General features: G+C 43.9%; 1 protein-coding gene across 1 annotated transcript; it reads right to left on the bottom strand.

Annotated features, from left to right (window-relative positions):
* Positions 1 to 106294: 106294 nt before the first annotated feature.
* On the bottom strand, positions 106295 to 249021 carry Dok5 (docking protein 5). The gene is made up of 8 exons (XM_034493718.2): positions 248766 to 249021; positions 182350 to 182457; positions 153176 to 153290; positions 152941 to 153060; positions 150049 to 150238; positions 141884 to 142019; positions 114831 to 114951; positions 106295 to 106844 (listed from the first exon to the last, which is right to left on the bottom strand). Exons 1-8 carry the CDS (start codon positions 248829 to 248831, stop codon positions 106780 to 106782), a joined length of 921 nt encoding a protein of 306 aa, XP_034349609.1. The 5' UTR covers positions 248832 to 249021; the 3' UTR covers positions 106295 to 106779.
* Positions 249022 to 288358: the final 39337 nt, after the last annotated feature.

Below are 288358 nucleotides of genomic sequence, written 5' to 3'. Positions count from 1 at the left end.
CCACAAATTGTGTAGAGTGGGTATGTTTTCCCACCTCAATGAACACAACCAAGATAAAGCCCCATAGGTATGCTTAGAATCCATATCTGAGGCCATTTCTAGATTCTGTCAAGTTGACAATTAAAAGGAACACTCATAGTTGATGATAACACTGTATGTACACCTACTATGAGTTCTGGACACTGTACCCCTACTATGAGTTCCTTCTGCGTCTAATCATTCCTCTTGTTTCTTCTTAAACTTCTCTCTACAGATTGCTCACTTTGGGTGAATTGTCTGTGAGAGCAGTCAATAATATCCCATATTCTAAAAAGAAAGAAAATCAATCCCTTTACTAATAAATGATTGACCATCTTCAGATCACTCTATTTCAGTTAGGCACTAGGATTGGCTGAATTGTGCTATGGAGATAAAATATGATAGAGAAACCAAAATGTAATACAAGAGGAATTAGAGACCTGTGGAGAAGTGCCAGGGCTGTAGCTCAGCCTGTGGATGGGCTCCATCCCGACCACTCCAGAAGCTAGATATGGTGGTGCATGCTCATAACCCAAGTACTTGGAAGGTGGAGGCAGGAGGATCAGAGGTGCAAGCTCATCCTTAGAAGGCCAGCCAAGGCTGTGTGAGATCTTACCTGGAACAAAGAACTTGAGTAGAAATAGAAAATATTAAATAAAAGAGAAATTATAAAAACTGAAATACACAATTTAAAGAGAAATTGTTAAGTTGTTTTGATGTTTAAAATAATATATGTTACAGGTTTTGAGAGAGTTGGTTTTCTTTAGTGTAAAATTATAGGGTTTAATATATAAAATATATAAACTACAAGCATACAATTACAGACATAGATTAAATATTATGAACAAATTATAAACTATGCATAGACATGCATAGCTTTATACATTGATCAAAGACTTTGAGGAAATATTAAAATACTGATATCAGTTAATCAAGTTTTTCTAAAATAAATACTGTGCCCCATGTCGCACAAGGCTGGAGACGTTGTACATTTTATTATCTCCTGAATCACTGTCTCTAAAGTAGTTTCTAAAGTACAGCAAATACTTAATATATATTTCAAGGAATATCTATATGTGCTCTTTTGCAATATAAGTCAGAACAGAATAGCCTAGTTTTAAAAATTATGTGATCCTGGAAAAAAGCTATCATCTATACTGTAAAAGAATTAGACTTTATATCACATCATAAACCACAAGTAAAGAGATGAACAAGGTGATGTAAAATATAAGCTTCTTTTCCTGCCTCTGATCTATTCTTCACACAACCCCAACGGTTTTTCTACAGCACACACTTTGTCTTAGCACCCTTCTGCTGAACTTTATATTTTTTTAATTTGAATACATGATAAGTGATCTTATTATGGTCTATTCATTCACACTGTCATTGTGTCATGTCCTCCTATGCATACCATTGCCCTCCCTGGCCCTCCTTCCCACCCTTATGATAACCTTCCTCCCCTAAAATTGTCTCCCTTCTTCAGAAAATGTCTTTTCCCCTACCGTTATCAGCTTTATTCTATCACTCCATTCTCATAGCCCATCCTGTTTTTACATTGTGTTGTCATGTGTGGGACATGTGTGGTCATGTGTGATCATATGTATCCATGTGAGGTCATGTGTGGCCATGTGTGGTCATGTGAGTTCATGTGTGGTCACGTGTGATCACATGTGGTCATGTGCAGTCATACATGTGTGTGTGTGCGTGTTTACATTTTATTTTCAACTAAGCTGGCATTAGAGACTGATATGGAACATTTAGTGCAGCCTAGAGGCCGGCCCTGCTTGGATTTGCACAAGCTGATCATTAGCCAATGTCATGGACAAATGAGATGTCTTACTCCTAGGAACCCTCAGGTAACAACGGCTAGACACTACCCAAGAGCAGTTTTACTCCTTCTGAGGTACAATCCAGCATCAGAAAAGAGGATTCTGAACTAACGAATCAGTGTTCATCTTTTAAAGAGTCTTTCAAGACAAGCCCCTAAGAATATTTCCATGCCTTTGATCCCTGCACGGGGGAGACAGAGGCAAGCAGATCTGAATTTGAGGCTAGCTTGATCTATAGAGCAAGTTCCAGGACAGCCAGGGCTACACAGAGAAATCCTGTCTTAAAACAAAAGTACTTGGCATCTGATGCCTGCTAAATCAATCACAAAGGGCTCTGAGAGTTGTCACCAAGCAGGATTCACCCTCACTTCTGGCCATTCCCTCTGTAGGTGCAGCCTGTAACCATCAGGATCCTAATTTCATTACTGTGGGAATACCAACAAAAGGCAAGTTAGGAAAGAAAGGGTTTCTTTTAGCTCACAATTCCAGCTGACAGGAAACAATAGGCAGAAGGAGAAAATAAACTCCCCTAAGTGTGTCCTCTGACTGAGAAGTCACAGCAGTTGAAGCTCAAGACAGCTGGCTGGGAGCACAGAGCCTCCTGCAGGATTTTACTGTTAGCTTTCTCTTCCTGATCCAGACCAGAGCCTAAGGAAGTCCTCCCTGGGTCTTCCCACATCAATTAGGGCAATTGAAACAATCTGACACGCATGCCTATAGGCCAACTGATCTCAAGATCTCTTACTGTCCTTTCTAGATGATGCTAGGTTGAGTCAAGTGATAAATAAAACTAACCTTCACAAGATTTGGTTGACTGATTTGGGTTTGGTTTGTTGTTGTTTTTTTTTCTTTTGTTTATTTGTTTGGTTAGTTTGTTGGTTGCTTTATTTTTCTTTAGTAACCATACACTGAGATATTCATAAGTGAAGATACATTGTGCTTTCTATTCAATCTCAAACACTTGAGAAGATGAAACATAGGTATGATATCTATGCGTGCACATATACAGCGGGTGTAGATCTATGTGCACACATGGACAGTGGGTGTGTAGATCTCTGTGCATACATATAGAGTGGGTGTATATCTATGTGTGCACATAGACAGTGGACCATCAGATAAGAAGGATAAGAAAGGGCTGGCAAGGTGGCTCAGCAGGAAAAGCACTTGTTGCTAAGCCTGATAACCCGAACCGAATCCCAGGAAACAAAAGGCAGATGGAGAAAATAAACTCCCCTAAGTGTGTCTTCTGACTGCCCCCACACACACATACCATGATGTACATGCTCTCACACACATACACAAACACTTTATAAAATAAAAATAAATAAACACATAAGTAAATAAATGATAGTAAAATGTTAACTCCTATGGAATCCAAATATATGGGAAATCCTCATTGTGTTTTGCATCTTTTCTGAAGTTAAATTTCTATTTTAATAATAGTATCTCCATAGACAGTTGCAAAAAAAAATACTACAAAACTATCTTCTACATGCTTGACCCAGTTTCTCCCTACAGTGTTATCTCATGAAACAATAGTGTGGGTATCCCAGCCTGGAGACTGGCACTGATGCAGACAGGATGGATGCCATTTCCATGGCAACATGTTCCTTATTGCCCTCTGATATCTGGAACCATCCACATTCGTAGTCCTGATTCCTCACCAACTACTCTGTTTGCCACATATCTTGTGCTTATGGGTTGTAAGCTCTTAGAATTGCCCTTCTTGATTTCATCATAATTCTGCCAAAATTATTCTCACTTGTGACTTAAATTTGAATTTCCCGATGCCTTAATTTCACATACTTATTCTTGTGCTTATTTTCGATCTGTGTATCATCTTCATTCAGGTGTCTCTACACTAATGCATTTATTATAACTAATTTTTAAATGGCTGAGCTGTGTTGTGTGGATGTTCTCCAGAAGCATCAACATACTTGGTTCTCCTTTGGTGGCTGTTTCGGAAGGGATAGGAGGTGTGGTCTTGTTGGAAGGAGGTGTGTCCTTGAGGTAAAGCTTCCAGCCACCCCGTGTATACCCGCTCTGCTTCCTGTTCACAGAAAGTGATCTGAGTGCTGGGGTCTACCTGCTTGCCTGCTGCCATGCTCCAGACCATGATGATAATAAACACCGGTCCCTCTGGAACCATAAGTCCCAAATAATCCCTTCCTTCCACGGGTCTCCTTGGTCATGGCGCTTTACCACAGCAATACAAAAGTAATGAATATAAGTTTTATTCTACCTAATGTTACTTGTCTGTTGAATACTCGCATTACAAATAGTATTTTCTAGAGGTCCTGTCTTTTCATCTCAACAGGTAATTTTGTAGGAATTATTTTTCATTTTGAGGGGGTCCAACACATTGCTTTGTCTGTTCATTGTGGGTGAAGACTAAAACTTTTGCTGCGACATGTTGTTTAAAGATTTTACTCTATATTCTTCTAAAAGTCTAGAATCCATCTGAGTACTTTGTCCTGAGTTACAGGCATCGATGGAGACTTTTTATTTACTGTGGCTATCCAGTTGTTCTTGTGCGTGTGTTTAAAAGACTACCTTGGAAGAATCAGTTAGGAACCTGTCCTTATGATAAAAAGCCTGAAGGAGTCGCTTCCATCCTCCCAGCAGGAGGACCAAGTCAATGCAAATGAACAGCTTTTCTCAGAGCCACCGGAAGAGGGAGTTTTAAACCGCCACCCTCCTCCTACAGTAATAGGAGACTAGAAAGCCATGGGCAAGTGGCTTCTTAGAGCTGACAGTTACTGAAGCCATAACCTTGTAGGTGGCTTTTGAAAGTGATTTTTGATCGAATCTTGATGACTGGATTTATGCTAGTCCGAGGCTGAAAACATCACCCAGCTGAAATCTTACGAGGCACCCTAGCACCATGTGGTCGTGACCTCACTAGTCCTGTGGTGTGACTCCCGAGAAGAGAAGATGATTCACCAGGCAAGGATTTCCAACCTCTCCAGACTCAAATATTTTCGGTTCCTTTTCTCAAAAGGGGGCAGAAACCTGCAAAAGCACTTGGGAAGGTCACTGCAGAGGTGTGGGCAGAAATTTAATCGCAAGATATGGGACCCTCCTCTCCCCAACACTTCCTTACTACAACCCAGGGAGCCAGAAGCATCTCTGGAAAGTATGGCGTAGGGACTCCCAACCCAAAGGGTGAAGGGATGGGAGACACTGGGAACTTGAAAACTGATATATACCGATATATTTAAAATTAAACACAGCCCGACTCAAAGGAAGACTAATAAAAAATAATCTTACACCAAAGACCTATTGACTGGGTCTGTTATTGGCAAATAGAATAAACCTGGCTATTAAAAAAGAAGTCAAAATTCCTATTAAAAGAAAATAAAACCAGCTGTCTGGATAGACAAAGGAAACCAGAGCAAGCATTAGAACCAGGCTTAAAGATGACACAGATGTTAAACTATCAGACAGAGAATTAAAAATAGCATGATTAACAGGCTCCGGGCTCTAATGGAACAAGGTGCTAATGAGGAGAAACTGCCCCTTCCTGAGCAAAAGAACATTTAAGGGAAGTAGAACTCCATGGTCAGAGAGGTAGAAATCTCAAGAAAGAATTAAAAGAAATGCATGTTTTAAAAATCTAAATACCAATAACATTAAGCCAGGAACTTCCCTCCCAGCACTGGGGAGATAGAGAGAGGAAGATGAAGAGTTTGAGGCCAGCCTTTGCTGCAAAGTAGTTACAAAGCCAATGTGTGCTTTCCATGATACTGCCCTCCCAGCCCCCCAAAAAGATAATATAACCTGTGAAGTGTGTCTTTGATGAATTCACACATAAACTAAATACAGGTTAGGGAGGAAAAGCATCAACATAATAATACTGCCCAAATTTAAGTAAAACTAGATTAAGTGTGTGTGTGTGCGTGTGCGTGTGTGTGTGCGTGTGTGTATACTTGTATATACATGTATATGTGTGATACACAAATAATTTAAGAACTGTGGGATAACTTCCAAAGAGCCTGACACATTCTTATGTCCTCCATAAGTACCTACCCTCATTTACATGAACATGTGTGTGCATACGCACACATGCACACATATACATACATACACATACACACACACACATATACACACATGTGCATATATACACAGAATCAAAACAGAGCCTCCAGTGGATTTCTCTCCAAACTCCATATGTAAACCCACTATTTAGATCTGGCTAGCCTGTAACTCACTATGGAGACCGTGAGCATCTTGAATTCACAGAGATCGCCCCTTCTTCTGCCTCCCATGTGCTGGGATTAAAGGTGTTCGCTATTACACCCGGCAAAACCCATACTTAAAATGTTGTGGGTTAAAATGATGCTTCTGGGTCCAGTGAAATTCCCCCTTCACACCCAGAGAAGTAATAAAAAGTTTCTCAAACAAACAAAGGCTGAAGAGAAGCTGCCCCTTCCTGAAAAGAAGAAAAATTTCAAGGTTAAAGAACTCTCTGAGGAGATTAAAGGTCTTAAGGAAGGCTGCTCTAAGAAAGGGGACTCAAAGGGCGGAACAAAGCAAGGGTAAAGTAAGGCCTCTCCTAATTAAGAGATGCCTCATTTGAAACGATAACAGTAACAACTGATAGATGAATCAACCACAACCACGGAAGTGGAAAGAAACAGCAGCCTACACTGAAAAACAGGACAAGATCTAGAGTATAAAGGACTGGAAGATAGGTGAAGACACTGGATTTAATTGCATTTAAAACTCTAGAGTGACCACAAACAATGCAGGTAAGAGAACAGTTGCTAAGCTAAGGATGGAAGCCAGGTAGCATCACACACCCAGGGCTGCTCCCTGTTGAGGTTCGAGAGTCCTTTGCATATTTAGGATGCAAGCCCGCCACCAGGCATGTGTCTTGTGAACACAGGCTTCAGCCAGTGCCTCCTCTTTGCTTCTCTGTACAAGTGACTTTCACAGAGCAGAAGCATTTCGTTTTAATTAAACCCATCCATCAAGCCTTTCTTACATAAATTGTGCTTTCAACCCCGTGTCTGGAAATTCATCACCAGGCTCAAGACCACATACATTTTCTTGCATGCCTTTCAGAAATTTTAGATTCTGCAGTTTAAGTGTAAATATATTATTGAGTTTTAAGGTGAATTTGGGAGAAAGAAGCAAAGTCCAAGCCCTGCTACCTGTGTATTTGTCTACATGATCGTCCAGCTGTCCCAGCAGTAGCTGTTGAAAAGTCTTCTATCTTGGCTTATACAGAGAAAGCTCCGCCTCATCATTCCTTGTCCCCTGCATAAGCCATCTAACTCTTCCCCCACCTCTTGGGAGTCTCCTTGACTTTGTTTCACATAAAAACTGCAACAGTTAACATTGTAACAAGTGCCATAGGTAAGAGAAAGTGTATTGAGTCCTTCTTCCCAAAATGGGAGTCTTCTAAGGTTCTTTTGTGAGCCTCAAATTATTTCAAAATAGTAAGAAAAGAAAAGACAATAGGAATAACATTAAATTATATGCCAGATGTAAGTATGCTCGGGTAGGATCTTCTGAGAATTAGGTATACTTAAAGCAACATTATTTTTAATGAGATATTATCATAATCTCCTAAGGATTTTCCAACAGGGTACAATAAAGCAGGTCACTTAAGCAATAAAACATTTCCATTCTCGAGATTCTGGAGGCCAGAAGCCCACACTCCATTCAAACATCTGACCAAACCACTTGGATAATGTGTTATTTCTAAGAGTACCAGAAGGCATTCTATAGGGTTAGTGTTTCAGTATGGTTCTAACATGATTTTTTGTACATTTTTTATTTTATATTCATGGGGGAAGATTCTCTAAACAGGTGTGTGTGTGTGTGTGTGTGTGTGTGTGTGTGTGTGTGTAGGACAAAAGATGATTTGCAGGAGTCTGTGCTCTCCTTCTACCATGTGGGTCCCAAGGATTGAACTCCAGTCCTCAATCTTAGCAGCAAGTGTCCCTAACCACTGAGCAACCTCAATGCCCCCTTTGAATGCACTTTCCCTATACCATTCCCATCTCTTCTTTGGGATGGTAACTGTTCACATCCTTCATCTGGGAAGGATTTTTATACTGACAGATTCCCATTGTAAACCAATGAGACGTTTGATTTAGAAATGTTTCCCCCAATTTGATCTGTGATTCTCTTTTTCTTTCCTTCCTTCCTTCCTTCCTTTTCTTTCTTTGCATACTTTGAAGTGTGACTGTTCTGTCATGAAATTCCCATGTTTTAGTGGTGTGTGTGTGTGTGTGTGTGTGTGTGTGTGTGTGTGTGTGTGTGAGAGAGAGAGAGAGAGAGAGAGAGAGAGAGAGAGAGAGAGAGACATGGGTAGTTTGAATAGCCTCCTTAGGCCTATGAACTTGAATGTGTGCTTCCCAGCTGGTGGAGCTATATGGAGATTTGTAGGACCAGCCTTATTGGTAAGGTGTGTGCCTGGGGATGGGCGTTGAAGTTTCAAAAGACTTGCTATTTCCAGTATTCTCTGCCTCCTGCTTATGGATCCAGATGTGAGCCCTCAGTTGTCCCTGCCACCACGCCTTTACTCCACCATCATGGACTCCAGCCCACTGAAACCATATCCCAATTTATAAGTTGCTTTAGCCATACTGTTTTATCACAACAATAAAATACACACACACACACACAAGGTAAACAGCACATGCACATACATACAAACACACACACACACACACACACCATTTTAAGGGTCATAGTCACAAATACAGGGCTATCAGAGTGTCTGTTTCATGTCTCATTACAAAGTTACCTGTATTCACACATCCATGGCTGGTTTCTGATCATGCTGGCTAGAGGTTGAGCCCAGTTAATGTCTGTTTTCTGTGGCTCACCAGCAGGAATGTCACTAAAGATGACTACTTAACAGAGTTTTAAACTATTAGTGTGAAGACAGAGATTTTTTTTTTTTTTTTTTTTTTTTTTTTGCAATGGAAATCCTCTAAGGCTCTCTAACTGAAGTCAGAACTTTAGCAACAGGGATTTATGGCGCTCACTAGATCTTCTTTTTGAAAACAGATTTGTGTGAAGCAAAGCAAGTTTCCCCCATCAAGATAATTTCAGTTAAGCCTCCCATGGTTTCGGTCACTGAAGCTTTAGAAAGTGGACCGTTTAACCCTGAAATGGGAAGACACTCATCATAATGAATACCTGGACAAAAGCTCTCAACATGATCCACAAACAATGGTTCTAAAACTTTCGGGAATGAAGGTGGGAAACTGAGCACTGGAAAGTTAGTATTTAAGAAACATTTTGAAAATTAGCATTAAGATGTTGAGGGAGATATTTAAAATGGCGGCAATCAATCTTGCTTGTTCTTATTTAGCAGCCATATTCCTGACTAGCCTAGGCCTGAGGCCATCCAGCCACTGCTTGGCTCGGGCCACCCTCTCAGGAGGTGTGGGAGAGGGCTCTGCCAATCTTCCATGCTGTCTCCACAAGGCTGGGCTGAGCCCAGACCATCCTGCCATCCATGCAGTATTTGGTAGAAATGCTTAAAGATTAATCAAAGGCTTTATATGTTTGATAATGCGCAACAAATATGATGCCCACACAATTGGAGGCATCGTATTTAACTAACCTAGTTATTGAGGCATCAATTAACTAACCTAGATATAAGTTGTTACCCAGGAATGCTCTCGGTATATGCTTGGTCATCCATGGCTCCTACATCTCTGCTTTCCTCAGCTCCTCCTCTTCCTTCTCCTCTTCCTCTCCTTACTCCTCCCAACTTAGCTCCTCCCAATTTGCGGGAAAAATATGCTACATTAAGAAATGTTTTTGCTTTCAGGGACCCCTCATGAGTCACCAGGGAAGAACTTCTTGCAGTCTGTCAGTACTCAAGACTTAGAAGACAGAGAATTAAGCCAAAGTTCCCTTTCTACAAGGGTCATCAAACACTAACATTAAGAGGACGGTTGACAACCTGGGTATGATTTTGTCCAGAAAAGGGGGGAATTTATACGCTGCCTGCAAATGAAAACTAGAAAATTTTCCACTAGAAAACTTTAAAATCAAATGATCAATAATTTATACATTTAGTTGTTTGGCGAAATATATTAATAGAGCGTATTTGGCATTGCAAATTTAGAAAAGGGTAGACCTATCTGCGTGTTATTTAGTGTTAGGATGCCCCGTGGCTCTCCTTCCTTTTCAAATGGCTATTAAAAATTTATTGTTATTGGTTACACTGAACACCACTTTGTAAAGTTTAAATTATCAGAGTAGTTATTTGAGAATACTCTCTGGATTTTGACCTGGAGAAGTATTGTCCTAGGTGTGTCTTAAAAACATGTGCCTTTCTTCCTACCTCCACACCTGCTTTCTTCCTGCCTGGCTGGCTTTCTCTGTGGTGCTGAGGTTAAAAACAGGGCCTCCAACATGTTAGGTCAGTGCTCCACTACTGATCTGCTCCTCCAAGCCTAAACATCTAATTTAAGATGAATTCCTATGTGCTTTCTATTACCTGCCATTGGTAGCTGTCATTAGGACAAATTCCTTCAAGTATTAACTCTAGCCATGCCTCTTGAAGTCAACAAATGTGTAACACTCTACATGTCTGGTGTTAGGTTACTGTAATTTGCTGAGGGTAGCCTAACACATCCATGTTATGAACATCTATCTAGCTGTGCAGTAACCCCGTATGGGTAGAGAGTGAAGAACACCTATTGACCTCACTATTTGACTAAGCAAATGAATCACGAAGAGGATCAAGAAGTCACAGCTGTATCCCTCTCTTCCCCTCACGGGTCCCTCAGGTCCTCACTACCATCCACCCACTTCTGCTTTCATGCCACAAATCTATAAGGACCTAAGTCAACATATTTATTGATGAGTTATTCCGGTTAGTCAAGATATCAAACCAGCCCAGGGGTCCATCAACACAAGACCAAATAAAGAAAATACACATACACAGTGTAAGAAAAAATGGTATTGCCAAAAACAGACAGATATGGAAATTATCACCTTAAACAAAAATAATGCAAGGTCAGAAAAACAAATATCACATTAATTCTTCTTACACACAAAATATACACATGTGTGGAGGGGCGTGGAAGTAGGAGGGATATGAGAAGAGATGCAAGAGTCAAGAAGCTGTAGTGGAGGGGATAGGAGAGAATATAGAAGAGAAAGACAGTAGGGTATATTATCCTCACATCTGGAGCCTTGATTCAACACATATATGTATACACATATGTATAGCTGTTATCAAGGAAACAAATGAGGGGCTACACAGTGTTCAGTGATTCAGAGCACTGGCTGCCCTTCCAGAAGTGTTCAGTTTGGTTCCCAGCACCCATATGGCAGCTCACTAGCAACTGTAACTTAAGTCTAGGCGATCTGATACCCTCTTCTGACCTCTGAGGGCACCAAACACAGTGGACATATACACATATAGGTCAAACACATACACTAGAATAATAATACGTAAGTTACAATATAACATATAAGAAAGAAGAAGCTTTTCGCAGAGGAATGTTAGGTGGAGTCACCACTGTGGAAGCCAACATGGAGTTTCCTCAAAACAAATAACTAAATAAAATAAAAACAAACAAAACCCCACATCTTGAATGCCTATATTTACAGCAGGTTTAATTGTCCAGTTTGCAACCATATACATGGAGGCACCAAGGGATGCTCTGATACATCCAGAAAGATTGTACAGCCATCAGTAAGTACCCCAACCTCTCAGTATTCTGTAGTTCAGGGATGCAGGAGAGCTCCTTCTTGAATCAATCAAGTAGACTTACATTCTTCATAATATTGATTCTGAAAACAACTTTATAAAAAAAATAAAACCACTATGTTCACAACTCTTTGTACCTGAGCATTATAAATACAAGGTTTGCCTGTCTGCTTTTCACGTTGGAGAAGTTCTGGATTATGACTCCATTTAGTTAATCTGCAATGAGATAGGTGGGGTGGCAGCGGGGAGGAGGAGCAGCAGGGAGGATGGGTGGTGGGGAGGAGGGGGAGGAGGACCAAGCAGTCAAGATCATCTCCGGGTAGACAGGAAGTTAGAAGTCAGTTTACCCTGTCTAAATTAGAAGGAAGGAAGGAGGGAAGGAAGGAAGGAAGGAAGGAAGGAAGGAAGGAAGGAAGGAAGGGAATGGAGGGGAGAGGGAGAGAGGAGGGGGAGAGCGAGGGAGGAGGGGAGTGGAAGAAGGGAGAGGAGAGGAGAAACTGAGAAAGGAAGTAGGGAAGAAAGGAATGATAATGTAACAGAAGGATGGAGAGAGGAGAGACAAGGAAAGAGGGAGGAATGAAAGATAGAAGGGTAGGAAGGAAACGGGGAAGGAAGAGATGAGAAAGTCAAGGAAAGTAAAGGAACAGCACATTTTCTAGGCCCCATCTGACAGACGGCCTCAGACTCTGCCACCACGCCCCAGTCTCAGATCCAGGCTTTTCACAGTGTAGCTCAGAGGTGCGCTTGGACCTGCTACACTTGGACCTGAGGTCTCAACATTAATTTAAGTCAAGATGTGTTTTCAGTGAGTCTGCTTTGAAGCACAGAAAGCTGCTCACACTGTTTGTATGAAGAACAGATCTATTGGGAATCTGCAAAGACACCATAGGAACACAGCCAGGAAGCAGCCACAGTGTGACCGGGCATTATTAAAAACCACTTCTCACTTTGCTGATCTGCAGACAGCTTTGGTTCTAATTTTCCAAGTACCCTTTCCCTGCATATTTAATTTATGAGCAGAGTACCCTTTCTGTGTTATTTGTGAAAAACGAATACTTCGTGTTTGAAATAGAACCACAAACAAAAAAAATCTGATTTTCTAATCTATGCAGCCTTATACCAAATCGATAATGGATTTTGCTATGAAAATATAGAAGAGAAGGCAAGCGGCTTTTTAACACAGATATGAAATCCTTTCAAGTGACTTAAATTAGGATGAAGAAAAAAAACATATGAATTAATCTAAATTTATAGTGTCTGGGGCACAGGGATATTTTACAGTTCTTTTAACTCTTCCTCAACTCTAGTAAGAAAGCAGAATGAGGAAAGACAGACATTCTAGACAAAGCAAGTGGAAGCCCCACTACATCCAAAGAATAAAAAACGTTACTGCATAGGTGAGATAATCGGAACTTCCTTCTAGGTGCTTTATTTATTTCATTTATTGACTGTCTTCAGTATGCCCCATCGATGGTTCAGATAAGAATGTGCCTCCCAGGCTCAGCTGCTTACACACTTGGTCACCACTTGGTGGTGCTATTTGGGTAACTTTAAGAGGTGTGGCCATACAGCAGGAAGTCTGGAGGTGGGTTTGGGGATTTAAAAAGCTAAATACTGTTCTCAGTTCTCCCTCTCAGTCTCTTACATGTGATTCAAGATATAAGCTCTCAGCTCTGAGCTGGAGCCACCGTGCCTGTGCTCTGATATACACACATATCCCTCCGGAATCAAAGCTTAAATAAACTCTTGCTTTGGTAAGGTGCCTTGGTCACCGTGTTTTATCACAGCAACAGGAAAGTAGCTAATATGGTCACCCTTATCAAATATACAAAGAAGCCTTCCACTAACAAAGACCAAAAAGAAGGCTGCTTTTAAAGTCATGGCCTCCAGGTGGAGGGGAAGTCAGCTTTGTTTTTGTCCTAAGATTTTTCATTGTTGTTATTTATTTTTGTGGTGCTGGAAATCAAACTCAGGATTCACACTCTAGCGCCGAACCATAGTACCTACTAAGTGTCTAATACCTACCAAGTGATCAATACGTAATTGTTAAAATACCACTACTCCTCAACTTAGGATGTCTTTACTGCCAGATATGTCTGTCATCAGTGAGCACATTATAATAGAAATCACTACTACTGCTCCAGATGGGTAGCCCAGGCAGGTCAAGGTAGCATCCTTTTGGTCCTCATTTGTAACATTAGGGCTGGCTGGGAACTGCTGCACCCGGTGTAGCAATCATGTATCTTTGGTGCTTTAAGGTGACTTTGAGGCTAGGTGAGAACTACATCTCACCACTGCCCCTCATTTCAACAGAGCCCCTAACAGCCCAGAGCCAGCCCAAGAAAGGATCCAGATTCAAAGTTCAAGGGAGAGAGATGTCAAACTCTTCTGTGCTCAAATTTATATTGTGAGCTTTGCACAAAACAGCCAGATATCTAGGAGCTGGAGAGATGGCTAGCGGGGGTATCTCAGTCTTGAGTATAAGCCCACTGGAGAGATCCCATTATAAACTATACCTTAGGAAACAGAGTTGAAACAGCTTGCTTGAGTTATATAATAAATACTGAAGCTGGGCTTAGATTCTAAGCTCCTCATCCCAGGTAAGCTAATTGCTTAATTTATTAATCAGCTGAAATGAGTTGAAGACACAGAAAGGTGAAATAGCTTCTGGGAAGTCACCTAAGAGGCTGTCCACATAGCCTCCAGATGCATAGACAGATCCCTGTGCTATATGTGTCCCAAGATAATGAGTCTCCGAAGTGAAAACAGCACTAGTTAAAATTCTCAGAAGACCAACACCGAGAACTGAGTGACAGTTTATTACTACTGAAAGAAAAAAAAAAATCCATTGTCACGCAAAGTATGACCTGTGGTGTAAGAGCATGCACCCTCAGCCAGGTAAAACTGAATTCCATTAGAAAGCAAGTCCTAATCAGAGGACACTTGGTGGATGGAACTACTCAGCCCAGGAACTGGGTCTTTAACAGGCTGCCTAGAAATAGTGTTCTATACAAAGTAGTGTAGTACACAAACATGGAGCCAGCGCGTGGAGCAGGCTAAACCAATCTGCTTTAGCCTCAATTGAGATCTGTCTGTTGACTCAGGGACTCTGAAGATGGAGACACGCTGGGCCACCCAGCCCTAGTGACAGTGGTACAGCAGCTCTGATAAAGGACACAGTGAGACATCAGTGGACCCAAAGCTCCATGGAGGGGCAGTTTTGCTCATTTGAAAGTGCTTGAGAAAACATAGTTCACAAGTATGAGTTTCTTTCCTATAACTCCCTCATGCAGTGGATTTAGCTGGGTCCTCATTTCGGGCATGCAACAAAGTAACCAGCTCAACTTCTACAGCCTTGGAACACTGGATGAGGGGACTGTGTACTTAAATTGGCTTAAGAACATTAGAACAGACTAAATCCCTACCTACTTCTCTCCATCATCGCCTCCCTTCACCCCCTCCCACACAGAGCCTTTCTTCTATGAAGTGCACAAAGGCTTTGGTTTATATACCTCTGTCTCTGTCTCTGTCTCTGCCTCTGCCTCTGCCTCTGTCTCTGTCTCTGTCTCTGTCTCTGTCTCTGTCTCTGTCTCCATCTCTCTCTCCTCCTTCCCCCTCCCTCTCTCCTCCTCTCTCTCTTTCTGGGAAGAGGCTGAATTACTCGGATTCCTTATGAAATCACCGTTACTAATCTTCCCTTTTATTGCATAAAACATATGAAAGTCCCTCTCAGACATGGCCGTGCAACACGATATTGATTTTGTTGGTTAAGCGGGCAGGATTAGCTACCTGCAGTTACCTCTGTTCAACTGCACTCAGGAAAACAGGCAATCAATCTCCTGAACTGTTCTTACAAAAAGAGCTAAACCTATAACTAATTCCCCCTTTGTAAAATCTAAGTGGCATAAGGCTTCATATTAAGATTATACTTTCCTTAAATAATTAATGAATTAATTAAAAAATTGAGCTGGTGGGGGGCGGGCTAGGCTCACACCTGCCTTGCCCTTTGTTCCCCTTTCTGCCCATAATGAGGTTATAGTCGCAGGTGCTACGTCGACCACATTGCTATATCGCAGCTGTGGATAAAAGTCTCATGCTAGGACAAGCACAGGGGAGCACTGTAGAGGTACCTGCTTGGAGTCTAGATCTGGGTTGGAATTGTGACACTGCTGTTTCTCTCGTGAGTTTCTTCCTCAGCCCACTTAGAATATGGGGAAAATAAATGTCCATTTGGCTAATCCTCTTTAGCAGATTTTATGTCTTGTGCACCTGAAAACAATCACAAGTAACAAACTGACTCCCGTTCTGGGGGAAATTATTAACATTATTTTTTCATTCTCTATGAGCGGTTTGCTATAACTGCCAAGCATATACAGTAAATATTATCACCAACCAAAATTTGTATTGAATAAAGCATGAGGTGAATATTTTGAGCAATTAAAGCAAAGAAAAACAGATTTGCCCACTGTTCCCTTCCCCCCGCCCCTTGGTGTTTCTCTTTTCCTTGGACTTTTGTTTCTCCTTATGTTTTGCAAAATGAATATTAAAACCATAAAGGATGCATTTAGAATTAAGGGGTTTCCCCATTGATCAGTTATGCAGAACAATGGTGAGCTCAAAGGTAGAAATAGCCAAGAGAGATTCCTGTTTTTAAACAGCCGTGGATGAGAGGCAAATTGTGTGATCAAGTCTCTGAGATGATCTCACTTGGATTCAAAGAACTCAAGCCATTCCTTAAGCTCCGGCTTCATGAGACGAGCAAGAGGGCTTAAAAGATGACAAATTCGAGTAATTCCTCAGTTTTCTGGAGTTCCAACCATTTCTTCCCAAGCATCTTTGGATCAAAATCAGCCATAGCTATAAATATCATTCATTTATATGTGGTTTTGTCGTGACTGTCAAGTGACAGCCAGAAAAATCCAGGGGTCCAGGAAAGAGAGCAGCATGAGAAACGGTCACTGGGATCTTCACTTTTGAGAAACAGAAAGCCTAGGGGAAAAATACAAACGCCAACGTCTTCTGAACCGCCAGTGAGAGAGAAATAGTTTAGATTGCTCTGCCGCATAACAAGCCTCAGAGTTTATTGTTTTCCTTGCAGACTGAGGTCTGCAGAAAATAAATATCTCCAGCTGAGGGCATGGGTAGATAATGAACATCCAGAAGTGCAACGACACCCTCGGGTGTTTGGGGAGTCATCTTATGACAGAGAGGAAAGGGGATAAAAGTAGCTGAGGAGAGGTTTGAGCAGAGAGAAAACGAAGAGAGAGGCCATGAGCAGGAGCTAATGTCTGGGGATGACGGGCACTCCAGCCTGTCACCAGGCTTCACCTCCCCACACTCATTACCAGCAGGACTCGCTTAACTTCAGCACCAGAGACTTTGGCTCCTGGAATATTAAGTAAGCCAAAAAAGCAGGAGCCAGTCCAGACAAAGCTAGCTACATCCCTCATTCTCCTCCGACAGATCCATCCTCTCTGGGAAGCACAGGGATGCTCACATTCAGGGGAGACTGGTTCACAGTCATTGTAAGCAAATGACTTGGCTCTGGCTGCGAGATGGCTCAATGGTTACGAGCACTGGCTGCTTTTTTAGTAGACCTGAGTTCAGTTCCCACCACATACATAGCAGCTCACACACACACACACACACACACACACAGAAGAAATTACCTTTAGTGGATACGAGAGAATCATCATGAAACAATGGCCATGACATTTGGTTTCTTGACTCTTTTTATGCATGGGAATTGGGGGTTAGTTTACTTTTTTCTGATTTTGTATGCTATTTTGAAGGTTCCCAAAGCTGAAAGCCAGTTGCTGCAAAATGGTGAAGCCCCTCCTCCTAATGAATCAAGCCGCTTCTCAGTTGCCTGCATCCCCCAAATACGACATATTCTGTGATCAGTGTCCATCCAGTAACTGGACTTCTGGGCCCTAGGCCAGATGTAGGTCTCTGCAGAGGCATACACAGGCCACAGGATTACCCTCAGGACGTGATGGTCTGAGGAAGGATACACACACACACAAAGGCACAAGAAAGGTTCACTAGTTGAAAAATGTCTGAAGACAATATGAGGAGAACATTTCATGTTATACAATGAAGGAAGACTGCAGGTATGGGCACAGCCTGTGACTCTGACCGAGATGACATGGAGAAGACCTGGAGGAGCATAAGCTAAGGCGTGGCAGCAAGGTGAGCATGGGTCCTCCGATGGAAGGAGAGCATCTGTCTTCAGAGCATTGTTGATTAAAAGCCAGGCAGGTGGATCCTGTTCCAATCACATCCATACCAGCAGCAGGTTACAGAGAACAAGGAAACACACCCTTTCATTGACTCGTGGGGTTTTTATCATTTGACTTATTTGTTTCTTAATGACTCTTTACCTTTAATTCTAAACGATCACAAACAAACCTAAAGCTGGGCATTGACAGCAATAGACATAATTTCTAACTAGAAATGAAGTAGCCTCTTCTTCCCTGCCCCGGCCCCGGCCTTCTCTCCATTGTTTAGACATATCACAGCTGAGGAAGCCACCTGCGCTCAGCCCTCGGTGATGAAAATGAAGATAAATGAAAGAAGAGAAAAAGTTTGAGACAGAAACCAAAAGGTAGGTGAAGGATGGAGTATGCTAATTAGCTTGATTTATGCTAATTAGCTTGATTTCATCTTGCTACAGTCTACACAGGTACCAAGACATGACTACAACCTCCATAAATACATGTAATTGTGAAATTTAATTTTAAACAAAAGGCAGAAAATACACACTGGAACCATCTTGATGTAATGTGGAAGGAACTAGAAGAAAACAAATTCCTCATCATTGGCTTCTACTTCTTGTTCCAGATAAGCTCCAAAACAGTGCAGGTTGTGTTTGTAAATATAAATAACTGGCACCTTTTTCAAAATTCAGCCTTCAGAGGCAGGCAGGTATGCCCGCAAACTCCATATGCAAATGGTTGCTGGTTTCTTTTTTTTTTTTCCTCCTATAGTCCAGTCTGCTGTGACCCTTCTGCCAACAGTTCTCAGGGCTAATTTCCTCCAGTGCTGACAGGGGTACACCGAAGAAATATGTGCAGGCCTCAGCATGAGCCTCCACCAACCATAATTAGGTGGGTCAAGAGAATGAAAAACAGTCATGCTATTTTAAATAATGTATCCCCCAAACATGTATCAGTTATAGTCCATGAGTTCAACCTCTGGACTGACATCCATTGGCATAGATAAGTTGGTATCTATGTTTATTATCATTGTGCAATGGTATCTCTATGGGGAAAATGGATACAGAAAGCATTCACTTCTCACACTTGCCCCTCACACTCCAGGTACCTCATGCAGAAGTAAATTAGTGAAGAGCCTACTTGGCTAGACTGAGGGCATGTCTCTTTTCATGGCCCCAATAGGGATGGTTGGCCCTTCTTGCTATTCTCAAGCCTTTGAGTGTGGAAATCTTGGTATTCCTGATTTCTGCTCACCCATCACTCAAGGGATAGCAAAGCAGGGGAGAGCCATCCAGTTCCAACGACACATTCTTACACCTCCCAGCAGTTAGTGGCCTTGCTCATCTTTGTGATTTGGAGAGAAGCTTATAAAGTTCTGAACTAGAGATAGGTCCTATACCAAGCACTGACAAAGTGTATTGTTCTACGGAGAATTTAAAACCATACAGCAGAGTAAGAGTCATATCCTCATTTTACGATTAAAACAGATTCAGAAACATGAACCCTTTGCTGAAAGACATGGTAAGAAAGGGGCTGAGACTGAATTTAGCTTGCCAGGACCAGTGCCTAGGTACTTGGGAACCTCAGAGCCATCAGACCGACTACAGTTAAACCCAGAGTCTCAGGCTCAGAGTGGGACAAAAGGGGTCCGAGGGACACAGAAAGGATCAGGCTAGTGAGAGCACGTGATCCTCAAGGCAGAGAGCTGGTATGCCTGGCTCAGTGCTGCTGCTTAATTTTGTTTTCTTCTCTAACTTATGTACTTCATAAAGGTCATTTCCACCCGAATACATGTTCAGTGGTAACATCTTGAATTCACCACAGTTTCCAACTGGACTGACTAAAGGACAGGGCAGTGAGTGGAAGCATCTGCAGCCAGACTGGATTTGGGTCTCAGTATTTCCTGTTCCACCAATTACTCCTTCTGGTTTTTTTTTTTTTTTTTTTTTTTATTTCCTTGATACGATGTCATATGAAATTCCTTACATTAGGGCAAAGAATTCAAATACAACACTATATCCAATCTCTTTTCTGCAGTAGTGAAATGATGATCAAATATCGATGGAATAAAATGCATTAGGAAAGCAGGAGATGTATTTATGTATGAAGAGTGTGTGGCAGTATTTTCATTTCACAGCAAGGTACAAGTGTAACCGGATATGACATCACCAAGGACCAAATAGATAAGCCATTAGCTCCCAGAATCCTCCAGGGAGCATCTCTTAGGTTGGCTATTCTTTCATTCTTGGAAAAGTGAGGGTCCTTTCATGATGGTTGCTCTGCCTCACTGAGTCATGTGTTTAGTTAGAACTCATGCTGCCATGGCAGCTGAGTGGAAGAAAAATTAGAAACCACATGGCTTTGCCCTGACCAATCAGCAACTTCCATTTTGTTAGACTGGCAGCTGCAAAGATAGAAGAGTCACATGAAACCAATCTGGGAACTTTGGCTACAACCTTTGGGAAGCTGGTTGCTTGGTTGGATTGTAGAGTAGGTAAACTGAAGCCACCACAAGACAAAGACTGAATTTAAGGAATCCAGCACTCAACAAAAATACAAAGAGACAGAGAAAGTGACGGCAGATAAACACAATCCTTTTATGCTACTTGCCCTCACAATAAACAATATTTTCAATATTTCTATTGAAAATAGATTCTTTTCTCATACAATATGTCCTGTTTATAGTTTCCCCTCCCTCTACTCTTCTTAGTTTCTCTCCACCTCCTCTGCCATCTGGGTCTACACCTTTTCTGTCTCATCAAAAAAGAGCAAGCTCTAAGAGATAATGACTAAATATGACAAAAGAAAATGCAATAAGATGAAGCATATATATATATATATATATATATATGTATATATGTATATATGTATATATACACATACATATATACATACATATATATGATAGATAGATAGATAGATAGATAGATGATTAATAGATAGTAAATCAAAGCTAGACACTGAAATTCAACAGAAGGAAAGGAGTTCCGAGATTAAGCCCAAGAGCCAGAGACCCTGCTCATTCTCACATTCAAGAGTACCATAAAAATACTAAGCTTAAAAGCTATAATGTATTCACAGAGAGCCTGTTGCCTGGTGCAGACCCATGTAGGCCCTGTACTTGCTGCTTCAGTCTCTGTGAGTTCACATTGCTCCACAGGTTAATATTAAGCATGTAATGTGAGCCGCTATATTTATTAGAGTCAGGGTGTTATGGCCTAGTTGTCAAATGCCCTCTATAGGCTCATGTATTTGAACACTCTCTCACCAATGATGACCCTGTGTTACGAGACTGTAGAAAACCTTAAGGGGTTAGTGCTTCACTGGAAGAAGTGGGCTATTGGAAGGTAGCCCACTTGAGGACTATGCTCCAGGCCGAATTCCTGTCTACTCCCTATTCCCCTGATGGCAGATGCAACATGACCAGTCACATCACGGACCTCCCGTCATGCCTGCCCCATGAGCCAAAACAAGCCACTCCTGAAGCTGTTGCATTTGTCTGTGGACCAATGGCTCCTCTCATACCTCAACTTCCCCAAAACTGGAAAGCATAGCATTTGTGGTCTGGTGAAGGAAGATTTCAAGAACACAAACACAATTGGAGTTAGATGAGAAGGGTCTTTAATTAACTTCCTCCTATCAAGGGAAACATGGCTAAGGGATGCAGTGATGAAGACAGAATCAGAGAGCTGCCTGTTAGTGAATTCATGGGGGGCTTGATCATAAAAGGGCTGCAGGAACCAGGTTGTCTGAACTTCAGTGGCCTCAGGCAATCATAGCATCCAGCCTGCTCTCCCACCATTCATAATTAGCAGGCATATCTTAAAGTATGACGAAATGCAACAAAACAATGCCATGCCTTTGCTGAGAAAACCACACCATTTTCCTGTTACTCTTAGAAGATGTAAAATGTACTTGACCCTGTCTATCAGATCAACTTCTGACTCACGCTTAGCCTCCCCCACCCGCATCCTCCAGCTCTCCCACTGCCCCTGAGGCTCTGTTCTCCAACTTTCTCAATTTCCTAACACATCAAGTTCCTTCTGGCCTTAAATCTGATTTATGTTGGGCTTTCTCAGTCTTTATTTCTCTTTAGCAGCGTTTCACCTGGGTAATTTCAACTCACCCTGCACCCCCGCCACAATGATACGGAAAATTCAGTCTACTTAGACGTTGACTTCAGCTCTCCCACAGCACTCTAAACCTCTCTCACATTTTTGTTTAAAATCCCGGCACTCCTTGACAACATTTCTTGTCATCTTTAATGTATAATTTTTCTTTAAATATTGGTTTCTCCTCTAGTCTGAATTGTTGGCTTGGGGACTTTGTAACCAAGTCAATAATGCTGACATGTGGGTACTCAACAAATTTCTACCAATAATTGGTAAAGATATGAAAATATCTAGAAAAGTAATTTGTTCTTAGAACAAAAAAGATAAAACAAACAAAACAACAACAAGAAACCCAACCTCTGGTGAAGAGACACTGTGACCAAGGCAACTCTTATCAAAGAAGGAATTTAATAGGAGCTTGATTACAGTTTGAGTTTCAGAGGTTTAGTCTTTTATCATTATGGCAGGGAGCATGGTGGCAACACAGGCAGGCAGGGTGCTGGAGAAGAGACGAAGAGTTCTACATCCTAATCCACAGACAATAGGAAGAGAAACAAAGTCCATCCACAAAGACACACTTCCTCCAACAAGGCCACACCTACTCCAGCAAGGCCACACCTACTCCAACAAGGCCACACCTACTCCAACAAGGCCACACCTACTCCAACAAGGCCACACCTCCTAATCCTTCTAATCCCTTCAACATTTCTACTTCTTTGTGACCGATCACTCAAATCTATGAGCCTAGGGAGGCCATTCTTATTCAACCACCACATACTTCCATTTATATTTTACTGTCTGTGATGTCTCAGGGTCATTTAAGTTGCTATAACAGAATACTATAAACAGTAGCATTTACTTCTCACAGGTCAAAAGACTGAGAGGTCCAAAATCAGGAGTTCATGACTGGTGACACCCACCTCCTAGGTCACAAATAGCTGTCTTCTATTGAGTCCCCACAGGGAAGAAAAACCACGGAGTTATCTGGGGTTTCTTAAAAGAGAACACTAGTCCCAATGATATGGAATTCACCTTTATGATTCAATAGTTCTCAACAACCCCACCTTCAAATATTAAAACGTGAAGAACGAGCTTTCAACCTATCAATTTTGACAGTATATGAATATCCAGTCTAACTGGAACCCTAAGAATTACTGTGCATCAAAAGACAAAGAGTGTTTCACACACACTGGTGAATATGTAGACATCTAAATCTGTATTTCTACAAATATAACACACATACATGGATAGCTTTCTGTAACGTGTGAGCATCACGGGTAGCAGCAGCAAAGGCACTTCTTGCTATGGCTGACACTCGCATGCTTCTTCTGTTTCTTTCTGAATGATGAGAACTCGGCAGCATCTGATTCTTGCCTAGCAATGTGGTCCCCAACTCTATTCCATTACAACAGTTTAAAGCATCACTGATTAGCACTCTGTCTTTTGTTTTCATCATTCATTGCCCAAGATGATTGAAGTGTAAGCCATTAATAGCAAAAGGAGGGTGAATGTGACATGTAACATGTAGTTTTTGCTATGCCACTCTGTGCCCTGTTCTTCTGTGTTCTCAGCTGGATGCATGTGCACACCAACCCAGGAACCAGATTAGCTGTGGATGAAACACACACACACACACACACACACACACACACAAACTTATTTTTAATATGTCTTTAGCTCAATGACCAGGCACATCTAAGCCTTTCTTGGCTAGCGTTACCCTTTTTTTTCACTCCCACCTCAACACCTCTAAATCTGCCCTCAGCTTAGTTGCCCAGTTACCTTCTGCTCAGCACCCTAAATCTGCCCTCAGCTTAGTTGCTTCTCTAATCTCCTGCCTGCTACCTCAGGCCCCATAGGGGAAGCAGCCAATGGCACTCCACCTGAGATCTCATATGTCTAATGTCTCTCTCTCTTCCTCTGAACCATGGCGAATCTTCTTTCCTGCATCTGCTAGCCTGCCTGCAGGAACCTGGAAGTCCCACCTCTTCCACCCAGCCATTGGCCAATAGCATCTTTATTAACTGATCAAGAACCAATTGGAAATAGGACCCTCAGCATTCATTCCAGATCAGAGCATCAGAACCACCCCCTACAGATGAATTAAATAACAGGTATAAAAATGGAGACATTTATTCAGAGAAGAATTCTTGTTGAAATGTTATGTGATATATAGTAATGGAAGGTAGTTTCCAGAAAAACACTGGACAACCTCAAAGTCAGTGTGTCCAGTTTATATAGATACCATTACAATTGATACATAAGTAGAGATATGAGTGTAAAGATATAGAATAGTGGACAATGCCCCACTTGTCTGAGTGTATCTTCCTGTTTCAGAAAATCATAGCCCAACTTGCAACTTGAAGCTCCTGAGTTACAAATTTGTTTGAAGATTTGAATGCTTTAAGTTTCTAATCTTTTCTGCAAAGTATAAATGTATCAATATATACATGTATATATAGTATTCATATAAATCTAACCTGAATGCCTTTGTATACAAATCTCAAACTATATAGACCTGTATTCCTGTATCTATACATCTCTTCTGTTTCAAATGTCCATGCACACACATGGACAATCATGGACTCTTTCTCCTTAGCCCTCAGGGAGAGGCCACCACAGAGAAAACAGTTCATAGCTTAGTAGGTAAATAAATGTTGACTTGGAAGTTCAAGAAGCAAGTACCCTTAGGTGAAGTTTGTGGTGAGCAAAAGTCGGATTATAAATGAAAGGAGAACAAAACTCTGTGCTTGAAATCCCTAGAGCCCCATCTCCTACTTTGGATCAATCATATTTCTGTAGTCTTCAAAAGCCATTATTCTAGAATTTTCCAGACCTTCATTCATAGCTGTATCTGGACCCCGATCAGAAGTCAACACATAATGGAAGTGAGTGAAAACTGACAGTGTAGAAGAAAGAATTGTCCGTGAATAGCTGCCTGAATTAAAATGGCTTCCTTGACGTTTCCATAAGGGACGTCGGCAAAGTGGATCAGCTAGGCTGCCCCAGACCTCCCCTTTCTAATGCACAGTCCATGCCTGCAGTCAAGATACAGCGAGAGACCACCATTCTGCAGCTTTTGGCTATACAGGAAAAGCCAATGAGAGACTGCTTTTGTTGTTCATGGTAGTATTTATTTGTGATTATCCTTATGTATCCCTTTCTCTCCATACGGTCTCACATCTCACAGGATGAATTTGCTGCATTTTGTAAATAATGCCACATGGGGTCATGAAGCCTTTCCTAGTCTATGACACACCTGCTCAAGTTTGCTTAAGATGGAAAGAGTAGCAATAAAAATATATCATCTGGATCCAAACTTTAAAATTTCCTCCCAATCACAAGCTCTTTTTTTCCCATTAATCTACTGTTTATTCACTTTACCTCCTGATTGCAGCTGCCCCTCTCTTCCCAGTACTCCCACATACAGCATCCCCTTCCCCTCCACATTCTCTTCTGAGAAAGGAGAAACCCACTCTGGATACCAACCCACCCTGGCACATCAAGTCATTGCAGGACTAGGCACATCCTCTCCCACTGAGACAAAGCAGCCCCGTTAGGGGAACAGGATCCATAGGCAGAAAATAGAGTCAGGAATAGTCACACACATACATACATACACACACACACACACACACACACACACACACATTCCACTTGTTGGAGGACCCACATAAAGACCAAGTTGCACATCTGCTATATATGCTATATATGTGCTGGGTTCGGGGGTGGTCCAGCCCATTTAAACTCTGGTTGGTGGTTCAGTCTCTGAGACCCCCACAATGGTCCTGGCTAGTTGCTCTATTGGTCTTCTTGTGGAGTCCTTATCCATTTGGGTTCCTCAACCCTTCTCCCAACTCTTTCACAAGATTCCCCAAGCTTCATCCAATTTTTGGATGTGGGTCTCTGCATCTGTTTCAGTCAGTGCTGGGTGGAGCCTCTCAGAGGGCAGTTATGCTAGACTCCTGTCTGCAAGCATAACAGAGCATCGATAATCCTGTCAGGACTGGCTCCTGCCCATGGGATGGGTGTCAAGTTGAGTTAGTCATTAGTTGGCCATTCCTTCAGTATCTGCTCCATCTTTGTTCTGCAAGCTTTTTGTGTGAGAAAGTTTTACACAAAAATAAGAATATGCATTCAAACACTTACTAGTAGTAAATTATAAAATAATTCATTTTAAAAACAAATCTCGAAGATATATATAGATATGTAGATATAAAATTGTCTCATTTACTAATGGCAGAAGTAAATTTTCAAGCATAGATGGATATGCTTAATTTTATAGTTGTAAGAGATGGTGCTAAATTTGTACATTACTGAGATGGGTGTGATTCTTTACGTTAAATGTTATATTACTGAGATGGGTGTGATTCTTTACGTTAAATGTTATATGCTGGCTGAATATTTGATACCACATCTCAGAAGTCATCTCCAACGGTTGTGAGAGCTCACTGACATTTTGGATTTACAGTTATCAGTACTGAGAACACCACACCGCATAAGTATGTAGCACCAAATCATAGGAATATTTCCAGAGTCGTTTCAGATATTAATGCACATTCTGACCTAATCCCAAGCAAAATTAATTCAATGATTTAAAAAATTAGATTTCTTTATTTATGTGTATGACTATTTTGTCCACATATATGTCTGTTCGCTCCAAGTGTGCCTGGTGCCTGCAGAGGTCAGAAGAGGGAACTGGATCCCCTGAAACTGGAGTTAAAGACAGATGTCAGCCACCATTGCTGGGAACAGGACCCAGGTTCTCTGCAATAGCAACACGTGCATACTCTTAACCATTGATCCATCTCTCTACCCGTAATGACAAAAAAAAAAGTCAACAAACAAAAAATTTTCAAAAACAAACATTCCCAAACAGCAAAATCTAAGTTGCAATAATTTGATGCATCCATGCAAAGGAGTGATACTGAGAAAAATCTTTTAAAGTCTTTATTCTCTGTAATTCAACTATTGTGCTTCTATAAGAACAGAAAACGTCCTATGAAAAGCCTGCAGTACACACCCTGCTGTTCATAATGTTGCAGTTCCACATCTGAGCTGAAGCATTTGGGCCACCTTTGCTGGTCCATGGCATGAGGGCATGCACTGGGAAAATGTCATGCTGTGTGCTCAGAGCCAATGCTAAAGTGAAGTCCCGTTGAGCAACACGGGAGTGCACTGTCTGAAACCTCTGAGTTTTTCACGCATACCACTTTGAGTTACTATTTGCTCTTTGTGTATTGTTCAGAAAACATTTACTGCTGCCGTTGGTTTTTCAGCCCTGTGTGGTTTTACAACCCAGTGTAAAAACCTGAGATCCATAGATTAACTTTAATGTAACAAGCTGATGGGGCGCAACCAACGAGTCGGTCATCCATGTAGCATCTCTAGATTATGGGAATGCTGGGGAATTTCCATCGACTTCCTGGTATTTCTTAGCTTTTATACTAGAGCTCAATACTGAATTTGACCTTTATGTCTACCATTCTTTAGCTATGTGACCATTGTAATGAACATTCCCAGGGAATCCCATATAGAGAAGACCAATGACAGCCCAAAGTATGAGTTCACCAGAGTCTGATTTCTGGAGTCATAAGTTGAATGGTTTTACTTATGGCGCTTAGGCAAACACTTACTTGTAAGAGTCTGGGTGACCTCAACGCAGCTTCACCAATGAAAAGCCTTAGCACCATGTACATAGACATATTTCCTACCTTTCCGTTAACTCTCAGTACTCAGTATACTCTGGAACCTCCCAGGACCACAAGACCATGTGCCACTAAAGCAGAATTACAGAAAACTGGCCCAAAAGGTGAAGGATAGAAGACCTGGAGTCTTAGGTGAGGGTCCAATGACCCTCTCTAACCCATCCTCTTAAAGGTCTCTTGAGAGTACAACAATGGCTGTTAGGCTCAGAGGACAGTGTCGTGTAGTGGACCATATACTACTTAATGACTTCTCTGAGCTTCAAAGCCATCAACAGCCATGTCTCTTATTGGATAAAGTTGTGAGCACATCACATGTGGAGAGTATCTAGAATACCAGCAAGGAAATGAAGGAGAGACCTCCAATGGTAATAGTTGTAATGTCTGCTACTGCAGTGGGCTAGAGAAGGAGAAACAGTACGAGTGTGTATACCACTCATGTTGGACAGCTATGTTGCTCAAGGGCTATTTCCGCCATATCCTGAGAAGCAGTGAGTGAGGGATGCTCTCCAGGCTGGGAAATTTTCAGAACATCTGGCCTGCTGCATGACACACATGAAGAGCTGAGCTTCTGGCAGAGGTGGAATTCAATGTAGCAATAAACTCTCAAGATGGGAGACCATTTAGAAGCACAGAACAACCCTAGAGATTTGAACATGAGGCTGAGAACATGTGCCTCAGGAAACAATTAAAGAAAATGCAAAAAAGCATGCTTTACATGCTGTGATGTATGAAATGCCCTCAAAGAGCAAGGTAGGAAGAAGGGAAAATGTTGGGCCTGACATTTGCACCCCTTTTAAACTGAGCCAACATAACTTTTGCATGCTATAATTGATAGTTGTAAGTGTCCAACTGATACAACTAAGAAAAATCTGGGAGTGCTCGCTTGCTTGTTCCAGTTAGTCTTCCTGACATGTTGGTGGGAACTGGGATAAATAAGTTAAATGATTAATAAAATCCTGCCCACTGTGAGCAGAGCCATTCCCTATACAAGGCAGGCATCCTGGACCATCTGAAAGTGGAGAAACTTGCTAAGTACAAGCAAGCAAGTGACCATGACTGCATTCGTTCCTTTCTGCTTTGGATTGTGGAATATCGTCCCTCGTGTGGAACAGAGCAAGCCTTTTAAAGAGCACACACTCAAAACTGTTTCTCTAATGTCTCATCTTGTCTATGAGTCTAAATTTAATGCTGCTGTTTCTGCGGGCTAGAAGCACTAAGATCCAAGTCCATAGAAATGAACACTATATGCTCTTGCTGGGCACCTACCAAGTATACTACTATGTGCTAGGCATGAATAAAGACTGCTGTCTTAGTCTGTGTTCTCCTGCGGTGAAGAGACGTGATGACCAAGGTATCTCTTATAAAAGGATTTAGGTGAGGCTCGCTTACAGTTTCAGAAGTTGAATTCATTGTCAGCATGGTAGAGTGCAAGGCAGCATGCTGGGATGCTGAAGAAGTAGCTGAGACTTGTACATCTCAGGCTTCAGGAGAAGAAAGGGCCGCTGGGCCTGGTTTGTACTTCTAAAACCTCAAAGCCCACCCCCAGGGACATACTACCTCCAATAAGGTCATGCCTACCCCAACAAGGCCACACCTCCTAATCCTTCTAAATAGTGGCACTCTCTGATAACTAAGCATTAAAATGTATGAGCCTGCAGGGGCCATTCTTATTCAAACCACCAAGACAGAACTTACTGCTTTGAAGGAGATCTTTAAAGATATGCTTTTTAAAAAACATCTGGCATGTTGGGAGAGGGTCATGCCTTCCCTAACATCTTCACAAATATCACTAAAACAGTTCAGCCATGTGCCAAAAAAAATAACATTAAATAATTCAAGAAGTTGGTTGCTTAGGTGTACTTTCAGTGAAATTTTACCAAGCGCAATATTAAGCAATCTGTTATGAAAGTTTATCTTCTCAACATTAAAACCAAATGAGCAAGAACATCACATAAATTGCTTGCATATTTGTTAAGAGTAAAACTTGATATTTGAATCTAATTCTACTAAGAATGTGGACATCTGTAAGTGATTCGGCTTATTTATTAGTTTCTCAGAAACAATTCAAAGTTTACTCCTATACTAGTTTAAAACACATAAAAAATAATAAAGTTATCTTAAAGCAAAACCCACAATGGAAAAAAATCCTATTTAAAATCAAAACCTTCGATGACTTTATTATTTCAGTGAATTCTTTGAACTTACTTGGGATTTTCTACATCATGGAAGCCAATTTCCATAGGAAAACCAGAAGTCTCAACTAAACTAAACCTGAGATTGCTCAGACACTGAGCCACCAACCTGGCAGCATATACCAGCTGATGTGAGGCCCCCAACTCATATACAGCAAAGAACTGCCAGGTCTTGACTCAGTGAAAGAAGATGCACCTAACCCTCAAGAGACTTGAGGACCCAGGGAAGTTGGGTGGAGTGGGGGTTGGGGTGGGATACGCTCTTGGAGACAGGGGTTTGGGATGTGGAAGAGTCAGAGGAGTCAGAGGGTGGACCAGGAGGGGAGTAAAGACTGGACTGTACAAAAAAATTAAAGAATAAAGGTAAGGAGAGAGAGAGAGAGAGAGAGAGAGAGAGAGAGAGAGAGAGAGAGAGAGAGGAAATAATGGGGACTAATGGGAACAGGAACAGGGCTGGAGAGATGTTTAGTGGCTTTTCAGTCCTGAGGACCTGAGTCCTGGTCTCAGCAGCCATGTCACAAGGTGACACCCATCACCTGTGACTCCCTAGCTTCAAAGGATCCAATGCAGCCCTGCAGTCCACTGGTCTCTGTCTTCTCTCCTGCAGTCCTCTGGTCTCTGTCTGCTGTCCTGCAGTCCGCTGGTCTCTGTCTTCTCTCCTGCAGTCCGCTGGTCTCTAATGCTGTCCTGCAGTCCGCTGGGCTCTGTCAGCTCTCCTGCAGTCTGCTGGGCTCTGTCTGCTATCATTCACGTGTGATACACCCACGTGCATGCATTCATGCATACACACAAGTTAAAAATCTTTCAGAAAAGGAATAACTGTGATTACAAGAAGCACAGAGTTGAGTGCATCACTTGCTTGTAGCCAGGACAAGAAACCAGAATGTGTCCCCTCAATAATTCTCTCAAGAATTCAGAAAAATCAAAGCAGGGACTGCATGGCAGGAGGCTCGGGGCTTCAGTCAGAAGCTCTTGAGTCTCTAACACGTTTTATTTCTCTGAAGAAGCCATGGGCTGCAGTGATTATCCTAGAAATAAGGAATGCTGGGGTTCACTCCACAGACTCCGTGAGGCTATTTCATCTCATCTACAAAACTGTATGGGCCACTGTATCAAGGCTTATTGCTGTTTCTTTGTACATAAAGGATTCAATATAGTTGGCCTTCATTTTTACCTAGAATGATCTATTGCTTTTATAGTAACTCCTTTGCAAGATTTAGGCCTCCATGAGAGCAACTAAAAGGAGAGAAAAGAGTAAATTCTGGTAGAAATGGCTACCATACAGAAAGCTCAAGCTACCTTTAAAAAAAAAAATCTATTCCCATCTTGGGGGCTAGAAAAATGTCTCAGTGCTAAAAGCCTTTTTTTTTTTTTTTTTTACTCTTCCAGAGAACCTGGGTTCAGTTCCTAGCACCCACATCTGTCTTTAACTCTAGTTCCTGGGAATCTATTTTCTTCTTCTGGTCTATACTGGCACTGTACACACATGGGGCCCAGATAATCATACAGGCAAAACACTTATACACATAAAACAAAAAATAAATAAATCTTTAGTTTTACATGGTACACTACATCTGTGGTTTCGGCACCTGAGAGGCAGAGGCAGGTGGATCTCTGTGAGTGACAGACCAATCTTGTCTACGTAGTGAGCTCCAGGTCACTATGTAGCTGACCAAAGCTACGTAATAAGACCGTCTCAAGAAAGAAAGAAAAATCCAGTCTTCCATACCAAAATACCAAAACAATCCCCAGACACAAATGAAGACATATGTCTGAACAGATTTATAATTAATTTATAATCACATTCATTACTATTTGGCATCTGAGATTTATAATCACTCTATATCAAATTCAGTACTATTTGGCACCCTGTCTCCTCTACCCAAATGTCTCTCAGACTCCTCCCAACCGTCTTCCTGATCAGTATTGGTGAGAATACTCATTGCTCAAGGGAACTACAACTAACCTAGTATGCATGCTGTATTTCTTATGATCACCTGGGTGGAGAGAGATGGAGGAGGGGCTCTCATGGGCGAGGCTGCATACTCGAAGTTCCACTGGACCCTTTGACATGCTCCGACTGTAGTCAAGCACACGTGCTCCGAGAATCCCCGGAAGACTGTAATCACGCAACAGTTTCTGTCTTTGACTTTGTCTCTTTCCTTTCATTGATTAAAGTCACATCTACTCTCCTTAATTTTTTGATTTTTGTTTCAATTAATTAATGCACGGGGATCCCTAAGCACATTTAATCCCGTAATTATGGAATCTCGTAATTTACTAAATCTCTGAGCACACAGCTCCGCCGAGAAGCTGCATGGCAAGAACTGCTATGGCAGCCTCCCTGTTCCCCAGCAATGGCTCCACCCAGAGCCCCCATGGCTCCTCATAGGCGTCCCCGTTTGAGGAGCTTACATGCAGAAAGATGAAGGGGTTTTGCTGTCTCTCAGCTGCTAAGCTTTCACGTTGAGATGCTAACCTAAGCACTAAGTGAAAACCTCCCAGCTGGGATTATACTTTCAGACCCTCCTCCTCCCCTACCATCTCCATTCTCATACAGGAGAAAGTTCCGAACAGCAGCTTCCAAATATTTAGAAAGCACAGGAGACACGTCTTCACAGAACATTTCAGATGCCAGCAAACAAGGCAATGTCTAGACAACAACTGGGGCTTGATCATTGCTTTCTGCCCCCCTCCCCAACCACCCCATAAGCAACCTCGTGCCCCAGCTAACCCCTCAGAGAATTATTTTCAACAGCCTTGGATGAATTAACAAAAGCCCATCCCACCTCGCACTGAAGGTCACTGGGGAGGCAGCTCAGCTACATCTACATCACTTGTCGGTTCAAGAGCTTCCACTTGGGCTGCAAACACAAGACTTCTTTTGCCTGCTTAGCTTAGCTTTTTAAATTTTATTTTTCATTTTTTATAACTGACAGTATTTATTTTTATTTATGTTATATAACATAATGTTCTGACATATGTATTTTAGAATGGCTGCCAAACCAATTAGGCTTGTTATAGTGAGCATACAAACCTCCTCTCAGCAATTTTTAAATATGTCTATATACTCAACGATGTGGACAATATCTTTAAACTTACTACATCTTCCTAGGTGAAGGTTTGACTATCTAGTCAGTCTTCCCACCCCTGGCCTCTAGTAACTATGATTCTGCTTTTTCAATGATTTCTATCTATTAAGATTCCATTCATAATTGATATTATAAATGATGTTCCTCTGGTCCTAGTTTCTTGTATTTAACATAATATCCTCTAGGTTTCACCCTGCTGTAAGAGAGTACCCGATCCCTTGTTGCTGGGGTTACAGGCACTTGTGAGTTATCCAGTGAGGTTGCTGGAAACCAAAGTCAGGTCTTCTGTAAGAGCGGCCAGTGCTCTTAATACTGGAGACATCTCTCCAGCCTTGGGATTTATTTTTAATATCTCAACATTATTTAATTGTGTATATATACACAACGTATCACTTTTATCCATTCATCCATTGATGAACACTTAAATCGATTCCTGAATCTTGGAAAACGGGGCTACCACTTCAGTCAACATGGGAGCGTAGGGTCTCATCCACACACTGATCGTGTAGCCTTTGGATATTCACCAAGAAGCAAGATTACCAGATCAAACGGAAGGTCTACGAAGAGGACCTCCAAACTGTTTCAGCAATTGACTGCATCACCTGAGCAGCTCTGCCACAAACCTACGTGCCAAACACTGCTCCAAGAGCAGCCATGCAACCCAGCAATTGCTTCCTGCAGAACTGTTCTGAGTGCTCACTGATTCATGCATCTCGTAAGACACCCTGAGGATGGAAAAGCTCCTCAACAGAGAACCTGTGTGCCAGCGTGAGCATTTTCTACCACGTGCGTGGAAAAACAGAAAGGCTGAACTTTGAAGAGAAAAAGAATAACTTACAAATATGGACGTGCATGGGGCTGAGATCCCATTCACTCATGAGGGATGAAGGAAATAATTTTTAGTCATTTATTTCAGTTTCCCATTCCAGCCTCTCTAGTCTGTGTATGCTCCCTCCCTCTGAGCCCCCAAATAACTACAGACTCAGAGACAGAGTACACACACACACACACACTTCATGTCCCCACATACTCTCAAACGAAACAGGCACTCATGTTTTCTAAAACATTACAAAGTCTCATTAAGTCTCTATCACTTAGAAATCCACCCCCCCAATGCCAAAAATGTGAATGAAAATTGTAATAAAAATGGCAATCTCAACATTCCTGTGATAGTAATTCAAAATGATACATAAAAAAATACCAAAGTCTCATAATTTATTTAACTTAGGTTAGCCAGGTGCCCTGCGGAGCCTGTTTCAGTCAAGGGAACAGTGATTGCCTCTCAAGGGACTCTGTAGGGTGGATTGAGAGTCACCAGGTGATGTGGAGTCCTGGAGAACAGATCAGGGTAACTCAAGGCTGAGCCAAGTGAATAAAACAGTTGAAACTGACTGACTAATGCAAATTAGTCAGGAATCCCATGGCTCAAATCCCCATGGAATTCTCTGCATGTGTGTGTGCGTGCGTGCGTGCGTGCGTGCCTGTGTAGTTTATGAGGGGCAGCTTGTACCTTGGGAGAGGTACTGGTACAATTTCCCAGCTCCAACTGCCAACTATATTAGGTATATTGAAGTATACTTTCATTTATTATACTTTCATTCACTAAAAGGTTTATGTCACTGAGGGAGTCCTAACTTATCTAGCAGGTCGTGACCTCACAGCATGAGAGGTAGCTAGTGTCTTTGCAGGCACTGAGCTTGCTTTGTGGAGTGATGAATCGGATAGATACTATCGATGCTTCCTTGTAGCAGCCACACGGATTCCAGAGCATTGATTGACAATCCTAAGGCTTCTGGCTGTGCCATGAGCATGCCTTTCACGGGGCTCCCATAAAGCCTTAGATAAAGCTTTCGGACTTCCTGGGGAGGTTCCTAGAGCAGAGCAACCGCTCACCCAGTGAGCCTTTCTCATCATCTGCCCCCTTCAGAGTGCACGTCCTATCCACTGTGGCATTTTACAATCAAGTGAAAATATTTTCCCATTGCCTCCTGCTCATACATTTGAATCCACTTGTTTGTTTTGCTTGTGACTTATTTAAGAGCCACACGCATGCATTTTTGTCTGAACATACACTTCTATTGCTATGGAGTCTGTTATGGAAACCTGACTAAGGTGTGCTCAGTCAAAAATGCCTTTTTTTCTTGGCTCGACCTGCAAGACCAAATTCTCTTTGGAAATCTTTTTATACAGACCTAAACTCCTACCCTGCCAAATCCTGCAGTCTTAACAGTAGGCCTTGACAAGGTCAGGGGGTCCTGAAGATTAAGTGGCAATGAATGGCCTTTTTCTGCCTGTCTAACAACGCCCCCCATTATTATTGATGTCAATATCCCATAGGACACCTCGTCCGCAAAGGTCCAGATAGGTGAACACACATCCCGGAGGATGAAAGGACCACACCTGGAGCCACGGTGCTGTGAAAAGGGGCAAGGCTGGTATTTGGCCCAGGTTGCCCTCAGGACTGAAACTCCCAAGTATAGAAAACACATAATTTTGGAGAGGGTAACCTTCCGCTATTAGAGATGACCGTGGGACGCGCATGCTCAGTTCCCGTGCCTGTATCACTCTCTGTGTGGTTATTCTGCAAACCAGATGTGAGGTCACGAGCCAGCTGCACTCCGGCAGTCTTCTGTTTTACACTGCAGAATATTCCCTAATTAGTATGAACGGCTTCGCTTGCAGGAGGATATTTTCTACACTAAATCAGTTGTCCTCTTTTCAAACTGCCACTCCGAAGCGTGTTTGCTTTCGCTTTTCTATTAGCTATTTTCTTTTTCTCCCCAGGTTGTTTAAAAAACAACTCATTTCTCGAGTTGGGCACAGTCACACATGGACTTGCGATTTGCACCCTTCCTGCTGACAAGCTGCGCATGGTAATGCACCGCCTGGCATTCTGCATTCATTTGGTCACTCTTGTGTAATCTCAGCTGCCTTCTGATGAGTAGAACCAGCCAGTGGACAGGCTTATCTGAAATATGACCAAGCTTTCTGCAGACTTCCTGGATCCCTTCCCACTAAGACTATTAATATAAAAATAGAAGGCAGTTATACTCTATTTTCATTCAGATATGGCTTATGTTTGCATCAAAAGACAAACAAAAGAGAGTTCCACCCAGACCATACAATGCCTGCCTTGCTCTAGCAAATCTTTGAATATTAAATGTTGTTTGGGGCCAGCAAGATGGCTTAGTGCCATGGTTCTCAACCTGTGTGTCACGACCCCTTTGGGGGTTTATATATCAGAAACCGTGAAAATCAGATGTTTATATTATGATTCAAAATAGTAGCAAACTTATAGTTATAAAGTAACAATGAAATAATTTAATTGTGGTTTGCCACAACGCGGGGAATTCTTTTAAATGATCACAACATTAAAAAGGTTGAGGACCGCTGCCTTAGTGGATAAAGGGGCTTGCTGCCAAATTTGGGGAGCCACCTTGTAGAAGAGAACAGATCCCCCGCAAGTTGCTCTTCTTCTCACATGTGTGCGGTTTTAGACACACACACACACACACACAGGACAAATAAATAAAACCTGATATTTTTCAAAATATTTAATTCAAAGTGACATCTAATTAAACAATACCCATCATACTATAGAAAAATATTACAAGGTAGATCACAGTTAAAGGTCCCTGTCAGGCTCCATAAAAGTTGCCATCTGAGGTATAACTGGAAGTAGTCTTAGCTATGAATAGAAAGTTTATATCAGACATGAGCAAAATGAAAACACACTGCAAACAATGACCGTGATCCCCACATCCTGCTCACGGACATCATGCTGTTGAGTGATACAGGGCACGCAGATACAAATGCCAGTGGCACTGCAACTCTCTTTGCAGACTCTAGAGCAGTGGTTCTCAACCTTCTAATGCTATGTGCACAGTTCCTCATGCTGTGGTGACCCTCAACCATAAAATTATTTGGTTGCTACTTCATAACTGCAATTTTGCTACTGTTATGAATCATAATGTAAATATCTGGTATGCAGATAGATGGCCTTAGGTGACCCCTGTGTAAGAGTTTTGGATTCCCAGTGGGGTTGCAAACCACAGTTTCAGAACCGCTGTTCCAGGAAGTCTTCTTTCAACCAGCTCATTGAATAATCTGAGAGTTGGGTAGGAATAGTATTTGTTTCGAAGTCAAAAAATTAGGACCAACAAATGGAACTTAGAATCCATCTAGAAATGAGACAGGAAATTATAGCACCTCCATTTCCAGCTTATGTATGGCTGTGGGGAAGATCTAGCCTACACGTAAGGAAGTGTTCTCAGTTATGAGCACTGAACCGTTTTGTTATTGTTGTTCAAGAAAGATGAGCAACTTTCACAATGTCTAGTGAGAGATAGGGCATTTTCTGTAATATATTCCTACAGCCCTACTAAGCCCTACTAAGTGGTGACTGAATAAACAGTTGTCTTCAGTATGAACATATGTAAGAAACTAAGGGAAAATTTGGTTTCAGAAAACTATCACTAGAAAATTGTGAAAATGATGTTTTTAAAAAATCTATAATTGAGTACTGGAAAGATGGATCAGGAGTTAAGAAAGCTTGCCACTCTTGGAGAGGATCAGAGCTCAGTCAGTTCCTAGGACCTACATCAAGTGGCTTACAACCACTTCAGCTATGGGAGCTGATGCCCTCTTGTGGCCTCGGAGAGTACCTGCACACACATTTACATAACCACACAAAGATACACATAAACATACTTAAAACTAAATATTTTAAGATACTAAAATCGGCTCATAGAACATGTATCTGTTAAAATATTAAAATGTTGGCTTTCGAAGACACAAAGCAGCTTCAAATTAGCTTCATTGAAGGCCAAAAACCATGGCAGAGAGGAATGAACGAATAAGAAGCAAATATTTCTGTAATGTCTTGTTTCTCTGGGAGGTTATAAAGAATTGGGATGGGAACAAAAAGCCCAGGGAACAAAGTGAAAACAAGGAGACTTCAGTTCAGTTCCCACAACCATTACAAACACCTACATGGTGATATGCATTTGTAATCTCGGCATTGGGGAAGGGGAGACAGGCAGATCACTGGCATTTCCTGGCTACCAGCCCAGCCTACTAAGCCAGTTCCAGGCCAATGAAGGGCCCTATCTCAAAAAAAAAGTGGATGACATCTGGAAAAGACACCCAATGCTGTGCTTTGCCTCCTACTCCAACATGCACCCCCCCCAACACACACACACACATACAGTTTAGATAGAGGACTACATTCTTTAGATAACAAATGGTATCCTCTGTACTTTACTTTAAATACTTTACACATAAAATATACATGAGTATATGATATTTCTATGCCCATATAATATATGCTCATATAATATATTTCTATGCCATATAATATAATTGCATATTTATGCAAAAATATAGTATAGGTAGTATATAAAGATATCATGTACATTTATACATATATTGAATATGTGTGTATGTAACCAACTTATATATATGTGTGTGTGTATGTGTGTGTATGTGTGTGTGCACGCATGTGTGTTGGTTTATATATGTATGTGTATATACATATATGTTATATACATACATATATATATTTTTAAATCTGTGTGGTATTTTATAGGATATTTACTAGGAAAAAATATGTAAGATTTTCCACTCAAATGTATAAAACCTTCCAGATTACAGTATATAAGCCATATCCACAGGTGTAATATATTATCATTATAAAGGTGATAACACACTCCCCCATCACGGTCGTGCCATCCAGGCATGGTGTTCTACTTCTCATTCTCACCTGCTCTTGCAAGTTAACGACTGGTCAGCACAGCTATCCAGTTAGAACACACTCAATGAGACAATTTATGTCATGGGACATGCACAGCTCTAATGATGTATATTTGCCTGTGCTTAATTTTGGTAAGGAATGAGGGAGGTGCCAAGCATCATCAAAGAAAGCCAACAAAGAATTCACATGAAGCCCAATGGAGATTCCTGGAGGATAAGGTCATTCTGAGTATTGCACCCCAGTTTCAATCACAGACAGGAATCCCATTTCCACTGTGGGCCAGGGGACCAAACATCAGTCAGAGGGCTTCATCTGCTTAAGTCTGTCTCTTCTACCACAGCTACATGGATGAGGTACTGTTAGTAAACACCCACTGGCTAAGCCTCACAGCCAGGAAGAGCCTAAAGCAATATCTGGGCACTAGTTTTTAAAATAAAATACAAGTTTTCTCTCTCCCCTCCAACAACTCTGAAAGGCTCCCGGGTTCCACAGAAAAGTGCTGCAGCCCATCATGAGACCCCCATGGTATCTGGAGGTATAAGCCCTTGGACTTCTGCAAGGCTTTTTTCCAAGAATTCCAGTTAGCATGAAAAATTCTCCCATGGGCAAAAAACGCTGAAGTGTGAATCGGGCCCTCAGTTTCACCCCTTGTTGGCAATAGCCCCCAAAGCAATGCATCATTCTGGCCTGTTTAGACTTTCTTTATATGGGGGGGGGGGGAGAGATAAAAATGCCAAAGCCACCCTTTGCCCATGCAGCTAGAGTGCTTACTTCCCCCTGCACACTCAGATGGAGTGCTCAAAATTTAAATCTCAGCTTCTGAAAAGCAAAACCAACCCAACCCAACCCAAACCAAACCAAACCTGGCCAGTTTAGAACCAGCTTGTTGTTCCCTTTGGATTCTTCTAGGATTCCACAGAAAAATTGCTCAAAGTCATCTCAGACTGAGCAAACTCCTTGATAGAAACAAGGAAGGAAGCAGGGAGGAAAGGAAGGATGGCAGGGCGGGGATTGGGGGAAGCTCTTGGTAGGTGGACAGAGTTCAGGAATAGTGATTGCTACTCAGGGTTCAGAATCCTGTGAGTGATCTTGTGGCCATAGGACATTGTTCCATCTTAGTAACTGGTCCTCATGGATAGCTGGTTCATCTTCAAATGAATGTTGTTTGACATTCTACTGTCAGCCTCAGCCTCCTGTCTTCTCTCTCAGCCTCCTGTCTTCTCTCTCAGCCTCCTGTCTTCTCTCCCAGCCTCCTGTCTTCTCTCTCAGGCCTCCTGTCTTCTCTCTCAGCCTCCTGTCTTCTCTCTCAGCCTCCTGTCTTCTCTCTCAGCCTCCTGTCTTCTCTCTCAGCCTCCTGTCTTCTCTCCCAGCCTCCTTTCTTCTCTCTCAGCCTCCTGTCTTCTCTCTCAGCCTCCTGTCTTCTCTCTCAGCCTCCTGTCTTCTCTCTCAGCCTCCTGTCTTCTCTCAGCCTCCTGTCTTCTCTCTCAGCCTCCTGTCTTCTCTCTCAGCCTCCTGTCTTCACTCTCAGCCTCCTGTCTTCTCTCTCAGCCTCCTGTCTTCTCTCTCAGCCTCCTGTCTTCTCTCTCAGCCTCCTGTCTTCTCTCCCAGCCTCCTGTCTTCTCTCCCAGCCTCCTGTCTTCTCTCCCAGCCTCCTGTCTTCTCTCTCAGCCTCCTGTCTTCTCTCCCAGCCTCCTGTCTTCTCTCCCAGCCTCCTGTCTTCTCTCCCAGCCTCCTGTCTTCTCTCTCAGCCTCCTGTCTTCTCTCCCGGCCTCCTGTCTTCTCTCTCAGCCTCCTGTCTTCTCTCTCAGCCTCCTGTCTTCTCTCTCAGCCTCCTGTCTTCTCTCTCAGCCTCCTGTCTTCTCTCTCAGCCTCCTGTCTTCTCTCCCAGCCTCCTGTCTTCTCTCTCAGCCTCCTGTCTTCTCTCTCAGCCTCCTGTCTTCTCTCTCAGCCTCCTGTCTTCTCTCTCAGCCTCCTGTCTTCTCTCCCAGCCTCCTTTCTTCTCTCTCAGCCTCCTGTCTTCTCTCTCAGCCTCCTGTCTTCTCTCTCAGCCTCCTGTCTTCTCTCTCAGCCTCCTGTCTTCTCTCAGCCTCCTGTCTTCTCTCTCAGCCTCCTGTCTTCTCTCTCAGCCTCCTGTCTTCACTCTCAGCCTCCTGTCTTCTCTCTCAGCCTCCTGTCTTCTCTCTCAGCCTCCTGTCTTCTCTCTCAGCCTCCTGTCTTCTCTCCCAGCCTCCTGTCTTCTCTCCCAGCCTCCTGTCTTCTCTCTCAGCCTCCTGTCTTCTCTCTCAGCCTCCTGTCTTCTCTCCCAGCCTCCTGTCTTCTCTCCCAGCCTCCTGTCTTCTCTCCCAGCCTCCTGTCTTCTCTCTCAGCCTCCTGTCTTCTCTCCCGGCCTCCTGTCTTCTCTCTCAGCCTCCTGTCTTCTCTCTCAGCCTCCTGTCTTCTTTCTCAGCCTCCTGTCTTCTTGCCACATGCCTCAGTTGTTTCCTCTGCTATTACTGTATGCACTTATGGGACCCCAGGATGGTCTTCACTTCTTTGTACCTCATATTTACGGAACGTAGAGATGACTGTTAGAGCACATTTCATTTCCTGCAGTGATACAGAAGAACATTCAGAATAATCTCCATTGTTACTGCCAGCTCACTCTATACTGAATTACCCAGCGTGTATACTGGTGGGCTCAGAGTTTCATTACTAGAATTCTCTTCACAGCCTTCTCTGTTGATGCCAGTGAATCATTGAAGGACAAATGTTCACCATTTAGAAGAAATAAAGGGATAGGGAGGTACTCAGTTGAAAAAGAACCTATACCCCAGTGCCCATATAAAAAGCTAGGTGGGGCTGCATCCCTACGCTGGTAAGGTAGAAACAGATAGATCCCTGGGCTCCATACTGGGTAGTCTAGCTTAGTGGGTGAGCACTAGCTCAGGTACAGGCCTGTCCCAAGACAAACAGTGGGCAGTTCCTAAGAAAAGACAACCAGGGTTGACCTCTGGCCTCTGAAGACATGTGCACACATATCCACACGCACCCCTCCATACAACACACATAAACATACTCTCCACACCCCTCACATACACATGCACATACATAAAAAGAAAAAGCACACAAAATTTATTCCATAGGCTATGGTAACTTTGGATAATTTCTGCTCTAATCCCTTAAACACTTTTTCGTTAACACAGGAACCAAGATATCTGTTTGTGATAGTTTGTATATGCTTGGCCTAGGGAGTGGCACTTTTAGGAGGTGTGGCCTTGTTGGAGTAGGTGTGTCACTGTGGGCATGGGCTTTAAGACCCTCCTCCTAGCTGTCTGAAAGTCAGTCTTCCACTAGCAGCCTTCAGATGAAGATGTAGAACTCTCAGCTCCTCCTGCACCAGGCCTGCCTGGATGCTGCCATGCTCCCGCCTTGATGATAATGGACTGAACCTCTGAACCTGTAAGCCAGCCCCAATTAAATGTTGTCATTATGAGAGTTGCCTTGGTCATGGTGTCTGTTCACAGCAGTAAAACCCTGACTAAGACACTGTTTCTCTCACCTGAACCAGGAAACTGCCAACCATGGCTCGCTTTACTTTTCTGAGATTTGGTCAGTCTTTTCCCAGGACTAAGCTGATCTACATGACCTTCCCAGAACCCTCGGCTTTCCCCAGGCCAAGCATGTAAGAAATCAAGGGCAGCAGAGAGGATAAACACTCAACAGTTGTATGGTATAGAGTGCTGACAGGGGCCCCAGTTATTTTCTAGTGTTCAAAACATCTGGATGATGGTCAGATCTGTGCAACAATGGTCTCACTGGATACTTGGCTTGCTGTAGTCCTTTGGGTCAATGGAAGTTTCCAGAGAAAGATAAGCGAAGTCCAGAGCCTTCATGCCAAGATTCTGGATGCTAGGGGTAAGAAACCCCATCTGTATCTCTCTATTGAACAGGTGATATGTGGCAAAGGAGAAAGTGGGGAGTTTGTCTGCTGCCTAGGATTGACTGTGCTGGCATGAACATACAGAGCCTGAGTTCATCCCTTATGACTGACACATGCCGTACCGCTGTTTTACATTCACTAGAACACAATAGCACCAGGAATAAATTGTGCATACCTGACAGTGTCTTTCAGGGGAGCATGGGGTGAGTCACGGGAGCAAAATGCAGGTGCTGAAAATAGCTCCCATAATGGAAACAAGACAGTTTGTATGTCTTAGAACTATTAAAAACACCATGTGTTATTTATGTTTTTGAATGGTGTATTTTTAAAATTGTGTCAGCTAAAGGTGTTTTCTTCATTTGGATAATACAAGAAGCCTCACACTAGAAGGCAGCCATTCACTGAGTCAAAGATATCAAAGGATGGGAAAATTATAGCGCTGGGGTCTGGTTTACAGTTCTCATTCAAGCGGTTCACCCTGGAGTATAGAGATGAGCAGAAGGAAATTGGTAAAACTGACTTGGGACCATGTTTGAGACTTTAAGGTTCAACCTTTTTCTTTAATTGTTGGAGTCTTGAAATAAATGTGAGCTGATAATATCCTTAAGGAGACTGAACCTTTAAAAAGGGCAATGCTGTGTACACCTGGGATTTTACTTAAATTCTGGAGGGCATAGCAATGATTTTGAGACAGAAGGGAGGGAAGAGACAGAGACAGAGAGAGAGACAGACAGAGAGACAGAGAGAGACACAGAGAGAGACAGAGACAGACAGAGACAGACAGAGAAAGCCTTCTCTTCAATTTCATAAGCCAAACAAAGCCTCTGATTCAAACAGGTTTGAGAATGGATGTGAAGGGTTACTTAGCCTGGTCTGGACCACACACCAGGTGTAATAAAGCAGGTAAACCATAAATTTAAAAGCAAAATTTTGCTTCTAGAGGTGTGGGAGTGGGAGCTGTGCTCACTTAGAGCTGGGTCAAGACAGCTGAGATCTTTGTGGGTGCTGTAAAGTCACAGAACGTTTTATCAACTCTATCTCAGAGATAGAGAGAGGCAGAGACAGAGACAAAGAGAGAGAGAGAGAGAGAGAGAGAGAGAGAGGAGAGAGAGAGAGAGAGAGCTATAGTGTGGTGTGGTCTGGATTCTGAGATGAGGAAAAATGAACTAGAGTGTCCATGTTCTAACCAAGTCCTATCACAATAGATCTACCATCAAAATGAAATCAAAGGATTAATTTGCTATTTTTTCTAAACCATTTTTTAAATTTAATGTGTGACTGGATGTGTTGCTGAGTTTAAATGCATGAATCAAGCTTCCAGATGCTAGCTTTATTTGATATGTTCTTTCTGACTGTTACAAGTGGAGCTCACAGGCTGAGCTGCCACCATGGGATAGTGAATTGAACAAGCTGGTGCCCTCTGAATCTCTGCATTAATATGGACAGAGATTAACTATACCACTTCAGCACAAAGGTGGAAAAGGGATTCCTCTTCCTTTAAAGTACTTCTGAATTACGTCTTAGAGAATTTTCTACAATGTGTTTATATCACCCCTATTTCTCCCTCCAGCTCCTCCCAGATACAATCCCCCCTCAACTCTGTGTCCTTTTTAAAAATTCACTATTTAAAGACCTACTGACTGCAGTTTGTGCTGTCCATAGACTTCTGGATGTGGGACCATCCACTAGAGTGTGATCAACCTAAGAGAAGCCATACACTTAAATAAAACCAACTCTCCATCCTTCCAAAGCTATCAGCTTCCCTTAATTCCTCATTTGGGGCAGAGGCTTGTGAGCATCTTCCCCTCTGTGCCACATTAACTGGCTTGGCCCTGTGTAGATCTTGTGCAGGCGACCACAGCTCCAGTGAGGTCATGACTACTGTACTCATCATGTTCAAAGACACTACTTAGCTCCAGTTCACCTCAAGTTCTGGCTCTTAAAATGTTTCTGTCCCATCTTCCATGACAGTTCTTGAGCCCCGAGGTGGAGAGTTACACATACATTCCAGTTCTGTTGAACACCCTACTGACATTTATTCTCTGAACCTTGGCCAGTTATGGATTCTAACATCTTTTTATTAAAGGCTTTGTTAGTTTTGTTCATGTCTGTACGTATGCATGTACATATACGCATGTGCACATGAGGTCTGTGGTAGCCAGAAGAGGGCTCCAGATGCCCCGGAGCTGGAGTTACAGGTGACCTGACATAGATGCTAAGAACTGACCTTGGGTCCCCTGCTCTTAAACCACTGAGCCTTCACACCAACCCCAGACCCTGACATGATGTTAAGAAGGATTAAATTCAAGCACTGATTTTTTTTTAGTAGAAGAAAATAAAAATGTTCACAGTCCCCAATGCTCTGACAACATGTGCGCGTACACGTGCACGCACGTGCACACATGCGGGCACACACACACACACACACACACACACACACACACGAATACAGACTGGTTTTCAGAAATTATTCAGTAAAGAATGAACTGGGGTTTTTTGTTTTTTGTTTTCTCCCTGGACCTTATCTACATGCCTGTGCTGCAGCCAATTTGCCATTGCTGGGAGAGAGCCAAGGATGGGTGGACACTACATGGATGCTAAGGTAAATCACATCTCAGCCCTACTGAGAAAAGCAGCAAGAGCTGGGGCTGTTCTTGGGTAGCACGGGTATCCTGAGGCCAGCATGAACTTCCACCTCAGAAGACCTGCATTCTAAATGAACCGATTGACACTGAACAAGCTTTATCAAGTATGGCGAGCAGCCTGTACTATGGAGATGTGGAAACGTCAGCTTTAGCATTGGTCATTTCCTCTCTGGAAATGAGACAGTGAAAATGCGGTGCTGTGTCACCGTTAGAGTGAATTAGGAATAGAGATACTAGCCAATGTCCTTGACCTTGTCATCTTGACTGCTTAAAGTCAAGAGAATCTAATCTCTTGGATCTGATGCTTCCCTCACTAAAGATCCATACCTCACAGTCATAACACATTATGGTGGTCATTTGCTCAAGACCCTCAGATGGTCATTGGTTTGTCCTTTATGTGGTCAGCCTTTCTGCAGCTCCCTCTGGGAAGCACGAAATATGTTACAATTCTCTGCACAGCACGGCATCAGCTTACGTTCACACCCATGCCCGACATTTTTGGGTAAGGGGCTTCAAACATTAAAACTGCCATCCAGAAACCTCAGAGTTCAGGATAGTCTCCCTCCAGGTGAATATGCAGATTGTGAGCACCTGGCTCAGGCTCTTGTTCTGAAGACTTTAATGAAGATAAATACTGTTGGCATCCGGGTGCAGGACTCAATTGTAAGAACAAGCCATGCTGGTGCAAGGCAAGCCCCAGAATGTACACCACGTAGTGTGTTTGCTTATGAAATGCCTCAGTGAGGCCTTAAGAGAGGGACGCCTCCTGTGTAGTTGGCATCTGTAGTCCTAAGCAGTAGAATAAAAGAAATGGAGTCCTGGAGTCTTTGCATAATGTATGTATGCATGCTAGAGAGAAAACTCAACCATTAAACTACAGCCTCTCCGAACATGATGTCACAAGTCAGATCCCATTAAAGGAAATGGAAGATGAATGTTTGCTCCAGGCAGCTGGAAGGAGTCAAAAAGAAAATACATGATAAATCTTCCCACTGCGTGCCCAAATTGTAAAGGATGCCTTTCAGCATTACCCAGACTCCCTCCAACGAGTAACTTTTTCCCAACAAAGACATTCCAAGCAGTTGGTAAATATAAAATATGGATGATCTGATTAGCAGAGGGAGACTGGTCCATGTGACACTGTTCCTTCATCTAAACCCTAGCTTAGTCTTCAGGAGGACAGTACCCTGAGCGTGACCACAGAGGACTCAGAATCTGACAAGGCCAAGTAGACAGGAAGAGCTCAGAGTTCAAAAAAAAAATCTCACATGAGCAACCCTAGCTAACACCTCCTTTGCTTTTGGAGTGGGGAGTCTCTCTGTTGTTTCTTGGAGCCAGGACTGATTGTGTGAGAACAACGCCTCATTATTCAGGCGCCTGTCTGAGTGTTCTTGCCACCATGTGTAACTATAGTTAGCAAGGGTTGTATTAGAAAGAGCTCTCTTCGATTAAACTTAAGAAGAGCACTGGGCCAGTCATTGGGCACAATCTCATGGCCACACAGACACAAAGCACACATCCTGAGCAACCAGTGTGTACAGAGAAGCAGAGGTGTCGGGCAGGGCAGGAAGGACCTCCAGCCTCATGTATAAAGGGGGAAAATCCTCTTTGGACTAGAACCAAGTGTCCCAAATCGAAGCTAGTGAATCATTTAAAAATTGTTGCTAAACATCTCTTGTACATTATATACACTGGCATCTGCACACATCTGGCAGACAGACACAGCATATGGCTCTGCTTCCAGGAGTGTACTGCAGTGATGTATAACACCGAGTAGCTGTGGTAGGTGTGGAGGGAAGGAAGCCCAAAAGTAGATCCAGAGGGGAATGGAAAAGAACAAATGTCACTCACCTTAGATACAGCACCAAGGTAGACCAGAGAAACCGACACACTCACGGCTAGCCTAGTGAATCAGTGCTAACTTGGATGCTATGGAGTATGCATGAGGGGTTACCTACAAGATGCTGACGACTCAAATTGTCAATGGCAACATGAATGACAGATCACAAAAGCTTCATTCTTGGAGCTCTCTGCCCAACTTGCATGTGTCTGGACCAGCCAGAGAGTCTCCCTTCCCCAATAATTACTACTTGTATCACCTTTGGGAGAGGTCTTGTTAACCTTGTAAGTTTGAGAAACTTCCAAAGACTTGTAAGTTGGTTGGTTGGTTGGTTGGTTGGTTGGTTGGTTGGTGGGTTGGTTGGTGGGTTGGTTGGTTGGTTTCTTGAGACTTGTAAGTTTCACTTATTTCCTGGGCCTTAAGAGCTTCCTTCCTAGAGGGACTAATTCTATTTAGACTAAATAGCTAGAGTGAGTGAATGAAGGAACAGATAGAGAAGAGAAGTATACAGAGAAAGGTCCTAATGAAAAATGAAAAGGGTGTCTGGATATTTTATTCAGTGGTGACTGGCAGGCCCCCAAATAGGAAGCCCATGGGGGAATGGCTTCCATATTGAATTGCAGAGATGTTGCCCAGAGGTTACAATGAAAAATTAATGTTGTAAGTGATCATCCTCAGACTCTAGGCCTGCCCTCCTAAGGTGGACGTTCATACCTGCGGAAGGTGAAACTCTGCATTATGGACTTTCATGTCATGCTAATTCTGATGATTTTCTGGATGCCAGGCTTCATATTTTAGAATGACCATTATAAGAGGAGATCCTGAGGGACTAAGTTTGACAAATATCTTACAGTTTAACCCACTAGGTCTAGAAGTATCAGAAAACAATAATATTAAAATATCAATCAGGTCTCAGGACTTGCTAGGTATAACTAATGACATGGCCAATCAGGAAAAAAAAAAAAAAAAAAAAAAAAAAAAAAAAAAAAAAAAAAAAAAAACAAAAGCAAAACCAGAAAACCTTAACTTTTGGAAATCACCTATGTAAGCAGGATTGGGACAGTGGTACAAGACAGATGAAAGCAAAGGTGTTTCAAATCCTGTGCAGACTGTCCACTTTGGGGTCTTTATCCATGTTGGGAAAGACTCTAAGGAGGTTCAGACTCAGCAAGAAAAAGCATGGTGGCAGGAGGACTTGCCCATCAAAACATAAACTCTTCTCACAGTAGGATCAGGATCACAGTGCATTTGGTAAGAATATTGTGACTCCAGGGTAGGTACCACAACGATAAACACATCAACAAAGGTAAGGAAACCAGAACCCTTAGTGCCAGAGAAGCCGGTGGCTTGCATAGTGTGCCAGGGAGTTATGAAGAACTCCAGAAGATCCTAAGTTGTTTAATATTCTGACCATCATCGGTATGGCGTGTGCCGTCAAGCCCTATTGCCTGCTACATTGATGTCTTGGTCAATTTAATATACAGATGGAGAGCCTGGCTAAATACTCAGAACTGCAGATGGCCCATTAGCAGGAGTCTAGCAATTTATGAAAGTCTGACCCAACCAAGCTGCCCAAGAGCATGATCTCGTGAGGAAAAATGGTTACCAAGAATATTTCCAAGTCATCGGTGTGATGAGGAAAATTCCTAACCCACTAATGAACCTGTCTCCCCTCCTACTGCAGCATCTGTAACTGCAGAAAGAGTTGGAACCGGAAAAGGAAAAGGAATCACAAAGCTCTCCTACAGAAACAAAAGGCAAACTGTTGGTTAATTGTGAGTCTGTGACTAACTGAACTCTTAGCCATTGTTTGCAAAACAATTAAGTATACATAAATTAACACATAGAGACAGAGAGAGACACAGAGAGAGGGAGAGAGAGAGAGAGACAGAGACAGAGACAGAGAGAAGACAAAAATAGTGAAGATCATATTTTGTTATCCACATTTGTCAATAGAGGTTTACTTTGGTATAACTGAACCTTTGGGTTTTTTTTTTTTTTTATACCCAATTTGTACTGTTGTTTTATGAGGCAGACCCATAAAATCACAATCTGAGAAATGCCACTCCTTTAGAAGCTTTAGAAGCCCTTGCTAAGCTTATTCACTGGAAAACTTGAATGTTGCTTTAGTGTTCGAGTGGATGGTCAACAACAGGCAATTTAAAGTGCTGTAATTGTCATCCATGTTAATGCTGACATCGTAAGGCAGGGGGACTTACCTGGTACCGCCCACCCACTACATAGCCATTATTAACAGCTGGCCATTAGCAAAGAAATCACAGCCATGGAAATCATAATTGCATGTTATTTAGCCAACTTATTCGTTTCAATAGTATAGGCTGAAATTTTTTTTTTTTTTTTGCCAACTATTTTATTGCAGTCTCCAACCACATCCATGTTGGCCATCTGTTTTAATAATGGAATCTGCCACTTTTTTTAAAGTTTGATATTTATTTTTGTTAACTTACACTTGAGAGTAATCAACCCTTAGTGCACATGTTTATTTAATAATGTGTTCCAATATTTCATTGACTGATCTCCAGCATTCTGGTTTATAGTTCTGCAAAGTGACAATTTTTCAATTTTCTTTAAAAAAAAAAACACAAAAATTTGTTGCAAGTTTGTCTTTGAATCTGATCCTTTGCTAGGCCAACACCATCTGTTGTGGATTGAGAGTTCTTTAACCACATCTCTGTGTTCTGTATTTAGTAGAAAAGATGGTATCAGTTTATTAACTATAATTAAGTGGACTCTGAATTTTAGGATCGCCAAAGTGTGGCCCACAGACCAAACTGACCAATGGTATGTTTCTATAGGATCAAAAACAAATTATACGTTGGTACACTTAAATGAAAAAAAAAAAAAAAAAAAAAAAAAAAAAAAAAAAAAAAAAAAAAACCTAAAGTACAGAAATATTGCCTAATATGTGAAAACTGATTTCAGCAGCTATGCATCTGCTGGGAGACGGCCAACCTTGGTCATTTATCAGCTGCCTGGGTCTGCTCTGTGCAGCTGCAGCAAACTGAATCATGTAGGAGAAAGGCTTACAAAGCCAAAAACATCCACAGTTCAAGAAGTTACAGAAAGTTTGCTAGCTCCCCACACCCTGCCCCTCTGACGATTTTAATGTTACAGACATATCTTGAATTTTCCCATTACAAGGATCTTTGTTATATTTTTGTTACTGCAGTAAAACACTGACCGAAAACAACTTGAGGAAAAGAAGAATTGTTTGGCTTACATGTCCTGATCATACTTCCATCAAGGGATGTTGCAGAAGGTATTAGAAAAGAAGCGTGTGGCTGGCTCCTGGCTTAGTCGCCATATTCCTGCACTAATGCTGGCACCAGTGGCAGTCTCAGTGGTGCCTGCCGGAGCTCCCAAGACATTGGCATAACTGCTGCCTCTGCCTCCATCCATGACTCTTGGCCTGGCCCCTTACACCAACCCCGCCGCCTCCATGGTGCTAGGCTACCTCCGTACAATAACTGCTATCCTCGCAGTTAGATATCACAAAACCCATTAACCCGGTAAATCAAAACTCTAATGCGTGTAGCTAACGAAACATATTTATATATCCGCAAATACTCAAATACCAAGATGTCCACACAATTTAGACAAGTTATCTCAGTTATCCTAACCTTTAGATTTCATATCTACCTATTCTACTTGAAGCTACGTGGGTCCACGTTGTCCGCTGCCATTTTTGCTCTCTCTTGTGTTTCTATCTGAGTCTCCCTCTCTGCCATCGTTAGCTCCGCCTCCCTTTTCCCTGTCCAATCACAAGCCTCTCACTGCAAATAGATTGCACAATGAAATTTCTGCCACAATGGGAAGCCAATGCAGGGACTCAAACAGGGCAGGAACCTGGAGACAGGACCTGTCACAGAGGCCATGGAGGAATGCGGTGTACTGGCTTGCTCCCTGTGGTTGTACAGTCTGCTTTCTTATACTGCTCCGGCCTACCTGGCCAGAGGTGGCACTGCCCACGATGGGCTGAGCCTTCCCACGTCAGTCATCAATCAAAATTCCCCAGTCATGTCTACAAGACACCCTCACGGAGCCAATTCCTCAGCCGAGGTTCCTAGGTGACCCTAGTGTGTGTAAGAAGGTGTGTGCACGGTACTTCCAGCTTAAAGATGAGATTTCCGGTTAAAGATGGCAAGAAAGAACGAAGATTGAAAGGCTCTGAGGCCGTGTAGGGTCTTGTCATGCCCTGAGTTCATGCTTCGCTTCCTGACAATTCATTTATTATGTAGCATGTTCCCTCTTTCTGTCTTTTTAGCAAGCATTAAGGCATTGCAACCATCAGTCTATCTAAACGTGTTTCTTTGGATCATGAAAGTCCTAATACATGCTTTAGCCATGCCCTTTCCTGTAAGTCTAGATAGTCAACATATGTTAATGTTACTCACCTCTCCTTACAGTGGCTGGGTGGTTATGAGCTTTTTAAAAAAAAAAATAATTTGTTTTCATTCTATGTGGATGGGCACATGTCTCTGCACTACACACATGCAATATCTGTGAAGGTTTGAAGAGACATTGGGTCCCCCTAGAACTGGAGCTACAGAGGTAGCTTCCTAGTTCCTCTGTAAGAGCAGCCAGGGCTCTCCAGTGCCACAGTGCCAGTGTGGCAGAGGCATGCATTTGTAAGATGAGAGCTGAGGAGAGGCAGATCACTACAGGATCCTCACAGGACAGCCTCATTACCTCAGGGAGTTCTGAGCCGGTGAGAAAGACCATGTCTCAAAACACAAGGAGTCTAGAACCTCAGAAACAATCTGAAGGTTGGTCTCTGGCCTCCATATATATATTGTGGTGGTTTGAATATGTTTAGCCCAGGGAGTGGCACTATCAGGAGGTGTGGCCTTGTTGGAGGAAGTCTGTTGTTGAGGGCATGGGCTTTAAGGCACCTGTCCTAGCTGCTTGAAGCCAGTCTTAGCGGCTTTCAGATGAAAATGTAGAACTCTCAGCTCCTCTTGCCCTGTGCCAGACGATGGAAAAAGAAGCTGTGGAGTTTAAGTTGCCTTCAAGACCCAAAGAGCCATGGGATACCTGCTGTGGAAAGCTGCTAACAGCAAGTGGAACCAGCCCAGGAGAAGTAAGTCTTTTGTAGTCATCAGAGATAAAAGGAGCTGGAAAGCTAAAGGGTACTTTGACGTCAGACCAGGAGATGCAGAGTTCGGAGTTTGCCAAGTGGTTTTCTGTCTTGCTTTGGTTCCGTATTTCCTCGCCATGGTGATTTGGAATGGTAATGTATATTTTGTATGATGCTGGAAGCATGTGATTTGTTTTTTTGATTTTTATGTCTTAAGGGATTATAGTTTAGAGATTGCATGACTCTCAGAAGAGACTTTGGACTTTGGACTTTTAATATTGATGAGACTGTTATAGACTATGGGACTTTTGAAGTTAGACTAAATGTATTTTGCATTATGCTATGGCTAGGTATGGCCCCCAGACTCATGTGTTTGAGTAAGCCTATGGAGGCCAGGGAGTGGAATGGTGATGGTTTGAATTTGCTTAATCCAGGGAGTGGCACTGTTAGGAGGTGTGCCCTTGTTGGAGGAAATGTGTCACTATGGGGGTGGGCAATGGAGACCCTCCTCCTAACCACATGGGAGTCAGTCTTCTCCTGTTTGCCTTCAGAACAAGATGTAGAACTCTCAGCTCCTCCAGTGCCATGTCTGCCTGAACGCTGCCATCCTTCCTGCTATGATGGTAATGGACTGAACCTTTGAACCTATGAGACAGCTCCAATTAAATGTTGTCCTAATAAGAGTTGCCTTGGTCATGGTGTCTGTTCACAGCAATGGAACCCTAACTAAGACACATATGCACACATATACACATGAGTGTGTGCACACAGATGCATTGTGTAAAAGCAGATAAGGATGACTCTTGAATGACATCAGCCTTTTCTTTTGTGACCCTTTGCACACAGCTGATACTGTAACATGGGCATTCTATTTTCCCACCCACCCCACCCACAGCTAGCCTATGACCTTGGACACACTGGTCGTGAAGGAGTCGAATAGGAAACTGAGAAATACTCCTGGCTCTCTCTCTCTCTCTCTCTCTCTCTCTCTCTCTCTCTCTCTCTCTCTCTTTCTCTCGATATATCTCAAAAGGACAAATCTCTATGTCTAAATCTTTGTGTTTTCCTTCCTGGAAGGAACCAATGTTACTTACAGAACGTTTCAAAATTTCTGAGTTACATGTCCATCTTGTTAAAGTTAGCTATGCTGAAATTTAGCAATAGAGGGACACGCCTGTTCATGCTGTGGTAGCTGAGTGGTGAAATTTTACAAATTATGTTGTAGGGACTGGAGAGGTGGCTTAGCACCTACTGCTACCCTTCCAGAGAAACAACTCTCCTGGACAGCCTGTGCCCCAGAGCAGTGACAAGTTTCTATAAGAATAGAGAAGCCTGAAGAGTCCTGTGAGTACAGGGGAGCCAACCCAGGACAGCCCCTGCGGCATCCAAGAAAGCTTTCTGAACAGAGCAGACATGACATATTCAATATTCTCTTTATGATGTTTAATTGTTTTGAAGTTATAATTATATTACCTACCTTTTCCCTTCCTTCCTCCAACACCTCCAGCCCCTTCCATGTACCCCACCCCCTGACCTTTCTCAAATTCACAGGCTCTTTTTTTTCTTTGATAACTATTACATGGATACATGTTATACCATGGACATTCTAACACAGAACATGGAAAGCTCACAGGGCATATACCAAAGATGAAGAACTATGGGCCACTAGGGAATGCTGAGAGTGAGGGAAATATTATTCCCCAGGGAAGAGTCCCCTAAGTGTTTATCCAGTACCAAGTGGTCAGCTCACACTGTCTCCATAAGCTAGTGACAGAGCACAGCCAGTCTGGCTGGAAATGGGTGGGGGGAGTGTCAGCCTGTTTCCAGGGATGTGGAGAGAAGCAGGAAACCAATTATGCTGGCTGCTATGTAGAAACCGTTCCCTGCGCGTTTCTCACTTGAACAGTGGCACAGACAACTGATAACTGGCTAGAGCTTGGGAAGAATTTTAATTTCCCTCAAATGTCTTCATGTGTCTCGTCTCCAGTAATTGGAATATTGAATGATTGATCATATTTATAAATTATTCTGTGGTGGTGGAGCTTTCAGAAGTCATTTCTGGAGTGTATTGCCATTTGGGGGCTCATCACAAATTACTAATGCATTATCACCACTCGGTGGTGACCGCTTCTTCCCCAAGCTCCAGCAAAACTCGTGTAAGCAACATGTGTTCATTCTCCCATTGACGCCAGGAGACCCATACCAGGGAGGAAAGCAATGGAAAAATGGAAGACAATTCAGAAAGAAACAAATTCAAAATAATTCAATTAATGTTTACCATTTACCTTCTGGACCCAGGCTGCTTTTCTGATATGTAAACTTACACAAATAAGCAGAACCATCTAGGCCCAGGGGGAGTGCACCGCATCTCGGGGGGCCACCCTAGACGCGGTGAGGTGCACCGCCATGGTCAGATATTTGGAAACAGAATGCACGGTATCTATTACAGCTGATCTCCAATTATCCGCTCTAGTGGGAAGGATAATCACCTTTCATGTTATATTCTAATTTATATCTTTACACACTGTCCGGCTTAACTGTGGGGAGCTCGGGGTAAGGGAAGAAAAATCATCCAAAGGTTTAAGAAAAAAACACATATTTAGAGGCAACATCTGAAGCTTCCCTCTCCACTGTAAAGTGTGGCTCTTGCTTGTGTCCCCTGGGACTCATCGCTCTTCTGCTGATTGTCACATCCACTTCTCGATGTCCAGCTTCTCTCACTTCCTCCCTTCTTTGCAAATAGCTCAGCTTCATTCTCCCCTTGCCATGCTCAACTCCTATGATAACTCCAATGGACCCCAGGGCATTTTCATCCCTAAAGCTTGCACTGCAGAAGATAATAGGTGGAAAAAGAGCCAAGAGAAACAACCCAGGTCAGGGAGAACAGGTTCTGACGTTGTTCCTTTACACAGTACTTAGGGACACCATGGATTTTCAATTGTGGATGAATGATCAAGGACTCATGACAGTGAGAAGCACAATTGGAATGACAGGAGGAACAAGTGAATGACAGTCAACCAGGATCAGTAATTGTGGACGAGGGCATCACGGGTAGCTTGTCTGGGATAGCTAATACTTCCAGTGTCTTCCTGTTGCCATTGGTTTCCATTGGTTTCCATGCTCTTGGTATCTTATTTAGGGAATTAAAATAAGCACACTCAGGTGCGCAAAGCTGAAGGAAATGTTATTCAAAGAAGAGTGACAGTGTAGGTCAGAAATAAAGGCACTGTCAGGAGTGAGGGCAAGTCCCGAAATGAAGTGACGCCAGGAACCCAGTTATTGTTTGAGGCTTGCTTTTAATGGCGTTCAAGAGCAGGGGATGTTTGGTCATTAAAGGAAGGCTTACGGGCAGTTTTGTCTTTTACTTGATAGGCTTGTGAGTCTTTTTGTAAGCCTTTGCTCTTGTATACATCTCTTCCCATGCTGCCATTGAGAGGAGACATCTACACACCCAGTTGTTTATAGGAATAAGAGGGTAAATAGAGAATACTTCCTAAATGTTCACTCAGAAGACAAAGTTTGCATTATTGTACACTTACCGAAAACTAATCTAGCCAAGTTTAGTACCCCTGCTCACATGTATTTGGATTCTGTCTACATTTGATGATGTAAATGAAAGGAGAAGTGTACTCCATTATTTGGAGAGGGATGTGCATGCAGCTGGATGCAGGTGGAGGTCCTTGGCTGAAAATGCATTATTAGAGGGGTGCACATAGCCCAAACTAAGCGGAGTCCCAGGTTGCTAAGCTATTCCTTATGCTTGCCTGCCTTACTCCCTCAGCTTTGCCTGTGTCCCATTTGCATTCTTACTGCTACAGATAACCACAAACACAGCGGCTTTATAACCACATGCATGTATTGTCCCATAGACTTGTAGGTCAACATTCTCACTGGGCTTAGCAGAGTTCTCTGCGTAAGACCCAAGTTATGAGCTACCCGGGGCTCTGTTCTGGGGGTTTCACTAGAGAATCCACCAATTCCTACTCAGATTGCTAAAGCTCTTTCCCTTGTGGTCCTATGAGGTTCCTGTTTCCTTGCTGTCCACTGACCAGGAAACAATCTCGGTTTTTAGAAGCTGACCTCATTCCTAAACTCAGAGACACTCCAGCTCATTTTTAAGCCCTTATCAGTGCCCCTGACCAGCCTTGCTCACAGTTCCTTTGATTTCTTCTGCTGCTTCCAGACAGGAAAAAGCTCTGCTCTTCAAGGCTGACATGATTACATCATGGGATTCACCCTGATAATCCAAAATAATCTCTTTATCTTAAAGTCAGATTCTTAGCAACCTAATTGCATCTTCAAAGTCTGCTTTAACCATATAAATACCTTCTCCAAGACAAAGCAGTGCTGGCGCTCAGAGGAGCTCCCTCTCACACGCCTACCACAGTTATTCAACTCGGAAGCATATGAGGGCAAGCGAAGTTTCAGCTAGCAAGTCAGTAGTGCACAGTGAAGTAGACAAAGACACAGAGCAAAGGGCCCCTATTCTCACCCAAGTTACTTTTCACCAAATGCTGAGATGTGGTTCCTTGTGTGAAGAGAAATATGAAGGAAATGGGGTAGAGAGGACCTAAAGGGTATGTGTTCACCAACCTTTTACTCCAAAGGGGAGGTGTTGCCTAAAGTAATCCATCCAAGTGGAAGACGACCAGCAGCAAGAAGATAAGTGAGGGAGAGGGACCCCCTCAAAATGCCTTCAACTGGACGTGAGGCAACTAAAAGAAGCCAAAGCCAAAACATTGCCTTGGGGTTGTCTTAGAGTTTTACTGCTGTGAACAGATACCATGACCAAGACAGCTCTTATAAGGACAACATTTAATTGGGGCTGGCTTACAGGTTCAGAGGTTCAGTCCATTACCATCAAGGCAGGAACATGGCAGCATCCAGGCAGGCCTGGTGCAGGAGGAGCTGAGAGTTCTACATCTTCATCTGAAGGCTGCTAGCAGAATTCAGCATTTCCAGGCAGCTAGGATGATGTTTTTTAAAGCCCGCATCCAATGACACACCTTCTCCAACAAGGCCACACTTACTCCAATAGGGCCACACCTTTTAATAGTGCCACTCCCTGGGCTGAGCATGTACAAATCATAACAGAGGTTCTATTGTTGTGATGAATCACCGTGACCAAAAGCAAGTTGGAGAGGAAAGGATTTATTTCACTTATACTTCCACGAAACTGCTCATCATCAAAGGAAGTCCAGACAGGAACTCAGACAGGGCAGGAACCTAAAGACAGGAGCTGATGCAGAGTTCATGGAGGAGTGCTGCTTACTGGTTTGTTCATCATGGCTTGCTCAGCCTGATTTCTCATAGACCTAGGACAAGCCCTCACCCCCAGGATAGAACTATGTACAATTGGATGAGCCTTCCCCTGTTAATCACTAGTTGAGAAAATGCCCTACAGGCTTGCCTACAGCCTGATTCATGAAGGAATTTTCTCAGTTGAGGCTCCCTCCTCTCTGATTATTGTACCTTGAGTCAACTTTACATGAAACTCACCAGTACAGACACATTTGTTTTGTTGTTTCAATTTCCAGACTGTTTAAAAAGAGAAGAAGATAAGCTGAAGGAGAGAGAGGAAGGGGAGGAAGGGGGAGCAAAAAAGAAAGGCAAGGTAGAAGGGTAGGAAGGAGAGAGGAATGATAGAAAGAAGAAAGGGAGAGACAAGAGGGTATTGAAGAGTGTTTCTTTTCTGAATGGACTCTGGACTAATAACTAACATTTGTCAGGGAAACTAGTAACAGGAAACATTTAGAGCATCCTTTCTGTGGCAGAACCATCGGGATCAATCCATACATCTCACTGTATGATACTAATACTGTCAAGTCTCCATTGCTTTCACCATTACCAGGTAACGCCACCGAGTGTAGAGACAGTTGACATGCTTCTCTGAAATGTCAGGCTAGCCCAGTGGCAAAAGCATTATGACCCAGCAGCACAGCTTAGGTCTCAGGGTCCAAAGTACTCCAGCTCTTTCTCCTCTCTAGAAAAAAGCCTCCAAGCTGCACATGGGCTCTTGGAGTTGGAATGATGAAAGTAACCAGAGGCCACAGAAACAATGAAAGCAGCCATGGCCTCTTAGGGCAGACGAAGCTAAGAAATGGAACAAGAATTCAACAGAGGAAGTGGCTTTGTTTCTGATTTTCAAACGTAAGAAAAATACAGACTAGTCATAGACCCTGTACTGGTTGGTTTAGTGTCAGCTTGACACAAGCTGGCGTTACCACAAAAAAAGGAGCCTCCCTTGAGGAAATGCCTCCATGGGATTCAGTTGTAAGGTGTTTTCTCAATTAGTGATCAAGGTTGGGAGGGCCCATTATGGGTGGTGCCATCCCTGGGCTAATAGTCTTGGGTTCTATAAGAAATCAAGCTGAGCAAGCCAGGGGAAGCAAGCCAGTAAGTAACATCCCTCCATGACCTCTGCATCAGCTCCTGCTTCCTGACCTGCTTCAGTTCCAGTCCTGACTTCCTTTGGTTATGAACAGCAATGTGGAAGTGTAAGCTGAATAAACCCTTTCTTCCCTAATTTGCTTCTTGGTTGTGATGTTTTATGCAGCAATACAAACCCTGACTAAGACAAGCACCCTAAGCACCTCTGCTCCTGTACAGAATGGAAGTCAGAGGCCCAAGTATTTGTATTCAGCATCTTCAAATACCAGTCTCAAGCTGTAGTCTAGTTTTTCAGAGTTGACTTTGTTGAAAGGCTTTGAACTGGGAATGTAAAGTTTATAGATTATGAAATAGAGAAAAATAAACCAAATGACTATGACTTAGTCTTGTTTTTAGAATAACCTTGGACAGTTCTGGAAACTTCTGCAAAACTTGTGAACCCATGATCTGTGGTGTGGAGATTCCTAGAAAAGAGGAGCCGCTCCTCCTTTTGTCATACTGTTTGCAAGATCCTGGAAAACCACCTTGCCCCAAATTATCTTTATATCTAAATCCCCTAAAACATATGATTCCATCCCACTGCCTGTGATCTGAAGATAAACCACGTGTGTACACTGGTAAGTCAAGGTACACTAAAGGTCAGCAAAAAGAAATATAAGTTCAAGACTTTGAAGACAGAGGAGGCGGCCACAAGCCAAGAATTGCAGTGGCCTCAAAGACTTAAAAGAGGCAAGAACTGTGAAAACCAATCCTGTGAGTGCCTTGATTCTAGATTTGACTTCTAGAACTTAACAAAACATATCTATGGTTTGCTTAAGTCATTAAGTTAATGGTTTGATCTTTTTTTTATAACAGCTGTAACAAACTAATACAATAGTACATACCCAAATTGCTCCAGTGTGTCCTGTGCCAGCTATGCAAGCCATCCACTTTAAGTTGATTGTCCTATCAATGGGGGGGGGGCACACATCTTTGCATCAACAGACCACCTCTGTGACAAAGAAGAAATACAAAAGAGAACACAGAGCCAAGCCCTGTCTCCCTATGCTGTCTCTCTCTTTACAACTGAGATTCTCACGAAGATCCAGGAATTGTCAACAGGAAAACAAAAGATTCCAGAACTTGGCCTCACTGACTGGTCAGCTATGATGGTTTTTATACCTTTACTTCTTATTTAAGCAAGACTAGATTGGTACCAACATAAGTCCAGTTGGATAAGGACTTGCCCAAAGGACATAATAGGAAATTAACATTTTACTATGCATACAAACACACCAGCCATGTACAGCATCTGCTCTCTGAACACTCATTGTCTGCACCAAGTCTCAGAACCTAAGTCATCAAGTGGATGCCAACCATCATAGCCAGGGACTTAAATACCAAATATGGAAGCTGAAGGAGCCATTTTGCTGGCAGTTCTCTTGTGGTTTACAACATCTTCCTGAGCTTCTCTGTCTTAAACTATCTTCTCTCCATCATGGAGACTCATTTAGACGCTTTTGTCCCTGTCTCCAATTTATGGTACCCTCCTAACTGAAGTTACAGCAACAAGTTCCACTCTAGTTGGGGAAACCCTGCTTCCAGCAACAGCTGACAAAGAAGTGTAACTTCCTCACCAAGACATGTATTGTTTCCTGATGGCTCTATTATGCTCTCACAAACTCTAAGATAAAATGGTAGGTAACTGCTCAAAGCTAACCCTTGAACTGACCATGGGGTCCCCAATGGAGGAGTTAGACAGAAGACTGAAGGAACTGAATGGGCTTGCGGCCTCATGGGGAGAGCAACAATTTGAGGGCGGGGAGGCAAGAGTGGGTAGAAGGGTAGGGGCACACCCTCATAGAAGCAGGAGGAAGGGGATGGGATACGGGGTTTCTGGGGGCAGGGAATGGGGAAAGAGGATAATATCTGAACTATAAATAAATAAAATATCCAATAAAAAAAGACCTTAATAAAAAAAATAGTAGGTAACAGTGCAACCCGGGTTCTACCAACGGCACATCGTCCCTTGGCTCATCTCTCTGATAGATTGTGTTACCTTATTAAGGTGTCTGAATACCAAAGTCATTTATGCCATGCTCAGGTTGCTGTTCCTTCTTTTCTATGAAAACTGGTCCTAACCCTTGCTTTATGTGAGGAGAAATGATAGACTTAAAAATCTCAACACTTCTGCGGTAATAACACAAAGAGGCTGCAACTGAAGTAGAGGGCAATACCACAGCTTAAAGTTGCACATAGAAACATAGCTCATGGCATCATGGGTAAGGGACAGGGATAGCCAATAACCAGAGAGTTGCCATCTCTGTTAGCTGGACCAGGTCAAAGCTGTGACTCACCTTCCCTTTGATTCTCACTGGCCTGTTCACAGTTGAGGTGATAAGAAAAGCTAAGTAATTTAAAAGCAATGAGGTCCTCTGTTGATAGGACCTGGGAGGCTATCACTGGGCAAACCTGATGGTTACCCGCAAGTTCATTCTCAAAAGAAGAAAGACTGCGGGAACCCCAGCTGCTGTGGCTGTCCACGACTGGCCACATTACCATGGGCTCCACATCTGCGAAGATAATTAAACCATAATTAAGTGCTCTGTCCCACGTCAAGCAATGAATCATTCAATTTAAGCAGCCGTCTCTTGGGATTGGTTAGCCACGTGTCCTAAGGAAGGGACAACTTCGGATTGATTTTGTTTCACTGTGTAAACATGGAAATGAAATAATCCATTAGAGAGGCAAACTAGAGAAGCATGAGGCCTGCTCTGCCTCAGACATGCTCTAAATGAAATTTTCATTGCATGTTCTGCCTGTATTACTTGGAAATAAAGGCTGGAGGGAAATGTCCCTGGAAAGATGGAGCATAGAGTTCTTGGTGGGGTTCAGGTAGAGAGGGAATAAGCTTCAGAATGAGCTCTTCATTCCTCAAAACTTGAGAAAGCAGAGACGTAGCCTGTCATAACTGTCCCGCCTGCCAACATGTGTGTGTGTGTGTGTGTGTGTGTGTGTGTGTGTGCACATGCATGCCTGTGTCTGCATGTGTGTGTACATGGACATGTGTGTGTGTGTATGTTTGTGTGAGCACGTGCTCAAGTGTGTGTTATAGGCACACAGGTCCACAAGGGGTTTTATTCTTCTGCCATCACAGTGCCTGCTTATGGAATCTCAACATCCCTTTCTTGAGCTGAACCTTTGGTTCACACGTCACAGATCTCGGTCTGCCAGCCTTGAAACTTGAGTGTTCATTGAAAGAAGACAGGTAGAGATCACAAAAAAACACTGAAAAGCAGGAAGTAGTTCTGAGCACAAATGCCTTGCTTGGAATCTCAGTCTCATCACAATCTGTTTCATAGACTATATTCCTAGGTTCTGGGCCAATGCCCCTCTTGGGAGAGGCCCCTCTACTTACCATCTCTAACCTAATCTACCATTTTCTCTGATGCCTGTCCTTTCCCACTTACTACACATGGATCAAGTACACACACATGTTACTCACTTACTGTCTCTCATTCCTGAAGTCAGGAGCTTGTATGGTTCACATTTGTCAACTCTATATTATGACCTTGTGGCTGGAAATCAGTCATTTACCAAAACTAACGAAGGTTATGGAAGAGTCAACATCCAAAATCGAGTCCATTTGAATCAAGGCTTAGATTCTTCATATCTGAATCACAAAAGAGACAAAGGCCTTCCCTTCACGGTTTCACTTCCAGTAAATGATCAAGAACAAGTGTAGATCTAAGTTCAATAATCACCTTGTGGTTCCTCAGTTGTTCTTTAGATGAATAGGTGACCAGATAGTTGGTAGATAATACATAGATAGATGATAGATAGATAGATAATAAATAGATTATAGATAGATAGATAGATAGATAGATAGAGTATATATTAGGTAGATGAATAATAGATACATGATTGAGTAGATGAATAGGTAGATGATTAAACAGATATTTACATAGTGGACAAATAAGATAGATATGTACTAGGTAGGTAGATGTGTGGATTAGTGGATTATTGCAAATAGATGGATAGATATAATATAACAGGGAGGTAGATCTATAACAGATATTAGATAAATGTATATATTCATGGATATATAGATGGACAAGGAGATAATAGATAAATGGGTTATAAATTATTGATAGAAAATTTTAGATAATAAGTAGATAGATAATAGACGGATGTGGTAACTGGGTGAATAGACAGATTGATGGTTCCCTGGATGGATGATATGTAGATAAGAGGTAGGTAGATATAATTATGGACAGACATAATAATCTATTTTGAGGTCATTTCCCAGCTTCACCACCTGCCCATATAAAACCTAAATGAATGACATTCAATTGTCATCAGGTTTTGAATGTTTATTACAAGTACCTCTCACCTGTCGTCAGACCCAGTCAGAAGCATCTATTCTATGTAATTGACAAGCAATATGGGCTAACAAATCTATTGACTAACTCATGCTGGTACGCTTAAGGACTACTATATTAAAGGAGAAAGATGAGGGGGTTCTTTTTAATTTTTTAAACTTTGGTCCATAGAAACCAAATCAGATCGCATCCTTCCCCTCTAACTCCTCCAACAGGATGGCATGATCAACCATGGCCAAACTACAATATAGCACTAAGAACCAAGCTTCCACTCAGGCTATGTCCTTGGGGTTCCTGGTACTCTACACAGTGAAAGAAGCTTCCTTAGCTTTCAACAATTATAGAAATGATCCCCCAAAGGAACAATTTCAAAAGTTGAGTTTCAAATAGGATCTAGGAAAGCAGTGTTTGATGTGTGTTTAAAATAGTCAAGTCCTGAGCAAAAGAAAGGGGCCTTCCAATATTAATGAATGTAAAAGTATGTCCAAATCCAGACTAAAATATCACTTAAGACCAATAAACTCTGGGATCTGACCTATGGGCTTAATTCCCTGCACTCACCAGTACTTCAGAACATCCATTGAATTCTCTAAGTGGGTAGATGGCAGGCTAAGTGTTGGTTCCAAGTCACAAGCAAAGAACAACAACAAAGACAAGAGGAAACTTGGGGAGGTGATGGGTAAGTGTGGGTCTTGAAGGTACAGATGATCACATAGGTGTGTTTATGTCCAAAGAGAGCTACATTGAGCTGTAACCTCCATACCACCAGCCCATTGTGACTCCCCAAAGCCCAAGAGAATCAGAACCATAAACCATCCTGCTAGTGAAAACTGTATTACGTATGAACTTTTCATGATGCTGAACCTGCTGCTGCTGCTGTTGATGAAGAAACTGGTGCTGCTGAAGAAGAGAAAGAGGAGGAAGAAGAGGTGAAGGGGAAAAGAAAGAGGAAGAACAGGAAGAACAAGAGCAAGAAGAAGAGGAGGAGGAAGAAGAAGGAGGAGGAGGAGGAGAAGGAGAAGAAGAAGAGTAAAACAACAACAACAATGAGAAGGAGAAGGAGGAGGAGGAGGAGGAGGAGGAGGAGGAGGAGGAGGAGGAGGAGGAGGAGGAGGAGGAGGAGAGTAAAACAACAACAACAATGAGAAGGAGAAGGAGGAGGAGAAGAAGAAGAGTAAAACAACAACAACAATGAGAAGGAGAAGGAGGAGGAGGAGGAGGAGGAGGAGGAGGAGGAGGAGGAGGAGGAGGAGGAGAGTAAAACAACAACAACAATGAGAAGGAGAAGGAGGAGGAGAAGAAGAAGAAGGAGGAGGAGGAGGAGGAGGAGGAGGAGGAGGAGGAGGAGGAGGAGGAGGAGGAGAAGGAGGAGAAGGAGAAGAAGAAGAAGAAGAAGAAGAAGAAGAAGAAGAAGAAGAAGAAGAAGAAGAAGAAGAAGAAGAAGAAGAAGAAGAAGAAGAAGAACAACAACAACAACAACAACAACAACAGGAGGAGATGGAGGAGGAGGAGGAGGAGGAGGAGGAGGAGGAGGAGGAGGAGGAGGAGGAGAAGGAGAAGGAGAAGGAGAAGGAGAAGGAGGAGAAGGAGAAGGAGAAGGAGAAGGAGAAGGAGAAGGAGAAGGAGAAGGAGAAGGAGAAGGAGGAGAAGAAGAAGAAGAAGAAGAAGAAGAAGAAGAAGAAGAAGAAGAAGAAGAAGAAGAAGAAGAAGAAGAAGAAGAAGAACAACAACAACAACAACAACAACAACAACAACAACAGGAGGAGGAGGAGGAGGAGGAGGAGGAGGAGGAGGAGGAGGAGGAGGAGGAGGAGGAGAACCTGCTGTGCTGATGCTGATGCTACTGAGCCAACAATCATACAAAGCAGTCAGTATGTCAGCATCTATTTACCAGGAACTAGTCCAGGTAACGCCCTTGCATTTTTGCATTAAATAGTTACAAGTACTCAACAAGATGGTTGTGATTTTTGTCTTATGTTACAGAGAAGGAGACTGAGACTTAGGGGTGTTGAGAAATCCCCTAAGATCACATAACTAAACATTGTAAATCAAACCACATCAGACTTTAGACTTCTCCAGCTCTGTTCTATGCCATCCAGTCACTCATGCCTTGGAAGTGAACTTGTGATTATTCTGTATCAACAAGATAAAATCTCATAAATAAACCATAGATGTCTAAATTAGATATATTGATATGCATGACCTAGTGAGATGTAGGAGCAGACATCTTACTCAGCTAATAGCAGGATTGACAGCCCCCTGGGTTCTATAATCTGCCAGCATCTAGTAAGATCTAGGTCTACCTTTTCTTTACTTTGTAAACCATTATAGACTCTTCTACCTAGAAGAGTTCACTGTGAGTCAGACTCCTATATAATTTCTTCCTCCTGAGAACAGGCAGATGTGGTGACTCCCTTCTAATCAATAGACTATGACAGATGTGATGGATATGTAGATAATGATCATATAACTCCCTTAAAACAGCTTCTGGACCATTCTGCTTGTTCGTTTGAAGACAGTCTCCTTAGGAAGCCCAAGCCGGTAACCTGCTGACCTCCTGCTCAGCCTCCAACACTGGGGTTACCTACCCACACCATTGCATTAGGCTCTTACTATTCACAATGAAGAAATGAGGAGCCTGACTGGAAATTCTGTGGAGGGAGGGGCTACGTCACAGAGAACTGTGGTAGTGTCTGTAAACTGAGAGCAATTCTGGGCCAAAAGCCAACAAGAAAATGAATCCCCTAGGCTAGCCGCTAAACAAAAGCAGATTCTGCATTCATAAGAGTGAGCCAAGAGTGGATAGGTCCCCAGTAAAGCTTTATAAAAGCAGCACAGTCCCTCAGGTACCTTGGTTGCAGCTTCTTGAGTCCCTGAGCAGGGCAGACAGTAAAGCTGTTCTTGCTCATAGGGATGCTGAAATCATGTACTTATGTTTGTCTCGCTTGTAATAAGTTGTTATGCAACAATAGAAAAATCACATGATCCTATTTGAGGCTCTGGAGTATTGACATGAAGTAGAACACATACGCATATTGTATATATACATATTCTGTACGTTGATATGTAATCAGAAAGTCTGTGGCCACATGGCTTATATGAAAAACCTTTAAATAATCTAAGGGGATATGAAGATGGTGGTTCATGCATATTATCAATTATTGTATCAATGCTGAGAGAGAGGAATACCCATAATGATGAACTACTTTGTTCTTTATTTTTATTTTATGAGTGTTTATCCTGAGTGTATGTTTTATAGGGGCCAGAAAAGGGTGTCAGATTCCCTGGAGCTGGAGTTACAGACAGCTGTGAGTCACCCTACCTGAGTACTGGAAACCGAACTCCAGTCCCCTGGCAGAGCATCAAGGACTCTTAACCCCTAAGCTGTCTCCCCAATCCCATTAAATTTTTTAAAAGACATTCTGCTACTGTAGTCATTTTTCTTGAGAAAATGACCTAAGCAAATACTGAACATGAAGAAGTCCTTGGTCTGTTTTATAAGGGTCCATCTGTGAATACTGGTTTCCTAGCAGAGACTGGACAGGAGCGGGAGTGAGGGGAAGCCAAATCCACAAATGTATGTCTTGTCCCCCAATCAGTCACTAATGTGACCGATAACTACTGAGAGTCCATAGTTGTAACCAGAGTTGTAGACACTGAAGGTGGTTTTAGTTAAGTTTCTTTAGCAGGAGACAGAGAATTGGATGAAGAAGTAAACCAGATCCTGTGAGCTGTAGAGACTGCAAACCAGAATGATAGAATACACTGTGGTCTGAAATTAGGCGACATCACCCATTGACTTGACTTCTTGTTTTTCTACCTAGGTCATTGTCAGGGAAGCTTCTGTATGAAATTCCAACAAGAATGCCATACAGCTTTGTGCATGAACAACAGCTTTGTTGACCACCCATCTGTAGAAAACAATCTAGGTTTGCAAGGATATGAACACACGTCCCAGCAAAGAAAGGATGTCCACCTAAGCAAGTGCTGCCCAACACGTCTCTGCAGGCACACACACTTTTGCTTTGAAGTGGAAGCCATGTGAAGAGCATCTCACGACAGGCAAGTCATGAGACTACTACTCGTTCACATATTGATGGATCACCAAGTGCTGATTCTAACATGGTTAGAATCCTCAAGGCCTGGCTCAGTAACCCACCTCCGTTAGCCAGGCCTTCCACCCATGCCTCATTTACCAAACAGGAAGTTACTGATTCAGACCAAATTAATGTCCATTAAACTCTATGATAGCCTAGGAGTCACAATGAAGAACAACAAAGAGAGTCTGGACTTGAATCTAATCTAGAGGTTCTAAGTCCGCAGTTGTCAACTACTGCCCATCTCTGGTTGCTATAAAAATAAAGCTATGTATACTCATGAAGTGCTTAGATCAGTGTATAGCATATAATTATGATGATTTGAATAACAATAAGCAGTTATAATTATTGTCATGTTATTCTTTAGTAACAACATATTTGTTTGTATATACACATACATATTTATATATAAAGCTTCCACATGCTGGACTGAGTATAAGGAGGAAATGAATAATGTATGTAAAATATTAGGATATACAGACATCATTTCATAGGGTGTATCCATCGTGACTATTATTATTGCTAGTGAAGTGGCCTGACAAAGCCCCCGAGCAAGATGTTAGCAGACTTGAGCTGCAGATTACTACCATGTGACTTCTCCCTTCTGCAGACCCGAAAGGCTACTCTGTAATTGCTTGATTTGCCAAGTACCTCCTCTTTTCAGCCTTGAGATGAGCAGCCATGTTTTACCTAAGCCCTGATGGATTTCTTCTTACCAGGGTCTCAGCACCAAAACCCACCAAGGATGTTGATGCTTACCCAGGACACAAACATTCTAGATGTCTGGTTGGTATTATTGGCAGCCTCTTACATCAGCATCCATGTAATTATTGTCCATTTAAATGAGTATTTATTTAATATTATGTAGCTACGGCCACTGGGTCAGTCAGAAATGAGGCCCTCATGAAATTGGGTTCATCAGTCTTCCCTGTGGAGGAGGCTCACAGAGCTCGTGAGGCCCACAAAGCCTTCATGAGTCTCATGAGAAGTCTTTCCCTCTCGAGATGATATTGGATACAAATGAGTGGCTTCTAGCCTAGGTTGCTTCAATCATGTAGATTTTTTATGACTTGCTCATCCTGAGATTAAGACTCTTCAGGGTGTGACTGTTGGTAAGTTGCCCAGAGGACCACACAGTGGTTTAGTTACGCTGGTTAATTTCAGTTTGATATAACCTAGAGTGACCAGAAATAAGAATCTTGAGGAGTTATCTTCATCAGGTTGGCATGTCTGAGGAGGGTTGACTTGATGGTTAATTGATGTGGGAAAACCCAACCCACTGCGGGCGGCACGATTCCCCAGGACTGCGGTCGTGAACTATGTAAGCAATGGGAGAGCTAGCCGAGTACAAACAGGCAAATAGGCAAGGAGGGCAGCTTGAATTTATTCTCCCCCTTCTTTTGACTATAGATGGCACCCTTTAATTCACTGCCTTGACTTCCGCAGAATAACAGACTGTAGCCTGGAATTGCAGCATACAAAACGTTTCATTCCCTGCTCAGCTTTTTGGCTGGGTATTTCAGAAGAGGTGAAATTAAAACAGTTCCTTGAGAAGAAGCAGACGTTTCTCTACATATCCCTAGGAAGTCTCCCAACAGCACCTTACAGCTGCAACCTCCCACAAGTTAATCAAAGCCTACGCTAATCCCTCTGCTTTCTCTTGGCTTCTTACGGTGATAGCACCGGCCACATTTGAAAGTGCCTTTATGTTTGTCTAACTCTCTTTCATACTATTTCCCTGGAAAACATATGTCAGCCACAGCAAAGAAAGGTTTTTGCTTACCCAGAGACGGGTCATCGGCATGTGTACAAACGTGGCACACAGCAGTCTTGGACAAATATTCAAGTCCCTGTCTTCAATGTCTGTGGAGGTCAATCCACCAACCCATGTGACAATATAGATGCCCTTCAAAAGTAATGCGCCAAGGGCTCAAGAGATTGCTCAGTCAGCAAGGTGCTTGCTGTGTAAGCATTAAGACTTGAGTCTGACTCACCAAAACCCACCAAAAGGCTAGCAGAGGAAGTACATGTCTCTAGTCCTCATCTGGGGAGAAAGAGACAGGGGGAGCGCTGGATGTCACTGGCTAGTCAGCATGATTAAATCGACAAATTCCACATTCAATGAGACCTTGTTCAGTGGATACTACTGAAGAAAGACATCTGACACTGGCCTCTGGCCTCCACAAACGCACAATACACAAACATGCATGAGTGTGCGTGCGCGCACAGACACACACCCCTACACACATACATATAACATCAATATGTACACACAAGCAAGCAGCAGCCACCAAGTGTAAGAGGAGAGGCATAAAAGCCGTCTATGCAGCGATTCAGTCTGAGTGAAATGTCCCAGTAGGCAAACACAGAGAGGAAGACGCCCAAGCAGTACTTGTCTAACTAGAGATGGATCAAACTGGAGGTGTGGATCACAAACGGGCTCAAGAGATCTTACGTATAAAGACAATGATCTAAGTGTGAGTTCTGGCAATAGCTACTCCAGTCCATAGATTTATTATCTATAGATTTATCTAGGTCTATGGATTTCCCACTGAGACGGAGTTTGACAGCGCGTGTGGATACCGCTTCAGCAAAGCACCGTGGAGGAGACAGAGCTTCTGAACAAACTGCCTTATCGTTTACTGTATTTTTGCAGCAAGGTCGGTGAACGGCAAGTCCTCAGTTCTTTAAAAGCATAAAGTAAGCAGTGTCTCTCTCTGGTGAGAAAGCACACCTCTGAGGAATGGCCATGCTATCTCAGCTGCTTTGTTACAAGGATGACATCAGTAAAGGGAGGAGCCGTAAGGGGTGGGATACCCTGGGCTGAGAAGCAATAAACCTGTGGTCTAGTGGAAAAGGAGGAGATGCCCATGAAGGTGAACTCAGACTGCACCAAGGATGGCTTGAGGGGACAACCATGGGGGCCTCTCACTGTTTAAGTGTTTAAGGAACACAACCAGTGACTGCAGAGGGGGACAGTAGACTGGAGTAGGCAATGGGGTAAGAATAGAGTACGGGCACATGGGGGCATCGTCCTCCTCAGATAGACTGTAAGTTCAAGGTCAGCCTGTGCCTGTGCTCTCCTGTGTCCGTGCACATACATGAGAAGGTACACAGGCATATGTGGCACACGTATGTGGAGAACAGAGGTCTGTCTTTTCTCAATTGCTCTCCACTTTAGTTCAGGGTGGGGGTGGGGCCTCTTATTTCTCTGGAGCTTACAGCTTCTCTAGAGTCACCGGACACCGAGCCCCATGGATCCTCTTGCCTCTGCTTTTCCAGGCTCAGGCCACAGCACCCAGCTTTTACATGGATTCCTCGAGCTGAACTCAGGTCCTCGTGCCTGTACGGTAAGCAGTTTACTGACTGAGACATCTCCCAGCCCTGAGACCCAACCATTAACAAGTATAAGCCACAGAAACAGACCACCAAGTGTGGGGCACTGTGTATGCTCCACTCACAGCACGGCGCTCTCCTGACACAGCCCTGCACACTGGCTCGACACTGGCTCTGTCACCCATGTCATGTTAAATAAGGATTCTGCCTTTGTCTTGCGTGGATGGGGAAGGGCTGGCTGACTCTTCACACTGCCTTTATCTTGAACGCACCATTTGCTTCTCATCTTCTCTGGCCTTTCCTGGGGGCTCCCTGGTGTCCTCTCCTCCCTGGCTCGCCACATCCCCCATGATTCCTATGTGCAGAAGAGGTCAGAATGAAGCAAGAAATTGGCACACACGAGGACAGCGCTGTGAGACTCTGTGAGGAGCTGAGTGGGGAGGAGGGCACGGGCTCATTAAGTTGCCCTCCAGAAGGGGCCAGAACGGTGCCTGGGCAAGCAGACGGGAAAGGGAAAGAAGGATAAAGAAAATGATGATTTTCAAAGGCATGAGCCACTGTGGCCGTGCAGCTGGGGTTGACAACGTTCTCCTAATGAACTGAATGTATCCCCACTGTCATTTCAGAGTGGAGAAAATCGGTATAGAAACACCATATTTGAGACCAAAGAAATGGGTCGTTTGAAAGCCTGCCTCTCGGGCTGGAGAGACGAGGTGGCTTAGTCCATCACGTGCCTGCCACGCATGCGTGAGGTCCTGAATTTGATCCTCTGAACTCAGGCATGGAAGCTGGGCATGGCGCTTCATCCCCAAAACCCTGACTGGAGAAGCAGGCACAAGATGGTCTCTGGGGCTCACAGGCAGCCAGGTCCTTACTGAGTGAGAGGCCTTGTCTCAAAAACTAAAATGGCCAGAGCTGAAAGAACAATAGCGTAGGTCTTCCTCTGGCCACCACAAGCAGATGTATCCATACATACATTCCCACAAAAGCAAGCACACACACACACACACACACACACACACACACACACACGCACGCACGCGCACGCGCACGCGCACACACACAAAAGGAAAGAAAGAAAGAAAGAAAGAAAGAAAGAAAGAAAGAAAGAAAGAAAGAAAGACAGACAGGGTCCAGACCAGACCAGATCAGACCAGACCTGTCTCTGGTCTGGACTGGACTGCCTTCTCTCACCTTCCTTAATCCCATCTCTCCCTGACGTCTATCTCTGGCTGAAATTCTTCTGGTGAAGCCTTTCTCCCCTGGGTGTGTGCTTTGGGGCTAAGCACCTCCAGACGGACAGTTTGGAAAAATAAATCTTTAAAAATCGGTTCCACGTTGTATTTCTCACAAACAAGGTTGCAGGGGTGGATCTACGTCCATGTATCCTGGGAAGCTGGAAGAAGCAGACGTGGCTTCTTGCTTTCCTTCCCTCGGTCTTGACGGAGCTCTTTGGCCATCTAGTAACACGTGCTTCCTATTGTGCTCTTTCTCTGCAGCTCTGCCTAGAGAGGATACCTAGGATAATACAGATGCTCCTCCGTGTGTACAGTTTGCATTGCAACTGTAACGGGAATAAATATTACGGGCTTGGCACGGCAGGAACTGCAGAGAGCATCATAAGATAAATTTAAAGGAGGAAAACTGTGCAAGCCCCCTTCCCCTTTATTAGCTATAAAGGCAAGCTTAGGCAGAGATCAGAGTTTGGCCAACATCCTTCAACAAAGTTTCCAAGGGCCTCCTGTTTTCCAAATGAAAACATCGCCACCTGGTGGACACTGTCTTTACTGCAATTAAAAAAAAAAAAAAAAGCCACACAAAAGACGGAGGGAACTTTTAAAACTCACCTTGACCCCAGAGGTCAGCTGTGGACAGCCAGAGGACTATAGATAATGGAAGGAACTCAGATTTCAAATTACTCGCTGACCTTTTGAGTTCCTAATATAGAGCTGGCTCCCAAGAGACTGAGTCGCTTGCAGACCCTTTGGTTTTCCGTAACTCTAGTCTTCCCTGGATGTGGCCTACAGGAACGCCTGAACATCTCCCCGCTGTTGGATTGTTGCCTGTTATTTAGCACCAGGTGATTTGCTCACCTCATCAGAAGATCACGGGGGCAGCAAAGGGGCACAACATCCTGTTTTTATGTGATTCTCATACGTAACATAATGTTCTCACAGTCCTTACCTTGCACACTACCCTGCACCCCAACTCTGCTCAGGATCACTCTGCTTGGAAGGATAGGCAGACAGAGCTCAGGTCAGTGTCCCTGAAGAGACTTGAACCCAATGTGTCAAACTGACAAACTGATTCCCTTATCCACCTATCTAAAAACAGAACACTAGCAGGTTGGAGTAGACCCAACTTCCATTTTGGAGATTAGCTTTTGAGAGTTGTTTTATTCATTGAAGCAAATTACAAGACCTAATGAAAGTTTAAACTCTTTTGACCTCAAACTGTACCACCTTTGGAAGTAAGAGTCCTCACTCTGTATCGAAGAAACAGGGTATATCCAGGACTGATGAAAAATCTCATAGCCTAAAAGTTCCACGGAATGAGGAAAAGGTGCCGGACCTCAAGAGACCATGGGAAATGAAAGAGTTAGCTCAGTAGTGACCAATCAAGGATTCCGAGGGGCCTCAGTATGAGCCAGATGAGGGAGAAGCCTGGTAGTAGCTGAGGTAAGTTTATTTACAAACTCACCCACATGGGGCCCAGAGGAGAGTTGGATTTAACTGAAAGAGAAGACAGAAATCTAATACCTGATTTGATTGAGGGTCAAGACTAAGATTTACAGCATTTTTTCCATTCGAGAAACTTCTGGAAACCCACTGTCCTCTCACTGGAAACCCACTATCCTCTCACTGGAAACCTACTGTCTTCTCACTGGAATTCCACTGTGCTCTCACTGGAAACCCACTGTCCTCTCACTGGAATTCCACTATCCTCTCACTGGAAACCCACTGTCATCTCAGAATGGAGTTTATCACACAGTCATGCCAACAGAGAGCCAGTTTCAGGACTAGGGGAAACATCCATGTTCCGTGGTCAAGAGTGGCTTTACATCAGGGATCATCCAGAGCAGAGATGCAGGCTGACCAGAAGATAAATGAGTCCAGGCAACTACCACCTCTCCCTTTGTGGTGAGTCACCTCTTCAATGATTTCTGCACCTCCATCATCCTCTGGAAACGTCCCCACAGTGCCTTGCTCCCCTTCTGGACCCCTCCTGTGGTTTCCCATTAAGCCTAGGAGTGATTAACTAACTCCTGTGTGACCTCCAGGGCCTTCAGCAGCTGGACCTGACCTCCCCTACGCCTCACCTTTCTATCCCAGGGCCTCTTTGCCCTTTGCTGGTTTTTTTTTTTTTTTTTTTTCTTTAAAAATGTTCCTTAAGATGTTCACATGGCTCCCTCCTTTATTTTATTCAGATCTCAGCAAGGTCCTTTCCACCCAGTCTGTTTAAAGTCTTTTTTCCTTCTCATCTTTACCAGCCTGTCTACTCAGCTCAGCTTAGACTGGAGCAGTAATCATACTTGGCATTGTATTAAATGCCTATTTATTTAAACGCCAGCCTTTTCTCTTAGCATATATCTCTTAGAGAGCAGGCATTTGTTTTTTCCACCACTTTCCCCCTAGGGCCTGGTATAAAGAATTCTCCAATAAAACATCTCCAGATATTGAATCTGACCACCCACCAATTCATTCACCAGTTTATCCATTCATACATCTATCCACCAAGTATGTAATAATACACCAAGCCATCTACCCATCAATCTAATCATATATCTACCCATCTATCTATACACCAATGCATCCATCTGCCCACCATGTGTTCACCCACCCACCCACTCATTCATCTATCTTCTCATCCATCCATTGATCAACCTTATACACTGCAATCTACGAAGATCCATCTGTATCACTCAGCTCCATCATCTACCGACTCGGCTTGTAAAATGTTGTTGCCTTGATGAGACATTTGTAAGAGGAGATCACAAATGCTGGAAACATCCAAATTCTGTCTGAATTACCCAAGGCAAATTTCACTGTGGAAATTAGGTAACTTGGGGACTAAAGCGTTGAGCAGAACATTTACGTGGTGAGCTCTAAGTCTTCTGCAAGAATGGCTTCCCAGCATCTTTGATCTTCTCGACCTTTTGTGTGCATAGCTGAATTTTTCCAAAGAGAAAATTTAAAAAAACAACAACAACAACAACAACTTTTGCTGCCTGTTCTTCAGATATTATTGAAATTCGAAGGATCCGGGGGTAAATAATGTAGACAAGATCCCAGTCCATTTGGGGACAGTAAAGAGGGAAAGAAATGGGTTTCACGGGCTCCGTGGCAAATGGACCGTAAGGTAGTCTTGGGAGTAGTCAAGGGAACAAGTTTGAATGAGAAGAGATGCAGCCTTGGCCAGGTGAAGTTAAGAATGTAACAGATTCCTTTCAATGACCTAGAAGATTCCTTTAACAGAAACATGCCAGGCATCGGACTTGCCTGGAACAGCCTAACTTGGCAGAAGTTCCCAAAAAGGAATATATGCTCCAAAGTCAAGAACAATCATTTTCATAGGCAAAGACAATGACAGTCGAGATATCACTTGGGGCAACAAGAATGGTGCCCATAGAAAAAGTTGTGCGTGGGCGTTTCGAACGACTGATCAAGGAAATCCAAGAAGACCCAAAAGCATCATGGGAGACTCAATCCTGGAGCAGCTGAAGGGCTTGCACTATTATTAACTATTCAGAACCTGCAAGAAACAAGGCCACCCACCTTTCCTGCTGATGTATGTGCAGACTTTCTTAGAACCTCGTGCATGAGGAACTTTCCATTAGCTTACTGGGCTCTGCAGTCCGTGGGAAGCTCTGTTTGCCTGTGCATCCCATTCCACTCAGTTCAAGAAGAGGATCCTGTAAGGAAGAACAGTCCCATAAAGACCTGTAGGAGATAGGGGGCACTTGAAGCCTCCCCTAAATTCCCTAGTCCAGAAAGCAAGTGAAATCAGTTCTTCTGAACCCAAAGGTGCTAGAGAACTTGTGTTATCTGTCTCTGTCCTCTGGTCTTCTGTCAACAAAATGGACATACACATGGTACTTATTCCACTGAGTTACAATGAAGGCAAAGAAATGCTTTGCCTACATATATTGTATGGCTGATTGGTGTTCCCTGCAACTGTTCCTCTCCTTCCCTCTCCTGTTCTTTCTCCTGTGTCTGACTGTGCTCCTGAAACGCTGCCTGGCTGGGATGTCTAGAAAACTCACGCAAGACAGCAAGCAAATCATGTTCCATAATTGGCGGTTCTCCAATGCAAAAAGCAAAGGGCACACATGCCTATCTAAGACTTATAACAAATTTCAGATGTGTATCGACTGTGTTTCATCTTTTTATTTTTAACCTATGTCTTTTCTTCTCCTGGAAACTCAACCCAGAGAAATATGTACTTGTATGCACTGCTATGGTTTGAGTCTGGGTTGTTATTGTTCTGGTTTTACTTTTTGCTTTTTTATGACATATAGTCTGTCTTAGTTAGGGTTCCCATTGATGTGAAGAGACACCATGATCAAGGCAACTCTTATAAAAAAAAACAGCATTTTTTTAAAAGATTTATTTATTTTATGTACATGGGTATACTGTAGCTGTCAGACATACCAGAAGAGGGAGTCGGATCCCATTACAGATGGTAGTTATACACCATGTGGTTGCTGGGAATTGAACTCAGAACCTCTGAAAGAGCAACCAGTGCTCTTAACTGCTGAGCCATCTCTCCAGCCCCACCATGTTTCATCATGTGAGAAATGTCTCTTCAATTCATTTGGTCCACTGATTGATTGAGCTGTATAATTTTTGTGTCATTTACTTTTTTGAGTTCTTTGTATATTCTACATAAAGATACACAATCAGATGTATAGCTTGCAAAGATTCTGCAGACTTTCTTTTCACTTTGCTTCCTTCACTGTTCAGAAGCAGAAGCATTTTAATTTTACAGGGTCCCATGTGTTGGTTGTTGGTATGCTGGCGGGTTAGAATCATGTGTGCTTACATATGTGAGACTAGAAGTGAAATTGCTCAAGGGAACAAAGGGGGCTAACAGGTGGTGGGAGGAACATAAGAGGGTTGGAGGAGATATGCTCAACATGCAGTGTATACTTGTGTGGGATTTTTAAGTGACAATTTTTTTTTAAATCTCAAAAACACTAACTTTGGGCTTTTTGGTAAACTATAACACTATCATATTCATGCTACTCCAAATTCTTAAAAATCAGTGTTTCCCTACTGTACTGTTTTCCTTTATACCTAAATTATAGTTTACAGTTTTATAAAAGTAATTTTGACACTCCTTTCTGTGAGAAAAAAAAATCTCACAAAAGAAAAACAGTTTCCTGTGGGTGAAAGTAAAGCATCAGCCAACCACAGAATCCTCTGAGGACAGAATGATCCTACAGCTCTATCAATGCAATGCCAGGCTAGCCTTCTATGTCTGTCTGTGTTCAAGTGTGTTGTATACTCCTGTAAGTATACAAATGCAGGTATATTCAACCTGCCTAAGGAGAACTTTCAGAGCTGCTTCCTTGGTGCCATTGGAACCCCTTCCTTTGGAATCAGAGTCTCTAGCTGGTCTGGAGCTTAGCAAGCAGGCTAGACTACTGGCCAGAAAGCCCAGGAACCCACTTGTCCATCTCCCAGCACTGGGATTACGGGAAAGCACCAGTGTACCCAGTTTGAATCCTAGGGATCAAACTCAGGTCTTCTTGCTTACACAGCAAAAACTTTACAGACTGAGATACCTCCCTGAAGTAGAGACTTCTGGTTTCTTTGGAAAGTCATTTATGTTGAATGATGTTTTGCTAGAGAACACAGGTGAAAGGATGTTTTCCTGAAGCAGATGCAGGTAAAAGAATGGTTTTTGCTATAGCAAACACATGAAAGGACACATGATATACAGAAAGAATATAAGTATGGCCCCACAGACAGTGGGATCTCTCCCACTTTTTTGCTCTGCTCCACCTCACTATTCTTTGCTAATTACATGCATGTATTTTTTTCACCTTAAATTGCATTGCTGAGCTCTGCTTGTGGTGATGCCTTAAAGAGAAACTTGCCAAAGAACTTTGTGTGAGGTTCCTGAAGCTTCTTGCAACTTCTCCAGCCTTGGCCAGGTTGGTGGGCTTTTTGGTTTCTTCTGGATTGAACTATCCTTGCTTGTTTGTGACTGCCAAGTGGACTGGACTGCAACTGCTGGTTCATGTGTGGTTTCTTCTGACAGGACTGGACTGCAGTTGCTAATTCATATTTGGTGTTTGCTATGGAACTGAACTGCTGATATCCTGACAATGAAGATTGGACTCACTTCCAAAAATCTATTTCTAAGCAGGTCTACTTCCCCTGTATCCTAATAACTTTTATTTCCTACTACCTCTGGTGGGCTAGAGGAGAGGTTGAACACTTATTAAAGTAGGTTGAGAAAAATGTATGCCTATACCTCCCAAACCCCAGCCTATTCTTCTGTCCTTTCTTTCTATCTATCTATCTTTCTTTCTTTCTTTTCTTCTTTCTTTCTTTCTTTCTAGCATGGGCTCATCTGGTATATGCTGAGGGCTGGCCTCAGACTCTCTCTGTAGCTAAGGGTGACCTTTAACTTCTGATTCTCCTGCCTCCTGTACCTCCTAAGTGCTGGATGACAGGCATAAGCCATATATCTGGTTATATAGTGGTAGAGATTGAACTGAGAGCCTCATGCATTCCAGGCAAGAATTCTACTGACTGAGTGGCACCTACAGCATCCTCCCCCGGGTTGATTATACTGTTTTTGTCGTGAATGAACAACTCCTACCCATACTGTCAACTAGGATATGAGTCTAGCTTTGTATCTGGCTTCTTCTTCCCCTTCATACCCCACAAATGGACACCATTACCTCTCCTGTTAAACAAGCAAGGAAACTAAGTTCAAGGCCTTGAGCTCTGTTACTTGAATAACAGACTTAGCAGGATCTTGATAACTGTCAATATATAACACTACTGGGATCATCTTTGGGAAATCAATTAAGTGTTGAGACTCATAAGGCAGTCCCTAGATAGTCTTGGCCCTTTGGGGGCTATAGAGAAAGCCAAGCAGGGAGGGGATGTACCTCTCTTTAGTAGAAGTTCAAATTCCTCTCAAGGAATATGCCTCATGGTCAGCATCCTTATATACAGAAGCACCATAAGATGTTGCCTCCTATCACACAACTATGGCTCATCCATGGCTTCTCCCAGACCCATAGCTTGACAGGGTATTGAGTTTTCCTCTGATTAGTGCTGGCTAGTAATGGTTGGTCTCTAAGCTTCATCATGCATCCAGAAAGATAGAGGTAGGAAGTTAACTCAAAGTCTAATAAATTCCTTAAATGTCAGGAGTCATCATAGGAGATGCTAATAACTAGCAGGTGATCTTCCTGAGATGAGTCTCCCTTGGGTTATAATCAATGACAGATCTTCTTCAGTAGTCAAGGCCCATGAAAAATTCATTTTAGGAAAGATTTCTGCTATTAATATGTTTTCCTGTTATTATTAAACATATATAACAATCACTAGGTATTGACCTGTCCTTTTGAGCAGATCTCTGCAGAACAACAAAGGTGTACTGTCTTATAGTGATGCTATATAGGCAAGTAGATTACTTCTTAATTCTCAGTGATGATCCTAAGAATTCACAAAATTGTATTTATTAAGCTTTTTACAGTGGGACTACTATAGGTTCTCTCTGATAATCAAAACTGCAATGAGAACTCTGCCAGTCTTGAATGTCATGAGTTCATTGCTTCTGAGATAGCAAGCAGGCATCTACTACTCAGAGCACATTCTAAGAGGTTGTAAAACAATTAACCAACAGTCATAAAAGGGGAACTAAGGATTTACTATAGGCACAAGGAAAGAGATAAAGTATTGACTGGGTTTAGCTATACAAAACTTCACTAATACCTTGGTCATAGGAGTTACAGTTTTTAACTCTCCATGAACCTGCAGAGCTGGTGGCAGATGATGAATGTTTAGACAGATAATTACTCCTAGTGGATATGCATGTATACATTCTCTGTTGTAAACTTCTTATTCAATTTATGATTTTTATTTATGTGTAAACTTGTGGTGAACTTTTTACCATGTGATCATGTTTTCTGAAAGATGTGTAAGTGCTGAGAACAAAGAGACAAAACAGAACTGAGCTGAGGACACCTTTTTTAGAAAGAACACCTTTTAAACAGAACTGAACTGAGGAGAATTTTTAGACAGAACTCAAGAGAGATCTTTTTATACCAAACTGAACTTAAGAACTTAGAAGTAAAAGTATAGCATTGGAAATAATGGTATTGAGAGTAAGGGCATTACTGTGACATCAGAGCAGGAGGAGAGAGCAAGATTAGAAGGAGAATGCAGAGTGTGGTAACTAAGAAACTATAGGTAACACAAAAAACTAAGAAAGTAATATGCAGAATGCAGAGGGAAAGAAGAAAATAGAAGATGCTACAGAGAGAACAGAAGGAGCAGACAGACTTCTCCCTACCATGGGATAGAACAGGTCTTTTCTTAATAGCAAGGCAGGCTTAGTCTTATTAAAGAGAACAAAGCTTTCTTCTTGAAAACTTAGGTTTAATTTATTTAGCAATAAAAGGGTAGAAGCTTTTTCTTTCTCTATGCAATAAAGATTGAAGCTCATTTTTCATCCAGAATGAGTGAGTTCTTTCTGCACTGGTGCTTGGTCTTTTGCTTCAAATGCATATGTAAGTATGGGTGTGTGTGTGTGATTGTGTGTTTGTGTGTGTGTGTGAGTGTGTGTGTGTGAGAGAGTGTGTGTGTGAGAGTGTGAGTGAGTATGAGTGTGTGTATGAGTGTGAGAGTGTGTGAGTGTGTATGTGAGTGTGAGTGTCTGTGAGTGTGTGTGAGAGTGTGAGAGTGTGAGAGTGTGTGTGAGTGTGTATGTGAGAGTGTGAGTGTGTGTGAGTATGAGCATGTGTGAGTGTGTGTGTGAGTGTGGTTGTGTGAGTGTGTGTGAGTGTGTATGTGAATGTGTGTATGAATGTGAGTGTGTGAGTGTGAGTGTGTGTGTGTGTGTGACAGAGTGTGAGAGTGTGTGTGTGTAAGTGTGGGTATGTGGGTGTGTGTGTGTGTAAGTATGTAATTATAAGAATGTATGTAAGCTGGGCCCAACTGGTTTGAATGGAAATGCATAAATGCACATGCATGAATCTGTACATGAATTTATGTGAGTTTATGCTTCTGCTTATGTAAAAGTTTTTTCTTCTGTGACTGTGATTCTCTTTTCCTGTTTTCCTGGTTCAATAGAAGTTTACTGCTCCAAACTTCCCCCTAGCCTGACAAGAAGCATCTGGACAAAAGGCAAAAGGCCCTAGCAGTTAATCCTTTACTTAATACCCTGCTGTTTTATGATAAGGAGCTAAATGCTAGAGGGCCTCAAAGGGACTCAGGCAGGTCAGCTACAGTAGCAAAGTAACTTAGATTTAGATAGGAAAATGTTTTATTATTATATAGCAACCCTACCTATGTCATAAGACCTAGTCTTAACCCAGCCAGGCTCTTCCCCCTCTGCTGCCTCAAGAAGCAAGAACCAGAAGCTGACTACCAGCACTTTAAAAAGAAAGGAGTTTGTAGTTTGCCTACAAAGATTCCTTCCTGAAAAGGGCAGTTCCTCAGCATATAAGGAATTGTTCCTTCCCTTCCAGGAATGCAGCACTCTGCATAAGGGATAATAGTTGGATTATTCATCTTGGTATCTATAAGTAGGATTTCAAGATTCACCTCTTTAGGAAAAAAAAGAGATCTATTTTTCTTGAGGGCAATATTTATTCAGATCAAGGAAACAGTCAAACAGGCATAATGATAACCAGCTGAATGAGCACAGATTCATTGAACTATTTTTGAGAATAGTCACAGTGATAATAGTCACCCTTGACTCCCCTACTAGGATTAACGACAGGAGATATGCATTCACAGATTCTCATTGAAACATCATTTATACCAGGAGGCATTTTGAAAAACACCTAAATGTTGCAGTATGGAATAAAGACGGCTTTGTGTAAAATCCACACAATAAAATGTAAGAAACGAAAGAAGTTGAAAATTAGAATTTTCAATAACCTAGAAATTCTTCTAGCATTTTGATTTTTTAAAAGAAACTATCCAATGATATTTTAAAACAAAACTGAATCTACATATGCCTAGAAATAGCAAAGAAAATTAAAAATATCAAACATGGTTATATACCAACAAAGTAAAAACTCCTTTTGTTTTGTTTTTATTATTTTTTTTATATTTCTGTCTCTTTCTAAAAAATTTTTTTACGTGTGTGTGTGTGTGTGTGTGTGTGTGTGCATAGGTTTGTGTACACTATATGATACAGGTTCTCTCAGAGGCCAGAGGGCATTAGATTGCCTATAACTATGAGGACAGGCAGTTCTGAGTCCCTATGCAGGTGCTGGGCACTAACCCAGAGTCCTTTGCGGCATCAGTAAGCAATCTTCTGTGCTAAGCCATCTCCGCAGCCCCATCTCTGCCTTTTTAATAATATACTTGTTTGTCTGAATTTTTAAGCAAGAAAACAAAAAATGAACAGAAGTCATATAAACAATGCCACAAAAATAGAATTTAATAATTCCAGAGAAGTTGAAGTGTGTGGTTTTAGCTAAAAGGAAGACAGATGCAAGCTACTTTGGATTGGTTAGGCGCTCCCAGGGGATCCTATTCAGGAGCTTGCTTGGTGCTTATAGAGACTCGGTGATCTTCCCAGCCCGGAAGTTCCCAGACCTCAGAGCCCCACAGGGCTGACTGAACTGATTTCCTCAAAACTGCATCTAACTATCTGAAGAAAACCAATTCTACTGTCTACTTCAGTCTGCTTGATAAAATCAATGTTCAAGTAAAAGTTTCAGAATTTTTTAATTTCAGAATTTATAAATTTACTGTAACTGTTTTTAGAGATTAGACAACTACTTGTTTATTCTGTTTGTAGATCAGGCAACATAAACTTTGTAAGGCTAAAATTGCATGCACTGTTCTCTGTTTATCCTATATAAATATTTACTAAACTCCTAACACATACCGGATACGTCCCTGGGTGCTTATGATGGTCAGCAAATGAAACAAAGATCTCTGCCTTCATGAAACAAATATTATAAAACGGAGGTCTACAATAAGGCCAAGTTATTAAGCTGAACTAAACTTTGTAATACACTATTACAGATTGGATCTATGCAATACGGAAAAGGAATGGGAACAGAATATGATTGGATCAGAGAACATTTTTATAAGATTTATTTTATGTGTAATTGTATGTGTGAGTCTATGTGTGGGTATGTGGGCTTGAGTGCAGGAACTGGTGGGGGCCAGAAGAGGGCATTAGAGCCCCGAAAGCTGGAGTTAGAAGCAATTGTGAACCACCCAGTGTGGATGCTGGGAATAGAACTCTGGTCCTCTTCAAGAGCACTTTTTAAGTAGAATGTCGGGTTAGAATCCATACGAGCGTGCCAGCGATGTGAATAAGAAGATCTGGAAGAGACCTCAGGCAGAGACAGAGAGCAAATAGACAGACCAACAACCCTGGCAGAACACACCTGAAGTAGTAAGGGCGGGTGAAGACCCAACACAGGAGTGAAAAGACTACGGGAGAAAGTAGGAGATGAAGACAAAGATCTAGTAAGGGCAAGAGATGTCCGAGAGGAAGGTATGCAGGACTTCGTGAGCACCGTGATAAGAATATCAGACTTCATCGAAAGCTGTCAGGAGAGGTTGTGATTCATGACAGTGGATGCCATGGATACTGAGATGAAGGCAATCTCTGCATTTATCGCTGCCAGCACCCAAGGCATCATTCCTGTTGGGCAGAATTAATGTCGGAGTACAGCGGATGAGAGGTTCACGTCACCCTCTGCATCCCAGGGATGGCACAGAGTGTGTACAACAGCTGAGTTGTTCATAGCGCCCCCTGCATTTCTTCTCAGGGATAGCATAGCGGATGTACAGCAGATGAGCGGTTCATAGCGCCCTCTGCATCTGAGGGATGGCACGGCGGGTGCATTTTCCAATACTGCAGGCAAACACTGGTGGGAAAGCCAGAAAGGGAACAACCACACTGGTCCATGTGTGACCCGTTCACAGGTAAAGGTGGAAGATCTACCCAGTCCACTCGCGTTACTCGATGGGAGACCTGGTCAAGGACAAGCTGGATACTCCCTGAATTGCCGCCTCTCCGTCTCTGGCTTAAGGTTTTCAGCTCCACATTCACTTCTGTGTAGTCTTTCCAACAAGCCCACACCTGCTCAGCAGCACCATTTCTTTTCTTCTGTAAACACCTCTGCTTACTAATTCTACCTCCTGCCACCCGTTCCCCGCAGTGCCTCTGTAACTTCTGTCCCAGGCATGGAGAAACAGGTTGAAAATGGGCTGATTCAGAACCAGAGTAGATGGGCCATATGTCTCTGCCTCCTAAGGAAGAGAGACCCTCATATTTCTTATACAGAATCTAAATTCGTTGATCCAAGGGAAATCTTTCCTTCTTCCCTCCGGCAACTTCACATACATGCGTTTTCTTGCCACCGTGGGATCTATCATTCTGCCTGTCTCAATTCACTCCATGGGCATTTTCTGCCTGAGTAGGAAAAAAAAAGTACAAGAAACCCTTTGCATAGGGTATTTACATATAAATTATATTTGACACTTTTATAACAAACCACAAAATCTCCATGTGCTCTGATGTGGCACAGTGTAATAAAATGAGTAAATACACAACCTTCTAATAACCAATTGCCTTCTTCACACAGGAACATATAAAGGAGTTACCGTAAGGCTGGGCAGAAAAAAAAATTCTTCACAACAACAACAAAAAAATAAACCTGGTGTGAAATTCCGATGGTTCTTACAATGAGGGCTGGTTAAATGGGTCTTTGAATTAATAGAAGTGCCAAGTGCTCTTCTTGTAGTGTTTGGAGAATGAGTTTTACAAACAGTTATACAGAACAAAATCATTAGAGGAAGGAGGCTGAGATAGCGCTGTAATGGCCGGGAGAAGGAGCCCTGGGTCTTAATTAAATTCAGGTAGAAAGGATTGCTTTTGCACACACCGTAGAGAACTCCATTCTGCAAGGAAGCTGCTTTCATAACTCTGCCCAGCAAGAGGGGAGGGAACGGTGTTGTGCAGGAGGCTGGGAGCTCACAGCTGAAGTAATGAAAACAGTGTTCCCTGGGTAGCCAGTGTGTGCCAGACATTGGGCCCCACAAGCTCATATGCATGCATATGCCTGCAATCCTGAAACTGTTGCCTCTTTAAGAAAGTGCCTGTTTCACAATGGACATTCACCTTGTTGTTTGAGCAAAACGTTAATTGATCAAGCAATTGTGTAAAGCTGATCCCAAGAGAAGGAAATTATCGGACTCGCCTAAAATCATGTGGGAGATTAAACCCAGTTCTGTCAGATGCCAAAAGCTTTTCAATCCACATTCATTCTCCCTCCTCTCTCTCTCTCTCTCTCTCTCTCTCTCTCTCTCTCTCTCTCTCTCTTCTCTCTCTGTCACACATACACACACACACACACATTCTTTTGAATGTAGGTGTATATTCTTTTAACCACAGATGGGAAACTCTGGAGAGGAAAAAAAAAAGGAACAATGAGCAAGAAGAAATGAGAAAAATTCCTTTTGAGATGAAAGAGATACTGGCAGCAAGTGACCTTCACAGCTTATAAAAACCAGTGCTTCCCAGGCCCTTTCCTACATAAAAAGGCATGACATTTTTATTTACTGTGCGTTTGCATTAGTGTGAGAAATACAATCCAGATTGTATTTGTTCTCCTGACAACACGTATATATTGTCAATACATTGGCCTCTAAACCGTGGTGAGCCCCAGCTCCTTTGACTGCTGTGTGTCAGTGGAAAGAGCCCTGGACCATCGTGTAAACCCATGTCAACAGGAAGCCTACACACTGAGAGGTTGTGATGTACGTCCCATGTATCTACAAGATCTTCAGGATCATGTTTGCTGAACACAACCGAAAGAAATGCCCATTGGATCAATCGAGACTATGTTCGGTGACTATAGTGGTTTGAATAAAAATAGAGCCCATAGGCACATGGGAGTGGCACTATTTAAAAGGATTAGGACATAAAGCTTTGTGGGGTAGGCGTAGCCTTGTTGGAGGAAGTATATCACTCTTTGGGGTGGGGGAACTTTGAGCTTTCAGGAACTTAAGCCTGGTCCAGTTGCCTGCCTGGCCCTCTCTCTTTTCTCCCTCCTGATCCAGATTTAAGACTCTCAGCTCCTTCCCCAGCACCATGTCTGCCTACCGCCGCCATGCTTGCACCATGATGATAGTGAACTGAACCTCTGAACGTCTAAGCCAGCCCCAAGTAAATGTTTCCCTTTATAAGAGTATAAGAGTTGCCATGGTCACAGTATCTCTGCAGTAGAACTAAGACAGTGACTGAGGGCACAGCTCAGTTGTTAGAGTGTCATTTTTGCCTAGAATTCATGAGACACTGGGTTCAATCCCCAGTATTGTGTAAACTGGACATAATCACACATACCTGTAATCCCATCACTGGGGAGATGGATGCAGGAGGGTCATAAGTTCAAGGTTATTGTCCAGTGAGATTATGCCCCTCCCTCTAAACAAACAAAATTTTGAAATTAAAAATGAATGTTCTGCTATCCCTGGAAGACCTCTATTATCCCACTACCTCTCCACCTACCTTCATCAGACCTCTGGATTCCAAACCAGGTTAGATTCTTGTCCTCTACCCCTCATCCCTGCCATCTGGGTCCTCTGGGGTCCTCAAACTTGCCCTAAACAGTCTACTATTCCCTCTGGAGCCCCATTCTCCCACCACCTTTCTGCCTATCTTCATCAGACCTGCAAGCCCAAACCATACAACCCAAGGATACCCATCAGAGGACTGCCACACCAGGATTATCAAGGTTAAGCCCCCTCTCAGTACCTACTACAGCAGGAACGTCCACAGACTAAGACCATCCATCCAGATGGCTAACGGCCCTAGAAAGAACACAAGAAAAGCCAGGACAATACGATACCTTCAGAGCCCAGCTACTCCACTACAGGAAGCCCTGGATATGCTAAAACAACTGAAACACAAGAAAACGACCTTAAATTCAATCTTATAAAGATGATAGAAGCCTGTAAAGATGAAATGAATAAATTCCTTAATGAAATACAGGAAAATACAACCAAACAGGTTTGTTGTATTTTAAAGAGGAAACAAACAAATCCTGTAAAGAAAAACAGAAAAATTCAATTAAGCAGGTGAAGGAAATAAATATAACTGTTCAAGACATGAAAATTAAAATAGAGGCAGTAAATAAAACACAAACTGAGGAAATTCTGAAGATGGGAAACCTAGGGAAGGGAATAGGAAGAACAGATGCAAGAATCACCAACAGAACACAGGAAACTAAGAGAGAATCTCAGGTGTAGAAGATACAATAGAAGAAACCGATACATCAGTCAAAGAAAATGTTAAATCTAAAAAATTCCTGGTACAAAATATTCAGAAAATCTGGAATACCTTGAAAAGACCTAACCTAAGGATAATAGGAATAAGAGAAGGTGAAGAGTCCCAGCTCGAAGGACCAGAAAATATTTTCAACAAAATTATAAGATTGTCCCAACCTAAAGAAAGAATCTCCTATAAACATACAAGAAGCTTATAGAACAACACTTATACTGAACCAGAAAAGAAAATCTTCTCAGCACATAATAATCAAAACAAAAAAAAAAAATCTACAGAACAAAGAAAAGATATTAAAAGTGGCAAGGAAAAAGGCCAGGTAACATACAAAGGCAGACCTATCAAAACTACATCCATGTTCTCAACAGAGACTCTAAAAGCCTGGACAGATATCTTGAAACCTCTAAAAATAAAATCACAGATGCCAACCTAGACTATTATACCCAGCAAAATTCTTAATCAATCACCATAGATGGAGAAAACAAGATATTTCAAGACAAATACAAATTTGAATAATATCTATTCACAAATCTAGTCCTATAGAAAATACTAGAAGAACAACTCCAACCCAAGGAGGATAACTATATCTAAGAAAACACAGGACATAAGTAATTCCATACCAGCAAAAACAAGGGAAGCATGCACATATGCGCACACAAACACACACACACACACACACACACACACACACACTCTACACTAACACACACTAACACCACCATCATCAAAATAAAATAACAGGAAATAAAAATCACTGGTCATTAATATCTCTCAACATCAATGAACTCAATTCAACAATAAAAAGACACAGGCAAACAGAATGGATGCAGAAACAGAACCCATCATTCTGCTGTATACACATCTCAACAATAAAGATAGACATTACCTCAGAGTAAATGACTGGAAAAAAGTTTTCTAAGCAAATGGGCCCAAGAAGCCAAAGAATGGAGTAGCCATTTTAATATGTAATAAAATAGACTTTCAACCAAAATTAATCAAAAGAGACAGAGAAGTACACTTAATACTCATCAAAGAAAATAAAATCTACCAAGATGATACCAATTCTGAACATCTATGCTCCCAAAACAAGGGCACCAACATTTGTAAAAGAAAACACTACTAAAGCTTAAATTGCACATCAAACACCATAAATTAATAGTGGGAAATTTTAATACCAATAGACAGGTCATCCACATCCAGACAGAAACCAAACAAAATAGCAATGAATCTAATAGATGTTACAAATCAAATGGATCTAACAAGTATCTCCAGAATATCTTACCCAAACACACACACAAAATAATATACCTTATTCTCATCATGTCATGGATCCTTCTCCAAAATTGACCTTATTCGCAAAGCAAGCAAGAGATACAAGAAAATTGAAATTACAGCTTGTGTTTAATCAGACTACCATGGATTAAATCTGGCCTTCAACTGCAACAGAAACACCAGGAATCCTATACACTCATGGAAACTAAACAACTCTCCATTTAATAATCTCTGGATCAGAGAAGAAATAAAGAAATGAAAGACTTTTTAGAATTCAATGAAGATGAAGGCACAATATACCCAAATTTATGGAACATGATGAAAGCAGTCCTAAAAAGAAAAAAGTTCATAGCACTAAGTGCCTTCATAAAGAAATTAGAAAGTTCTCATACAAACAACTTAAAAATAGTACACCTGGGAGATCTAGGGAAAAAAAAGAAACAAACACACCAAAGAGAAGTCGAATGCAGGAAATAATCAGGGCTGAAATCAGTCAGTTAGAAATAAAGAAAACAATACAAAGAATCAAGAAAACTAAGAACTAGTTCTTTGAGAAAATCAACAAGATAGACAACCCTTTAGCCAAACTAACGAGAGAGAGAGAGAGAGAGAGAGAGAGAGAGAGAGAGAGAGAGAGTATCTAAATTAACAAAATCAGAAATGAAACATAAGGCATGACAACAGACACTGAGGAAATTCAAAGAATAGTTAGATCTTACTTCAGAGGCCTATAGTCCCCCAAATTGGAAACTCTTAATGAAATGGGTGATTTTCTAGATAAATACCACTTACCAAAGTTAAATAAAAATCAGGTAAAGTATTCAAACAATCCTATAAACCCTAAGGAAATAGAAGCAGTCATTAAAAGTCTCCCAAACAAACAAACAAAAACAGGGCCAGATAGTTTTAGTGCAGAATTCTACCAAACATTCAAACAACAGTGAATACCAATACTCCTCAAACTATTGCACAAAAGAGAAAGAGAAAGAACACTGCCATACCAGTCTATGAAGTCAACCACACAAACACTCAACAAAGAGAATTTTAGACCAATTTTTCTTATGAATATTGATGCAAAAATTTATACTCAATAAAATAGTCACAAACTGAATCCAGGAACACATAAAAAATTATCATCCACCATGACAAAGCAGGCTTCATCCCAGGGATGCAGGGATGATAGTTCAAGATACAAAAATTCATAAATGTAATCCACCATATAAACAAATTGAAAGAAAAAAATCACATGATCATTACATTAGATGTTGAAAAAGCCTTTGACAAAATCCAACACCCCTTCATGTTAAAAGCCTTAGAGAGGTCAGGGATGCAAGGCACATACCTAAATAGAATCAAAACTATATACAGAAAGCCAATATCCAACATCAAACTAAATGGAAAGAAACTTAAAGCAGTTCTACTAAAATCAGAATCAAGATAACACTATCCACTCTCTCCTATCTTTTCAATATAGTACTTGAAGTTCTGGCCAGAGCAATAAGACATCTAAAAGATATCAAAGGGATATAAGTTGGAAATGAAGAAGTCAAAGTATCACTATTTGCAGATGATATTATAGTATGTACCACATAGATCTATGTATCACATAGATCACGTAGATTATATAGATATAGATATAGATATATTAGATATATACAAAATAAGTCCATACATAGGCATACGTGTCGGCATAGCTACTCATGGGGAGTCTCGAAGGATCTGTCCTTCTAACTTCTCTGGCACGCCTACCAAGCATCTTTTTGCCTCAGAAAAGCAAGGGGCCTCACCATTTCCAGAGATCCATCTGCATCCTAGGCAAGATGAAGAAAACTGTAACAGGGATAAAAGATAGATATCTTTGCCTCCAGAAGCTTGCTTTTGAAAGGGCCTTCTGAACACATTCTTGGTCATTACTGTGTCCATCACACTTCAGAGAACCTAGCAAACTACTTTCAAATATAATCATTACTCCCCCAAAACAAAATTGGGGTTATTTCTAAGGAGAATTCTAAGGAGAAAATGGAGCTGATGTAGGCTATCATTGTCTGCTTCAACAGTCATAAGTTCTACAGCACAAAATGAATCTCTGGTCCCAACATAGGAATGAAACTACCACAGTTCTACTTAGGTTCAGGCAATTTTCAACTGAGCAGGAGACTGAGCAGCTCAGGTTGGCCTTTTTACATCTTTTGGGCCATTCTGTCATCTGTGACTGCTGACAACTGAATCAAAGCCATGACATCATAACGTCTTTCCACAGTGCCTACTTCTGTAAGCTAGGTTTATTTATATAAACTACTTATTGTCTAGCACAAGACTCTGAGGCTCTGTTTTCTAGGTCGATAAAAAGGTGTGTGGCTCACATCTCCTCTGTCTGGGCTAAATCTTATCTGCTGGCTAAATATGACCTTAAGTATTTGTCACTCAACAGAAAGCTGTGTGTAAGTTCTACCGCAGGCTGAGAGTACCTCTTGGTGCTGGGCTGGCCTGGTGACCTGAAGCCCAGGTCACAGCTGCATCTCACAGTATGTGATCAGCTTGTCTTGAATTCTTACTACTGAGAATAGTTTTGGTAATAAAAGGGAGTTGTCGATAGGGGTTGGAGCGATATCTTGGTCTGTAAAGCGCTTGGTTTTTTTCAAGCTTGAGGAACTGTTAGAACATCTGAAACCATTTTTACAACAACAGCAAAACAAAACAAAAACAACTGAGTGTGATGGATGGTTGAGCCAGAAGGATCCTTGGGACCTGCTAACAAAACTAGCCAGCTCAGTCTACTTGGTGAATTCCAGAGTAATTGGAGACATTGTCCCAAAATAAGGTAGATGACACCTGAGAAAAAAAAAACACCCAAAGTTGTTCCTGAGCCCATATGCACAGCTCACACACACACACACACACACACATGCACCTGCACACACATGCACCTGCACACACATGCACACCATACAAATGCACCAATGTTCATCACATACCAACTACAGACTATGTCACTACCAACTCAAACTGCAGAGAGTCACCACCTGGTTAGGTTCTGTGGACAGAGTGTTTTATGTGATTCTTCCACGCTAAACTGAGAGAGACAAAGTGAATTGGCCACAGTGACGCTTACACCCAGACAGCACTGGCTCATGGTCTATTTAAATCAGCATCCTTGTTGTGAACCAAGACTCGCACTCCCTAGGTGATAACTGCCCCAGGCACTGTCTGTAACACTCCGTGTGGGTCACGCTACCATCTTCACAAAAACTCTGAAAGAGAAGGCTGGCTGCTATTCCTGTTTTCTAAATTAGCAAATAGGGCAGACTGTTTGCACAACCCATTGCAGGAGACTGAGCACAGCACAGAGGCCACGCCAGGTTGTCTGGCTGTGGGACACAAGCTCTGTTCTAAGATTCAAGTCTGTTCTTCTGTCCACCCCAAGGATGTTGGAACCGACAGACTAAGGCCCTTCCGCTGCTCTGACTGGTGCTTCTCAGCCCTTCCCTCTGTATGCAAATTACCTGCATTATACAGTTGAGGGAGGAGGATGTCATTCATGGGCAGGGACATTTTATTTTATGCATTCTCTCTCTCTCTCTCTCTCTCTCTCTCTCTCTGTCTGTCTGTCTGTCTGTCTCTCTCTCTCTCTCTCTCTCTCTCTCTCACACACACACACACACACAGACACACACACACCACACACCATCTGACAATGACTGGAGATACTTCTGGTTGTCACAATAGGAGGAAAGGATGTCACTATCATCTTGAAAGCAAAAAGACTGGAGTCTGCTGACATCCTACACACACAAAGCCATCGTGGCAGTGACAAGCCAGTTCAAAGCAGCAGTCCAGGCTGAGTGGAGGAACCCTGCTTTACTGTAAATATGAAGCTGGCATCATACTGCATGCATCAGTACTGCATAAAGTGAAAAACGTGGACGTCAGAGAGAGAGCCAGGTTAAGGTCAAGAGGCCTTGAATCAAGGACTAGGATCTGGGTACGATGCCAAAGCCCACTCTCTTGGCCACATTGGTTGGGTACCTTCACATCCTGCCTGCAGCTCTCAGCCTCCTGTGATTTGTGGCATCCCATGTACGCTGAGGCCAAGGGCTTACTATCATCACTAAGTGGATTGAGGAAGAGTGTTGAGTGAGCTTATCTCTGCTCTCTCTCTTCCCCAGCCTTGACCAAGTTCATGCTCAAGACTATTCTAGAGTTACAGAGTATTAATATGAGATGTCTCCTCTAGGCTCCTGTGCTTGAACATGAGGTCCTCAGCAGGTGGGCTGTTTGGGGAGGCTGTTGAAGCTTCAGGTGATAGGATGGGGGACTTGAGATTTGACAGTCTGGTTATGTTTTCTGCCCACTTCCTGATCCCTTCTTTTGGCCTTCCTGCTTCGATGGGAAGGTGTCCTGGGACATGGAAGCCCAGGAACCACACAGCTGTGAGGTCGGACAGTGTCCCAACGGAAGGGCATCCTGAGACACGGAAACCCTTAGAGATCATACAGCTCTGAGAGGAAGCCTCCTTAGTAGAGGTGTTGCAGTTCCCAGGAGAGGATCTCCCCAGCTGAGCTGAGGCGCTCAGGAGCCCCACCCACTCCTTCTCTTCACTTCTCTTCTCTCCATGGTTTCTTGGCTTCTTCCAATGAGAGAGTCACACCAGGCAACAAATCCCATAAAAGAGATTTATTGGAGGGTCCAGGGTGTGGAAAGACAAATCCAGGAATGACTGCCTATGCTCCTGGGCCGGAGCAGACAGCAAGTGGTTGGACAAAGAGCAGTGTTTATATAGGGGTTCTTGGGGGTAGAGCTTTTAGGGTGAAGCTTTCCAGGGTGGGAATTGGTAGGATTTCAAGTCCTGAGCTTGGAGGAGTTCAGGGATTAGTGGGATTTCCTGTTCAGGGATTGGTGGCTTTTTTTTGTGCTCAGGGATTGGTGGATTTTGTTTAGATTTTTCACCTAAAATTAGCATAATCTGGCGATGGTCCTGTTGAGGGCCTGGAGATGACCTTTGTGATCTTTACAGAGGCTGGAGATGCTCCTGTGACAGTTGGGGAGGTCTAGGGGAGGGGCCTGGCTGCAGGAGCTCCTCAGTTCCCCAGGGGCCTGGCCACTTCCCTGCCTTGAGGGTTTACAAAATTTACAAAGGGAATCCACTACAGGAAAAGCCTTCCCTGCCATGTGAGTGGCATGAATATCTAACAGTTTCACCAAAACTTCAGTAGGAAAGGGGTCTTGGCCACCCCCTGCACTGCTGTATGGTAGTCTCTTGCAATGCCTTACCCGGTCAGTGGATCCACAAAAAAGCCTATGAGCCAGAATAAACCTCTCCTCTTACATTGCTTCGTTTCAGGTATGTGGTCACAGAAATAAGAAAATCAACTGATACCCTCAATAGGAGCATTGTGGTACTTTGCAAAAAAAAAAAAAAAAAAAAAAAAAAAAAAAGTGTGGCATATTACAGGAAATGCAAGACGCTTCCAGAAACACACACAGTCACCTAGAACCAAAATGTCACAAAGCATCCTCATCCACATTAAAGAGTGGTTCACTCCGGCACGTTCAGTCTTCTTGCATTCTACCAAACAAGGTGATTATTATTACACACCAATTATTTCATCCCACCCACATTTAAAAAAAAAATCACTAAATATTTCATGATTCAAATTGTACGGCAGTTTAAATTAGACAAAACTAGGAGGAGGAGAAAGTCTGCAAATGACTTTTCCTCAGATAAAGGGTGGGAGGAGCTGATGGCCAAGAGTCAGGAGGGAGCTCTTGAGGCTATGGACTGTTCCAGATCCTGACGTCTTCGTTGTAGAGATGACGAAGTGCTTGTACATTTGCCAAATCATTAAAACACACACACACAAAAAATATGGTCATTAATGCCAGTTAGAGCTGATTATTGAAAGGTCAGTGCCTGTGGTGGTTAATGAACATCAACCTTTACGTCTACTCTGCTTGGCTTGGAGTCTCCTAGCATTCAAGTTTCATGTCGCAGACCACTTTGATGAACATTTTAAGAAGTCCAGAACCCTTGCCTCTATGAGCCAACCTTAAAAACTACTGATAGGTCCTGATCTCAAAATACCACCCCCCCCCCAAATTTGGCACCATTGGCATCTGAGTGAATAGCAGAAGAGAGTTGGTCACTGTGACAGATCATCTTTCTTGAATTTCAAAGTGATGGGATTCAAAGAGAAACTTGGCCATGTCTGTGAGAGATTTTTTTTTTTTTTTTACATTGGGCTAAGTGAAGAAAGAAGACTTGCCCTATATGTACCCAGTGCCATTCTATGGGCTTCGGTCTTGGACTAGGTTGCAGGAGACACTGAGCTGAGCATCAGCGTTCAAGTGCATCTGGGCTGTGGCTGTACTGTGACCAGCTGCCTCAGGCTCCTGCTATGATGGGCTACACCAGAGAACCAGGATCAAAGTAAACCGTCCTTCCAAATGTTGCTCTTGTCAGGTGTTTGTCACAGCAGTAAGACAAGTGACATGGTCACTCCTGACCTTCATCCTTCTTCCTCTCCCATGTCCTCCTGTGCTGCACTCTCTGAAACCATTTGTGGACTTCCTCCCCCTACTAGTTGGGTATCGCCCTTGGGTAGGCCTGGCTGACTCCTGTCATACTTCTGCATTACTGTCATAAAATTGCACAGATTTACCTGACCCTTTAGGGTCTTCACTTCCTTTTTACATAATGCTCGGTAGATAAATGTGTTTGCTTTTCCCTTGCTAGTCTTTTCCTTCACCACAGGAACCTCTGCTGTGGACCTCAGGGCAGGAGAAGAGAGGGCAACGTCTTTACACCCACCCCTTCCGTACACACTGTTTCCGAATAGACAGGCTTTCCTGGACCTAAAATGTGAAAGGTTCATGCTAGAGACACAACTATCACATCACAGCTAAGCCATGTGATGCTCACAACTACAGGGCACTGAGTTGGCTTTACAGATTTTAAAGAAGGAAACATGGAGGCACAAATGCCTGATTCCCATGGAGAGTTATATGATAATAAGTACCAGAGGGTAAGAACCAACAAGATACCTTTGTTCAGATCAAAGCCTGTGCCTGCATAGCCCAGAACCTGTGAGTGCAGAGCCCAGAGCCTTGACTGCATAGCCCAGAACCTGTGACTGCATAGCCCAGAGCCTGTGACTGCATAGCCCAGAGCCTGTGACTGCATAGCCCAGAACCTGTGAGTGCAGATCCCAGAACCTGTGAGTGCAGAGCCAAGAGCCTGTGACTACCCAGGCCACACTTTATGACTGCATGGCCACAGGCCATCTACATGACTCCATGGCTGTGTGGTCCACAGTATGAACTTTCAAGGAAATGACCTCTAATACCAAGGAAAGTGTTTTCTATTCTCCTTGAAGCATTCTCTCTCTCTCTCTCTCTCTCTCTCTCTCTCTCTCTCTCTCTCTCTTTCTCTGTGTGTGTGTGTGTGCATGTGTGTGTCTTTCTGTCTCTGTGTGTGTCTGTCTCCCTCTGTGTGTGTGTATGTGTGTGTATTGCATATCAAATGTGTGTCTGTCTGCCTCTCTGTCTCTCTGTCTCTGTCTCTCTCTTTCTCTGTCTCTCCCTCTCTCTCTCTCTCTCTCTCTCTCTCTCTCTCTCTCTCTCTCTCTCTCTCCCTCTCTCTGAGCCACCTGTCACCAGTAGTTGTTTGTCACTGCTTAAGTGTTGGATCCAATCTGCCTTTACCACCTGAATATATCTTGCTGGTTTTGACAGATATTAGAGATTACATATCAAATAATGTCACAGCACAAAAGCAATTTCATATTAGTTTGAGTTTCTGTATGAAGGGCAATGAATAAAAAAAAAAAAATAAAAAATAAACCCGATGGAAGGGACCTTCACAAAGGGACCAAGGTCATGGGGTGTTGTGTGCTTCCAGAAGCCAAAGTAAGTTTCATCTCATCTCTGCATTTATTCATAAAATCCAGACAAAAGCATTTACTGGACTGTCAGCTGTATGATAAAACTTCCCACGCTGTCAGCTAAAGATGATGAATTCAGGCACCAGCACTTGAAAGTCTCAGAGTAGATTAGTGGAGGTGGGGGTGGGGAGCAAAAATGTAAAGTGATAAAAAGAGCAAAAGAAACTGAAGAAAGATTCCCCTGCACCCCCCAACCTCAGGAGTCAAAGGGGCCCTGGATGCCATATCACTGTAGCAAGATATTTTCTTGCGGGGGGGGGGGGGGGAGAGGAGGGAGGAGAGGAAACAACATGGAGGAAGAACCTTGGATCTCTAGCAGTCCCGGGTAGCAATTTCTATCAAAAGGTTAGATATTGGGCAACAATTCTAATTGGTTGGGCATCTTGTGTATTGAGCGTTTCCAAATGTATAAATCCACTGAATAATCTTTAAGCACTAAGAGTCTTCATTCTACCGGGAAACTCGAGCAAGCATGGTGGGTATTGTCTGGGCCTTAGCAGAGAACCATGAGGGTGATGGGTTTGGCCCAAGATCCATGCTTTGGGGCATGGTCTCCTCGGAGCTGATTGGCAGAACCAGCCACCACTGTAACGTCTCATGAAGTGCTCTTGGCCTTTGGCCACTTCTAGTGCGGGGAGCATGGCAGGATGGGGAACATGGCAGGATGCCCAGATAGCTAAGAGCTGCCCTGTGGAGTTTCAAAACCACCCGTTTCATGTTACCCCCACCCCCATACTCTCTCAGAATAACATTAATGGCCAATGGACAACCTATATAATCAATGGTCTTGGTAGCAGCTCAGTTTAGCCTGGTCCATTTGAATGTAGGGCCTCCCGATAACTTTGCCCATAGACATATTTTTTTTCTTGTCCTTGGCTCTCCAAGGACTTCTAACTGCACAGTATTTTCTTTATATCTCTTTCTGATACTTAAAAAAATGGGAAAGTCCACTTATCCTGACCCCACATCTAGTGAACCAGAAACACAAAAGAAAAAACCATGAAAATTCAGGGACTCTTGGACCCTCAGTTACAAGTGGATAATTTCCCTAACTGGATGGTCATCCTCTCCCCAGGTGTCTGTAGATGCCTCTCTCTGGATGAGCCTTCCAATAAGTCCTGGCTATTTTTCATTTCCACACCCCGGTGAGCCTCCCCACACATAAAAACTGTTGCCAAAAATTAAAGAATCACCTGGGTCTTCCAATGAGGCAGCCTAAAACTTGGAGCACTTTCCTAAAGCACTTTCCGGAGGAGATTTTAATCAAGGAAGAAGTAGAAGGTTACATCTTATAGAGTATGGACACTGGAAGGGAAAAATCAGACAAAGACAAGGGGCCTCCATTCTTGGTCCACTGACCAGTGTGTGTGAAGTGTGTGAATATGTTGTGCCCAGCGTGATGGAAACCTTGGTCAGGAAAGAAAAACCATGTTTCTCTTTCAGGGCCAATTGAGCAAGAAATAACCAACCATATTTTATTACTGTTTATTATCATTTAGGGTCAGCTAAATACTGTTTTGTGTAACCTCAAACTCAGGATGGCTGTTTGAGACAGGAGCAAGCTGGCCAGATCTATTATGGCATTTAGCTTTCCTCAGCCTCCGCTCAGGAGGGCGTGGCTTAAGGACTGTCCTCCGTTTACCCTTTAGCTTGCTGGTCAGTTTGCAGCCTAGGTGGCTCCTCTTGTTCGCTTTTGTGCCAAGCAGCAAGCGTGGTTCAGGCATGCTGAGATGTCAGCATTTGAAGGTTTTAAGCTACCTCTGACATTCAGCGCCCTCTACCCCTCTCCTAAACCCTAGCTTACGTAGCCCAAGTGAACCTCAGCGGAGCCTCAGTGCTGGAATATTCCCTCCCTGCCTCCAGTAAACTTCTCCCACGTAGGATGGGCAGAAGTACAGTGAGTTCCCAATGAATGCATCTGCTTCTCTGAGTTCTGGCTGAGGACAGTTAGCAGCTGTGTGGACATTTAGGGCAACTTACACTGCAGCCTCTGAAAACTGTGTCTGAGGTCAAAGACACCTGCCCTTGGGGAACCTCTAACTATAAAAGCTATCGATTCAATAACAATCCCAACCAGGTAAATCGGTTTAGGTGAATTGCCACCTAGAGTTGAGCATCCTGTGTTCAGGTCCCACATTGTTGTTGTATATGCACGGTGAGGCTTCAGGTCCACAAAGCAAAGACTGGGTTAGTCAGAAGCAGTAACAGGGACAGAGGCACACATGCAACAGTCTGAGGAGCTGCATTAACCTTTTAGGGGCCCATCAGCCCGGCTAAAACTAGATTTCGGGATATGTCAGTAAGAAGTGGAGTCAGGGTTCGTTCAAAACAGAGGTGTTCTAAGAGAAAGAACGAAGCACACCAACCTGGGAGCACAGGGTGGCTCCGCGGGACAGCCATGTTCTTTAAAGACATTTTAAACACAGGTTTGAAGATGAGGGTTAAATGAATGATGTGGAGGGGAGGGTCTGGGGGGGGGGCACAGGGGGAGGTGGGTCAGGAAGTTGGGTTTCAACCCGGAAGAGACTGACAATGTTCATTGTTCGGGAATTCTTGTTAGCTGGCAAGAGGGGTTTCACTAGACTCTAGAGTGAGGGGCTCCGTTTTCTTCTAGTGTCCGTTTCTTTGTCTTTCTACACTGCCTCTTTTTGACTTAACATCACACAGACACACACACACACACACACACCAGAAACCTTAAGGGGCATCTGGAATGCATCAGGGGACGCATCAGGGAAAATCCAGACTAGAATTACACCTTAGCTTTCAAAGCTGATGGCCAGCCAGGTCTCTGCTATTGTTTCCTAAGCTTTTCTTGCTTTTGAGTGGAAATCACAGAATCATCAGAAGCCTCACTGAAGCCTCCCGTGGGAGCCCCACCCCCAACTCGTGATTCTTATCTTCAAAGCTTTCTTCGGTCCTCTGGCTGGAAATTTGCATGACAGCTAAAGAAAAGTAATTTGGGGGCTGGCTCGCTTTGATAACCAAATGCTCCTCTTCTAGCTTCTTCTTACAGCTCTCAAAGAAGACCAACGATGAAGAAAATAAGTGCTTTATTGAGCTCTATGTAATCACTTTAGCTGGCCTGAGGAGCTACCTGTCTTCTGTCGCCAGTTGAAGTCAATTAATAACTTGGGCAGAAAGTATTAAAAAGTGACCATGGGTCCCGAGTGGGATGCTCACACGGGAGTACACACATGATGAGAAAATGAAAGTAACACAACCTTTTTGCTCCATGCAGTCTGCTTCACTCTTAAGGAAACAGTCTGTACCAGGACTGGTTCAGTAATCCTGAGACCCAGCACAGGCTAGGCTTAAGATAAGTTTGGACTCTGTAACCTAAAGTTGCCTAGAAAATCCGCTCTTGTGTTGGAGACTCGCCAGGCCGATTGACTGCAGTGCCCTGATTTCAGAGACTTGGAGTATTGCAGATCCAGGTGCAGATGTGTCTTGAGCTACCAGTTTTAGCCATCTCTGTATTTGATCTAATGTCCTTTTCATCGCCAGTTAAATTCTTTGGGTTGTATACTTTTTAAATTCTTTTACTTTTGAGATAATTACAGCATTTCTCCCTTCTTTTCTCCCTTCTAACCCTACCATAAACTTCTCCTTGTTCTCTTTCAAATTGATGACATCTTTTTTCATTAATTGTTGTTATACACATATATACATGCCTAAATACATAAATATACCCCACTCAGTCTGTATCACACACACACACACACACACACACACACACATACACACACGCTTTGAGGGCTGACCATTGTGCTCTTTCCTGGGCAAGACTATTTCTCCCAGTCTTGGTATTTCTTTGTTACCCATGGTTCTTTGTCTAGGGTGGCAGTCCCATGGACTCTCTCTGTTCATTTTGGCATGCCTACTGTTGTCCGTGTTCAGCTCATGTTTAGTCGGCCATGTTGGTGAAACTTTATGTTGTAGTTCTGACACAGTCTCACAGCAAACTCCCCAAGTCTCTGGCTCTTATAGTCTTTGCTCCCCGCCCCCCTCTGCAATGTTCCCCAAGCCTCAGTTGCAGGAGTGTTTTGTAGACATATGCATTAATGCATTGTGAGTAAGCTCCACAATTCTGCATTTTGATTGATGGTGGTTTTCTGTAATAGTCTCCATCTGTTGAAAAGAAAAAGTTTCCATAATGAGAGGTGAGGCATATACTTATCTGTGGGTGTAGATCAACTATTTAGAGTATAGTTAGGAATTATGTTGCTTTAGTAAAGCAGTGGCTATGGATTTCTCTTCACGATCGATCCCTCACTAGTCCTGGGTACTTAGCTACGTTTCAAACATCAATCAGGTCTGGTTTTCTTCTCGTGGGACGGGTTGTAAGTCTGATTGAAGACCCATTGGTTACCACCAAGGTATGTGTGTCAGCACCGTACACTCACGGTTATCAAGCTGTGCTGGACTGGAGTAGATTCTTAAGAGACCACTAGGCCACTTTTCAAAGCACTCAGAATGACAAAGACTTTCCTAAGCAAAGGAAAGAACAGAGGCCTCTACAGTGAGTTCAGGCCTGCTCAAGAAAGAGTCAACCGTTTGACTCCTGGGAGGACCTTAATTTATTAAGTAATATCAATGATGCATTGCAGTAGTCTGAAGCCCAGGTGACCAGCTGGGCTTGAACACCAGCTCATTGAAGGAGGACTGTGGGAGCCAATCTAGAGTGCAGAGGAATCCTTCTGTAGCTCTCCGTGCACATTGTCTAAACAAGCAAGCGTGACTGGGTGCCAATAAAACTTTATTTAGGAAAGCAGAGTGCTGGCTGGCTGGCTGGCCCAGGATCAGCGTTTACAGCTCTTTCCTATAGGGATCTCTGTTGAGAACAGAAGGCCATAGGGACAAGCTTCTATTCAGACAACATGGTGCTGATGTGGGAATCAGGCACTGAGCATCTGGAAGGCTATGTTACACCAAATGCTTGAGATCGACCATCCAGGGACCCCAAAAGTAAACTATGATGACTATATACACTATTGTGTAGCTATTTGGGCAGAATGCAATTTTGTGTGGTTCTGTATAAATATGTCTTTAAAGTCAGAGGATCAGCCTCTGTGTGTATGTGTGTGTGTGTGTGTATGTGTGTGCATGTGTGTGTATGTGTTTGTGTGTGTATATGTGTGTGTGTCTGTGTGTGTGTCCCTGTGTGTCTTTATGTGTGTGTCTGTGTGTGTCTGTGTGTGTGTGATGTGTCTGTGTGTGTGTCTATGTGTGTCTGTGTGTGTATGTGTCCATGTGTGTATGTGTGTGTGTCCATGTGTATGATGTGTGTGTCTGTGTGTGTGTGATGTGTGTGTCTGTGTATGTCTGTGTGTGTGTCCGTGTGTGTCCGTGTGTGTCTGTCTGTGTGTGTGTGTGTCCGTGTGTGTCTGTGTGTGTCTGTATGTGTGATGTGTGTGTCCGTGTGTGTCTGTGTGTGTGTGATGTGTGTGTTCATGTGTATGTATGTGTGTGTATCCGTGTGTGTGTGTGTGTGTGTGATATTCCTGTATGCCTACCCACTGTGTGCCCTGAGTGATGGTCTTCATGTGTCCTTGAACCTGCCTGAGTGTGATCCATATGTCAGTAAGTATCTGCTGGAGGCTGTTCACAGAGCCACCTGTGTACTGGTAAACACAGTACGTACGTCTTAGGTCTCCGTGGCTCCCAGAAATCTCTCCAAGATCCAGTCTTCACTTGACCCCCCCCTCCTTTCCTAGCATCGGAGCTTGGACCTTACAACCTCCATCTCTTATTCATGCTCCTGCAGGGCTGGAGGGTAAGTACTGAGAAAATGAATAACCCACTGGATGATGAAACAAAGTCCTTGGCCCTCTAGGATTTCCAACGTGAGCATGCAAATATAAAAGGCACCATAGAACTAACTGCAAGCAGAAGCCATGAAGGCTTGGCAAGATGTGGAACAAAAATACCCTGCAGAACCTGTGGAGCCGAACCTTATCTGCTTTGGGAAGGGAAGGAAGGAGGCACCACCAAGAGCCAAAGGCAAATAAAGCTGGCTGCTGTGTTCAGGAGGGGAGGGGGTGGGAGGGAATTCAGCTTGATGGTTGGTGGGTGGCTCAAGGCCTTAGGTAGCAGCAGCTGGAGTCTCACCTCCTTCCCAGCCCTGCCTTTCCCAGCTGGGCTACGCTCCCTGCCTGAGCTTCTCCTAGGCCCTCTCCTTCAGAAAAGAGCAGTGCAGGCAGCTTTGCTCTCAGGCATCTCAGAGCAACAAAGAAAGTCAAACCGAGTCTCCTTATTAGTTGTTATAGCAACAAAGCAAACACTGCAGAGGTGCTGGAAATGCCAGGCAGGCGACACTTGGAGAGCCATAGTCACAACACACCCTCCTCCCTGCCTGTGTGCAATGCCACACACAGACATCTTGGCACCTGGGTGCTAGATTTCTTAGGGAAGAATCGGGGTGGGGGTTCCCTCTTGAGTCTTCAAATCAAACTTGGTACATCCAGCTGATCCCCCACAAGCATCTTGAATGGCAATGCCTGGCTGGTTGCCTCTAACACTAAGTTTAATGTGAAGCTGATGGGCACTCTCCGTCTCAGACTTATCCGGGCTCCTTGGAGTAGGATTTGCTAACATGTACTAAGTGCATTGAGATTATCTGGAGATGGCTATTCGAAGTGTAGATTTGGGTTCCACCACCATCCATGGAATGAATGTCTTACCAACAGTCAGAGACAGTGTGACCTTACTTTCTCACAGATTTAGCCAACTGGTCACCAGGCTGTCCTGTGTCAGCTGGGCCCAATCAGATTGGCTCAAGGAGCTTGCACTGAAATGAGCCAGCATTAACTATCATACCTCAGTCCAAAATCCCATCTTCAGAACTCACTGCCTCATTAGGAAATGAAAATAGATATGAGGACTTAATGAAAATCTAAACACGTGTTCGGCAACAAGGAAAGTGGCCTCTCTACTAAGAATTACAACCTTGGGGCTGGGGTTCAGGGATGGCATGATTCTGTTGGTAGACGTGCGTGTTCTACAAATGTGAAGACCTGAGTTTGAATTCCTAGCACACACATAAAAAGCAAGGCATGGCTGTGTGTGCCTGTAACCCTGCCCTGAGGGTCAGAGAAGGTGGCTTCCAAGAGCCTCTGATAGTGAGAGAGCCCGTTTCAATGTGGTAAAGTCACAAAGATGACACCCTGTTCTGGCCTCGACATGTGGATCTATGAATCACACTAATAGCACACACACACACACACACACACACACACACACACACATCACAAACTCTCACTCACAGTCATATTACAAACATTTCTCTCTCTCTCTCTCTCTCTCTCTCTCTCTCTCTCTCTCTCCCTTTCTCTCTCTCTCATACACACACACACACACACACACACATTGTGTCTCCCCAGTAGAAGAGAAGAGTATCCCTTCATATAGATTCACGTCATCTTTAGTGTTTCTTCCTGTTTCCTAAACACTCAACTTAAATATTTTGAGCCCATGAATTAGGCTTCGGAATTCAGGAGCACAGCATATATAATAATGTGTATAATAACGTGTGACCCGCCACGACCATAGGTGACTCTAAATTAACACCTGAATTCCAGAATTACATGATTGAATTTCAGAAAGGTAAGCCATTCCCTCTGGTTCTTCGATGTTTTCTGTGTGCTTCTGCTTTCAACTGGATAAAAGAGCTTTGCCACACGGGGCTAAGCTTGCAAAGGAAAGCTTACAGCCTACCTGCCTGTCCTCTACTTCTGCCCCAAACAACCCCAATACCACTTGTGCCCCATGGTACAATTAAACACCAACTGAGTCAAAGAAGCATCTCACAGTTTAGCCGCCAGATTCCAGGTTCTTGGCAGCTCTGGCGTGTGCCTTTAAATTTAGTTTCAATTATTTCTAAGACTAGTGTTGCCCCCTGCCCACAACTACACTTGTACAGTCACCCCGGAGGGAAAGATTTACAAAACCAAAACTCAGTTCAAACTAACCTCCCAATGGCTGAAGGGCAAAGAGCAGCACACCAAGTGTCACCTGGCATGGTCTGACCATCTAATTACAGACAGTATGTGGGGCTCTCGTTATCCACTGTGGTGCAGACACTGGCAGCTACAACCTGGTTAAATACCCTGCCCCCTGTGCTTATGAATAACTCTTTATTTTTTTTCAAACAGGAAGGCAATGAGGACCACCGAATGCACAAAGTCCAAAATACCCATATTCAAATTCTTTCTAGAAGAAGCTGTCTCTGCCCCCAGGCTGCCTGTCTTGGAAGCTTACAGTCCAAGTTTAGGAATTTGGTGGTTTGAGTCCTAATGTAAGTGTCCCACCTAGCAAGTCTGTGTTCGTGACCGACCATAGAGGTTAGTTTATGCACGGTGCTTAAGACTGCCCATCAGGAAAGGGGAGAGGCTAACTAAACTCACTTCATAGGGCTGCTGGAAGAAATCAATGACACAAAACAACTAAAATATACCCAGGGCCAGTGTGTCTAACAGAAGTCTCCTTCTTATCGACAGCCCTTTCCCTAAAGATCTCCGAGGAGACCTCGCTTGCAGCTAACTCCACTCAGTAACGCTTCTCCGCACATCATTAGCTGGAGACTTGCTTTGGCAATTTCGACTTCATTAAAATTATAATTATTTCTTTCGTTCCCTTTCCTTTATCTGCTCCTCAACTTAAGCTCCTCATTGTCTGCCAAGGCCGAGGGAATCTGGGAGAGTCGCTTATGAGACCATCCTTGTCTGCAAAGTAGAGGAAAAGAAAAGCCAGGTAGAGCCGGAAAGGAAATGAGCAGGACGAGGGTGTGCTAAGTCTGTGCAGAGAGCCACATTGTTACGAGATGAAAATGGATCCATCTGGAAGAGCAAAGAATGATGTGGGGGGAGAAGCTGCAGAGAAACCAGACCGAGTACAGATGCATTCTGGGGAGGCCATCAGACCCAAACCACTAGGTCGCCTTAATCCATTCATTACTTATTAGTTGACTTCAGACCTCTGTCCTGAGATCTCTCACCTCCTGAGAAAGGTCCTGACCAGCAATGTCCTTGGGCTCCCAGCTCTCTAACAAGCAGTGGGCTTAGCTTAGCAGGCTTGGGTTTTTAAGCTAGGCCAAAGATATGGGGTTATAATTGGTGTCTATCTCCCCTTTGAGCCATTCTGGAAAAGCCCAAACGGCAATGGGGTGTCCAAGGGTCTTGTGGGGGCCTCTGCAACATATTTTTTCCATGAAACTCATTATGCATTTTCATCCATGAAAATAATGATTTCAGAGGAAGCTGGTGTGCAGAAGTATGCATTCAAGGTGAATCCTCCCATAAAGAAAGACCCCCATTCCAAGGATATGAATCTGTCCTTCTCTTTCTATCTGCCCATCTGACATGCATCTATCAGGGGTGCAGGCTGTGTACCAGGCTCAGCTCTAGGGCTTTAGATTGTAGTTGTCAAACTCAGCAAAGAAACACACCAACCATCCAGGTCGATTTGAATTTAAGATACAAGGGGCACTGTAAAACATACCCCTGCTCCATGTGGCATTTGGACCTCACTTCCATTTTTAAATTCCATATGAGCACTGCTTGCCTGAAGATCAAGTTTAATTGGAGGACATGACAGTGTGCAAGGTGAGTGCCCCCAGCTTACTTTTCCAGCCTGGCGAGAACATAACCTCTAATTGTCACGAGATTCTATTCCCATCTGGTACCTCCCCAGTGACACAGCCTAAAGAACAGGATGACCATCGCCCCTAGAGGCCCATTGAGCAAGAGCCACTCAGTACTGTTATTGTGTCCTGGTTCCCTTGATGCCCTGCTCTGGAAGGAATTAAGGTTGTACCTCTATGTCTCCAGAGTCCAGCAGAATACTGGGAACAAGAAGATTCCAGATCCAATTAATGAATGAGTGAATAGATGTGTCCATGGCTGGATTTGTGTCAAACGCAATGCAGAACCCTGTTCCCAGTGTATCTACTCTCCAGATACACCAAATGGGGACATAGAGGAAACTGGCACCAGGACCGAAGGGCTGTATGGGTGGCAATGCTGCTTATTTTTAAATGCCTTATATAAGTAGTCTACTTGAAATAAAGACCTTGGGGGGATGAAAGGGGGTTGAGGAAAACGCATGTTGCATGGCAAACAATAGAAACAGGTCCTCTGAGGGGGTCTTCACTGAGAGGAATGAGTGGAAATGTTGATTTAACTCATTGGGAATGCAAACAAATGTGAGTTCCTGAGTGAGCCAGAGCCACAGGGCCAGTCACCGAGGGATAGCACATACAGAACTGACAAATACTGAAGAGGCATTTTATTGTCCATGTTGACTATCTTACGACTGAAACACTTACAAGGAAAACCACACAAATCCACAAAGGGACAGACTCAGAGAGGCACAAGGGGCACTTGTCACCAATAGAAAATCAGTCCATAGTAGTGACACCGACTCCTTCTGTCCAGCTATAAAAACAGGGTGGGTTGATATTATCCAGGATGTTTCCATGAGGTTAGGGCTGTATCTTTAAAAAAAGAAAGAAAGAAGGAAAGAAAGAAAGAAAGAAAGAAAGAAAGAAAGAAAGAAAGAAAGAGAGAGAGAGAGAGAAAAGAAAAAAATATATACATATGTTGTTCCGCAGTGTTTCCCACGACCACACATGTTAGCAGGGTGTGAAGCTGCTCTTCTTCATCCTGCACTCTCCCTGGCTGTCCCTTTGTGTCCTCCTGCACGTGGATCTGTGGCTGATGCAGCACTTATGTGCTAACAGCTCTTGGCGGTGGCTGTCAGTGCTCAGACCGGTAGGTTGGGAAAGTCTCTGTCCGATGAAGCTTCAGCGGGCTGGTGGCATCTTTTCCAGAAAGAATTAGAGAAGACAAACAGTTATCTCTCAGGAAAGCTCATGGTCAAATTGGCTAGTCATACAATTGATTAAATTTGCCAGAGAGAAGTGGCCTGTTCAGGACAGGAGACTATTCCTAAAGTCACTCACAATGATATGCAAATACACCTCACGAAGTGTGTGATTAACATATCATTTGCATATGTGATTAACATATCATTTGCATTTGGCCTTTGCATTCAGCCCTGGTCAGTCTGTTAGCAGCTGTGGTACTCCTTAAATTTTCATCTGTAGTTCCTCCCTGTGCTGTGGTACTCAGAGGGGATTTGTCCAAAACATAAGACTACGAGGAGGACTACTTTTGATGTAGATGCTCTTTGCAAACCTGACTCAGACTAAGAAGATACCGTGCATTTTCTTATGTCACTCTTAGATGGAAAACTTTAACTTCCTCTATTCCAGTTCAGTCTCCAGCCAGTGAACAAGCCAAGAATGCCCCCCTTGAGAGAGCCTGGGGTGAGAAGGCCAGGAGAGTGGTGGGGGGAGTATCTCTAGGATTTCACCAAAGACCTGGGATGGGGGAGGCTCCAGAAGTCTATGAAAGGTGATTCTAGCTGAGATGCCTAGCAGTGAGGGATATGAAGCCTGAAGTGGCCACCTCCTGTAGCCAGGCAGGATTCCCAGTGGAGGGATAAGGACACCAACCTACTCATAAAATCTTTGACCCCAAAATTTGTCCTGCCTACAAGAAGTGCAGGGACAAAGATGGATCGGAGACTGAGAAAATGGACAAACAATGGCTGGCCCAACTTGAGATCCATCCTTTGGGCAAGAACCAATCCATGAGACTATTAATGATACTCTGTTATGCTTGCAGGCAGGAACCTAGCATAACTGTCCTCTGAGAGGCTCCACCCGGCACTGACTGAAACAGATGCAGAGACCCACAGCAAAACATCAGGCAGATCTCAGGAAATCTTGTGGAAGAGTTGGGAGAAGGATTGAGGAACCTAAGGGCATAGGAACTCCACAAGAAGACCAACAGAGTCAACTAATCTGGACCCTTGGGGGCTGTCAGAGACTGAAACACCCAAACAGCATACAAAGGCTGGACCCAGCCTTTCTCACCCCCGCACATATGTAGCAGATGTGCAGCTTGGTCTTTATGCTGGTCCCCCAGCAACTGGAGTAGGGGCTGACCCTGACTCTGTTGCCTGCCTGTGGATCCTGTTCCCCTAACTGGAATGTCTTGTTTGGCCTCAATGGGAAAGTATGTACCTAGTCCTGCAGTCCTGCATCGACTTGAGGTGCCAGGGTAGGTTGGTACCCAGGGAGGACCTCCCCCTCTCAGAGGTGAAGGGGAGGGAGAAGTGGGGTGAGGGGCCATATGAGAGGGGGCCTGGGAGAAGAGGGGCTGTGATTGGGATGTAAAGTGAATTAATTAATTGATGATTAATGAAAAAATAAAAGAATACCCCCACCCCAGAGTTAATCCAGGGACTGGCAGGCTTCCTCTATACAGAGCAAGAGAGTAAAACTAAGTAGATGCCAACAGCAGGGTAGCAGCCACAGCGAACACACAGTGTGTGAGCATATACATCCCTGTAAAACTGTATTAAGAAACACAGGAAGAGGGCTTGGGAGAAACCAGTTTGCCCAACCGGACAGCCAGGCACCCTTAATTTTATAAAACCACGATGTTTTACTGCCACCTGCTGGCCAGGGGTGGCACAAGCAGACATTTTACCGGGCTAAGTGAGTTCTCAGAGGGCACAAAGAAGCAGGACACAAGGAGGAAGGGGAGTCCTGAGACCCAGCAAGCATGGATGCTTCAGGCACACTTTCAAAACCACACCGTTGAACCAAGAGAAAAAGGTTGTTGGTGCCATGTGGCTCTGTGGCTCCAGGGCCTTCAGTTGACTTTCCCTTCCTGTCCCAACAACCCTGACTGAGCCCTTAGGCCTCAGCCACCATCCTCCCAACCCCCTCACCCCGGAAGAAACACAAGTAATCCCTGACACAAACTCATCTCCCACTTCTATGAGATGAAAGGGAAGATGCCTTTTATTCTCTGACTGAGGATTAGGGGAAGTGCAAGGGGAGTAGTGAGATGTTACAGTTTGCAGAGTTATCCCAATCTCTGCCCCAAACTAAAACAGCTACAGAGAGAACCAAGGGCTTGGGGCAAGTGAAATGTCTCTGTGGATGCCTGTCTCCAAGCCTCAGAGTCCCCAGTCAGTCTTCAGAATCCACATGGTGAAAAGAGAGAACAAATCCCAAAAGCTGTCCTCTGACCTGTTCATACACAGCCATCAATACTTGTCCCCCACACACAAGCACACACATATACACACATGTACACAGGCACCCACATATATACACACATGCATACATACGTGACCTCCTCACACACATGCCATCAATGCATGGCCCCCCGCAGGCACACACACATATACACACATGCACACACACATGCACACAGGCACACACACATATACACACATATACACACATGCATACACACAGGCACACATATATAGATATATGCACACACATGCACAGACATGGGCACAGACATATGCTCACATACACACATACATATACACACAGGCACATATACACACATGCACACACACATGACCACATGACCTCCTCACACACTTACCACCATTGCATATGTCACACACACACACACAAATATTTTTCAAATAAAAGGAGACACAAAAGCTTGGACACTTGCAAACCTCACATCTGAACCCAGACTAAATCCCTGGCCCTCAGAGGTGGTGATGGGTGTTAAATGTTAAACGTTCCCAGTTACTTCCCAGGCAACCTGAACATGTGTTCTAGTCTCTTTCTGATGCCCACACTGCAACATGGAAACATAGTATCCTTGGGTGGTGCTAGAACTCGCAGGTATATATTCCAGTATGTCTTTATTTGGTTTGAAAACAATTTCCTGCTGGGAACAGAAAGCCTAGACACGACATTCAGGAAAAATTCACATCTTGAGTCAAGTGTGAGGCCCTTGTCAGCAGCTCCTCAAACTCCAGAAGCTTCCAGAACAATTGACAGACAACAACCACAAGGGGCCAAGTGAAAGCCATGGCTAAACTGAATTTTTCAGTGAGACATGAAAGCTGGGTTTGGCTTTGGACAAAAAATGATGAACTGGAGGGCTGTCTACCCACTCTCGTGGGATGACAGAACGCTAGTACCAGCCTGGAGACCACACACTGGGCTCAGGTACACTCTGGCCTGCCACTGCATGGCTGACTAGAGGCAGCTACAGACAGCTCTCAGATAAAGTTTGCAATGCATGTGACCTTGACGAAGGTCCCACCAGATTCATACTGTCCTACCTCGCTCACTTCATGTCCCCCACAGCCCTGCAGATGTGATTGTGATGCCTGGCTTGCCACCTTTCCCCATGGCCTTTCTTAACTGCTATAGCCACTTGTAGGAGGGTTAACACATGTGTTCAGAAAACAAATGAACTCCCTAGCCTCACCACTGGCTCCAAAATTCTATCCCCCTGAGAATGGCCATGAACTGGCATAGACTGGGCTCAACCCCATGAGTAACATTCTGATCTTAGCACGTGGGCCTGTGACTCACACTGGGGCTGAGGCCTCCTCTCAGGGTTAAGGGCCATCTGATGACACTGCCAGGGGTTCAGAACCTGGTCCCATGCCCGTTTCTCTGCCAGTGAGTCTCATGATCCTTAGAAAGAATTGATTGTCATGTCTCCACTTCCTTAATTCTTTACAACAGAGAAGATGAGGAGGAAGAGGGGAGGGGAAAGGGGAAGGGGAAGAGGAGGAGGAGGAGGAGGAAGAAGAGGAAGATGAGGAGGAGGAGGAAGAGGAGGAGGAAGGTGAGCTTCTCTTGCTAGCTCCAACTGTGGAGATCCTCACCAGAAGGATGGACATAAGGCTGGCCCTATGGCAGATTCTGGTAGATGCGCATGACACCATACTTTGGTTTCCTGTCTGAGGGATGACACAGAAGCTTGCTTTTCCTTGGTTTCATTTTGAAAGAAATGATTTTATCTGCAAGGCAGACTTGTGAGGGTGTTCTGGAAAGCCTGGCTCAATGGGAGATCTCTGACAAGGAGGCTGAAGAATCAGAACGTGATGAATAATAAGCAATGCCCTGTGCTGAGGCCAGACACTCCACTGCTCACTGAGATGCTGTCAGGCGGCTCCCCCACCACCCCTTCTCCAGATTCTCAGCAATATTAGAATCAAAACAGGATTCAAGCCCGACACCACTGTGGTCACACCCTCAGCACACCACGTACAGGGGATCTCGTCCACCAATCCCATCATCCAACCCCTTTCTCCATCTCACCCCCACTCACTTCTGCCTCAGGACCTTTGCATTCACTGATCTGCCTTGGCAGAAAGGTTTCCTGGGCTGGAGAGATGGCTCAGTGGTTAAGAGAGCTGATTGCTCTTCCAGAGGTCCTGAGTTCAATTCCCAGCAACCACGTGGTGTCTCACAACCATCTGTAATGGGATCCTGATGCCCTCTTCTGGTGTGTCTGACAACTACAGTATACTTATATACATAAAATAAAAAAGAAAATCTTTAAAATTGAGATAAATGTCTAATTCACTGTCACCCAGGGCTCTCCATTAGCTTGAAAGCTACCAGAGAGAAGTCACGTGCCTGTCATCCTCGTGGTGCTAGCAAAAAGTATATGCTCAATAAACAGGCACTGGGTCAGCGGGTGCACAGGTAGATGAGAAAAGAGAGAAGAACATCAAGTTCGAAGTAGATAGCCAATCTCAGAGGCATCGATAGCTCGCCGATCTCAGAGACATCGATAGCTCTTGAGGTTCTTAAAGCCTTCACACCAAATAAAAAGAAATTCTTCCTAAGTTACCCGATTTAAGACGCTAGTATGTTAGGTGCCCCATAGAAAATAACTTGGTTTTTTTTTTTTTAATTTTACTTATTTAGTTCATGTGTGTGCTTCTCATGTGTACACATATAGCTGTATATATGCTGAGGTCGGAAAACAACTTGGGGTATTGAGTGCGCTCTCCCATCATCCGGGCCCTCGGGATGGAACTCAGGTCGTCCGGCTCAGTGCCTGATGCACTTACCCACTGAGGCACCTCGCTGGCCTGACCATAGAACTATCTTTGTCGGGTGCCAGTTTTTACATTGTGAATAATTTTCCGTCATCTGCATTGTGAAATCGCTGCATTGCTGAGCAGCTCCTTCAGATATGCGGGCCAACAAAATTTTGTTCACTGTTTCTCTTTCATGGATTTCTCCCAGATTTTATGCTAAAGGGCCTTCACGTGTTCACTTTGTATTCTCCTAACCACAGAAGAGTTCTTCTACACGGAAACTGGAAGGCGTGGGAGGGGCAGAGAAGATGAATGTAGTCCACCTTCATGAATGTAGCACAAGTCAAAGCCAGATGCTTCCTTCACTGCGACAATAATAAAACTCTATTCCCGGGCTTACCAGCAGGTGGCAGTCTAAGCCTAAATTTGGGAAGGTGAGGCCTATTTTTCTCAAACCAGTCTGATAAATTCTGATTTTTAGATTAATCACTTAGAGATGCCAGGAAACTTCAGCTGGAACTCCATCGATGTAGGTGATTTGGGTAAAGTCAACCTTTTCTTGGCTACTTATCCAGCCACTCAGGATCCATGTTTCCAATATCTGCACAGTGACTGCTAGCATGAGGAACATGGAGTCACAAAGACCCAGTGGGTTTTGGAAGAGGCTCAGTTGGTAGACTGTTTGCTTCACATGTACAACGTTCTGGGTTCTGTCCTCCAGGCATGATATCACAATCCCAGCAATCAGGATATAGAGACAAAGGCAGCAGAAATTCAAGGTCCTCCTTGGCTACACAGTGAGTTTGGAACAGCCTGGGCTACATGAGATCCTATCTCAGGAAGAAGGAAGACTGTGCTTTCTCACATCCCACCTTTCAATACATGATGGTGACCCTGCAGGACCCAGAAGACACCAGGATGGAAGCGGCTGTGACATCACTGTTTCCCAGAAATGTAGCCATGACTAACAAACAATGAAATTCCAGCTGGTCTGGTTCCCACTGAGGAGCCTGGCCCTTCATCTCAGGAGTGTCACGAACCATGTCTGTGCACCAACAACAAACAGTAAAATCCAGGGGGAGACTTGGCAAGTGAGGAAGGATGAAGTGCAGTTGTAGAGCTGTAGGGATGGCAGAATATTCCGGAAGGGGGAGGGGGAGGAGGAGGAGGAGGGGAAGAAGAGGAAGAGGAAGAGGAAGAGGAAGAAGAAGGAAGAGGAGGAGGAGGAGGAAGAGGAGGAGGAGGAAGAGGAAGAGGAGAAGAAGAAGAAGAAACTTGCCAGGGAAGGGTTGTCAGCAGGAAAGAATGAAGGGAAGGCAGCTGTGTGGCTTAAGTGCAGGGCAGATATGGATGACAAAAGATGGCTTTTTCTATAATCATCCATCTCTCTGTTCATCCACCCACCCATCCATCCTCCCATCCATCCATTCATCTACCCATCCATTATCCATCCATCTATCCATCCACCCATCCATAACCCATCCATCCATCCACCCATCCATCCACTCATCCATCCACCCATCCATCCATCCATCAATATTCATCCATCCACCCATCCATCCATCCATCAATATTCATCCATCCACCCATCTATCCATCCATCCATCCATCCACCCATTCATCCACCCATCCATCCATTCATCAATATTCATCCATCTATTTATTCCTACATATGATGGTTAGTTTGAAATATTAACTTGCCACACTTTAGAATCACCTAAGAGGAGACTCTCAATCAAATAATTATCTAGCTCAGGTTGGGCCTGTGAGCATGTTTGTAGGCAACTGTCCTAACTCTTAATTGACCCAGAGCCCACTGTGGGTGGCACTATCCCCTATGCTAAGTCCTGGGCTGTATAACAGTGAAGAAAGCTTGCTGAGACAGGGAGCAGCAGCTTGAGACTATGGCTCAGTCTACCAGCTGAGCTACATCCCTGGCCCCATTGAGCCATCTCTCTGCTCTTGCCTGTGAATTTTATGTGACTAGCTGCTCAATTGCCTGTCTTGACTTCCCTGCATAGAATACAGCTGGGAGCTGGGAGCCACAATAAACCTTCCCTGTGCTGTCCTTGGTCAGGGTACTGTGAGCTCAGTCTCATAGGGTACTGTGAACTTAGTCTTTGGCATGCTCTTTCCAGTGTAGGGCTGAACACACCATCAGGTCCTGCAGCAAGGATGTTCCACACAGGTTTGTTGGTTGGCTTACATATCAGTTAGACGTGAGTACGACAATTTCCTTGTGCTAAAGTATCAGAGGGTGCGTTAAAAGAATAAGAAAGGTTTTAAGTCCCATGTTGAACTGGGGAATCTTTTGGTCTCCCAGTGAGCAGACCTGTACCCTACTTCAGAGGATTTGTTTCTCAAGAGGAAGGGATCTCTCTCTCTCCCTTGTAATCCTGGAGCAGTGAGTGGTTCCTACCAAGAGTATTCAGGAGAAGCACCTTGGGTTTTGTTAAAAGCACAACAGACTGGAGGAGGCCCGCCCTCTTCTATTTTAGAATGGCTGGAGAAAGGCCTGAGAATCTGCATGTCTGGCAGTGCCCTAGTGATGCTGACCCATTAGTCTTAAGCTCAGAGGACTGTTTCTAGAACCTGGACTCTAGCCCTTGTCCAGACTTTGTACAGGTGTCCCTCCAAGACGGGTTGCTGTGTCTCTTCCTGGGACCTCAAGCCTCAGGACTGCTGCAGCCCTGGCTAAGGACCCAAGAATCTACATTTTAAACAAATTCCCCGAGGACAGTGTGACAGATGAAAACCTTTGAGGATCAGGAATCCGGAAAGAAGAAGTATCCAGGGTCAGGAGGCCTCAAGAGAGGTCCTCAACTTGGGAGGTGGCATACAGCAGTTTAACGGGTCCCTCTAGTGTGAGCATCCAGGCATGGGCCTCATGCAGGCAGTGTGCCCTGCTTACCTTGCAGGTGGTACAGCTGCCCTGTACTGTGCTGCCTCGTGATGTGATGCCAGTAGGCGCTGCGGGGCAGGGGCACCACCGTGCTCAGTGATGCTGCCCGCTCGCTCTTCTTCATCTGGAGCTGGGATCAAAAAGAAGAGAGAGGTGACTCAGCATGACGGAGACCCGAGGGGCAGCGTGAGTGTCAGGACCTGAGTCAGAGGACAAGGAGACCGTCAGAGCCACAGAACCAGCTGTCTACACACAAAGGGCCCACTCATGGTGGTGGGCAGTCCCTGGCTTCACCTGCTTAGCAGCACCACGCTTCTTCCTGTTGGCAACATGAACTTCCTTTTGGGGACCACTCTCCCCCTCTATCCCTCCGCAGGTGACCTTACCACCTGTTCTGGGGTGAAGCTGGTCACCCACGCCAAGCCAAAATAATGTAGTTGTCTGGGCTTCTATTACATAGGGAACAAACACTAGAGGTGAGCTAATGATTTGTGGCAATTGTATTAGTTGCTTTATCCTCTGGGTCTAGAATATTTCCTGACACATAGTAGGTATGCAAGAAACAGGTGTTGCAGGAAGGCGTCTTCTCACGAAGGGAGAAAGGGAAGCAGAGACCATCTTGGAAGAACAAAGAATGTGAACAGATGCCAATAAGAGCAAGACAGCCAAGGAAAGAGTGAGGGCTAGAGAGGCTCCTAGGGACCGGATGCCAGCGGGGCTAGAGAGGCTCACGGGGACTCCAGGCCAGTGGGGCTAGAGAAGCTCACGGGGACTCCAGGCCAGGGGGGCTAGAGAGGCTCACGGGGACCAGGGCCCAACCCCAGACTTCTCAACAAGCTGAGCCAAGGATGGTCGAGTTAGATCTGTTGCCAGTGTCAGAAAACAAAAGCACCCTGTCTGCTTGGCCGCCATGCCTTCGCTCAACTGTCCCCTGGTCTAGGTTCCGAGGGAGCAAAGGGGCCAACCCAGCACAAGAATCTGGGATCTTGAGAAGATCAGAGGCCTGCTTTGCCACAGTAGGGGGGCCCAGCAGAAGCTGCAGAGAAAAGCAGCCAGGACCACATTTAGAAGAAGGGTTCGTGACAAGGTGAAGGCATCTGAGCGCTGGCCTCCGGTGTCCACAGTACAGCCTTCTTTGCCAGAACACCCGGCGCTGTAACACCCGGCGCTGTTTCCTAATTTGATACCCTGAGTGCTTGAGCACTGGGTAAGTCCTCGTAACTCTTTACAAAAGAGACCGTATTCATCAAGACGTGGGTTTGCGCAGGATGTCTGTCAGTGTTACTTAGTGATCAGCAAAGGCTGGAGGTTACTTAAGCCCCCCCCCCCCCCAGTCCAGGCCTGAGTAGTTGCTCAGAGACACAACTGGATACTTGGTAACAGCTTTCCCTGAGAACAGAAGAGTTAAGTAACAGAAAAGGAAAAAGGTGTATATATTGTGCCGGGAAGAAAGCACAGCAGACCTGAAAAGCACTGAGTCCCTGCCCTGCTGGGCTGTGTGAGACTTTGATGAGAGGAGACATGCTTACCCTTGCCTAGGGAAAAAATCTAAGCATAGGGAAAGAAGCAGAGGTGTTGATGGTGATGATGGTGATAGTGATGATGATGGTGATGATGATGATGGTGATAGTGATGATGATGGTGGTGATGGTGATAGTGATGATGATGGTGGTGATGGTGATAGTGATGATGATGGTGGTGATGATGATGGTGATGATGGTGAAGGTGATAATGATGATGATGAACAATTCCGATGATGACTGACGATCATGAGGATGGTGATAAGGAGTCGTAATGATGGCGATATGAAACTGGTCATGATGACGGTGTAATGAATGTGACGTTGATCGTGATGATGGTGATAGGCAGACAGAGGTGATAATGGTGGTGACCGTCACCCGCCAAGCCCATTTAGATTTTCTCTTAAAGAAAGGAACTTCCTGTACGTGTGCCTTCAGCCTGGGTGTTTTCAAACAGAACACCCGCACGTTCTCCAATAAACCCAAACAATATTAAGCTCCACACGGGGGAGACGGGAACTCATTGCAGCTCAAGAGACTCAACTTGCAAAGCAGATAATGGGCAATCGCTCAGAGATAATTTAATTTATATGTGTTGCTTCACTGTTGCTGGATTGAATTTCTGATCCCAGTCATAACTGCATAGTTACCAAATATGTCCCCACATGAAGTTAGAAAGCACAGGGTTTATGGGGCAGCTTTCCCTAAAAATGGACTCTGAGGTCGAAAGGTGAGCAAGCACTGAGCCTCCTCAGGGAAACGCCTGCAGCCTTCTCTGTCCTCAAGAAGAGTCTCCCAGAAAAAAAAAGGGGGGGGTGGGGGAATCAACCTTTGAGCGGTGACATCTGACCTCATTTACACACAATGAGAGGTGAAGGGAGAAACAGACAAATGTGGCCAGCCCAGGGATTTGATTTTCTTAATACTAGATTGTATTTAATATAATAAAATTCTAATATAAAGGAAACCCTTGGGAAATAGCAGTCATTTCACATTATTTGCTACATTGCTGCAAATATGTTTGGATGGCCTGACGCTCTGGCAGTATTTTTAGAAAGCTTATTTATTTAGTAACAAGAATAAAATGACACTGGTGTCATGTTTTGTGGAGAACAGCACAAAGCATTGGCTTCTCATTCCTCTCTCAGCCCTTTGGAAAAAATAAAACCCAATTCCACGAAAGGAACAGTTTCTTAAAAACTGCCCTTGGAGAAAAATGACAAGAAAGGACTTGTGTCATCGGACAATGTGAAGACAACTGGATGGTCCTTTAAAAGTGACGAGATCCTGGAGATGCTGGATCCAGGCCACGTGGAGACAGCATGGTGGGGAGGGCTCGCTTGTTCCTCCATGCTTCTGCCTAGAGTTCACACTGGCAAAGGGGTCAGTAGCCTTGTGTGTGACTGGCAGGAATATCAGTTAGCAACTGTGGTGGAGGATTGCATTTGGGTAGCTGGAGAGAACTGTACCTTTCTCCTTTATAAAACACTCTCCATCTGTCTGTATTGTGTGGCTGTTTTCAACCATCTATCTGATCCTTGCACATTGGGAAAATAAGAATCACCTTGAACTTTGCAAAAACAACGGGAACTTCTGCTATGGTGGGAGAGTGGCGTTCCTGGAAGAGTTCCTCATCCACAAAAGTATGGAAGCATCAGGTTAGGGGATGGGCGCTAGAACCACGTGCTCGTGTGCAGTCACTATCAACCTGTGGCCCAGCTTGGACAGTCATGAAGTCTGGACCAGGTTTATGAGGGACTACAGAACATACAGAAAAAAAAAAAAAAATCTCGGTTGGAAATGCTGGCTCTTAGTTTCTTTTCCTGTTGCTGTGGTACAAATACTCTGCCAAGCACAGATTAAGGGAGAAAGTGTTTGTTTTTCCTCACAGCTCAAGGTTCACTTCAAGAAGATGGGAAAGCCAGAGAGGTGGAGGCTTGACATGGCTGGCCACATCAAATCCACAGTCGGGGAACAGAGGGGTGGATTGCTGCAGCAGACAGTCTCCTTTTTAGACTCTCCAGCATCCTCACCCAGGGGAATGGTGCTGCCCACAGTGGGGAGCCCTTCTCACCTCAACACAATAAAGATGATCCTCCAGAAGACAGGGCCAGAGGCCCACCCCCAGGTGATTCTAGACTCTGTTGAGTAGGTAATTAACAGTAGCCACCACAGCTGGCCTGAGGAGGTCCCAGCGGTAAGTATAGAAGGAGTGGTATTTTCAAAAGGCAGGCATCAGTGGGTGTGTGTCTACAGGATTGCCTGTTGCAGGCACATTCCTCACCAGGGTAGCCCTGGGTGCTTTGCTCATCCCGTTTACTGAGAACTACCATCTGAAGCAGCTGTACAGGGCTTTGTCTATGTCACATCTGAGTTCCTTTAGAGAAAAGTCCCCTGCAAAGCTTACCAGCTTCAACACTACAATGAACCTTCCTCCAACTCACCCAATGCACCTGAGCTCCTTAGGAAGGGAGACAGGGTATGAAAGGGGATGGACTGTATATCCTGCCTGGCCCATGCAGTCACGACCGTTCCCTCCCAACATACACTCTGCTCTGCTCTACATGAAACAACGGCCACGAGGGAATTGTGGCTTCTGTGCTCTTCCCCTCCCCCCTCCCCCTCCCCCTCCCTTGCCCCTCCCCCTCCCCTCTCCTTCTTCTCCCCCTCCCCTCCCCTTCCTCTCCTAAGAGACTCCTGGTGCTGTGCAGCGCCATGAAATACTCAGGGCAGTCAGTCAACCAACCTGTGCAGCCATGGCATCTCAAATGTACTACAAGCACCATGCTGCCTGAAAGAGTTGTTGGTTCTTCCAAGTCTCTCTTCCCAGGATTGTAAAAAGCAGTCAATGAACCATAAGCCCATTAACAAAATATCAATAGAGGCTGGAGATGTGGTTCATCAGTTAAAAGCACTGGCTGCTCCTACAAAGGACCTGTGTCCCATTCCCAGCCACCACAAGGCAGCTCACAATCATCTGTAATTCTAGTTCCAAGAAATATGGCGCCCTCTCCTGGTCTCCATAGGTACCACAGACACATGGCACAGACATAGTAGGCAGGCAAAACACCCGTACACATATAACAGAATAAATAAACCCTACAAAATAAGTCAGATTGTCCAAAAAATTGAAAGCAGATTTTATGTTTGGGATCACATGCATGAACCTGAAATAATTGCACTTGGTGAAAGAAGCCACTATAAATAACATCATAATTATATATTTTCATTTATATGGGATTCTCAGGAGAGGTGAATCCCTGGGGGAAGTAGATGTTCTCAATGTGCAGAGGAGACAGGGTAGTGACAATGTTCTGTACTTGATTGCAGCTTCATAGTTCCAAATGTAAAACCATTAACTACATAGCTTATAGAGGCGTGTGCCCATGATCTATAAACAAGGATGATACGTTGTGCTCCTATCTCAAGGAAGTCCTCGTCAAAGCCACAAAACTATCTAGCCGTACCTATGATACAAGTCGCTCAGAAGGCATGAGATTGCAGGTTAGTGCTTAGCTTCCCCTCAAGTGGCGTCAGAGAAAGTTAGAGCCCAGGCACATTCCAACCCTTTGCCATTACGACACGGACCTATCATTTGCAAAGTTCATGCTTGAGAATGTCACGGTTGAGTTACCACCTTAAAAATGCAGAAATGCAATCTCATAAAGTCTGTGGATGTCTGCTGAGCTGCATTCATAACTATCCTTGGCTGTATGCAGCCCTCAGGCTCTGGATTAGACACTCCTTCTCTGGAGACCTGAATGGCAAAGCCTTAGCAAGTCCTTCAGTAGCACCCAACACTCACAGTGAAGCTGTCTGCCAAGGTCCCTTCCTCTAGTGAGAAAATTCTAGTAACTATCTCAAGAGAGAAAAAATTCTAATGGTCAAGCTATTAGGCCCCCACAGGACCTGTAAAGTAACAGCAGCTGAACGTCCCAAACTTGCCAAAGGCTGTGGGCTCTGAACTCTTTAGTCTGACAGGAACATGTTCCCTGTGTCTATCAAGATTCTAAGCCCAGGAGTGCACAGCGGCAGGGGCCTGGCTGCAATCCTCCCCCATACTGTCCCTCTGCAGTAGAGCTGTGTGGAGAAATGGAAACGTGTAGCTAGGTAGAATTCTGTCTGCTGCAGTCACTCCCAGGATACAGGTCATGTGACCCTGGTCTGCACCTACTAAGAAGCAACTGCACATGGGCGAATGATTTTGACTCAAAGTCCGAGAATCGCCCTTCTTGGGTTAACTGACTTCCTCTGGTCTCAGTCAGAAGTAACTCAGGGAGGACTCAGGCAATCACCGTGTACAAACAATACTGTCCTTGTCTATCCATTCATCCTGGTCCTGAGAGGATGGACAGTTCCAGGATACTGTTGGGCAGTGGATCACATGACTCAAGAGCCATTCTTGTCTCTGTGTGTATTTTCCATCCAACAGGCTTCAAAGTTCATGTGACTATTTCCCTCCCCTTTTCTTTCTTTCATTCTTCTTTTCCTCCCTCCATGCCCCCTCCTTCCTTGACTCCTTGATTCCTTCTATAAGATAGGGGCTCTTGTGGCTGATACTGGCCTCAAATTCACTGCATAGTCAAGGGTGAACTTCTGCTCCTCTTGCCTCTTCTCCTAAGTGCCAAGATTACAGGCATGTGCTACCACATCTGGTTTATGTGATACTGGAGACCAAGTCCATGGCTCCCTTCATGCTTGGTAGGTACTCTACCAACTGAGCTACATCCCCAACTAAGCCTATGCAACTCCGATAATGACCTCAATTGTGTCTGTACATGTGTGTGTGCATGTGTGTATGTGTGTGCATATGTGTGTACATGCATGTGTGTATGTTCACATGTGTGTTCAGATGTGTATGTGTGTATGCTGAAGCATGTGTACATGCATGTGTATATGTGTATGCATATGTGTGCAAACACATGTGTATTTATGTGTGCATGTGTGTTTATGGATGTATGTGTGTGCAGATGTGTATACATACATATATATGTGCATGTATGTGTGTTTATATCAAATTTCCAGAAAGTTTTAAGCATAAACTATAGCAAAGTTAAGCTAGATGAGAAAACAGTCAGAGAGAGATAGAGGGGAGGGTTGAGGGGAAAGGAGAGGGAGAGAAGAAAAGCTCTCAGGTATTATCCTTTCTCCTTCTACACCATGTTTAGCTGTCTCTTGGCAGCAGCCCTGCCCCCCCCCCAGGCCTGGTCATTGGCATCTCCAATATCCTTCCATTTTCCTATCTGTGACACAATTAAATTTCCCCCACTTTGCCCTCCAACTCCATGCTCCATGCCCTGGTTGATTTGTTGTCAAATTGACACTCCCAGGGAGGTGAACCTTCCTTGAGGAGTCACATTCATCAAATTAGGCTGTAGAGCATTTTCAGGTGCTGACTGACAGAGCCTACTGTGGGTACAGTCCCCAGGCAGATGGCCTGATGTATAAGAAAGGTAGCTGAGCAGGAGCCAGGAACAAGCTGGCAAGCCCACTGCTACATGGCCTCTACTTCAATTTCTGCCTCCAGGTTCCTGCCCTGAATCTCCCCCAGTGGTGGATTATAACCTGTAAATGAAATAAACCCTTTCTTCCCATGCTACTTTTGGTCAGTATTTAATCACAGCAACAGACAGACACATACTAAATAAATACGTAGAATAAAGAGAATGAAACATTTTTGAAGCTTTCAATGTACTTTCAGAACAGTTACAGAAACAGGAGTCAACTACAGAAGTGGCAGCATGCTCAAATTCCATTCCTACCGGAGAAGGCTTGATACTTACTCTCAAAGGCAACTCAGTCTTTGGATCTGAAAATATTTTGCCTGGCAGCAAGAAGGGGAAAGTATTCCAATATTTGTGATATTTATGACCTGTTCCTAAGACTTGTAATATATTGCACTCTCACACACAACTGATATATTTTGTTGTGTTTAAGACATACAGGAGTATATCTATGGCAGATCCTAAATCAGCTCCCAGCAAGCAACAAAGAAAGACAGATAAAGCCTGTGAACATGCTGGGATATTTCTTGTCTATCTGTTTTTATTTAAAAGTGCATAGATAGGAGCTAAGGAGATGGCCCAGTGGTTAAGAGCACTGGCTGATCTCCCAGAGGATCTGGGTTCAATACCCAAGCACCCACATGACAATTCACAATTGTCTGACTCCAGTCCCAGGGAGTATAATGTCCTCATGTGGCCTCTATGACCACTTCACACATGTAATGTACACACATACATCCAGGCAAACATTTATATACTTATAAAATTAAAACAAATGAAATCTCAAAAAATAAAAAAAGGGTGTATACTGCTCTTGCCGAAGACTCGAGTTCCAATTCTAGCAGCCACCACTGAGCAGCTCACAGCTGCCTATACTTCTAGTTCCAGGGAATCCAACACCTTCTTCTGGCCTCCCAGGCACCTATAAGTGCCTGTGCACACCCACACAGAGACACACACATGCACACACACACACACACACACACACACACACACACATACGGTTAAAAATAAAATAAAATGTGCATTCAGCGTACATGTGATGCACTGATGCACACTAGCTGATAGACAGGGACAGTTACAGAACACCCTCCCTTCCCATGTTATTCAGCGTAGGCACGTTCTAACACCTTTGGACCTGTTGTGTTCCATGATGTCACTGCCCACACCCTGCACAGTAGCTTACCTTGCCTGTTTCCTGGCCATGTTTTATCTCTCGGGTAAGACTCTGCATTTTAAAGTAACCCACTCTCCTTTCTGAAGCCCTTTTCTTGCTGACCCCAGTTTTCATCCGGAGAGCCAATATAGGAACTGCGGCTCCAACTGCCAATTTTCAAGCAGGTTTTAAATTTTAATTTCAATTTGCACATTAAAATGGTTTTCAACTGACTCGAAAATTACTTTTAAGTGTTGCTGCACTATCACAGAAGCAGCAGCAGAAGACTTGGTGACTTCATTTTTGCTCTTAAAGAACCTTCACGTTGTTGTGCAGCAGACTAAACTATAATCACCAGGAAGAAAAGAGTTCAGTCTTTGGGAAATCATAGGAAATAAATTTAAAGGCTAGGAGTAGCAACTTCCTAGGCAGGGTCCAGGTGACAGTTTGTCACTGGCATGAATTTAAATACTATCTAGCCACAGTCGGGCCTTCCTAAATATGTGCTCATTACTACAATCTTCCCTTAATATATAGTATATTATTATAATATATATGCGGGGGGGTGAGTCACTGGCTGTGACACCAGACATCTCTCAGGGGTCTTGGAATCTTCGAATGTACCCCTGGAAGTATGGGGACATTCTCATACTTGTGGGATGAACTAATTTATTAAGAAATGTAAGGCCAACAGGTACGTGGGTACGTGGGTACGTGGGTACGTGGGTATGTGGGTACGTGGGTACGTGGGTATGTGGGTACGTGGGTACATGGGTACGTGGGTGCGTGGGTACTTGGGTACGTGGGTACGTGTGTTCAGGAGAGATTCAAGGAGGTAAACTGTAAGGGCAAATTCTTTGGCATTATTTTCTATTTTACATCAAATTCAAATCGAAATGAATGTGTTTCATCATAAGTCCCAGCCCTTCCCCCCACGTACACCACCCTGCTCATTGGCTGAAAGAACTTGGCAACTCTGAATAACCACTGAGGACTGAGTGTGAGTGTCTCTCTCCCAGGAACAGCAAGGTGGGATGGGTGGTCATACACCCAGGAAAGGACTTAAAGGGACATGCATTCCACAAAGTATGGTAGTGTGACAACCTCTCACCCATCCTATCTCCAGTCCCCACTCTCCACTCTCCTCCAAAGAACCCTAACAAAGAAAACCAGAAGTGAAAAGGAACGTTAGAAAGAGCTCTCAGAGGATCCAAACGTAATCTCAGGTCTCTAAATTGAGAGGATTGCTCACTTATCTCAAGATGGGGAATGGGGTTTGAACCAGATCTTAAATGTCATGTTTACTTCTACAGAATCCAGACCAGATGGTCAACCTTCAACAAGAACAGGAGGCTTACCAGAGAGATTTTCTCTTAAAGGCATTGAAAACCAACGTGTATGCTCACGGTAGCTGCAAAATGTGGACCACGCCCAACGGGTCTGCACTTCCCAGGTTTGTCAAACACCCCGGCAGCTTCTCACTAATACATCTTTTAGACACTGCTCAGGCCTTAGGGACTGAGATAAACACCCTTGCTGCGTTCCTCCAGGCTCTTCCCTTTGAAGAACAGGTTCACTCAATCAATACCAACTACTTAAGATGCTAACCGTTCAGCTAAGTGACAGCAACCAATTTTCTGGAACCCAGGAGACACAGATAATGCCAAACAACTTTCCTGTGATCTTTGTGGGGCAACCACAGGGTGTTTGGTGGTGGTGGTGGTGGGTGTTCAGTGGGTACCCAGGGACACAGAAACCAGCATACCAGCTTTTGATCACTCTCCTCCCTCTGCTGGCTTAGCATTCCGCATAAGGGGCATTATCGGGATCTAGTGCTTTCCAGTGAGAGAACCCACAACCTGCTCTTGATTACCTAAACACACAAGACATCAACATCCACGGTTGGTTTAGTACGAAGGTAAACGAGGCTCATGCTGTTGGGTTAGCCAAGTAGGAAAGTGCCCCCAAGTTGACACTCTGCTCCCGCAAGTGATGGTGTGTACACATAAGGAACCTTGACCCTGTAAAGTGTATTAAGGCACAAACCCCAAGCTTTACCATAGTTCCCACTCTGCTCTTTGCGTTCGAGACAGTCACCGTTCTTAAGGGTACACTCCATCTTTTGCCTGTCATCCTGGACCAAGGAGTCAGGTCCTTGAAGTCACCCACCACTCACTGTGAAGCCCAGTTCTCAGCCTGTGTTTCCTGCGCTGGAAACTTCTAGAAATGGAGATCCCAATGCTACCAGGAAGGCACTTGCTCAGAGACACAGGAAGTGCCCTCCTCACACCTGCTGAAATGAAACACAGTGAGCAGGACCTGGTGATTTGTTGCTGACCAACCCTGGCAGTGAACTCCTGACAGCAAGGCTGAGAACCACAGCACCTTTCTGGCCCTCAGCTCTGGCATCACCAAGAGTTCACCACACCACACCACACATCACACAGAGGTTCACGCTCCTTCTCTGCTGAACTTACAGGAGTCTGCCCCAAAGTGTTCCTCCTTCTCCTGTGACACTGACCACAAAGCAAAGCTCTGTGTCCCCATCTTCACTCTCTACTTAGGAGCTGCTGTGCCTCAGCAGCCTCTGCGAAATGGAACTGGTATCATCCATGATACACAAAGCACCACTTGCGGTGAGCACACAGCTGTAATCCCTGCCCTTGGGAAGCAGAGGCAGTATGTCAGGTTTCGAGCTATCCAGAGCCTCCTAGTAAAGGCCTGTCTCAGATGCCAAGCAAAATGTTTAAATTGTTAGATGGAGATATTGTTAAGAAGCCTTCGAAATCTTTGTGTTTATATCCAGAGAGTGGTACATCGTAGACATTAAGCAGTGGAGAAAGTATTCCTATATTCCCATTGACAGGATAAGCAAACTTATCATCCAGACCCTGGAATATCACTTAGACACCATGGCTGACAAATGGGTCAGGCAGCAAATAGATCTCCAGACAACACAGTCCCCCAGCTACACAGCTCTGATGTTTCTGTGAGCAACAACTACAAATTTATTCATATAAATGAATAGAAGCATAGCCACGCTGCAATAAAACTTTATTCAATACACTTACACTCTAAGCTTTGACCCTGAGCCACAGCGGGGACACCTGAATTTGAACTCTACTGTGTGACTTATTTCTATTTCCCACTGACTATCCCTTGTTAAGTGAGAAATCCTACAGCTAACTTTCATATAGGCCACATGATGCTGTTTTATAAAGCTGACAATGACCTCTAAAAACCCATTCCTCTCTCTCTCTCTCTCTCTCTCTCTCTCTCTCTCTGTGTGTGTGTGTGTGTGTGTGTGTGTGTGTGTGTGTGTGATTGTGTGCACACATACATGTGCACAGATAGAGATTTCTGTGTGGGATTGTGAGGGTGCACATGAAAATGGGGTACTTATGGGTCTTTCTTTTCCTTCGTGTGGTTCTGGACATGACCCTGGGGTCCCACACAGTCTGTTCACCTGCTCTCCTGATGCACTAACTACAACCTTAGCTTCTTCGACCTTCCATTTTGTGTCAGAATCTTAGCATATCACCCTAGTTGGACTCAGACTCCCCCTAACCCATACAGTCCTTGAAAGTATAACCCTCCTGTCTCAGTCCCCCCCCCCAAGTAGGTGAGACTACAGTCCTGTGCCACCAAGCCTGGCCACACCAAGTTTTAGGAGTTTCTAATCAAGAAAGAGTGTGGGAAATGAGATCCATGCAAACAACAGGAAGAGGGAAAGGCACGACTAAGCAGGTATACAATCATAATTTTGCAGTTAGTTAAATTTTACATGCACGTGTTTATGTAAATAATAAACTAAATGGGATTTAAAATCCAGTTCCTAGCTCCAAGGATAGTTGTGAAAACGGAGAAGGAGAGACAGCTTGGGGACTCAGAGCAGAGATCCAGCTGGAACTGCTTTCTCTGGAATGACTACTCTGTCCAACCAAACCGTCCAACTTGGTGTTCTGTGCATAGCTCTGTCCTGTCAGCCCCAGTCTCCAGGAATGAATTCTGCACTCTGAGTTCTGCAGTTCATTCATCCACCTACTGCATGCATTTCTACACTCCAGGCAGGCCCTGCCCTAGGGCTGGAGGCCTGGCTTTGAACAAAAGACTGTTTCTCTGTTCCTCTGTGTCCTAGAGGCAGTTGCAAGCCCAGCTTTGGCCACACCATGGTCTGCGTTCACATTGGCATTGCTTTCTCTACAAAGGGGGGCCATGTTCTCCTCTGAACAGCATTCTCCTTCCTGAGAGCGAAGGTCTCTCAAGCATGCTTTTAAACCTAGTGCCTTTCAGGCTACCAGGCACATAGTAGGCACTTACTAAGGATTAAGTTGATCTTAAATGCTTCATGAATGAACTGATCAAATGTGAACCCTTCCACCATCTGAAGAGAACTGTTTCATCATCTGCACACTGAGCTCTAGGCCAGTGAAGAAACCCTGCCTCAAACAAAGCAATAATAAAACAACCACGATAAATAGCACCTAAGGAATGGTATTCAAGATTGACATCTGATCTCCACCCACCCATATGCTCACACACATGCTATCCAGACACGTAAATACACATGCCCATGAAGGTATACACATTTGCTCACAAAAGAAAGAAGGTGGGAGAAAGAAAAAGAAAGGAGGGAATGAAAAAAGAGAAAAGGAAAAAGGAAGGAAGGAAGGAAGGAAGGAAGGAAGGAAGGAAGGAAGGAGCAAGGGAAGAAGAACAGAAGGAAGGAAAGGAGAGTGGGAGGGAGGAAGAAGGGAGGTGAAGAAGGAAAGGAGGAAGAAAGGGGGAGGGAGGGAGGAAGGGAGGGAGGGAGGGAGGGAGGGAGGGATGGAGGGAGGGAGAAGGGAGGTGAAGAAGGAAAGGAGGAAGAAAGGGGGAGGGAGGGAGGAAGGGAGGGAGGAAGGGAGGGAGGGAGGGAGGGAGGGAGGGAGGGAGGGAGGGAAAAGGGAGGGAAGGAGGTAGGAGGGGAGGAAGAAAAGAAGGAAGGAAAGGGGGGAGGAAGGAAGAAGGGAGGGAGGGAAGGAGAAAGGAAAAGAGGGAGGGAAAGAGGGAGGGAGGGAGGGAGGGAGGGAAGGAGGATTGCTTTCCTGATAAGAAAAATCCTGCAAAGACACAGGACTTGGTGAGCAGGAAGCTGGCTGAGACAAAGCCCCCATTGTGGCTTACAGCTTTGACAAGCAGACTGCTGGTGAAATCCACCATTTGGGGCCAAACTGGCATGTGTAGCTCGCTGCCGTGCACCAGATACACTCCAATGGCTATTTTCCTAGGGAATGAAAGTGAGTCACATCAAGTATTTAGGGCTGTATGAGTCCTCAACTGCACACATAAAACAAAGCCATTGCTCCCTTCGTTTTGGGTAACCGTATGTCTTCTTGCTGAAGAAAGTCCCCACCTGCCCTTCCTAGGAGGCATCATTCGGGACTCGGTGTCCCACGCCTTTTGAAGCAGACCTGCCTGGAACCTGAACCTTGTGTGGGCATTGTGGGGTCAGGGAATAGTGATTTTGGTATCTGTTTTTTTCTTGTGCACCAGCCACCTTTCCAACAGTAGACTTCTATCATTAATTATATATGAGGGCTGGAAGGATGGCTCAGTAGTTGAAAGCAGGAACCACTCTTGGAGAGGACCCAAATTCAGTTCTCAGGTGGCTCACAGCTACCTAGAGCTCCATCTTCTGGGGGTCCAATGCCCTTCTCTGGCTTCTGAAAAGCACCTGCACACATGCCTTCCCACACACACACACACACACCACACAGAGACAAAAGAGAGGGAGAGGAAGAGAGAAAGGGAGAGGGACAGGAAGAGGCAAAAGGGAGGGATGGAAGGAGAGGGAGAGGGATAGAGGAAGGAAGGGAGGGAGGGAGAGGGGAGGAGGGAGAGAGGGAGAAAAAGAAAGAGCATGCACGTGCACGTGCACACACCCCACACTTTAAAAATAAGATAAAATCTTAATAGTTAATATATAAAGCAAAAGACAGGAGGATCAGGAGGCAGCTGACCAGCCAGCCCACCTAATCAGTGAGCTAGTGAAGAGACTTTCAGGAAACAAGGTGATAGCGCCCGAGGAATGACACCCAACCTTGGCCCCCGGCCTTTACATACACACACAGTCACACTAACACTTTCCTTCCATTCTGGAACCATGCTCAGTAGAATCAGATATCCAAACACACACACCAGCGAAGAAGAGGTAACTCGTTTTCACATCTTCACTCTAGGGAGTGGTGGGCTGGCTGCACAGTTGCCTGCAGCAGATGGAGCCTCTGCAGTTGTTTGCTGCTTGGTTGCATTTTTTTATGCAAAGAAGGTGTAAGAGTGCATATCTGTGGAGTCCCTGTTAGGAGCCTGTCCCCGCTTCTGCCTCACAACCAAGACCTTTTCATCAGATGAAATCATACTCTTTCTACCCTTTGATAAAGTTCCACCTCTGTCAAAGAACCAAATCACATGGCCCGTCAGCCAAATTTCCTGTGCTGCCTCTTTCTGTTCAGCACCCCTGAACAGCTTCAAGCTTTAAGCAGAGAATCTGTTTCCTGGCCCAGCTCCCACCAGTTTGTGTAAGAAAAAGAGTCTCCAGAATAGAGAACATTTGCAGAATCTCCTGCCAGAGTGTTACACATGCCAGGTCACATGACCTACACAACCAATCACAACAGACACCCATGTGACGTTGGAGAAGCCAATGACAGGCCAGTCACATAGGGTAGAAATGGCACACTCTATTTCAGATGCACTGACCCATCAGATGCAGAGTCCCTAGGAGGAGAACTAACTTTAGTTACTGGCTTCTGAATCTTGGTGCCAACCTTGGGTTTTTAGACCAGGCTATTCTTGATCTGGGGATGTAGGCGTCCATGCAAGCCTTTGCATGTATTGTAGGATGTTAATGTCCCAGGACCCTCTCTCCCCTGGCTGCGCTTTGAATCACAAATGTTGACAACCGATATTGACTCCAGTTATTCTGAATTGTCCCCTAGTAAATAAGACAACTACTCAAAGAAAACCCAGAACTTAGAGTAACTGCACATTCCTGATGTCTGCCTGTATCTTACTCACTTGCATCCTATTGTATAGGGAGCGCTTTCCATTGGAGCTGACATTGTGCACACACGAAGCATAGAGCTCCAGGCTAGATTCGATGCTCAGATACCACCGTCTTGAAAATCCTAATATCTTAATTCCCAAGGCCCTTCATTTTCGTTTTGAGCCTATTCAATACCTGGCCAACTTTATTCTTCTTTTTGCATATGTGCATGCATGTTCTCATGTGTGTGGCCACATACGTATATATGTGCACTTGCACGTGAAAGCCCACAGTTGACATCGAATGGCTTCCTTGGCCACCTTGATATTGAGGCATAGTCTTTCAGAGAATATGGAGCTTGACAATTCTGTGTAGTCTAGCTAGATAGGCCAGCATGCTCCAGGATCCTCGTCTCTACCTCCTGTGCACTGAGGTCCCAGGTAGGCCATCATGCCTGTCTGGCTTTTAGCTGGGTTCTGGCCATCTGAAGTAAAGTCCTTATGCTCACGTGGTTGGGCCACCTCCTCGGCCTAGCCCACTGCATTTTAAATATATTTTAAACATTTATTTCTTTTATATGTGTGAATGCTTTGCTTGCATGTATGTCTGTACACCACATGTGTCCCTGGTGCCTGGGGAGATCAATTAGGGCATCAGATCCCTAAAAAGATGGTTGTGAGCCACCATGTGAGTTCTGGGAATTGAACTCACGTCCTCTGGAAGAGGATGTGATCTTAAGCATTGAGCCATCTCTCCACTACCACCCCAACCCTTTTTCTCGCTGGAATCAACTCTCAAAAGTATTTCCACTTATAAAACAATGTCTGCAGTCAGCATTTTGATGAGACCTAGCAAAGCCTTTAGAAGCTTATCACACAGGCGTTAAAAGCTACAAAAGCCCCATTTCTCTCCCAAAGGAGCGTGTCCAGCTGACTGCAGTCCTTGATCAAACTACTGTTCACATACACACACACACACACACACACACACACACACACACACACACACAAACTAATTGTTCCCCCTTAAAAAAGGGTTGTAAATTTGAATGAGGGGCCATGCCTGTTGCTTATGTGAACAAGAGATCCAGGTTATGGAAACAGTAATAAATAATAGGAATAGTGAAAGATCATTCACCATTTCAGTGATATGTAAAGGTACTGTCAAGTCTCAGCTCAGACAGGCCCAGGATTCATCAGATGCTCTTATTTTGTAAAATGTAGCAATCTCTGTTTCTTATGGATTTCACCAGAATAAACACTAGAAACAATTCTAATAAAAATAGTATTATCTCGGACAATAGCTGGCAAACCAAACAAAAGCTGGCCTGCATATGTCAGCTCACAAAACCCTCTGCACGGACCTCAGCAAGCTTAACCTGGTCCCTGGTTCGTCACTTGAGACATCAATCAATGTTTTCTCGATTGCTGTACTGAAGCCAGAAAATAACATTTCACCTTCCAGGATGGTGACATAGTGGAGCAGAACTTGCATTTCATGCTTGGACAGATTGGTAAATACTTGGCTAGAAACCCATTAAGTGGGCGATTTCCAGTTCTGCAGACGCCCTGAACTGGATCACCCCAGAATGTTGAAACCTTAATATCTGATGACAACCATCATAGCTCTACCTCCAAAGACCCTGTCCACAGTATCCTGGCAATCAGCTGCTGGCCGTGGCCCAAAGCTATGCAAGACAAAGCCTTTTCCCACCATAGTGTCCATAAGCTAAAAACTCTTCTGAATGATATTCCTTTCGGTGATGCCTTTGGTGTCTCTCAAGTGACAAATTCTGATTAACTTCTTCAGGGCCTCAGATTTAACTAATGGGTGCTTGAGATGTGTGCTTTTTGCCTTTGGTAAATTCTTAACAGGGGAAATGGGTTGGGAAGGAAGGATTATTAAATAAGTACATTTGTATTTAATGCCCAAGAACTATGGTTCAGAGCTGGACTCAGGTCAAGGATCTATCTATAGTCTGCAAGAGAAACTCCAGTACCCTAAGAATAGATTCTACATGTTCCACTTTAAAGGGGACAACTAGATGGGGCAGTGGGTAAAGGGGCTTGCTGTAAAACCTGCTGACCAGAGTCTGTTCCCTGGGATCCACATGGTAAGGGGAGAAACCCTCCTCCTGTAACTTGACCTCCACAGGAATGCTGTGGCAACTGCATTCCCCAAACACGATAAATTAATTAGTTTAATTTAAAATAAAGTGAAAGGGGGGAATGAGGGGCTATACAGAAGAGATGGCAGCAAGAGAGTCAACTTACTGCTCTTGAAACATGAGATATTGACGATCTGGCCCTTTGGAGAGGTTTGCAAAGTAATCTTTATTGCTGGTGTCTCGAAATAAATTAAGAACTGCAAGGATTAATGTTTACTGTGTCCTCACCACCACTGGCATCCTGAGCTTGGCCCTGATTGAGATTAGAAAAGCCATACTACTGGACATTGTCTAGGTGGTCTACCCAATATACCCACAGGCCTCTGCCCTCAAGAGAACAAGCTCAAAGAGCAAGAGTTGAGGATACACCCCAGAGCTTGTCCTATCACCCCCAGGCCTCCAAGATGGCACCTGCTCATGGAGCACTCCTCAAGCACTGAGAGTCAGTTTTGAGTCTATGAAGCTATACTCCGCTGGTAACAGTGTTTCTTTTGCCAGAGAAGTATAGCTGTGAGCCAGACAGGAACTCTGTGATGGACACATACAGCTGTGGAACAAGGGAACCTCCAATTGAAGCATACCACTGTGTGTGTTCCTTAGGAGGCTCTGAGGGCTGAAAAGGACGAGCTCCCACAAGGCAGGCTTTATCTACAACAAGAGTCACAGCGAATTCAAGTAAGGCCCATAAGATTCATCAGCATCTAGCATATCTGAATTAACAAACTGCTCTGTCTTAAATGTTTAATTTTTAAAAATTCATTCATTTTTAAATTTTGTGTATATGAGTGTTTACCTGCATGTGTGTATATGCACTGTGTGTGCAGTACCGACAAAGGCCAGAAGAGGGCATAAGATCCCCTGGAATTAGAGTTTCAGAAGGTTGTGGGACAGGGAACCGAGCCCAGGTCCTCTCCAAGAGCAACAGTGTTCTTAATTATCTCTATAGTTCCTTAAACGTTTATTTTTAAACATGAGGTAATTCCACATAATTGCTAATTTCTAAGGAATTCGCATTGAACTTGTGTGTCCCGATTTTGATTTTTTTTTTTTTTAACTTTAGCCAAGTGTGCACACAACAGGGCCTCATGAGGATGCTGGAAATCGTGGTCACTAAGTTTAAATCATGGTTCCATCACTCCCAAGATGTGAGTCCACACATCAACACCCCTGAGACCTAACAGTGGCTGATACCGCCCATATCTGTGGCCATTGGCCATGCTGAAGATCAAATGGTAATAGATGTCTAATCCTCAGAACAGTTCCTCACACACAGTACAGTCTCAATAAATGTCACATACTCTACCCTTCCCACCAGAAGTCAAGAAGTGAAGCTAACACGTGTACCTCCTAAAACTCAGCTCAGGCATAGCTTGCTCCAGGAAGCTGCTCTAGGCCTTTGACAAAGTACCATGCACCCCCTACAATTTCCCTCTAGGTCTTTTATGAATAACATTTCCATTGCCTTTCTGTTGCTGTGATAAAAGAGCACTGACCTGAAGCAATCTGTGGAGAGGAAAGGAGTTATTTGGCTTGTACTTCCAGGTCATGGCCCAGCATTGAGAGAAATCAAGGCAGAAACCATAGAGGAGCACTTCCCGCTGGCTCAGCTACCTGATGATGCTTAGGGAGCTTTCTTCTGCAGCCCGGGACCATCTGCTCTACCCAGTTTACAATGCAGGCTCCATCTCTAACACGTGGAACATTTCTGTTTGTTGAAGCAGTCTCACTATGTAGCTTAGGCTGGTTTCGAACTCACGAGGAACCCCAGGCTGACTCCTGGGCCTCATTCACCAGCCTCCACAGTAATGAGTCACACATGCAAGCCACCACATCCACATATAAATGCAGAAGATTTTTTTTTTAAAGTTTTATGGTCTGTTCTCCTTAAGACATCTCCATCACACTGCTCTGCAGGTAGCTGGCGGAAATTCTAAACAGTTTCTTGTATAATTAGTATGTCAGGATATAAAAAGATTTTAATTTGGAAGAGGAAAGAAAAAAAGGTGATAATTGCTTTAGGCAATGTGTTAAAGTTAACACAGTTAACCAGAATCCATAAATAAAAGAGGTAAATCCGATCTGGGAAGGGGGAGGGAAAGGCACTAAGAGCATGAGAAAGGTGCTCACACCATAAAACCTACGCCTCAACATCTACTTCAGTGTTTGAAATGCTGACCACGCGGATTGTATGAGTTTTTAAAGCTGCCTCACTCCCTATTTGTGTGTGTGTGTGTGTGCATCAAAATGCTTTTACAATTATACCAAACATAAATTGATTTGGTTTCAAGAATTATTAAAGAAATCACTTGAGTTCTCTAAATTCATTAAAAAAAAATAAATTCAGAAATTCCATTTGGCCATAAATCGATCCATTAAACAACAACCACAAAAAAAAAAAAGCATGAAAAAGCATTTCCAGTTCCAGGCTCAAGCCTGTGTGTCATTAGGATTCAGCCTATGTGGGAGAAACCACCATAGGGACTTAATGCCACCCTCAACTGAGTCTACTCTGAGGTCCCTAAAAGGCTCTGCTAAGTAACAGACTACTTCCATCCTGGGACTCACACCTTGAAGGAAATTCTGGAATGATAGGTCTCCTTCTGGCATGAAGAGCGTCCCACGGGCTGCCACTCCTCGTTCCAAAATTAGACTTTAGCACAGACACAGTTCTCAGAGGCAGCAAAAATAGCGAACTGCCGCAGGGAGGTCCCCAGCTGTCCCAGGGGCTCCCTGCTGCTCTCCCATCAAGGCGGCCAGCAGCCAAGTCACGAACCCTGATGCATTAAATCCTAAAACATGAGGATGCGAAAGAATTATGAGGCCCATGGTATCAAAACTCCTCAAAACATCCCCCAAACTTAACCCTGTTTGTATGTGTGCACCTGTAGTCATGTGTGCAAGGGTTTGCGAGTGAGTGTGCAAATGTGCATGCACGCACATGTGCATACAGGTTAGAAGACATTCTCCAGCACTGTCCGCCATTTTTTTTAAGACTCCTTCTTTCATAGGCCTGGACCATGCTAACTACGCTAGGCTGGCTGGCCAACAAGACTTAGGGCTCCACCTGTTTGCCTCCTCGGCAGTAGATTCCAAGCTTGTGCCAGCACACTGGTTTTCTGTGTTTTAATTTGGTTCTAGAGATGGACCTTGGGTCCTCAAACTTGCAAGTCTAGCACTTTGCAGAGTGAGCTGTCTCCCAGACTGCTTCTTATTAATTTATATTATATATGTGAGCAGTTGTTTGGGGGAGGTGCTCTGATACGGAGGGAGACTTGGAAATGAGTCAGACTCGAAAACACTGACCAGCTGGAGCTTTAATACTTCAAGACAGCATAGAGAAGCGTGCAGGAGTTGGAACCAGACAAAACTTCCCAGAATTCCTGGCTCCAATAACATCGAGCCTCCACTGCTGCAGGCAAATGATCTGGTTGGTTTGAACATTTTGAACATTGCTTTTCTCATGTGTACAGCAGGAGGTGGCCGTTTAGTTCTTCCAGGTCAAAACCACGAATGAAGCAGTCTCTTCCAGTGTCGGGCCCAAGGGACCTTGGGACACACTGTCTAACATTATAATCTGTATGACATCATACAACCTAGTAGGTCCTCAGAAGACATTTATGCATGAAGAACTGATTGAGAGGAATGAATGAATGAATGAATGAATGCATCATTATAGTGCTTAGAGAAATCCAAGTACAGCCCCTGACTTTTCTCAGGAGGCTGGATAAACGGCAGTAAGAATATCACTAATGAGCAGAGAACCAAGCAGGGCCTCACAAAATGTGTGGAATTTCTAGCAAACAGAATGAGAAAAGGAGTCAAATCCTTTACAAGTAGAGTGGGAAGCAGACACTAAGGTGACCCTGCTGTCTGCCGTTCCTGAGGTCCATACCCGTGTCACTCTCTCCATGATTGTGGGTAGGGAATGGAATCAGGGGTAGAGAGTATCAGGAAAATGGGGCGGTATTACCACCAGTGGGATTGTGGCATCTACCTTGCAAGAACACTCTATTGCCAAATTTGGTAAGCAAAGTGGCTGCATTAGAGACCCAGGTGACAAAGAGCTGTCACTGCCTCACTGGTAAGTAACCGAGGTTCCATATTGTACTGTACGCCTACAGGAGACAGCATCCCCCAATAACCACGCAACCTTGGGAATCACCCTTTTCCCTTCTCACCTCCAAATGAGATCATTGCCTAACTGACAGCATGCAACACTCTGAGGAGAAACAGAGGCAGAGGGATCCCACTAAGCTAAGCCCAAAGCCCAGACCCACCCAAACAGAGATGGCGCGCATGTGCCCTGGGTTCCACCCAGCACTCCCAATGAACAACCATGTGTGCTGCTTTGTGGCTCCCAAGAGCTGATATCTTGCTATGTAGCGATAGAAAACTATTCACTTACTAATCCAGATTAGAGAGCACCTGACCACAGTGTGGACAGGAAGTCTCCTGGCTGAGTGTGACAACCTAAAAAAGCAGGGGGCACTTCAGAAGACAGAGGTACTCACGCCTGTCTGCAGAGGGCGGGCTTGCCTGGCCATTTCCGGGTTTTGCCACCTTGAGCAGTGTAGTCACTGTGGCCTGACCATCTTCACCGTTCCTCATAATACAGAGATTGACAAGTCAGCCTACCTTAATAATCGTTCCCACCATCCAACCCACAGCCTCATCTCAATGAACTCTGGGATTCAGGACCACTGAGATGATCCAGCCAAGGCTATGGCCTCTGACTAGAGTGGACCCTGCTGGCTCCATTGTGGATGCAGTTGCTGGGGCTTTACAGCGGCAACAGGTGTTCAGAGAGCTTGGATTTCCTAACAAAGAGGCTAAGGCTACAGGGATTGTCACCACCTCTGCCAGTTACAAGGCTGGCTACTGCAGAAGACAGCCAGTAGGAGGGCAAATGTCCTCTCTAGGAGAGAATAGGGTTGGGTTCTGTGTGACTGCAACCTTAGGCACAGGAAACCAAAACACTATCCCCAGGGCAGGTGCGTTCTCCTCTGTTCCCCTGGATCATGGAACATCTTTGTTCCCCTAATTGGACTCAGATTAAAATACACTAGTGTTTGCCTTCCCACAATCCCCGGCTTAACTGCCACGTCACTCAGATCCCACTTGGTTGCTTTCCTCATTTCACCTGAAACAGGACACACCCCCTGAAAGCCCCACGTCCCTTCCTGGAACTCGCAGAGCGCACAGCAAATTAAGGGCAAATGACATTATTTTTCTAGTTAAATTTTCAGAGCGATGATTGGATGCATCACTCATACCCCTGATTAATTATAGGAGAAATAATGAGGAGGTAGAAAATGAGAAGGCATGCACACCGTCATCCCCGTCCACCTTTCCAAGACCGATTCGTGCTAATTAAGACTTTTCAAATAAGGGGAGCTCACCAAAATTTCCTTAGGACCTGACAAGCGTCTAATGGGAAAGCAGGTAAGTCAGGAGCACCCCCATCCCCACCCTCAGGCCAGGGGCAACGCTCAGCCTGCAGTGCTGTCTGTTTCTCCCTCTGCCATTTATTCTTTCACCGCCCACTGAATTATCCTTACTGCCACACATAGAAAGTATAAGGACAAAGAGATATACCATGAGCCCATATTGCCAATAGAAAGTTTTGTTGGAAGGCCATCTGGGGTGAAAAAAAATCAAATCTTTCAAAGAATTCAGTCTTTGGTTGAATGTTGGAACTTCAAGCAGTTGCCAGTGCCAACAGATTGAGCACTGTACTGAACCACGATTTTAAGGTTTTTTATTTTATTTTATTTTATTTTATTTTATTTTATTTTATTTCCTGTGTACAAGGTTTTCTCCTGTAGGTGCACTGGTAAACCATTTGCATTTCTGATGCCCACAGAGTCCAGAAGAGGACATCAAATCCCTTGGAACTGGAGTTACAGATGGTTGTGACCACACTCCGGGTGCTGGGAACTGAAACTAGGTACTCTGGAAGAGCAGTTGATACTGTTAACTGCCAAGCCTATGTCCATCCCCTTAAGTATACCTTTAAAAATTAATGGAATGACTACATATAGTAAATATATGTATATATATTGAATGCATCAATATATATATATATATATATATATATATATGTATTTACTAAAAAAAACCCACTATATAGTGTAGAACGATATAACCATGAAACAGATGCTTGCTATATGAATACATGGATGTTATATAAGACTTTTTCAAAAAAGATAGCTATGGTTCAGTGTAATGGCTCAGCAAACACTTGTTATAGAAAATGCATGAGAACTTGAGCTTGAATCCCCAGACTGAACGTAAAGTTGAGTGTAGTAGTAGCATCTGCTTGTCATCCCCAGCATTCTCACAAAGATATGAAGTATGCATCCACCAACAAGGAACCCCACCTCGAGCAAGGTGGAAAGGGAAGACCGATGATCAAGGTTGTTTGCTTACTAAAGGCTAACTTTAAGTCATGTGTCCGATACAATTCCACTTGTTATACACTGACAGGTTAAAATACCAGAAGCGACACACTGAGAAATTGACAATGGGTATCTTGCTGTGTGGCAGAAGCAAAAAGCACTTGCTGTCTCTGGTCAATGTTCCTTTGTCCAAAGCACTTCAATGATGTGTGGACTTTGTGGTGAACATGGCTCTTCTCATAGCGCCCTACAGTTGTCTGTGATCTAAATTAGCATATTGCATCACACTCTACTTCTTCTCAGTGCTGATAGACAGACAGACATTCAGACAGACAGACATTCAGACAGACAGACATTCAGACAGACAGACAGACAGACAGACAGACAGACAGACAGACGAATGATGTTAGATGCAGCTGTTGTTGAGATCAGCCTGAACCGATGGATCTGCTCAGCAGAGGCCTGTGTCAAATGTTTTACAAGCCTGTAACTCTCTAGCTTTTTACTACTTTTCTCACTTGGTGAAGCAAAAAACTAGAGCTTAGAAAAGTCTAGAATTTTGATGCACTCCACAAAGCTGCCACAGTGCCACGCTGGTGTTGGAACTAGGTTTGGCTACAAGGTGGCCATCGTAAGCACAAGTGACAGTGACGGCCTGAGTGTGCTTTAGCTGTGTCTACTCCATGGTGTTTAACTTAACGAGGGAGGAGAGGAGAAACAGTGAATGGAAAGAGAGGGAGAGGGTGAGAGAGAAAGATGGAGAGAGAACCACGATAGTGGTTTGTGTCATTATGAAGGTGACAGGTTCTCGATCTGTCACATGAAGGTCCGCGAGCATCCACACTGTCAATGCAAGTCTGAGTCTGAATATTAAAAAAAAAAAAAAAAAACAAGTAGATAAGAGACCAGTGCCCCAGCTCAAGACCATCAAGCAAAGAGTGATTCATTCTACTTTTGAACTGTCCAGGCCTCCAACCAGGAGATTTAACACCCCAGAAGGCAAATCTATTTCCTCAAATTACTAATCAAAAATATTAAAATACGGGGCTGGAGAGATGGCTCAATGATTAGGAGCACTGGCTGCTCTCCCAAAGGACCCGGGTTCAATTCCCAGTACCCATGTGGTGGTTCACAGCTGTCTGTAATTCCAGCTCCAGGAGATCTGACACACAGACACACAGGCAAAACACCAATGCATAGAAAATAATTTTTTTAAATATTAAAATACCATCTCATTCAGAAACATCCTCACAGCTACACCAGAATAATGTTTAACCAAATGTCTGGCAAATCATCTCCCCCGTACAAAGTGTCTCTTTCACTCACTTAATTCACATCAGACCTACGGCTTATACGGCCAAACCGCCTCTGAAATGCACCTATGATCATGCATTGGACCCTTGGTCCCACAGATGTAGCTTTCTCCTGGTTCTCTTCCCTCTTTCAACAGTGAGCTCTGGCCCCATGAAGCCTGCCCACAAAACAAAAGTTATACACACAGTTTCAAATCATAATCAAACCCCTCAAATCTTATAATGCCAAAGGAACTCTTTCTGTTTTTATTGTCTCAAAGGCATTTTTTTTTTTATCCTCTGTGTTTCTTTTTAAAGACTTCTTGATATTTGAGTCTGGAGAGATGGCTCAGCAGTTAAGAGGGTGTATGGCTCTTGCAGAGGACTGGAACTCAATTCCTCTCACCCAGCACCTATGTTGGGCTGCTCACAATTGTCTCTAACTCTGTAACTCCAGCTCCAGGGTACCTGGTGCCCTCTCCTGGCATCCATGGGTAACTGCTGAGCTTACATGCAGACACTAGTGCGCACACACACACACACACACACACACACACACACACACACACACAATTTAAAAATAAAAAAAGATCCAGGTTTGGTGATGAACACCTTTAAGCCCAGCACTTGGAAGGCAAAGGCAAGTAGATCTCTCTGAATTCAAGGCCTGACTGGTCTACATGGTGAGTACCCAGGACTTTGTCTTAAAAGACCCAAACAAGACAAATAAAAACCTTAGATTTCTAGAAATCTTTCTTCTCTTTCTATAAGATACTGAAGAATTATAGTAGTCTCTTCCAGTTAGAGCCCCCAACGTCGTGCAAGGCAACAAAAGGGATGTTCCAAACATACGCGTGTGTGTGTGTGTGTGTGTGTGTGTGTGTGTGTGTGTGTGTGTGTCCCAGCATCTTCATAGGATAGCAGATGAGTGGCTATGTGTGCTATCTCAGTCTTTCTTTGGCTCAAACAGCGTTTGTAGTTGAACTGCAGTCCATCCCCACAATCACTCCCTGAACGCTGTCACACACGGACTCAAGTCCTTCATCAGAGCCTGGAATACTTCTCCCCAGTTTCCCCGAGCCTTCTATCATTTGTACATTCTAGCCACATTCGTTGGCCCAGAAGATAAAAACCTCTGATAAAAATATGTGTACACATGCAGACGCCGGCAAGCTGTGTAGTTGAGTCTATAGATATTGACAGACCCTCGTGTCAATGTTAATGTTCGTGAACTGTCACCCGCTGTTCAAGTTTACCAAAAAGTCCCCTCCTCTTCAGTCCTAGGCACATTTATCTCAAATTGTCCTCTAAAACACCTATCCAGTGACCCTTGATTCTCTTGTGGGGAGAAAGAAGCAGCAAGTAGCTCAGGGTATAATGCAATCTTGAGAACAACTAGGCAAACCATTCCCAATAGACAACACTACTGTTTATCCGGGGTGTAAAAATGCCTGAGGTAGGAGCAGAAAGGAAGCCAGACTCTCACCCATCGAGAGGAAATCTCTTCTGGACACCCCGACTGGGAGTTCCCAAGTGATTTCTGTTGTGTGATGTAAGCGGCAGTTTGACGATGCTTCCCTTGTTAGCTCTCAACCAGGCTGCCCCAGGTTTCTCTGCCGATGTTGTAAGCACCTGATGTGATATTTTGCCACCTCTCTGCTGCTTCTCTCTACCTGCCACTTTCTGTTTGGTTTCTCCTTACAAATGCTTGCTACCCTCTTGATAAACTCACTCACTTGAAAGCGAAAACACAGTTGTCAGTGGGCATCCTCCAGGCTGTGCACAATACGTGCAAATATCCACGTGCAATAATTAAAGACAAAGCAGATGGATTCATGTATGGATGGTTTACCAGCTGGTCACACTGAGAAGTCTAAGGGTAGCATTCACCCCACACCCTATGGCGGTAAGTAAAGAAACAAACCAACTGGGTATACATTCCCAGACCACACTCTGTAGTGGTGTGCACTGGACAGAAAGAAGACATTCCAGACATACCATTGAATTTTTCACGCTCTGCAGCAACCGTTCATGCTGCTCTGCTATGGCCAAGGCAGCAGAGTGGACTTTCTGGTAGATGGCCTCACCGTCTCGTGTTTGAAAAATAAATAATCCTTCACCAGTCTCACACATCCTGCAAAGACAAAAACCAAGAATTTTCTGGAAACCCGGCTCACGGAAGGCCGACACACTAAGATTTCACACATTTACTTTTGACACAGGGTCTTGCTATGTAGCCCTTGCTGGCCTAGAACTCTATGTAGCCCACCTTGACCTCGAACTTGCAATGGCTCTGCACGTTTGCCTCCTGAGTGCCGGGATTAAAGGGATGCCAACAGACTTGGCATTGTACCGAGAGCTTGGGACCATTTGCTCTTGATGTAATTATAGCTCATGTGCACACTTACTAAATAAAATTAATAGAGCAAAATGGTCAATGTCTGATTAATTATTGTAACAGTGGGCAGGGGATCAACACTCCTGGCTAATGCGTACTGATGGTTGGTGGGTTTTTTTTTTCTTTTTCTTTTTCTTTTGAAATGGAAGTAGAAGGTAAGTACTATTTCTCTGTTCTCAGGAATAATGCTATTTTTCACCTTCCTATTCCAAAGGGGACCCTGTGGCACTGGTCCCTTCCCCCCCCCCCCCGCCCCCAACCGCCTGCCACTCTAGGAGCAGAAAAATTATCATTCGGGCTGTAAGTTCCAGGGTGAAGAGGGGTTCTGTCTCTCCTGCCAACTGTTCTAACTTTCCCCTGTAGACACTAGCCTTAAGGATTCTTTCATTTCCAAAACCTCAGATCAAATTACGGTCCAGCCTCCGGCCAACATGCTGAATGCAATGCAGCCCATCATTCTTCTTAAGGAGCACTGCCCTGCTGAATTGATGTGTGGGACATGTGGGAAATTCTTTGAGGAAAACAGTGTATATGGGTTTAGTGACTGATGTCAAGCATTGAGAAAATCTACCTCAGACCAAAAAGAATCCAGAAACAAACTGATAAAGGGAGCTGGCAAGGCACCATTAGGCAAGAACAAATATTTTAGTATATTATTTATACTAAATATTTATACAAATGTAGTGTATTATATTTTAGTTATTAAATATATTTCCATATGGATATTTTAATTCAAAAATATTTATTTTATGTGTATTGGTATTTTACTTGCTTGTGGGTGCACCACGTGGCATGCATGCCTGGTGCCCTTGGAGGTCAGAAGAGGGCACTGGTACCCTAGAACTGGAGGTACAGACTGTTATAAGCCACCATGTGGATGGTGCGTATCAACCCGGAGTCCTCTGTAAGAGCAGCCAGTGCCCTTAGCTGCTGAGCTCCGGAACCTACTATCCCTCTCTTACAGAATGTGAATAAAATCACAAGCAGCAACAGTGCAAAGGGCTCTAGTACGTGGATATATATTCAACCATGGTAAGGCTCGTATCTGTCCATCCGCTCCAAAGGATCTGATTCTCTGAAGCCCCCTCTTCCTACCTCAGAACCTCTTGCTGAGAGTGTGAACACTGCCTTACTTACTGTGTAAGTTGTGTTCATGTCTGACAAACTGTGTAACGCAATAAGGAAGCTAAGGAAGTTTCTGGCTCAAGCTGTTGTTGTTTCTGAGTGTTGTCCAGTAGGCACAGTTAATGCCGTAGAACAAGGAAATATATGTCAGTCTAAGTCTTCATAGTTAGCCCAGTACCACAGCTATACGTAGCTATATATAGCTATATATAGGTAGAGCCTAATAATGGCAAATGTTGCTTGTATTAAATGTCATAAATACGGATTTATAAGAAAACGGGAAGGGGTGCTGGGAGAGGGGAGAGTTTCATGTCGATCAGTTAACATCAAGAAGTTAGTTATGAATCAATGAACATCAATGAAGCTGTTATGAGATTTTAATCACTATGTTGTACCCATCCAATAAAGTGCTAAAGATGAGATACAAGACACTCTTCAGTGACGTTTGTTTCATGAAGACAACCATTACCACCGAAAACTCCCCTCTCAGCTCCTTTGCACGTAAGCCACCACAAACCCTTGGTTCTGCTTCCTTCCACAAAGTTCTATCAGGTTTTGTGATTTTTTTTTCACACACCCGCACACACATATTAAGGGGAAGAATTAACCTTAAATGACTCTTTAAGGGGAAGAAGTCACCTACTGTGTCCCCTGTCCCTTGAGAGCAAGAAGGCTCCATCACTCAGAAGCTCCTGTAGTAGGGTGGTTGAGGTGCTCTAGGGGCCTTGAAAGGCTGGGTTTGTTTTGACTAAAACTCCCAGTAGGAAATGTAGTTTCAGTTATTACAGAATCCATGCATCTACTGGTGTGTGGGCTGATCATAGATCAGCCTCTGTGCTAATGCTTCCTTCCTGCTCTTTGTACCTGATGCTCACAGGACAGCCAAGACAACCACGCTCACACGACAATGAAGAATACAATGCTCACGGGACCACGCTCTCTCTACGCCATCACTCATCAACTGGCAAGAGCAACTCTGAAGAAAAAGTGACCCTTTTGGACAATACCTGGATTCTCACTTGTTTATCTTGAGATAAGATGTCTTCATCCCCTTCTGTCCTCCAATTCAATATGTACTCAAGGATGGGTTCAACTGCTGCTCTATCTACAGCCTCCTCCCCCCGAGTGCTAGGTTTATAGGAGTGAGTCATGATGCTGGATTTCAGCAGGTGGTTGGGTGCAAACCCAGGCTTTGTGCATGGTGGGTAAGTTTTCTACAATGCAGCTGGATCCTCAGACCCAATGTCTCCTTTTGAAAAACATAGTACAGATCCTTTCTTTAAATCTTTTAGATGCTGGAGTCAAAAACAAAGGACCAAAGGGTATCAAAATGGCTACGGCATCCAAACTTCATTCTTGGCATGCTTTCATGTCTCTCAGTAAAACAGACCCAGGTTTGAATGTGGGAATTTTCTTGTCTGTTTAGTAAATGATGTGTGTCCTTTAGTTGTACCACGTGGCCCGCACAGCGGGGAACTGACAAAACCTAGGCTTCTCACACAATTCCCTTCAGGACCTCTTCTAATCTTGGTGCGCAAGCCCTCCCATCCTGCTCGCTTTGTCTGACTGATTGGCTTAGAGCTGTTTCATCAGCACCCTCTCAACATGTTAAAAATGTTGCTATAGGCCTTGACAAAACAGCACAGTGGGGGAAGGGCCCAAGGCAATAAAAAGAAAAACACATCAATCAGACTAATGGCTTTACATAACCCAGCAGGGCAGTGCTGGCTGGTCAGCTCTTCAAAAAAACACAGGAGAAAAACTTCCTCAGGGATTCACGCATGGAGGAGCAGGAAGGGCAACAGAACCAGATGGGTTGGCATCTTTTGACTCCCTTCCTCCTTTCTCTTCACCATTGGTTTTAGCTTGGATGCTCTTGGAAGGATGCTCTTGGAAGGATGCTCTTGGAAGGATGTCTTGTCACAGCTTTATCTCAGAGGGAAGGTGAGGACCACATCCCAGAACAACGTCATGGATGCCAGTCTAACTGAAGATGGTGGGCATGTAACATGTTTGGGGAAGGGCCCTGGACACACACTTGAGATCAGAAGTCGAGCGCCAGACCTCTGCCTGAATTCACACTTGGGCTCAGAAGTGAGTCCAGTCTTGAGGATGGCTTTTGGTCAGAGCATCTTATCACAACATGATGAAAACTAAGGACATCATCGTTTCCATTTCGTGGTAGAAGACAAGGGTTTCGTTTCTCCTGAGCAGGTCTGCATACAAAACCCAGCATTCTATTTGAACTCCTCTGTTCAACATGGTGAAAAGGAGGATGCCCTGCCTGCTTCCCTTTTTCCTCCTTGATAATAAGAAATGAACTGCCCATGAAACAGTCAGACGTTAGAGAATGCTCAGTGGCTTGAACCAAGAATACCAGTCATGAGTATCCAGGAGACATAGGCGCGCCTTTTGTTTTATTTATAGGCTCTTCGGTTAGAAGAAAGTTCAACTTCTGTGTACACTGTGAGCTCACCAGTAAGCATGCATTTAGTGTGAGCTCTTTGAGAAGCTATCACTTATCTTCCTAGTCTGTTCAGATGGCCTCACGCCCCAAGCAAAAACCCTTTCCAGACGTTTAAGGGAAGCATCTGCGCATTGAACTCAAGTTTCTACCTTTCTTGGCATGCCTAAAATTTCATTTTAAATGATGTCAAAGGCCTAAGAGACTCTCTCTTTCTTTCTCTCTCTCTCTCTCTCTCTCTCTCTCTCTCTCTCTCTCTCTCTCTCTCTCGTCAGTAAAGAAAGGCATTCATGTGTGGAAAATTATTTAGCACATCCTGCTGAATGTCTCCTGAGCCTCTCTCACTCCTGCAGAGGTGAGACCCAGGGTATTAATTTAAATCATTCGGAGGCGAGGCAGAGCCTGACACCAAAGCATATGAAGCCAGCAGCCCGCTCCAAACATAAAAAGGGAAGCTCACTGGACACCTGCCACCCTTCTCTGAACAATGGCACTTCTGGAAAGGTTTCATGGGGATGTAGCTGCCCCAAGAATGCTCTGCTAGTTGGATCTTCCCGTGGAAAACTCTGGCCTCTGACAGGTTGATGTGCATAAGTGAGATGTCAGAGCTCCAGAGAAGAAAGAGCAGGCTATAGACAGACTCCTCAGACAAAAGAAGAAACATATCTTTAGGTCTCTGGAATACGTTAATTGTTACTTTTGATTGCCAGGGGGAAATCTTTGTGCAATCACAAGTGTTACAATTTTTATACTTCATCTTCAAATTTCTTCAAGGGAAAAAAATGGCAATAGTGTTGAATCTACTTATCTTGGGAGGTGAAGGGGAGACATATAGGTAGAAGGTCATAGAAGCTTAGCCCCACCCCGCAGCTACCCAGGAAAGGTAGGTGGCTCTGGTTACATGTGCCCAGGGTCCAAAAGAAAAGAGCAAATGGGGGTTCCCAAACTAACTCCAAGCTAAGGGCACACTAGCACAGGGACAGGAGGATATCAAATCAGGAAGCCCTTCCTAACTGACTCGCTGATGGGGGCCTTCCTTGAACATGCCAAGATAGCTTCATAAGGAATGAGGTGCTGACAAGTTTATAGACAATATAGAGGTGCCAACCACCTGTCCACCTGTTACTTCTGCCCTAGAGGATCTGATGCCCTCTTCTGGCCTCTAAAGACATCTACTATACACACAAACACATACATATGCATACATATACTACCATAGAAACACACAAACACACACACACATATACCCTCAGACACAGACACATAGTACCATGGACACACACATGCCCATACATATCACATATACATATTCATATATATGTATATATATACATGTGTGTGTACACATACACATACTACCACAGACACACATATAAACATATACATACTTCCACACACACAAACACACACATCATGTACATGTACACATCACATACTCATACTACCACAAACACGCATATCAACAAAATGACCTTTCTTGGCCCTTTTTTTAACTTAGAACAAGTGAACGCTATGTCGGACACAGGTAGTGGTTTTGAAACTTCACATCTCTTCCCTTTCAAGGCAGCAATCCCAGTAATGCACTCTGTGCCTTGGGAGACATTCCCTGTTCTGTTCCCGTCTTGTGAGCTTTGTAGAGTGTGCTTAGGACAGAGCTGGAGTCATATTGGATATAATGGCCAATGTATTCTGGTTATCCATCTCTCTCCCATTGGCTCATGTGTGCAAAGACTCCAAAGTTCCCAGAAGTCACCAGGACATCCAGGAAATAGACAAGCTAGAAGAGGCAAAGCTTCCGGTGAAACTGAGTTCTGTCAACTGAGCACCGAATCAAGCCATGTCTGAAGCCATCTCTACTCCTAGACTCTAAGTCATGAGGGACAGTGGATGTCTTTGCTTTGTCACTTTAGGTTGATTCAGCTTCCTCCTAGTTTCTGGGCTCTGTCCCAGGGGTTCTTTCCGGTACCTCTATTTAATCTTAATACCACCGTTATGAGATGGGTGTATGTACAGAGGGTCATAGAAGGGTAACTCCCGCTATTCCTAGATCCAGGGCACAGAAGAAACGGAACTTGATTTCACACCTCCAATTCGCAGTGTGAAAGCTCTGCCTGGGGGGAGCCTCCCTTCTGCTCGCTTCTGAAAGTGAGGGGGGCGGGACATAGTCTCAGTTATGACCAAACTGCTTTGTGTTGTAGATATCCAAACATAACCAAGGAGGAAATTATCTTTACTAATAAAATAAGACAGATACGAAAGCTCCACACTTGGGGGAGCACAGTCTTCTGGCTTTGTGATGGTAGTAATACAATCCATCTCTATTTGCACTTCAGTGAAGTAGTGCTATTTATTACCTTGTGTTCTGCCCTCCCTGTATTGAGAAAGCCCCCACCCTGCTCCAGAAGTCCTGGCAGAATATAAGAAGACTGGAGAGGAAGCGTGCCAGTCCACCCAAGCAAGTTCCTAGTTTCCCATAAGAACTTCCCATATAAACAGTAGACTGGTCATTGAGATGAAGGAGTGCCAGTCTCAATGGGAAGGTTTCATCTCCTAACGCCGTGACCTTTGCTGCCCAGGAGAGTCACCAACTCACTTCTACGTCCTTGAAAGTAAAACAGCCCGTATGTGTGTGCTGCACATCTGTCATCTTGGTACTTGGGAGTGGAAGGCAGTAAGACCAAAAGCTCAAGTTTGAAGGTAGCCTGGGCTACATGGTATACTGTTTCAAAAACAATTGAAAACAAGAAAACAACAAAGCCAAAGAAGAACTGCATATGGAAGAGAAAAAAACTGCTTTTAATCTTTAGAATGCTGAGAAAACATTAAATTAATCATAGTTCCAAAAAGTAAGTTTTATAGATGCCTATAAAAGAGGAGGTGAACTGACTGACCTGGAGGGAGCACCACTCCCATTTGTTCACATGAGCTGGAGGACCAGGTAGTGATCAGAACTTCTCATTTTTGTTCTCTTTAAATCAGTATCATTCCCTGTAGAGGAACTATCAACTTTAGCCATCTATCTTAAACGATTTAAGTTGTTACTTCAGAGTAATTTTAACACACATCAGGGGCTAATGTTTCATTTCTAATATAGTACTTTTATTAATTCTTTGAGAATTCCATTCTATGTATTTTTGATCCTATTAACACCCACTCTTCCCAACTCCTCCCAGATTCATGCCCAGCGCCCTGTCTCCCAACCTACCATTCAATTCGGTGTCTCCAGCATGTTTGATGTTTGGTTTGGTTTGGTTTGGTTTTTTAAATAACCTGTGATCCAATGTGTGCTGTTTATATGCTCGTGGCTGTAAGGCCATCTGCTGGAGTAGCGTCCACCTACTGGAAACCACACCCTTAAAGGAAACTCTGCCTCCCACAAAGCCATGAAGTACCCACAATTCCTCAATCAGGGAGTCAGGTTTGTGAAGCCCTTCCTTCTCCAGGCTAGAGTACTGAACAGTTGGATGGTCTCCTGTTTCTTAAAACTGGAGACACTTGAAAGTTCAAATCACAAAAGGCGGCTGCTTTGTGCCTTTACAAGGACCCAAAACCTTAGGGAGGAAGAGTGAGGGGGGTTAAAATGACTCACTGACCAGCAGGATCTCTTTGTGGGCCTTGATTCACTGGATTGGAACTGCCTTCCCTTCACTCCTGCATTTTCCTCTAAGGGGAGTAAGTGGGAGCCCGAAGAGGGCTCACGGGCTCTCAACAAATGAGATTTAGAAGGAAGCACTCCACCATTCAAGCCTTTCTACTGGAGTAGCTAAGATGGACCTCAGTTAGCTGGACCCTGAGAAATGTCAGTGGTCCTTACATGCATGATCTACCCTGTTAGTTCCCATAGAGAACTATTGAATTACAACCAGGAGACGTGCAAACAACAGGAAGCTGGCCTTTAGTTAGCTTATCCCAGTCTGTGGTACCATTTACCAGCTCAGCCTCGCTTTGCGGGATGCCATCAAATGGAGGAACAAAATTCACGTCATATCTTCGAAAAGTTAGAATCTTCCCCGGGAATGAAGGGATGCCAGGTACCCGAACACTGTGCTATAACCTTGCCATAAAACATCGATTTACGAATTTTCCAAAGTGTTCTTCCGGCCCACTCGCCCTGATCTGAACCTGGAGGAGGTAAGCAGATGCTGGGAAAGGATGTAATAAAAGCCGTGAACTCACCTCCCTGCCTCAAAAGTGAACCACGTGGTGTCACGTCCATACCGCCGCAGGGCGCTTAGCGGCCAAGAGATGAGTTTAACTCTGGGATTCTGGATGTCCCAAAGGCAGATGTACTCAAACGTAATCTGCAAGGCACATTCGCCATGTACATCTAGGTTAGGAGATGGCATCAAATACACATTGAATCTCTCTGGGAGAAAAACAAAACGTTAGTCTAAAATCCCCAGAAATGAAAAAGCAAAGACATCTCAGGAACACAAAAGCATTACAAAATATGTACATGCTAGGGTTTGGTGGAGCATTCAGGAAGATAAAAGTTATAAATGAACTGTCACAGAAAAATGAGTTTTTAAATGCTGGTGCTATTACACGGCATAATGATACAACCTGGGTGTCAACACGCGCTGAACACTATGTACATGAACAAAGATAATTTGTAGACCTTTCCAATTTGCATCGTGGGGGAAAAAAAGTATGCCAATAAAAGACCAGAGACATGAAACCGCTAAAAGCAATTTCTCCCCGGCAGAGCACGCATTAATTCCACCTACACTTTCCTATTCACAAAAGGTACAGGTGTGAGAGGATGGATGTGTCTGTGATTTGCGGTCCTAAAGTAGCACTGGTCACCTTACGATTCTATGATCAACTCAATAAAAGCTATACCCCAAATTATTTAAACCACTCTCGACAGTAACAGCCTGTAATTGCGAAGATGTCAAGGGATATACTAGAGTTTGAACAAAGAGCTTTCTTTTGCCAACTCTGCAAAGAGATAGCCCTTTGCTTCCCGGGTGACTGTTAAAAATGTCACCAAGATTGTGATAACTAATTTAGCCAATGACTGCAAACAAGATCTCATCTGCACACAGTTACACTGCTTTTATTATTTCTATTTAGAAAATTCATCAACATCAAGTTACAGAGTCAAAAAAATCTAAATGAAATGTGAACAAAAATACTACAGCATCTGCAAGCACGACTTTATCTACCCATTCTATAGTAGACCACAGGCATCTGTCAAGATAGTGTGATGCTAACAATTTTATATTAGGAGTGTTCTAAATTTGCTATTCTATAATAAGAGGAATCATCAAAATCTCTATAATTTATCTGAAGTTTATAAATAGTAATATCAAGACTGTGTTCGAGAATGGGCTCAGACACCTGCTATTTAAGTTTTTAAATTCATTTAAAACTATCAATAACCAAATGTTAAGAGCTTTCTAGAAACTATCACGAAACACATATGTCCCTTGAGAGTTCTGGACCCATGAATATCAAACTGTTTGAGTGAATCAGAGGTAAAGGGAATTGTCAATGAATTCTCTTAGGGGCAAACTGATTTGCTATAAGATACATTAATGGGGCTGTAGAGAGAGAGACCAGATGGGGAGTGTTTGTCTAGCATGCTTTTGGTGAGAAACCATTTAATTACACTTATTTGAACTCCTACAAAATAAGACTATAAAATACTTTCAAAGAAATACTGGAGTTTTGTAAGAATCCATCATAAAAGAAAACCCAAGCCCACAAAGCTGGCAGCAAAAAAGGAAACCTTAGGCATGGATGTTAATTTGAATTTCAGCATTGTGCACTTCTACTCTGCCACAGGCACAAATGTCTGAAAACTAAGTGCTGATCTGGCCACTCTAGAGAATAATAGCAATCAAGCCCCACCATGCTTTCAAAGCCCATGACTGTGTCCCCACAGCTCTGGCTATCTCCCCTTTGTCCAGCGTTGCACTGACTGCCTGAACCACAAAAGGGAGGTCTGGGGTGGAGTGAATCACCTTAGGAAATGACTTCACCTCTCTGTAGCTCTAGCTCCCAATCTGGCAAGAGGCTCCTCTGCGCGAGCTAACACTTCCAGGTCTTGTTCAGCAATAGTAGTGCGACTTACAGATTGTGGTAGGTACAGAACATTCAGGGTGGGCAAAGGCTGTAAATGTATCATGAAGACCCAGCTCTGCTTGTGAGGGAGCACTGTCTTAACTAACAACTAGAATGTGCACGGAGACTACTAATGCAATTCCATCTCTGTCATGTCTGCCATCCATCCAGGAGACCCAGAGCCCCGGCCACTCTGACAAGAGCTCATAGATCAAGTCAGGCTTTGAAGCAGAACCATGAGATCCAATCTCCCCAGCCACTAGGCTGAGCTATTTGGAGATGAAGCAATTATTCCATGCTCATACTATGAATGAACATTGATTTTTGCTAAAGTGTTCATGAATATTTTGGTCATTATTATTTTAAAAGATTTATTCCTAGATGCTCTGTTGAGCTGAGTTGGCTCAGGGGTTGAATTTTACTTTTAAATCACAGTTTTTAAGTGGGTTTAAAAAACTTGACGAAATATTCAGGGTTGGGGTTAAATTCTATTAAAAACATTGGACAGTGTTCAAACATATTTTAAGTGAAAAGGCAAGGTGAAAATTATCACACTTTAAAGTCTGAACATATAGTAAATGAAGACCTACGATCATAGTCTGGATCCAAACGTCAGTGCCTATACTTAGTACATTTGAAACAAGGTGTTTAGCCCATCTACAAAATGGGGGAAATCCTAAGCACCTATGGAGTAGGATTCCCATGCAAATGTAACAGCTGAATATTCATAAGCATCTTCTATTTTGCTGACACATCTTGTGGTCCTCAACATTTCTGACTAAAACCATTAATGTGGATATATTTTTTTTTCTACTATAGATTACAGAACGTTTGAGGAAAACATTCTCAGCGTCATTTACAAAAAAAAAAATGCTATTATAACTTCTTCATACATTTTTATAACTCAGAATGTACAGGATGTGGATGTCTTGTGTGTCATCATACAGGAGCGAAACAGTTTAGGAGAGAGATGGGAGGTGAAAACTTTTGTGTACATACCGCTCTGCTCACGTTCCACCCCGGTAGCCAGTAAGTCGGGCTCTCCGAGGCTGATATCATTGATTCTGGTCCCCACACACTCCATTTGGAGAACTTTGCACCACTCATCCGCCTCAAGATCTGTGGAAACAGCAAAAGCAAAACAAAACCAAGACCCCACAAAGATCTATTATCCTCTCTGCTGGGTACTCAAACATAAGGTCAAAGACCCCAACCCCGCTCGCCTCAAACAAACCTGATTCACAAGCAAAGGTCTTTGAGGTGTCATCATTGAAATAAATCCCTATAGCGTGTTTCTTGGTACTCTTTGGCAATCGGGCTACGTTTTTCACGTTGTTGAGTTCTGTCACCTGAAAGAAATAACGATTTGGAATTCTGGTCACTTGCCCTGCACGAACAGTTTCCACCCCCATGAGTCCAATGAGTTCGCCCAGCGTCATAGAACATGTCTTCAGATATGATGACTAAGCATGACGTGGGAGGATGAAAGCGAAGGTGGGTGGTCCAGTCCATCACTAAATTATCCCATCAGAGGGAAAGGGATCTCAGAATCACCCCTATGATCCATAGTCAATTCATACGTCACAGCTCAGAGACCCCCATCACAAGTTTGATGCCTGCCCTCTCTGACTTTGAGCTCGTTGGTGCCTATGGGTCTCAGTTTTTGAATATGAGAACACAGCACAGGGCTACCGTGATCATATCATCGGCGAAGATGTCTTGTTAGACACTCTGTGCCATCCCTTTCCCACAATGTTAGCTATTGGCACTTAAACAAATCCCTCCCCTCCCAGAGGGTGCTAACTCATGGTGTCTGCACCGTGGAAGTTCTTCTGGGGTGAGATCCTGTCAAACTGGAGGGGCCTGCCGGGAGGAAGGCTTACATGGCTTCCTGGTAAGTATTTATTTACAAGATAAATGAGCCTTTCACAGTGGCAAGTTTAAACTCCCCTTAACACCCCCTTAACTGTTATACAAAGGAATATGCCTCCCATCAATCTTGGCCTGCAGTGATGCTGGACCACCTATTCCATCTATTACACTAAATTCAATAAGTGCCTGGCTTAGGAAATACCCGGGAAGAGAAATAAATACCCTCTGTGGGCACATTAATCTGATCATTTCATTTCCCAGCCTCCTAACCTCCAGTGGCCCTTCTTGTAGTATAAATGCAAATTTATCCGCATGAAATGCCACATGGGTGCCCCTCAGAGGCTTTTCCCACTTTGGCATCTCAGGGACTCGGCAGGACATGGCTCACCCTCAGTCTGCAACAGACCCTTCAGCACTTACTACACACAACGGTCGGTTTGCAGTGTGTGTTAAACATTTTTGTGCAGGAACCCGGCCTAAGCCGCTGCCATCTTTGTATAATTATTTACTTGTTTCTCTACGTCCACATTAAACCCCAGGGCATCCACTGTGCAAACAGCATGTCATCTTTGCAACCTCCAGGTCTGACTTGGGAGATTTTATGCATGAAACTCAACACCTCCAAGATCTCCAGATCCTTGTATCCAAATGACCCTGGTGACCCTCTGTGTCCTTCACAGCTAACTCTCCAGCATGTGGCTAACGTGTCCTCAAGCCTAGCCAAACTGGACTCTACCCTGTGCAAGAATAAACCATGTGTCCTCCCAGGCTTAGAGCCTTCCCTCCTCTGCCCTCCTCCACTCCAGTCACCCTAAAATCTTCATTTAGATCCCACCTACTCACCAATTCCCTACTGGAAACTCCACCCCAATATTCAAACCTTCCCAAGCTACAGTGCTGAACTTCCATGACCTTCCAGTACCTTCCAGGAGTGATTGGCTTGGTTCTTATCTTGCCTGAGGAGAGTCAGTTGCTCCTAGCAGGCACTGTATTTCTGTCCATCACTGTTACCCAGGTCTAGCACACAGTGTGTCTGCAGGGAATGGAGGACGATCTGAATGAGTGAATTGCCCACCAAATGCACTCTATTGACATGGGCACCATCAGGTCTACAATTCCAAGACCTCAGACTCATGGGACCTTTGCAAAGTCGGTTCCCCATATGGGCCAGGCTCAAGAGGGTTCTCACAGTTCTCTGAGGTCCCAGTGTGTTTATGAAGGAGTGACCAGTGTGTGCAAAGAATAGCAACTGCATCGTCCTCCTTCCACATGATTATAGCCTGAGACTGCTCCCTCACAGAGACCTCCAGACCAGCCAGCTCCTCCTCTGTGCTGTGCCTAATATACACAGTGAGGTTCTGTGTTGCTGAGGTAGCCAGAATCCCGCCTGATGCCACAGTGTATGTGTGTCTGTGTGTCTATCTGTCTGTGTGCAATTTCTTCACTTCCTCACTGCCCATAGTGAGGGTTTTATGCCACCAAACTTGTCCTCTGGTCAGAAGTCACTCAGCAAATGGACTCTATGAGCAGAAGACTAGACTCACCCATAGACATATTGTGGAAGTTCACTTCCCTGGGAAGGCTGTCCTGACCTCCATAGAAGGTCATTATTCCTGTCCCTAAGCTGCCATACATGGGACTTGAAGCTCTGGCTGAGTTTCTTTTGTTCTAATCCCTATCTCAACAGCTTCTGGGAAGACTTGAGTCATCTGGCAATGGCTTCCTGGTGGACTGCATCAAAGGATCAGACCCTGAGGCAGCACACACCGAAGCTCCCATAAACCATGTTCTGGGCTCAGCTTTTCCAGATGCATGCCTGTTTGATCTTCATAAAAGTCTTGAAGATAGATGTTAATTTTACTGGCATTTCTCTGACAGGGAAACTGAGGTGGAAGAAGGTTAAAGTCATATGACCAAGCTCATGGCTAAAACTGGCAGAAGTTGTGTGGAACAGATCCGAAGGGCACAGTCTCCTCACCTGAATGCTGACTAACACTTCAAATCTCTCAGCCTCCAGGGCTCACCTTCTGTTGGAAGGTGGGAGTCTTCTTAACATGACTCCTTGCCTTTGGGACACGAGTAGGGCCGGCCCTCCACTGAGACATGACTTAAGGGAAGTCTGATAGACAGCCAGGACTTTGAAATATGTCGCTTCATTACATATCCATTAAAGGGCCCAGAGGAAGACATAAGTCACTGGAAACAGCCAGGAAATGCGGGAGAGTTGCATGAGTCAGAACACAATTACCCATTCTGGAAATTGGCTTTGGTAATAAGCAAAGCAATACCCCCATTCACTGCTCCAGGGAGGAGAGTGGGTGTTCACAAGGCAGGCAGGGTCAAGATTGCACATGACAAAAGAACAACTGGTTTCCAAAGCAGCTGTGTACGTCAAGCTCAGAGCTGCACTCTACTGAGCATGTGCACGCCCCCATACACACCCCCTCCCCCTCCCACATGCCTTACTTTCAAAAGACTTACAGACTGGACAAACTCATGCCAGACCCTTGGTCAACACACATGCTAAAGACCATAACTACCCTCCACAGGCACCTTTGTGTCATGTGAGACCTTTGAAAATGTATTTATTTATTCTTTGATTTTGTTCTACAAATGACAGCTCAGGCACAGAATGGATGAGCTGCGGCCCTTTTTACAAACAATTCGTATGGGATGATTCGGGGTTTTATTATTTTGTTTGTTTGGTTTGGGTTTTGTTTTTTTTTTTTTTTTTTTTTTTGAGTTTTGAGTTTTGATGAGGTCTCAGAGCTTTCCTTGATATAACTGCTTTTTGGAATGGGGGCGCCAGACTTGTACCTAAAACAGCAGAGGTGACTCTCATTGATTGATTGTGACTCTAGATTGATTTAAGTGACCTCAAAGAGGACGGGCAACAGAGCTCGCAGTAGGGAAGTGACTCATTCGGCTAACCTTCAACTTGACGCACTTTGCAGTCTGGTACCTTCCTTTCTGTTGCTGTGATAAAATACCCTGACAGAAGCCATTCAAGGGAGAAAAGGCTTGTTTGGGGCTCATGGTGACAGAAGGGATACTTACCACCATGGTGGGAAGACAAGGAGGAAGGAGAATGAGGCCATCCCACAACATTGCTTTAGAAGTCCAGAATCAGAGAAAGAACAGAAAGTATGGCCAGTCTGCCCAACCTCAAAGCCCACCCCCTGAGTGACGAACTTCCTCCAGTGAGGCCCGACATTCTGAATGCTCCATTACTGGGGAGAGGGTGAGGGGGTGATGAATTCCCACTAGAGAGGTCCTCAGAGGAAGGCTCCCACAGCAGACCCTGGGCCCCACAGACTGAGTAAATGCTCTCTCTGGGTTAAGCAGCATCAGCCTCTATAGACTGTGAGCAAAAGGCATGGCTGCAGGACACCCAGCCCCAGAATGTGTAGGCTGTGTCTGCAGGTAAGTCACATTTCCCCGTCACAGCTTCCCACGCCCTCCTGAGCACAGCACCATGACTAATCCTAATATCTAGTTCGAAGCAGGGTTAAGTGCCCACTCTGTTTTCCACACGTCACCCACCCTGATCTGAGCCATAATGTTTATCCTGACAATCCTTCCTAAAAGAACGCTATCTCAAATCTGCCAAAGCCTTTACAGATTACTAAGGCTATGAACACACGTTTCTGATATGTTCCTTGTTATAACCGATGTGCAGTCATTCCCGCTGCAGATAGAACATAAGCTTAAGAGCAAAGCCATCCTGTGTGCCTGTGCCTCTGTGTGCAGGTGCGTGCGTGCGTGCGTGCGTGCGTGCGTGCGTGCGTGCGTGCGTGCGTGTGTGCATGTGTGTGTGTGTGTGTGTGTGTGTGTGTGTGTGTGTGTATGTGTTGTGGTAGTTTCCACTCAAGCCTTCTGATTGTATTTTTTTTTCACTATTTTGTGACTCTTCAAGTTAGGGGGAAATCCAAGATGAATCATAAGGTGTAAGAGAAATTTTGAGGTCATCTGTAAATGCCATATTCCTCTGGGGGGTAGGGACAGTTATTTTCTTAAAGCTGCTAAATTTGATTAGCGCGTGGGAAGGCTTCCCCATCACCCATAAAAGCACTTTTTAAGAAGACAGAACACGTACTTGCTGTGAGCTGCTGGCAAGGGCAAAGCAAATAAATAACGGAGCCCTGCAGTTCTTTTCTTCCTACAAAACACCAGGTCTGGACCATATGAGTCAATCCACTTTCCGGAAATCAAGAAGCCAGGCAGGGGCTTCCGGTCTCAGAAGGGTGCAGAGCCCATCCACAGGACAGCTCTCGAGAAAACAAACACAAGGCACTACCTCACTGTACCCACCCTACCAGCTCAGGAGACCAAAGAAAACGCTCAGCGCCGGCTTGCTTCCCCTTATGCTGGAAGACCCGGAAGACTGAAACAAGGTTGTAATGCTCACTTTTATGAGGGGAAACAGGACAGACTGACTTCTGGTCAGACTGACTCAGGTCTTGCCTGGAGGAAGACCTGAGAGGGTACTGGGAAAAAGGGAAAAGGGCAGCTAATCCCCATCGCAGAACACCTTCTGTGTGGCGGTCAGACGCAAACAGGTACCAACAGTTAGAAGCTCGAAAAAGTTAAGTGCTTCTCAGGCTAGAATGTGTGTACAAGTTCGCCGGGCGGGCATCATCACAGAGAAGGTATAAAAGGCTCTCAGGGTCTCTAGCCCTGTCTTTTCCTATCTGAAGAATGTTTGTCAGGATGGGAGAAGGTAGCTGTTTTCTTCCAATGTGCTGACCCTAATGTGAAGTTCTAAGGCATGGAAAGAAGGAAACAGATCCCAGTCAAAGGTGCTCACTACATCCCTAGAAATCGATGCTAAAGAAACAGAGGTATATGAATGGCATCATACGTTATTAAAAATTAATACCTTACATGTGCTCGATGCACTGGAAACAAGGGAAACTCTCGTGAGAGAGGCTAAAGAATTCATTAGTCAAAAAAAAAAAATCAACAAAATACGAAGGAACTAATAGAAATGTTAGAATTTGGGGAAATAAAAATTGAATGGAACAATTCACCAGTAAGGACCTGCTGGTTATGTTCTGTCAACTTGAAGCAAACTAGAGTCAGCTGGGAGAGAGATTCTCAAATGAGGAATCATCTCCGTTAGATCAGCCTGTGGGAGAAGGTGGGGTATTTTCTTGATGAATAGTTAATATGGGGGTGCCCAGCCCACTGTGGGTGATGCTACCCTTGGGCTGGTCATCCTGGAAATCAGCTTAGAAACTGTCTGAGAAAGCCATGGAGAGCAAGTCAGCAAGTGGCACTCCTCCATGACCTCTGTGTCAGCTCCTGCCGCCAGGTTCTTGCCTTGGGTCTGTCTGTCCTGCTTTGTGTTCTCCTGATGATAGACTGTAACCTTTAAGGCAAATAAACATTTTCCTCAACCAGATCACATTGGTCAGTGTTTGATCACAACCACAGAGACACAAACTGGAGCAGAAGCTCAACCCAAACTTGATGGAGACAGGAAACGCCTTGATTTCAACTTGGGTCATTTGAAATGACCCAATTAGACTGTAAAACGCCATTGCCCAAACCAACATGTACACTTAAAAAGTTCCAGAAAACAAAAGGAAGGGGCTGAAAAATTCATCTGCAGAATGACCCAAACCTCCTCAGTATGTGAAGAGGGAAATGGACAGCCAAAGACAGTAAGTCCAGAGGAAGCTACCTAGCATGGATACAAAGAAACCCACAGCAGAGCTTTTGCAAGTGAGAACCCTATGATAATCTCAAAGCCAAACAGCAGAGAGAAAACTGAAGGGAAATATAGACTGGACTGCCCAAAGATCATCACAAGGACAGATTGATGCAGTCCAAAATTTTGAAAAAAGTAAACTATTAAGCAATGATTCTGTATCTGACGAAAATGTTTTTCAAAGTTAAAGGAGAAATAAAAGATTTCCTACATAAAGGCTGGAGGGTTCGCCCTTGATTGCCTTGCAGGAAATGCTGAAAGGGTCTTCCTACTGAAAGGAAACCCAACAGAAACATGAATGCATGAGATTTGCTGATAAAGGTGTAGATAGGCAAGTACATACTGCTGTAATAATGCAAGGGTGTATTAATTATTAACTCTGGTACAGAAGCAAAAGAGTGGGGGCTGCTGTAACTGTAAAATATATTAATGTGTATGTAACATGAAATGTATTTTTACACTAGTTTTCTAAAGCAGAAATTGAAGAAAATAAGATTTACATGATTTTATAATTGAAGTTAAGTTATTAGGTAAAAAAAAATGAGTTGCAGCTAAAATACTTTCAGTCGCATCATAATCACCCGTGCACACACACATCTCATAGGAGATACACAAAAGAACAATAACAACAAAGACCCACAAATGATGAAGACAGTAGAAGCCAGCAAGGGCAAAGGAGACACTGACACACAAAAGACCACAGAATGGCAAATACATCTTACACATTGGTAACTACTTGAAATGTAAATATATTAAACTCCCTGATCAAAAGCACGTAGCATGGATTAATGATCAAAGCCCAAAGTCAAGAGCCACTTTATACTCAAGGACACGGACAACCAGAGACTGAAAATCCCATCCCGTTAAAATGGATTCACAAATGGGAGGATAGCCATACTGCTATCATATAAAATAAACTTTGATTCAAAAAAACCATTACAATGCAAAAAAAAAAAAGACACTGTATGGTAATAAAGCATGAGTTCCTTGCAAACATATCACAGTTATAAATCTAGGCACCTCACAACAGAATAAGAATAAACTTCAATACATCAATGGGGGTACCCATGTTTAATAATAGACAGAGCACAGGGCAGAGTACTAACAAGGGAGTGGAGTGCTTGTACATCATTGAAGAACAAATAGCACTACCAGATACAAACAGAAGCTTTCACCAAACAGCAACTGAATATATATTTCTTCCTGGGTTTGAAGAGAACATTCTCCAGAACAGACCACAAGCCAACAATTAATACTAGCAGCTGAGAGGCTGAGGCAGGAGGATCAAGGGTTTTGAGGACAGCATAGGTAACAGAAATCATGTTGGGGAAAAAGTCCAAATACATAGAAATGAAACGCTGCCCTTAAACAAATAACTGTTCAGAAATGAAATCAGGAGGAAAACTTAAAAATCTTTTTAGATAAATCATAGTGCAGACACAGTGTGCCACACCTGTGTGCCACAGTGATGACAGTATTAAGAGGTAAGAGGGCGGCAGCAATTCCTACAGTAAAAGAAGAGACATGGCCAAACAAAGCAACATTTCACCACAGAGAACTCACAAAGGAAATGGAAAAACTAAGCCCGAACTAAGCAGATGGAAGCAATAAAACTTATGATAGAAATAAATTCAGTAGTAAATAGAAAGGCGAGTTAAAAATCAGTGAAACTAAGAGTTGATTTAAAAAATATATATATATCAACAGAACTGAAGATTCTTAGACAAAAGGGGAAAAGGGCTGTATGACTGACAGAAAACTTGGGGTGGGGGGAGATTCTCCTAAAATAAAATCAGAAATGAAAGGGGTCACAACTGGCAATCCAGAGACAGAAGGGACTTGAAGACATTCTAATGAACAGCTAAATACAAAACACATTACAAAAGTTAATTATGAAGAAGCAGAAAAATCCAAAGACTTGCAATTAGTATAGAAATGAAACCACTGTTTACTATAAAGAAAGTTTTGAACAACTGAAGTCCAGAACCAGATTATTACACTGGTAAACTTTATAAAATATTTAAATAAGATGTAAATTTCCAAAGTCGTTAAGAAGTTGTAGAGGAAGGAACAGTCAGATCGCGTTTTATGAGACCAGTATTCTCTGATCCTGGAGTTAGACAAGGGCGTTCGTTACAAGGAAAGAAACATATGAGTCCATGTACTGTCGGTACAGATGCAAAAATATTAAAATAAAATAAAATACTAGCAAACTGACTTTGGCAGTATAATTAAAATATCACATCTCACATATTCATTACTGAGATTGAATTTATTCCTGGAATTCAAGGAAGGTTTAAAATAAGAATACCAATCAATGTAATATGAAATGTTAAACCACAAAAAAAAATCATCAAAATAAATAATCAATAAAAGCATTTGGGAAAACTAGTATACTTCACACTGGTAAAAGCAAAAAGTCAACAAGCTACAAACGAAAGTCAACAAGCTATCATTTCTCAGCAAAGATGAAAGTCAAATATTAAAAGCCCATATCCGACAATATGCCCAATGGTGAAAAGTTGGGGATTTTACCTGTAGGTTGGTGGAGAATATGTGTGAACTGTCTACCAGACAAGGGATGAGCATCTAAAACACACCAAGAACATCAGCAACTCAGTAATAACAACAGTGAAAGCCACTTTAAAAGTGGGCAAAAAGTTTGAGTGGTTATTCGCCCAAAGAAAGCACTGAATGGAAAATAGGTGCTGGCAACATCGCTAATCATCATGAAAATGCAAATTAGTTGAAGAAACAATGAGACAGCACACTCATCTCATTAGAATGACTGAGAATGGCTGCCATTAAAAAAATGAACGCTGAAATATTTCGATTAATATGGGTTTTGTGGCAAGAATGTAAAATGCTTCGGCAACATATGGAAGACATAGGTACCTTCAACTATGGAAAATTAAATTACCATGTCTCAGCACACCGTTAGGGTGTCTATGCAAGGGAATTAAAGACAGAATTGTTGATTTGAGACTTGAAGTGTCAAACAGACTTCTAGCCTTCAATACCTGCCACAATGTAACCAACATCCGGTTAAGACCCCACTTCCTTAAGGGTCACAGACCTCCCTCAAATCACACTACTGGTCCGGGACAAAGTATCTAAATACATAAACCTGTGGGGGACATTTCGCCCTCAAACCATAATGATCAGGAAGTAGCGTTGCCATTTCTATGCCCAAGGCGCCGTTATGCGCAAGAGCAAAGAGGTGAATGTGTCTGTCAACTGATGAATGGGTAAAAGAAATGGGGCGTGTGTGCAGAAAACACAACGCTACTCAGTCTGAACAAAGGAGGCATTCTTGTTCTGTGGCACAATGAGAATAAACACTTAATACCACACGGGAAATGAGCCCATCATAGCCACACAAGTACTACCCAGCCCTACCTATGCAAAGAGTCAACCGCCACGAATAGAAAGCAGAACAGTGGATTCATGGGGCAAGGGGAAAGTGGTAAGCGTCTGTTTAATGGGCACACTTCCAGGCAAAAAGTCATAATTATAGAGATCCACAATACAAAAATACAATTTACACATAATTAACAATATATTCCTGCATACTTTAAAGATAGCTTGGGAGAGCAACACACGTGCATCCTTGAGTTTGCTCTCCAACACCCTAATGTTATTGAGAGGGCAGATGCCATTTTATGTGTGAAGATACCTGTGTCTATTTTACCACGTATACGTTTAAAGCAACCGCAGGGGAGCTACACAAAGTTAAGATTCCATAACTGAAAAGCATGTTGTCCGTTGTATTTTTTTAAGGTTTATTTTATGTGTATAGGTGTTATGTAGGCTTGTACGTCTGTGCACTATATGAACACCTGGTACCAAAAAGAGGGCTTCAGATCCCCTGGATCTGGAGTTACAGACTGTCGTGAGCTGCCATGTGTGTACTTGAAGTGAAGTTTCTGGTTGTGTCCTACGATGTGGACTCACTTGGTGTTTTGCTGAGGTAAGACCCATGGAGGGAACACATGATGTTGGAGAGAGTATACATAGGACTCAATGGACAGGGACTAGGCACTTGCATAGCTAGCCTTGCAATGCTTCCTTGGTCTTGTGTCTTTGCTGATCTTCACTTCCTTGAGAGAAGCATGTCAGAGAATTTCTCCTGGCATTCTGGCCGGTTCTGGTTACTCCTGCTGACTCATGCTGATTCAGCGGAAGCCTGGCTGGGTCATGTCACCATTTCTGCTGGATCATGTCACCACTGCTGATTCGTGTACTGAACTGGACTGCTGGTATCCTGGGGGATTGGAATGCTCCCCAAAAACTACTAAACAGGTCTACATCCCCTTGTCCTATTTATCATCTTCTCTTCCCACATTTGGGCGGTGGGCAAGAATGGGGTCAACACATGTGATAACACTTATTAAAGTAGGTTTTTAAAAATCTAAGCCTGTAGCTGCTAGAAACCAAACTCTGGTCCTCTGTAAGAGCAGCTAGTGCCCTTAATATCTGAGTCATCTTCCTCCTTCATCCTCCTTCATTATATTTTTAATGCTAATGTCAGTTTATTGCATGTAATAGTCATTTTTAATTAAGGGTAGTAATAATTATTTTTCTTTTATAGTGAATTTATTGAAACAAAAAAAAAAAAAAAAAAAAAACCTTTGAAGACTTAAAATGAAGCATGAAACAAATAAATGTAGAGGTGATAGTGGTAACAAAAATCAATCAACGTCAAATGATAAAACTTTAAGGGAAACATCACCAATCTGTTACCGCTAGTCTGGCTCTACTTTTAGGAAATTGACTTGTTTCATTTACAGTCTCCTAAGTCAATAGCCCAAAGGGTCACCACTGAGACATCACTCAGAGGAACCAATTCTCATTTGCTTGGCAGAAGTGAACTAACAGGTTTTCACAGAATCATGGTTACAATCCGGATCTCACTCAGTATCCCAGGGGTCACCACTCGGAAAGTGACCACTTGTTGTCTTTGCGACTTTGGGTTCCATTTCACAACTGTATTCCCCACGTGAGAGAAACAATTGAACACTTCAAACTTCATGGCCCAAGCCTGTAGCATCTGAAAATTGTGGCTTACATGGCAAAACAATTTCAGAAAAGGGGCACCAACATGAGATCCAGGTACAATGCTTTCCTTTCTGCCTGGAGCACAGTGTCGGGGTAGGGAGAGGTCTTGATGGGGGAAAATGACAGATTGTGAGCTTAGTGCTATATAAACACATCAAAACAATAATAGGTAGGCGAAATCAAAAACCATATGTAACTTCTGCTTCTTGGTGGGGGGCACTGTTACCTATCTGGTTGAAGGAGTTGTTACCTATCTGGTTGGGGGAGGGCTGTTATCTATCTGGTTGGGAGAGAGCTGTTACTTATCTGCCTGGGGGGTGTGCTATTATCTATCTGAGTGGGAGAGAGCTGTTACCTATCTGGTTGCTCCCTGCATGTAATAATGAGATATTTTTGAGGCCTTAACTTTCTCTTCTTTTTCCAGAATATATTTAAGGTCATTAACTCTAGAGATATTTCTCTTGAAATGGAGCCAAAATCTGTAGAGAGACCAGAAACATCTACATGACTTACTGAAAACATCAATATTAAGACATTTAAAAAGTTTGATTTTTCTTCATAAATTGAATGCTTACTTTCAAAAGCCCAACATAGGCTTACATTTCATTTGATTTGGGGGAGGGGGGTGATGACCATGAACAAAATCTGAATTCAAAGAAGACAGAGGCTCCTTGAATCTTCAGTTGACAAAAGAAAAGGATTTCTTTGTAGGAATTTTTCTTGTGCTTAAAGTATTTGTCTAAACATTGGTGTTGGACAGGAAAAGGATAAGAATGTGTGTGTGTGTGCACACGCGCACACACACACACACACACACACACACACACACACAGACTTGAAGGCATTTAAACCAAACCAAAGGCACATTTTGCAACTCCCGTCAGGGATTGGGTTATTTATTAATAATGGTCCACTCCTTCTAAACCCTTCCAACTGTTTTCTGATGGCTTTAGACTTGGCTACCCAATGTGATTTAGTCGACAGCATGTGAGCTAAGCCATGTGTGAGAGGACCCTGACATGTGTGTGTAGTTGGCTAGCTTCCTCTTCAGTTTCAGCTCTCCAACACCAAGCCCCCTGCCCCATCCTCCTCCCTAGGTCTCAGCAGGCTGCAAGATCAAAACTGAGTCAATCTATCCAACTGTTGTCTGTCTCCCCACAGCCAACCAGAGCCCTGACCAAAGCCCTGATGGAACCAAGGCAGAAGGTAAACATGCATCGCCATAAGCCACCAAGACTTTGGAATTATCTCCATAGCAGATGTGGCTAATACATCCTCTGTTCGATTTCCTTCTTGCCAAGACTTCTCAGAGTTTTATTCTCAAATATCACACCAATATTTGGTGATGAGATTGCTTCTTCTGTTTAGAAGGCTGGATTCTCTATCCAAATACACAGTAACCAGGGACTATATTAAAACATTGGTTATCATCAGTTCTATTTTAGGAGTTGAGTAATTTAATATGATCTTCTCAAAAGAAATCTCAGTGTACAGAAGAGCTAGTCTAATTCAGTAAAGAGATGAATCCCACCCTACTGCTACTCTCAATAGTGACAGTTCCATATCAAGTTGCCAGGAGGAAGGTCAATCATGTGACCACACCACAGACCACTGCAGGGTCCCAAGGGGACCGTCCATTCTCAGGGGGATGTGACATCCTCAGTAACCACTGTTAAACAAAGTACAGAGAGAGATGTACTGAGACCCCACCAAGTAGTGTAAGTAGCATTTCACAGGTAGAGGCAGGTCTGTAGTCAGCTGGAGCTTCTGACTTTGAAAAGAGCACTTCTCCTAAACTCAGACTGTAGCACACGCTTCTAACAAACAGCAAGTGGATGAGCAAACAGAGGACCGTCTGAAAACCTCAACAATTAAACACAACCGAGAGTCAAACACTTTGATTGACAGCCTGATGAAAGGGATGTCGTCAAACGCTAAGCCGCATCTTTAAAAGGCATCATTTCAGCTGAGGATGCAGCTCAGCAGAAGAGAGAAGGCGGAACCCTTGCAGAGGCTCCGCACATACAGAGACCACCCGCCAGCCTTGGAAGCATGGTCCATCTAAAGAGATAACACTACTAAAACAAAACCTTCTCTCTAGCCCCAGAAGCCACAACAGTGAAGGCAATGACAAAGTCATAAAAGGACACTATGCAGGGGTAGGAAAGCGGGCCTATAAGCAGGCCTAAAACATTAATTTTTAAGTTAGAAAAAACAAAAGATCAAAACTGAAGCCTACAGTTCTGTGAACCTTTACCTGCATACACACCTGTGTAGGTACCACCCAGACCCATAGATAAACATGGATAAACACCATAAGTTACAGCCACTCTCTCCTCTCCACGGCTGGTACTTCCCATTGACTTTAACACCACTGGTTAGTTCTGTCTCTTAAAAACAATAAACAAACAAGCAAGCAAACAAAAAAAATCCCTTCGTTCTAGCCTAGGATTTAGATTCCTGCCTGAAATTACTTCTTTGTTCCAGCCTAATGTCAGATTCCTTCCAAGCAGCCCGTTTTCTTGTCCTTGGCCAATATCAGATTCCTGCCAGGCAACCCCAAAAGCTCTCCACATCTCCCCCTTTTATTGCATAAACCAGAGTGAGCCTAGAACAAAGAAGAAATTACAGGCAGAAATCTAAATCTTAAGCTAGAACAAAGAAGTAGACTTCAGGCATGAAAATAACTTTGGGCTGGGACAGGGAAGTAGGCTCAGATACTTTTATCATCCTGCTAAGCTCCTAGAAATAGTGATCACAGGAGTGATCATGGGACTCTGTTTATTGTCCTGCTTGTTCTTTGATTTTCTGGGTTTATTGTCTTGCTTGTTCCTTGACTATTTGCATCTATTGTATTGCTAGTTCCTCAACCTAAAACTGACCTTAATACTTGCATGTAATTTAAACAGTATAAAGGCAAAAAAGGAGGAGGAGGGATGGGATAGGGGATTAATGGGGAGGGAATGAAGAAGGGGATGGCATCTGAAATGTAAATAAATAAAATATCAAATAAAAATTATTTGGGGAAAAAATCCCTCCGTGTAAATACAATCATGTCGCATGTAATTTTTTGGCTTCTGCATTCTTTCATCTTTCCTAAAAGTCAGACATTCGGTCAAATACATACAAAGTGTTGGTGACTATTTTTTAAACACAGAACCAATATTTTTACATACAATATTAATTCACTCTTTACGAATTTTATGCATGTGTACAATATATTTTTCTCATCCACACCCTCCGTTCTCCCTGTCTCAAGTCATCCTAAGTCTTTCCTCATGACTCCTCTCAATTTAATGCCCTTTATCAAAATGTTACTATAATCCACTGAGTCCTATTACTGTTGTCCATAGGACTGAGGCCATCCACTGAAGTATGGGCTAATCCACCAGACTTTATCCTTAAAGAAACCTTATATGCCCCCTCAGTGCCCATCAACAGCCAATAATTAATTCCTCAGCTATGAGCATCTCGAGTTATTCCCAACCCCCACCCACTGCTAGTGGTTCACTGGCCTGATCCTGTGCAGGTCCTATACAGGCCACCACAGCTGCTCTGTTAGAACCACAATGCTCCAATCATGTCTAGAAGACACTACTTTGTCCCTGTCCTCGACAACCTCTGGCCCTTACAGTCCTTCAGCCCTTCCTTGTGGGTGTGGGTATGATATAGATGTCCTGTTTGTAGATGAATGTTCGACCACCATTTCTTCTCTGTATTTAGGACCTGTTATAAGTCTTGCAGTGCTGATTATTAAGAAACACACGGTTGCATTGCCGTATTTATACCACACCTAATATATTCATTTTACTATAAATGTTAAATGTATTTAAATCGGTGCTTATGACAGCTATTTGAAAAACTACTCCCACCCTCTGGTAGTATTTCTATCTTTTTTAGAATCCTTTATTTAAAAAGAAATGTAGGGCAAGAGATGGTGGCTCACACCTTTAATCCCAGCCCTCTGGAGGCAGAGGCACATGGATCTCTCTCTTGAGTTCTAGGTCAGCCTGATCTACAGAGTGAACTCTAAGACAGCCAGGACTACAGAAGAAAGAAAGAAAGAAAGAAAGAAAGAAAGAAAGAAAGAAAGAAAGAAAGAAAGGAAGGAGAGAGATGGGTAGGAAGAGAGGAACAGAGGGAGGGAGAGAGGGAGGGAAGAAGGAGGAGGAAGAAAGGAAGGAAGGAAGGAAGGAAGGAAGGAAGGAAGGAAGGAAGGAAGGAAGGAAGGGAGAGAGAGAGAGAGAGAGAGAGAGAGAGAGAGAGAGAGAGAGAGAGAGAGAAGTGTCTTCTCTGTGGTCTCTATTTTCTGCCTCTGGTCTTTTCTAAGGGAATTTTTCATATATAGTTTCTTTTGCAGAGATTTACTTAGACTACTTTCAACAAAACATGCCCAAAGACAAACACAGTGATGTGTCAAGTCAACATTAACAACCTTTTCCACCTTGGTTCTATTTGCTTCATCTCTTCCTTCACATGCAGATGTAACATGAGTTTGTGAATGCATGCTCACATAAACACTCATTTGTGGCTGACATTTTTTAAAGTAAATTACAGTCATCACACGTATCATCTCCACAACTCCAATAAGAATTCCTTACAAATAACAAGGTTCACATCACTGAGCTGCTATCCTCACAGTTAAGAAGACAGGCATGGATTCCTTGTTATTTAATTTATATCTCATGCATCGAGTTTCCTGGAGTCCACCACTACTTCTCCGGGCTATGTCCTACACTCATCATCCCGGTGTGGGATCCAGTAAGGACTTGAAAAGGGCATGTGTTCTTCTATCTCTGGGCCTCTCAGTTTCAAAGAGTCCCCCACATTTAGTAAATAATGTCTGTCTTCAGAAAAGATCCTATCCAACTTCTTATGTAATGTCCCACGTGCTTGACATCTTCATTTTTCCCATGATGTCTCTCTACTTCTATAATAAATGTTACATCTAAAAGTTTAGGACAGGCATTGGAGATGTAGCTGAGTGGAGGTACACTTGCTTAATGGGTACAAAGTCTTACACTCTGTTTCTAGCACTTAGGTTGGTCAGGTGATTGATAGATAGATAGATAAGATAGATGAATAGATAAGGTAGATAAATAGATAGATAGATAGATAGATGAATAGATAAGGTAGATAAATAGATAGATAGATAGATAGATAGATAGATAGATAGATGATAGATGATATATGAATGATATTGATAGGTAGATAGATAGATAGATAGATGATATATGAATGATATTGATAGGTAGATGATAGATAGATAGATAGATAGATAGATAGATAGATAGATAGATAGAATGATAGGTGATAAGATGCATGGTAGGAATAGAGATAGTAGCTGTCATTTACATAAACGTCTGTGCCAAGCACACTTTATAAGTGGTGTTGCTTGCCCACAGAAGGCAAATACTTGTCATCCCTCAAAATCTACAAAGATTCCACCAAAGGACCAATACCAAAATCCCTAAGAAGTTCAGTATGGTGAGATGGTAGCGTACGCAGATTCATGTGTATACTTTAAATTATCTCTAGGCCACTTACAATGTCTAATGCATTTAAACGCCATGTAAATAGTGGTTGTTCTGTGTTATTCGAGGAAGCATGAAAAGGAAATAGGTCTGTATAATTTGAGATAAACGTGACCATCATGGGCCCACTATCTAACACAGGCAAGGGATAACAGAGTGCTTTCTAATGTGGTCCAGATAAATCCACAGACTCAGAAAACATGTGTGTGGAAGGATATCATGATACTCCCACATGGGACAAGCACATGTCAATCATGTGGAAGAGGCTACATTCCTCTCCACACCAAACACCTTTTGAATGGCAATTGGACCTGGAAATGTCTCTGTCACTGGATTATGTGCTTCCAGCTGCAGTGCAGCAGGCATCCTCAAGATCTCCTGAAGGTCTTCTGCCCCCAAGCTCAGCTCTTTTAACCCCACTGCCATATTGCACTAGATTAAATATGTCTGTGATCGCCTCGTTCTAGATAAATACTAAACCAATGTACTGTTTCTGTTCCAGCCCACACTGCTTTTTGGTTAAGTCAGTGTGGAAATGTAGACCCCAATTATTGCTAGGATCACTGGTAAGTCAAGTTTTTTTTCAAAACATACATAGCTAATAAGTCTTACCAATGAGTAAGTTCCACTGTCTGTGTGTACACGGGCATAAATGTCCATCACACAATCTTCTCTACACATGAGAATCTTCCTTAAGCTATTGTTGGCATATCCTCAGATGGTATATGCATATGTACATGTATATGTATACGTATACGTATATGTATACCTATATGTGTGTCTATATGTGTACCTATATGTATACCTGTGTGTGTGTGTGTGTGTGTGTGTGTGTGTGTACACTGGTAGCCTGCTGAGAATGCTGGGAACATGTTAATGGACTCGAAGCCACCATATGCCTATTTTGACATCCCAGCATGCACAGCCCAAGCTGATCACAGGCACATGTTCTTCTGTTTAGGACGTGATGAGACGTGAGCACAGGAAGACAGGAGTGTCCCCTTAGCTTACACTTCTGAGGAGAAAGAAATGGACAGTGCTCTGTTTCCCAAACCATTGGATAATTCCTATCCTCCATCATGACAGGCTCTGAAGTTCACGCCTACATCACAGCATCTTCCCATCAACAGACTCTGGGCAGATGGCGTGGGTGGGCCAGCTTGCCTTTTCTGAAGCAATGTAGGAAATAACAGAAGGCAGCCTTGTCAGTGGCATGCTTTCTGGCTCCAGTGTCTGATCGTGTTGGAAGGTACTGCCTGGAAGTCAGTCTGAGAAAAAAAATCTAATTCTCTCATTTCAAGATAGATTCCCCACAGCAGATTTTCCTCCCACGCTCCCTGGATTCCTCTCAGAGAAATAGCCCACCTTCCACTGCTGCAAGTGACAAAGCTGTTTCTGAAGAATGTCTAGTGAACAGTCCCTGGAAGTTCCAGAACACTCTTAGACACCTCTACAACCCAGCCACATTGTTCTTATGACCTTCACAGAGATCACAGTATTGGAGAGACCTAGTTCTTCTATGGTTGAAATCAACCGTAATGGGTTTCACCATTTGAAAAACATAACCCTGTCTTGAAAGCCCTCTGGAACTGGCCTCATTTGCAGGATCTTTAATGATGCACTGAAGCAGATATGCCCTTTGCTTTTGTTCACCATTCACTTGGAAGCCATGCATAGCCACATGACCCAAAACTCTCCCGTGTCTCCTTCATGTACATACAGTGTCTGTCCAATGGCACCACCACTGATTGCTCCATTTAAAACCATGGTTCTTTTCTCCCACCGTTAAGTCCCCTCTTCTGACTTTGTTTTCTCTCTGGAATCAACCATGTACACCAACACCAGAGGTAGTTCCTTTATATTTTTCTTTGTATCTTTCTCTTCCTCACTAGAGGCAGGGAGTCATCCATTTTGTTCTCCACTGTATCACCAGTGCTGAGAACTGTGACCTACAAGAAGCAGAACATTCTTAAGGACTTGTTAAATGAACGCTTGGACTCCTGGGGTGGACACTGTCATCAGATCCATGAACCCAAGCAAAACGATAGACCTCTTATATTTTTGGTTGTGAGCCTAGCCTTTAACGGCTGAGCCATCTCTCCAGCCCAATGATAGACCTCTTAATAGCATGCTAAAGACTGGGCTATTCCTAACTTGTGGCAGAGACACTGGACTGGAATCCAGGCAGGTAGATTCCCAAGAATTATGTAGATCAAGTCTACATAAACAAAAAGGAGGGGTCCAGAAGTCTAATCCACAAAGATCCAACACTTCCAGAGAAAGGAACTCAGCCTCAGCTGGGCCATCTGCAGAGCTCTGTGTAACAGGCAATATAATGAAGACATAATAACAATGTTTGTGACCAACATGTATCTAGTTCCCAATGAACATGCCAAGTGTTGAGTTATAACTACTTCGTATCAATTACGGTCTTATATTTTTTTCATAATTTTTATATTGACTATATGAGAAAGTTGAGCCTTGAGGGTTTTACCTTGTCCCCACAACTGGTAAAGAGCAGAGACAGAAATACAAATGCAGACATGTAGGGTACTCTACTAAGCCCCCCAACACCAATGAATGGATACAAGTAAAGAAGGTTTACTCTTCAGTTAGGACTAGGGATCCCCATGGTGGGTTTCAAGGATGGGCAGGGGTTTATGAGGCGAAGAAAACAGAGACAAATTTCCAAGCAAAATAATTGACTCAGTCATGAACTGTCTGTAACCTGTAAGCTGAAGTAAAGGCTTTCTTGACCCAAGTTGCTTTTGGAGCATTTTATCACAGCATTGGAAAAGCAGTGTGCATGAGTATGTGTGTGTGGATGAAGATGGTGTGTTTGTGTGTATTTGTGTATATGCGTGTGTAGTATATGTGTCTCTGTGTGTCTGTGGTGTATTTGTGGGGAGGGTGTGTTTCTGTATGTATGTATGTATATATGTATGTATGAATCTCTGTGTGTATAGTAAATGTGTATCTCTGTGTGTCTGTGTGTATGTGGTGTATTTGTGGGGTGTGTGTATGTATATATGTATGTATCTGTGTATGTGTGGTATATATATGGTATATCTATGTGTCTCTGTGTGTGGGGTATGTGTATGTGTGTGTATGTATGTATGTATGTATGTATGTATATATGTATGTATTTATGTATGTATGTATATATCTGTGTCTGTGTATGTGATGTATGTGTGGGGTATGTGTGTATATGTATGTAAGTATGTATGTATACACCTATGTGTGGTATATGTGGGGGGGGTGTATGTATGTATGTATGTATGTATGTATGTATTGTGTGTGGTATATGTGTGTAGGGTGTATGCATATGTATGTATATATGTATCTGTGTGTGTGTATATGTGTGTGTGGTATATGTGCTGAGTGTGTGTGTTTCTCTATGCACCTGTGTGTGTCTGGTGTATGTGGGGTGTATGTGTGTGTGTCTCTGTATGTGTGGTGTATATGTGGGGTGTGTGTTTGTGTGTGTGGTATATGTGTCAGGTATGTGTCTGTATGTATCTGTGTGTGTGTGTGGCATATGTATGTGTATGTATGTATGCATATATGTATGTATGTATGTATGTATGTATGTATATATTTGTGTGTCTCTATGTGTATGGTGTATATGTGAAGTCTGTGTTTATGTGTGTGGTATATATGTGGGGGGTGTGTGTATATGTATATATATGTATGTATCTATGTGTGTGTGTGGTATATGTTTTGAGTGTGTGTATCACTGTACGCCTGTGTGTATGGTGTATGTGTGCCGTATGTGTGTGTTTGTACGTATGCATGTATGTATGTATTTGTGTGTGTGTCTGTGTGTGTGGTGTATGTGTAGGGTATGTTTGAGTATATGTATGTATCTGTGTGTGTGTGTGTGTGTGTGTGTGTGTGTGTGCTGCAATGGTTACTATGTGGCCCAGGTGTTCCCAGTACAGTGGGACTTCAGGGTCACTGGAATCTTGAGGTAAACGGCACCAAGTGGGAGCCATGTGTAGCTGACCAGACCATTCATTGTGGCTTCAACCTTAGGGAAGGCAGGAATTATAGCAGAGAGCAAGAAATTGGGTCAGGAGAGCCCAGCAGTCACAGGCCAAGGAGTGATTAAGATCTCCCCTGGGTGAGAGTGGTCTAAGGAAAAGACAGGAAAGACTTAAGAACTAATTGATTACTATACACATTACCACTGGCCTGTGGAAAGAAACGAATACCAAATTTCTGATGAATCTTTAAGTATGCCACCCAATTTAAAACTAATAAAAGTAGGCTGCAAATTAATTTGTCTGCTTCAAAGTTACATGCCAGATGTCTTATTCGTCATAAATGAGAGTATTTGCTGAAATAAATGTTTAACAGGCAGCAATTAGCAAAGTGGCCATACTTTAAAAGTTTAATTTGCTGTTAAGAGAGTTTTGCAATAACAACTTGGAAAACAATCGTGAGTTACACAATTCAATTTTCCAAATGGATTATTTTGCAGCTCAGTGAAGAAACGGTTGAAATTTCATCTAGAGTTTAGAGGGGAGACTCACTCAATTGGATGTTCAAAGGCGTATTCCCCCGAGGAACACAGAAGCACGTGGTGGAATTACCCGATTAGTGGGCACTGCCTGGGAATAGTCGACTCTGCCCTGGTGAGCTGAGGTCTGAAGCCACTTAGGCAAACAAGGACCTGACTTCCAATTCCTCCTGTTTCCTGCTCATGGTAATTTATAGATGATGATTTATTTATGTTTACCAAGTGAAAATGAGACCACTGCCTGACAGGCGCTTTCCTCCCTTGCCTTTGTTGGCTGAATCCTAATTATTTTTTCCCTTGTGGGACCGGATGAATTAAGTGAGCAATTCGCTTTGTGTATGCAAATTGCAAATCTCGGCAGAAGCCTCAAATTACTTCATTCTTAGGGAAAAAAAAAATGGAGGCCATTATCATGTTGAAAACGAAGAGGCATAAATGCCTTTTCCTTTTGCAGGTCATCTTTAAAATGAACACAGTATGAAAATCATCCCTTTCAGAGCCCACCAGATGCCCTGAAGTATTACTAAGTAACCCACTAAATTAAATTATAGTTATTATTATCGCATAATTATAGTGCTTCAAATTTTAGGGTGCTCTTACAAACATTTCTATTTTGAAAAACTTCAACAGAGTTTTATATAATGCATTCTGAAACTTTTAACTTGTTCATACGGCCTTTTCTATAAACATAAGAATGGTTTGAAGATGGAGGTGGTGGTGAGAGAGGGGCCAACACATCAAGGCACGCTCAAGCTGAACACAAAGTCCTGAGAGGAGAGCTTTGTCTCCTCTCGAGAGTCTACGCTCAGAGCCTCCGAATGCAGCGGTTTCAGGCGAACATTTTTCTAAAACACTTCTGAAGAAAGAGCAAGTCTAGACAGTGGCAGCCCAACCCTTGTATTAGTGGGTTTTTGTCTCTCTAAAAATATCCCTGCGCCCTTGGTCATTTAAAACAAGCTGGACTCATGCCTGAAATTTGAACTGTCTCCCCAAGAGTGGTCTTTATTTGTACAAGTGAAATAACAGGAATGAATCCATTTGTTCTGCGTCTTTCTTTTGATAGAGGTGTCTAAACTGCAGAGCATGTGGCGTCTGAGCTGGCAGAAGAGACTTTGGGATGCACGATACCTGTGTAAGCCGGCTCTGGTTGTGCCCTCTCAGATAACCTTTCCAGCGATGAATGCAGGATTTAGCACAGCCTCCGTACCAAGGGAGACACACAGTCTTCATAAGGATTGAGTTCTTATCAATGAAATATCAGAAACATTTCGGTGCATACATTTTTGAAGGAATTGTTGTAGGGTAAGAGTAATTTGTCCTCTGGAGCAGTTTTATTAATAAAGAATACTCTCAAGTTACCAGCAGGGAAAGCAGGGCTAGTAGCTGATGCTACCATACCATTTATGTCACAAGCCCAAAATATTCTAAATACAACTTACACACAACCCACCAAGAGCATGGGAAAGCTGGGTTCAGAGTCCCCTTACATATATGTGTAGTGAAAGGCTCTAGTCCCTATGAAAACAAAATCTCTATATATGTGAGAACATGTTTCTGTATGCTTCATAAGGCAAAGGGTCTGAAAATATTTATTAACCATTTTTTCTGCAGACAGAGACTAGGACCTGATGTCAGATTTTGTTTCCTGTCTTATTACAAACTTTTCAGAATAGCTGAAATGTATTTCAAGGAAGATGTGAGATTTTATAGACATCATAAAGTATAGCCTTAAGAACTGTGGGGACTGAAGAGGGGAAGCATCCTCTCCCAGCACACCGTCATGAGTTAAGCCACGGTGGTCAGTGTGTTGGGGTCTCCATGCAGAGTGGTCCCAGCAGACTAACTCAGCATGGACCCAGTAGAGTCACAGGGAAGGATCAGACAAAGCAGAGATTGGAAGAGATGACCACTTTTTGCCATGTGGACCAGGAAAGGCCAAGGGGTCAGGTGGGGTGGGTTAGAGGTCTATACAGAAGAGAGATTATAAACTTGGCCGCAGGTTGGACATGGAGGGTTGTGATGGTTTGTACATGCTTGGCCCAGAGAATGGCACTATTAGGAGATGTTGCCTTGTTGGAGTAGGTGTGGCCTTGTTGTAGTAGGTGTGGCCTTGTTGGAAGAAGTGTGTCACTGTAGGGGTGGGCTTTAAGACCACCATCCTAGCTGCCTAGAACTAGTCTTCTCCTAGGAGTCTCCAGAACAAGAGGTGAACCTCTCAGCTCCTCCAGCCCCATGCCTGCCTGCATGCTGCTATGTTCCCACCTTGTTGATAATGGACTGAACTTCTGAACCTGTAAGCCAGCCCCAGTTAAACATTGTCCTTGTAAGAGTTGCCTTGGTCACAGTGTCTCTTAGCAGCAGTGAAACCCTATCTAAGGCAAGGGGGGAAGGAAAGGAAAGGAAAGGAAAGGAAAGGAAAGGAAAGGAAAGGAAAGGAAAGGAAAGGAAAGGAAAGGAAAGGAAAGGAAAGGAAAGGAAAGGGGAGAATCCAGGATGCTGTGCTGGCCTCTGCTGTGAATAGCTGTGTGGGATCTAAGTGCCAAACCACAAGCCAAGAATCCACAGAATGGAATCGAGCTTAAATGGAAAGAGAGTTAATTCTGTTCTGAGCATGCATTGGGGAGCTTCAGTATGTGCACCCCTTCGTCTTACAAAAGGACCTAAGTAAGTAAGATAGGCGACTGTATCCCAGACCACTCCCCCTGCCTACTTTCCCTACAGCCAGAGCTGTGGGTCTGGCTGGGCTCACAGCTGGAGAGAATATCTACACATAAGGATAATTATTCAACTTATGGAGCTGTGAAGTCATGCTGTTTGAATGAGAGGAAACTTCCAGAATATGATCTGGTGGGTAATTTCCTGGATGAGGAGAGGACAACTACAGCGAGTATATCCAAGCGTTGAAAGGAAAGGCTAGGGTATATTCTGAGATTTTGAAAAAGACGTATTGGAGCCAGTCACACCAAAAGAGGAAGTGTTTAGAGAAAGGAAAACTAAGTTATTAATTAATTAATTAATTAATTTAAAAAAATGTATTACCACAGAATGAATTCTGACCCAAATATATACACATAGAGGGAAGCTCATGGGAACAGAGTACAAGAGAGGGAGAGATGGAAACAGAGAGAAGAAGGGGAGAGAGAAGGAAGGAGGAGGAGAAAGAGAAGACAAAAGGGACAGAGAGGTAGAGAGAGGAAAGAAGAAAGAGAAAGGGAGGAAAAGAGAGAATGAGGAGGAGAGAAAGAGGGAGAGGAATGGAGAGAAAAAGAGGAAGAGAGAAAAAGAAAGACTAGATTGATTATAGAGAAGTCATTTTTAGGACATTGATCATTAGCTCACTGTGAAAAACCTAGAGTCCCATTTTCTCAAAATCTAAGCACAGTCTGACAAGGATCCAAGAGTGGTTTTCAGTAAACACTAGTCAGTAAGGAAGGATGGAGGCAGAAGGGGGCTTAGTGAACAGGCAGAAGTCATAGCAGGATTAGAAGGTTGTGCCGTGTGCACACACAGCACTGGGACAGCGATCCCTTGCTGTTCATTGCTGTCACATTATTGGGCACAGTGGACATTGATAAATGAGGGCAGGTGTACAAGCATTCCGTTCCTGGTGGGTTTTGTCAGAATAAAATTTATTTGTTCTATGAAATGCTCAGAATAAAAGGAGAGGGGAAGATAGGGTAAGAAAATAGGAGGGGTGAGAAAAGAGAGGGAGAGAGAAAGGAAGGGGGAAAGAAAGCAAGAGAAGGGGAAGGAGGGAGAGAAGGAAGGAGGAAAGAGATGAGGAAAGGAGGGGGAAGGAAGGCAAGAAGGAAGGAAGGGAAAGAAAGAGAGAGGAGGGGAGAACAGTAGAGGGGAAAGTAGGGAGGGGAGGGAGTGGGGAAGTGGAAGGAGAGCAGTTACAGCTATGTAAGAGATACACACCAGGATAGACACAGGCAAAGCCAAGACCTCCCTATCAAACAGCTGAGTTGTCCCTTCCACCCTGGAGTGTGCCCTGATTCTCATCCATCCCCCACAAAGCAAGGAACATTTAGAAACCTGAGCCTCCTGGTCAATGTCAGGCACTTGCCTTCCTAAAGTAAGACAGTGTGTTTGCATTTCAGAAGAAGGGCAGGGATGACTAAAGCCATTGGAGTCCTCACACTGCCAAAATTAAGGTCACTCAGTTTCAGGGCATCCCTGACAGCTCAGGGTGTTCCAGGGGAGGAACTTCAGGATGGAGGCTAAGAAGTGAAAAATGCTTTTTTTTTTTTTTTCCTTTTGCATCTTGTAGTCTTATATTTATTTTCCCAGGAGAAATACCACCTTTAACTGTGTGCTCGGTGAAGCATACACAAAGTTTTATAATTCTCCAGCCAGAGAATATAATTCTCCAGTTTTAACTTTTACGTTAAAACTCCAGAAAGGATTCAGATACACAAATCAGTCATTTCTGTCAGAAGGCTGTGTCCTCATACCTCATGCCATGGCTCTGTTGATCAAAGAGCATAATATGCATTTCCCAGTGTCTTCTGGAAATCTCTTTATATTGGAATAAATTCCGAAATCTGGTCACAGCATGCTACTTATAACCTTGGTATTTTATTATCAAGATTCATAAATTACACAGCATTTAGATTTTTTTTTTTTAAAAAAGCACATCTCGGAATTACTTCTGTACCCCCGAGAGATTAATATTAGACACATCAGATTTGAAAGAGTAAAGAGAAAGAATAGAAGCCAGTAGCTCATCAAGGGCTCGGAGGCTTAATAGAGATAATTCCTCCTTACTGCTAGGGCTTTGAACTTTTGTTAATGATGATTACAGATGAAAGAGAACCCAATGTACCAAGTTCCCCAAAGATCTGCATATTAAATCCGCAAGCCAGCAGGTAGAAATCCAAAGTAGGGCAAGAGTGTGTCCTCAGCTTCCCCTCCCCATCAAAGGGACCTTTTCAGCCCACACAGGTGTAGTGTTTGAATCAGTCCTAAACTATCTCTAAAATTTCCAAGTCCCAGCACTTTCAGGTCCGGTCCCACGACCAATGTCTTCCAAATCAAAATTCCTTTTACTAGATTCAGACAGCTCTTTGGAAAATTTTATTCTTAATCCTTAGGAAGTACTAAGTTGTCTGCTCTGTGTTAGGCACTTAGAATTAATAGAGACTTGGGCATCCACTCACACAAAGTCTGTTGGACTGTGGAGTTTGTTTGATGTGGGAGAAGGAGACACTGGGAAACACCAAGTGAGAGAAAGCACCCACAGTAGTACGAGCAAAGGAAACAAAGAGACCGGAAGGAGTGGCTTAATGGGTTCCACTTTAAATAAAAGGGCTGAGAATCAGTATTACCCAGGAAAAATTTGAAGAGTCAGTGAACTAAGTAAAGAAGTGAGCTGTGTGGGTGCGTGCCCAGGAGTAACAGACTCCCAGGAAAAGGGAAATACAAGAGTGGCCATGTGGAAAGACTCCAGGGCGCCAGGAGTCCCAGAGCAGGGTAAGATGAGATAGTGAACACTGAGCTAGGAGGTTGCACAGCCCATAGGAACTCAGACACTGAGGTCCCACAAGCCACTGTGAGGATTTGCCTGAGGGAAGTGATGTCATACCACCCCAGTGGGACAGCAAGAGTCAGTTCAGTGCTTGCTTCCCAGAAGTGTCAGGAGGAGCTGTGGGAAGTCTCTGGAGTCTCCACACACTTCAAACACACAGTCTTCACTGTAAGCTGATGATGGACAGAATTGGAAAGACCTACAAAGCAGTCCTCACTTCTCTTCCTTCTGTTGTGTGCATTCACACCTTCCAGCAATTTCAGACTCTTACTCTCCTGTTCTCTTTTGTTTTCCTGTACCCAGGAAGGTAGTATAGGGCTCACGAAGAATGAATAATTTCTGGAAATACTTTGAGCTGTATACAGAAGCACATGGGTGGCAACACATGATCATACAGTAAAGAATGGTAAACCAGGAGGCTGGGTGAGGTTCTGAAGAGAAGAGATCGCTAGGTAACAAACACTGAATGATTTGAAGGTCTGTGAGTGTACACACTCCACCCTACTTAATGAACATCTTATAAAACCAGAAATGGACATTGCAGACCTCTGATCATGGTCAACACAGGGGGAGCTTGCCTCATCTCTGACCCTGGGCAGAGACATGACTTCAGAATTAAGGGAAATGTCACAATAGTACTGCCTACTGAAGGCTTCACAATAAAGGGTATGCTGTTGTGTCTCCCTTAAGAGTTAATCCATATGTGCTGCCAACCTAATCCCCATGTGGAGAAAAGCATCTATAGGGGAGCTCTGACTGTCCTGAATGCTTTAGAAATAGTACAGACCCTGCGTACAGCGTAGATCATCCTGGTCCCTCTGGCCACGGCCCACTATTAACCCTGGAGAGTGTCTCACTTTACTTTGAAATAAACCATTGTCTGTCTTCTGCTGTTTACCTTGACTCATTTGAACACTTTCCACAAAGGTCACAAGAACCTAGGAGATGAGAGGACTGCAGAGAGATGCCCATGACAAGCTGAGGATGGAAACACTTTTGATGGAAATCTCAACTCTATATTATTTGTACAACATATGAACCAAATACTGCTTTGGGTCTTTGAAGCTACCTTGTTTGGATCTTTGGAAGGTAAGGCCTCCCAAGCAAACAAATCAAGTTATGCCTTTAGCATTGTTTTCTGAACAAACCAACAAACCGGTATGCAACCAATGAATCTGGATGCACTTGACTGGGTTCCCAGTCCTGTAGAATGGGGTCAGAGGGCTTGGCTTTAGAGCTTATACAACGGTTTGGTGGCACACCACTGCTTTCCAACACTGTGTGAACATGCACAAGGAAGACACCACAAGGCCTGTGTAAGAACTGCATGGAAAAGAGAGCCAGGTTCTGTACTGAGTCTTTACTGGTTTTACACAAAATTCTAAAGGGCAAGGAGACCCAGACCCAGTTTTCTATGTTCCCGTGGGTGGTTCTACACCACAAGCATATGGGCAACAATGGATTTAGTGTATTAGTTAAAAAAAAAAAAAAAAAAAGATGTAGAATGGGGGTTGTGTGTTCTGGGTGACATAGGGGAGTTGAACAGGGAATGGTGATGGACATTGTCAGAACACTGTCCAAGAATGCAATACCATGAGAAACCTGAATACATATGAGAAAGCCCCAAGAGAGCAAGCCAAGCGTCTTGTGACCTCAGTTTATTCAAAGCACAGAATTGTTCTTGGGATGTGTTTTTGTGACCCTCCCAGGTGTAGTGGGTAGGAGGAGTTTTACTTTAGCTGCTGTGACTCGTATGCCTCTATGGAAAACCATGCTTTTCCACACATGGATTGTCCTTGAGATTGAACAACTTACTCATGTGAGTCTCCTTAACTCTTGGAGTATAAATTGTCTGATGCTCTGAATAAAGCTGGTTCTTGCATGACACCTCAATCTGCCTCATTTGTAGGCCCCTCAGGTTCACACTGCCATTGGAACACTAAACAGATATGATCATGTTTCATTTGATACATGCACAAAATTCTCAAGAACAAAGAAAAACAAAACCACAGGAACAGTTTTTTTAATGAATATCAAGTAAATATCTTGCATTACAGATATTTGCTCACATAAAAAACACAATAACGATTTTTGTCAGTAATTTGTGTGTGCTTTCCCAGTAAGTTTAAGCCACCTCCTTCCAACTCCATGTCTGAAGAGGCAGGGCGTGGGCTCTTACCTTGTGGTAACACCTGAAGTATGCAGCCCGTTCATCTGAGAACTTCTCCAGTCGCTTTGGACCCTTGCTCGAAGCTTTCTTAAACACTAACCAGCATCGTTGATAAATCTAGAAGGAAACACAACATTGATTCAGCATCCCCAGACTGCTTCTGACATTAGTATTTAAACATTTTCTTTTTGGTGTTTTTATCTGTGAAATATTTGAATGCTGAAATGAATGCTGGTTTGGGAAGGTAAGAAGAGAGTGTGTGTGTGTGTGTGTGTGTGTGTGTGTGTGTGTGTGTGTGTGTGTATAATGAACAAACTATATGTTTAAGACAATTACTGGAATCAAGTAAGTATGCCAGGGCCAATCTCTCCATGTTTTGATATGAGATCTCTATTATATACCCGTGAAAAGTTTCAGAAATAAAACTTCCACTATCCAGCCTGACAGACGGATAAAGCATCTGGCTTGCCACTGTCTAGAGCTTCATATACACCATCCATGCACCTGTCCCAGGGACTTGACATATTTTAGTTGCCTCATTTCAGGTGGGATAAAGAGATAAATCCACTTTTTTCTGAGGCTTAAGTCAGAATATAGGCTCTAAGGAGTGTCTGATGCTACTGGAGAGATAGTGGGATGTTATTATTTATAACAACAAAAAATTAGAAATGACTTAATCTTCATCAATAAGGAGTGGCAAAGTTACCTTGCTTCTATTACAGATACTTTAGCCCTCGCTCATCTAGAGAGCTAGACAGTGCTAAAGCTAAGCACATTGGCCTCTAGGAAGGAACCTAAATGTCATAGTGTCATCGCACTTCTAAGTGTTGATAGTTGTGGATCTGGGTTTCTCTGCAGTCAATGGCAGTGTAAGACTCGTAACTAGTCAAAGGGCTGAGAAAAAGAAATGTTTGCGTTCCAGGCCCTAACAAGCCATCTGTATCAATTGCCCTGCCCCCACAGGACTTGGGCAACATCATGGAAGAGGGGATGGAAAGACAGTGAGAGAAAGAGGGTAAGAGGATTGCTGTTAAGTGCTATGCTCTGGACATGACGTGGCTGCACAAGATTAAGCCAGCAAGACCTGTCAACAGTCTCACTTACAGCAGTAATTGGGCTCAGAAGGTTACAAAAACGAGGAGAGGTCATGAAAATGGCACGGAGAGGGATACCATCCTTCAGGGTGTCATGGGAAATGGGAGGGGCTGGGGAGAGATACTGTCAAGATACTATATATACATATGTGGAATGGTCACAAGATAAAAGATATTAAAATGGAGGCACCTGTAGTAATCATATAGGTGTGGTACATGTTATGATGTACATCTCTCACATGTAATGCATGTTATACAGCTATAAAAAAATGTATCATCACTGTATTAGAAACTCCAGCCATATAGATGTGATACATGATGCTTGATAGCAAATTATGCCACGCTTGTCATACACAGGCAATCCAGGAGCAGGTGGCCTTGTTAGTTCACTCGAACCAAGTGTCAGAGGAATTTCTAGTGGTATGGGAAATGTTTGTGATGTGTTACGGGAGTGACAAAATAAAAGCTCAATGTCACAATTATCATAATATTAAAATGTGCAAAAATGGATAAAGAAAACACAAGGTTGCTAACGATATGTTCTGTGGGTCAAAAGAATAGGTCTGGATGTTTGCTTAATAAAATTTAATCTGATGAATTAAATAGAATTAATATGATGAATTGATCAGAATTAAATAAAATATAAATGGAATTTATATTTTAACACGTGCATGTAGGTAAAGATATGCAAATTGTGGAGGCCAAATGGCAACCTTTGGTGTTATGCACCTTCTTTGAGGCTCACACATTCTGCTAGACTGGAGGGCCAATGAGGCTCAGGACCTTCCTGCCTTTGGCTCCCCAACACCATGAGTACAAGCCCACATGTGAACACAGGATGAGAAGCACCTGCTTAGGCAGCACCTCACAGTTTTCAGCTAGGCTGAGGAGGGGCGTGATGTCGGTACCCTTGCAGAGAGAGTTATTGGCTACCTGGGCCACCCTCATCCTCCCAACCTCAGAATTTTGTTACTTCTTAAATACCCAGAAGTATTAGTACAGTGCAAGTCAGTTCTATCAGCTTCCATCTTGCATAGTCACTGGCTCTTCCAAAGAATATAAGAGCCCGAAGACAAATTGGAACAGCAACTTAGTTGAGCAAAATAATCTCTCAAGGAATGGGATGGGGGCAAATGGACATCCATAGGGAGAGAGACAGAGGAAAGGGAAAGAGTACAGGCAGGGGAGAGGGAGAGAGAGGTTCTTATATTGACTTACGCATTAAAACACTCGCTATACGCAGAAAGTGACTGAAAGCAGACTTACAAATAAAAGTATAAGCTTTTGAAAATACTTTTTAATTCTATTTATATGTGTGCATGCATATGATGATATACGTATGCATGTATATGATTATATACCACATGTGTACTGTGTCTTCAGAGGATGAAGGGGGCACTGAACCCCTGGAGCTGGAGTTACAGGCAGTTGTGAGCCATATTTCTAGCTCAAAACTTTACAAAACTCCAGTTCTTGGGGATCTAGGTCTGCGCAGAGGGCTTAATATCAGAAGCCCAGAGCACACCAAGATCGAAGACTGGACTTTGTCACAATTAAAACTACTCTGTGGAAGAGCCTATTTAAGGGATGGAAACACGAGCTGAAGAGGGAGAGAAAACGTGTGCATACCATGCCATTGGCCAAGGACCATGTCTGGAAAAGATAATTCATTGCTCAACCAGAAAACAGCCAGTGATCTAGTGATACAAAGACAAAAGCCAAGTGATGAGAAGGCATATAATGATGTCATTGGAGTAGAAACTCAGGCAGCTCAGAGGCACATCAGAAGCTATTCACCTCTTTATGAATGGAGGATGTTTGAGCTGCAAATGCAACAGGCTATCACTGCACACAAAATAGGATGGTGATGATGGTGATGATGACGATCATGATGATGACAATAACAGACACGGAAGACATCTCCATCAAATGCTCAACATGACATGAAGACTCTGCTTCAGCAACACACCAGTGACGTTTAAAATGAGTTAAAAATGGCTTAGCCACTCTGTAAAAGAAGATGATGTTGTCTTTAAAAACAACAAATAATGTATGTCCAATGCCTGTACTCTTACTTCACTATTTATTTACTTGTGTGTGTGTGTGTGTGTGTCTGTCTATGTGTGTGTCTGTGTGTGTGCAGACACACATGTACATATTGCCAGGGTACACATGTGGAAGTCAAAGGACAACTTGTGTGAATCGGTTCTCTCCACTGTGTAGGCTCCAGGAATTGAACTCAGGTCATTAAGCAAGGCAATAATTGCCTTTACCCCTGAAACACATTGCCAACTCTTAAAAAATAATAGAAAAATTAAAATAAACTAAAAAGTATTACTGTGGTGGTTTGAATAGGTTTGCCCCCATTGACTCATATGTTTGAATGTTGGCCCACAGGGAGTGGTACTGTTATGAGGTGTGGCCTTGTTTGAGTAGATGTGGCCCTGTTTGAGTGGATGTGGCCTTGTTTAAGTAGGTGTGGCCTTGTTTGAGTAGGTGTGGCATTGTTTGAGTAGGTGTGGCCTGGTTTGAGTAGGTGTGGCTTCGTTGGAGGAAGTGTGTCATAGGTTTTGAGGACTTCTATGCTCAGGCTCTGCCCAGTGCAGATGACAGTCTCCTCCTGGCTACCTGCATCAAGACATAGAGCTCTCAGCTCCTCCAGCACCATGTCTGCCTTCACACTGTCATGCTTCCACCATAATGACAACTGACTGAACCTCTGAACCTGTAAGCCAGCCTCAATTAAATGTTTGCCTTTATAAGAGTTGCCTAGGTCATGGTGTCTCCTCACAGCAATAAAACCCTAGCTAAGACAATTACAATACTTATTTATTTTTTCACTCTTAGGAATATATTATACAGAATTGCACTTACTTATACATAGAAATAAGCTATATTGTACATCCACAGCAGTTTTGTTTAGGACAGCTGAAATCTAGGAAGAACTCCATGGATTTTAGTGGGCAGCACTACATCTGGAATATACCTAGCAAGAGAAACAATGACTTGTTGCTATGGGTAACAACGTGGGTGTCTCTCCAGAGAATGAGGCTGAATAAACTAAGCAAACATGCTGGGAAGGTGGCTCACTGGGGAAGAACACTTTCACACTTTCAATGTAAAGGACAAGTTCAAATCCTCAGCATCCATGTAAAATTTGGGGTGTGTCATCATGGGTCCCACTGGTATTGGGGGTAAAAACTGGAGGATTGCTGGAGCTTGCTGCTTCTTGCCTCACTCAGAGTTCAGTCAAAGACTCTTCTCTCCCTCAAGGGCATGAGGCAGAGACAGATCAGGGTAGCCAACTCCATCCTCTGGCTTCAAACATGCCCGTCAGGACACACATGTACACATACGCAATATACCCTCACAGACAGAAAGAGAAAACACAAGTCGTACTAACACTTTACACTCAACTGGAACCCCAAGCCCCATGCATTCTAGGCAGATGTCCTACGAGCAAACTGCTTCTACATCTCTAGCCATATTTGCAACCCAACAAAATTACAGAGCCAAGAAGCAGCTGCAGTGGTCGTTGGCAGTAGACATAAGAGGTGAAGGGAAACAGGACTGGCTCCGCGGGGTCTATGAAGCTCTGGATGTAAGAAACCATTCTGTAATTTGATCGTATCAATGTCAGCACCTTATTTATACTTCTCTGAAATTTGGGAGGAGTTTATTTCCAGGGAAGCTAGGTAAAGGGTAAAAGATCTTTGTATAGTATAAATCTATAACTAAATGTACATCATGAATACACCAAGAATAAATGCTGCCAAGCACGCTAAAAAAAAAAAAAAAAAATCTTTGATCCCAGCACTCAGGAGGAAGAGGCAGGCAGATCTCTGTGAGTTCAAGGCCAACCTGGTCATATTAGGGAGTTCTCAGCCAACAGGGCTACAGAGTGAGACCCTGGGTCAAAACAAAATGTTTGATTGTTAAATGGACAATGTAAGAATGTTTATAGCCTGATCTAAATCTTCTCCAGTCTATATTCTTCTTCAATCTTCGCTTTGCCCCACCCCTGTGCCCCCTATTACTGGTCATTAAGTCACAGTCTAATAAATAACAATAAGAAGACAAGTAAAGCAACAGGTAAGATTTGCACACAAAAGTCCTCTTCAGGGTGGAGAGCCACGCATGAAAATTAGCATTCTGAACTGTTGGCAGGAAGTTGTCAACACCCACTTAAGTCTGAGGAGCAGATGAGTCCACTGGCTCCCTAAAATTGTATAGCCACCAAGGACTGCAATTACAGCAGCAGCAACAACTGTCACTTGCTCGTTCAAATCAAGTGTGTGCAGGAGGTTTCTTACTGTCTTACTATTACTGGAAACCTCTGGTTTTTTTTTTTTTTTTTTTTTTTTTTTTTTTTTTTTTTTTCACATTCCTCTGAAATGTGCTTAGAAACTGAACATTCTAGGGGGTATGTAAAAATTAAATGGATAAATAAATAAATAAATAAATAAATAACTTTTCCCACTGCAAGAAAAAGATACTTTCAGTAAAAGGGATATTTTCAATTTCCTAAGTGTGTCTCCACTTTTCAGACACACTCATTTAACGAGAGCACTTTTAACTTTAGAGATCAGTTCATTTTCTCAGTTGGAACAGGATTTGCCTGGCTCTCTTCTGAAGACTGTTGCCTGCAAGCGACAGATCCATTATTTTCAGCTCATGTGGTGAGAGTGCCATCTTTGACCCCCTGATATGAAGGTTGGGGGATTTTTGTTTCTCACTCTGTGGTCCTCTCTTCATTTTATTAAACACTAAAGGCACGAAAGTCCATTATAGAAATATAATAGCACCAATGATGTTCCATAAGTTATACACAGGGCTGGAGAAACAACTCAGAGATTAAAGGGCTTTTGCTGCTCTTACAGAGGACCTGGGTTCAGTTCCCAGCACCCACCTAGGAAGGCTCACAACAGCTTATCACTCCAGCTCCAAGGGATCTAATGCCCTCTCCTGGCCTCCTTAGGAACTGCACTCTCACACACATACCCAACACAGAGACACATACATACACATAATTTTTAACAAATGAAATCTTAAAAAAAAAAAATCAGTACAACACAGCTATAAATTAACTCTGAATAGAGGTTAAAATCCGTTTGTAATTCAGGAAATGAGAATCCCATCTGCCTGTGGAACGAGAAAGAGCAAATTGGAATGACAAAGTCTATCCTGCCAGCACCTAACTAACCAGTACAGACAGTCACAAGGGTGAGGGCATTCCAGAGCCTTCCTTTGCTCTCTGTTGTCCATCAGAGGCTCCAAGTGTGGTCTGGTCTCACTCATGAGAATTCTCAACTATGCATAGTCCTAGAGATTAGACAATGTCTGCTGATCAGAACCCACAGTGATGAGGTCATGTCAATTTACCCTTTGGTGAGCTCACCACATACTGACTTTTTAATCCCAGGACAAGGCCAGGAGTTATTTAGAATGTTCTTGCAGAGAGTGCCATGACCCTCATCTAGGACTGACAAGATGGAATTTTCCAAGATGAGTTGGTGCTGACAGGATGGCTCATTGGATAAAGGCCCCTTGCTGCCAAGTCTAACGACCTAAGGTTGACCTCTGAGACCCATGTGTGGGAGAAGAGAACTGAGTTCTGAAAGATTTCCTCTTGTGTAAGCCACACTCCATCCACTGGATGGATGGATGGATGGATGGATGGATGGATGGATGGATGGATGGATAAAAATAAATAAATACAAGTTTTATAAAAAGAAAATTCTTCAGTCGTGATGAGACTCTGGGATGGGATATTTCCAACAAGGGCCATTCCATGGTATTTGACACATGTTGGCTGCCATCTTGAGTTCCAGAGACACACCTTGCAGGTGAAATATGATGTGGACATCGGAAAGTTGAATTTCCATTTCCAACTGCTGCTCTCACTCTCTCCTGAGAACTAGACATTCACCTGAGAGGATTCACTGCCATTAACAGTCAGTAGTTAACAATAAGTGTATTCTTGGCAAAGAATTTGGTTTCAAAGAGATTTCATGAGATTGAGATCTAATACTGAGGTTTTGGGTTGAGGGTTCTCAACATGGACCTCTGGCTGGCTTCAAACTTCTGAACAATCTTTCTGCCTCTGCTTCTCAGTGTGGATCAGTTGTTCTCTTTATTTATTTTTAATAATAGGATAGTCTCACTATGTAAGATGCTCTGGGCTCCATCTATTAAGTTCCATGTCAGCACCCTCTTCCCCCAGTCAGCAACCAAAGTTGTCAGCAGATATTGCCAAAGCTCTCCAAGAAGAAACAATGGGAATCACCATGTTATGGACAGAATATGAAGTGTGTCTTACAGGCTTGCACATCGAACACTTGGCTGTCAGCTCATAAGCTTCTGGGAGATGACTTCAGGACTTTAGCTGATCAAGATCAACCATTCCGTGACATTCTCTTAGGCACCTTGGTCACAACTACAAAAAGGACTCATTCACACTGCCCAAGGTTAGCAGGTAATCTGAGATCTCATGTTAGAAGGAGATGAATATGATGGTTAGTATATGCTTGGCCCAAGGAGTGGCACTATTAGGAGGTGTAGCCTTGTTGGAGTAGGCATGACCTTGTTGCGGAAGTGTGTCATTGTAGGCATGAGCTTTAAAACCCTCATTCTAGCTTCCTGGAAGCCAGTCTTCTCCTGTTTACCTTCGGAGCAAATGTAGAATTCTTAGCAACGCCAGAACCATGCCTGCCTGGATGCTGCCATGCTCCCACTTTGATGATAACAAACTGAACCTCTGAGCCTGTAAGGCAGCCCCAATCAAATGTTATCATTTATAAGAATTGCCTTGGTCATGGTGTCTGCTCACAGCAGTAAAACCCTAACAAAGACAATAACCATTGCAAGAATCTTCAAGACCCTTAATTTGGAGAAGCTCATTTGTAAACTCCAAACAACCCAACCCAGGTCCTCTGGAAGAGCAGAAAGTGCTCTTAACTTCTGAGCCACTGCTTCAGCTTCCTGACTGGTGGTGGGCCAGATCTGGGTTGTGAGCCTTGATTTATTGATCTCTCTGTAGTAGAACTTTTCAAGTCTTAGCTCTGGGCCATCTTTAATGAGCATGAATACCTACCAGGCAAGTCTCTGCTTGGGGAAACAGAAGTGGATAGGCCTTGTGTAAGAATTTCATTTATTCTACATCTGCCGCAAGCCAAAATCCTACGTTACTAAACTTATATCAAAATGTTAGCCTGGGGTTTCTTAAATCTCTCCCATCAAATGTCTAATGTCCCATTCTGGGAAAGAATCACTGTCCCAGACTCATTGTAGACACCATTGAAGATAGCCTCCTCCTGTGAATGAAGCACTGTTCTTTTCAATACGGTGCTGGGCTTTTCATATTTCTTTTGTTCTAGGACGCTAAAGTTCACTTTGTACGTAGGGCGAGTGGATAGGTCACAGTTGTTTTTCATTTTACCAGCATTTCTTTCCTGCATCATCATCCTTTCATCCTTTCACATCATCTTCCTCTTCCCCAAGCACTATCCTAACTTTAAAGACACTTCCTCAGCCACAGAATCCTGAATTAAGTTTCTTTTCTCCTACCCTTCCCCATTTCTTTTAAAGTTCCCACACAGAAATCAAGTGTTTTCCTCATCCGGAATTTGAATGCCAACAGCTAACAGCCTCTGAACTCCTCCTCTCCCTGTTGCAGAGTGCTCACCCTTCTGGATCTATTTTCTCAATGAATTCTCCTGGCCATGCTTTGAGACAGGAAGAATATCACCTCTGCATTACTGGGGGGAGGGGGCAGGGTGATACAAGAAGAGTGACCTTAAACATCTACCCAGAGTCCTGAAACTACTTGAAACGAGCCAGAAGTCAACTTTTAACTGTTAACATCGGGATGATAGCTCAGTTGGTAAGCTGCAAGAGGTGCTGAGCATGGATCACGCTGGGCAGCCTCAGTAGCTCTTGTTGTAAAGTCTGGGTCTTTTGCTGTGAGTGAGAAAGAAAGTGAAATGGAAAGCTTTGCTTGGGTGTGATGCAAACAAACTGCTAAATGCACCACAGTGTGATTTGGTGTCAGACAGAAGTAGAGAGGCTACTTAGGAAGGTGCTGCAGATGAGGCCTTACGTAACTCCTGTGGTTTGGATGTAAAATGTCCCACACAGGCTCCTGTATTTGACATTTTAACTCTCTCAGCTCACAGCTCTAGTTTGGGAAGCCACAAAACATTGGGAGGCAGAGCCTAGATGGAGGACATGAGTTCTGGGGAGAGGGAGAACCTTGCGTGTTTCCTCATTGGTCTTCTTCCAGGCCAATCTTTCCGCTTCCTAATTCACCAAAATGGAAGCAAGCAGCTCCATTCTCCTGCCCCAAGCGGCGCCATGATATGCTGTACCTTCAAACAGGGAGATAAAACGAATCTCCCCCTCCTTAAGAAGTTCTTTGTAAGGTCCTTGGTCATGGCAGTAAGAAAACAAACAGCTAAAGTGACTTCAATCACGGTGAATGGAAGTGGAGGAGGGCACAGGTTCCTCCGAATATAGAGATGTCATCAAAGAGTAATCAACAGGATTTTCTGGCGGGATAGTACATGAGATGTGATCCAGGAAAGAGGCAAGGATGCTTTCAAGATGATTAGTCCTAACACAGGGAACGCTGTAGTAGTAATGAGTAATATTGATGGAAAACCAAGTGTCAGATTCGATGAGATATGCTGAGTTTGTCATGCCTATTAACTATCTATACAAACTTAATGTTTTAAATAACAAAGAGGCTGATGTGTCTACATTGCAAAGGTGAGGCTATATATACACAAGATTTTACTTGACTATTGCTGTAGCTTGCTTTCTGTTGCTGTGATAAACATCCTCACCAGAAGCAACCTGGGGAGGAGAGTTTGTTTGACTAATGGTTCCTTGTCACAATCCATCATTGAGGAAAGTCAGAAAAGGAATCTGGAGGCAGGAACCATAAAAGAATGCTGCTTGCTGGATTGCTTTCTGGCTCATTCATTGTGATGCTCAGCCCAGGTCCACCTACCTAGAGAATGGTGCCGCCCACAGTTGGCTGGGCCCTCATACTTCATTAACAATTAGAACAATCCCCCACAGACCAGCCTGATAAAGACATTTACCCAACCAAGACTCTATTTTTTCAGGTGATTCTAGGCTTTCAAGTTGATGTTAACTAGGACAACTTTTAACCTTTATTAGTACCACTTCCCCCATATGCTGGTCTTGAAAAGTAGACGAGTTGAGTTAGCACTTTTGATGTATTAATAATACAGCTCAGTACACAGCCAGTGCTCCACAGTGGCTAGCAGATTGTAATATCCGTATGGATGGATATCTCCATGCAAACAAGGACAGCATATAGGCCGGCCTCCATTTCTTCAATTCTGCAAGTGTTTGTAAGATTCAACCATACGGTAGGCATTATACCCCTGGAGAAAGAACAGTATACAAAGCAAAGTCCACAATGTTCACCTTCAAGTGTACAGAGACAGAACCCCAGTTATCTTAGGGTATATCACTAAACCAGGCATGTGATGATGATTGCAGACAATCTTCTTAAAACCCAGCCTTTTGGTAGAACTCATCGGGTGAGTATTTGTGACACTTAAAAAAAAATGATTGGACTGGAATATAGCTCAATGCTAGTGCACTTGGTCCACATGCTCCTGACCACTGCCCACTTCTCAGAGTACATCTCCTACCATTTCCTGCTTCCCTACTTCACTTGAGACTCGCTACTTGAGTCACAGGGACCACAAGTTCGAGGCTTACTCAGACTATAAAGTGAGTTCAAGGCCAGCCTACACAAGTAAGCGAGGATCTGTCTCAAAATCAAAAAGCAAAAGGAAGGCTTGGGATACAGATGCATGAGAAAGTTACTTGTCTAACATGCATATATCCAAAGTTTAAATCCCAACACGCCCTGTAAACACAAAGATATACTCCAGCAAATGATCTGTTCCCTAACCGAGAATGAAAGACTATACCTCCAGACTCTCTTCCCTTTCTGTTTTTATGGCTGATACTTTCCTATTCATAGGGCCCTAGATGGAGTTTCTGCAACAGCTTCTTAACTAATGATGTACAACAAATGACCCCAAATGGCCAACAACAACGCATGGCTTCTTACCAATACCAGCTATTAGAGCAACTTAGTGGTCAGTTGTTCTAATCTGAATGGGCTTCATTGATCTGGGTTGGTTTATTCACATATGAACAGTCAAGGGATGGGTTATTATTTGTGATAACACAACTCTGTCTAGTGTGGTCTCTGATTGCTGTAAGAGGCTATTTCTCTTGGAAAAAGCGTGAGCCCAAGATAGTAAGCAAAACATTTAAGGAATCATTTTAAATGCACGTGTGTGGTATGCGGGCATATGTGTTTGCATGTGTGGGGCACTCTCTATATATTTACGGGTGGATGTACATCCATGTGAAGGCCTGAGGTTGACAGTAGGAATCCCCCTTGATTGCTCTCTACGTTATTCACCGAGGCAGGGTCTCTCAGTGAACCCAGAGCATGCCAATAAAGCTCCAGGCTTCACTGACTCTGCCTGGTCAGCAGTAGAATTACAGGCAGCAGCCATAACCACCGGGGGGTTTTATTTGGGCTCTGGAGATCCAGATTCCAGTCCCACGCTTTCGTTTGTCCACCATGCTTTGTCCACTAAGCCATCATCCCAGGCCTAATTAACCATTTCAATTAATGAAAATGGTGGACTGTATATACAACTGTAGATCAAAGGCTGGAGGAATCCTGCACAGTCTTCAGCACGTTCTCTTAGAGGGAATACCTGACAAAGATGAGAACAGAGGCTGGAGAGGTTGAGGATGTTTCCTCCTCTTGTAGAGGAACTGAGTTTGGGTCTCCGCACCCACATCGGGCAGCTCATGACTACCTGTAACTAAAGTTCCAGAGGCTCAGACTCTGGGCTCTGTCACCCTCTACTGGCCTCTGTGTACCTGCACATACATAGTGGACATGAACTCATAAAGGGACACACACACATGCACACGCACACGCACACGCACACGCACACGCACACACACGCACGCACGCGCGCGCGCATGCGCTCGCGCGTTAGTACAAAGTTACAACCAGGATGCAGACATCCAAGTGGTTCTTCCTGTCACCACGGAACACCTGACCTGTCTTGTATCATCATGACATCATGTTCCATGTTGTTGGCACTTCAGCAATCACTCATGTTGCCATTTATACATTTTGTGACGTTTTGTGAATCTTGTATGAGCATAAGTATACTGCATGTGACCTTGGGGTTTGGTCATTCCACCTGGCCTGATCCCCTGTGGTGGTGTTCCGGGTGTCAGTGTATAACAGTTTGCTGCCAGTCAGTCACTCAAGGACCTCTGGCTTGTCTCCAGCGTCTAGATGTTCTGATTAAAGCTTCCATTAACATCTGCACACAGATTTTTTTTTCATATGAAAATAAGTCATAGTCTGGGATAAACCTCAGGATGTTTAATGCCACTTACTTCAACTCTTGATAACTGCCTTAAATATTTCCTATATAAACATTTAGGACTACATCAGAGAGTGCTATGGTTTCCGCTTCAACCTTCAGAGATAATTTTTAAAGCTTCAGAAGAGAAAAATCAGTTATATCAGCCCATCTGTTTTCTGGCTGGGGTCTTCCCCACCGATGTGCCCACGTTTCTCTTTAAGATGCTTCTTTTCTGTTTAATAATCCTCTGTTAATTATTCTTCTGACTGAAGTTCTGCTGCTGGCAAGTCCTCATTCATCCTGTCTGCAAACACCCTCACCTCCCTTTGTTCCTGGAGGTTATTGTCCCAAGACATGGAGTTCTCATTAATGGCTCTTCTTCTTTAGCACTTGAAGAGTAAATCTCTTTACCGCTACCATGTCTTTCCAGCCCTTTCGTCTCATTAGGAGTCAAAAATATTATGTTTTTTTTTTTTAAATGGTGCTCAAAACTGTGGGGTTTTTTTTAAATTCCATTTTCTCTTTGTTTCAACTGTACTATCAATTCTATTTTCTGCCTTTTTCCCTTTGCCCCAGTTGGCTGTTGAGGCAGTTCACTCCCTGTTCCATCCCAGTCTCCTCTCCCTCCAGTCTAAACCTGTATTTGGATCCTCTTTACGTCTCAATCCTTGGAGAGAACACTCTGCTTCCTTGCTGAGATTATTGATTTTTTTCCCCCAACATGTTTCTGCATGACCCTACATATTCATGGGGCCATTTTAGAGTGGCTCTTTTAAGGTCTTTGTCAGGCATTCTATCATCTCTGTCATCTCAATATTGATACCCTTTGGGGTTTCTGAGGCAGGATCTCAGGTAGCTCAGGCTGGCCTGGAATTCACTATATATGTAACTTTGACCTTCTGAGCCCTCTGCCTCCACGGCTGAAGTGCTGGATTACAGGTGTGCACCACCACACTTGGTTCGTGTTGATTTTATTATTTATTTATTTATAGAATAAATTTTGTATTGAAGCATCAGTTTGGGATTCTGAATCTTAATTAAACTGGTTTCCGGCAGATCTCTCGAAAATTGCTGCAAAGAGGGAGAGGTTGGAGAGCTTGCCTCCTCGTGAGAGATGGATGGATAGAAGTTACGGACTGATTTATGGGAAGTGCGCCCCTCATAGCTGATGTGGAAATCCAGATTTCCTCCAAGAAGCAGTGATGTGGGAAGACCCTGCTGCTAAGGTCCCAGTCCACTGTGTGCAGATAGCTCCCGAGCTTGGTGCAAAATGAAGGATTCTCTTTCTCAACCAGGCTTCCTCTTCTCTGCCTGACCTTACCCGGAGAGCAGGATGCCCACATCCTCTAACCCTGCAAAGTCACATGGTCCATGGCCAAATTACAGGTTCAACCCTTTCTCTCCCTCTCCCCCTCCTTCTCCCTCTCCCTCTCCCTCTCCCCCTCCTTCTTCCTCTCTCTCCCCCCCCACTCCCCCTCCCACTCCCCCTCCTCTCTCCCTCCCTCTCTCTCTCTCTCTCTCTCTCTCTCTCTCTCTCTCTCTCTCTCTCTCTCTCTCTCTCCTCTCATTCCTCTTCAGGTAAATAAACCTTTCCCAGCTTCTCCACCACAGTCAATAAAACACTCTCATCCCCAAAACCCCTACCTACTCCCCAAGGTCCATATAGCCTTCGTTCACTCTTAACAAAGAGCACAAGCTATTTCACTGAATTTTGTCTGAAAGAGCTGTAACATTGAATCGCTCAGAGAAGCTCCCCCCTGTGCCCCCACTTCCCCGACTCCCCCCTCCTCCCTTCCGGCCCCAGCACTCCCAGCTCCTCTTTATCCTTTCCCAGCCAGCGGCTCCATCTCTGGCTAGGGGCTGCAGCACCTGGACACTCTGAGAGAAGAAGTGGATTATGGAACCACACAGAGATGCTTAAGGAGGCTCTCGTGGTTGCTGGGGAAAGGGAGTTCTGTCTGACCACGTACTCTTCACTCTACCAGCTCCTCTCCATGGGGAGCTGACATCATTTGTGGGTGATGCTGACTGCACTGTGTTCTCTAACACACCACATTAGAAGGGCGCCTCTGTTTTGGGGTGGGGTGGAAATCCAGAATCCCCATGTTGTGACCAAGAACACTACAGTTGGGAAAGCATATCACTACCTGGAGGGGATGACAGCCCCAGGTCCCTACCTTCCCATTATCAATACTACGTTGCTGGTGTCCTGGAAAACTCATCGTGATTTCACCAAGACTGCAAACCAGGCCCTCACTCCACGGCCACAGGACAGACCGTTGTGGTCAGCTAAATCAGACCAGCTCTTAACGGTTTTCGTCCTGCTTGGCTTCTTGTTCCCTGGTCAGTACCCCATCTGTTGGTACATCTTTCTGCCTGTGCCTGTTGGCATCTTTGGGTTACCGGAGTCTTTTGCAACATGCACGTGGCAGTGTACCTTCCTCTCTCCAACACGCAGGAAGCAGCAGCATACCTTACTCTCCCCGTGTTTCAGAGGCCACTCACTCAGGTTCAACTTCTGCACAATGTCCTGGGTGCAGCCATAGGGAAGATGACAGAGAGGCACATCACTGTCCCTTCCTGTCAGTGAAAGTCTGAGGTGCTTTCATAAGCCTTCCCTTGTATAAACTTTGCTAACATTTGTCTACGCAGCTCTGTACCCAGAGCGAGAGTGGATGATTCTAGAAGAAGGTGAGGCCTTACGAGAGCCGTTTTCAACCTTTGGGTTCTGACCCCTTTGGGGTTTGAATGACCATTTCACGGGCGTTGCCTGTCAGATACCCTGCGTATCGGGTACTTACACTGTGGTTCATACCAGTAGAAAAAACATAGTCATGAAGTAGCAAAGAAAATAAGTTTATGGGGTCACGATGACATGAAGAACTGTATTAAAGGGTCACAGAATTAGGAGCATCGTAAGCCACTGTCTTAAAGCATCAACACCTCCTGTAGTGTCACCTTCTCAGAAACTCACCCCCCCCCCAAACCACATCTATAGCACGCCCAGGTATAAACACAGTGATTTCAGATCAATGATGGAAGTCACGGTTACTGAGCCAACCGCAGCCTCATCATTTGCCTCCCACTTCAGAGGATAAAAATCATACACCATCTTCTCTTAATTATAGAAAATGTGTAAGGTCTCAAAGTACATCAACCGCTCTCTCTCTCTCTCTCTCTCTCTCTCTCTCTCTCTCTCTCTCTCCCCCACCGTGTGTGTGTGTGTGTGTTTGTGTGAATGAATAAGTGAACCAACAAACAAATAAATGAATCAAGAAATACCATATTGCAAACTCAGAAAATTCCCAGAATGCTTTAGGATATCAAAGAGCCCAGGATGGGCCTGGGATGTCCAAGCAAGCCTTGACATAATTATAAAAACGGAAGCAAAGAAGGAAAAAGGCCTTGAGAGGCCCAAGATATATACAGCACGAACACTCCATCATATGGAGAGACACCGCCTTAAAAGATGCATTATTTCATGGGACCATAAAACACATTTTGCCTTCACAAGTCCACTCTGTGAAACGCTGCCTTTTAATGCCGCAAAGAAAGGCTTTCGCATTGTGGCAATGGTCTTCTGTAATAGCAGCCATTTGTCATACAGGATTTTCAAATATCAGTGGGTTTTGTTCCAAAGCCAGGGATAAATTCAACCTGAGTAAATTCTCATCTCTGCTGAAACAGACATATTCCTGTAATTAGAAATAAGTTCTAACAACATTGGGGAACCATCTATCTGTTGTTGCAAAATGTTGAAATCGCAAATCAGAGAGTTTTTGTTTTTAAAAGGTCTTTTCTAAAGCAAACGGCCATGATGGTCTCAGGGAAAATGCCAGCGCGGCTCCGACTGCTCACACCCACGTTACTGGAGCAACACTGAGGAAAAGCCACTCGGTGCCAGGGCTCGGGGTAGAAAATTAGACTGTCACTCTCCAGCAAAGGAAGAGAAATGAATGCCATGCTTGAGAAAACACTGTTTAAAAATAAATAAATAAAAACCCCACCAGGAACAGATGTTGCCAGGAAAGGGCAGAAAAGGTAAGACGTAATAAGCTGAAAAGATTTCAGCCCAAGATCCAAGAGAAGGAAACCTGCCTGGTCACAAAGGTTAGTGAGGATTCTCATGGACAGCTTACAGGGAAGAAACCTGTCAAAACTCGATGCTTGGGTGGGCAACACGGCTCAGTGGATAAAGGAGCTTGTTGCCAAGCCTAATAGCCGGAGTTCGATCCCCAGAACTCACATAGTAGAAGGAAAGACCTCTGCAAGTTGTTTCCTAACCTCTACATATGTCCTGTACATCAGGAATGTCACAAAACAAAAGCATTGGCAAAGTGATTCTGTTTGGCTTCTCAAGGACGAGAACAATCAAAATATGTGGACACATTAATTATTAATGTCGTCATTAATACATCATCTTCAGGGACTCTGCCCTGCTTCCTAAATGACACGCATGTCTCTTTTAAATTCTCATTTACATCTCTTCCAAGCCTTGCAAGCTTGGAATCATTCATGTCCTCAAAATCATCAGTGGTAAAGACATGAAATTATCACACCACGGAGTCCGCATTTGAAGTCAAGGCTGCCTGCCTTCCAGGCCAAGCCCTGGTTCCTGAGCTCAAGCTGTCAACATTTAGTCCAAGGAAAGTCTTTGTGACCCTGGGTTTGTCATGATCAATCCTCCAGCCACTGGTTGTATATATATGTGTGTGTGTGTGTGTGTGGTGTACTTGTGTTAATGTGTGTGATGTGCAAGTGTGCATGTATGTGCATGCATGCGTGTGTGTCTTAGGGTTCCATTGCTGTAAATGTATGGCCCAACTCACGTGTGCTCATGAGTAGAGAGGCCAGCAGCCGACCCTGGGTATCTTCCTCAGCCACTCACCCCTTTTTATTTCTTAGACAGGGTCTCTCATTGAGCTTGGGGCTCTCTGGTTGAACAAAACCACATAGCCAGAGAGCCCCCAGAGAACCTCCGCCTTTGCTTCTTCAGCTCCAGGAATACAGATTCATGCAACTGGGCTTAGCTTCTCCATGGGTACCGAGGATGTGGCCTCAGGCTTGTACTGCAAGCACTTTGCCACATAATAAGGCATCTCTCCAGCCCTGCAAACTGGTCCCTTTCTCTGCATCCCTGTTTGGGGAACTGAATCATTCCTGGCAGTAAAAGGAAGTGCCACTAAGTTACTCGGAGAACAGATAAAATGAAGCAGTCATCAAAGAAGCAACAGCCTGGTCTCTGTATGTGCTCATCACTGCCTGCAAATAGCCATCAGCATCCGGGGAGAATAGTTTATGTAGAATTACAATAGTAATCAAAGAATACAATTTGCTTCTACTGTTGGCTTTTATGTAAGAAAAACAACCACATTTCTTGTAGAGTCAACTGAATAATAATCTTTAAAATATAAAAATCTTGTTTTCTGGATCACAAATTTAGTATTAAGAGATACCACTCAAGGCTGGGTTGGGCTCAGCTGATAGAATGTCAGCCTGGCATCTACGAAGCCCCGGATGTCATCTCCAGTACCAAAACAACCAGGTGTCCTGGTACACGTCTGCAATCCCAGCACTTGGGAGGTAGAGCCCAGAAGATCCGTTCAAGACAGCCTCTGCTACATAGGAAGTTCAAGTACCGACTGAGACACATGAGACCATGTCTCAAAAACACAAAAGGTAGAGTGGGGGAAAAGTGAGAAGATGGAGAAGGATGAGAAAGAGAAGGAAGGTGGAGAAGGTGGGTGGAGGAGTAAGAGGGTGGAGGAGGAGGAGGGCAGAGGAGGTGGGTGGAGGAGGAGTGCTTAACAAAGGTTATTGTTTTACTGGGTCACCTCTTCATCTATTAATTGCAGACTTCATTATGATTAATACTGATATGGTGTGCTTCCAATAGGGACAAAGGAAGTCTAGATCCTGAGTCACTGAAATGCTATGAAACATCCTTTTTGCTCTGTACCATCCAGTCCATTCTTAAGCCTGGCTAGGTGAGGTTACACCTTTAATCCCAGTGCTGGAAAGACAGAAGCAGAGGCAGGGGGCACTCTGCAAGTTCAAGGCAAGTCTGTTCTGCTCAGTGAGACTGCCTCAAAACTCAAAACAGTAAGAGATGCCCCTGAGGCCCACACGGTATATGGAGGTGGGGGTGGGGGCACATTTCAGGACTCCTAGCGGATGTCAGCAACCACAGATAGCACCAAATCTGTATATGCCTTGCTTGCCTATATACACACATATTTCCATAACAGAGTTCCCTTATAGCGTAGGCACTGTGAGAAACTAGAACAATGGCTAAATAAAAGAGAGCAGCTGAGTAAAGCACACGATCCACTGCAGCCTACTCTTCATTAGTGCACACTGCCTCTCGAGGTCTTACTGCAGAGGCTGGCGAGATAGCTCAGTGCTAAGAGCACTTGATCTTCCAGGGGACCAGAGTTTGTTTCCAGAACCTATGTCAGGTCCTTACAACCTCCTGTGATCTCGACTCCAGGAGATGTGACCTCCTCTTCTGAGTTCTGAAGGCACCACACTCAGATATGTGAACATACGCACACAGAGCCATGTACACACACATACATAAAAACAAATATCGTACTGTGTTCTACTTTGCCTTTCTGTACAATGTGGGACGGTATCTAAGAAAAGCACCTGGCAGCTTCCCCTTGGCAGGTCTGAGGGTCAATATCACTGCCCTTGTATTTTGGGGCTATGATAAAGAGAAATAAGGGTGTCTAAGCCTAGGTTCTTCCATACCAAGGCATCTGAGTTGATAAATGAGTAGATACTGCAGTAGTTAGTGTTCATTGTCAACTTGACAGAACCTAGAAACATCTGGGAATCAGGCCTCCAAGCATGGCTGTAAGGTTTTCTTATGTTAACTGGTGTGGGGAACTGTGCCCACTGTGGGTGGCACCATTCCCTAGGTTGTGATTTTGTCTGCATGAATTGGAACTGAGCAGCACTGTCTTCATCTTATCTCCCGTCCTTGTGGATGTGATGTGACCATCTGGTTCCTGGACCTTACAAGATCTTGTCGAATTACCAAGAACAGAGAGCGATTTAAAATTCATGAATGGTTTATTTTTGGAACATCTCACCACCTGTTTTAGACTAGAGCCACGGAAATAGAAGGCTATAGTGCATCTGAATGACACAGAGTTGCTGATGAGAAATGCTCTTTGTGACTGCAGGAGAAGTATCAAGTAGTAGATAATGTCTAAATACCTATTTAAGTGTGACAAGAAGGGAGGTCCTGCAGGCACCTGGTGGACGGGGGACAGAAATGCTGGGGGACACAGGGCAATCCTCATTACAGAAATGAGTCACAATAATTTTGAGCTTAAAATGCAAACAGTATAGAGGCTGAAAAGATGATAAGGAAAAGATGTCTCCTCTCAGTGGAAGCCAGAACCCAGATGGGAGGGGCTACACTGACACCAGGTGCGCCTACCTGATGACACTCGAACAGACTCTTCACATTGGAAAATAAGCATCAGGGAGATGGAGCAGGCCGAGGAGGCAGAAGCTGCTTTAAGGTCAGTTTCACACAGACACCAACTTGCTTTCCAAACCAAAGCGCGCCTGCTGTCCCCAGAGAAGATGTTCAAAACTTCAAAGACTTTTCAAACTCAGGTGGCAGCAATTAGTTTGGGCCAGGAGGTCCCACAGAGCTAGAGGGAAATGCCATTCAAACGGCAGGTCTCAGCATCACCTGGCATTCTGCCGCAGTTGGAGAATGGCTAGAAAAGCCACGGCCAGCCACCGAGACATGAAAACAAGAGAAAAAGGATCAGTCGGTAGGGAAGAAAAATGACAGAGTGGCAGTAGCTGGTACATAAAGCCACAACACCTTATGCAACTCAAAGACTTCAAACAACTGTGACCCAAGACCACTCAGAGCCTCCTATACCATCGGGTTCTCCTCCTCCTTTTCCTCCTCTTTCCCTTTCTCTCCTCCTCCTCTTCCTCCTTTTCATTCTCCTCTTCTTCCTCTTCCTCTTCCTCTTCTTCCTCCTCCTTCTCCTCCTTCCCCTCCCCCTCCCCCTCTTCTTCATCCTCTTCTCCTTCCTCCTTTTTCTCCTCCTCTTCCTTGTCTTCCTCCTCCTCTTTTCTGTCCTTCTCTTGAGACAGGGTTTCAAGTAGCCTAGAATGGCCATCGACTTGCCTTGTAGCAGGAGATGACTTTGAACTTCTGATCCTCCTTCCCCCACCTCCCCAGTTCTTAGATGACATGTAAGTGCCATCATTTCCAGTTCATCCCATGCTAGGGATCAAGCTCCCTGCTTGCTGGGCAAAAGCTACATCTATCTTCGTTCCCCCAAAAATGGGGATTTCTGCTCGCCACACCCATGTCAAAATATGTCCGAGCATGTTATGCTATGCAAGACGTGAGCACAGCCTGCCTCATCTCAGATGTTGTTTGTAAAATACACATGCTAGAGCTCCAGAGATAGCTCAGTAGATAGAGCTCTTGCCACAGAGGTTGGAGGACTGGAGTTCAGATCCCCAGCACCCATTTAAAAAGCCAGGGGGTTGTTTCTTCTCAGTGCTGAGGACATAGAGACAGGAGATCCCCAGGTCAAGCTGGAGAGCTAGACTGGTTGAGTCATCAGGCTCTGGGCTCATCCTGACAAACCATCTCAGTAAACAGTGCTTAACACCTGAAGATGCCTGACACCAGTTGGCCTGGACACATACATGTGAACACACACACATCATACACATATGCAAATGCAATAAAATTATAAAAAATAAAATGCACATGCTGTGTGGACCTCAGCAGGTTATCTAACCTCTCTCCTTTCTGGGACAGTTGTGACAGTCAGTCCCTCCTCCCTCATTGGCTAAGAGAATGCACAGACCCTCAGTGCCTGGGCCAGTGGGGATTCGACAAGACCCTACAGAAGGGGGTGAAAGAATGAAGGGACAAGAGACACAAGAGTGGAGAGTAAGTCTGGGGTTCTGATCAAGCTCTGAAACTTTAATTTCAGGGGCAGGTTATAAAGACACAGCAAACTGGGAAGTTTAGGTGAGGGTCATTGCTTAGGGCTATCCCACTATTGAATCCTCATTGTCTAAGACCATCCCACTGTCATATCCTTATTGCCCAAGACCATCCCACAGTAACCAGCTCCCAGGAAATGCCAAATGTTCTTTAAGTTCCTGGGACCTGAGGCCGGTGAACATCCTTTCTTAACCTTGTACTGACTAGTCTTTGTAGAACAACAGGTAATTTTCTGGGTTTGGCTCCCGGCATCTCAGGACAAACAGCATCGGGCAGCTGGCTAGTTGTTTAATAAGTGTTAGCTACTGTCACTGTACAATGAATAGGAAGTGTTTGTCTCTATTTCTCATCTCTTTTTCCCCAACTCCAGCCTACTGTGGTTCATCCTGTAGGCAATGGATAAATATCTGCTGCAGAGATTGAGTGTGTGAGAGGCCCTTGCATCTGCACTTGGAGAATAATGACCCCTCATCTCCATCATAAAGAAGCCACGCCCCCAAAAGTGACTGTAATGGTCTCTGAAGACTTTGGGTGCTACCAGGGGCAAGGCCTGCTGCCTGCTCTACTCCCATGTAGTAACTGGATGACTGGATGTGGAGAGATGTAACTTCCTAGTGGCCTGGAGAAGCAAGAAGAAAGAGATCCAGAAGCAGAGTCAGCCTCTCATCCCCACTCCCTGCATGCGCCCCAGGAGCAGAGTCAGTGGCTTCCAACTAAATCCATTCTTTGTGCTTTCTTGGAAACTTGTCTCTGAAAAGCCTGTCTGGAGTCGCCCTTGCCTCCAGAAAGGATGTGAAGAAAGTGGGAGCCTTTTTACTGGTCACTAATTGGACCCCAGTTCCCCCATGATGTTGTAGTAGTGAATGCAGCTTCCTCCGTCCAACTACTGTGGGTGAGGAGCACCCAAGAGGGGGGCTATTAAATGTTGCAGGACCCTGGATGCACCCGAATTCCAGTGTGTTAAGAGATAAAGCAAGCTGGCATGTGCTGCCCACCATAACATCAGTTTATCCTTCTGTATCTCGTCTGTGGTGGATGTTGCTCTCACTTCACCCAGAATTTCAAAGCATCTCTGGCAACCAGGTTGTACCACAGCTTTAATCTTCTGGTCCTCTGGAGCACTGAAGTCCTACAACTCCAATGGAAGTGGACTCAAGATTCATCTGAACCCATATGTTCCACTTTGGAGTAAGTTTTTTCCAGTGGGACTCCATGGAGTGATACAAACATAGACACCACCAATATCATTTCAAATACTTATAATGGATGGACCGCAAACTTGGCTGTAAGCAAATAGTATAATACAGACTTGGTAAGTTATGAGTCATACTCTCCATAAGGTAAAAATAAGCAAATTACAGGGGAAAGTTAGCACATTTGTTGGCCTGGGCCTGGAAAGAAAGCCGCATCAGGATCTTTGGAACAGATGTATATGCAGTTTGGAGAAGCTCCACGGGACACCTGGAGACCTGTCCAAGCTATTCCACAGGTCGAAAGAAAGTTCTTCTTGTGTGCATCAGAATGGCTGTGTTCATTCTACTGATAGTTAAAACAGGAAAAGGGGTGATTTAATTAAAATATTTACTAATAGGGAACAATAGGTAGATAAACACGTCATCGTGGAAATTACTCAAGGATCAGTAACAGTAATAAGCTCTCTTATCTGTGAATATGCCCAGTGTCTCTAAAGAAAATGACTACATTCAAAAGCAAAAAGGAACTTGGGAGAAGCTAAAACCTACAGGCAGGACAAACCCATAGACAGATGCTGGTATGCCGAACAACTTGATTCACAGTCCACAAAAGGTGGAACAAGCTGACACCCCACACACACACCTTCCTCAACCCCACCGGGTTGAATGTGAATTGTCCTCCACGGGCTGGTGCCCAGCTGGCCTTGCTGGTGACCACTCCCCTCATAGAACAAGTATCATGTGACCATGTCTCCTGTTGGGCCCCGGAGTGGCTCAGTTCATGGTGTGTTCAAAAGTGGCCACTCTCAATAAAGCTGACCTCCATCCTTTTTGAACCCAAACCTCCTAAGTAGCCACTGGGCAGGGCAGCAGGTTGGTATTTGTCCAATGGAAGTCCTCCCATTCGAAAGCCCTTCTCATTTTTTGCTTATAAATCGACATTCATTTCTGCTGAATCTTGGTCTATATTTAATCTTCTTTGGGATGAGACCATGTACATGGAAGTCACTGCTTGGGTGGCTTTGGTGACTGTCAGACAAAACAGCTATACGTGTAATAAATTACATGCACACACACACAAAACAATAACCACAAAGTCGTCTTGTGGCTAGGGAGGTGGTTCAGAAGTTGAAGTGTTCGCCAGGCATACAAGAGTTAGAGTCCCAGATCCCTATGGATGCCATTTGAGCCATCATTCTATGTAATTCTACCCTCAGAAGATGACTAAAAGAGCAAGCTGGCAACAGAGACTGGACATATGGGTGAGCCCGGGATTCAATTTTAAGATGTTGCCTCAAAGAATAATTTGCACGATGATCAAGGAAGACTCCCAAAGTCAACCTCGAGCCTCCCCTGGCATGTGCACACACACAAACATGCACACAGGTGAACCAGTATGCACAGGCACCCACCACATACAAATGCACACGGAAAGGAGAAAACATACAAAACAAAACAAAAAATACATAAATAAACAAAACAAAGAGATAAGAGAAATTTTAAAGCAATATCCCGTGGTTGACATTAGAACTAGAGCAGCAAGCGTTCAGATAAGCAAACCTTCCTCTCACACACACAGCCCAAAGCCCTGCCTTCCTGCGGGTTACAGCAGCCTTACACTTTGTGGGGAAGCATTACTGAGAAGATCCCTGTGGGTCCTTCCTCTGCTTAAGGTACAATTATTATCCTTATCTGACTGATGCAGAAGGCTCAACTATTGTGAGCCACCTCTCAGTAAAATAATACGCCAGGCAGACTGTGCCTTGGTAAACACTGTCTGTGTCAAATCAAGTCTCATTATTTCATAGACATTACCTGATTGTGGCAAGCAATTGATCCTAAAGTGCCTCTGCTTCTGAATGCAGAATCGCCCTGGCCTTTCAGGGTGATGTTTAATAAAAAAAAAAAAAAAAAAAAAAAAAAAAAAAAAAAAAAAAAAAAAAAAAAAAAAAAGAGGGGACAAGCCGCTTTCCCACAGCGGACAACCCTACTGGGCTTTGTTTTGTTTTGTTTTTCTGAGAGTTTAGACATAGCCTTGCGTGCAAAGAGCTGTCTATTATTGGGAGATGGAATCGCTCCAGGTAATTCTGGAAAACACAATTTAATTTAATTACACAGCTCTAGGGGACTTCCAGCAATTGGGTGTCTTTTCTGTATTCTCGAGTTGGTTTTGTGTGTGTTTTATAGCCACACATTCTTGCTCTCTGCCGAGCACTTATTTGGTTCATAAAGAAACCAGGAGTCCGTGATAAGAAAGTTTGAACTCCGAGGAGACAATTGTGATGTCTAAGGTCCTTTGCAGGAGAATCTCTGGCCTTCCAGGTTTTCTTTCACTCTGCAGCCAGCACCCCAGGCGGCCAGCTCCCAAATGGATTTCTGCTCTGAATAGTCCCCGGTTAGAGTGCTCTGTGGACCTGGTGCCAAGCTGTCCGGGACCCATCACAATACAGAGAAAAGCCCTTCAGAGGCAAGGCTGTCCCCAAACAGCCCTACCCATCCAAAGTCATTAGCTGAACGGAGGGAATGAAATCTGACCCCGTCAAACCCAGTGGAGAGGAATGTGGGGAAAGGTTAAAACCAAGCCTTGCTTTGTTTCCTTGCAGGAGACAGATGGGGCAGAGTGAATCTTAATGAAGGGAACAGTAGATTTTGGGGGATAGGGGGGAAGCATTAAAACCTGAAACGGTGGCGCCTGCAAAGGCAGGCAGTGAGGATTAACACCACCGAAGAGAGAAATCGGCCAGTGTCTTAAAAGTTGGTTTAATTTAACCTACAGATAAATCAACACACATTGAGTCAGGAGATCTGAATGTGACATCTAATGAACCTTTCTATAACTTCAGCAAGAATAAAACAGTGGCTTTCATGTTCGAAAGGAAGGAAGGAAGGAAGGAAGAGAGAGAGAGAGAGAGAGAGAGAGAGAGAGAGAGAGAGAGAGAGAGAAAACACTTTCAGAAATTCTCTTTAGTAGGCTGGCAAACTTAGTAAAGGAAAGTGGGCATCACGGGTGGAAACTCAAACCAGCCAGTCAGGAGCAGCTCCGCCCTTCCCCTCTGCCCGTGTATTATTTATTTATATTTACCCTCTGCAGGTGTGTACCGCTGACCTCTGTTAACTGTTAAATTAATTAATGGGCTTGTTAACTGAATGAAGCACAAACGGACCGTCTGTAACATCACAGACATTGTAACCACTTCTATGGGCTTTGATTATCATTGACACCTCAGTCAAACGTGAAGCAGGCAGACTGGCATGATGTGGCATGAACTGTGCATTCCATTTTGTCCCCAAGCCCTGGTACAGAGCTCCTAAAACTCCCAGAACTTCCTAAACGACAGAGGTTCCAAAAGCATCTCTTGTTGCCTATAAGAAGCTTCCTTTAACCTCACCTGACATCTGGGGACCAAAGAAACCAACTTTATCATTTGAGGGGTAGAACTCTCAGCCCCAGCCATGCCTTTCTGAAGGAGGAGGGATGGTGGAAATTAAGTTCGTCACCAGTTATCAATGACAAAGTCACTCCAGCCACTGTCACAGGACCTCTCTGAATCTCTTAAATGACAGGAATGGAAACACTTCTGGGCTAGTGACTAGAGAACGTAGAACACCAGAGAGGACATGTGACACACAAGGCTGGCGTATCCAGCCCAGAGCACTTATTCCATCTGCCATTCTTGAGCCTTGACCTTTCCGATAATTCAGGAAATGCAAATAAAGAGGGTGGTCTACTGAGCCTGAAAGGGGGACCACAAGACACCCTCAAATTTGAAGAATGCTAAACAGAAGCACTGGGTGCCTGGGAGCACTATTTGTTAGTATTCTGTCTAAACTCCACCTCCACAGTTACCTGGCAATAGCCAGGTATGCTCCTCCCCACAGTTACCTGGCAACCGCCAGGTAGGCCTAGTCCACTATAAAAGGGGCTGCTTGCCCCCTTCTCACTCTCTTAATCTCTTACTCTCTTACCCTCTCTCTCTTAATCTCTCACTCTTACTCTCTTGCCTCTCTGTCCCCTCCCCCCTTCCTCTCTCTCCATGTGGTCATGGCCAGCCTCTACTTCTCTGCTTCTCTCTCTCTCTCTCTCTCTCTCTCTCTCTCTCTCTCTCTCTTTCTCTTTCTCTTTCTCTTTCTCTTTCTCTCTGCCTCTACTACCCTCCTGGCTCCCCTCCCCATGCCCTCAATAAACTCTATTTTATACTTCCTCACGGGAAGAGATGCCTCTGCATGGGCCCACTGAGACATCCCCTTCCCCATACCTCTCCACACACCCACAGAACATACTCTCTTTATCTCTTTTTATAAACACTTCACTATTGATTGCTGGAATCTGAAATAGGGGCAGTCCAGTGACAGAACTCTTTATCTATGGTATCTTTTGGGGAAACCTGGGAGTCGGTATCAAAAAAATCCGGGTTGTTTAGAGGATTCGGGTGCTAGAGCACAACATGTGTTTATCATCAGATGTCAGGTGCTTTAAAAGGTCACAATTGGTGAAAAGTGACACAAAGTCAGGTGTCAGGGATAAAGGGGCCAGGAGAACATGCCATTTCACAGAGTGTGCACAAAGGTTCTCTGCTGGGTATCATTGAACCAGTGAGCCAGATGACAAAAGGCAGGAAACTGAGCAGAGGCAATGTGCACCTGCCATGATTAGGAAGAGACAGGGTGACATAGGAAAGAAAACCTAAGACAGAGCCACTGACCCATCAGAGGCCACCTACAGACACCACATTTTGCTCTAAATAGCATATGGAATGTGTGGCATCTTGAGCAGGGGACTAGACTCATACAGTTTCAAACGTCATCTTGACCAGAATTAAGCACTGGTGGAGGTACGACAAGCCGACATTCGGCCTTCCATGTAAAAAGCGTGAACCCACATAGTGCCCCACGTCGTGGCAGTGATGAAGAGCTGCCCTTGGCTGAGATGGAAAGGACAGACAAGGGAGAGGTGGGTTGCACATTCCCCTGGCAAGCCTTTGGTACAAACAACCATGTCAGGAAAAGGAGAGGTCGGATGATGTGTGTACCATGAAGACATGGGCCAGGTCGCCTCAGTGGGCAGCTCTGTGTACCACACTTGTAAAAGCATACTGGGCCCAAGACCAGAATGTTCAATAAGATTCTCTTCTGAGAAGATGAAATGGGTGTTCCTGACAGCTCTGGGTCAGACTGGCCACAGACGATCTGCAATTTCTAAGGTGTCACATCTCCTTAAAGCCCAAACAAGTATTCATTGGAAAGGGAAAAAAAAAAAAAAAAAAAAAAAAAAAGGAAATGGGTTATTTCACAGTATAGAGGCAAGTTCTCCAATATGGTTACAAACCCATCATTTATTTGAATCCCATGAGGCTGTTGCAAACTTAATGACATCTATTTAAAGTGCAAACTAGTTATTTGAAAGATAGATCTGCCAACAGGTTACATTCAAACTTGAGCCCTGACCCAAATACAAAATGTATTTCTGCCTTCCAAGAAGGCTACAAAAGTATTGCCAGTCCCTTATTTTTGTAACATAGCAACTAGCAGATTTTGTATCCTTATAGAGAAGGATTTGGGGAGGGGATTAAAATTTAAAGATAATAATAGATACAGAATCGATAAGGATTATTACTTATAGGTTAAAGGTGTATAAATCTAATATTAAATGTCCAGTCTTTTTCAACATTTACTGTGAAATAGGCAGTAAACATCCAATACATATTATGTCTTTTAAAAAAATAGTAAAAAAAATTATTCATCTGAAGGGCATGTGAGAGTCAGAGAAAAACTTGAGGGAGTCATTTCTCTCCTTCCATCATATGAGTTGAAGGAATTGAACTCAGGATAAGGCTGAGGGGCAAGAGCCTTTAGCCACTGAGCCACATCACTGCTGACCCCCTCATATCTCCTGCAATCTTCATAATTTCCACCTTCTCGACACAAAAGAATAAAAATCAGAGTGCAATCGCCCCTCCCCCCATATTATTAACTAACACATAACACACTTTGAAAATCTGCCAACTTGGCCGGGCGGTGGTGGCGCATGCCTTTAATCCCAGCACTTGGGGGCAGAGACAGGCAGATTTCTGAGTTCGAGGCCAGCCTGGTCTACAGAGTGAGTTCCAGGACAGCCAGGACACAGAGAAACCCTGTCTCGAAAAACCAAAAAAAAAAAAAAAAAAAAAGAAAAGAAAAGAAAAGAAAAGAAAAGAAAATCTGCCAACTTACACTGGAGACCTGGATATGTTGACTCCTACACGGGTGGACTTGAACTAGATCCCAAATTCCTCATGGCAAAGTAAGATCTGGTAGCAGCGATCACGGAGGGGTCATGGAGAGTCACATGAACAGCTTAACAGAGGACCTAGTGCACACAAAGATCTGGGAGGAGGCCCTTGTCCACTCAGGCAGCCATACCAGAGGCTACAACGAAGTGGTTGAGCATCCCTTACTTCTCACAGCTCTGAGAAGAGCTGACACACCTTGAGACTCCTTCACAGGGGATGCCACGTGGTTCCTAAGGGCTTTCTGCTCCTGTAACCTCCCAAGAGCCCCAGCCCCCAACGCCATCACCTGGATGACTAGGATTGTAGGGCATTCACAGTGGAAGGTGCATTACATCTATTGCAGAGCCATGCAGAGCACTAGGGGCACCCGGACCCCTCCACACTCACTCAATCCTGTACAGGAAAGCTTGTGCTTGTCCTGTTATACCAACTAGGAGATTAAAGCTCAGAAATACAAAACGAATACCTGAGTCCCCACAGTGGCTTTTGAAAGGTAAAGCCTATGTAACTACACAGAGGCTGAGATATTCAATCTCATGTTGCATAAATCATTCCGAACACCAACCTCCCATTTTATGCATACGCAAAATAGCACTTGATGCCTGTCATAGCCCACATTATCTATTATTTCAAGGGGGAAAAAAAAACTGAGGCCAGGTTAGCCCAATTGAGTTAACACAGTGGCAGCAAGTTATGACAAGAGACAGAAGAGTTGGGAAGCAAATCTTTAAGGTCATGGACAGACAATACACAAGGGTGGGAAATTACATTTTAATCAAGTACACACTACTAAGTCTTTGGAGATTTTATATAGCATGATATTATTTTAGAATTCTCAAACATAAAGGACTTGGAAGACTAGCATAAACACATGACTCTAGAGATGTGACAGTATTTACAGCTGACAATGCAGCTTCAAGAGACTTGAGAATAGGAGGGGCTTTCAAGTCCCAGAGAGACCTAAGGGGAAGAGAAACTGAGAAAGGGCAGTTTTAAATGCAGTGGTGTATGACAATGCAAGAATGCTAAAGGCATCGTTGTTAAGTTGTACCCTCGGTACTTAGGAAGCTGAGGCAGGAGGATCATAAATAAGTTCAAGGCCATCCTGAGCTACATGTTTGGCTTGAGCTATGTGAAATCCTGTTTCAAAATTAATAATAAAGACTTCAGTGGAAGATAAAACTTGGGTCTACTCTAGACCACACATTCTTTGAGAGAAGTCTATATTTGCCAGTCTAGTAAGAAATCCAGATTTCCTATCTTGATTGAATAAGTGAGGACATATCTATACTGATAATTTCATCACTTACATCTCAGCTACATCCTAAGTCAGTGTGAGCATGCACCCAACATCAAACCAGCCTAGCCAGACATCGGCTCATCTCTTGGATGGACCTGGATGTTTGTAAAGATGAAGAAAGCTTTAAGGAGAATGTTACAAAAGCAAGATCAGGCTCTGAAACTATTGCACAGTCTCCATCACATGCAAGTGTATCAGAACTGGTCTAGTGAAACTGAGAGTTTCCAAAGGGTTAAGTTTAAATCAGCTCCTTCCCTTGCCGGTGTCTCTCCATCTGCTGCAAAGGCCTCTATAAATAAGACAGAGCCGGGGAACACACCCTTACTATCTCCTAAGAGGCGAGCATTGAAACAATGTTGCTCAGTTCTCCCTAAGACTGAATTAGAATCCTGATTTGAATAAAAGCAACCCCCGCACCATAAGCACGTCCATAGATATTCCTACTGCAATGAAATATGTATCCGTGGCTGACAAAGGCGCCCAGCATGCATATTTAAGCACGGCTCCTCTCCCAACTCTAACAGGATTATACAACCACGAACACTTCTACGCTCTTAAGGAATCACACACAGGGAAGCGGGAGACAGGAGCTGCACCCCGAGACGCTGTCGACCTTTAGCTTGCAGGTGCATGACATGTTGCAAGTGAACATTTTACTGTGACATACACATCTCTTAATGCTTTCCCTGTCCCCATGGAGAATGAACAGTATGTAGAATCAGGAAGTGATGGGTTGTGTCAGAAGCTGCACCCAGACACGGAAGTTCCCCAAGTACTTCTGCACCATAAGACTGTATTGAGCCGGCTGTGGACAAACCCAGCTGACTAGAAGCAGTCCAAGTTATCCCTGGGCTAGCCTGGGTTTCTGGACAACTTGGATCTCCCTCAGAGATGCACATCATTTTCAAGTTCAAGTCACTGCACACATCTTTCTTTGACTCTACCGTAAATTCGCCGTTGTCCACTGGCAAGCGATAGAACAACTGACTGTTCTTAGTAAGGAATTTGGCTTTCTGAACTGGATTCATCAAGGGGGAACACACTCTTACACGTTCACAAATGGGTCTCTGAAATTGGTAAGAGACTTCCAAGGGTAAGGTTTCAAAGGACAGTTGAGTCATGGTTGTCCTGTGTGGCTGTGAACAAGAAAAGGTTCTCCTCAAAGACGTCCACACTCTAATCCCAGAAGATGGGAGAGTGATGCTTCCGTTACTAACAGAAGTTCCCTGGAAAAGCCACTTCTGTGTTAGACATTCTGCACACAGACTAGTTGGCATGGACCTCGTGACTGTGGAGAGTTGGAATATTACAGGTCTGAAGTATTTTGGACCATATTAGTCCCTTAATAGGGCTATTTGCCACTCACCCCTGTATCTGACCTAAATCTTTGTGACCACTCAGGTAAAATTTTTGGAACATCTCAGCTTAACAGATGACAAGGTTTCTTCTAGCATCCCTAAAGCTTAGGATGTCATCAGACAACATCAACAGTGGAATGTAGCCTCCAAGACAACGCGAATCTGTTTCCAGGCTGTGGTCAATCACATCTGTCTCAGACGTATCGCCTTCCACTCAGTCTGACTGACATGTCTTGCACGAACAATGGAAAATGATGCTTCACAGGTAGGGTTAGGTCAAGGGTGTTGGGGGTAGAGGTTGTCTGGGGTTGTCTGGCCAGGTCCACTGTTACCATGAGCATTCTTAGAGAGAGGAGAGAAACAAGGTGAGTAAAAAGATACCTGACTGAAAAATTTGCTAGTTGGTTGTCATTTAAAGGCCCCTCTTTTCATGGACGATTCCAGTTGCATTTCTGTTTCGGTAACAAAAACCCTGACCAAAAGCAATGTAGAGGAGAAAAGGAATTATTTGGTTTACACATCTAGGGTGGGATTTACCACTGAGGAAAGTCAAGGCAGGACCTAAGCAGAAACCACAGAAAGCAGGCTGCTTGTTTGTGCACAGACTCATGTCTAGCTGGCTCTCTTATATAACTCTAGACCAGCTGTGTAGGGATGGCACCACTCACAGTGGGCCAACCTATGCTAATTAATAATCAGTATGATCCCCCATAGACATGCCTACAGGCCAAACTGATCTAGACAATTCTTCAACTCTCAACTGAGGATATTGTCTCAGATGATTTCAGGCTGTGTGAAGCTGACATTTAGAACTAACTAGGACTTGAGCATATGCGCTGCTTTGAATTTTTCACTACTACAATGTTGCAGTACTTACTCTATTTTAGAGGTGTACATGAGAGCTCCCTATGTAAGCAATTTTTCTCTGGAACATTGTACAAAGGATGCTCCTGACAAAGAGAATGCACATGCCAAGCCATGAGTGGTGATGTGGGCCTGCAAGGCCAGCTCACAGGCACAGGCTTCTAAGGCAGAATTACAAATTCTATGCCACCTTGAGCCACATAGTGGGACCCTATCTCTAAACAGTTAAAAGGAATACACAGTCCAAATGACTGCATTTCTAGGGCTGTATGTATTTATATAAATGCCTGAACATCATCTGCAAATATATTAAGTAAACCAAGAGCAAACGTTACCATAGGGGGTGAGGGAGTAGGAGGGACACAGAAGCCTAAAGATATTCCACAGAGATGTTAACCTGGTCATTTATTGTATTGCTTTAACCTCCACAGTGAGAATGAGCCACACGTTAATTGCAGATGAAGATTAATCATGAAATATCATAGAAGCATATGTTCCCAGTGGGAGTGAGGAGACTTCACATGGCAGAGCACTGGGAAGAGTCAGAAGAAAAGACACCATGGACTGGACCAATGACACATTCCCAAGAGAGTCATCTCAGGAGCATCTCAGGAGAGTACAGTTTCCCCTTGAACCAGCAGCTGGCTTTCCCTGAATCATGCTATGCCTGGGACACGCCCACAACTGCTGGGATCAGCCAGACCTGGAACGCTACTTCACAGAAAGAATAAAATGTAGAGTGTTAAGGTTCATTGCCCTTCTCTTCGTAGAAAAGATTTAATCTCGTTGAAGGAACGCTTCTAGGATGTGGTCTTGTCTCATTCTTGCCTGTATCCCATGAACATGTGCCCTGCCTCAGGGATGCAAACTGACCAATGTGTTTAGATGATAAAGCCTAGTACTGCAACACAGTCACACTGGCTTCCTTGGCTTACGGCACACTCCCTGGCTAGTCCCTTTATAGTCACCACACACACACATTCACACACACACATGCTTGCACAAATCCACACATGAACACACTCATGGGTATACACACATAGCACACACACATGCACACACACATACATGTACACTCACACCCACAAATGCACAGGCATGCATGCACAGACATGCATGCACACACACACACACATACACATGCACACAAAGACCCACATACACAAATGCACTCATACATGCACATGCACTTACACACCCATACACACACACACTCACACATGCTTGCACAAATCCACACATGAACACATTCATGGGTACACACACATAGCACACACACATGCACACACACATACATGTACACTCACACCCACAAATGCACAGGCATGCATGCACAGATATATATGCACACATACTCACACACATGCATGCAAAGACCCACATACACAAATGCACTCATACATGCACATGCACTTACACACACACACACACACACACACACACACACACACACATTGGAAAGGCAGACAGCAAAGAACCACGCTCTGTCCTTGAGTGTGGGAGGGTATCCTGAGTGCTGCAGCCGGAGCTCAGGGAACCTGCTCCTCGCCATGGAGATCTGCCCAGCTCATTGTCAGATTCCTGAGCAAGCAACTTACAAACCTGGACTGACTTTGAAGACAGGCAGAAACCAAGAAGGTTTTCGACTGGATCTGTGGCCTGTCTCTCCCAGTTAAAAGAAGCAGATGGTAAAATAACACAAACAAGCTGAGTGCTGTGCCTCATGCCTTTAATCCCAGTCCTCTGGAGGCTGAGGCAGGGGGACTGCACTGAATTCAAGGTCAAAACCAGAACAGGTTATATTGTGACTTCTAGACCAACCCTAGGCAACAGAATAAGATTGTCTCATAAAAAAATAAAAATTAAAAAAATAAAAAAGGAAAACAAATTAATAATAATTGCAAATTTAGAGCCTGACATCATATCTATAGAACACTGTGTGACCTGTGACTCTAAAGGCATGGAAGATGGCTCAGCAGTTAAGACCATTGTCTCTCTTGCAGGGGATCCTAGTTTATTTCCTAATAATAGTGATTCACAAGCATCCAGAACTACAGTCCTGGGGCACTTGGTGCTCTCTTTGACCTCCTGAGCAACAAGCCAGTGGTACACACGCATTCAGTTAGGCATGCACTCAAGAACATGAAATAAAATAACTAATTCCTTAAGGAGAGAAAAAAAGAAAGAAAGAAAGAAAGAAAGAAAGAAAGAAAGAAAGAAAGAAAGAAAGAAAAGAAGGAAAGAAAACGGGAGATGTAGAGGGAGAGTGGAGGGGAAAGGAGGGAAGCAAGAGAGGGCAAGAAGAAAAGGGAAGAAAGGGAGGGGATGGGATAAAGAAGGAGGGAATGATAAAAGCAAAGAGAAAAGAAAGGAAGGAAGACGGAAGGCAGGAAGAAATGAGGGAGGAAGGAAGGAAGAAGAAAGGAAGGCAGGCAGGAAGGTAGGAAGGAGGAAGGAAGGAAGAATAGAAGAAGGGTTTTTTTTTTTCAGCTCACTTCAAATATTGAGCAGAGCCAAGGTCAACACAGTTCAGAGTTCCTGGACTGCAGCTGCCCTTGCCTCTCTCTGACAGGGACCGCATATCAGCTGTCCTTTATAAGAGCAGTGTTAGTGACCTCTGGTCCCAGAGAGACACTAGGTTGTTCTCTCATTTCTTCAGAAGCCTTGTCTTCCGTGCTCTTTCCCAACTCCCCTTCAGTAGCAAAAGAAAATGCGAAAATTCTCTCAGAAAACCATGTCACTATGGTTGCCAGGCAATGCTCCCTATAATTTAAAATAACTTCAAATTCTTTGGCAAAAGGGAAAAGAATATGTAAAAGAATATGTAAGACTCCATTAGGGTTCGAATTTTTTTTTTTTTTAAAGTACACCTGAACCCAAGTTAGCATGAAAATGTTTGGCTGCCATTTCGGGAATGCTCGGGACTCCTACTCCATCTGTAAATGGAAGACAGACCACAGTCTCTCAGAATCGCTTGTCTCTGACAGTGGAAGGGATGGATGCTCAAGCACGAGTTATTCAGAATACTGAAGGAGGAGAGAAATGTCACGTTAACATCTGTCAAGGCAGAAGAGGTGACTTCCCCGGGGGGAAACTGCCACCAGGCTTGCATTTCAAGTTTGGTGTTCCACATCTGCAGGTCCTGGCAGGTGAAAGCCAGAGCGATCTTCTCACACAGCCAGCACCCACTGTCCTGCCACACTGTCCGCAGTGAAGAGCTAGTGCAAAAAGCTGGCAGCCGTTGAGTAAGGGATGCAAAGCTGGGGGTGGGGTCACACTGAGGTTACCTAACTTCTGCCAACCCTCTCCTTCTGCCCACCTGCCCTGGTGTGAAGAAAAAAAAAAACATCAATTTTTAAAAATATAAAGGTTTGGTCTAAAACGGTGTGAGTTCTCAATACCCAGAAAATTTTCCTCATCTTCCTTCAAAATGTTACTATGCCTCGAGTCCATTTTCTTTGTAATATTCTCAAGAAGACGAGGGGGTAATTCGTCATTTTCAGCTATTTAAAGTCCATCCACATATCTGGAGACTATTAATCAATGTACAGCCCACTCGTCTCCAACCTCAAGAGTCGCTTCCTGTTTCCTTCTTCCTTTGACAAGATTTTTTGGTCCTAACCCTGTGCAACTCATTTCTGAGTTAGCACCAACCTCTCCACCATTCACCGAATGAATAAACCAACCAGTCAGGTGAGGTACCACAAGACGGCTCCCTCCCTGAGGATATTTGGGGTTATTTGGTCCCCCCCACACACACACACACATCATTAAGAAAACTTTTATATCAAATTTCACATCTAAAAAAAAATCAGATGTCCATCTGCTTTTACTCTCCAAAATTGGAAGAAAAAAAAAAAAAAAAAAAACGGACAAGGCAGAGCACAGCCAAGTACCAGGGCAAGCGAGAAACAGCCACTTCCGTGCATGCCGCAGCAGCTTAAGACTCCATTGCAAGGCCGTCCCTACCCAGGCCTCTTCCTACATTTGTATTAGCTAGTCACCCCATGATGTCTGAGCTTTTCACTATCTAGAACAAAGTCTTCAACAACCACCTCTCACTTCTGAGCAACAACCACGTATCAACCACACAGACTTAGTCCCATCTGTGACGCTGCATCAGTAACCCCCACTTCATCCTGCTCCCTGCGGCCCTCCTGGTTAAGGATTGTGTTCATTCGTCACTTTGTGGAAGGGATGTTCTGAGACTAAGAAACTCAAGTAGGAATTTTAGCGCAGGTTTTCTAAAACCAAAACACGGCTTTCCTCCACACTGAACTGTTGCACCCCCGCTAGATCAGCAAGAAAGACATGACAAACCGGATCCTTCTCAACAGCCTTTATTGGAAGTGCTCTTTTAGATTTCTGGGAGAGACCCCGAATGCCCAGAACGGGCTGCTTATATACCCTCAGCCCTGGGCGGGGCAAAGCGCATGGAGGTGCTCAATTGGTCAATTTGCAGTGCCTCATATACATACACTTCAGCATACCCCACCCAGGAGGGGGTGATTGGCCAGGTTCGTGGTACCTCATTTGCATGCCCTGTTCGGGAGGGGCTGGAATCAAATTCCAAAGTGCACTGCGCATGCACAGTGCACTGGTAGTCACTACCAGAGCCTAAGCAGGCGCCACGAATGTGCTCGCATCTTTGCCCGTCAAGTCAAAGCGGCAGTGCTGTCAGCCGCTTTGAGTCAGCAGCGCTGCTTTACTCAGCCGACAGATCTGCGGCTCCATTTAGGCTCCATTTAATCGGCCGTCAGGTCGGCGGCTTACACTGAACAAATGCTCCAACCGGAATAATAAATATATTATTTATTTATTATTAATGATAATGATAAATTATCATTGATAAAACCTAAGGCGCCTCCGAAACAGTGAGCTAAATTCCGCTGCTAAGTGAGCGGTCCGGTCCTCGGCCTGGTGAATCATGGTGAGTGCTGGGATTGACTCTGCTGAACCCCGGAGGCCAGTGTGGGCTGTAGATGCTGACCGGTCTGCAGATTGACGACTCCCCAGCTGTGAAGCAGTTTGCAGCATTCCGGATGGTTCAGTGTTGGCTTGTTTGCTTAGCTTATAACTCCATTTAATTTTATTTAGCCATGTGACATGAATTCGTTACAAAAAGTAAACTTAGACCTTGCTCAAGAATAGGAGCTGTGAGCTGGAAATTCCATGTGATAGTGTAACCTCAGACTCCTCATTTGTAACAGAGACAGTGTTGCAAGCTTTGACGACACCTCCATGGCAAGAGCTAAGGGGAAAAGACGTTGAGTGCAATGCTTGCACACAGTCCATGAAGGTCAGTTCCCCCGCCCCTTGTGTTACTTTACTTGCTAGGAGTTGTATGTACCTAAACATAGCAGAAATGTAACTAACATGGCTTAGTAGTTTACAGTCCCAGGATGCTCCCCTTCCGGGTACATCCTCTTGCTACACCCTGGGACAAGACAAAGACATTGCCAGATGTTACAGTTGGATGTTAAATGTCCCAATACACATGTGATATCTAGCTAATGGGGCTGATTGTGAAGGCTGTGGGGCATTTGTGGCGTGTGGCCTAGTTATTAGAAGTGAGTTGAGCTGGTCTGGTCAGAGAATAAATGACAAGTTTGAATATCAGGGACAGTCCTTAAAAAAACTGACTCTCCTTCCCCAGCAGTGGTTCACTATGGGTAGCTACTCAGCTAGCCATGGGAGCTGTGTGCCCTCCTCTCCGTGCTGACACGTGTGGGCCACCAGCCTCCTTCATTCATTTTGGCTGCGTCTTTTGGGTAGAGGATGTACTTGCTGCACAAACACGAATGAATTGAATACATTAGTAAAACAGCATCAGTGATGTTTATGAAACACCCATTAAGTACCAAATGCCACTAGTTATTTAATACGACAGTTCTAAGATGACCCATCAGTATCCCACTTCAAACATGAGTCAGCATGAGCCTCCAGGAATTAGGCCCTTTGGTCAAGGTCATGGAGCTAACCTTACAGGGAGAAGTGTGGGAACTTCCTCCAATATCAGCTCCCCCTGAAGTTATGACAAGGCTTAATGACAAAGCAGATGTGGGTGTTTAGCTCAGCCCTGCACTGTAAAATAAATAAATAAATAAATAAATAAATAAATAAATAAATAAATAAAAAACAAAAATCATGCTCAGAGAGGCTGTCACTGACGGCTGACTTTGGGTCGAAGTGTGGTGGCTTTGATTGTCTTCGGGCACAGATGCTGTACACGGAAGAAGTGAATGTGTTCTAAGTTATTCTTTAGCTATTGGACTATTAAAGCAGTGAGTCCCAAGAAATTGGAGTTTCCTCAGAAATATCATCCCAGAAGAATAAAGGCCTGACGAGCCAGAGTGGAACTCTTTATAACACTGGGTCAGTGGTAAGCAGGAATACACCTTAACTAGAGCTGCTTAGATATCTCTCTCTCTCTCTCTCTCTCTCTCTCTCTCTCTCTCTGTCTCTCTCTCTCTGTCTCTGTCTCTCTCTCTCTGTCTCTCTCTCTCTCTCCCTGTGTGTGTCTGTCTGTCTGTCTGTCTGTCTCTCCCTGTGTCTCTCTCTGTCTCTCTGTCTATCTGTATTTGCGTGTTCTTTTTAGGTTTATTTATTTTCACTTTATGTATATGAATGTTTTGCCTGAATGCATGTATATGTATGTGTACCACATGCATGCCTGTTGGATCCTCTGAAACTGGAGTTGTGGATGGTTGTCAGCTACTCCCTGGAAATCAAACCCGAGTCCTCTTCGAGAGCAGCGGGCGCTCTCCGCTGTTGAAGCAGTTGTCTAGCCCTTCTCTATGTATCTTTAAACGTCACTTTACAACAACCCCAAAGATGGATGGGACGGAGTCACTGCATCTCTTTGTCCCCGTCCCCCATGTGGTCACACTAAATAAATCTTTTCTTTGCTTTTTATTATATACTCAACTGTTTCAGCTGGTGTCTTCAGGACAGGTAGATGAGCGTGCCTTCTTAGAGTAGAGATAGTAATCACAAATCTGGTCACCATGCTACTCTGTCCTTGTCACTGTGGACAGAAATGTTGATCTAGTTTGGCTAATCCCACTGACTCATTCCCATTTGAACGGTTTCTCTCTCTCTCTCTCTCTCTCTCTCTCTCTCTCTCTCTCTCTCTCTCTCCCCAGCTGTAGAGTAAAGCAACTGCATTTGGAGGCATGCTATGCCCCCAAGGGCTGGACAGGGGGAGTAATTCTAACCCAGTGAGCACAGAAATCCAGGCAGACTTCCAATCCCATGCAATACCCCCAGGGTGACATAAGGGTGAACGAGCCGAGAACAGAGAGGATAGATGGGTTACAGATCTGAGATTAAGACATTTACTCTAAAACCAGGCCAGGGGGTGCCACATAATCCCTCTGTGAAAGCTCCCCAACATTTCTCTCCTTACATCATATTTTTCTCTTTTCCAGTTAGTCACTACTACACGCTGGGACTTCGGACTCAGACAAAGTTCGGGTTTTACAACTTCAGCTGATTCAATGTGATTAGCCAGGAAACACACATAATTGTCACCTGAAATTAAACATGAAATGGCATAGTCTCTTCTTTAATCTATTAAACTAAAATGTGTACAAGTATGTGATTTTAAATTGGCACTCTACTCGTGTGTGTGTGTGTGTGTGTGTGTGTGTGTGTGTGTGTGTGTGTGTGTAGGGTGGGGCCACTGGAGAAGTGGCTCAGCAGTTAAGAGCACTGCTTACAGGGGATCCCCAATTCAATTCCCGGCACCCACATGGCAGCTCACAACCATCTGTAATTCCAGTTCCAGGGGACCCAGTGCCCTTTTCTGGCCTCCACAGACACCGAACACCATGTTGTACAGGCATACATGCATGGAAACACTCATGCACACAAAACAAAAGGAAAAACTTTTAGATATGTGTCGTTTGGCATACATGTATCAAGTACCAAGTAGAAAGTGTGACTTGACTCCCCCACCTTAGGCCCTCTCTCACACAACCCCACCCCCACCCCCAGCAGATTAGCTCTCTTTGTCTAGGAAGGAGAAATAAAGGACCCTCCAAATGGGGGGGACCCAAATCTCTGCTTGTCAAGGCAAAGTCTTCCCCAAAGAGTACAAACAAAGGAAAATACAGGTCAGTCGTCTTAAAACCATCCGCACTGTCGTCTAGACCATTCCCAGGGACATTTTCAGATCTCTTCGTAAGTGGACAGTTCTCAACAGATTGGCTCCAGGCAGTGTTTGACTCCCAGAGAGGAGGCGGCTAGGGTCAGGGAAAGTTGGCAAGCAGTCTGTCCTGAAGGAAATTTCTCTCTGTGATTAAAGCTTGGTCTTTACCAGCATATGCTTCCAACTTACAGAATTTAATCAGGGAGAATGGAGAGGGCAGAGCGGAGACTGTTCTGGTCTGTGATGAATGTCTGTGTCTGTGTCGGTGTCTCGCCTCAACTTCCTTCATTTGTTCTCACTCCGAGTGTGTGAGAGGCAGGAAGGATGGAAACAGGAAAGGGAGGGGCTCATTGAAGCACTGGGACGCCCTTTCCTGCCTAAGCCTCCTTGTTAATGCCTATCACATACAGATACATATATATATGGGTTATATGTGTGTGTATATATACACATATATATGTGTATATATATCATACATATATACATATATATACAGATACATATATATACATATATGTATATATACATATATATATGGGATACAGATATATATATATATCACATACATATATGGGTGTCCTCTCAACAGCTTTTCACAGAACCCTGAGACAGCTCAGATACTCCTCGCCTCCCACAGTGCGTACACGCACACACACACACACACACAGACACACACACACAGAGAGACACACACACACAGAGACACACACACACCCCTAGAAGTGTCCGGCTTCAGACACATTCCTGTGGATCTCCACCCTGATTTGAAGCCATCTGCTCCGCCCAGAAGAGTCATTTCCATAATGGAGCTCAGTGAAATGGTGAAAATCAATTTAACTTTTTTTGTGTGTGCAAAAGTGTGCCTGGCAGAAATACAGATTTTAAAGAAGAGGCAGCTCCATTGGCAAGCATAAGGACCTTACTTCCATTCATGCTGAGTCAAAAGAGCCAGGCATAGTGTCATAAACAGGCTTGTGATCCCAGCAGCAAGGAAACAGAGACAGGTGGATCACTGGAAGGTAGGCTGGCTTGGTCAGCTAGCTCCAGGCTAATGAGAAATTTTGTATCACAAACACAGCTGCTCCTAAGAAATAACACCTGATGTTGACCTCTGGGCTATATATATACGTATTCATGCATACACACATACATATACATACACACACATATATACACATACACATGTATACACACACATATATACATATTCCTACACACACATGCACACATACATACATACATAACACATACACACACATACATTCACATGCATGCACGCACACATGCCTACACACATATACACATATATACACATATGTACACACACATATACACACATATATACACATACATACACACACATAAATGCACATGACATACCAAGCAAGTATTAGCAAAATATACCTTGTAATGGATGAGTTGATGATAAAATACATATATCCTAAATAAAAATAACATACTGTAAGTTGTTTTGCTCAATGGAAGGAACTGAGGTATCAGAAAGACTGGGTTCCATCTCCAGCCTGCTTTTCCTGGATGGCTCTGACTTATCACACCCCTTCCCCAGGATGTCCTTGGTCTTCCAAAGCTGGACCCTGCACGCATCTTACAGCTTTCTGCTTCCAGTCTGTCCCTTCATGTCCGATCTGCACAGCAGTCCTTAGGAACGCAATCAGATCCTGTCTTTACAGTCTTCTGTCAGGTCTCAGTACACTTAGACTGCTTCACATTCTTGAAGACCCAGCCATGAGAACTTTGGAAGCCATAAGACTGTCTTCTTCATCCTGTATTTGTCTTCCTGCTATGACCTCGGATGACCTCAGAAAGCACACTCCCCCACACCACGTTCTTTGTCTTTGCTTTAGGATCTACTGTGAAAGGGACCCCCAAATCTTTATACAGTCTTCTTGACAGTTTGTCTCTCCCTGACCTCCCAACTTATACCCCGTGTCACTTAAGACCTGTGATGCTCCACACACCAACCACTTGTCACACAGATCTTTACCCGCCGAACATCTCCAGAAATACAAATTGAGCCGTTAATAAAAGACTCATGAGATTTCTGAAGACTTGGAGACAAAATGAGTGTAAACGCTTTATGAGTCGTTTTTACAATTCTCACGTGCTCAAATGAAAATATTTTGGCTGCACTCGATTAAAAATGTTATTAAAGTTAATTTCGCTGATTTCATGTTGCTTCTAGGAGTGTAAACGCTGCACCTGTGACTCCTGTGGGTGCTTCATGTTATCTCTCTCCTGGCCATTCCTGCTTTATACTGCAAGCGTTTTGATTGTCTATATAATTCTCAGCTCTACCTCCATCTCTATTTATTACCATCTGCTCCTCCTTACAGCTCTGCTATGCTATGGAAAATGAGATCTTTGTCTGCGGTGTATACACTACATTGTTAGTGCTACTGAAGTTCCTGGCGTGTGGTGTGCAGCCAGCAAATGTTTGTGAGACTAATAAACGGTGTTATAGACTCTTTTATACTGAGAGCTAATGTCTACAGAATGCCAAACCTCGGTATGCAAATAAAACTGATGCCCCTGCTTTATAGACAAAGACAAGAATATAGAGAGATTAAGGGACTGGGGACACAGTTTAGAGGGTAAAGCATTTGTTATACAAGCAGGAGGACCCTGAGGAACTACGTAAAGCTGGATGAAGTAGACAGTGTGTGTCTGTGATTTCAGTGTTCCTGCAGAGGGAAGAGAGACAAAGACAGAAACATCCATGGAAGCTCATGGACCCTCCAGCCAGTGGAGAACAGGATACCCATCCTCCAACAAGGTAGGAGGCAAAGACTGACACTCCAGGTTGTCCTCTGACCTCTACACAACCCCCATTTACACACACACAGAGATGCTTGAACACACACATATGAATACACACACTCACAATCACACACAAGAATATAGAAAGATTAGATCGTCTTTAAATGACAGATGTCAAAAGAAAAGTAACCATCTAGACCTTGGCAGCCCTTGATCCACTGAAACCACACCCACAGGCATTTACCATTCATCCCAGGAAGTCCTGGGCAGGAACAAAATTGCTGTTTCATCTCTAGTACTGACTGGCATAGTAGGTCTTTCAAAACACTGACTGAAGAAGTCCTTGGCATTAACATCCATCAGGATAATAAAGGCAGCTAAAGTTTTCTGAACATTTGCTACAAGGCAGGCATTGCCATTTCTAGCAGGCTCGTTCCCAGCTAGCAGCTCATCAGGGGTCTCTGAGTGAATGTGACGTGTTGGGGATTGTCCACTCTTCCCTCAGAGACCCCTCTCCTCCATTCCCTCACCTCAGCGAATGGTCCTCTCATTCCTCCCACGTCATCCCTGACTTGCCTCTCTTCCTCAAAGCACTCTTCGCCTACCAGGAAAGCCATATGTCTACTTTTACCTTCTATGTCATACCTGCCTTCTGCTGGCCACCTCCACCGCCATGACTTCTCTCAAGCAGCCACAAGTGCTACAGTGGCCATGCTGGGTGCTCCCACCCACCACCGGGACCTTCTCTGAGAACAAGTAGTGTTTTCCAAATATTTATCTTTAAAGTGGGGTCTTAAAATGTGAACTGAGCTATGTGAGTTACCCACTCTGAGACCTCCAGTGTCCTGTCTCTCACACAGAAGGAAATTCACTGTCCTCTCAGTGAGGAAATTCTACCCTCAGAGATAAGTAATCTCTTCTGAGGCTCCCAACTACATGCTCTGCTTCAGGCAGGTTTGCAGCCGACCAGCTGGTCCTTCAACACTCCAGACACGCTCGCCTCAGCTCCGAGTCTATACCACTCTTTGCTTTTCCACCTTTCCTTTTCTCTACTTCTTTGAAACATTGTATCGATGTTACTCTTTTACTAAGGGGTAATTCCTCATGACTCCAATCTTAATTCCACTTCACGTCCACACAAATGTGTGGGTGGGCATGCATGTCTGTATACCAGAGCATTCATTCTCTCTCTCTCTCTCTCTCTCTCTCTCTCTCTCTCTCTCTCTCTCTCTCTCTCTCTCTCCCCCTCTCTCTCTCTCTCCTCTTTCCCTCTTCTGTCTTTACTCCCATCCTAGTATGTGTCTCTATAAAACATTGACCAAAATCCCCTTGGGGAGGAAAGGGTTTGCTTAGCTCACAGGTTACACCCCATCAGCAAAGTAAGCCAACGCAGGGGCTTGAATTGAAACCCCGAAAGATGCTGCTCCCTGGCTTACTCCCTCTGGCTAGTTTAGTGGTATACAATCTAGGACCACCTGCCAAGGAATGACACTGCCCACAGTGGTCTAAGCCCTCTTCTATCTATTAGAGAGTCAAGAAAACACCCTGCAGGCCAATCTGATAGAGGCAATTCTTCAACTGACTGTCAGTCCTTCTTCCTGCCCACATCAAGTGTACAACCAAGACTAGCCATCCCATATCCATCCCACTCAAAGACCTGAAATACTTTGTGTCTGTTTCATGTGCCTCTGCAATGGTCTCTAGGGCTGTGAGCTTTCTAAGCCAAGGGATTCCACTGGTACTTCTGTCTGCCTTTCTTTACCCAGTTTCTCATAGCCAATAAACACATAGCCTCAGTTTACCTGTTTAAGTTTACTTAATCCAGGCTCAACCAATTTTCTCCGTTTTGCGGGGCAACGGGTATTTGCCACATACATTTAGCTGAGAGGCAGCTCTTAGACAATATGTGATGAGTGTTGAGGCTGTACTCCATTGGAGGGTCACCTGGGCACACAAGTAGGGGAGGGGTCAATGGGTAAAATCAGCCCTTGGAACACAGTGTTTCTTCCAGCTACCACCTGACTCGTCGAGAATAATATTCCACTACGAGACAATCTCGGTGGCTTATCTCAAGTCAGACTGCTGATAAATTGCAGCGCCAACTCCGACCGTGCAGCCAGATGTGGGGGAAGCACGAATTCAAGGGTTCAGAGGACTCAGAGATGCCTTGTGCAGTGCAGGGGAAATGTGAAAAAGAAGAATCTGGCAAATTCCCTCTACAAACAGATCCCAGAAACTCAGAACCATGACATTCCCACAGCAGCCCCTCAGAGTTCTTTCATAGATAAGAGAGAGCCAACAACCTTTCAGAGATACAAGCCAAGCCACACTTTTGCGCCCCATCCATTTCTTCAAAGCCCCACAAGTCTTTGCTGTAGACAACCTTTGTCTTTGATGTGTGGGCAGCTGAGTTTTCAGTCAAGTGGGTCTGGAGAGGAACATACACTCATCCTGGGGCTGTAATCTTCCCTCTTCTGCTAACATCTTATTCTCTGCCCTCTCCTTCCTTCACTAAAAACATGAAAAGGCACAGGAAACCACTCAAAGCACCACATAGTCTCATCTCCACCGTGCAAGGTAGCAACAATTCCCACACGCCTCACAGTGAGTGCCAGCCCTGCCTGGGGTTGAGCCAAGGAGAACATTCCATCTACTTGGTAATAGTAATTTAAAAGCCCCTGTCCCCAAACCTTGCCAATATTCTTTGGCCGCAGTGGAAACCTTGAGTTTGGGACCTTCACTAAGTAAGCAATGCATTTATTTGGAATCTCATCATAGATTTTGGGTTTCACTGTACTTGTATAGTTACTTACTGTGAAAGATTTGTTTACTGTCAACTCAGTAAAAGGCGGAACTTTACCTTTGGAAGAAACGTCTTTCCTGCATGGGTCCTAGTATCCCATACAATGCAGGAGGTGGAAAAAAGGTGGCCATACGGTTTGCACCATTGGAGAGGTCCCTGCAGTGCACACCACACCTGCTATTTACCATTATTACACATTATCTGCTGTGATGGTTTACCAGGCTGACTTGGAGCTACAGCTGCTCCAGTGCCTGCCATATCCCCACCAACCCCTAAGAAAGCTGAGCCAGGTTCCTCTTACACTCCATACTGACAAGCCCCCTCTCTCCAAAGGACAGCGCATTGCTGAAGTTGTTGGGTTGGAGGTTCTGAGAAATGGGCGCTTCCAGCCATCCACATAGGTTCCAGCTGGTGGCCGAGCCTTCCTCTGGAGGTCTCTCTGAACTTACAGTGCTGGACCTAACATTAAGCACATCTAGATTCCAAGCTAACCCTCACTTCCTCCCAAACCTCCACCTGATTCTGTGAGCCAATGCCCTCCCCTTCCCTGCCCCCTCTGTCAAGTTCCTCACTAAACGTTTCTAAGTCTTTTCCAATGATACCTCACCTAGCACGGCTTCACTAGCTGGGCAGTATTAGGTTGTTTAACAGTCCTGCACCAAATATTGTCACAAATAAAAGCAAAACATTTAAATGAAAGAAAAATCAGCCTGTAGACATCACCCAAACATGCGGGAATTACTTACAACTGGGGGGAAAGTACTGTTTCTCCATTATCTGCAGAGAAGCAGGCAAAAAACAGAGCCACTTAATGCTCAAGTCCCATGGTTAAGCCATCTATACTGTGTGTATGCATGTGTATATGTGTGTGTGCATGTGTAAGAGTGTGTGTATATGTGTGCATGTAAATGTGCATGTGTTTAAGGGTATGGGTCAGTGTGTGTGTTAGTGTATGCATGTGAGTGTGTGTGAATGCATGCACATGCATGTGTGAATGTGTGTGTGCATGTGAGTGTGCATGTGTGTAAGTATATATGTATGTATGTGTGTCGGTGTACATGTGTGTGAATGTATGTGTGTCAGTGTGCTTGCATGTGCATATGTGAGTGTTTTTATGTGTGCAAGTGAGTGTGAGTATGTGCATGTAAGCGTGTGAGAGTGTATGAGTGAGTGTGTGAATGTGCATGCATGTGTGTTTGTGTGTGCATGTATGTGAGAGTGTGTATGCATGAGCATGTGTGAGTATGAGTGAGTGTGTAAGTGTAGATGCATGTGCATGTGTGTTTGTGTGTGAGTGTGTATGTGTGTCTGTGTATGTGTGTGAGTGCATGTGCTTGTGTGTGTGCATGAGAGTGTATGTATGAGTGTGTGCATGTTTGAGTGTGTATGTGTGCATGTGTGTATATAAAAGTGTGTGTGTGTGTGTGTGTGTGTGTGTGTGTGTGTGTGTGTGTATGATATGTACCTACATTCAGAAACCAGAGGACACCAGGTCCTTACTCTATTGCTCTGCACATCATTCCCCTGAGAAAGGCTTTCTTTCTCGCTGAGTCTGGAGCTCATGATTGCAGTCTGACAAGCATCTGGCAGGCTCCATGGAATCCTCTTGTCTTCACCTCCCACAATGCTCAGGTAACCGGTGCCTCAGCACCAGGCCTGGCATATATATATATATATATATATATATATATATATATATTATATATATACACACATACATACACACATACACACATATATACACACATACATACACACACATACATACACACATACATACACACATACATACATACACACAAATACATACACACATACATACACACATACATATACATAAACATATAAAAATACATGTATACAAACACGCACATGCATCTCTCTTTACACCTGAGACAGAGGTGTCTCAAACACAGTGTAGATCAGTACAGGCAGACTGCCATTTAAAAAATATTTTCAAATAGCCATAAAAAGTCACTCCATTTTAAACTCATAATTTCAGTTATTTTTAAAAAAGAAATCATGTGAAACATACCAATTCCAATACTGCGTTCAATAAAAATGAAAAGCAATGACATTCATAAAGATTTAAAATACATATAGTATTTAATATAGCTAAATACTATGCATCTTGGGTCAGGAAGGGGCTGACCAATAACTGTGTGGAGAGACCCGTGTGGATTGAAAAAGAGAATGTATAGTGTATTAGTACATGTCATTGAAGAAAACGGAGCACATGCGACATGCATGTTAAAACCTACAGTCATATGTGTGCATGGATAGACTGACATAAGTCAGCAATATGGATGGGAAGCAGTACAGGGAACTAATGGCCGCTCTGGAGGGAACTAAGTAGCTCTCTGAGAAAAAGATGTGGCGAGTCTTTTTTGTAGTGTGCCATTTTTAAACTTTTAATTTTAGAACCTAGAGCCGTGAACACTGTATAATTATACGTTGCCTCTTGAAACTGTATCAGTTGTTATGGAAACAAAAAAGTGATTGGTTAAATGAGTGTAGATCACAGGACCAATGCTTATCCTTCATCTATTTGCTGCTTTATTCTGAGTCTAGGTTATCTGGGGTAGCAAGATCTGAGTCGTAAATAGGAGCTCCTCAGTGAACAAAGGATGCCAGATAGATGAAAGAGTGAGTGAGTGAATGAGTGAATGAATAAATGAATGAGTGAATGAATGAGTGAATGGATGATGAATGGAGTGAATGAATGAGTGAATGAGTGAGTGAATGAGTGAGTGAATGAATGAATGAATGAGTGACTGAGTGAATGAATGAATGAGTGAATGAGTGAATAAATGAATGAAATCTATGGCTCCACAAATAGAGTGCATTACCTATTATTTAAGTGCAGTAGGTATTATAAACTACTAGAACAGCCGGTTGCTGGCAATGTGACTATTAAATTGACCTGTGGTTCCTGTGGTATCTCCCAGTGCCAGGCAGACCCCAGAGAGAGCCAGAGATGCCTGCTCACCATGCACAGACCCAGAGCACACTCTGCCAATGGGCCTTCCCAGCCTTTGGCACACACACGTGCACGCACACGCACACACATGGGATTATACATGGGGCATAAGCCACAAAGCCAAATTCAGTGCCTCATCATCTGCAAGCTTAATGAGCAAGCTGTAATCATGGCCTTCATTCAGGAATCAGAATTTGCTCAGAACTCATAAATCAATACCACGTGTCTTCTTCCCAGTTCTGGACTAAATGAAGTCAGAATGCTCACAGGAACCATTTGAGGTCGATTATCGATGTGCCGGAGACAGCACTGCTCATCCTTGCAAAGTGTGTTCTTAATTTTTCTCTGATTATAATGAAAATCATAAACGAATGAAAGAATTTACAGAGGCTCTACAACATGGATGCCACAAAGCACTGTGTGTGAGCACATGTGTGCCTCATGCTATGGTGTAAAGCACACATAAGGATAATAAGGATGATTTGATGACATTACCTGCCCAGGGATGATGACAAAACAGATGTCAGCCTCACCAGCAGGCTGGGAATGTTAATGTGGTTGGCCACGGATGTTGTGGATGATAACAATGTTTGTCTTATTCAGTCTGTACATTCTCGATTAAATGTCAATGGTGCCTCCGAAGGAGAAACACATCGCCCTAAACTGAGCTTCAGTTTGAATGAACTCGCTGGTCTGGGAGGATTTTCTCTTAATTTCTGGCCGTTCTTTGGCGTGGCAGAGAATGGATTTGAAAAGAAGTCAGCTGACAGCCAAATTTTTGGAAGAAAAGTGTCCCCTGTCCCCTGCCCATTTCACTAGACCCCGTTCGCAGGCTTGCTTATTTCATTTTTCAACTACCAGGCTTTATGTATTTCTCATGATACCCTATTTTATTCCACACAAACACTTGAATGGCTCATCTATCTCCTCAGGCCCTCAAGTTCCCATCTTAAACATCGATATTTATCCCTTCAGACGTCACAGGCAGGAGTTTAGATGCCAGTGACCCCGAAGGAAGCTAACATAGAATGTATCAAGGTCATAGGATATCCGAAGTCTCCATCTCCGTAATCAAACCATTCCAGGGAAACAGAACAAACCACGGGCAATGCTGAACAGACTAGGTGTCCTTTCTCACGAGGGACAATCTCAATGCTTTAATTATCAAGTCAACACAGACATCATAAATACAGTCCTGAAGATCATGTGATCATTTTTTGAAAACGTTCACAATAGAAGACAGCAATGGTCGCCCAACAGCTGGGCCCTAAGGCTCTCTACAGACACCGAGATCTGTGGATGCACATGTCCTGAGACGACAGTGATGTAGAACTTGCATCCCACCTGTGCACATCCCCCCTGGGCACTTCAAATCATCTCCAGATGACACATAATACTCAGTGAAATGCAAATGCTGTGTACATCGTTGTTATCTTGGATTGTTTAAGAAGTAGCGACGTGAAAACATCTGTACCCTTCCAGAGCAGGTGCAATTTCAGATGAGTCTCTTGGGTGCATGGTCAGTTGGTCCCTCATATTCAGAACCCAGTGCTATGGAAGGTGGGCTCTACATTTTCAGGCAGTTATTGCTGCAGGTGAGATTTTACATATGTGCTACTCGTAATCATATTAATTTTTTAGAAGAATGGAGATAGACTAAAATAATAATTTCATGTACGTGTTATAGGGTTATATAATTTTTAACAAGGGAAATGCATGCATATTCTTGGGCCATCATGTTCTGTCTACACAAGCACATGAATCCAAACCCTAGCTTTTCCTCCCACGTAATCTGGGCCCGCTACTGCTTCCTTGATGAACACAATGTGTAGGGAAACAGCTCTGTGTTCCAACTGATAATATTGGCAGAGATGTCACTGAAAGCCCCAAGATTCCTGTGTTCTTAATTAAAACAGCATTAGCAATGTCACTAAACATAAACTAGTAAAAATTTGTTTCAGTCATCAAGAGATCTGAAAATGTTTTAGACTGAATGAGTATGGTGCCTGGTCACCTTTCCTGCTAAGGCAAACCTACACAGAGAGTGACAAATGGGGGTGGGGTGGCACTCATGTGGATTGGCATGCCCTATCCCTGTCCGAGGTCCCAACAGATAGATAAAGCAAAGGTCAGTGACATTACTGGAGGCAGTCTTTTTACACAACACAATATCTGAGTGGAAATATGCCTCTCCTTCTCTTAGACAGACACACACAGACTTTTTATGTATTCTTGAAAAACCAGGTTTACTAAAAATCCTCATGTCTCAACATGTGGTCATCATATTTATTTTTAAGACTCTGCAAAGGTGTGAGCATGAACTGTGAAAGCAAATGCGTTGATAAAGAAACAGTAAGAGATGACACAGTGGCGAGGAACACCGGCTGCTCTTGCAGAGGAACAGAGTTCAGTTCCCAGCTTCCCAGTCAGGTGCTTCACAACCTGCTCCATGGGCTCTGATGCCCTCTTCTGGACTCCATTAGTAACTGTATACACACACACACACACACACACACACACACACTAAATATAATGATAATGATGTCTCTGAGAGCCAATGGAGAGCTTTACAGAAGTCAGGAAGTCTCAATCTCATCTTCTGGAGCGACTCCTATCAAATCTCTGTGAGCTGTGCCCGTTTCTGCTTTGCACTTTTCCTGGACTTCGAAACCTGAACTCCTGACATTGCGTTTCCATGTCATCCTGAAATCTAGTAGAGTCTTCATGACATGTGTGTCAAAGAGTAGTAAGAAGCCCTAACATAGCTCTCATGTTCTCTGTCGGTATTCTAATCCTATGCCCGCATATTTCTCAGCAGATACAATGAGAAGCTTTATTTTTGGATTCGTATGCCTGGTGCTAATCTAGAATCAAAATTACAGATTCTCTGAAACATACGACCTTCACACACAGGAAGCTGACCCATTTGCTGAGTTAATAATATTGGAGTAATAGACCAATAAATTTTTTTTTCATCTTATATGATTCAACTTCATCTTTAAAAAAAAAATCTCTGGAAATTAAGCCTCAATATTAAAGGTCAACAGAAGACCCAATCTCCCTTTCACACACTTGATCCTGCATGTGACTCTCTTGCTAAAATGAATTTCACTTCAGAAATGTATTTCCATATGATGAAAGAACTTCTTTAAACCAAATGGCCAAGCTCCTTAAAAAGGCAGCTCAGCAGCCTGGGGGATGCTTGCATCTAAGTCCTTAATCTATATCAAAACATCTTCCACTCAGCATACTTCTGTAACTCCGTCTCCCTAGTGAGGTACTAATGTTTCACCCTGAAAGTCAGAGACACCCAGTGTACTCACAATTGTGAAGAGAAAAGGAACGATTCAAATTCTCTGGCTGGGCTGCTGTCCGGAGGAAATGGGGTTAAATCGATTGGACACAGCATCTTCTTTCTCTTGGGTACTCAGTGAGACAGAATCCCTTGTTATGAATAGTCATCCACAGGTACTGATGGGGGAGGCAGTGACCAGGCTTTTAATGACAACAGAGAGGTCCAGGTACCACTCATGGAAACCTCACTTATTGTTTCTTTTGGTGGTTTCTCCCTCAAAAGGGAAAGCAGTTGATACTGGTAATTTCCCCCTACACAACTCTCCTCGTTTGAATAGATGAATGCTTGCATTGTGGGGGTCACTGAGAGGGGAGGCGCTTGCTCATGAACCTGATGACCTCAGTGTGAGCCCAGGAATCCACAGGGTGGAAGGAGAGAACCATCTCTCAGACATCGTCCTCTGGCACCACAGGCACAGCATGACACACATGCGTGCACACGCGCAAACACAATGAATGATTCTTTAATAAAGGTAAATCTAGTGGAGAGATTGGTGTGTTTTAACAACACGGTAAACAAAATGAGCCTTTTTTTTATTTCCATTTTTATGAAAATGAACTGTTAGCTGGCCTGTTAAGTGATAGCGGGTTTGGAGGCCACTGGGGCTGGACTCTTCCTTATGGCCGGTAAATTTGAAGACAAAGCCGAATTGCAGGTCTGTGATCAGTCAGAAGAAAGGGGCAAGATTGCAGCTGTGAGCTCTGAACTGCTTAGGAAGCCATTAACAGCTAGCTGTCTAAATCTCCTGCGATTACCATCTGGCTGGGGGATTTCGGGTGGAACAGGGAGATACCATCATTTCCCTCCCCTAAAAGTCAGTCAAATGAACCTGCCAATCATCTGGACAGGAAAATGCTCCTAGAGGAAAGCTATCTGGAGACTTCAGAAAGAGTAGAAACCCGCTTTAACATGAAGGCTGGCCCAATAGTCTACCTGGCCATTGTCTACTCTAGCCCCCTGAGAGCCTCCACTCTCCCCTGTGGAGTTTCTACCCACCCTCTGCTCCACTCCTCTGCTCCATTCCCCCTCTGCAGTCTTTTGACAGAGATCAGAAGGGCTGAGTAGCTATGGGATTTCAGAGTGACAGAGCCACTTCAGTTGTGAGAACATTCTGTCAGATACAGGGGGAAGCCACAGACCTACACATGGCTGGGTCCTGAAGCCCGGGAGTGCTCCCAAGGCCTCTGCAGGAGCCCGAGCCTGAGCCTCACTGGCAGCATCTCAGTTACTCACCACGCTGTGGATGACTGATCTTAGGAAGCAGACAGACATGCTAGGCACACACTGAGAGCAATCCCACGGTAAGTGCCTTGGAAGGAGTCGGCTGCATGAGACAGTTGCCAGACACTCTCTGCTGAGATCTCCAAAGATCCTGTACCTTCACCCACAACTGTGCATGTTCACAGAGTTGCACCTAAGTGGAACTGTCAGGCGTGGAGGAGGGGAATGTCCTGAAGGCACAGTGTGATCCATAGCCCATAGGTCAGGGCTGGTCATAGTCAATCTTTGCGGTTAGGCAATGGACTCTGCCAGCCTCAGAAAGCTTAAATATTTCCAGGTGATAATGATAACAAAATTAATCTTTTCCAACTGGAATATTTAAGAGAACATCGGTAAAACCATGGTAGTTGGTCCTTCTGAAAGCCCCTGCTGGACACTAAGGGTCAAATTACAAAAGCTAAAAGCAAGTGCCAGAGAGAATTCCTCAGTCCATGTATCCCCCACTCATCCATTCTTCAACAATTGGTTCCTGAGGAGCTACAGGGGAATAGAGAAGTTAGTGCCAAGCCTGCTGAGCCCCTGTGGAGCTCCCAGCTTAGTGAAGCTAAAATCATCAAAACATATCATTTAAGCCATCCATCAATGCTATACAGGCATGACTCAGGGCAGGGCGGGGCAACAGAGCTCCCGACAGTGACGGAAATGTGTTATATACATGGTGTTGCTATGATGACCAGGAATGAGCTTCTGTAGCTCTTTATAACTTCAAATGGTTCATGTGCCAAAGGATTGTTTTAAATACTTTTTTAAAAAAAGAGATTGATTGTGTGTGGGGGTGGGGGTGCCTATGTGAGTTTGAGGTGCTCCACGTGTATGCAAGCACCTCAGAGGGCAGAAGAAAGAGTTGGGTCATCAGGAGTTGGAGTTACAGGTGGCTGTGAGCCATTCAGTGGCGATGCTAGGAACTGAACCTGGGTTCTCTGCAGGAATAAGCAACCTTAACAGTGAAGTAGTCTCTCCTGCTTCAAATACAAAAACAGAACCCCAAACCACTTAACTTTAATTATTTAAATATCTACATGTGAGTGGCTACCCCCACTGAGGTGGTGGGTGGTGTCAGGGGCGCCATCACAACCTAATGGCCTGCCAGCTGGGATCATCGGGATGAGAAGTTAAGAAACCAAGAACAGAGGGAAGAAGGGGTTGGTAATCAAAAGAAATGAAGGGAAGTAAGGCAAAGAAGAACATTTGCTCTCCATGGGGCACAAGGAGGGTTTTCCACATTGATGCTGGGAATGCATGGTAACACTTGGCAGGTGAGGCCACCACGTCTGTCCACACAGTGTCTTGATGGCATGTGTAAAGGGAAAGAATTGGGAGTTTTAAGTAAAGATGAGAGAGGATTTGGTTTAACTTAAAGGATCAATTTGGCAGAATCAGACTAGACTTCCAGAGGGATCAACCAAGCCAAAGAATGTTTAAATATGACCGTGTGTGTGTGTGTGTGTGTGTGTATGTGTGTTTGTGTGTGTGTGCTTGTGTGTGCACAAGTGTGCATGCATGAGTATGTGTGTGTATATGTGTGTGCATGCATGCATGTATGTATGTATGTGTGCAGGTGTGTTTGTACATGTATGTGTGCATGTGTGGTTTGTGTGCATGTGTGTGTGTGTGTGTGTGTGTGTGTGTGTGTTGGGGGAGAAGCATACCCTGAGGCACAGCCTTATATCAGTAAGGACTGATGGTCATTCATGGGTATAGAGTCCCAGTAAGGTCTGGTGAAACTTTAGTTCTATTCATACAATTTGTTAATGTGCTTAGCCTTTGTAAGAGCAGCTTCCTGATAACATTCATCTTCTCATGCCCAAGCATACCAACCTTCGTGGTCAGAATGGGAAAAAATAGAAAGTAACTGAAGATGTTGATTATTAGTGGAGTGATTAAAGAACTCTGGCAGAGCAGGCTGACAAAAAAAAAAAAAAAAAAAAAAAAAAACATTCAGGGGGTAAAAGTGCTTACAGCACAAGCTTAAAGAACTGAGTTCAATTCCCGGAGCCTACGTGCAGTGTAAGAAACAACCTGAGAGCAGAAAGTGAGAGCAGAAAGTGTCCTCTGATCATCACCCATCACAGGCGTGACATGGTGCGCGCGCGCACACACACACACACACACACACACACACACACACGGAGCAAAAAATAAAGAAACCATAACATAGTCAAATAAGTGAATGTTGGCACCCATAACTTTTTGAAGGGTGCTCCGATATAAGTTAACCAGAAAGAAGAATAATATAAATTCTATATAAGAGTGATAGGAACATAATCTGTGCAGAACAAACTTTAAGAACACAATTTTATGTTTATCTATGAACAAAACTCTCTGTACAAAGTTGCTAGACTTTGCTGAGTCTGCTGTCCTGGGAGGTGACATGGATTGGGGTGGTGGTTCCCTTTCTTGTATTTGTACCACTTATTTCTTCGCCATGTACAAGGAATGAGAAGGACTAGGTCCTTAAGCATCACACAGCCATGTAGCAGGCATCCACTCTTCCCTGTAAAAAGAACAGAGTCACACAGCCATGTAGCAGGCATCCACTCTTCCCTGTAAAAAGAACAGAGTCACACAGCCATGTAGCAGGCATCCACTCTTCCCTGTAAAAAGAACAGAGTCACACAGCCATGTAGCAGGCATCCACTCTTCCCTGTAAAAAGAACAGAGTCACACAGCCATGTAGCAGGCATCCACTCTTCCCTGTAAAAAGAACAGAGTCACACAGCCATGTAGCAGGCATCTACTCTTCCCTGTAAAATGAAGAGTCACACACACACACACACACACACACACACACACACTTTTGTCTTCCTGACCTTGTTTTCTTTCATTTTTTTTCTCAAAATCCATTTCTTCCACATTGTAATATAAGGTCACTTCATGAATTCAAAATAAGCAATAAACCAAGTGTTGTCAGCCCTTGTTTGGGGCTGAACACAGTCATAACTATTTTGGAGAAAAATCCCAAGATTTCTGTGCTATTTTGCATATGTCATGGTACAGAGACATCTGTACAGGCAAAACACATGTGCACATAATATAAATAAATGAATAACTGAGTAGAGAAATGGAAGCCTGAGTGTTCATTGAGTAGCTACAGTGAGTACCTACCATTCTTTGGTGAGAAGTACATTGTCATGCTTATTTTTGTATCTAAAGAGGCTAAATCAAAAAGAAATACGTGATTTGTTTCAGAAGTCAGTAAGTGGCCAAGTTGAAATTCAAAGTAAGAATCTGAGTACCAAATATATTCTATTGCCATCATGAAGAAAAACCATGCATCTCATGAAGATGTGTAAGAAAACCACGCTGTGCCCAGTAGGCTTTCTACTTGTAGACATTATTTTAAATTTTATACTGAAAGATAAAGAAATTGAAATAGCTAACTATTTTTGGCAAAAGAACTATTTACCATACTGTATGGCTGCCATTCAGACATGCGTGGACATCCCAAAGTGTGTTTGCATGTCCACAGAACGACAGAGCAGACTAGTCAGGAGTGGAACCAAGTAAGTGCCCTGTGGAGAAGACAGGCTGTCAGCAGATGATCCTGGAACATCCATATAAAAAAATGAACCTTGCCCTGTGTTTCACTGAATTGTAAAATTTGCCCTATGAAAGACCATCCTATGGGCTGGCCATATGGCTGGTTGTGTGAAGGTACTTTCTGTCAGGCCTGATGACCTGATCTATCCTGGGATCTACAGGATGGAAGAAGAGAATTGACTCCTGAAAATTTACTCTGACCTCCATGTGCCCACACACAGACACAGACACAGACACAGACACACATACACAGACACACACACAGACACAGACACACAGACACACACACAGAGAGAGAAAGAGAGAGAGATACACTCACATAGACAGACACATATCCACACAGAGAGACACATACACACAGAGAGAGACACACACAGACATACAGATATACACAGACACGTACAGACACACACAGAGACATATACACACAGAGAAAGGCACACACATAAACACACAGACACACACAGAGAGATACACAGACACACACACAGATACAGAGAGAGAGAGAGAGAGAGAGAGAGAGAGAGAGACTCACATAGACAGACACATACCCACACAGAGAGACACATACACACAGAGACACACACATAGACATACAGATACACACACATACACAGACATGCACAGACACACACAGAGACACACTCACACATGGACACACACACACACTTAAGATAAGCAATACAAGGCTCTGCTGATGAAAGGGAGCACTGTAGACTGTGAGAAGCTATCTGCAAACCACATGTCTGAAGAGACATTTCTATCTAGACTGGATGAAGATCTCTCCAAACCCAATGGTGAGAAGACAAGCCAGGCATGCTACTTACATGTGTATATGAATGGCAAAGAACATGACTAGAAGATCAACAGTACTCCCCCTCAGAGAAATGCATGTGGAAGCCACACACAATGCCTCCGTACACCCACAAGGATGGCCAGAAGTAAACTAAAGGCCGCATCAACTCCTGGAGAAGCTGCAGAGAAATCGGGTCACTCAGACACTGTTGGTGAGAACATAAAAATAGCTAGACTGCTTGGTGCTCGGAGAAAACTTAGAATAGCCTAGGAGACGCGTGCATGCATGTGTATGTGTGTGTGTGTGTATCTATATGTAGGTGTGTGTCTGTGTGTCTCTCTGTAGGGGTGTGTGTGTGTGTGTGTGTGTATATATATATATGTGTGTGTGTGTGCCTGTGCATATGTGTGTGCATGTCTATTTCCAGAGAGGTCTGACTGGCTAAAGGAAGCCAGCACCTTCCAACTGGAGATACAAGGGTAAAGCCTGCCCGGCTGCCTGCCTCATTCTTCCTCCACACATAGGGATGTAGCTACTGCTGCTGTCTCCAGTTACTGCCACCAGACAACTCCTGCTTCTCTGGCCTTCCAACTTGGATTGATTACCAGTATCTCTCCAGGGACCTCAAGACCCCCAGCATAGGTCTGGAATTGCTAAGCCATGCAGCACTGTGTACTAAGCCAGTTACCAGGTTCTCTCTGTTCTCAGAACACAGACTTTCCATTGTTGGACTCATAGCCCCTAAGAAGTAAGCCAGCTTAATGACTGTTAACATACATACACCACACACACACACACACACACACACACACACCATATACATGTTCTATTTTATTCTGCTCTAAAGAACGCTGCCTAATAGTTTCAAGCAGTTAAACCCAGAACTACCACCCAGCCACGCAATGGTTGATACTCCTGAGTATCTCAACACAGTTATGAAAATTTGCACTTACATAAAATCCTGCATACAAACGTCACACCATCCCTCTCTGACAACCCAGTCTGGACAGGGCCCACATATCCTTCAACAGTGAAAGGTTCAAAGGTCCTATGACCCATCACTGGGTCACCACAGAGCACCACCCAGCATTCAGCAGCACCCCGAGAAACCTGGATGACTCCCCCGAGAATGACTGAGTAAAACCAGGCCCATCTCCAAAGATTCCACATGGTTTCACTTACAGACATTCCGTAAGGGACAGAATTCTAGAGCTGGAGAGAAAAACATTAGTGATGTCAAGAGTTTGTGACTGTGGGGAAGTGAGGGGCCGCTAGGAAGGACTCCACCATTGGCCTGGGACTTCGTCACAGAGTGAGCATCTAGGGCTCCTCCTGCCTGTACCCCCTCTCAAAACACTGGGGTTACGCACATGACGCACTATACTTGGCTTTTTCATGTAGGTCTGGGGAATGAATTCACATGTGGGTCCGCTCTCCTGTAAGCAAGCTCCTCTACCAAATGTGTCATCTTCCCAGCCCCCATCTTCAAAAATAAAAGTTTCCATGGAAAACCAATGAGATGATGATTCTTTTGGACAGGGTCTGGGATCACCCTAAGGAAGGAAGGGTCACAGGTGTGACATGTCACCACAAAGATGTCTGCCAAATCCTGTCCCCCTAAGGCTGGCTGAGAACTCTGTGCCCGAGCTCAACACATACCTAGCCAGAGAAGACGAACTCTAGTAAAGTGGGAGGGCCCACAAATGCTCCCCAAATCAGCTTCCAAATCCTTATCCAAACACCACCCAGCTGCACGTTAGAAAGACGCTATTTTAATCCCTGCATTCAAACACATCTCGGTGGCATTTCAGAATTCACAACTTCATTTTGAATCTCACAAGGACGGGGGCGGAAGAGAGGCCGCCTCATCTTTTCCTAGCTTAGACTCTCCAAAGGTTTGGTCTCTATCCAGCTGGAACCAAAATTCTCAAGTAAGAGGAGGCTCAAGCACAGCCTTCTGCATTCTACAGGTGTGGAAAAAAGGAGCTATCTCCGGCTATCTTCTCCCACTCAGAGCTGACTTGTTCATTCACAGCAGCTGACCTTTGACCGCTGTGAATATATAAATGACCAGTTAGCAGCACTTATTTATTATATAAATAAGTCAGACTGTCAGTTTACCGAGGACAATGACTGAGCTGTCCTGTTTTCGGTGGTTTGCATGGAGCACAACACTAGGGAGCACTCCCTGGACATTAGACAGATAATGAAGTAATGACCACAGATGCCTCTCATATGCATAGCAAATTCTTAAGGTACCAAAGGTAAGTAATTTCTCACCAAAACTGCCCAGGCTACCTAAAAATACGTATTGCTAGTTGCCTAATGAATATAATTTAAAAAACACACTGGCAGATGTTGGGATATCATCGTATCAGTAATTTGGTTTATGTCTCCATACAAAGCCATTAAATTGGCCGTTCATTGCTAAATCAATTTGGGTGATGATCATTAAAAGCAAAATACATGCACAATTAATCATATCCTTCGTGAGGAGCGACGTATCAGCTGGAAAGTTATTCCTGGTGTGGAGACCTTGTCAGTGAAGCTGAGTTTGATGGAGCCGGGACACTAAAGGGTCTGCATGCCAAGGGTCTACCTGGGCACTACTGACAAATTTTACCCAAAGCCCCTCTGTCCTGTAAGGAGGGCAAACAGTACTTCATGTATCTTAGTGAATACATGCATCTGTGTGTGAGCTTGCCTCAATCCATGCAAGAATGGCATAAGATGGCCCTAGTCTGTCTGTATGACTTTCATAGGATGATTCTTCCTTTTCAAGTATTATAGTTTGAATATGAAACTTCTCCCATGGGCTCATACATAAGAACATATGCCCCAGCTTGGAGCATCATTTGGGGAGGTTGTGAAACCTTTGGGGCTATGCTGTCACTAGGGCTGACCTCTGATGGCTATAGGCCAGCTCCACTTCCTGACAGAGTACCTTGTCCCCTGAAGCTGTATCTGTGGGTTCCTGCTACTACAGGCTGCTGCACCCCCAGCTACAATGCCTCCCTTGCCACAGTGGACTGTAGCTTCTGGCCAGTGATCCAGAAGAAATCCTCACTCCCTTAAGCTCCTTCTGCCCTGGATCTGGTCACAGTGGCAAGAAAAGCATCAAATATACCTGGGCACTGTAGCAAATGAGTCAAAATCTAAGAACTTAAATAAAATATGAAATTCTCAATGGGATATTGGGCCTAGTGGAACAGGGAAATGAAGGGGAGAGGAAATGTTTCTCCTTAAACTCTCTCCATTCCCCGTCTGCTTTTCAAGACATCTAAATTAAGAGGAAAATATCCTGGACCAGCAGGTTCATTTAGAGTGGCATTTCAGGGTGATGTGCATCCCCTTCGGAGGCATTGTGGACATTTATGCAGATAATGTGGAAAGCCTTATAAAGACAAATACTCGCTCTGTCCCTAACATCAGTGGCCAGTGGTATTTGTGTTTGCACATAAATTATCTCTTGGACATTAAGTGTGCTTTTCTAACTAAACAGCAATTGCTTTGAGTTAGCACAGTAAAGGCTGAGAAAATAACAACCAGCCAAGTACCACCATCTCTCCCCACAGTAATTGTAGGACGGAGGACAGAGCAGTAATAAATATTAATTGGATTTTCTCTGTGCTAAGCATTGTGTTGAGCCCCTTATGATGATCATGTATTATGTGGATGATCAAGACTCTCTCTATTCTTATAGAATAATCAGGCTGCTAAATATTTTAACGCTCACACCAAGTCATAGTCATCACGCTGGGGTTTTTTAATGCACCCTTATATCAGAGGCAATGGTGGTAGGAACCTTCTTCCATCTGCTGACTCTACAAGTCTTCACTGGGTGTCTACTCTGGGGACAGCTGTAGAGAGAAGAGAGAGGAATCCCATGGGCATCCCATGTTTCTTGGCGGGGGAGGGGGTACAAGTAATAAGCCAGAATACAGTCTAAAATGTACAAGGTGGTAAGAAACAGATGTCTAGGGATACAGAAGCAGGAAGGAAAAAACATGAATGTTTGGAAAGGTCTCACTGAGAAGGTGGGAGATGAGCCAAGGAGAGAAGGGAAGCAGCATGGGCCAGTGGAAGGAGTGGGAACAGACACAGCTTAGCTGGTCAGTGGAGGACCCAGCAATATAGGATATGGTGCTGAGTAAGAATGGATGAAGATGTAGGCTCAGAAGATGGGGGTAGTTACTCTAATACTACAAGCAGAAAGAACGGGACATTAACCAGAGTGGTACCAGCAGATGCTCAGAGGATAGGGGACGGTCAGATTCTAGATAAAGCTCAAAGACTGAGTTCACACAGCCTCTTGAAGGAATGGCTATAGTGGTGGGAGACAGGGAAGGAGAGATTTGGTGCCAGTTTTGCTTGGTTTCTGGCTTAGGATTGATTTTGCCAGGGCAACCAAAATGCTGTCTAATGGCTAGGATGAAGATACTGCTAAAAACAGCAAGCATGGGTAAGTCCATCAAGGCTGCACATGCATTGAGCTTGAGATAGCTAGGCTAGGATTTCAGCTAGGGAGGTGGGCAGATGGAGAACCGGCCAGAGGGGAGCTCAAGTGGTCCATGGTGATAAACTGTTAGATTAGAGCAAAGAAGGGTTATTTAAACACTAAGTCATTGAGGAACGGTAAGGAAAATGGGTCTAAATTTAAGCTCTGAGAATTGCATTGTGGATCAGTCAGGATAATTATAGATAGAAAATTCTCCTCATTGCAAAGAAAGAAGCCAAATGAAGATCCAAATGTAATCCATCTAAATGGCACACTTAGCGGGTTAATGACGCAGACACCGCCTATTCCACTCATCCAAGAAATCTCCAGTGTCTTTTGAGAATTAGATAATTATAGATAGCTGTTCCCCTCCTCCCCATAACTCCACAAATAGAAACGTCAACATTCCTGAACAAATATTGTACCCAGGGCACAGCCTGAGACCTGGAGGAGCCAGTGTGGACAAGACGACACAGAGACGTCTCAATTAAATGAGTTGAATTTCATTTGGCCTTCTGATGTTCAAAGCAAAGAGTCAGTTTACACTGACTTTGATTGCTCAGGGCAAAGATTAGGACTTTCATTGAAGGTGACCTATCTGTGACCCATCTGAATAGAGGGGTTCCTAGTTTACTTCCTGTCTACTGACAAATTGCCTAACGAAAGCTTCCTATCTTATTTACAAAACTATACTATAAACTATATTTAATATATATTTATATCTGAACCTTTTGTAAGAACCTCATCCAAAGAAAAGAAAGACCTAAAGCAAGATAAATATTTCTCAAAAAAAAATTAATAATTTCACTAAGTGAATGAGGGAAAAATTCCTTACCCTGATTTAAATATTTAAACCACACACACACACACACACACTCACACACGTGATACCAGAAGTATGGACACCTTTCATGTTTTGATGTGTTTATCAAAGTAAATTTAAATTTAAATAGTAATAGTGATAAAATCTGCCATTGGACAGATACAGACACAAGGTAAGAAAATTACAACCCAACCCTGAGAATCGTTGCCACCCTTAGCTCATCTTTGATCACAATAGAGATAAAACTGCAGTAAGAATCAATACTCTGTACTCTCTCTGCATGCGCACAGATATTATCTTATTTGATGCCACAAGAAAATCTTTAAATAGCATACACTGTATAGACATTGGAAAAATCAAAGCCACGAAAGGTCAAAGGTCATAGGCCTAATGAGTCAAACAGGCAGAGTTCACTCCTATCTTATCTTTTCCCAAACCTGGGGACATTCTTTGACACGACAGCTGCTTACCATGAAATTCAGTTTACTTGTTTAATTATAAATACTCCCAGACATGGCTGTCCTCCACAGACGCTTGTCTGGATTCCATTAATAAAGCCATTGTCATATTACTTACCAGTTGCAAGGTCATCCCTCACTTTGTGTGGTCACTGGGTGTGTCAACATACACTCTGTCTGCTGAGTCTGCCAGAACCACTACCTTAGCCCTCTGGGACTCACACAGTGCTCAGAATATACATGTTCCATGCTATATACAGCCTAGATTAACACCACCAACATTCCTGACCTCAGACACTGGGTCCTTAAAGTCACATCCCCCAACAATCCTCCACCTTTGCAAATCTTCTACCAAAACTTCAGTTGGCACTCAGCTCTGACGACAATAGACTTGGCCTTCTTCACAAATTATAACACGAGAGCATCTTAACAGACTGATGTACTGGTAGATCAAGGTTGACAAGTAAGGCCGCTTTTATACAGCTATAAACTAACTTTTCTATCTGTGCATGACTACCATAATTCAATGAATATTCTTGTGTATATTTAGATAAACACGGACAGAATGACTATGTCTTGAGAAACTGGACTATTCCAAAATACTGTAAATACGAAACAAATGCAAACTAGACTCTGTTTCCTCTCTGTTTGCCTGCCTCTAATGTCTATCCAAAATTTGTTGGGATTCACACAAGACTATATTATGTCAATTATAATAATATAGAAAAAAAAGACTTGAGAGTGATGTTAACCAGTTTTCCCTATAAATCACCCTTGTCAGGATTTGGCATCAACTCTGATCCTCATGAATAATTCATATTCTGTGCATTAATAATGCATGTCCTCTTCCTGTTGGAATGCTCTCCAGCACAGAATGAATGTCTAGACCCAATGCCTTCCATTGACACAATGGAGTAAATGCAGGATTAGAAGCTGGCTTTCTAACACTCTCCTTAAAACTGTGATACATGATCGCCACAAGATAGCAAAAAGTGTGACACTCTTAGGATTTCTTCCTGGTCACATGGAAGTCACTGGGTTGAGGACCCCAGGGAGAATCAAGGAAACTGTAGCGAATCCAGGAAAGTTGGTTAGTTTGCTGTGTTTACAACAGTCACAGACTTGAGAACTGGACTGTTCAAACATAGTAACGAGCAGCGAGGAGGAAGCAAAGAAAGAAATAGGCCAAAGGAACCAGGCAAGAGTTTTATAACAACCCAGGCTGTTCCTCCCCTGCAGACATTCCTCTCTAAGGACAGTTACTACTGAGAAATGTCTTTTATTCCCAGTCAAATTAAAGGCACATTTTAAAAAAAAAAAAGGCAGAGACCATATAAAAAACTGGTAGCAGATGCAATGTATTTGTGGACGAAGATACTCAGTGGATCACTCAGCCTAATGGAGACATTGACGTTCTCACCAACACTAGCTTCCCTTGCTAACTCTCAGCCCTGCCTAACCACCACCACCACCACCACCACCACCACCCTGCCCCCAGCCTCTGGCAAACACAAACCAACAAAAACAGCCATGGTATTAGACACATGGCAGGAAGAAATGAGGTACCCAGAAACACACACACATTCATATACATATATGTGTATACATACATATTCATATACATATATGTGTTTACATGCTCCAATATCCCCCCCTCCCTAAAGACGACTGCTGCTTAAAACCCAAAGAGAGGCAGGATGGTTCTCTCCTAAAGTGCCTCCAACAAGAGAAGAGCAAAGCAGCCTTAAGAAGGGAGTCATTGGGATTCATTTATTCATTCATCTTTCATTCTTTCTTTCTTTCTTTCAGCTCACAATCCAGGAACTCTACACAGGCTCCATGCTCCACACGAAATGATCGTCCAGTGGGACTCAGAAGGTGGAGTCTAAAAACCAGAAACCCACTGCCCAGACTCAAGAGTAGCGGAGCTCCGATTTGGGCTTCTACCAGGGAGTTGGCCCTGTCCGAGGCCAGCTCTCTCCACCTCTACTAACCCCTGAGCCGCAGAGCAGAGTCCCTGGGGCCAGATACTCACTGACCTTGCTCCCCACTTAGAGTATCTGCCCTGTGTCCTGGCCTCCATCCATCCCCTGGAAAAGTTAAGTTGGCGCTAGCGGGATGCCGGCCGGGGACATCCGGCAGGCTAAGCACCATGCCATGCTTTCCAGATTCAGCACCCATGGCTACCGGGAAATATTTATTCCGAGTCAATGGGCTCCGGTAGCCACCGCTAGAAAGTCAAGCCATCCGAGAGATAAAGATAGCTCCATGACATACTGGATGCTGGCGTTAGCGCCGCAGCCGCGGTAGCCTGGGATGTGGGCTGTGAGAGCCACCAAGCAAGTCCCCAGCGCGCAGGAGCCGGGATGCTGGCCGCAGACACAGACCCTGAAGTCGCGAACAAGGATCACGGAAAGGATGATACGTACCCCTAGGCGTCTGCTCCGAATCCTCACGTACCCCTGCTTCACTATGTCATTAAAATTGGAAGCCATCCCAGACAGACTGTGACCCTGCTGCCCCCAGCGTGCGCGCGGCACCCTGAGTGGCTTCAAGGAGGGATGTGGGGAGGGTCAGGACAGAGACTGAGGGAGTGAAAGTTGACAAGGTGATGCGGTGAAACCAGGCGTCAGAAGACGCACATCGCTTTCCCCTGTCTCCCCAAAGCCTGAAAGTGGGCGGCCCGCCGGCGCCCAGCAGCCACTTTGGGGGAGAGCGGTGGGGAGGCAAGACTGGAGCGCGGCGTCAGCTGACTGGGCGGCAGCCTGCCAGGAGGAGGAGCCGCTCCAGCCCCCAAGGAGGAGGAGGAGGAGGAGAAGGACCAGAACGGAGGAGGAAAGAGAGGAAGGAGGAAGCAGAGATGGCCCAGAAGGAGGAGCGCACGGGTCCCCTCCCTCGGCCTCCGCCCACCTGGCCCCCAGTCGCCCTGATCCCACCTCCTCTCCCCAGGGGCGGTTGCGCGTCCCTGCACAGAGCAGACATCCACGAAGCTCCAGCTCTTGCCTCTCTTTTAGAGAGAAAGACATCGGACTCCTTTTTTTTTTGAACAGCTGTGTGTGCCCCAACCCATCCCTTTAGCCTCATCTTTTCCACATAAGAGCTAATTAAGGGTGTGTCTGTGTCCAGGGAGACTGAGCTTCGTAGTTTACCTGTGACCTCCACAGATAAAGAGAGAGCCATCTTCAAGGCTTATGCTCAGCTCTTCCATGAGGACTCCCTGCTGTCAAGCTCTAGGCTTCTAGAGCTTGTCCCTTTTCTGGCTTGAGCCTGTCTTCCCAATAAGACTGTAAGTTTCCCCGGGAGCTGATTCTTGGCCTGTCGCTGCTTTGTCCTCAAATCCCCGTTCTGTATAGATGATCAATAAATCTTAGGACTTTGTCAAGGTGGCAAGCTTGTACCGGGCAATGCCCTGTCCTTTGTATTCATTGACTCCTTTCAGCTCCCCTGCACACATTGAGGTGTGGCCCCTTTGTGTAATTACCAGGCTCCCACGTAAACCTCCATAACCTGACGGTATAGCTGCCCCTGATAAACACTGTGGATGTGTATAAATATTCCTTCGACGCTAAGATGGGGGGAGATGTGAAGGGTTTGTGTCTACTTGATTGGCCCTCCTTAAGCAAACTTAGGTTGATCACTGCGGATACTCTCTGACCATCATCTTTCCTGGCTTTGCTATGGGACAAGTGATGTGATTTTAGCATCTAGGTTTTACAGAACCCGAAGCTGAGAAGAGGCAGTCCCTGGGGACTTGCCCACCATCCCACAGCAGGGCAGCACAGCAGGTCCAGGACAAAGGGATGAGTATTCTGAAGAGACAATGTGGGGCTGATGTCATAGCACTAGGTTGTTTCTTGATCTCCAAAGTGGGTCTTAATCTTCCTTTTCTGAAAAGCTAGCCCATTCTTGGTCATCAGAGCTAATGAGCTGGGCGACCTTCAGTGAGAGTCACAGAGAAAGAGTCATCTATTTCACAGGTCCTTAGATCTGATGACACTGAATTCCTCTTACCACTAGGACCATACAGGACTTCCTTTGTCTATGGTAACTCTTCTTTTAGTCATCCTGTCTTGATAGGTATTAGTCAGTCCAAGAAGAGAAATCACCCAAGAATGTGTCGTAGAATTAAGGCTAAATTGGGACAACCAGAAAGCAGAGATGCAGATGAGGAGAACTCTGCTATACTGTAAACCATCTGCTCTGTCTTCATGGTTCCATTCTATGAAAAATGATGTTGTAAGTGTCAGCCTTTCTTCCAAAGAGGAGAAAATGGTGAAGTCATTTGGAGGGCTGCTTTAGAAGAGCCAGCACTTAACCAATCCAGCCCATGGTGACTGTGAAATGGAGGTGTCTGTGAATGACATCTGTCCAACACTTCATTTATGGAGCAATTACAGTGTCACGGGAACAGAGAACGAATCGAGTGCATAAGAAGATGGAAGTGAGTGGCCCGTAGTAACAGAAATCATAGATAAGAAGGGAAAAAAGCATGTTTAAAAATAAGGATGATCAAATTGGACTAGGAAATGCCAGCTGGGAAGAAACAATTTTTTAAGTGCAAGGTTGAATGCTGTATACCGTTTTATTTGGTTGGATAAAAAAAAATAAACCTGATAACACACATGCACGCACACATGCACACATACACACATACAGACACAGAGACACACACAGAAACATACACACACATGCACGCACACACACACATACACACACAGACAGAGACATACACACCACACATACACACACAGACACACTACACATACACACACATACACACACACATACATACACACATGCACACACACACACACACACACACACACACTACAGACTGTGGTCTACCAATCACAGGACAACCTCTAATTCTTCCATAAATTAGGCAATTCCTGATGGTGTCATGGAAGGAGAGACCCACAGGGATGCAGAGTCCAGCAGTACCTCTGGACTTTCTCAGGATTCACTAACCATGCACAGCTGGACACTGCTGGTCACAGCAGCAGAGAAGCACAGGAGAGAGGCTTTCTCTCCAGATAAGTCTACCACACACCAGCAACATTAATTCTTGCTGTTTGTTCAGTTTCTACCCTTAAGACTGTTTTTACAAGTCTTCTTCTTTCATGTGTTTCCAGAGTGATTCTCTCTCTCTCTCTCTCTCTCTCTCTCTCTCTCTCTCTCTCTCTCTCTCTCTCTCTCTCTCTCTCTTTGTGTGTGTGTGTGTGTGTGTGTGTGTTAAGATCAAGCAGGTGCAGATGCATATGGAAGCCAGAGACCTGGGAGCTCTACCTGCTTGCTGCTTGTCTTTCACCAGTAGGTGAGCCCCAGAGACGGCCCATCTCCGCTTTCCGGCAGCACTGCAAGCTAATGCCGCTGCCCCTTTTCTTTCGTGGGTTTTGGGGATTGAACCCAGGTCCTCACACCTGTAGTAGAGCTCCTGAGCCATCTGCCCAGTTCTGCATTCGCTTCCTTAGATGACTGGTGTTTCCTTCAGACGTGGCATATGGTTCCAGCTGGCTGGTCGGAGTTAATTGGCTTGCATTTAGGAAGCATCCCCTTGACTACAGCTCTTGAAACTTGGCAAGCTCTTGCCTAGATCTCAACCTTAAAAAAAGTAATATTCATTTTATTTAGTGTTTGTGTGTCTGTCTTGTGTATCTCAGGCTAGCCTCGGTCTTGCTCTTTGTCATAGTTAGGGTTTTACTGCTGTGAATAAACACCGTGACTAAGGCAACTCTTATAAGGACAACATTTAATCAGGGTTGGCTTGTAGGTTCAAAGATTCAGTCCATTATCATCAAGGTGGGAGCATGGCAGCATCCAGGCAGGCATGGTGCAAGAGGAGCTGAGAGTTCTACATCTTCACCTGAAGGCTGCTGGCAGAATACTGACTTCCAGGCAGCTAGGATGAGGTTCTTAAAGCCCACGCCCACAGTGACACACCCACTCCAACAGGGCCACGCCCTCTAATACTGCCACTCCCTAGGCCAAACATATACAAAGCATCACACTCTTATAGCCAGGGATAGGCACGAACTTCTGATCCTCCCTTCTCTATCTTCTGAGTGCTGGCATTATAGCTGTGGATAGCCATTCCTGGTTTATTCCAGGATGAAGCCCAGGACTCCATGCATGCCAAGCAGGGAGTGCTCCACCTACTAAGCTGCATCCTCAGCCCCCATCTCAGCTTTCTGAAGCATACTGTGTTATCTAGAACCTCTCTGACAGGACCCTGTTTCCCCTGATGCATCCCTCAGAAGAATTTTATCTTTCTATCTTAGCTTGAAAGTCAGTTTCAAGCAAGAAGTCTCCTGTGCTCCTTTCTTCTCTAAAGACTCTCAACTAGTCCCCACATTGCTTACAGCTGATACCTTGTACATCAGTGCCTCTAGTCACGTCATTAGTTTGTTGACAACTTTGGTTTATCAGTATGTACACACACATGCCTGTGGGTGACCTGTTCTACAGCATGTACTTCACACACACACACACACACACACACACACACAACTTGTATCTTGTTTTTATTTTTTATTAGATTTTTTAATCTCTGTATATGAGTGTTTTACCTGCTTGTATGTTTATGCCCTAAGTACGTGCCTGGTGCCCACAGAGGTCAGAAGAGGGTGTCAGAAGCCCTGGAACTGGAGTTACAAATGGCTATGAGCCACAAAGACTTCACATGCTTGTCCAAGGAAGGAAGGAAAACCAGAGCAGAGAGTGTCTGGAAAGCAGAGCTGTCCCATGCTTTCTTCCACCTGATTGAGTGTCACTCCCAAGTCACCTTTCTTTATTTAGTGAAGCCTGGTGGAGTGGTGCCTTGGTACAGAGCAAACCTCCTTCCTGGTGACAGCCAAGTGGCTTTCAATAGAGCTACCTCACCTATCAGAGAAGAGGCTCCATGTGTTCCTGCAGCTCTGGTGACACGCCCATGAAAGCAGCAGGGGGTGGGCGGGGCTCAAGTTATTTTTGGTAAAGGCTCTGGACGAGTGCCACACAGCCTCAGCGTTGGTGCTTAGCAGCACTTGATGGAAGTGTAGAACTTAGAGGAGCCTATTGCTTGTTCTGGAAACATCCAGGAGCCTCTGGATTTCTGCAAATACTTTTCTAGCTTAAGGAGTTCGACAGTAAGAACAGAGGCTGGAGAGAGGCTTCAGTGGGTAAAGAATCACTACGCCATCCCTGAAGTCTGCAGTTAAGGTCGCCATTACCCAGAAGAGCAGGAAGCAGAAGCATGGCTGTTTGTGCTGGGGGTCGGAGGTGACTAGAGACTAGCAGACTTGTGATTCACTGGCCAGCCAGCCTAGCCAACCAGAGAAATCCAGATTCAGTGAGAAATCCTGACCTTAAAAATTGAGGCATGGTGCTAGAGAGATGGCTCAGAGGTTAAGAGCACTTACTGCTCTTTCAGAGGACTGGGGTTCAGTTCTCCACATCTGGAAGTCAGCTCACAATTGCCTGTAACTCCAGTTTCAGAGACCCTGTCTCCCTCTTCTGGTGTTTGCAGGCTCCTGCATACGTGTGGTGTGCATAAATCCATGTAGCCTCATGCATACACATAAATTTAAATAAATATACAATATATACATATATATGTACGCACATGCATACATATATATACATATATACATACATCATAAAAAATGAGGTGGTAAGCAATTGAGAAAAACTCCCAGCGTTGATACAAATTAATAACAATAGTAACAGTTGGTTCTGAGCCAGGCAGTGGTGGCGCACACCTTTAGTCCCAGCACTTGGGAGGCAGAGGCAAGTGGATTTCTGAGTTCGAGGCCAGCCTGGTCTACAGAGTGAGTTCCAAGACAGCCAGGGCTATACAGAAAAACCCTGTCTCAAAAAAAAAAAAAAAAAAAAAAAAAAAAAAAAAAAAAAAAACAACAACAACAAAACACAGTTGGTCCTGCCTTGGGAATTCCAGAGACAGGACAAGAGCTGCTCATGTTTTGTTACCTTGTATCGCTCTCAGGCGGTGATCCAACTGACCTGGCTTCTAGCTAGTTGACCTCTAGCTCTGCAAGGCAGCAGTTGGAAGTTTCTATTTTAATGAGCGTCAGCTTTGTATTATATCAACAAGTTGTCCGAGTGCGAGTCAGAGAAGAGCGCTGCTGTCTGGATTCTCTTTGGAATCCAGTAGAGACTTGGCTATTACAGGCAGTATTAGGGCTATGGCTAGCAGAAGTGACCTATGTGACTTAAGGAAGCATGGGTTTTCGGGGTCTTACTGATGGCAGCTCATTACTCACACAGCTCTGACATTGAGAGCCTCCTTAAATTTTGTGCCCTAGCACCTCATTTTCACCCCTTATTGCTAGATCTTAGGAAGGAGTTCTATCAGTCTAACTAGAATGTGCCCCCATGAACGACATAAGACCCAAGCATGGCTGGCAGGACTGGAATCCACGAGGTGGTTTTAGGTCTGGATCTTTCTCCAGCCTCATTCTCTAGCTTCGCTCTCTACTAAAATCTCATTTAGCAAAGGACTAGAGTCCTACATGGGATTTCCATGGGCCATCTGGGATTAACCGAATCAAGTTCAGTTGGGAATTTGGAAGCGTTCTAGTCCAGTGGTTCTCAACCTGTGGGTCTCGACCCCTTTGAGTTGGGAGGAAAACAAAGAGATTTATATTACAATACATCACAGTAGCAAAATTACAGTTATGAAGCAGCAATGAAAATTATTTTATGATTGGAGGTCACCACAACACGAGGGACTGTATTAAAGGGTCACGGCATTGGGAAGCTTGAGAGCCACTGATCTAGTCACAGAGTCGTGGTGCCTCCAGTCAGGACTCCTTTACAGCAAGTGACAGAAAGCCTCAGCATTGGGGGTATACAAAGGACAGAGGTGACCTGGTGTTTTAGAGATAACTGGCAGGCCCATTCCTCCTCAGTGTGTGTTGTGCTGACAGAGACGTGATGAAGGAGTATTGAAAGGTTTCCCAAGAGGCTATTTCTTGTGTTGGATCTGAAGTTTTCATATGGTGGGACAAGATCATGAGAGCTCTGGTTAATCCGTGATGGTTTTGTAATTCAGTTATTGGAAAATTCTAGAAACTTTGGATGCTGGGCCTGTTTGGAGAGAATAGCTTTACTAGAGATGGCTGATATCCTGACCTAGCCCCTTCCCTTCCTCTCTGTCTTTCTCTGATGCCTGAGGTAAGACAGTAGAGCCTGCCCTTGGGCCACGATGTTCTTTCCATCAGTACATTCCTCAGACAATGAAGTTAGGACCCAAACCTGTGGAATCACCAGACACAGTAAACCTGTCCTCAGATATTGGTCACAGCGATGAGGGGCTGACAGAGGGACTGTTCCGAGACAACTCACCCAGCCGGGTTTGTTACCTGAGAAATAATGGAATGATTACATAACATAAGCTATTACATTTGGGGGTCCATAACAACAGCTTGATTCCCACTCCAATAGCACAGCATACTCCTCTGATCCTGGCTGCGTGGTGTCTGGTAGGCCTTCAGGATTGAACCTGCTTCTCCTTAGCTTTTGGTTCTGCTTCTTCTGCATGCTCGCCCCCACCCCTGCCACTGGCACACACACATACAGACACTTACATGTATATGCGCACACAGATCCTGTTCTGGGGTCTTATGATGCTGCCTGTAGCTTTTGACTCCTTTTCATCCACATTATGTTTCCAAGCAGTATGGATAGGAACCTTTGTCCCAGAGAAAACAGGAAGGCAAATGTGTTCTGGAGGCAGAGGGGAAACATTCTCCATCTCTGACGGCAGGGGAAGAAGATGGAGTTTCTCTGACATGGAGAAAGTCCTAAAGGAGTGACTGATATATTTATTAAAGTATTAGCCTATCTGATCAATAAGAAAATGAGTTAAAAGGTCTTAACATCTTTTTAAATTAGTTATTATTATGTATACATATTATATATGTACACATATGTAAGCATATACATGTGGGCATGCATACCATGATATAGATGTGGAGACCAGAGCACAGCTTTGTGGGGTTGGCTCTCTCCTTCCAGTTTTATGTGGATCCCAGGGATTGAACTCAGGTCCCCAGGCTTGGGCAGCAAGCCCTTTGCCCTCTGAGCCATCTCACAGGCCCCTCAAAAGCACTTCTAGTGGCGGTTACCCAAGAGCCTTTAGGAAAGAGGACTAAATGCTAATGAGAATTTGAGTCTGAATCCATTGCTACAACTGAGCGCCCATGTCACCAGCTGCCGAAGAAAGAAAGTCTCTGATTCCCTGATACTCCCTGACCCTTGACCCCATGATACCTGCTGACCCTTGACCCCAGAAGTGCCTGCTCTGGAAATGCACCTCAGGGCACAAATGGTAGAGCGTGTGCACTACCCTGGCGCGTGTGCACTACCCTGGCGCTAGCTGCTTTTTCTTCTTAATCCCCTTTCATGGCCACGTCAAATGTGGGCTAACGGTGTGTGCCTGACCTCCAGTGTGTTCGACATCTTCCTGAAACTCTTTCGCAGATGGCCCCTCTGCTGTAGAATGGCCTCTAGATGTTTTCCACCTTCAGACCTGAAGCCTTCTACCAAGAGAAAGTCATCGTGGCCATCGCGAGGGCTCTTCATCACAATAGCCAAGATGGATACAGTTGAGCTCACCCGTTTGCTCATGGGGTACGTTTTACTTGACCCAGAAAAAGGAAACTGGGGAGGATGGAAATCAGAGTCTCTCTCCAGGGGGAGGTGGCCATCAACAGGAGCCAGAGATCTTAAAAAAACTGATTAATGCGTGTACGACTATCCACAGAGAGAAGTCTTGTGAGGCTGTGTCAAGCAGCCTGGATGGCTTTGGAAGGTGGAAAATGGAAAAGTTAGGAAGCTGCTGTGTCCAAGCAACCGTGGACAGGCTGGGGAGGGCACAGAACAAGCTGCCACGCAGCAAGGCAGGTTGCAGCTAAGTCTGAAGAAAGGCCAGGGTGGGATGAGGAGAGTAGGAACATGCCCTGGGAAGCAGAGACGGTAAGGGGTCTGTGAATATCCATCGACACGGCATGGCTGCCCGTTTTGCTTGTTATACAGAGCAGACAGGAAGTATCTACACTAAAATGTTGACCATGGTTATTTGTAGCCGAGAATACTAGAGCTTTCAGTTTTTTTTTCTCTCTTTCTCTTTGTTACCAATGTATTCCAAAAACCATTTACAAAACCAAAATGACTTTTTTTCCTGCATGGATAATTGTCAAGTCTTAAGTTTCATATCTAACTCAAAAGGCAACACACCTCTATCTAGTTAGCTTAATGGCAGCACACAAAGAAACACATACAAGTGCTGCCGGATAGTTTCTGAGTGCGTTGGGTTGTTTTGGTGAGGGGAGCCCTTTTTTCCACAGACCATGGCAAAGCTGATTCAAGAGAGCAGGGAGAGCCACACGCGTGACAGAGCCACACACGTGACAGAGGCTGCTGATGTCCCTCACTCTGCAGCATGCACCTAGAGGCCGTCGAAAGACTAGAAGTCAGGCTTGCAGAGACAGCACCCGGCTGCCCCCTCACTCACTGAGTGATCGTGGACAGGCCGTTTGCCTCTCTCTACCTCAGTGGTTCTCAGCCTTCCTAATGCTGAGACCCTTTAATACAGTTCCTCATGCTGTGATAAGCGCCCCACCCCCGCCATAAAATTACTTAGTTACTACTTCACATCTGTAATTTTGCTACTGTTATGAATTGTAATGTAAATATCTGATATGTGACCCCCACGAAAGGGTCACTAAACCCCCAAAGGGGTCATGACCCATAGGTTGCTGTTCAACCTCATAACCTGACATGGAAACAGACCAATGTGCCCGCCCGGAAGCAGTGTGCCAGGAGAGCAAAGTCTTCTGTTCAAAGCAATCTGTCAGTATTACTGGGTCCACGTTTCACAGTGCAGGGACCTCATACAGAAAGACCAAAAGACTTGCCCGATGACACCGAAGTCTGCTTCTGAGTATGGCTAGCAACTAAGAATAAGCGTTTCAACGTCGCTTCATAAATACCATGAAATTCTGTCTGCAAGGGTTTTCTTTTCAAAGTTTCATTTCTGTGTTAATAATTTTAGAGAAAGTAAAACAAACAGCCATATTTACTAGATAATGAGACAGACCCTTTGGCAATACCTTTTGTGAATTTAAGACTGTGACGCTACATATACCCAGTTTTGTTTTTATCCCGTGACCAGCTCTTCACAGGATGAATGCAGGCTTTCTGGGGTGCACCCTCTGCTTGGGTATCTACCACAGAGGAAGATGGGCTCCTGCGTAGGGACTAAGAGGACTCACGACAGGCTAGAAAGCCATGGGGTTTCCTGCCAACCTCTAGAATAATTTAATCTTGTTTTCGAACACTTGGGGATAAACTCAGGGACTTACACACTCTAGGCAAGTGGCCACTTTATACTTTTTTTTTTTTTAACATTGAGAAGATTCTAAGTTATCTATACTGTCTTTAAACTCACTGCTCAGGCTGACCTTGAACTTGCGATTCTCCTGCTACCAGGCCAGGCATCAGAATGTTCTGATCTCGATACATCTAAAAACAATTTCTGCCTTCCAGTGATTACTTCTTAGGAATCTGCCCTGTTACAGCTCAGTCACCAGAGTCTCAGGTCAAAGACATGTATTGCTCTGTTTTATAACTCTAAGACACTAGGAATTTTAAAACGCAACCCTGTTTCATGCAGGTAGGAGGAAATATAGTAGACTTGGCACTTTTTTGTATCAAGTAGCAATCACATATTTTAAAAAGTAGCTTTACGAATATGATTGACATTGGCCTGCACACATAGAAAGTATAAAATTTTTGTTAATTTCAAGGTAAGTCTAGGCCTGGGAGATTAATGAGCACACCCATCCCCCTCCTTTTTAATGTTGTCTCTGGCCACTCATCACTCCACTCTCTAGTAGCCAGTCTGCTTTGTATCTCTGGATGTTACTGATCCATATTGCCGAGTGTAGCAATGGTTCATTTTAAACTGGATAGTAGCATCGTAGTCCAGTGAATGGATATACCATAATGTGCTCGTAATTCTCCCTACTAATTGAAATTCAGGCTATTCCCACTTTGAGTTATTATAAACTGCTCTCCTTTCTCCTGACTTATTAATTTATACACTTCCTTTCTTCAGATTACTCTTCTTTGTTTTCTCTGTATCTCTATACCCCTCTCCCTCCTGTGTCTTCTCAGTCTGGCTTTCTCTCCATCCTGTTCTCTTCCCTTTCCCCGTTCCTTTCCTCTCTCAACATTGAAGCTAAGCTTCCATGCCTCCAGATAGTCCTTTCTGTCTGCTTTTAAAGATTTTTGTAAATTAATTTCATGTGTATGGCTTGCCTTACATGCAGTACCAACAGGGGCCAGAAGAGGGCATTAGACCCTCTGGAACTGGAGTTACAGATGGTTGTGAGCCTCCATGTGGGTGCTGGGAATCAGACCCAGGTCCTCTGGAAGAGCAGCCAGTGCATGTAACTCCTGAGCCATCCCTCCAGCCCCATTTTTTTTTGTTTTCTTATATTATTAATATGAAGCGTTATATATTTCTTTGCCATTAGTGTTGGAGTGCAGTGTTATCTAATCCATTTCAAATGTTGTATTTTTTATGTTAAATTAAAATTTCTTTTTCTTTCCATTTATTTTTGAACGTTGTATTAGGGAAAGTAGATTGCTTGGTTTGAGGAGTTCCCAAGTATCTTTTAGTTATTAGTTTCTCTTTTAATACTACCATGGTTGAGAATAGTTTGCATCTTTGAATACATTTTCTTTACTGAGACCTATTTTCTGGCCCAAAATATAATCTGTCGTGGCAGAAACATGTGTGGCTTTGAGAGGAGTGTCCTTTCTGCTGTTATTAGAAACAGACTGTTAGAATATGAAGCCAGTTAGGTGTTCCTCTGTCTGCTTGCTTTATTGACTATTGGGAAAAGAGTATTTGAAGTTTGGAAATAACCTGAATTTTCAATAACTGTGCAATTATCTGGTTGATATGTTTGTTCTATGTATTTTTAAAACTGTCATTGGCTACATAAACATGTTTCAGATGGTCTTAATGTAACATTTGTCAAGTGTTTGGCTTTAGGTCTACTATCCAGTTTTCCTATTTGTTTTGTTCATTTTTCTCCCATTTTCATTATCTTAATGTATTTATAGTACTTTTTATTTTCTCTGATGGCTTCTCAGTTATAAATATCTGTCTTATTATTTTAGAGGTTGACACTCTCCTTTTAGTTGAAAACAAATATATCTCCATAAGGCTTCTGATGTCTGCCTCTTACATATGTCACAGCCTCTGGCTATGGGGTAGGGGTGGAGAATGGACTATTTGGCTGTATTTTATTTCTGTAATTAAAACAAAAATTGTATTAGGTATTGGTTTTGGTGAGGCTAGGGGCTATAAGTCAGTTAGGAGAATGCTTATCAAGCATGCATGAAGCCCTAGGTCTGATCTTCAGCTACCCATAAGTCTGGTGCTGTAATGTAAACCTGTAGTCAGCACATTCAGGAGGGAGAGCCAGGAGGATCAGAGGTTCAATCTCATCTTCTGCTCTGTAGTGTATGCAAGAGTAGCTAGGAAAAGATGAGGCCTTGTTTGTTAGAAGAAAGAAAGAAGGAAGGAAGGAAGGAAGGAAGGAAGGAAGGAAGGAAGGAAGGAAGGAGAGAGAGAGAGGAAAAAAAAGGAAGAAGTGGGGAGGAAACGAAAGAGGGAAAGAAGGAGGGATACAGGGAAGAAGAGGAGAGGAAGAGAGAGTAAGGAAAAGAGAGAGAGACAGGGAGACAGAGACATAGGGAGAGAAAGCAGAAGATAGAGGAAGGGAAGGAGAGACAGGGAGGGAAGAGAGAGAGAGAGAGAGAGAGAGAGAGAGAGAGAGAGAGAGAGAGAGAGAGAGAGAAATCAGAGCAGGCAGGGCAATAGTGCCACCAACGTCCAGCTCCTCACACAATCCAGGAAACTTAGGAAGCATACAGATGTTTGCCTTCCTCTGCATGACTACCATCAAATCTGTCATGGAGCACGTCCCTGTAGCCCTCAGATATTCCTTAAATACCAGTCTCTAGGCTTCCAGCTCCATCCACTCAAGCCCCATGCCTACATCTTTTGGCTGAGCTAATGATGGACGGCCCACTGATCTAACCAACATGAACTCTCCACGGACACTCTAATGATCTGTCTTTCAAGCAGTCAGTCTAACATCCCCCTTGTGTTTAAAACGTACTATTTAAGATGTTTTGTCACCGTGATAATGAGATAGCTAATGAAGCCCCTTGCTTTGACCTGCATCCACAGCAGGGAGTAGAAGGCTTCCCTAGAACAGCTCCCTTTTCTTCCTCTGTTCCACCTCACAGACCTGTCTGTAGTTCTGCAGTCACCCGACTCTTCTCTGTAGCAGGCCTGTGACAGCCACACTGCTGTCTGCCTGGTCATCTTTAGTGACACCTGACAGCTGCTACCCTATAGGGTCTGCAGTGCTGTTCACAGCAGTGAACAGACTCCATAAGCTGCTGCAGCCAGATGGGAAAACACTGCTACAGTCAGCTCAGTGCTGCTGGGACCTCCTTCAGCCTGAGGCTTTCTCTGCTACCCTCCTGCTCTCCTGCCTCCTTTTCTTGAAGATGTTTGAACCTGAAGTTTCTCCCAGGTGATTCCTCTTTGTTCCTTCAGATGGCTCATCATATATGTCAACTTGCCTGAACCTCAACGTTTCTGGACACTTGGTTGAGCATCGCTTTGGATGCGTCTAGATAACATAAGAGTCCACAGTCTGGGCTGATAGCCTTCACAGGTGTGGATGTTCTCACCCAGTCCACTGAACATCCAAGGATGACGGAAAGGCTGAGTGAGAGGAGCGTTTCCTGCCTGCTCAGGTACTATTTATGTTTCTCCAGCCTTCAGACTCAGCCAGGTTCTCGGAAATGTAAGGTCTGCTCTCCTCCTAGGTGTCTGGCTTGCTAACTACACACCCTCAGACTTGCTGAGATCCAGAGTCATTGTATCAATCAATTCTAATCAATGTGTATCAATCAATTCTATCAATCAAATCATAAATTTAAATACAGATAAAACGAGAATCCATTTAGTGGTGTTCCTCTGTAGAATCCTGACCACTGTTCTCTTCTTTACTATTTCTCAGCAGCTCTCATGTCCTCATTAGCTCCTCATCTTGATTTCTGGTCCTTATCCCCCTCTCCCTCCCCCTCTCCCTCCCCCCTCTCCCTCCCCCTCCCCCCTTTCCCTCCCCCTCACCCTTCCCCTCCCATTCCCCTTCCCCCTCCTCCTCTCCTCCCTCTTCTTCTCCCTCTCCCCTCTCCCTCTCCCTCTCTCTCTCCCTCTCCCCCTCCCTCCCCCTCTCTCTCCCCTTCCCCCTTTCTCTCCCTCTCCCCTCCCTCCCCCTTTACCTCTATTTTCCCTCTCCCTCTCCCTCTCTCTCTCCCTCTCCCCTCCCTCCCCCTGTACCTCCCCCTCTCCCTCCCCCTCTCCCTCCCCCTCCCCCCTTTCCCTCCCCCCTTACCCTTCCCCTCCCATTCCCCTTCCCCCTCCTCCTCTCCTCCCTCTTCTTCTCCCTCTCTCTCTCCCTCTCTCTCTCCCTCTCCCCCTCCCTCCCCCTCTCTCTCCCCTTCCCCCTTTCTCTCCCTCTCCCCTCCCTCCCCCTTTACCTCTATTTTCCCTCTCCCTCTCCCTCTCTCTCTCCCTCTCCCCTCCCTCCCCCTTTACCTCCCCCTCTCCCTCCCCCTCTCCCTCCCCCTCTCCCTCCCCCTCCCCCTTTCCCTCCCCCTCACCCTTCCCCTCCCATTCCCCTTCCCCCTCCTCTTCTCCTCCCTCTTCTTCTCCCTCTCTCTCTCTCTCTCCCTCTCCCCCTCCCTCCCCCTCTCTCTCCCCTTCCCTTTCTCTCCCTCTCCCCTCCCTCCCCCTTTACCTCTATTTTCCCTCTCCCTCTCCCTCTCTCTCTCCCTCTCCCCTCCCTCCCCCTTTACCTCCCCTCTCCCTCCCCCTCCCCCTTTCCCTCCCCCTCCCCCTTTCCCTCCCCCTCCCCCTTCCCCCTCCTCCTCTCCTCCCTCTTCTTCTCCCTCTCCCTCTCCCTCTCTCTCTCCCTCTCCCCCTCCCTCCCCCTCTCTCCCCTTCCCCCTTTCTCCCCCTCTCCCCTCCCTCCCCCTTTACCTCTATTTTCCCTCTTCCTCTCCCTCTGTCTCTCCCTCTCCTCTCTGTCCCTTCCTCTCCTCTCTCTGTCTCTGTCTCTGTCTCTCCCTCTCCTCTCTTTGTCTCTCCCTCTCCCCTTCCCCCTCCTCCCTCTCTCCTTCTTCCCCTTCTTTCTCCCCTCCCCCTCCTTTTCTCCCCTCCTCCTTCCTACATTCCCCTCCCCATCTCCATATCTATTTTACTTTGCTGTATTTGGATTGAAGCTAGAACCCTGTGTGTGCTAAGTAAGTGCTATACTGTCAGGATACAGCCTTGGCATCTTTGTAATTTTTAGTTTGAGACAAGCCCTCCCTAAGCTGCCAGGCTATCCTCGAACTCAGTGTGAAATCCCAATGATCCTTGAATGAGTGGTTCTCCTGCTTTAGCCTCACAAGTGGCTGCAATTACAAGACCACACTATGAGGCCCAGACAGAGATTCTGACCTAAGACCATCAATATTCACTAACATCATTTTGTGGCCTGACCACACACCTCTCCATGGTGACGCTTGACACAGACATGAGCTGTGTGGAATGAGGTGACTACACATTGAAGAGGTTTCTTTCTCACTGAACTCCACACAGCGGGTTGTTTTTGTCTACCCTTTGGTTGGGTTTTAGCGAACTGTCATGGTTAGTATATATTGTCCACTTGGTAGGATTTAAAATCACATAGAAAACAAACCTCTGTCTGTGAGGCTGTTCTCAAAGAAGAGAGGACCATCTTGAATGTGGCCAGTTCCAGCCTATGTGCTGGATTACCAGACTGAGTATGAAAAAGAAAACAAAGCAAGCACATGTACATTATTAAAAAATAAAACAAGCTGGGCAGTGGTGGCGCACGCCTTTAATCCCAGCACTTGGGAGGCAGAGGCAGGCGGATTTCTGAGTTCGAGGCCAGCCTGGTCTACAGAGTGAGTTCCAGGACAGCCAGGGCTACACAGAGAAACCCTGTCTTGAAATAAATAAATAAATAAATAAATAAATAAAACAAATGAAGAAATTATTATTATTATTATTATTATTATTATTATTATTATTATTATTATTAATCAAATAAATACAGGCCAGAGGAAGGCACTGGATCCCCTGGTACTGGAGATTGGAGTTAAGGATGGTTATGAGCTACCATGTAAGTTCTGAGAAACGAATATGGATTCTCTGCAAGAACAGTACATGCTTTTAACCATTGAGCCATCTTTCCAAGCCCAGCATCATTTTTTAAAAAATACCTTGACAAAAACAACTAAAGGAAGAAAAGGGGTTTATTCTGGTTCACCGTTTGGGGTACAGTCCATCTAGGTAGAGAAGTCACAGCAACAGAAGAGTAAGACAGCCAGACATAGTGCATCACAGTAAAGAAGCAAAGACAAATAAATTCTGTGCTCAGCTCATTTGTCCTTTATATACAGCTAAGGATCACACCTAGGGAATGGTGCTACCCACAGTGGGCAAGTCTTCCTACTGCCAATTATCCTAACCAAGACCATCCGGGTTTTTTTGTTTTTGTTTGTTTGTTTGTTTGTTTGTTTGTTTTCTGAGACAGGGTTTCTCTGTATAGCCCTGGCTATCCTGGAACTCACTCTGTAGACCAGGCTGGCCTTGAACTCAGAAATCTGCTTGCCTCTGCCTCCCAAGTGCTGGGATTAAAGGCATGTGCCACCACTGCCCAGCTTGCCAAGACCATCCTTATAGACATGTTTGAGAGTCTGTCTCACAGGTGAATGTAGATCTCATCAAGTTGGTTGTTGATATTAACTATCACACCAGGAAAGTTAAAAACTCCTCTAACCTTGTCTCTCTTTTTAAAAATAGAAGCCATAATAGGTGATTATGCCTTCCCAGTGCATCATACGAGTCAAACTATATATGGTTAAATCTTTCTGTATCTAAAAAACCATAAGTTTCTGTATCTGTTTTTATTACAACTCTTCTTTTCCCTGTTTTGCTCCTGCAGAGATATGGACAGATTAATACATGTAGATCTAATTTATTAAACTGCTGAATCACAGTCCATTGCATGACAATAACATTTTATTTCTTCTTTCTTCATTGATGGACATTTAAATTATTCCCATTGTATCCCCATGGCAAGGAAATAGATTCTACGTTGTTATGCCTACACTGAAATAAGATCACCACTGTAATAATATCTTCCTTTAAAAATACCTAACACTGCTGGCAATCATGGATACTCAATATCAGAATTCTTAAGGAATCTGCGTGCTCCTGGGCTTCTGGTAAAATGAAGTAAAATACTCCACAGACTTCCCAAAGAAATATTGCAATAAAAACATTCTGTCTCACAGAAACTCTGTAGGGAGAATCTAACCCAAACTAATATAGTTTAAATATTTCTTTGATTTCCCATGTAAGCTTCAAACTCTACTTTCACATCAGTCTATTTAAATAATCATGGAAATAAAACTGTTCCTGACAGAAGCAAGAACATTTTGGACATTGTATCAACATTTTAGCTGAATGAAAGATAATGTTTTGTCTTTTTTAAATGTATTTTTAACTTATGGATACATGTGTGTGCCTCTGCCCATAGAAGCCAAATGAAGGCATCGGTCCCCTGGAGCTGGAGTTATGGGTGCTTGTGAGGTGCTCAGCAAAGATACCAGAACCAAACTCAGGGCCTCTGCAGGAGCAGCACACGTCCTTAATCACTGAGCCATCTCTCACACCTTAAGCACATGCTCCTTTTGAACTGGCCTGGTGAGATTCAACAGGCTGATGTACTTACAAGCCTGAGGACCTGAGTCCTGTACCTGGGACCTACAAGACAGAAGCAGAGAACCCATTTGTACAGATCCCTCCCTTGTGTTTCATGGCACATGTGTGCACACACACACACACACACACTCTCTCACACACACACTCATACACACATACTCACACTCATACACTCACAGACACTCACACACATATATACTCACACACACATACACTCACACACACTCACTCATATACACACTCACACATGCACACACATACACACACAGTCATACACACACATACACTTTTTAAATGTTTACTACACTTATCTAATGTGTATGTCACATGTGTGTGTAGGTTAGTTAGCACAAGGTGTTCAGGAGTTTCTTCTCTCCTTCTACTATAGGTTCTAGGGACTGACCTCAGGGTGCAGGACTTTGTGGTGAGTGCCTTTACCTGTTGGTCATCCCAGCAGGCTCCTGTAAACTTTTGAAATATCAAGATCTAGCTTTGTTTTCTGGCCTCCAGCTATGCTGCAATTCTGTAGATTTTGGATAACTGATAGGCAAATACATCCCCTCTGATAGGCAAATAAATACATCCCCTCTGATAGGCAAATACACCCCTTCTGAGAGTTTCCACTTGTCTTCCCTCCCACCTTGTGTAGAAACCAGATTTGTTTTCCTCCAGGCACGAGGAATAAAACCAATGACCTTAAGAATGTTAGCATGTGCTCTTACCAGCATGCTATGTATGTACTCCAGCCCGATTTTGTGCTGTCTTGGAACCAATTGTAATACCAGCCTGTATCCTGCTTGTCAGTGAAATAAAACCATCAACACATGTTCATTTGACATCTGTCTACACAAAAATTATGGTTTAATCCTTTCCTGAAAACTGTCTTTTAACAAAGGTCACAGTCATTTACACACACCTCTCTCTGTGCCAGAGGGAGGTTGGCCGAAAATAATTTTCTGTTTCCTTATCAATAACTTGATTTTTGTTTCTATATAGAGTTATTTTTTTTCACTCTTGAAGACTGGCTGGCCGTCATAGATGAATGTTATTGTTTTTTTCACGTACCAATAATTGAACATTATTGAGCTTGTTTTTTTTTTTTTTCTTTTTTGCTATATAGAAAGAATCGAAAATTATGGTAGGTAGCCATTAACTTAAGACAAAGGCAAAAGAATGTTCTGATTATGTTCCTGGTTTTGAAGGATTTGGTTGAGTGAAATCTGTAAATGTTGTCAAACAATATTAAAAGTGCAACAAACTATACATTAGAACAATTAAGTGATCTCAGCGTTGAACAAGGATGGAGAGTCTTGTGTATGCTTGTCTTACTTAATTCCTGTCAGGTCAAGAGAGATTCCAATTGTGTAGTTATTGTCTCAAATTTCAAGACAGGAGTTTGATGTAACAGTGTGTTATTTTTGTCTAAGATCTGTTCTTCAGACGCTGTTGCACTCACTGTAACAGCTTCAAAGCTTGTGCGACTCGGAATGACACTGCTTATAGCGTACAGAGGGTACAGCGTCACATACATGGCGCTCCCAGATGCTAAATTTAAAGGGATGTTTATTTTTAGAAAACAGATGCAGTGCCTCAAACTTTGCTGCTTTCCTCACCCAGTAGGACATTTCTGTTCCCATTTGTCACTTAAAATTACCCTTCATAAGACGGCAGCGGAATGTTTATCTTATGAGTCATATCATACACAGAGATGAAACTATTCCAGGGCTTCAAAAGGTGGGAGTTCAAAAGTGTCAGCAAAAATCTATCTTGATGGGACCCACGACTCTGGATCCAGCACCTCGCCATGTGACATCACTCAAAAACAATGTCACCGTGGAGGCATCGAGGAGCCTGCCTAGAGAATGCTGCCTCCCACATTCCCACAGATATTAATAGAGAATAAATAGCTGGGCTGGATTTTTAATGGAAGCTTTGAAAAACCTTTAGGAGGAGAAAGAAAGGTGTGGGTGTGGTCATTAAAGTGTTGGCCTTTCGAGCATCAGGACCGAGTTTGAGCCCTGTAACCTGTGGAGAAAATGCTGAGAATGCTTGGTGCCAGGGAGGTAGAGTCACGTGGCTCCCAGGGGCTCACTTGCCAGATGGTCTAGCCTAATGAGTGAGCTCCAGGACAATGATGTCCTGTCTCACTGCATGCATGAGCATAAATGCACGTACACACATACACATACCACACATACAAATGGGGTAGAGACAGGAGAGATGCACATACCAGACCATGACTGCTAAGAACTGTCAGTAAATCCCAGAAGTTAGAAAAGGCAGAAAGACTGCAATGTAAACATGTCTCTACAGATGCCCTGGCATCCAGAACTGCAAGATAGGGAGTCTCTGTTTTGCTAAGACCACCCAGCATGCAGTGCAGTTGTATATTATTTAAAGATGGAACACTCTATGAGAAACTCATCACTAATCAAACTTGCCCTTGTGCAAATGAAAGGCAGAGATGACACCATTCTATACATACAGGGAAGCGCTGTTATGAAAAACACATAGATGATAGATAATAAATAGATGTGAATAGGTTGGGAATAGGTGATAGGCAAATAGGCAATATGAAGGTAGAAGACAGATGATAGATAGATAGATAGATAGATAGATAGATAGATAGATAGATAGATAGATAGATAGATACTGGTAGATGATAGGTAGGTAAGTAGGTAGATGGATGGATGGATAGATGAATGGATGGATGAATAGATAGATGATATATATAGGTAGGTATATAGATAAATAGACAGGTAGATAGATGATAGATAAGTGGAGAGATGATAGATAGATAGATAGATAGATAGATAGATAGATAGATAGATATTTGAATGAATATATAGATAAATATGATAGGCAGGTAGACAGAAAGATGATAGATGATAGATAGATAGATAGATAGATAGATAGATAGATGATATAGAACATAGATGATAGGTATAGATGGATGATAGAAAGATGATAGATACATAGATGATATATATGGATGATAGATAGATGATAGATAGATTAGAAGATAGGTGATAGACAGATATGATCATATTGGATCATACGATGCAGGTAGATAGCGGGATGACTGGTGCGTAGAATAGGTAACACTCTTCAGTTTTGTGTGGTGGCCACCACTCTGGAGTCATCTTTGCATTTCTGTTGTTCAACTACTCCAACTAAAACAATGTAAAGAAGAAAAGAGTTTATCTGGCTCCTAGTTCCAAAACAGTCAGTCACTGTGGGGATTCAAGGCAGGAACTTAAAGTATCCTATTACAGTCAAGAGGGGATAAATGTCTGGAACCTTGCTTGCTCTCAGCTAGCCTTATCCACTATTAAATTGTTGAAGACCTTCTGCCTAGGGGATGATGTGGCCCACAGTGTCCACAGGTGTGCCCACAGACCAATCAGATCGAGATACTTCTTAAAGCTCTCTCCCCCACATGATTCTTCTATGAGGTTGACAGTTAAAACTAACCAGTAACCTTTCCAGCCACACTATAGACATTGTTCTGAGTCACCACACATAGGTAAGACACCCTTGGTAAACTACCCACACAGGGAGATCCAAGCTATTCCCCAGGATTTCATTCCCAGGTCAGTCAGATTTTCCTGTTCCCCAGGTCAGTCAGCTGCTTAGTGGTAGCAGTCAGTCCCCTTTAAAAACTGACTACAGCCATCCCATTCTCAAAGCTATAGAACATGGGGTATGAATTTATAGAGATAAAGAGTTACCTTTTCCCTTAATCTTCATTTAATTGTTCCCAAGATTGATCGTGGGGTCAAGAGCACAACCTTCAGCGAGGCTCTAATTTCCCATTACCTCTCATAGAGTCATCTGTCCGTCCTGACGTACTGTGAAGTCGGATGTCTGCTCTTTAACCTTTGCACAAAAGCAAGCCTGATGTTTTGGTTAGTAGTTGGTGTGTTAGAACAATTACCTTAAACGGCTGTGCTTTTCACATCCAGGAGGTTGGCCTTGTGGGTGTTCTTTTCTAGGTGGTTAAACCTGTTACCAGAAAGAAGGAAGAATGGTCCCAGAGCAAATGACGAGCCAAAGGGAATAAAATGTGCGGATTTAAACTGTACATGGACTTGAAGGCTGGTGCGAGGTCAGCTTGCCTTGCTCACAGAACACAAACCCTGAAAGAGTCACGTTAAGAGAGAGGCTGGATCTGGAGCCAGAGATGGTCATTATCATCCCAGAGTCCAGGTGATATACATACCTGTCTATATGGTATGTCTATATGCCCATCTGCTAATCTTCCCATCGGCCAAAGTATATTAAGACCTCATAGGTTTGTCGTAAGCTTAGAACAATGTTAGAACCAGAATTAAGGGGAAAAAACATTATGTTCTCTTTGTAGTCCATCCTTGTCAAAAAATCATTTCAAATTCTCCCCAGATTGTTACAGTTCATTTTTATGAAAGGTGACAGCAGCCTAATGCCATTAACTAGGCCCCACAGCTGACAACCCATGAGCCCTTGCCTCTCTGTACTCCTGAGCCCCTCCCCTCACCTCCTCACACACATTCTTTAAAGGCTACGGCTTTCCAACACTGTAGCCATCAGCTCTGTCTTACAAGTTTTGTGGGTGACGGGGAGCACCTCACGCTTAGCAAACTATAAACTCAGCTTTTTGTTGCAGATCCTAAGTGGTGAGTGTCTTTCCTCAGCTTGGAAATAATAGATCACTGGACACAGACTGATGATGATGATGATGATGACAGTAATCAGGAAAGATAGATAATAGGTGAATAGACTGATAATAGTTAATGCATGATAAATAAATAAATTCTAGATAAATAATAGGTTTGAATATGTTGGTCATAGATGATAGATAGATACATAGATACATAGGTGCAAATATAATTATATAATTTCTGGAAACTTAAACACATGACAGGTCTACACAGATGATAGATAGATAGATAGATAGATAGATAGATAGATAGATAGATGGATGGATAGATAGATAGATAGATGGATGGATGATAGATGAATGATGGAGCTATCCTTAGCACCTGGTATGTATTAATCACTCAATATACATTTGTTATGTTTATTACACAGCACAGTGACCTTGATCTCCTAGATGGGCCAGCAGTAGGCGAGTCAGCATGTAAGCATAGCACTAAAAATCTAAGACTCGGGATCAGAGCAACCTGAGTTCAAACTCCAGACGCACCATAGGTGTTTACACTCAGGCCTGTCTCCCGCCCTCCAGGAGAACCACACCATGCCACACCACACCCCTGCACTGCACGGTGGGCAATGTGGTAAGTACTGCCCTTGCTTGCTTCTGAGACAGAGACGTAGTAGTTTGTCTACGCAATACCTGTGGCTACTCTTGAACCACAGTCATGGAACTGAGTTGCAAGGTTTCTCCAGAGCCAGAACAGAATGGATGGGGTCAGTTAGCTAGCATCCGTTATGTATATGGATGTACCCTCAAGTCTAGACATGCCTAGAGAGAGAGAACATGGTGCTGAGTGTGGGGCTCCTCCCAGAGGAAATCCACTCTGCTGTTGGGCATCAAGACACCAGTCTCTCTTCCTCTTTTGAGAGGTTGTTGTGCTGTTAACTGGAGGAACACAAGGAAGGCAGCCAGAAACACCCTGCTGAGGGTCAGACCTGCCATCCATGTGGGTTGCAGACGCTCTGGGTACCTTTTCGTTTTATCAAATCTGAGCTGCTTCAGGGGTATGGCTGCAGTTTAGCTCCGCCCCCTCTTTTTCTTTAGGTTGACTTCTGTTTGTCTGCCCTTCAAGCTGAACACATCTTTCCTAATACCAACTGTTCCTTCTTCTGCTTTAGGTTGCTTATCTAAGAACTCATTAATAATCATTGGGTTCTGTTTGCGTACATAAATAACAGGATGTTTAGCACAGAGTAGAGGCATCATAGCAGTGGTTTAAATTAGCTCATTGCCAGCACGGTTGTGGGCACTTGTAAAGGAAGAGTGACTTTTTTTTTCACACCTGTGAAAGCAGAGAGAGCATGGCTGGGCAATGTGGATGCCTGAGGCTCAGTGAATGGGGTCCCTCAGTTCTGGGGCTGAGTTAATGGTGTCCCTTAGGGCTCCCTCAGTTCTGGGGCTGAGTGAATGGGGTCCCCCAGTTCAGGGCTGAGTGGATAGAGCCCCCTCAGTAAGAGGCAGTAAGCCTGATAGACTGGAGACAGAGAAAAAGAGCAGATGACATAATAGGGACCCAGCCTTGTGCACTGAGGACCACACAGGGCTTGTCATCGTCAGGGTTTCCATGGCTGTGAAGAGACGCCATGACCACAACAATTCTTATAAAAGAAAACACTTCATTGGCGGGAAACATGGCAGCATGCAGGCAGGCGTGGTGCTGGAGAAGGAACTCAGGGTTGTACATCTTGACCCATGGGCAACAGAAGGAGATTGACTGGCCAGACTTGAGCTTCTGAGACCTCAAAGCCACACATTTTCTCCAGCAAGGCCATACCTCTTAACAGTGCCACTCCCTATGGGTACCATTTTATTCAAACCATGGGCTCAGCAAAAGGCACTGGCTTTCTTCTAGGAATGGGGGTGGGTGAGGGAGGTTCAACCATTAAGAGCACTTGCTGCTCTTGGAGAAGACCACAGTTGGGTGTTATAAAGCCCTCAGGCTGCTCACAACCCCCTGTAGCTCCAACTCTAGGGGTCAGATGCACTATACCTTTAGGATACCTGCTCACACATGCACACGAAGCATGTGCACACACACACGATTAAAAATAAAAGCAAAGAAGAAATGGAATCCACTTTATTTCCATGTGTATGCATATATGATGTATGTGTACATGTATATGTGTATATGTGTTCCTGTATATGCTGACACATGCATGTGAATACACAAGTGACTTCAGAGGACAACCTCAGGTATCGTTTTTCCTTGGGCATGGTCCACCTTTGCTTTTGAGACAGCATCCTTCTTTGTCCTGGTGCTGGCCAATTAGGAACTGCTTATCTGCGCTTCCCTAGCTGTGGGACATCCAGTACAAGCTACTAAGCCCAGCATTTTTATAAGTACCTCCTGAGGGCTGGATTTCATGGCAAGCACTTTACCAAGTGAGCTCCCCAGGCCTTCTCTGTTATGTGACAAGCACCACGACAAAAGCATCTTAGGAGGGAAAGGGTTTCTTTCAGCTTCTAGCCTATCATTAAGAGAGACCAAGGCAGAAACCTGGAGATGACGCAGAGGCCACAGAGGAATGCTGGTCACTGGCTTGCTTCCTCTGCTTGGCCCCTATCCCTTCCTTACATATCACAGGTCCTCCTGCTGAAACATGGCACCACCCACAGAGAACTAGGCCTTCCTACCATAATCAGCAATCCAAACCAAATGTCCCACAGACACATCCAAAGACAAACCTGGTGGAGGAATTTTCTTGATGGGGGTCCCTCTTCCCAGGTGTTGACAAGACTATGACCCAGATCCCGATTTACTTTCTCTTTGGTGAGGAATGGTTGAATGAATTAGTGAGTGAGTGAATGAATGAATGAATGAATGAATTATGGTAGTCTGCCTTTGTGTTCATTATTAAAAGTCAACATGGAGGGGGTGGGCAATTCAATAGAAATCAGGCAGCACAAAGAGCCTGCAGTGAACATTCTGTGTGGACGGAGCTGTGTGTCCCCTAACAGGTCTGCTGAGTGCTGTTGAGTCAGACACAGAAGGGGACTCGCCCACTGAGTGAAGAGCTGACCTGCAGTCACAGTAACAGCTAGAATTCTACTCCTAGAATGTTCTTTTAAAAAAAAATCTGCTACACAGATATTTAATTCAACTTGGTGACTTAAGCTAGAAATAACCAGATCAACATTCAAACATACAAATATGTCACAATCTAGCTTAAAAGAACCCAGACAAGAGATATTTCACTGTTCTGTTGTTTCTAGATTTCTGTCACAGTAGGATTGCTTGTAAAATCTTCATCTCAAAGACCCTATCATGGTCTCTAAAGTTAAATGGCCAATGAGAACTTCAGGTCTTTGGCTGTGTCCAGATTTGTGGCTGGTCTAGGCACATTTTACTTGCTGTTACAAGTCATTCATTCCGTTAGTATTAATTTGGAAAATGTATATTTTAATGTGTAACGGGGCACTGGAGAAATGGTTGGAGAGTTAAGAACACTTGTTTTTGTGAGAGACCTGGGTTCAGTTCCCAGCTTCCACACAGTACCTCACAATTATCCATAACTCCAGTTTCAGTGGATCTAATGACTTCTTCTGTCCTATATAGACATGGAACACACTGTACACACAGACATGCAGACAAAAACATCTATACACTTAAAAAATGAATCTGAACAAGGAAAACCTTGTAAAACACATCTTTGATGAATATCACATTTTAATTATCAGTAACATAAAACTAGTGCATTTTATTTTGTCTTTTAAGTTTAATTATTATTATTGTATTATATGAGTGCATGCATGTATGTATGTGTATTACCCGTGTGTACTACAAGAAGAGGCCACAAGAGGGCAGATGTCCTGGAACTAGAATTACAGTTATAAAGAGCTACCTGGCTGCTGGGAGCTGAACCCAGGTCTTCTGCAAGCAGATTAAGTGATCTTAGCTGCTGAGCCATCTCTCTAGACCCCTAAATTAGTACATTGTAAGCAGAAGAAAACCTTTAGGCTGTATCAACATGGGTGAAACTGGGGGATCATGGGTCTGAGAGTGGGTAAAATAAACCAGCATAAAAATTACAAATTCAGGAGCCAGGTGTGGTAGTGCACTCCCATAATCCTTGCACTTGGGAGGCTGAGGCAATAGGGTCATGGGTTTGATATCTGCCTTATCTACAGAGCAAGATCGTGTCTCATCACAAAACAAAAAATACAGATACATTATTGTCTCTTAAATGGAGCCTTTAAAATATCAAAAATCACAGCAGGGATAGAATTTTGGTGGCAACTGGCACAGAAGAGAGTGGCCAGTCAGGTTGTCAAAGTACAACATCCAGTTAAGTGTGGATCTAACATGCAGCATGGTGGCCACAGGAAACAGTGCTGTACTACACGTCTGAAATGTCTAAAGAAGGCAGATCTTAAAATCTTCTTACTAAAAGGAAGAGAAGGAAAAGGAAGAGGAAGAAGAGGAGGAAGAAGAGGAGAAGAAAGAGGAAGAGGAGGGGAAGGAGGAGGAGAAAGAAGAGAAGAAGGAGGATGAAGAAGAGGAGGGGAAGGAGGAGGAGGAAGAAGAGGAGGAAGAAGAAGAGGAAGAGGAGGAGAAGGGGGAGGAAGAAGAGGAGGAAGAGGAGAAGGAAGAGGATGAGAAGGAGGAGGAGGAGAAAGGGAATGTCTGACATAATTATACATTCCTATAACCCCAGCACTTGGGAAGCTGGTTCAAGAGTTGGCCTGTAGAATGAGACCATGTCTTAAAACAAAGGAGCAAGCAAGAAAGAGGAAGAGATAAAGGGAAAGAAGGAAAGGAAAATAGAACAAAAGGAAGGGAGGGAGGAAGAAAGGACAGAGGGAGGGAGAGAGGGAGAGAAGGAAGAGAGGAATGGAAGAGAGAGAAGAAGGAAGGGGAAAAGAGGGAAGGAGGGAGGAAGATCTTAAATATGGTGACTATCAATGTCAGAATATGGAGAATGAATATTGAGTGTCAGTCTTAAACAGGATATCACACACACCAAGGCTCAGGTAACATCTAGAATAAGGGGGAAAACCAATTGAAAATATAGATGCATATATGGTTAGTAAAGAAATATTCTCTGAGTTGTTTTAGTAAAAAGAGATGTACTCTCTCAGTTAAAGCATTGGAGAAATATTGCCCATTCAATGTAGCAAAAGCTTCATGGAAAAAATCGTTACTATGCAAAAGGATAGCTGATTAGTTTGTGGTAGTCATTCCACAATGTGTGCTTATGTCAAAGTAGAAGCTGTATATGTTCAACAGATAAATGACTTTTATTTAACAATTATACCTCAATGATGCCAGAAGACTGTTAGCTAAGTGTCTGTGGCAAGTGTAAGGAGCAGCGACTCTCATAACGGTCAGATCTGACCATCCCCACGATTAATGTGAGACCTGTTATTACTACTGTTAGCTAGTTACCTCTCAACCAGAACCTAGGCTCTGAGATCTTTCATATCTCTCTGTGCATGCATGTTCCCAGGTGCGACTGCCAGGGCATGTGTGCTACAGTGAGCATGTGGTGATCAGAGGACAACCTCAAGTCTTGGTCCACACCTTCTATCTTGTTTGAGGCAGAGTGTCTTATTGTTTGCCTGAATATAGCAAGCTAATTGGCCCATGAGACCCTGGGGATTCTCCTGTCTGCATCTCCCCATAGAATGCTGGAATTACAGATGCATACGGGGTCTGGAGATCCAAACTCAGGACACAAACCTACATAGAAAGCACTTTATCTGTTGAGTCTTCTCCTCAGTGCCACTCAGAAAAATTTCAAGCAGTTCCTTATCCAGATATAGCTTTGATTTTGATTTCATATATATATCATATGAATATATAATATAATTATATAATATACATCATATAAATATATAATATATTATATATCATATAATTGTATTATGTGATATATTATATATAATATATATTAAGATTTCTTACATGCAAACACATGCACACACAAGTCATTTGCATACACACATGCAAGCACACACAGAGTTATCTACGTAAAAAGACATTCATAGCTATAGGTACAGCCAGGATCTCTAACGAAATCTCAGTAACCCACTCTTTACATGATAAATGAGCTGAGTTGGGCGTATGAAACACAGCCAGAGTTTCTTAAACTTTTAAAATAATATAGAACTAATAGCATAAAATAAATCTTCATGAAAAATATCCCGTGATTACGAATCTGAAGCCTAACAATAAATTTCCGACGTTGCTGCTTGGGGTTTCCACGGGACGGCAGGTCTGCACAGGCAAAGCCCTTGAGACATTCACAGACATCTGATTAATGTTCACGTTCTCGTCCTTCAGAAGGAACATGTGCCAATGACTGAAACCCCAACAGATGACCGCCAGGCTGGGGAATATGGGTAAATGGAAGAGAACAACATTGACCAAACCCATGAGGAGGCAGCACAAGCTTAACACAGGTCAAGAGACCCACTGAGAAACACAGCCTGCACCATGTTTGTCTGGGAGTTTTGCAGCAGGCTCCAGGCACAGAACAGCTTTCTCTCTACTGGTTCTGCTTGCAGCCCGTCAGCTGCATATGCCAGGGAGAACTCAGGAGAACACATGGCTTGAGCGTGGTTATAAAATAATCCACACAGAGGCTCCTGGAAGGACAGCTCTCGTCCAGATTGAGTGACAGACTCTGCATCCATCACCGCACTACGCTGCGTGTGGAGAAGTCCAGAGCCTTCCTCATCATTACCTGGGAGACAATGTCCTCCAAAGTGACGCTTGCCTAGGGATTGTAGCAATCCCGTGATCCTTCTTTCTCAGAAGCCTTGTCTAGATACCAGAGGGTGTGTCAATATCAAGACCAACAATTTCCTATGTGTATATAATTGTGCATGTGTGTGCATATGTATATGTGTTTGTGTACAAAGGTGTGTGTATGCACGTGCACATGTGTGTACATGTGTGTATATGTGTGTGTACATGTGTATGTATGTGTGTGTACGTGTGTGTGTACGTGTGTGTGTGTGTGTGTGTGTGTGTGTAGGCCAGAGTGTGGGGGCATACTGAAAGGGAAAGAACCAGACCAGGATGCAAACACTGCTTGCTTCTAATCAACTGCAAGAATCATTCCTTAGGTACCATCTGCCATTTTGGGGGACAGTGTCTTTCACTGGCTTGAAACTCTCCAAGAAGGCTAGCCTCATGAGCCACTAATTGACAAGAACCTGCCTGTGTCTGTCTCTTCAGTATTCTGATTACATGAACATATCCCCACACCTGGCATATTTTACATGAGCATGGAGTTCTAACTCTGGCCTTCAGGTTTGCCCGGCAAGTGCCTTGCCAACTGAACTCAGGCAATATTGTTGTTTTCCAATCTCAGAGCGAACACTATGCTCTGAATACTGATATACAGGTTCATATTCAAAACGTCTGTGCTGAACCCCAATCACCACCACAGTGATGTGATTTCACTCAGTAAGGCCTATAAGGCATGGATCCGTGCCGAGGGTGAAGCTCATGGGTGGGGCTAGCATCCTTCCAAACACATTAGCTTCTCTCTCTGCCTGGAGCAAAGAGACTGGGGACACAGAAAGACCTTCTCTGAACCAAGAGGCAAGCTCTCAGCCCATACCAAAATGACTGATGCTGTGAACTTGGACTTAATCTCCAGAACCGCAAGAAATAAGTCTGTGTCACTTCTAAGCAGTCCCGTTTATGATGTCTCAACGTCCTAAGGGGTAAGACACAGAACCTCTGTCTATTCCTGCGGCCAGCAGAGACGCTTAGGAAATATGAAGAACCATGTGACCCCATATGGACACTAGAAGGAACTTAACCTTCCCCAGGGGCCTCTGGAAAGGTGAGTTTTTTCTGCAGAGGGTGTGACCTTGAGGAAAATGCAGAAGTACTCAATACCTCTCTTCCTTTGCGAAGCTGTTGGGTAAGGACTCTGTGCTTGGAAGGAAAGTTGAAAGAGCTTCAAGGAGGCTGGCCCGCAGCCCTTGCGTTGTTGAACCAGAGCCACCACCAGAACGATCACTTCTCTCCACAGATTCAGAAGCCGTGTGGTGGGAGAGATGTGAAGCCCTCCAGAGCCTGGCAAGGGGCTATTGTCTTACAGCACAAAACGTTCACTCTTGTGCCAGCATCCTGATTTTGTCCCCGTTCCCCTGCTTCCTCATAAAGCAGTGTGAGAGTTGTGTTGGGTCATGTATGAATTCCAAGGAAGTGATTTTGCAAGGATGGTCAGTGTGCTTCCTGCTGGAGAAAGCTGGAGGTGAAGGGTGGAGAGGTCATGGTCGTGACCCTGAATGCTCTCCCTGGGCAGAGCATGAACGCAAAGTCATCACTGACTGCTTTGTGCCTAGGTCACTTTTCAGAGCTTTGTTTGCAGTGAGGAACTCTGAGGGATGGGGTACCATTCCCTATCACCCCTCACCCCCAAACAGTGAGGACCCTTGATAGGCACTCACTGTTATAGCAGCAAAGACTTCTCTGCAACTTTCCTCTGTGTGGTGCAACCTGCCTGAACCCCTGTACATGGAAAACCTTTATAAGCCCCATTTTCCCTGCAATAATACCTGGAAGGCAGTAGAAGCCACAAGACTCTTGAGGCTCAAGATGTTTGATGCACATGACAAAGTCCTTTGCTTCCAGCCCAAGAACCTTCTGTCTCCTGCTAGCTACAAAACATGGTCAAGGACACAGAACACAGAGATGACCCTGTCAGTAAAGTGCTTGTCTTACATGCACAAGGACATGAGTTCAATCCCAAGGACCACATGAAAAACATAAAACAAACAAACAAACAACAACAACAAACCAGGAGCATTGTGTAACCCTGGCACTAGGTGGGGACACAGACAGAATCTTCCTCAAAGAAGTCTGAATCAGCCAGTCTAGGCTAGTTGGTACATTCCAGACCAGAGAGAGAGCCTATCTCAAAAACAGAGTGGGGGTTAGAAGATGCCCAAAGAGTGACACTTGAGGATAGCCTCTGACCTCTACATTCACACAAGTACAGGTGCATACTCAGTCACAAATATATTATGTAAATGTTCACAGACAAGATAACATTGCAGACTCTAACATACAATAGGATCTGGAGCAAAATGCTTCCCTATTACTCGCTCCCATGAAAACCACCATTGAGTCCCCAGAAGTCATGATTATGCCACCCAAGAGCGCTGTCCTTAAAGATGGACTCAGTTCCTGCTGAGTCTGCAACTATGTAACTCTGTGTGACTGTAGAACCCTCTTACCTCCAGCATCCTCACTTGGAAAACAGAAACAAGGATACTAACTTTCACGATAGTAATCAGGAGTCCTTCCATTCTAGAGGCACAAAGGTGAGGTCTATAAACCTCGTGCAGACTATGCAGCTGAACTTACACACTGCAAACCAACAGTCTGCATGGGCTCTCCAACCAGAAGGCCTTGGTCTCTTTTCCAGATGATTGTGGAAAAAGTCTCCTAATAGCTTCCCTGATTGCAGTCAGCCTCCGTGTTGATTCATTTTCCACAGTGTATCCAAGTCATCGGTTCAGAAATCAGAGCATGTCCTCCTGCCCAACCCTAGGACAGGGACAAGATCGCAGGACTCATAGGTTCTACCTTGTTCTCTCTCTTTTCTCAATCCACAAATCTGCCAGTTTTTCATAAACTTCTTGCGCAGGCCAAGGAGGCATTCCATCTGCTATCCCTGCTCTAGAGCATGCTCTCTGCGGACCTTGGCAGCTCTGGAGCATGCTCTCTGCGGACCTCGGCAGCTCTGGAGCATGCTCTCTGTGGACCTCGGCAGCTCTGGAGCATGCTCTCTGTGGACCTCGGCAGCTCACATTGTGGCTTGTGCACCGGCTTTGTGCTTACGTGTTCTCTTGAACGGTCTTGGTCCCTCTGCTAAAAGTTGTGCAATGATTAGTTCCATCCTCCATGGAATCATCTTAAAACCATTGCTTTTTGTTTAATTAGGAAGTTTCATTTGATTTTTTTCTCCTTTTGTGAAGATGTTCATTATATATTTTAAAATAAATTATTCATTTATTCACTCACCCATTTATTTAATGTGTTCATGTATGTGTGTAGAGGTTAGAGGACAACTTGCAGGCATCCTTTCTCTCCTTCCATGTGGGTCCTAGAGCTTGAACTTACGTTGTCAGGTTTAGCTACAAGTTCCTTCATTCACTGAGCCCCTCAGTTCTGTTTTGACCTGTGACAACATTAAAGAGAGCATCAAGGACGTAGCTGTGCTGTTGGAGAAATCAACAAATGACTCCTCCACTGGCAACAGGTATTAAGGAAACGAGGGCGGAGAATCATTGTATCCACAACCGTAAGAAACAAGTCCCAGGCCTCTCAAACCCAGGCTCATTTTCTAAAAGCCAGTGGCTTGAGAACAACACTGTATCTTAACCTTTTTGCAACACTCAGACTAAAAATAGCATGTGGGTGGTCTTTCAACTTTAAGAATCACCCCCGTGAACTTGGCAGAGCACTCTCTGGAGATGAGGCAGTTGTTAACCACAGCCCTTGACTTCCACTCCCCTCAGGACTCCGTGATGGACATTAAAACAGCATCGGAGGTGAAAAGGACCACAAAGTGCAGAAAATGAAGGTGTGCTGATGGCTTTCGGACTAATGTGCTTTTGAGATGTGCTCACAGATGTTGATGGTGCCAAATGACATTTGTGATGTACAGTAATATATTCCACAGAAAATGACTCGTTTTGGGACAATCATCTAAAATGCACTTTCTCATTTGAAAATGGGTTTTTTTTGTAGTGGAAGAGGGGTTTTTAAAAAATCATGATGCCCTAAAAGGAGCATATTTTAGGCCCAATTCCCACTAAGTATGAAGTGTACATAATGTCACTAATATCCTGGAGGAATGCTACTTGGGTATGTGTAATACTTCTGCTGACACATAATCTAATGGAACCATTAAACTGAGACTGGCTGGCAGTTTATACACAGTCGAAAGGAATCACCTTCCTTTGTTACCTTGTTTATAACATTCTTGGTAATGTCACATGTTTGGTAACATAAATGTATTAATCTGGTTAATTTATTAATTGATTATAAAAGTAAGAAAAGTGTTTTTCTATGAAAAATAACATTAGTATTAACCAATCCAATGGGAAAATAAATAATGTTTTCAGGGAGGGGTGAAGAGCTGAGGACAGAGCCTCATTATATATCCCAAGCTGGGTTCAAAACTGACATTCTCCTGCTGCAGCACTTTTGAATGTTGGGATTACAGGAACTGGTCACCATGCCAAGCTTCAGGCAAAATGTTTAAAGTTTATAAAGTTTATCAGATCAGAAAGAGCAAGGGGGCAAAGAAAAATGCATAGGTTAATGCATGGCTTTGTTTTTATTATTTATTTTAGTATGAGGCCTGAAGAAGATGAACTCGAATTACATGCTCATGTTTCTCTGTGTGGCTAGTCCTTGTGTATGGCTTCATCCTCAAGATCACCTCACAATATCTAAATGGCTGCTGCGACTCTAGCCATCACATCTATATTCCAAACAAGGAAAAAGACAAAGGCGAATCAATGAGTTAAGCTCTTGAAGTGTGTGTCCTGGAAAGTGTTCTGTCTGCATCTCTCACTGGTCTGAATTAATTGTATTTTAAACCTTATCTTACAATATGAGGGGTATACAAAGTAGACTTCTTACACATACACGTGTGTGTGTGTGTGTGTGTGTGAGAGAGAGAGAGAGAGAGAGTGTGTGTATGTGTGTTTCCCCTCCTCAGAGTCATGACTTCCCTCAGAGAGAAAAGTTGAAGAATGATTGGTCAGGCAAGTCTGCTGGCATACAGTGATATAGGATAGCAGAAGATAGACACCCAACATTTACAAGCATGAAAGAAAAAAATAACATTTTCCTAAGGTCTCATGTATGATACTGACCCCATAGGTTTGTTCCCAAATACTCTGAAAAATTAAGCACCCAAGTTTGTGCCTTCTAGCCATTCTGTTACTAAATGGGAATGAGGCAACAGAACGGCCAGAAGCCATGTTACCATTTTAGCTGTTACGCAACGGCAGTCACAGGATGATACGTGTCCAACGGTAAAGACTTGAAGGTGGATAGGATGCTGCTGAACTTCTAGACACTGTCTCGTCTGCTCGGTTAAAATGTGGTATTTTGTCAGAAGCCATAATGGGGCAAGATAATAACTAACAGGTGATCATCCTGAGATGGTCTGCTTCAGATTATTATATAATTTGTGACAGGTTCTCTCTTATTCTGCTAGGTTGTAAGGGGTTCATTTTAGGAAAGATTCCTGCTATTAATATTCTTTTCCTGTTATTATTAAACATATATACCAATCACTAAATAATAGCCCACCACTTTGAAGCAGATCTTTGCAGATCCATGAAGATGTACTGCCTTGCCGTGATGCTATATAGACAAATAGACGGCTTCTTAAGTCTTAATGATGATCCTGTAAGAATTCCTAAAATTATGTTGTTGATTATTAAGCTCTTTTATAACAGGACTGCTATTAGGTACCTTTCTGGTAGTCAAAACTGCAATGAGAACTCTTCCAATCTCCCAAGTGTCATCAGTTAATTGCTCTTAGATAGTAACCAGACTTTCTCCTACTCAGAACACATTCCAAGAGGTTATAAAACAATTAACCAAAGGTCATAAAAAGGAAACTAATGATTTATTATAGGTGCTGGGACAGAAGATAAAATATTGCCTGGGTTTATCTATACAAAATTTCACTAATAACTTAGTTATAGTTTTATACCTTCAGTAAACCTGTGGAGCTAGACAGGTAATGGATGTTTAGCCAGATAATTACTCCTAAAGGATATGCATGAAAACATTCTCTGTTGTAAACTTCTATTTCAATTTATGATTTCATTTTTGTGTGAACTTGGTAGGAACTTTGTAACATGGGATCATGTATTCTGAAGGATGTATAAGTACTAAGGACAAAGAGATGAGAGGAGATAGAAAAGAATTTTTCTCCTCCCACCCCCAGGATCTTTCTGCTTTCCGCCTTTAGATAGCTTTCATAGGAAACTTTTTACAACTTAGTAATAAACACTATAACCACTTTTCTAAGTGTCCATTTTTCTTCCTGCTACTAGCAGGTTGAAAGAGTCAGCAGTTCCTGCTGAGATAGAACAAAGGCCATGTTATTGTATCCTCTGCTGTTGGTTACAGGTGTCAATTGCCTAAATCAGCAGCTTTTTACCCTCAGAAAGGACAAGAAACTTTTTAGGACTTGTTACAAGGTATTATCAGTATTCCCATACAGTTAGAGAGCTAGAAAGCCCTGAGACCCTCAGACTTTAAAGCCATCACCAGAGTCCTACTCTGTGCCCCCGCCACTACCCTCTCCTGGCAATATTTTAAAAACAAATAAAATAACATGAATCTAAGACACAATTTTGAAAGAGAACCATTATTTCTGACCATCACTGATGGAAGGGTGGTGGTGTCATGTGATAATGGTGATACAGTGATTGAGGAGGAGAATGTGGAGATGATGATGGTGGTGATGGTGGTGATGGTGGTGATGGTGGTGGTGGTGGTGATGGTGGTGGTGGTGGTGATGATGGTGGTGGCAGTGATTGTGATATGGAGTTGGCTTGAGTGGTAATGGAGACATAGCTAGCCACACGGTAGCCGGCTGTGTGACTGTCTTCTAAGATCTCACAGATTCCATTCATTGAAACCTTACATTCTTCCTGTGAAATGCAACATTTTAAAACTCCTTTTGATACGTGAATGAAAAGAAGAAGCCAAGGATATTTGGCTAGCCAGGATTTAATGGTAGACTTTAGAGTCTAGCTCTGAAGTCCCACATTACATCACCTATGCAAATAAGCGTGGAGAGGAGGCTCGGAAGGAGGCAGGAAGTAAGAAGCCCTGGTTGTATCCAAGGCTGCTCCACCTGAGTTTGTGTCCGTCTTGCTTTGCCCTCCCACAGAGGCTCTGCTGACTCAGGTACCAGAAGACAGGAAATTGCACAATTGAGCCTGATCCAAGATGAGCCTTTGTCTCTGTGTCAGCCAAAAACCACACCCAGTAGAAAGGACCAAATAGAAAGAGAACCCCACTCTTGGGCTGACCTAGACCTTCTTGTTCCATGTGGGATAGCCAATGGGGAGCTTCCATGCTCTTTCTCATTATCTGCATTTGCTTATAGCATCCTAAAACCTAAAACTACAATGGTCCTGCGACCCACACCGGTGCTGGGAGGGCAGGGAGGGGAGGATGTTAAACAGAGACTCTACTTTGAAGTAAGGAATGCTTTTTTATTATAATGTCTTACTTTGTTTTAAACCCTGTGACTCAGAGAAATCTTAGATGTGAGCTAACAAGATCACAACATGCAAAGGGCATAGTATGGAAGTGTCCGCTTTGCTTATCTTGTTCACTATCTATGCATCACGGCCATGCCCATATAATTAAATATCCTGGCACATTACACACATCGGTGTCAGTGTGTGTGTCCTCTTGTAAGGTGGACTGTACAATATCTACTCTTTTCCAAAATACTTTTTATTGGTTCTTTGTGAGTTTCACGTCATGCACCCCAGTCCTGCTCATCTCTCTGTCCCCTTATATCTACCCTTTGCTTTTGCAACACTCCCAAAATTGCACACACACACACACACACACACACGAAAAATAAACAAAGCATAGAAAGCATCTCATCATGGAAGCCGTAGTGTGTCACAGTGTGTTCCACACACAGTGTATCCCTCCGCCCATACATCTTCACTTGCAAACACTCATTGCAATGAGTCATTGGTCTGGTTCTAGGTCTCCATCTCCTGTGACAGCATCAACATTGGATCCTCACGGGACTCCTCCTGGTTCTCCTGTTGTTGCCCTGTGTCGTGGAAATCCTGCAGCTTTGGATCAGCACGACTGGAGCTTTCTTGCATCCCAACAGTTCATAGATAATGTAGATTTTGGGGTGGGCCAACTCAAAGCCCTGGATCTGGGCCTGGTGGTACCCGACCTGGTCAGCATGCTGGTTCTCCCTTACTCACACCACCAGGGCCACTCCAGCACTGCTCTGGTTAGGCCACCCAGCGCTGCCATGGGCAGGCGGAAGGATCAGCTCTCTCCTGCTCTCCTGACCACAGAGCTTGCTCACCCACACCCATGCCTCCAGTGCCAGCTCCTCTGTGCTCCCCAGTCAAAGCCAGGGCCTGCTTTCCCATGGAGCCCGCTCCCTGCCACTCTCTGGTATTGCCCGGTGAGGTACAGGGCCCACTCTCCTGAGTGCTACAGTGACCCATGAGGGGCAGGTCCAGCTCTCTGGCTCTCCTGACTCCTCCTGTGGTGAGGGAGTGATGGAGGAAACCGAGGGTGTGAGTTCCACTCCTCCACAGGTGACCTCACAGCAGAGGAGTGGCGTGGCCAGCTCTCTCTCATTCTCACCCTTAGGGCTGACCCACCTGTGCCCTCTTGACCAAGGCCAGCCATATTGTGTACTGTGCTGCTCAGGCAAGGTGCAGGGCCCACTCTTTCACATGCTGCAACCCTCGAGGGATAGAGCCAGCTCACCCGCTCTAACAAGCTCTCCTGACTGCTGCAGGTGCTGAGGGGCAAGGGGAGGGAAGGCATCATCCTGTACCCATGCTGCCACACGGCAGGTCAGTGGCAGGGCCAGCTCTCTCTAGCTCTCGCCTTCAGGGCTAGCTCCACTGTGCCTCCCCCAACCCCCCAACCTCAGTGCTGCCGCCAGTGAAGGGCAGGTCCAGTTATGTACAAGCTCCTTCCTCATGGTTCCTGGCCCCAGTAGCCTTTAGTGGTAATATGAGCCACAGACATCCACACCAACCCCTGATGCTGCTTCACCATGGACACAGACATTGTCTTCCGCTGGGACCTCACCACGGTACCCGGTGGTAGCTCTGGCCACTCACAGCAGGCTATTCCTCTCCAACCTCAAGTCTCCAGCTCCATGTTTCTTCACAATGCTCATGCTGCTCTACCACAAACTTGCTCACTGTGGTTGCTGCGAGCTGGCAGTGGGCGCCTGAATGGCTGCAAGCAGTGTCTATGGCTCATCTGTGCCATGGGCAGGAGGGCAGGTCTATGGATGGCTTGGTGCTCCAAAGCCTTTGTCTTCCTCCTCCCTGACTGCTGAGTGGTGGTAGGTGGCTCTGTGTGTCTATGGCCACATGTGTCGTGGGGACGAGGAAAGGTCTGTGAGCATCTTTCCCCACCTGTACCCTCATGGCATGGCAGAACGCATGTCTCTGTCTGTCTTTTTCCTTCCATACTGCCTGGATTTGATTTGATTTGACTTTACTTGTCCTTGGCATAAAACAGCTTTGGCCACCAAGCCAGGCATCAAGCTAGAGTGAACAGAGAACTGCCATCCCTGACTGATATAAGAACACCACCACCAGGGCTGGAGAGATGGCTCAGCAGTTACTGCTCTTCCAGAGGTCCTGAGTTCAGTTCCCAGCAACCACATGATGGCTCACAAGTGTCTGTAATAGGATCTGATGCCCTCTTCAGATGGCTACAGTGTACTCATACAAATAAAATAAATGAATCTTTTAAAAAAAAAAAAAAAGAAAGAAGGAAAGAAAGAAAGAAAAGAATACCACCACCACCAAGTTGTCTCTTTGCCCATTGCTGGGGGGTAGCGGGGTATTTAGTCTTGATATTCCTAAATTCTATGATTCTGAAACAGTCTATTGTTATATAAGCATCATATCATAACTGTAGCTGAATCTTAGAGCACACCCTTTGTTATCTATCTTAGATTAAATAATTGTCAAAGTAGAATTATCACTCTGAAGAATGTGCGTATCCTCATAGGAAAAAACGTCAAAATAAAGAGCTTTTAATTAGCATTCCCAGCCAGGTGTGATGGAGCATGCTTGTTCTTTCAGCACATAGGATGTTGGGACAGAAAGATCGAGAGTTCAAAGCCAGCCTGGGCTGCCTAGTGAGACAAGGTTTCAAGGGAAAAACAGGCAAGGATGTGGCTGAAGCGATGTCTCAGCAGTTTCACGTACCGGCTGCACTTCCAGAGGACCCGGGTTCAGGTTCTAACACCACATGACACCTTACAACTGTTAATAACCCCAGGAGATGCAACATCCTCTTCTGGCCTCTGTCAGCACTGGGCACATACATACATTCAGGCAAAACATTGATACACATAAGTATAATACATATTTTTAAAATACAGGGGAAAAAAAATAAAGCATCCACCAAGAATTAGCCCCCAGAGACCTTCTCTCTGAAGTGACATGGAACGCACCATGATTATGAAGTCTGCTGACTCTCTAGTTCATTAGCTGTGCATTCCCAGCAGTGTGCAATCCTGACTCAACATGGAAGCCCCTCCGCCAGTCAAATGTCCACCAGCAAAGGTTTGCTGTCCACACCAGTCTCTATTTGCTCTCTACTTCCATGGCTGCCCGCTGGCTCCATTCTCTGCCACAGTCCTTCACTGCTTTATCCCTGTCTCTCTTCGTCACTCACC

The sequence above is a fragment of the Arvicanthis niloticus genome, chromosome 2 (assembly GCF_011762505.2).
Source record: "Arvicanthis niloticus isolate mArvNil1 chromosome 2, mArvNil1.pat.X, whole genome shotgun sequence".
In the NCBI taxonomy this organism is placed as follows: Eukaryota; Metazoa; Chordata; class Mammalia; order Rodentia; family Muridae; genus Arvicanthis; species Arvicanthis niloticus.
This window is presented reverse-complemented; position numbering and strand designations above follow the sequence as displayed.

Coding starts and splice junctions, on each gene's coding strand:
- Dok5 (XM_034493718.2), bottom strand. CDS start 248,831: ATGGCTTCCAATTTTAATGACATAGTGAAGCAGGGGTACGTGAGGATT. Junction 182,458..248,765: donor TTCGGAGCAGACGCCTAGGG/GTACGTATCATC, acceptor GTTTCCTTCTAG/ATTTATCAACGATGCTGGTT. Junction 106,845..114,830: donor GCAGCTGTACCACCTGCAAG/GTAAGCAGGGCA, acceptor TTTCTGGAAAAG/ATGCCACCAGCCCGCTGAAG.